Consider the following 229,731-nt stretch of genomic DNA (forward strand, 5'->3'; position numbering starts at 1 on the left):
CAAGGTCACAGTCGCCATGTCTGGCTCCCACTGGATGTGGCGCCCGCTTGGGGTGCCTTCTGTACCTCTGCTCCTCCCCAAATCCCGCCCGGGTTCACGTATGGTCTCTCTCTCAAAAAAAATTTTTTTTATATTGATTACATGTTAAGATAATATTTGGCATGTATTGAGTTAAATAAAACATTATGATCATTAATTTCACCTGTTTTCTTAGACTTACTTTTTAAAATGTGGCTATGAGAAAAAATACACATGCTAAAGTAAAAATTATTCATTGTTTCTCTTGGACGGCACTATTTTGGACCAACCCCTCGGCCTGGGGGAGTAAACAGAGGCTGGATGGACAGAGGGCGAGGCCCCTTAAGGCGAAGACACCGCCGGATTGCCTTTCTGGGCGGTGCCCAGAGGTAGGGGGAGGGGAGAGAGTACAGTGGCCTCAGGGGGCGGGACCAACAGTTGACTGAGTGGGTGAGCTTTAGGAGGAAAAGCCTCTCCAGGCCTGAAGGGCTTGGGTGGGGAGAAGATGGGGCAAGGGGTGGGGGGAGTGGATTATCTTCCAGCAGCCACTGGCTGGAATCCCCAGGCCGGTGGGAGAGTCAACCCTGTAGGATTCATTTTTGCCCACTCCTAATTCTTTGTTGTTGCTCCTATCAGGTGAGAATTAGGGAGGTGAATATCTCCTCTGCTAGCAGATTTCACCATCTGGAGGCTCTTTAGTCTGAGCTCATTGCCCCCTGGGGGGCTCGCTGGTAGGTCCCCAGGGCCACAGACATAGACACCTGGAGCCCAAGGAGCCTGGGGACCTGGCCTCACCCGGGGTTGGAGCCTCTGGGTCTGGCTCGGGGCTTAGAGTCAGATTTAAAATACTCCCCAGCTTTCCCCATATCTGCACCCCTCTTGTCGCTGCTTTCTACCTTGTTTGGAATCTGAATCCTAATAAGAATTATTAACTCTGGGCACCTGGGTGGCTCAGTGGGTTGAGCATCTGATTTTGGCTCAGGTCACGATCTCAGTTTGTGAGTTCAAGCCCCACATCAGGCTCTGTGCTGACAGCTCAGAGCCTGGAGCCTGCTTCGGATTCTATGTTTCCCTTTCTCTCTGCCCCTCCCCTGCTCATGCTCTGCCTCTCAAAAGTAAATTAATGTTGGAAAAAAATAAATTTAAGAATTATTAACCCCCAGAATAAAATAAAATAGAACAAACCAAAATAAAAATACTCCCAGCTTTTGCTCCCTGGTTCTCTGCCAGGAAGTTCTCCTGGCACTGTGCCAACAGGAGTCTTCTAGGGCCTGGCCAGGGGGTCCTGTGGAGGTAAGATGCATTTAGAGATTCTTTTATACTTGCTGGACGAAAGAGAAAGGTGAGAAACCCCAAGCAGGCAGTGCCTGTGGCTCCCCGCCCCCATCAGCCCTGGGGAGGTGGGGGGATGCAGCCAGCCTGGGGACAGGAGTCACTTTCAGGGTTTCCCAAACAAAAACAAAGACCTGAAACTCTCTCTCTGGAGGGGACATCCCTGGAGAAAAGGAAGAAGTCATTGAGAGTCCTAGGGAAGAGTTAGAGGAAAGTAGATGGATTCTGACATCAAGGGAGGAATCCTTCCAGCCTGAATTGTTCTCATTCTGAGTACTCAGCTCACTTTCTGCTGTCCGTTATTTAAGTGTCACCTCCTAGCGGTGACACTTTCTGCTGGCCATTTTGTAGCCCCGCGAAGGGGTACAAGAGCACCTGGCTCCGCGGGTCCCAAACAGACCAGGTTCTGCCACTTGCCGCTGACAAAATCCACAGGCAGAGGGAGGACGGTGGTGACGCAAGAGAGGAATTATTTCCATGAGGCCAACACCAGGAAGACAGCTGGCCACCTGCTCAAAGACTGCTTCCCAAGTGTCAGAAATACTTCCAGGTTTATAGAAGGAAAACGTGCAGGGTGCCTGGGCGGCTCAGTCGGTTGAGCGTCCGATTTCGGCTCAGGTCATGATCTCATGTCTTGCGGGGTTGAGCCCCGTGTCGGGCTCGGTGCTGACAGCTCAGAGCCTGGATCCTGCTTCGGATTCTGTGTCTCCCTCTCTGTCTGCCCCTTCCCTGCTCACTCTGTCTTTCTCTCTCTGAAAAATAAACATTGAAAAAAATTTTATAGAAGGAAAATGTGGGTATGTGCAGGTAGGCAGCGAAGATCAAATCCATCATTGTGTGGGGTCAGTCCCATGGTCTTCCTGGCTCTGCACAGTACTTATTGCCTGAGGGGTAGTTCAGGTTCCCATCTGGGGATGCTTTGCCTGCAGGGTGTTTTGCCTGAATTAAGAGAGAAGCTGGAAAGGAGAACTTATCAACGAGAAAGTTTGAGGTCAAAATGGAAGTACCTGAAATCCACCTTCAAGTTTACCTGAGGTTTCACCACGTCTCCCACCCACATCCTACACTCGGCTCTGCTTTTCGTCTTGGTCCTTATCATCATCTAACATATACCTCGTGTTTGCATTTATCTTGTTGACTGTTCCCCCAACCCCTTCCCCTTTCCCCCGCTAGAATGTAGACCATGAGGGCTGGGACCTTGTTACGTTTTGAGGAATAGCCGGAAACAACTACACAGGGACCTGGCCCTGAGTTCATGTTTGTTGAATGAATGAATGAATGAATGAGGTTTTACGATTTTTTTAAAAATTTTTTTAACGTTTTATTTATTTTTGAGACAGAGAGAGACAAAGCATGAACGGGGGAGGGGCAGAGAGAGAGGGAGACACAGAATCCGAAGCAGGCTCCAGGCTCTGAGCCATCAGCCCAGAGCCCAACGCGGGGCTCGAACTCACGGACCGTGAGATCGTGACCTGAGCTGAAGTCGGATGCTTAACCGACTGAGCCACCCAGGCACCCTGAGGTTTTACGATTTTTAACCTAACAGGCTCGGCTCACTCCGGTGCTGTGTGGACAGCAGAGGGCAGAATCAACTTGGACACCCATCAACAGGGCATGCTTTCTTCTACGCAGAGAGTAGATTACTTGGCTGCCATTAAAAGAAATAAGATAGATTAATGTTTCTGAAAATGTGGTCCACAGATCTCTGCGAACTATTCTGTGATACTAACACATGATTTGCTTTATGCATCTTCCAATAGGTTGACACTTGCACCAATGGTATTTTTTTTAGTGCTTTTTAATTTATTTTTTTTAATGTTTTTTATTTACTTTTGAGACAGAGACAGAGCATAAGCAGGAGAGGGGCAGGGAGAGGGAGACACAGAATCCGAAGCAGGCTCCAGGCTCCAAACTGTCAGCACAGAGCCCGGCGCGGGGCTTGAACCCACAGACTGTGAGATCATGACCTGAGCTGAAGTCGCCCGCTCAACCGACTGAGCCACCCAGGGACCCCTGAACCATGGTATTTTGGCCTAAATCAAGGCAGTGGCACCAAACCCTACTAGAGTCATTGTATTCTTCACCTTCAGGCACTCCTGGTTTTTGTTTTGTTTTGTTTTGTTTTGTTTTCCTTCCTTTTGTTTTGTTAATGCACTTTTGGAAGTGGATTCCAACTACCTCCATTTTGACTTCATACTTTTTTTTTTTAATTTTATTTTATGACTTCATACTTTTTAATTGATAAATTCTTCTTTCCAGCTTATCTCTTAAGTCAGGCAAAACACCCTGCAGACAAAGCATCCTCTAATGGGAGCCTAAACTACCCCCTCAAGCAATAAGTACTGTCCTGAGCCAGGAAGACCCCAGGGGACACACCCCACACAATGATGGATTTGACCTTCACTGATACCTGCACACACCCATGCATCTCTGTCCCACCTCTTCTTGATTTTTTAAGGAATGTTTGTGTGTGTGTGTGTGTGTGTGTGTGTGTGTGTGTGTCTTATTTATTTCTTTTGAGAGAGAGAGATTGAGAGAGAGACTGAGCATGTGAGCAGGGAGGGGCAGAGAGGGAATGAGAAAGAAAATCCCAAGCTGTCAGCGCAGAGCTGGGAGTGGGGCGCAAACTCCTGACCTCTAGATCATGACCCCAGCTGAAAACCAGTAGTAGGATGCACATAACCTACTGAGCCAGCCAGTCGCCCCCACATTCTTTATATAAACCCGGAAGTATTTTCGGCACTTGGGAGACAGTCTTTAATCGTCCTCTGTCTTCCTGGTGTCAGCCTCACGGAAATAATTCCTCCCTTGCTTCACCACTGTCCTCCCTCTGCCTTTGGAATTTGTCAGAGGCAAATGGCCGAACCTGGTCTGTTTGGCACCCCTACGGTGCCAGTTCACTTTCACATAAGAATGTTTTTGATGAAGGAGGGGCGCCTGGGTGGCTCAGTCGGTTAGGCTCGGGTCATAATCTCATGGTTTGTGGATTCGAGCCCCGCATCGGGCTCTGGGCTGACAGCTCAGAGCCTGGAACCTGCTTCGGATTCTGGGTCTCCCTCTCTCTCTGTCCCTCCCCCACTCTCTCGCGCTCTCTCTCTCTCTCAAAAAATAAAATAAAATAAAGATTTTAAAAGAATAAGAATGTTGTTGATGAAGGAGAACTTTTAAAAAATTTGGATCCTTCAGTACATGTCTTTTTTAACGGCAGTGTAATTAACATACAGTGTTACATTAGTTTCTGATATACAATATGATTCAACGGTTGTATACATTTCTCAGTGCTCATCAGGATAAATGGATTCTTGGGTGGGACACCTGGATGGCTACAGTCGGTGGAGCACAAGACTCTTGATCCGGGTCGTGAGTTCAAGCCCCATGTTGGGTGTAGAGATTACTAAAATTAATTAATGTTTTTAAATGGCTGTAAGATAAGCACACTCTTAATCTATTTCATCCATCCCACCACCCACCTCCTCTTTGGCAACCATCAGGTTGTTCTCGGTACTTAAGAGTCTGTTTTTTTCTTTTTTTAAATTAATTAATTAATTAATTAATTTAGAGAGAGAGCATAAGCTGGGGAGGAGCAGAAAGAGAAGGAGAGAGGAGAGAGAGAATCCCAAGCAGGCTCTGCACCATCCGCACAGAGCCCAGCAAGGGGCTTGAGCTCACAACCCTGAGATCAAGCCCTGAGTGGAAACCAAGAGTTGGCCACGTAACCACCTGAGCCATCCAGGTGCCCCAAGAGTCTGGTTTTTTTGTCTGTTTGTTTGTTTGTCCCTTTTTTCCCCCGTTTGCTCATTTGTTTCTTAAACTCTACATCTGAGTGAAATCACTTCCTTCCAGCTGACTTATTTCACTTAGCATCGTACCTTCTAGGTCTACCCATGTTGTTGCAAATAGCACGATTCACTCTTTTTTTATGGCTGAGTAATATTCCATTGTATGTATACACCACGTCTTCTTTATCCATCCACCTATTAGTGGACACTTGGGTTGCTTCCATATCTTGGCTATTGTAAATGCTGCTGCGATAAACCTACGAGTGCAGGGGTGCCTGACGGGCTCAGTTGGTGGAACATGCAACTCTTGATCTTGGGGTTGTGAGTTCACGCCCCATGTGGAGTGTAGAGATTTCTTAAAAATAAAATCTTAAAAACAAACAAACAAACAAACAGGGGCACCAGGGGGGCTCAGTTGGTTAAGCCTCTGACTCTTGCTTTTGGCTCAGGTCAGGATCTCACGTTTGTGAGATCGAGACCCCCCCCACCCCCCCATCGGATTCTGCACTGACAGCATGGAGCCTGGTTGGGATATTCTTTCTCTCACTCTCTGCCCCTCCCCTGCTCACACTCTGAAAATAAATAAACTTTAAACAAATAAACAAAACCCGTAGAGGTGCTTATATCTTTTTGAATTAATATTTTCATTTTCTTTGGGTATAAATACCCAGTAGTGAAATTACCAGATATATGATATTTCCATTTTTAATTTTTTTTTAAGATTTTATTTTTTAAGTAATCTCTACACCCAACATGGGGCTCGAACCTACAACCTTGAGATCAGGAGTCGCATGCTCCACCAACTCTGAGCCAGCTAGGCTCCCCCTATTTTTAATTTTTTGAGGAACCTCCACACTGTGTTCCACATTGTTTACACCAATTTACAATCCTACCAACCGCACACAAGGATTCCTTTTTCTCCACATCCTCATTAACACTTGTAATTTCTATGTTTTTTATTCCAGCCATTCTGACAGGTGTAAGGTGATATGTCTTTGTTTGCATTTCCCTGATGATGAGTGATGTGAAGCATCTTTTCATGTGGCCATTGGCCATCTGTATGTCTTCTTTGGAGAAATGTCTATTTGTGTCCTCTGCCCATTTTTAATAGGATTATTTGGTTTTTTAGTATGGAGTTGTATAAAATCTGTATATGTATTATTTTTTAATTTTGTAAGTTTATTTATTTATTTTGAAAGAGAGAGAGAGAGAGAGCATGAGCAGGGGAGGGGCAGAGAGAGAGGAAGAGACATAATCCCAAGCAGGCTCTGTGCCGTCAGCACAGAGCCTGATGCTGGGCTCGAACTCACAAACCATGAGACCATGACCTGAGCTGAGATCAAGAATGGGACGCTTAACGACTGAGCCACCCAGGCACCCCATACATTCTTTATATATTTTAAATACTAACCCCTTATCGGATGTATCATTTGCAAATATCTTCTGCCATTCAGTAGGTTGCCTTTTTGTTTTGTTGATGGCTTCCTTCACTGTGCAAAATCTTTTTATTTTGGTGTAGTCCCAATAGTTTAATTTTGCTTTTGTTTCCCTCGCCTGAGGAGACATATCTAGAAAAATGTTTCTATGGCTGATGTCAAAGAAAGTACTGCCTAAGTTTTCTTCTAGGGCTTTTATGGTTTCAGTCTCACATTTAGGTTCTCAATCCATTTTGAGTTTATGTTTGTATGTGGTGTAAGAAAGTGGTCCAGTTTCATTCTTTTGCATGTAGCTGTCCAGGTTTCTTAACACCATTTGTTAGAGACCGTCTTTTCCCCATTGTCAGTGAGCCCTCCTGCTCAACTCTAGACCCCAACAGTCCTTTCTTCCTTTCTTTCTTTCTTTCTTTCTTTCTTTCTTTCTTTCTTTCTTTCAAGTTTATTTATTTATTTTTTTTATTTTTTTTCAACGTTTTTATTTATTTATGGGACAGACAGAGACAGAGCATGAACGGGGGAGGGGCAGAGAGAGAGGGAGACACAGAATCGGAAACAGGCTCCAGGCTCTGAGCCATCAGCCCAGAGCCTGATGCGGGGCTCGAACTCACGGACCGTGAGATCGTGACCTGGCTGAAGTCGGACGCTTAACCGACTGCGCCACCCAGGCGCCCCAAAGTTTATTTATTTTGAGAGGCAGGGGAGGGGCAGAGAGAGGGAGAGAGAGAATCCCAAGTAGACTCTGCACTGTCAATGCAGAACCTGAGGTGGGGCTCAAAATCGCGAACAGGTGAGATCATGACCTGAGACGAAATCAAGAGTTGGGGAGGCTTAACTGGCTGAGCCACCCAGGCACCCCCCCCCCCCCATCAGTTACTTCTCATCACATTTTCTTGAGGCTTTGACAATGACTGGAGCATTCTTTTTTTTTTTTTTAATTAAAAAAAAATTTTTTAACGTTTATTTATTTTCGAGACAGAGAGAACCAGAGCATGAATGGGGCAGGGTCAGAGAGAGAGAGACACAGAATCCGGAACAGGCTCCAGGCTCTGGGCTCTGAGCTGTTAGCACAGAGCCCGACGCGGGGCTTGAACCCACAGACTGATCCGTGAGATCATGACCTGAGCCGAAGTCGGAAGCTCAACCGACTGAGCCACCCAGCCGCCCCGACAATGACTGGAACATTCTAACTGGCAGGCCAGAATAGCCCTGATAGCAATGGAATGCCTAGAAGACCACACCCCCACAGTCCCTTCCCGGCCGAGATCACAGGCCTAACCCATACCGACCTGCACCCAATACCATGCACTCTCTGGCAGGTCTCTTGTACCTCCCTGAACTGCTCCCATCAAACTTTTGGTGTCTATCCTGTTGGCAGAGAGGCCGGTTACGAAAGTTTTTGAGCTGACCATATAAGTGTGGGTTTACTTCTAGACTCTCTTTTCTGTTCCATTGATCTCAGTGTATGTCTTTTTAATATTTGGTGTGATGAAATGAAAGGCACTTCTGCTAAAGACCAAAGTGTGGAAGTCGTCCTGAGCATAGCATTTGTACGATTGACTGAGCCGCGAGCGGAACTAGCCCCCTTTCCCAGCGAGTACTCTTTCTTACTTGAACAACTGACCGACTATGGTTATCACAGTGGGGTATTTGGAGACACTTTTTTAAACAAGGAACAAAGTGAACCTGTCACTTCAGGATAAACAGTTGGTAGCATTTGCTATCAATATTTGAGCTTCAAGCAAAAATTAGAATTTTGGAAAACTTTAATACCACATAAGTGAAAAGTGTCAACATGACCAATACGTAATGCTACAAAATTGTGCACCAATCAAGGGTCCACTCGATGCTCAAGATAGATAATCCATTCGTTGTAACAGAGTGCGAAGAGTTTGGACTGCAGGTCTTGTTTCCATGTTGCAATTAGACTTCAAGAAACTATCACTTATCTGAGTCTTGGTGGAGTATCAAAGAAGACAATAACCAAATTATCTGAAAAGATTATTCAAATACTCTTTCCTTTTCTGGTTAAATATCCAGGTGTATTTCCAGCCACTTGTGGAAGCCTGGATTTTCTGCATGTACCTCAAACAAAGCAACAAATCAAATGCAGAGGTGGATGCTCTATTCAACTATTTTTTTTTTTTATTCAGGCAGACATTAAAGACATATACAAAGCTGAACACAATGTTCTCACATTATGTATGTTAATATGTAATGGGTTGTTCTTGTCATTTTTTTAAATACCAGATTTGTTGAGACGTGATTCACATACTACAAAATTCATCCTTTTGAAATGTACAATTCCGTGGTTTTTATATATTCATGTAGTTGTACAACCATCATCACTGTCTCATTTTAGAATACTTTGAATTCAATGAGGGATGGCATGAAGAAACTTGGAAAGAGCACACGGTAGCAACAATTAACTTTTTAAAAAATTTTTTGTTAATGTTTTTATTTATTTATTTGTTTATTTATTTATGTTTTTATTTATTTATTTTTAAAATTTTTTTAATGTTTATTTATTTTTGAGACAGAGAGAGACAGAGCATGAACAGGGGAGGGTGAGAGAGAGAGGGAGACACAGAATCTGAAACAGGATCCAGGCTCTCAGCTGTCAGCACAGAGCCCGACACGGGGCTTGAACTCACAAACCGTGAGATCATGACCTGAGCTGAAGTCGGCCACTTAACCGACTGAGCCACCCAGGCGCCCCTGTTTTTATTTATTTTTGAGAGAGAGAGACAGAGAGACAGAGAGTAAGCAGGAAAGGAGCAGAGAAGAGAGAGACACACAGAATCCAAAGCAGGCTCCAGGCTCTGAGCTGTCAGCATAGAGCCCAACGCGGGGCTTGAACTCTGGAAATGCGAGAACATGACCTGAGCTGAAGTCAGATGCTTAACTGACTGAGCCACCCAGGCGACCCTCCAACAATTAATTTTTAAAGGACAAACATGTTCCTCTAAAACAAAGCAGAGCCCTGAGGTTTTGACTTGTTAAAGAAGTTGGAAATGCAAACATAAGCAGGACAGAATGCCTCCAGGGATGGACGCTACCCCAGGTTTCTGCTCTTTTGGAAAGGTTTTTCCCTTTTTGGAATTTAGTTCATTCCATCTTCTTTGTGACTTGTGGATCAGCCCTTCCCAGAGGGCCCAGAGACCTGTGCCAACTATCCGAGCTGAAAGACGTTTCTGTTCTTGTCCAAATGTCACAGAACTGGAAGAGGACTCAGAGGGAGGACTGGCAAATTGTATTTTCCGAAGACGGCCTCAATAGTACATATCCCATCTCCCATGCTATCCCTAGATGTGATGCTGTCACTCCTTCACTGAGAGATGGAGGTTTATATTCTCTCCTTTGTGACTGACCGTCTTGACCAATGGAGTTCAGCTACGCTATTCCTGAGCCTACATCATAAAAGGTGACTCCTTCTTTGCAAGCCTGCCCTTGGAACCCAGCCTCCTTGTTATAAGGAGGCTCAGGCCACGTGAAGACGCCGGGTATAGGTGTTCCAGTCAACAGCCCTAAGGAAGAACCAAGCATTAGCCAGCATCAGTTCTGTACCTGGGAGGGATCAAGTCTTCAGATTCATTCCTGTCCCCTGTCTTGGAGCTGCTCCCACTTAACCCAAGTGGGTCAGGAAAGACATTTGTCCCATGAAGTCGTGCCCAAATTGCAGACATGTGAGCCAAGTAGATGTACTTTTTAAAATTTTTTTTTTCAATGTTTATTTATTTTTGGGACAGAGAGAGACAGAGCATGAACGGGGGAGGGGCAGAGAGAGAGAGGGAGACACAGAATCGGAAACAGGCTCCAGGCTCTGAGCCATCAGTCCAGAGCCCGACGCGGGGCTCGAACTCACGGACCGCGAGATCGTGACCTGGCTGAAGTCGGACGCTCAACCGACTGCGCCACCCAGGCGCCCCTAGATGTACTTTTTTAGAGCCACCAGGTTTGGGGATGGTTTGTTACACAGCAATCATTGAAAAACAAGTCTTAGAGTTAAAACACATTTGGTCTCCCTACGAAAAGCAGAACCTCCTTTAGCCACCCCAGGGGAAAGTTAGCGGCTCACCAGAGGACAGCAGGGTGAAGAAGCACTTTCAGCTGCTCTACAGTGAAAATATCCACCTGCCAATACTTGATTTTAAACATAACATTTGTTTTCTGGTGATAACAGTGTTTATACTCACTGTAGAAAATTCAGAAAAACGAGAATTAACAGAGAATGAAAACAATCTGACTTCTCACATTTACAGCGTTCCCTTTTCTCTTCTTTATATAGAAATTTCTTTTACAGGGGCACCTGGGTGGCTCAGTCGATGAAGCGTCCGACTTCGGCTCAGGTCATCATCTAATGGTTCCTGAGTTCAAGCCCTGCATCGGGCTCTCTGCTCGAGCCCACTTTGGATTGTCTGTCCCCCACCACCCCCCCCCCCCCCCAGCCTCTCTGTTCCTTACCCCCTGGTTCTCTCTATCTCAAGATAAATGAATAAACTTTAAAAACAAGAAATTTATTTTACAAAACGTGTATCATATTTGCACAGGACTAGTGATATTGACCCATCATTCAACAGTCATGTTTTGAGTTTGTCAGGCACCCAGCTGGACACTGCAGAAGGAGGGCTGGAGAGCAGGGCTTTTCCAGCAATGGCAGTGACTGTGATTCACCTGGGGTCACTAGTGAGATACCGAGACTTCTTTCTTGGGGGGGTGACTGGGAGTTGCCTGGTGAGTATCGTGGGTATCTGCGGCTTTGCTGCCAGGGGTGGGCATGGCTTCAGAGGAGTTCCATCCTCTGCCAGTACCTCAGTGGCAAGGAAGCTTGGGGGAGGCCTGGTGGGCACAGCCACCAAACTCTGTCCCTCGCAGGTGACATGCCTTTTGAGTTGCACCCAGGGGACAGCTCATATTTCACATGCACACTATGCAAAAGTACTTCCTTAGAGATCCACTGTGTAATATAGAGCATGTATTTTGGATTTTAAGGCTTAAGAGAATAAATCTCACGTTCAGTGTTGTTACCAAAAAACTGCCCAAAACAAAACCCAAGGGGACACAAGTAAATTTTTGGAGGTGATGGATATGTTTATTACCTTGATCATAACAATGGTATGACAAGTGTTTGCACATGTCCAAACTTTAAGTAAACCTGTAAAAAAGAGGGCTTCATCCTTTAGAAACATTTAAAGGACAAAGTTGAATTGCATTCAAAATCCACTCTCAGGAACATGAGAAGTTTCAGTGTTATGTTCTATTCATAAGTGATAGAAAAGGCAAAGCTATTAGTTTGGTTTTGAAGATCTTATTATAATTTATTTTTATTTTATTTTAATTTTTTTTTTAGTAATCTGTACACCAAACATGGGGCTCAAACTCATGACCCTGAGATCAGGAATTGAGCAGTCCACAGACTGAACCAGTCATGTACCCCAAAGCTATTAGATTCTTTAAATTTAATGTGAACTGTGGTAAATTTTAGCATGTGAAACAATTGTTTACATTTTGTATTACCATTTCATGCAGTTTCTTGTTGATGGAGAGTATTAATTTTAAATCCTTTTTTGGTGTGTGTATGAAATATGTCACATATAAAGTACTCAAAACAGAAGTGACAACAAAGCAAAGGTAGTCACCACCATCAGGTCAAGAAGGGTAGCATCCTGTGATGTATTTAAAAGGGTCCATCAGGGGCACCTGGGTGGCTCAGACGGTTAAGCGGCCGACTTGGGCTCAGGTCATGATCTCGTGGTCCGTGAGTTTGAGCCCCGCGTCGGGCTCTGTGCTGACAGCTCAGAGCCTGGAGCCTGTTTCAGATTCTGTGTCTCCCTCTCTCTGACCCTCCCCCGTTCATGCTCTGTCTCTCTCTGTCTCAAAAACAAATAAACGTTAAAAAAAAATTTTTTTTTTAAATAAAAGGGTCCATCAATCGTCATTTCAAGCATAAAATCTAATGTAAAAATGGCTGCTTTTGCAGAACCAGATACAATTGTTTAGTGGGAATGTTAAGAGATTTTATTTTATTTTTTTTAATGTTTATTTTTGAGAGAGAGAGAGAGAGAGAGACAGGGTGTGAGTCGGGGAGGGGCAGAGAGAGAGGGACACAGAATCTGAAGCAGTCTCCAGTCTTCGAGCTCTCAGCATAGAGCCTGATGCGGGGCTCAAACTCTCAAACGGTGAGATTATGACCTGAGCCGAAGTTGGCCACTTAACCGAGTGACTCAGGTGCCCCTAAAATATTTTATTTGAGGGCACCTATGTGGCTCAGTCGATTAAGCATCTGATTCTTGATTTTGGCTCAGGTCGTAGTCTCACAGTTGGCGGGTTTGAGCCCATCAGGTGCTCTGCTTTCAGCACAGAGCACGCTTCGGATCCTCTGTCTCCCTCTCTCCCTGCCCCTCCCTGGATGGTTCTCATTCTCTCTCTCTCTCTCTCCCTCCCTGTCTCAAAAATAAACATTTTTAAAAATTTTAAAAGATTTTATTTGATACCCTTATTTAAAAACTTAGTATTTCCTAATACCTTTTTGTTTTAAATAACTCTTTAATTTTTAAAATTTCAAAAATTTAATTTAAATCCAAGTTAGTTAACATATACTGTAATAAATGACTTCAGGAGTAGAATTTGGTGATTCATCATTTACATATAACACCCAGTGTCCATCCCAACAAGTGCCCTCAATTCCCATCACCCATTTAGCCCATCCCTCCACTTGACACCCCTCCAGCATCCCTGTTTTTTCTCTGTATTTATTTATTATTTTATTTTTAATTTTTAAAAAGTTTTTTATTTATTTATTTGAGCGACGGAGAGAGAAGGAGCAAGCAGGCTGTGAGATCATGATCTGAGCTGAAGTCGGATGCTTAACTGATTGAGCCACCCGGGTGTCCCTGTTCTCTGTATTTATAAATAACTTTTTAAAAAGATTTTATTTGTAGAGGTGCCTGGGTGGCTGAGTGGGTTGGACATCTGATTCTTGATTTCTGCACTGACGGCACTAGGCCTGCTTGGAATTTTCTCTCTGCCCCTCCCCTGCTTGCGTGCTCTCTCTCTCAAAATAAAATAAACTTAAACATATATATTTTATCTGTAAGTAATCGCTACACCCAACATGGGGCTCGAGCTCAACCCTCAGATCGAGTTGCATGCTCCACCAACTGGGCCAGCTAGGTGCCCCCAAATAACTCTTTTTCATTAGCCCTCTATAGATGCCCCCAATCCCTGGCAGGACCTCTGCTTGCCCAGTACACACACACACACACACACACACACACACACACACACACACACACACACACACACACACACACACACCAAAAGCTGGTGCTCCGTCTCAGGCCCCAGCGCTCAGCCGGGGTCACAGACACGCCCCGAGGTCAGCAGCCCACTAGGTGGTCAGAGCAGAGTGATCCAGGCAGCGGCGGACCAGTGTTTACAACGGTTGGCTGATGTAACAGCCATCTGCATCAGCCTTCCTTAGGGACAATGACGAGTTTACTTGTTTTGTCCCCTTGTTATTAAAAGTGCTGATTTATTTATTTATTCTTGAGCTTCTTTTTCTCTTCTTTCTTGCGTCACAGAAAAAGCCAGAGCCCCCGAAGCCACGCTGGGGTCTTACCTCCAGGGGAGCCACGAGTTTTGTCTCCTTTGCTTGCTCTCTTTTCTGTTTGCTTATTCGTGTTTAGTATTTTGAGTATGTTTTGGCAACATTTATTTTCAACGAATGTTAGAAACGCAGCCCTCCCCCCCCCCCCCCCCAGCGGGCGCCTCCCACTGCCAGACCTCGCGGCCACTGGGTGCCACTTCCAGCCATGGGGGCGCGTGGGTGTCACCTGAGGGAGCTCGATTTTTCCCACCCCCAGCCTGTCCTGGGCCGCGAGCACTTCCAGCCGGGGTATTTCTGTGGAACGAGAAAGGAACCGCCCGAGCGGTCGGGAAACTTTCCCGCTGCCGTTTCCCCGGGGACCGCAGGGTCCCCTGTCTCCCTCCGAGCGGGCTCGGGCGGCAAGGTCGGAGTTGATCGGAGGGTCCACTCCGTGTCCCGGGGGGCGGTCAGCCTCCCGTCCCGAGCCCCGGGGAGGGGGCGGCGGGTGGGGACCCCCGGAAGCCCAGACACCTGCGGCCCCCGGCCGGCCGGGCGGTCCCCGAGACCCGGCGCCTCCTTTAAAGCGGCGGCTCCGCCCCGCCCACCCCCGCCCCCCCGCCCGAGGTTCCACCCAACCGCCGGATTCCGGCCGCCCTGGCAGAGAGTCGCAGCGCCCGCGAGGAGCGCGCCGTCCGTCCAGTCCCCGCGTCGGGTTCCGCGCCCCCGGGTCCCCAGGCCCGCCGCCATGGCCAGCCAGGAGCTGGCGCTCAAGCTGCAGCGGCGGCTGCAGTGGGAGGAGGTGGAGGAGGGCGGCCTCCAGCCCGCGCCCGGCGCAGCCCTGGCGCCAGAGCACGAGTCCCCCGCGCGGGCGCCCACCGCCTGCGCCGACGCCGAGCTGAGCGCGCAGCTGAACCGACGGCTGGACATCAACGAGGGCACCGCGCGGCCCCGCCGCTGCAAGGTCTTCAACCCCTACACCGAGTTCCCGGAGTTCAGCCGCCGCCTCATCAGGGACCTGGAGAGCATGTTCAAAAAGTGAGCGTCCCGCGCCGCCCTGTGCCTTGCGCCCCCCCCCCCCCCCGCCCGAGCACCCTGCGCTGGGGACCCGGGAGGTGGGGGCGTGGTGTGTGTGGGGGGAGGTGGGGGTGGGCGGGTTTCCCGGCTCTGCTTTGTGGGACTGGGTGGGATAGTTTAGGAGTTCCGGGGTGCCCTTAGCATTTAACCCACGCCCCCGAGGCCCTGCGCGCCCCGAGTCCGTGCCGGCGCGTCTGGGGGCGGGGGGGGGGGGGGCGGTCCTGGCCCGGCCGTCGAGGGCAGTGGCCGCAGCTCTCCCGGACTGGGCTCAGAAGTTCCCCGGGGCAGCGGAGCCGGAGTCCCACGCTCCCGGGTCCCGACCACGGGTCCCGCCCCTGCGCCGCTGGTTGCGAGATTTGTCCGCAGCGCAACTTCTAGGAAACAGAATCGCGCAGCGGCTCACCTGCCAGCTGTATCTCCCAAGGGAGAAACTAGCCCCGTTGTCCTTTTATCTTTTAAAACAAAAGGGGATAGTTATCCTTGGCTGCCGCTCGGGGTCTGATGTACCCACAGAGGCTGAGAACTGGGAGTTTGTTAAACTCGTTGCAAAAGATCAGGACGTTCCTGGAGCGAGTGTGACTAGGGAGCCTCCTGGGGGCGTCGCCTTATCTGTTTTACCCTTTCTTGGCTTTGGGGCAGTAGGCGCCCGTCGGAACCGGACGTGGCAGCTGGCAGCGGGTCCTGCTGTGAAAGCCCCGCGGAGCCGGGGAGCTGCTGGCGCGCCCCAACACCGGGCGATGGAAGCAGCATAGAGAGCCCCCTCTAGTTGTCTTTGTATCCTGCGAGGTCCCTGGACCTCAGTTTTCTCATCTGTAGAGAGAGAGACAGCGATGGTCCCAGCCTTTTAAGGCCATAAAGTATTTTGCACACCGTAAGCTTCTAACCGAGCTATTAATATTATTTCCAGAATTGGGCCAAGACCGGAAAAATGCCTGGGGGAGCGAAGGCCTCCGGCCAGGTCATACTTAGGGCGTTTTTAAAAAGCGCTTGGAATGTGTTTGTGCTCCGCGTTGAGGTTCTATTTAAAGGCTCTGTGGCCGGCACTGGGTGGCCAGAGCCTTGGCCCCTTCCTGAGGCTGGGCTGCTGTCCAGCCTCGGCCTCTGTGTGGAGGTCAGTGGAGGCTGGCACCTGGAGCCTCCCTGCCTCCTCTGTTTCCGTGACACCCTGACTTCCCAGTCCCTGGCTTGCAAGCACTGTTCTCTGGTGTTCACACCTGGTGGGTCTAGTTTGGGCAATCAAGGAAAGCTGAGTTGGGGCAAAAACAAAAAAAAAAGCATTTGGAGTGGAGATGGAAACGCAATGGGTAGTTGGTTTGTCTGTGCCCCTTTGATTTATTTGGGAGTATGCTTTGGCTCCTTTGCTCCCATGTACCAGCAGTTCCCAACAGTCCAGCTGGACTGGGGGGTGCATCTTGGGGACCTCCTTCTTCAGTTTGCTTTGGGATGACTTGGGTTTCTTTTATTTATTCTATTTTTTTCTAGAACAATCTTTGAAAGGTTGAGTTTGTTTGTTGGCTACATAAGAGTCATAAAGGGAGTCCACATAGAGGTCTTAGGAGGACAAGCAAGGTGGCATCCATGAGGAAGCAGGCTCTGGAACAAGGTCAAGCTCAAGGGAAGGCACGTGTGGTCCAGGGTCCCAAGAGAGCTGGCCAGTCCAGCCTGTGTGTGGTGCCAGACGGTGGTTCTCCAGAGCTGCGGTGTCAGTCAGAATTCTAGGTTGGGTTTTCTGTCACTTTCAACCAAAAGTGGCATAAACAAAAAAGGAGATTAATGGGCTCATAATTGGTGTCAGGTATGGCTGGACCTAGGCGCTCAGATGATACTATCAGTGCTTAGTTTCTCTTTTTCTTAAGCCAGCTTCCTCTCTGTGTTGTCCCCATTCTCAGGTGGCTTGTCCCTGGTGGTGGCAGTCTGGCCACAGCAGCTCCAGTCCAGGGGGAAAGGGTAACCACAGCAAAGGCCTTATTGTCTCTCTCTCCCTTTAGCTTTGCTATTGTTTCTTACTGGCTCTCAACCAATTGCTGTGGCCAGGGGACTTGTTTGCTCTGATTGGCCAGGCCTGAGGCATGTGCTCCACCCCTGCAGGGAGAAGTACAGCCCTATCTCTAGCAGACTTGGCCTTGGGGAAGAATGGCTTTCACAGGCAAATCTGGAGGCTATTGCTGAGGAGGGAGGGTCAAATGCTGGTGGCTTTGAATGACCTTCCTGGGTCATCCTGGACCCAGATCACTGGCACTTTGTTTACCTTCAGCCACAAGTGTCATGGCTGCATTGCATGACTCCTGTCGGCAGGGAGTGGGATCCGAGGCCCAAGCTGCTGCGGAGACGCCTTCCTGGGAACCATCCCTGTGTCCCAGAAGAGGAGAGAGGCAGAGCTGCTCGAGTCAGCTGAGCAGTACCTGGAGACCCCAGCACGGCAGGGGGAGCAGTGTCACCTTTGGATTCGGACAAGCATAGGGCTGACAGGGCCTGGGATCTGTGACCCTGAACAAGTTACATGATCCCGCTAAGCCTTGGTTTTCTTGCTGGTAAGATGGGCACAGCGCTGCCTTCCCCTGAGGGCCAGGTAGCACTGTGGCTACCGGGGCTGGGGCCACTGGGGAATGCTGTCTTTGTTTCCCCACTGTGTTTGGAAAGGCCCCCCGGCACGTGATGTCAAGACTCAGTTATGCATCATGAGTGTGGGGAGGGTGGGGACACAGCCCACTTATTCCAGGGTCATTAGCTGTGACTGTGACCGTGGGCAAGTTGCTTAACCACTTCTGGCCTTTCATCGTAGAATGGAGGCAACTGTTCCTTTCAAGGGGTTTGGTGAGAACCCGGAGAGACCACTTTGGCTCCAGCCCTGTGTCACACCTTCAGGCTCCCCACCTCCTACAAAAACAGGGATTGCATGACCCCAAGGCTGGGCTTCCACAAACTCGGCATCCTCCCTCCTAGCTCATCGGTTTACCTTCAGGGTGCATCTGCCCAATTTCGCTTGTTGTCCCGACCCCACTAGGGTCAGCGGCCCCAGGTTGGGAGATTTGTTACCTAGACACTTCTGACTCGGCTCAGCAAGTGACTCTAGGTGATGGACAAACCCCTCCTCTTGTGAAGGGGCCCTGCTGTGCCTTCGGTCACTAGGCTAGACCAATCGCCCTGCCACGCCTTGGGGGGCTTCCTGCCCTCCTGCCACCTCAAGCTCCCTCCAGATGGCCAGCTGGCTCCAGGACCTGCCTGAGCCCATCCGCCCAAGGGGCCTCCTGTCCCTGCTGCCTTTGCCCAGGCTGGGGCAGGCCGCCTTCACCCGGAAGGCTGCTGTGGGGCTGGCCATTCGGGGATTTGCCACCTGCCCCAGCCTGGCAGTGCTGCTGACCCTCTGCAGCCTGCTAAGGAGCTCCTTGGTCCCAGCTTTGCCCACAGCCCAGCCCTGATTCTCTGCTGGCCCGCTTTCATATTTTCTTCTTCCTGTTGTCCTGCGTGACTTAAAAAAACAACAAATTTTAAACCATGCATAGTTAGGTCCTCTTGAATACCTGACGGCTCACTCCTGCATTGACCCCTATCCTCAGCTGCCTTGGCCCTCACTGAGGGCCGGGCGAGGAAACCTCTTACTGGGGCCTCCCGGGCTCCTATGCTGCCTGGAGGAGCCCTGCACCTGCCGACCCCTGCCTGACTCTCCTCCCTGCCCTGCGACAGTGTCACCTGCCACAGCAGCGGTCCAGCCAGCACTGATCAATACTGTGCTTCTGTCCCCAATTGAAGTGTGGCCTCTTCCAACCTTTTTCTTTTTCCTTTGCTTTTCTACACATAAACAAAAGCATAAGCATCTTATAAACCCCCAAGAACAGGTCACACACCAACTTATTTCCCGTTGTCTGGCTTTCCACACCTGATGCACTGCCGAAGCAGGGTTGAGGCTGTAAGAGCATGAGTGCGGAGCCAGGCTTCCTGGGTTCAGACCCAGACCCTACTTCTTGCTACCTGGAAGGCTACTTCGGGCAGGTTACTTAAAAGCGCCGTGCCTCAGTTTCCCTTTCTGTCAAGTGTGGATAGAACAGTACCTGCCTTGTGGGGTTATTGTGGGGATTAAATAAGCTAACGTATGTGACGCAGTTAGCTCAATGCAGGGCCCACGGTGAGGGCCCAGGAGATTTGCACCCCTCATTTTCAGATGATCAATCACATAGCTGTAGTTTTGGTGGATGTGCAGATTTTGGGTCCTCCTTTTTTTGCTCAGTAATTCAAAAGCAATGTCTGATCGATCCTTTGAAGTCGATTCCTCCCGCAGTTTGAGCTGCAGAGCGGCGACCTAGCTGCTTGGTGAGTAATTGGTCCCCCTGGGGCTCTGCCCTGACTTTCTGCCCTTCCAGGCTCTGTCGATGGGAGTCACTCGCTCCACTGCTGGAGGACGGGATTAGCGTCCTCCGGCTGCTGTAACAAAGTACCACGAAGCCGGTGGCTCAAAACAGCGTGAATGCATTCTCTTACCCTTCTGGAGGCTGGAACCGGAACTTAGGGTACCGGCAGGGCTGTGCGAGGCTACGGAAGCTTGAGGGAAGAAGAATGAATCCTTCCATGCCTCTTGTAGCTTCTGGTGGTCACCAGCAATCATTGGCATAACCTTGGCTTACAGACCTGTCACTCCGATCTCTGCCTTGTTCTATCACTGTCTGTGCAGAGCCCGATGTGGGGCTTGAACCCACGGACCATGAGTTCATTATCTGAGCAGAAGTTGGAGGCTTGATCAACTGAGCCACCCAAGTGCCTCAAGTGTTCTTTTTTTTTTTAATTTTTAAATGTTTGTTTATTACTTCTTGAATTAAAAAAAATTTTTTTTTACATTTCTTTATTTTTGAGAGACAGAGGCAAAGCGAGACAGAGCACAAGTTGGGGAGGAGCAGGGAGAGAGGGAGACACAGAATCTGAAGCAGGCTCCAGGCTCTGAGCTGTCAGCACGGAGCCCCACGTGGGGTTCGAACTCATGAACCGCGAGATCATGACCTGAGCCGAAGTCTTATGCTCCACCGACTGAGCCGCCCAGGTGTTCTTGATGGTGTTCTCCTTGTATGTGTGTCCTCACATGGCCCCCTTGTAAGGACACCAGTCATTGGATTTAGGGCCCACCCTAATCTAGTACGACTTCATCTTAGTTTAATTTATTACATATGCGATGATCCTATTTCCAAACAGGATCACATTCTGAGGTTCTGGGTGGCCGTGAATTTGGCAGGGGGCACCCTTTTCAACCCGTTACCGCAAGTGAGCAGGGCTTCCCAGTCCTTGAGGCACCATGACCACCTTCTCCTTGCCTCCTGAGGGATTGGGGAGCCGGAGTAGGCAGGCCTGCCCAAGGAGGCCCTCGGATTTGGGGACGTCAGAGCCTTAACCAAAGCCTCCATATTCCTACCCTCAGCAGGAGGATCGATCTTCCCAAAGCCCAGTCCTAATGGGAATGGAGCTGCTATCTAACTACAAAACACAGAACGGACAGCAGTACCCTCCACCCCTCCCTTCACCCCCACACCCCCAGTCGTCCCAGGAGTGCACTCACTTTCAGCAAAAATTTCAGTTTAATCAGAGTTGCCAGATCCAGATTCTGATGTCGCCTTAGTTCACTCAAAACCTGACTTGATGGGCATAAAGTACGCCTGTTCCTTTTGTTCTGAGCTAGAGAAATGCATGCAGGTACTGCCGAATGTGCTTTGATCTCTTAAGTTTGATTTTTCTATTTGGAAGTGTTGCTTAGGGATGTCTTGCATTGTCAAGGTTTGGCGAAAGAACTGGATCCCTCCCCCGACCCAGCTGTGAGGATGTTGGGTTCTTGGGCTGGGGGTCACTTGTCTTTGTACCCCTGGGGCCTACCACAAATGAGCCTGGCTGCTAAATGCTGTGTTGTAGGAGGAAGAGAATTTTCGAGTGAGTGTGGGAAGCCAGAGGCATCATCATCCTGGCCAGAGAAAGCTCCCTCTTCATTTCCAAGTGTGTTACTGGATAGCCTGAGCCAAGAGAACAGTGGCCTGATTTTAAACGAAGAGTGAGAAGGCCCAGAAGAAACTGACTCTGGGTTTGTGTCCAGGGCTGTAACAGAAGCTGGTGGAGGTCAAGGCTAGACGGGAAACTTTAATTACCCAGGGCTTATCCGGGGGCCTCTTTCAACAGGAGATACTGAGGGTGGCCACTTAAGGGTAGGACCCAAATGCAGCACCTCAGGGGCGCCTGGGTGGCTCAGTCGGTTAAGCGTCCGACTTCGGCTCAGGTTATGATCTCATGGTTCGTGGGTTCGAGCCCCACATCTGGGCTGACTGACAGCTCAGAGCCTGGAGCCTGCTTTAGATTCTGTGTCTCCTTCTTTCTCTGCCCCTCCTCTGCTCGCACTCTGTCTCTGTCTCTCTCAAAAATAAATAAACATTAACAAAAACAAAAACAAATGCAGCACCTCAAAATGTGGCTGCTGTGTTTTTGTAGCTATACTAAAAGTTTGTCTTTCATTCCCCCAAAGAAAGGGTGGAGAGAGGAGCATTTGGCTCTGGGAAAGTTGTCTTTTTATTGAGAATCCGAAATGGTGATGTTGTAGATGCCCCTCCAACGCCCACGTCACCACTAAGCCCAGAAAAGGCGAGGATGTTATGGGGACTGTTCATTTCTTATGTTGCCCATCCTTATCCCATTTATTTTTCTCCTCCTTAGTCTCCTCCTTGAGGGAGGGAGAAAGAAAGGGTGTAGACTTAGAGGGCAGGCATTTGCAGTAGAGGTGCAGAAGGGGGGAGGGTTGCTAGGGGGGAGGAGAGGCAGCGCACCCACTCTCAGGTGCATCTTCTGAGCAAATTGACTTTGAAGATGAGGAAGGTGCCTTAGAGAAAGGCGACGAGAGCTTCTGACTCCTGATTGGAGTTTCAGTCCACGGTCACCTGCCTTAGATTTGAAATTCCCACACCCGCACTGGATTTTGCACATTTGACCTTGCCGACCGTGGGTGGGGCAAGAGAACCCTGGGCTAGTCTGAATTCCTGGGGGGCGTTCAGCCAGAACTCAGGTTGGCTTCTGTTTCGGGGCCCTGGTCTCTGGCAGAAAGACACCTTGAGTTGGAACTATTTCTTAGACCTGTTCAAGCACTGGTTGTTTCCATTTGCCAAATGAGGTGTGCTGACCACCACGGAGGGGAACTGGGAGGGGGCTCCCAGCCCCTGGCGGTCAGATCTTTGCAGGGAGTTTCTTCCTCTTCCTTGCTCCCCACTCTCCCCACCTCACTCCCTCTGAGAAGTCTCCTCCACCCTCGTTACAGAGCCTTCACATTTCATGAGAATCACATTTCATGATTCATTTCATGAATCCCTTGCAAGGTTAGTTAATAAGTGCCTGGTTTCAAAGCCGTGAGGTCTCAGGGGCTCTATTTATACTCTAGCCGGATCGTACCCATGGTCCAACTAGTAAATAGAAATAGAAATACCTCCTTTCAGGGCCACCTGGGTGGCTCAGTCGGGTAAGCCTCCGACTCTTGATTTCAGCTCAGGTCATGATCTTGGGGTTCGTGGGATCGAGCCCTGCATCAGGCTCTGCGCTGAGATTCTCTTTCCCTCTCTCTCTCTCTCTCTGCCCCTCTTCCTTTCTCTCTCTCAAAATAAATAAATAAAAGGAAAGGAAAAAAAAAAAGCAATATCTCCTTCCTTTGAATTTGAGGAGGGTCCTCATGGTGTGGCTGAGCCAGTGGTCTCTAAAATGTGCTGATTCAGGGGCGCCTGGGTGGCTCAGTCGGTTAAGCATCCGACTTCAGCTCAGGTCACGATCTCACGGTCCATGAGTTCGAGCCCCGCGTCGGGCTCTGGGCTGATGGCTCAGAGCCTGGAGCCTGCTTCCGATTCTGTGTCTCCCTCTCTCTCTCTGCCCCTCCCCCGTTCATGCTCTGTCTCTCTCTGTCTCAAAAAAAAATAAATAAACATTAAAAAAAAAAATTAAAATAAAATGTGCTGATTCAGTCGGGCCTTGGGAGCCACAGCCACCAGACCCGGCGAAGAGACGCTCCTTGGAGGAGCCCAGCACACCCTCCAGGCTTTGCACACGTTTGCTTTCAGTTTCCTGCTTCGTGAATATCTGCATCGTGTGCACCCTCGTGTGTCCACACATGTGACATGTGTGCTCACACTCACTCCCACCCTCACGCATTCAGTGCCTGTCCTCCGCATCATATAGTCCTACCTCTACAAGCCTCTTTCAGCTCCTGTGTCCCTTGAGCGTTAGTGATCGAAGGGCACTACTGGTCCTAAATCCTAGATGATCCTTGGAAGGCCCAGGTACAGGGACACCTGAGTTTTTGGAGCAAGGACCACACTATCCTGCAGGATGAAACTTGATCATAGTCAGTGCTCTGCCAGGACATAGATTTGTTGGTTCCAAGACTGCGTGACCTTTTGTGACCCCTTCCCCAGTGTTCTTACCTCTGGGGTCCCACAGCCATCAATGTCTATACATTTGCTAACCATAATCTGCTGTGGTACCATAATGATGATGATGACGAGCCCTCTTATCTACTGTTTGTGAGCCATTCATTCATTCATTCATTCATTCATTCAGCTAAGCACCTGCTGGGTGCTGGGATAGCACAGATTGAACCAGAGGAGCCACTGCCCTTGAGAAACTCAAACTCTTAACAGTGAGCTGGATTTTTTTTTTTTAAGTTTGTTTATTTTGAGAGAGAGAGAAAGAACATGAGCAGGGGAGGGGCAGAGAGAGAGAGGGAGAGAGAGAATCCCAAGCAGGTTCCACACTGTCAGTGCAGAGCCCGACATGGAGCTCAAACTCACAAACGGTGAGGTGACATCACAATCTCAGCCGAAACCAAGAGTCAGATTCCCAACCGACTGAGCCACCCAGGCGCCCCAACAGTGAGCTGGATATAAATGATGCTGCTAGACAGGAAGATTGCAAGTCCTGGAAAGGCCAGCCACCACCCGTGTGCAAGACACTTCATGTGGCCTAGTGGCCCCCGTGAAGATGTGGGGAGCACTGTGACTTCAGGCTGCTGCATTCAGGGTAGGGGTCCTGGTCTTTTTTTAAATTTTTTTTTTTTTCAATGTTTATTTATTTTTGGGACAGGGAGAGACAGAGCATGAACGGGGGAGGGGCAGAGAGAGAGGGAGACACAGAATCGGAAACAGGCTCCAGGCTCTGAGCCATCAGCCCAGAGCCCGACGCGGGGCTCGAACTCACGGACCGCGAGATCGTGACCTGGCTGAAGTCGGACGCTTAACCGACTGCGCCACCCAGGCGCCCCTGGGGGTCCTGGTCTTTATGGATGTAGTCAGGGAAGAGCAGCCAGCCAGGACTGGGAGGGGATCCAGGTCCTTGAGCGAGGGAAGCCCTGGGACTGAGGGTCCTCAAGGTGGAGGATGACAGCTGACCGCTTGAAGTGTGATGGGGACCCACTTGACCATGGAGGCCACAAGGAAAAGAGTCTATAGCTTTGGTTCAGTATAAAGAAGAAAACTTTCTCATGGTTGGAGTAGTTGAGAAATGGAAAGAATTGTCTGGAAGGTGTTAAGCCTTTTCTCTGGGGTTTCACTGGAATGCGGGTTGCCCAATTCCTTGGGGTGAGAAGTTTGCGGCGGGGCTTAGGGAGGCTGGGGGATGGAGTATTGACCTTCAAGTTTCCTTTGAGCCCTATGGTGATAGCTGGAGCTTGTTTTAGCCTATCCTAACCTAGCCTAGCCTAGCTTAGCTTAGCTTAGCTTAGCTTAGCTTAGTTTAACTTAGCTTAGCTTAGCTTATCCAGAGAGCACAAGCTGGAGAGAGGGGCAGAGGGGGAGAGAGAGAATTTCAAGCAGGCTCCACACTCAGCCTAGCGCCCTATGCAGGGCTCTAGCCCACAACCTTGGCTGGGATCATGACCTGAGCCTAAATCAAGAGTCTGGGGCTCAACCGACTGAGCCCCTCACACGTCCCCGGAGCTCTTTGCCTCAGGTCTTCGGAACCTCTGAAATCACATATCGAGTTGTGGGCACCCATTTGCTAAGGGCATCCACCTTCTCGCGGGGTTTAAGGCCCATCTCTCCACAGCTGAGATCCCCTGGTTTGGAGGGAACAGATTAGAATCTCACAGCTAAAAGAAAACTTAATCATTTTTGTTGTAAAATTATGATGTCCCTGTTCAATACCTCTTGGAAAATAGTAGAGCTATTTACGACTTGTGGAGAGTGGAAGCCGCAGGATCTTCTCTTCCAAGGGATGGCTGCCATCAGATTAGGTACCAGTTGCTGAACGTGAGTGTTGAGACTGTATATACCGTTCTGCCTTGTATCAGTTGGGAGGCCCTTGGCTCAAGTCATGGAAAACCTTGCCCTGAACCCAACAGTGAAGAATCATCTTGTATAACAGGGTGTCCAGAGCATCCGGGTGGCCCTTGGGCACGGGACTGGCCAAAGGGCCAGTGACTGCCCTTTCCTGAGGGGCAGGAACCTGGCCAAATGGAGGTTTGTAAGGGAGAAAAGGAGGGGTGGAGCCCAACAGTGTTCCTTTTGGGTCTTTTCCTGACTAGTGGACCATGGCTCTCTTGTGTCCATCTCTGTTTTTGTATATATAGGAGGGGCTTGGATTCTGGAGACCAGGCAGGGAGCAGCCCTTGACTGGGAGCTCTTAGATGCCTGAATGTGGAAGTCTTTCCTCTGGGACACTCACTGCCACCATTTTAATCAAGAGTCCCTTTGATTTCTTTCCTTCTTTCCTTCTTTCTTTCTTTCTTTCTTTCTTTCTTTCTTTCTTTCTTTCTTTTTTTAATTTTTTAATGTTTATTTAAAAAAAATTTTTTTTTAACGTTTATTTATTTTTGAGACAGAGAGAGACAGAGCATGAACGGGGGAGGGGCAGAGAGAGAGGGAGACACAGAATCGGAAACAGGCTCCAGGCTCTGAGCCATCAGCCCAGAGCCCGACGCGGGACTCGAACTCACGGACCGCGAGATCGTGACCTGGCTGAAGTCGGACGCTTAACTGACTGCGCCACCCAGGCGCCCCATTAATGTTTATTTTTGACAGAGAGAGACAGAGACAGAACATGAGCAGAGGAGGGGCAGAGAGAGAGGGAGACACAGAATCCAAAGCAGGCTCCAGGCTCTTAGCTGTCAGCACAGAGCCCAACACGGGGCTTGACTCAAGAACTGTGAGATCATGACCTGAGCTGAAGTCGGACCCTTAACCGACTGAGCCATCCAGGCGCCCTGCACCCCCCCCCCCCTTTGATTTTCTCTTTGCCTGTGGCTGTAGATCCCTGGCAGCTAAGAGTGTTGTGTATTTGGGGGTGGGGATGTGTCTGTGTCAACTGCCCTCTCTAAGCCAACTTTCCGTAAAGCTCCTACTTTGCCTGAAGTAATCCTTCCATTTTAACAAAGAGTTTGGCCGAACACCATCCATCTCAACTCTGGGATGGGAGGGCCCAACTGGCTTCCTTGGGCAGATTTCACCAATTATACTCCTCCTCTGCTTTTTGTCTTTGACGATTGTTTGCTGATGCCTTCCTTTTCTCAAGCTCCCCCTCCTCAGACCTCCTTTGTCCTCTTTATCATCATGACTCTTGTATCTCTGATTTCCTCTCCTTTTAGAAGGGTCTACAGGTGGATACGCAGTGAATGCATGGGACCAGCTGCCATCTTGGCTGGCAGTCACATGCGTTGATGTCTCTCATTCCTTTTAGTGTCTTCTAGTACTGTGTTGAGAGGGGCCCCTCTCTTGTAGGAGGGGTGGGTGGAAGGGTATCCAGGCCTGGTTTTATTTTCTCTCAGTCTTAGCCTAACTGCCCCCCTGTGTTGTGGGATGAAAATAAAGTCTTTGGTTTTGGAGGTGAGCCAGTGCCAGCAGCAGCCTCCCTGTGCCGGTTCCTGGTTCCAGGCCAGGCGGAGCCTTAGTGTAGGGGGACGGGCGGGGAGCAGTGGACTGTTCCCAGCCACACCGGGGTCTGATTCTGAAGTGAATGGTGTGAATAGTGTGGCTGCCTCTGGGTGGACAAAGGCTTAACCTTCTGCAGGCTTGGATCAGATTGGAAGGAAGTAGGAGGACATTGTCTAAGACATTCAAACTGCGTCCCCAGGGCTGGCCCCTCTGCCCCTTCCTGGTGGGAACAGAGGACGGATTGAGGCTGCAGCTGACGCCAGCTCTGGGGTTAGACACCTCCGAGGGGGACCCCCAGGCCACCTGGCACTGCTCAGGAAACACTGATCATGCCTGGGACGGCAGTCCTGGCATCAACCCTCTACTGACAAGGTCTGGCTGCTGACCGTCCTAGCTCTATGTCCATGGGGACCTGGCGAGCTCTGTCTTGTGTCTTGGCTTTGGAGAAGTGCTGTCCCCAGATCCAGCGCTACCCTGCTTGGCCTCAGTGATAGGGTCTCTGTCCCCTCCCTAAATGCCTCCTCATGCTTTGCCCACCCCACCCTACAATGGTCAGCTTTACTGAGCCCTGGGTTCCCCCCCCTCCCCCAAAACACCTAGCAGTCACCACTTGTAGAGTACCTACTGCGTGCAGGCACTGCTGTTAGTATTTGTATCTCAAACACCATTAGGTGGGTTCTGTTGTCACCCCGTTTCACAGATGGGGACCCTGGGACAGAGAGAAGCTAGGTAGCTTGCCCAGGGTCACCCATCACGTAAGAGGTAGAACTGGAATTTGAACCCAGAAGGCCTGTACTCTTGTTCCTTGTGCCACTAGCCTCTCTCTTTTTTTTTTTTTATTAAAAAAATTTTTTTTAACATTTATTTATCTTTGAGAGACAGAGCACAAGTCGGGGAGGGGCAGAGAGAGACGGAGACACAGAATCCGAAGCAGGCTCCAGGCCCTGAGCTGTCAGCGTGGGGCCAGACATGGGGCTTGAACCCACGAACCGTGAAATCATGACCTGAGCCGAAGTCGGATGCCTAACCGACTGAGCCACCCAGGCACCCCTAGCCTCCCTCATTAATGTCATTATTTTCCCCATCTTCTCAGGCTCCAGATCTCAGCCATCCTTGGCATCACCCCTGCAGGTTGCCTGGGGCAGCTGGCCTCCCCTTATCCATCTTACATGTTGTGACCTCTTGCCAGAGCCCGGGTCTCATCACCTTGCATCCCTCTTCAGAATCCTCTGTGGGTTGGGGACAACATACAACATTCCATAGCTCCCCATTGCCCATGGGATAGGGTCCAGGCTCCTCATGATAACCTGTAAGGCCGGTCCCTGCCGGGTGTCTCATTCTGCTGTTACCAGTTGCACGGGCCTGGCCCTGCTCTTACTGGGCTGTTGCCCGTCCCCTCACCCCGACTCTCCATACTCTCCAGTTTCTAATGGATCACACTTAGTATTGTTGATCCTTGTGACGTTCCCCTCCCTCCATAGGGTTTGTCCTGGGAACGCAGGCACAGGTCTTTATGCTTGAGTGGGACTAACTTCTTCTCCAGTCCCCATGCCCACCCCAGGGCCAGGGTAGGGGTGACTTGACCCCTGTGGAGGGGCTGAGCTCTGCCTCTGGAGCTGCACTGTGGCCCCGGTGACTGCCTCTGGGGAGCTTCGCAGCTCACAGGCTGTCAGAGGAAAGGGGGGCCATCGTGCAGGCCATGCGGTTCCCTCTAGCGGTGCCACTGACCACACGCCATGCAGGCACAGGCCTGTAAGTGAGATGTGGACACAGGTAAATGTTCACCTTCTCAGGTTGTCCCCCCATATCGTGTGACCGCTCGGCATACAGTCAGAGCCTTAATTAGGTCCCTCTGGTTCCAGCCCCATATTTTTTCCACTACGGACCTGCAGGTCCCGTGGCCCCCAGCAGAACTGCTGGGTTTGAGGTGGTGCCGGCCCAGAGCGGGGGGATGCGGGAAAAGGACTGGCTGGCAGTGAAGTAGTGGGACGGAGATGGAGACCGAGGGCCCAGAGGCTGCGGCCCCGGGTGCTTTTCCTTCCTGTTTGGAGGGACGGCTGAGTCCCTCCCACAGGCCACTTGAGTTGGGCCTGGGGCCCCTGGCCTCCCCTTCTTCGGGGCCTTCCCCTGCTCTTTGTCTCTCTGACTCCTGGGTTTGAGGGCTGAGGAGCAGTGGGGGCACTGCTAGGGCTGCCGCAGTCCTGACTGAGTTGGTGTGGAACCTCGGGTTGTTTGGGGGAAGCCATCCCCTCAGATCCACAAGGCTCCTGGGAACCTCCTGGAGAGTTAGGTTTCCAGGGGGGGCACCTCTGGCCTTGTTTCCTGGACCCTCATGGCTTTTATAGGAAGTGTTGGGGAGGCACCCCATGCCGCACCTTCCCAGCAAAGGACTGACCTTGCTCAATTTGACATTCCTGGGGAGAAGAACCCAGGTAGCCTCCCCACCCCCATTGCCCTCGGGAGCACACAAATCTCCCAGAATGCCTTGTGGGAGCAGACTCCACTCCCTCCCTCTGGGACATCCCCGCACCTCTGGACTGGACTGGTGACAGTGGCTCCCTCCCTGGCCTCTGCACTTGTGCTCCCCTGTCGTTCCTGCTCCGCAGTCCCAGCCAGCCGCCTCCCTCCCCTCCAGCTCTGCCCAAGTTCCGGCCTTATCACCGCTCAACAGCCTCTTTGTACATCTGCCTGCCCGCCGGGACTGGTCTTTGTGCTTTGCTTCAGCTCTGGAGAGGCCCCAGGTAGACGGGAGCCAGGTGGTGAGTGAGCAGATGAATGGAATCAGGGCGAGCCAGGAACTGATTGGAAATCAAAGACTCTGGCTCGAGCTTTAACTTAACTCCTCAGTCCCTGTGTCACTGTTGTACATCCCCTCCCCCCCCCCCCCCCCCCCCCCCCTTCAGAGTCTGCTTCCTCTTACTTTGCACGCAGTTGTAACACATTTGGAGATCTGGTTTCCAGGCCTGCTCCCAGCCTGAGGCAAATTGGAGGGAAGGAAAGAGGGAGGGAAGAATGGAGGAAGGAAGTTTCTGTCCAGGGAGAGAGGGAGGAGCAGATGATTTGACAGCTAGGGAGGACCCTCTAAAGATAGGAAACCAGAAACTCAGAGACCTGGGCATCTGGACTATGGAGGAGAAACAACTGTCCTGTGACCTTGGGGTGTCCTGAGACTCATCTGGATAGGCACCGTTAGGGACATCCACAGAGAGCCAGGAGCATCCCTGGAAAGGCCATTGGCTTTGGGGACAGTCTGGCACAGTGCCCTTCTCACTTGGAAGTGCCTGGGCACCACAGGTGTTGTGAAAATGGAGGTTCTGATTCAGCAGGTCTGGGGCAGGGCCTGAGATTCTGCGTTTCTAACAATCCTGGGTGACCACGATGGCACTGATCTGGAGACCACACTCGGAGCAGCCGGTGCCTGCCTGTTTGAAAAGGCAGTGCCTGATTTCCATACAAGGCCTTTCGGTATAAAGAAAAGCAGGGGAGCCCCAGGGTGCTGGAGTGGATGCCACCCTCCCACACCAAGACATTTTCTGGGGCACTGCCATCCTCCCGAGAACCACCCCCTCCCCCGCCAGGGTCCCTGGGGAGTTTCTCATGGCTGAGCCTCAGACAGACAAAGGCTGCCTGGCTTCTTTCTTCCTAATGGCAGGGTTATTCTGGCGAGGTGAAAACCAAGAAAACCCAGGGGCTCTGCACGGTGGAAGCTGAGAGAGCAAGTGATTCACGGAACCAGGAGGGGCTGAGCACTGGATGGACACTGGACACCTAACCCTGCACCCTTGCCGCTGTCCCCTCGTCCCGTCCCTAGTGGACTTTGGTGGGGTTGAAGTTAGGGGTTACCGGGACCCTTTTGGCCAGGCCAGGGGCTTTCCCAGGTCACCGGCCCACGGCTGTGGGCATGCCGGTGAGGGATCCCAGCCTGCCACACCCCACCCCACCCCACCCCAGCATGTAGTGCCGGCCCCAGTCAGTAAAGAGCCTTTCTGAGTGACCCCTGGCAAGAGACCTGACCCTCTCACACAGGCTGGGCTGGGCTGCCACTGAGCACGGGCTTCACGGAGAGTCTGAATAAGGGACCTCGGCAGGCTGTGGATTCGGGTTTCCCCCAGAATGCTAAAGATGGCGACAGCTGTTCGAGGTCCGTTTGAGAGTGGGCAGCTCTTCAGAGCAGGCGCCCTGGAAGCTGTCTTCCTCTTCATGGCTGCAGACAGGTACTACTTTTAAAAATAGCTCCCTCTCCTTGGCTGCTTACTGGGTGCCAGGGGCTGAGTGCAGGCCTGTTATCTCCCTGGAGGGCACAAACAGCTCTTCTCCTTGTACTCAGTCTGCAGAGGGCTCACCAGCCTGAGTGTCTCCCAAGCCAGTGGCAGCACTGGGTGTCAAGGCCGGCCTGTGTCTCCAGGGCTGTCTCCAGTGCTGATGGGACCAGAGTCTCTCCCGGGCAGATCCCGGACAGTATAAAGATGACCGGGACTGAGGCCTTTTAAAGCAAAAACCATGGGAAAAGTTCAGCAACTCAGAGCGGGGGGGGGGGGGGGGGGGGGGCTAGAAGGAAATCCCAGGAAGCGAACAAGCATCAGGGTCTTGAGTCGATGGGTGGTTTTTCTTTGATATCCTGGGTTGCCTTCAATAAGAAAAATAGGGGTTAAAATTTAAATTCTTGAAAAGAAACTGGTACAAGGACCTAAGATGTTGGTAGGGGAGGAGCTGAGGGCTTCAGGGGACTCCCAACAAGCCTGCCAAGCATTTGAAAGACAGAAACTGTGGAGAGGAGAGGGAATATTTCCGTGGTTTGAAATAGGGGGAGGGGAATGCAGGTTTAGGCTGGGCTTGCAGGGAGAAAGAAAGCCCCCGATGGGCCTGGGGCTAGGGCTCCACGCTTTCCCCTGAAGCCTGGTCCCACACCCCCAGCCTGGGAAAGGCCTTCTGTCCCTGGTGGCAGGGGTTGGGGGCGTGGGGGTGTCTTAGTGGGTGGCCCTGCCAGCTGTTTTGTGCAGGTGGGCCTGACCTGGGTAGGTGCTGTTCCCTTTCCACGGGGCTGGATTCCAAATCAAAAAGAAGGTGATAGCATTTTCACGGGGGGGGGGGGGGGGGGGGAGGGGTGGGGGGGGTGGGGGGTGGAGGCAAAGGAGGTTTCCAGAACGCAGAAAACAAATCCAACTGCATGCACTTTCCCACAGGTCTGAACGTTGGTGTGAGATAGCCAGTTTGCAGAGGGCCTTGTCTAAAGGTGCTTCCACACTAGCTGCTTCCATACTGGCCCCTCCCCAGGGGCTCTGAGCAGAGTAGATGACGGTTTTGCCTCCTGGCCCAGCCTTCAACGTTTATTTATTTTTGGGACAGAGAGAGACAGAGCATGAACGGGGGAGGGGCAGAGAGAGAGGGAGACAGAATTGGAAACAGGCTCCAGGCTCTGAGCCATCAGCCCAGAGCCTGACGCGGGGCTCGAACTCATGGACCGCGAGATCGTGACCTGGCTGAAGTCGGACGCTTAACCGACTGCGCCACCCAGGCGCCCCTCTCCTGGCCCAGCCTTGAGGACCTCTGCTTCCTTGTCACCTCAGCTTCCTGCAGCCACCCCCACGTGGAGATGTGATAATGTAGTCCTAGAACCTTCTGAAGATAAAGGCCTTTTTTTTTTTTTTTAAATACCTTACTTCCCCAGGAATCTTCTCTCTACCTTAGCTTTGACTAGTCTCTGCCTTTGCTAACTGTCACTGGAGGGCAACCTTGGCATTCTGTTAGGACTGCCTGAATATCAAGTTTTATTTCCCCCCCAAATTAACCCCGGTGACTGGGTGGCCCTGCCCAGGGTTTGGGGTGAGAGCTTGGGCATCAGGCTAGGGGTCCACCGGCTTAACTTCAGCAGACCTAGTGACCTGGGGCTGGTTGACCTCCATGGGTCCCAGTTTCTTCATCAGTCCTACACCCCTCACAGAAGGGCGGGTCAAATCAGATGAAATTTATTCGAAGGGCTCGGCTGCCGATACTGTTTCTCCAGATGTTTGCAAGATGGCAACACTGAAATTCTCTTGGTCAAAAATTAATGACTTTGCCTATTCGGGACTCTGCACCATGGCTCTGATCATTTCTGCCAAAGCCTTCGGGCATCAATTGCAGACAGTATGCATCTTACAGTTACAACAGCAGTCTCTTTGTTGGGACATTGAGTGACCTCTCTGGCCCCTGAGCTCTCACGGGGTCGTGGGGCACATAGTATAAACTCAGTTAATGATCATCCCTGCCTTCTCTGCTCCATGTAAAGCCAAGGACCTGCTTGGAAGTCCCAGGTTAGTTCTCATCCCCAGGAAGTGGCTTCACTGCATACTTCTATCACCATCTATCCAGTGGGGTGACGAATTACCACTTCACAGCACTGTTGGATTAAATGAGGTGATTTTGCACAGTGCCCAGCACTTAGTAAGCTCTCAATAAACCATAAACACAGGCGGCTATTATTAATTCTTCACAGGGCTGTTGTAAAGATGAAAAGGATTAGTTTATGGGACAATGTGTGGTGAGCTGCAGAGCAGGCCAGGTTTAGTTATTGGGCGCTTTGCATCCCATGGTGTGCGCTGCTCATGTGGTCATGGGGTGCTTTGAGAGGAACATATAAAACAGAAAGATGACGAAGGGGCCCTGGGAGGTTTTTCCTGCCTGTCTCGCAAACCCAGGTCCTGAAGGAAGTGACCGTGGACAAGCCCTCGTGGAGGATCACTTTGAAGAGGGAAGGACGCACTTCCCAGCTACACGGGGAGGGGTGAGGACGCCACTAATGTGTCACTTTCTAATCCTGCCTGGACTTACATACATGGCCCCTGGCCAGTGCTTCAGGCAGGAACAAAGGCAAGCAAGCAGCCTTCCCTGAGTCCCGGGGAGTGAAAGTGGTAGCCGGCTCGTGACCCCACTCTTCCCTGACCTGCTCGGCTTCAGAGATGTCCCTTCCACATCTACACGCTGGCTTTGTTGCTGTGCCAGGCTGATGGCCCCCCGTGCAACATAGACAGGCCTGCCTAGATGCACCTTTGGCCCTTTGCTCCAGCTGGGGTTTGCCCACTGCAGTGCTGGGCGGGCTTCTTCCTGGCACTGACTCACCAAAGTGGTCACCTTTGCCTGCCTCTTTAAAGATTTCTTTAGGGGCGCCTGGGTAGCTCAGTCGGTTAAGGCTCTGACTTCAGCTCAGGTCATGATCTCACAGTTTGTGGGTTTGAGCCCCTCATTGGGCTCTGTACTGACAGCTTGGAGCCTGGAACCTGCTTCAGATTCTGTGTCTCCTTTTCTCTCTCTGCCTCTCCCCCCGACTTGCACTCTCCCTCTATCAAAAATAAACATTAAAAAAAAAAAAAAAAAAAAAGAAGAAGAAGATTTCTTTCAATTCCTTTAGCCTGTTTCCAGACTTTGCTGACGCCCTTTCTGACATGTTTGTCCCTTTTCTTAGGCCTGGAGAATGTTTCAGGCTTGAAACAGTTTTTCCAAACCCTCTCGACTCGTGTCGGTCAGAACCCCAGAAGAGAAACAGAAGGCTGACATCTCAGCCCCCTCCCTGTGCATGAGCCCATGGCACCAGCCCCACTGGGGTCCCCTGGGGGAGGTCGTGCTTGCTGTAGGTTATGTGAGCAGGGAACCCTGGTCGGTCCTTCACCCTGACCTGTTCTTCTCTCCTCCATCCTCCTTCCCAGCTTCTCTCCCATTCTGGGCCCTCCCCTCACTCACACCTAGGCTTTTGCTGCTCCCTTTAGAGACCCCAACCACCTTTGCCTTTGCCCTCAGTGATTCACATCCGAGATGCACCGGCCTTCAGAACTTCGGGGCTCCTGCTCTCTGCAGACTTTGTGTTGGAACATGCACCGTGTGCATTGCTTATTGACATATATTCAAAATCTCGGCGTGACAGGTACCATTGTGGTTGTTTAACCCAGTCCTTCTAACAGCAAAGTGTCGTGAGATGCGTTGTTGTGTGTTCTTTGGAGCGCCCGGCGACCAACAAGTGCCGCCTCCTAGTGGAAAGTCCCCGAAGGCAGAGGATTGTGTGATCAAATGAGCCCGTGTGCTCTGTTTCCCTCTGGTAGGTTTCAGATGACCATATGGAAGGCTCTGGAAAGTTCCACCCTAAAGAAGCCTGTTTATTTTGACTAGGACTCCCTGTAACACTGTCTCTCCAGCCTGTTTGTAAGAGCTCTTCTTACCCCAGGTCTTATTCTGGTTGGCTGTTTTTGTCAGGAAGTTCTTCCCTGTGTTGGCTAAAGGCCAGCTCTGTCATGTCCCCGCACAGACCTTGCTGCTCTTTGGGAATGCTCCTGGGAAGTTTAAATGCGTAATCTGAAGGCGGCGCTCTGCTCCCAGGGCCAGATGCTGCCAGTTCCTCCTTCCACGCCCATTCTGACATGGTCCATCGACCTTCCGTGGGGGCCCCCCACGGACCAGGCCCACATCCCCCAACGTGTGGGGTCGGCCTGGAGAGGAGAAGGGCGTCACAGGCTGGAGGGACTGTGGCTCCGCTCTTTCAGGATTTGGGGCTGTGGGAGCCCAGAGCTGCCGCCGTAGGAAATAACCTAGCAGTGGGAGGTGGTGACTGCTGAGGAGCAGAGGGCAGACGATGGGGCTGTTGGCCATCAGAGATGGAAGGGGGCAGCTCCCTGAGCTTGAGGGGACAGAAAGGCCACTGAGGACAGCGGGGTGGTGGCGGGGGTGTGTGTTCTGGGCGGGAGGAATGGCATGAGTCGGCTGCTGTGGCTGGAACAGATGCGTCCTGGGCCTCATCTCCAGCCTCACCACGTGGGCCTCAAAAATACCACCAGCCCTCAGGGCTAGATGTCTCGTTGCCCACAGGCTGCATTCCTTGGTGGGTGGTGGTGTGGGTGCCAACAATGGCGGGCTTTTGTTGTCCGGAGGGTGGGGAGGGGGACAGTGCAGAAGCCTGCTTTGTTTATCTTTTACTGTGGTAGGATGCATGTAAAATCTGCCCCCCTTAACCATGTGAGCGCACAGCTCAGTGCAAACACCCCCTTTGTGTTACCATCACTGCCACCATCTGTCTCCGCACCTTTTCCTCGTCCCAACTGAAACGCTAACCCACGAAACTCACTCCCCAGGCCCTGGCAACCACCGTTCTGCCTCCGTGACTTGACTGTTCTAGGTCCCTCATACAAGAGCAGCTGTATAGTGTTTGTCCTTTTGTGTCTGGCTTATTTCAGCCCTGCCGTAATGTTGTCAGGGTTGGTCCTGTGTTGTCGCACGTGTCAGAATTTCATTCCTTTTTGCTGTGAATCATAAACACACCGTATTCCGTCGTATGGGTCTACTTCATCTTGTTTATCCATTCATTGTCACTGGACACCTGGGTGGTTTCCACCTTTTGGCTGTCGTGAACGGATTTGCTTTTTATTTATTATCAATATTGTTTTTATTTTCGAGAGATGGTGCACGCGAGCGAGGGAGGGGAAGCAGAGGGAGAGAGAGACAGAATTTTTTTTAATTTTTAATTTCTTAAATTAAAAATAAAATTTAATGTTCATTTATTTTTGAGAGAGAGAGAGAGAGAGAGAGAGAGCGAGCAGGGGAGGGGCAGAGAGAGCCGGAGACACAGAATCCGAAGCAGGCTCCAGGCTCTGAGCTGTCAGCACAGAGCCCGACACAGGGCTCGAACTCATGAGCTGTGAGATCATGACCTGAGCCAAATCAAGAGTTGGACACTCAACCGAGTGAGCCGCTCAGGCGCCCCCAGATTTGTTTTTTAAAGCAAGATGTTCATTCGTACCTGAGCAACAAGGGACCTCTCAGGAGCAGAAAATGGGATGGACTTGAAGGGAGGAGAGCCAGGGGGGTCCGTGAGAAAACCCTGTCACAGCCCAGGTGTGTTAAGAAGTGGGGGGTAGAGCTGTTGGGAGAAAGCAGAGGACAGAAGGCTGAAGAAGGCTCCTGTGGGATACCCCGGCGCTGAGGAGTAGAGGGCGGGGCCGGCATGCCCCCACCTTGATGAGGCAGGGTTGGTTCCCAGCCAGGGGACCGGGGCGGGGGACAAAGGCGGCTGGAAGGACAGCCGGCAGAAATGCTGTCTCTGTGATAAAGCTCGGCCAACAGGTCAAAGCCAGGTCCCCTCTCGGCAGTCACTGGCATGGACGTGACCTTTCCGACCTGGACGCTAGATGAGCACGCCAGAGGGCAAAGCTTAAAACCAGAGAGCCGGGGCCAGCCTGCTACACAGGTGCGTGCAAGGGTGGGAACCAGCTCCCACAGGCAGGAGACCAGAAGGATGAGCGGAGGGGTTTGTGGAAGTGCGGGAGGCAGAGACCCAAGAGGAGGCTCCGGGAGAATGTAGGGGATGCTCACGGCTCGCTCCTGCACTCCTTCGTTGTCCGGCATTCGTAGACCAAAACTGGGGGAGGTGAAGGTAAACAGGCATGTTCTTCATCGTCAAGAAACTTAGGGCTTAGATAAGGAGATAAAAGACACGAAAACATCCATGAAGTTCAAGATCCCCTTTGAATCGTATTGTGCAGATCCAGAAGGTGTTTCTAGAAGGGGGTCCCCGCTGATACGGTGACCCAGGTGGGCACTGCAAAGCAGCAGGTAACTAACGGAATTGTTTTTCAGTAAATGAGACCAAAAGAATGAAGTGTTTGGGAGAGTGACAAGTGTCTTATTGTCCTGGCTGGCCATGGCGGTCCCTCGTCAGCATCCTTCCTTTGATCCCTGCAGGTATGACGCTGGACGGGACGGCTTCATTGACCTGATGGAGCTGAAGCTGATGATGGAGAAACTGGGGGCCCCCCAGACCCACCTGGGCCTGAAGAGTATGATCAAGGAGGTGGACGAGGACTTTGACGGCCAGCTCAGCTTCCGTGAGGTACCTGCTGATATGTGTCCTGCTGGCCCCGAGTCCCTGCGGGGAGTGGCCCCCTGAGAGGAGACTCACATTTACCGTCCCCTGGAGCACAAGTGGCTTCGGCCCCTGCAGAGTGCTGCTTGGATAGTTAACTTAGAGTTCTTTTACAAATATCTTTAAGAAGCTAATAACCCCAGTGCTGGCATGGGCAAATGCTCAGTAAGCACATTGAAAGTCACTGTGGGTGGGACAGCCTCATTTGGGTGAAATGGTAAGTGCTGAGAAATCGGGAGGGTTGTTTACCAAGATACTCATAGTGGATATTTGTGGGTGCAAAGTTCTGGTACTTTTATAAAAATTTTATACTTTTTTTATACATTAAAACTTAAAAATTGTTATACGAAGTATTTAAAAATAGTAAATCAAACAAACAAACAAACAAAAAAACAATGGGGGCACCTGGGTGGCTGGGTTGGTTAAACGTCTGACTCTGGATTTTGGCTCAGGTCATGATCTCACGGATCGTGAGTTTGAGGCCCACTTCGAGCTCTGTGCTGAGCACAGAGCCTGCTTGGGAGTTTCTCTCTCTCTCTGCCCCTTTCCTGCTTATGCATGTGCATTCTCTCTCTCTCTCTCTCTCTCTCTCTCTCTCTCTCTCTCTCTTTCTCCCTCCCTCCCTCTCTTTTCCTCTCTCCCTTTCTCTCTCAAAATAAATACAATAAACTTAAAAAAAATTAAAAATAGTAAAAAAACAATTAAAGGATTTTACTCTGGGGTCATGGATCTCCCCTCCTCCCCATAACAATCCAAGTATGGGCTTTTTTGGCCTTTGAATCCCTAAAATTGCCGGCAAAATTTTGTGTGTACAGATGTCGTTCTGGAAGACGCAAATAGATTCAAAGTCTGATCTCTAAACGTGTGAGAACTTTGGTGATTTAAGGCCATTTCTGTCTGGAGGGAAGTCTCAAGGCCAGTGTGTTTCTTACAAGGCAAGGATGTGGCCCCACAGAGAAGGGTTTCGTGTCTTACGTGCTTGAGTTTTATTGTAAGGGCTTTAGACGTGTCAGCGCGCCCTGGTGTTAGAACAGCTTTGGGAACAACATCCGGGCTAGAAGCTCAGCATTAGCCCAGCTGCTGCGGTCTTGTTCTCTGTCAGCTGGGCCCTCGGGGGCTGGCCAAGTACCTGTCTTCTCTCCAGACTAGATGGGGCCCTGGGACACTCTTCCTGAGGTCCCTGTGGCTGAACTGGCAGGAATGAGCTCCCTCCCCAGCCACGATGAAACTGGCCTTGCCTCTCTCACTGACCACACAGTCAACTCCAGATCCCCCCTTCTCTTCCTCTCCCGAGCTGGCAGATGCGGAGAGAGAAGATCACGGAAAACCTGTGTTGGGCATAACCCTCAGGACAATCTAGGCCAGGCTTCTCAGTTCGGAGCTGAGGAGCTAGAGGGTCAGAACAGCCAGCACTTGCCTGAACTCACGCTCCAGCTGAAGGCTGGACCTGGGTGGCAGCCTCTGTGCCCACAGCCTCCCACTGTCACCCGCCACGCTCACCTTCGCAGGTGTCCCTCTGGCTCCCTCGCCTCTCATTCGGTTCCTTGGTATCATTTGTGCTAAGCATTGGCTCTTTCAACCCGGGAGGCAACACTGGGGAAAGAGCTTCTGTGGCAAAGTTGTGACCTGTGGGGAACAGAAATCGAGAGTGTTGAGAGGTCTGTGCAGGTCACCAACCGGGCCAAGATGCGGTCCCTCTCCGCTGTCTCACCCAGGAGCCACTCCAGCATGCTCCTCCCGGAATCCAAGACCCCTGGTTAGCTTTTGGTTACCTACGGGTTTGGCTATTTCCTACAGATGGTAGACCTCAAAGGTTTGGAAATCTCCAAAGTGTTCCTTTGGTTTTCACCCCCCCCCACCTTACAAAGCTTCAGTGACATTCATGTCTGTCCTTTGTCGGTTCAGAGTCCCATTGTGGTCCCATCTCTCGCAGCTGTGCCCAGATGCACAGGATTTGGAAGCGGTTGCCATTAATGCCCCACGGCCCGACCTCCTGCTTTTGTTTTGTCATTCTGCTGGTTTCCTCTGGTGTTGGGAGCCACCGGGGTGTCGATGCTCTGCTTAGGTGACAAAAAGAGGCTGACAGACCTGGGTCTCCGCACAGAGCTGTGTAACTTGAGCAAGTTATTTGACTTCTGGGAGCCTCAGTTTTTCTGTCTTTCAATGGGGGTGTTAATAGCTTTCCCTCAGGACTGTTGTGAGAAGGAAGCTCTCTTCCCACACCCGTGTCAGTTAGAACTCTTGATCGCAGGCAACAGAGAACGCCAGCTAATTGAAACAAGAACAGGACAAACAACTGTTGGTTCACGTGCCTGGGAGAGGAAGTAGAAGCACCAGGCACAGTAACGCAGCATCTTTCTCTTGTCATAGCTTTTTTATTTTTGTTTTTTAAGATTTTATTTTTTTAATGCTGTTTTATTTATGTTTTAAAAACGTTTATGTATGTATGTTTGTTTGTTTGATTGTTTATGGGGAGGGGGGGGACAGAGGGAGAGGAAGTGAGAGAATCCTAAGCAGGCTCCGTGCTCAGTGCAGAGCCCGGTGTGGGGCTCAAACCCATGACCCCAGGATCATGACCTGAGCCAAAATCAGGAGTTGGCTGCTCAGCCAGCTGAGCCACCCAGGCACCCCTAAAGATTTTATTTTTAAGTAGTCTCTACGCCCAACGTGGGGCTCTCTTGTCATGTCTTGACCGGGGCTTTCTTCTATGTCCACTTCACCTTTTCCTCCCCCACTGCATGTGGTCCCTGCCACCTGCCAAGGTGGCCGCCAGCAGCTCAGGGGTGCATTGCTGCAGTCTAGCCGGGACTAAACGAGTCTCAGAAGGCCTCTGATGGGCCCCACGAGGGACACTTGCCCACCTCCCGGACCAGTCAGTGCATTCAAGGTCCTGTGATGGGCTCGGTCCAAGTCACGTGCCACAGGGCCCCCTAGTTAACACTCCCAACTTCATCGTCCCGTGGGGGCCAGGTTGCCAGGTGAACAACACTGCCGTCTTCTACATTCTTTCCTCGCACCCTGGCTTTTAGTAGGTGCTTCGCGTTGCCTTTCTTTCTCTTTGGATTAACCTAGCCAAAGCAAGTCACATCCCCATAAAAGCTCTTTGGTACAGAAGGCATGTCTCTGTTAAGCACAGTTTTGCTACTTTTACTTTTCCCCAGTGTACAAAGCAATTGATCTTTCTTTTAAACCATTTCTTTTCCAATCGTGAAAATAGTGCATGCACATTCAGGGCATTTTAGGAAATGGCTTACGTGGAGCTGTTCAAAATGATGATGCAGCAGTGTTTTCATGACCAGAGAGGAAATGTAGACAACGTAACGAGCAGGGCTAGCGGTTCGATCCCTGTAGCTGTAGCAATCTGGAATTAGATCCTAGGCACTCCCTACCTCTTTCTCCTTTGGAGGTGGGCAGAGAAGCCTTAATAGCCTCCTCTCTTTTTCCTGTACTCCTCTCTAGTTCCCCTTACATCTATCTCAAAGAAGAACTGCTCTAAGGCCACATGTGCGGTGGTTTTGTACAAAGGTCGGGTGATGGACTTACTGGATACCTGTCAGTACTGGGACCCGTGGGTCCCATTTTCTCCTCCTACTGTACCCCCTCCCTTGGGGGGGGGCCCTGGCACCCCTGGCTGTGCTGGGTTGCCCATCGGCCTCATCATTGTTGATTGGACCATGGATGGGCCGCTGGTCAGACTAGGTCCACTTGATTTCCTATCCTGAGAATTTTTTTTAAATGTTTATTTCTTTACTTATTTGTTTGAGAGAGAGAGAGAGAGGGAGCACATGCAGGGAAGGGAAGAGGGAGAGGAAGAGAGAGAATCTCAAGCAGGCTCCACGTTGTCAGCACTGAGCCTGATGCAGGGCTCGAACTCACGAGCTGTGAAATCATGACCTGAGCTGAAATCGAGAGTTGGACACTCAACCGACAGAGCCACCCAGATGCCCCCCATCCTGGGAATTTGAAAATGGGGTGAAGTACTACAAACTGGTTCTGCAGGTGGCTATTCCTGAAAGAATAAGTCTAGGTGGGGTAGCCATTCCCACCACGTGGACCAGACACGAAGCTAGAGGGGTTGCTGCTTCCAACCCTGAGGGTATTGTCTCTCCCAGTCCCAGGCCTCTTCTGGGCTAGTGCGTTTTGCCCTTGGGACATCTTTTTTTCTTTTATTTCCTTTCATTTTCTTTCCTTTTCTTTTCCTGTCTTTTCTTTTCAGATTTTATTTTTAAGTAATCTCTGCACCCAACATGAGGCTTGAACTCACAACCCTGAGGTCAAGAGTTGCACCCTCCACCGACTGGGACATCCTTTTTATATGGCAAATACCTCCTTTTTGCTTAAGCCAACATGTCTGTTTCTGTCACTTGTAATCTTAGAATGCTAACTAATACAGGGAGGTGTTTACATCCCAAGAGACATGGAATTAAAAATTTCTTTTTTTTTAATTTAAAACAAATTAAAAAAAAAAAAACTTTTATTTATTTTTGAGAGAGAGACAGAGTGTGAGCGGTGGGGGTGCAGAGAGAGAAGGAGACACACAATGCGAAGCAGGCTCCAGGCTCTGAGCTGTCAGCACAGAGCCTGATGTGGGGCTCTGAACCCATGAACTGCAAGATCATGACCCGAGCTGAAGTTGGATGCTTAGCCAATTGAGCTGCCCAGATGCCCCTAAAAATTTCTTTAAATTTAGGGGCGCCTGGCTGGCTCAGTTAGTAGGGCATGAGATTCTTGATCTCAGGGTCATGAGTTTAAGCCCCATGTTGGGGGTAGGATTTACTTAAAAAATTTTTTTTTCTTTTAAATTTCTTAAATTTGGGGTGCCTGGGTGGTTTAGTCAGTTAAGCATCCAACTCTTGGTTTCGGCTCAGGTCATGATCTCACGATTTGTGAGTTCGAGCCCCACGTCGGGCTCCGTGCTGACAGCTTAGAGCCTGGTACCTGCTTCGGGTTCTGTGTCTCCCTCTCTCTTTCTGTCCCTTCCCTGCTCGCACTCTGTGTCTCTCAAAAATAAATAAACACTTAAAAAATAAAAAAATATGTATTTATAAAAAGAATTCTTTACATTTACCAGAAGCATTTGATAGCTTGTGTCTGAAATTGCTTGTTTTCGGCTTTGTTAGTTCTCTCTCTGTTTCTTTGTTTTCTCCTTCTCCTCTCCCCCCTCCCCTCTTTGCTCATAGTCACAGCTAGGACACTTTCCAATTCTCCACAACATACCAGTCTTTGTGGACTATAAATAGGAAGACAAACAAGGCTGGGCAGTTGGAGAAATTGTCATTCAGGAGTTGGTGGTTATCATAAAATGGAAAGGGAATGCCTGGCATGCTTCACGGGAGGCTGAACATTTTCAGGTTGGGTCGGATTTTTTTTTTTTTTTTTTCTTTTTCCTTCAACTGGCTGGGGCAGAGACCCCTAAGTTTTGACAGGGCTGCTCTTGGTCATCTGGGAGCCGGCAGAGTGAGAGTGAGCAAAGATCCCTGAGGAATACTTTAAGCCCTTCTGTAAACACCAGTAGATATGGGAAAAATGACTCTCGGGGATGAGGAGACCCCCACCACGGTCACTGGCATGGCTGCGAGGCCGGGGGGTGAGGCTCATCTTTCTTGAGCTTCCCTCGCGGTGTGGAGGGCTACCTGTTTTGTATTTGCCTTAAGGGGCCAGGGGTGGGGGAGGCGGGAGTGTTCTGTAACCGCTGTCCATATTTTAAGGGTGGGCAGGGTGCTGAGGGACAGGTGTTTCACTTCTGCCCTCTGCACGTGGCTCACGTGTGCAAGTGCTGGTGTCTTTGCTGCCACCTTCTCTGCCGGGAGAGCCCGACCATGACCGTCCTCCTAACCCCCTTGCCCTCCATCCTACTCTTGGGAGCCTCACTTCCAATACGCTTGTTTTCCAAGACTTGGAGGCAGTATCCTGGCTCCCATAAGCCCGCAGGAAACTGAGTCTCTGCCGGCCTCTAGTGAGAGAGTTTGAAGCTGCAGGTGGATGAACGTGGCACTTCTGTGGAGCCAAGCTGACGGCAGGCAGCCTCCACAAAGCCACGGATCTTTGAGCTTCTTGCTTCCTCCCTTGCTTTGCGTTGGGCAAAGTCCACAGTGGAGTCAGGAGCCCTGAAACAGGAATCACAAAGGAAGGTTCATTAGCAAGGCATTTTGGGGCGGTGGCAACAGCCGAGACTCCCACTTAATGAAACACACTTTCCTCTAGGGATTAAGAGTCTTGGCAGGAAAAGATACCCTGGTTGGAATTTGGAAAGCCTGTTGATGTTGTTTGACCTCTCAGTCTACTTTAGGTAATGTTCTTTTCCCTTGGGGAAGCCATTCTTTAGAGGGGATGGTCATGAAAAATACCCTGAAAACTCAAAATTCCCTGTAGACAGATGTGTTTTACATAGCACCTAGAAACCTGGAGAAGCTCCTTTCTGTGCTGACTTGGAAAACTAAATTCTAGAAGTTTGGGCAGCGGTTGTTTGACGAACAAATTGGCCAGAATTCTTTAAAGAAGTAAAAGTCCTAAAATCGCTTTGGGGGAGAAAGTCTGGAAGAAGGGGGACCTGCCATTTCAGCTTGGCTTATTTATTCATTTAAAAATATATCCTGTGGAGGCCCTGGTACAAATTGGCTTTAAAGATTAATGCATTTAGGCCACATTTGGAACCTGCAGGAAAAGAATGGATTATTCAATAAATGACATGGAGATTCCTAACTAACCATTTGGAAGAAAATAGGGTTAATGATCAACCTCACAGGATAGATCAGAATAAATTTCAGAGATTAAATATTTACACGTTTAACAAAAAAGGAGTCATAAAAGCGATAGACGAAAATATAGGTGATTCTGTAACCTTGATGGCAAGAAAGGTTTCTCTACGCATAACACGGGTGCACTGGTGAGAGAGAAGAAAAAGACTGATAATGTATATACAATTTTTGAGGGGGCGCCTGGGTGGCTCAGTCGAGTAAGCGTCCGACTTCGGCTCAGGTCATGATCTCGCGGTTCATGAGTTCAAGCTCTGCGTTGGGCTCTGTGCTGACAGCTCAGAGCCTGGAACCTGCTTCAGAGTCTGTGTCTCCCTCTCTCTCTGCCCCTACCCCGCTCACACTCTGTCTCTCTGTGTCTTAAAAATAATATATACAAGTTTTGAAAGTCAAAAATGAGGGGCGCCTGGGTGGCGCAGTCGGTTAAGCGTCCGACTTCAGCCAGGTCACGATCTCACGGTCTGTGGGTTCGAGCCCCGCGTCGGGCTCTGGGCTGATGGCTCGGAGCCTGGAGCCTGTTTCCGATTCTGTGTCTCCCTTTCTCTCTGCCCCTCCCCCGTTCATGCTCTGTCTCTCTCTGTCCCAAAAATAAATAAACGTTGAAAAAAAAAATTAAAAAAAAAAAAAAAGTCAAAAATGATCATAAACACAATGAAAAGGTAAGTGACAGTGGAAGTATTTGAAATATACCAAGTTCTGTAAAGATCTTTTAGAAAACACTTGGGAGAGGTGCCTGGCTGGTTCAGGCAGTACAGCATGCAACTCGATCTCGGGGTCATGAGTTCAAGCCCCACACTGGGTGTAGAGATTACTTAAAAAATAAAATCTTTAGGGGCACCAGGGTGGCTCAGTCGGTGAAGACCTCAACTTCAGTTCAGGTCACGATCTCACTGTTCATGAGTTTGAGCCCTGCATCAGGCACTGTGCTGACGGCTCAGAGCCTGGAGCCTGCTTCAGATTCTGTGTCTCCCTCTCTGTCTGTCCCTCCCATGCTCGCGCTCCGTCTCTCTCTCTTTGGAAAATAAACATTAAAAAAAATAAGTTAAAAGAAATCTTTAAAAGGAAAAAAAAGCAAGAGTAAATAATCTAATGCAAAAAGGGGACACAAACAGAAAATATGGATGACTAAAAACATTGGCAATTATTTAGGTTTAAGAAATAGTGTATATAGGTCTATTGGACTTTTTTTTCTTTCGTGGCCACAAACTAGGACATTGCCAGTGATTTTTTGCTTTTATAGACAATGCTTCTTAAACTATTGTGCAAATGTTTCTGAGGGACAGATGCCCAGCAGTGGAATTAATGGTTGGAAGCATTTTATTTTTTGGTAAATATTTCCAAACTGGCCTCCAAAAAATTTGAATCGGTTTGCCTTCCCTTCCGCTGGATGTGAAGGTACCCATTTCCCTACATTCCTGCGGAAAATGAGCATGTGTTGATTTCAGACAGTGTGATAAGGGAAAAAATAATTGGTCACATGCACACGTTTGCACCCTTTTCGTAGGCTTGGCTTTCCCTTGGGCTGGAGGGGACCGCTGTAAGTCTCAGTGAGGCTGACCCGGACTCTACTCAACCCTTTCCTACAGTTCCTACTCATATTCCACAAGGCCGCAGCGGGAGAGCTACAGGAAGACAGCGGGCTGATGGCGCTGGCAAAGCTCTCTGAGATCGACGTGGCCCAGGAGGGCGTGAAAGGTGCCAAGGACTTCTTTGAAGCCAAGGTAGGTGACTCCTTCTTGTACAGGACCATCCTTTCTCCCTTCACGCTACCCGACATGGGCTTCCCCGCGGTGACTACCTCATCCACTCGCTCAGAACAATCAGAACAGCAATAGCTTAATAAGTCTGCCTGTCATGTGTGATTGAAGGGGAATGAACGTGTCTGCACACGATCTGAAAATTAAAAGCAAAATGGAAAAACAATCACATGGTAAACGCGTTCCATCCTGGGTTCTGATTCAAATGGCTTGCTGGCACGGCATTCCCAGATCAGTGCTTGGCCAGACCTTCCTAAAGAGCTCCTCTCTACCCCAAGCCCCAGTTGAATTACTTGAGCAGATGCCTCCACGTTTGCAACTTAAACACCTGTGTGTAAATGAACGCTGGGGTCAGAGGAGGAAGCCTCAGTGGCCCGTTCCGAAATGAACCGGTGTTTGCTCCGTTGACAGTGGTTGGGAGTTGGGAAGCAATCTCCAGTGCATGGCCCCAGAGCCTTTCCGGGTGCTTCCATTCATGCACACGTTCACAGAGTCATCAAACATGTATGGGGACCCTACCCCTGGCTGGGTGCTGTCGTTTTCATCTCCACAGAGCACACCTGCAGAAAGAGAAAGCAGAGAGCCCTTCACATCCCCTGTCAACCAGAGCAGGGGAGTGCAGCGGGTAGGGCTGCCTGGGTTCAGGTTCTGCCTCCTCCACTTACTTACCCTTGTGCCCCAGTTCTCTCATCTGTCCAATGGAGGCAATACTAGTTTGCCATGAGGCTACATGAATTCACGTATGTAAAGTGTTTAGCAAGTACCTGGCACTCGATACATGATAGGAGCTATTGGGACTCCCAGCCATTCCAGATAGAAGCCAGCCTTTTGGGGAGTGTTGGCTCATTCTAGGAGTTTGCCCAGAGACAACGTGTCCCCAGCAACACATCTGGCCCCTAAATAGGACTCTGTTCTTACTTCTCTGTGATGCTGCTTAGAGACAGGTTCGGTCATCTTTCTGTCAATATATAAACCGCGAATCACGATGGACTCCTAACACCTGCAGTCCTCCCGTCATCGTCTGATAACTTCCGGGACAGGCCAACCACTCCAGAATTGGATGTGGTTTGGCCCTTCCTTCATGACTTCACGTTGATTCAACCAGCTCTGGCAAGGCCCAGCACGTTAAGCTCTGAAAATACAGCTCCTTTACAAGGAGGTCGTAGACAAAGCTTGTGCCCTCCCCAGGACACACAGTCTAGTGAGGAAAACAAACTCTCAGCCTTGAGAGAGAGAGAATAGAGAAGAGGGATAGGTTACTTCTGGAGGGATGGGTCCTCTCCATTTCATCACCTGAGCCAATACTTGCTGATCTTTTGTGATACCTTGGGCAGGGCCTAAGATTGAGACCCACGTTTATTAGCACGATGCTCTTCAACCCACTCCTGTAGCACAGCATACCAAATGCTCTTATTAAAGTCTGCACAGGGAGCCTGGGTGACTCAGTTGGTTAAGTGTCCAACTTCGGCTCAGGTCATGATCTCTCGTGGTTCATGAGTTCGAGCCCTGCGTTGGGCTCTGTGCTGACAGCTCGGAGCCTGGAGCCTGCCTCGGATTCTGTGTCTCTCTTTCTCTCTACCCTGCCCCCCCCCTCAAAAAAAAATAAACATCAAAAAAAAAATCCAAAAAAATAATAATTTATCTGTTCAGGACATTCTCAGACACCTTTGGTAAGAGTACAGATCATCCCAGCTTATTGGAGAGCAGTTCGGGGCTAAGTTTTATTTTTGAGACAGAGAGAGACAGAGCACGAGAGGGAGAGGGGCAGAGAGAGAGGGAGACATGGAATCTGAAGCAGGTTCCAGGCTCCAAGGTGTTACCACAGAGACCCACGCGGGGCTGGAACTCATGAAACATGAGATCGTGATGTGAGGTGAAGTCAAGATCCAGAAACTTAACTGACTGAGCCATCCAGGTGCCCCAAAACATTATGTTTGAAACTCAGTTTTGATGGGAGCCTGGGGCCTGCTTCAGATTCTGTGTGTGTCTTTCTCTTTGCCCCTCCCCTGCCCGCTCTCGCTCTCTCGCTCTCTCTCGCTCTCTCTCTCTCAAAAAAAAAATAAACATTGGGGCACCTGGGTGGCTCAGTTGGTTAAGCGTTCAACTTCAGCTTAGGTCATGATCTCACAATTCGTGGGTTCGAGCCCCGCGTTGGGCTCTGTGCTGACAGCTCGGAGCCTAGAGCCTGCTTCGGATTCTGTGTCTCCCTCTCTCTCTGCCCCTCCCCTGCTCATGGTCTGTCTCTGTCTCTCTCTCAAAAATAAATAAACATTAAAATTAAAAAAAAAAAAACCAATAACATTAAAAAGTTTTTAAAATGAAACTCAATTTTATTAAATATTCAATACAACCTGGGTAATTACATACCAAAGTACTGGTAATAGTTATGTCTGAGGGACTTATTTTTTAGTTTGGGAATGTTTTATAATGCGTGTGCATTATTTTTATAAGTAGCAGAAAAGATTAGAAGCATAACAACATAAGTTTTTGAATTTGTTGTATGGCTGCCTCCTCAACCCAGACTCAAAGGTGGAGTAGGTGTGTTATCTTTGTAATTACAGAGCCTGGCACATAATCGCCTTCAATAAACGTTTGCATGAATGACGAATGTAGGGAATCATCACTCAGATCTCGCAGAGGGCCATAAAGGAGCTGACATTTGCGACAGATGTTCAGAGAAGAATGGGGATTCACCTTGTAATCAAGGAAGGGAGGGCGTTCCTGCCGTGGGAACAGCAAAAGCAAAGGCTCCGAGGCACGGAGGGTAAAGAGTACTTGGAGGCTGGCCCCCGTCCACACCGTCCACACCGGATGACGTTGCACAGGGAACTCTGGTCTCCCCTGAAGGTCAGGCCTTCCCAGCCTGCTAGCCACCGGAATTACCTGCACACCAGCTTCTCAGGCCCCACCCACACCTAGCTGAGATTTTCCAGGGCACAGCCCAGGAAGTGTGGAGCGGAAGAGCTCAGCAGGTGTTTGCAATCCACAGCCAGGCTTGGGAAGTGCGGCTGCAGGCGCTGGGGGCCCTCGGGGGGCCTGGACATGACCTGGCGCTGGGGATGGGCTTCTCTGAGGAGGAGCTGGAGTCAGGGAGGCTTCCACAGATGTCTGGAGAACTACTGTGGGCCCATCCCACAGGGTAGTGACAGTGGGGCTGGGCTGGAGGTGGTAATGAATCCCAAACTAAGTAGCATTCTCAGTGTTTATGACTGCTTGCTTGGAGGTGGATGGTAAAATGCCACAAGGTTTGTGGAGCTGTGTAGAGAGGGCTGGATGATGTTTAAAAAAATCAAGGCAGGGACACCATCCCCCCCCCCCCCAATGGGAATGGTTTGAGGAAGGGGATGGTGTGGCCTTTCATTTGAAGGGCACAATGCTAGTTGCAAATGGTTTCATTCATGTCATGCTGTATAGAACTTGGCCACTCCTGGCTGCATGGGAGAATACAAAATGCCTTTCTTCCTAGAGATCTGTGCCCAACTGTAATTCTGCTACTAGGGAGGATGGGGACACTCGATACTGAGGGTCGTGGAATAATCTCTTCCACACCTGTCCCTTGCTGAACCGAGCACAGGAAGGGCTGGAATAACATTACTCTGATTGGGCTCTGTCCTGGAGCCCGTGGGTAGGGTCGGCCTCCTCAGACCCTTGGGCCATGCGCCAGGGGAACGTCTCAGAGGAAGAAGGGAGGAAGTGAATGCTTCACGGACACCAGACTACAAAGACCACAGGAGCCACCTTCACAAGATTCGAGTAGCAACTCGAGAATTCGGGTTGAGTGACTAACGGTAGAACATAATGGTGACTGGGTTGTGGGGAAGCAAGGAATTGGAGATACAAGGAAACCATGGAGAAAATGCTATTGTGGAGGACGAGACGAGATGAAGTCAGATGAGGCCAGAGAGGGGGTCTTGGGTCTGGCAAGTGGGTCAGTGGAGATTTTTGAGAGACCAGCCTCCCTGTGGAGGGCATTTGGCACTAGGGTGAGAGGTGAGTGGGCACTGGGAAGAAAGAGCTGTGATGGTTTACTTTTCTGTCTAGATGGCTGGCCGAGGAGGCCTGGAAAAAATGGGGATAGTAGCTTGGGATCAGGAAAGGACTTTTGTTTGTTTGTTTTTAACCTAGAGAAGACAGATGCTGGTATTTTTAGGTCACAGGGAAGTGGTCCACAGAGAAGGAAACATGAAGACACAGAGTGGGGTGATAGGCAAGACAGGACTCCATGAAATCGAGGGAAAAGGTCGAATTTTATAGTGCAGAACAAGAATCCGGAGTGAGAGAATTGCCAGGGCCCCTCCCACTCTGGCCTGGCCAGCAGCGGTGAGCAGGCGGTCTCAGGTTCTTGTCTTCTCCACTGCCCCCACAGACACTCTGGAGGGAGGTGGTGGCATCCCACTCTGTGGAGCAGGACCTTGAGGCTTAGACAGTGGTTTTGTTGGTAAATGTTTAACAACTGGCTCTTTGAACAAAGTGTGCATATACATGTATGCATAAGTTTATTATAAATTTAAATGTTTTAAGGGATAGGTAGCACACAATTTATAAATAATAAAGTATGCATTTCTTCTGTTGCAAATTCCACACAGCCCATTGATTCTCTAAGAACGGCTCATGGATTTTTGCTGGGCTCTGTATCTGTCACTAGCCTATGGTTGCAACTGACAGCAGAATCTAGTTCCGATGTGAATGTTGGTTGATATTGTGTTTAAGTCGATCTAAAAGAAAAAGTAGGGGCGCCTGGGTGGCTCGGTCGGTTGAGCGTCCGACTTCGGCTCGGGTCATGATCTCACGGTCCGTGAGATCCCGCGTCGGGCTCTGTGCTGACGGCTCAGAGCCTGGAGCCTGCTTCGGATTCTGTGTCTCCCTCTCTCTCTGCCCCTCCCCCGTTCATGCTCTGTCTCTCTCTGTCCCAAAAATAAATAAACGTTAAAAGAAAAAAAGAAAAAGTAAGGGGGGGGGGCACCTGGGTGACTCGGTTAAGTGTCTGACTTCTCGAGGTTCATGAGTTTCAGGCCTATGCTGGGCTCCACATTGGCAGTGCAGAGCCTGCTTGGGATTCTCTGTGTGTCTCTCTCTGCCCCTCCCCCACTCACACTCTCACTCTCTCTCTCTCAAAAATAAACATTAAAAAAAGAAAAAAGGGTGCCTGGGTGGCTCATTGGGTCGTGATCTCATGGTTCGTGGGTTCAGGCCCCGCGTCAGGCTCTGTGTCAGATTCTGGTCTCCCTCTCTCTCTGCCCTTCCCCTGCTCACACGCGCGCTCTCTCTCTCTCTCTCTCTCTCTCTCTCTCTCTCTCTCTCAGAAATAAACATTAAAAAGATATATTAAAAAAAAAAGTAAAGGGACGTATGTCAGCACTTCATTCATTCTTCAGTGAGCAACTTCCCTTGCTGAATTCGATAATAGTTTTTCAAATATTGGAAGAATATTCCCTGAATTTCTTTGGAGCTATTCATAATGCAAAAGCTACAGACACTACACATTTTTCAGCTTAATCTGCATCTTTAACATCTCCCAACACTTTCTTAGGAAAAGGTAGTCAGTGAAACAATAAATCAAGACCTAGTTTGTAGCATTTGTTGGTTTCCAAGGTGTAAAACCCCCACCACTTGCTTTCAAGCTTCCAACAGGATGTTGCTAAGTGTGGATTTGGGAAGATTCACAGCAGATTATCATATAGGATTTCTGCCTTAGAGATATAACGGAAACAGATAATCTCCAAAGCACAGATAGAGTAAAATATATAACAAGATAAATCAGGAAGTGATGACTTTTTAGTACTTAATACTTTGCTTCTAATATAATTTAATTATAGATTTATATAATTTACCTTCTAATATTTAACAGCCAGCTCATAAAATTCCTGAATAAAATAAGACAACAAGGAAAAAAAGATAAAGGTGAGAAAGAGAGGGGTTCAGTCTAGACAAGGGGATCTGGGGTCCAAATTTGCAACCTGAGTCGGGGGGTAGAGGGTCATAGGAGTCAGCATGAGTGGGGCCCTGCTCCAGGCAATTGAATCTGTCTTCTGGTGATTCTGATGTAGGGAGCTGGAGGGGAGAACTCAGCAGGGCCTCACAGGCCTAAGAAATACCTGGGGGCGGTGGAGGGTGGGGGGGGGGGGGAGAAATACCTGTGAAATTTGGAAAACATAATTTCCTAGTCCCTACCCCTAGGGATTCTGATCCGGAAAGAGTAAAAAAGCATCATTTTTCAGAGGTGTCCTATGTTCAGACATGGACCCTGTGCAGTGCAGGAAGAATTTAGGAAAGGGACATTATAATTTTTTCATTGAGATGTGAGAACCTGCATTTTGCTACACAGGATGTAATGGATTAACAACCAGAATAGACTGAACAAAGAGCCTGGTAGGAGGTGGTAAATCTTAGCCTCAACACGGCAGAGAAGTGACTGAGTGAACCAGAGAGTAGACAAAGAGCCACCCAAATGTGGACGCTTGTGACGGGGAAAAGGAGAAATGGAGAAAAGATGATGGACCCAGGAACATGCTAGTTAAAAATTGTGAGAGGTTTGACACCTCAATTTAAAATCATTTAAACACTACAGGAAAGGTAATGCTTTTCTATAAATTCGACAGAAGAAGATTTGTGATGAATTGTAAAGACATTTAGATGGTTAACTCCAAACTCCCCACAAACAGTTAAGTGCTGGGGAATTTAGGGATTAATTCTTCAATGTTCTACTTTTTTTTTTGTTTTTCAATGTCACAAACTAGTTCAAACATATTGGAAAAGATTATATCACATTCGTTCTGTAAAGCTGGCATGATTCTGCTAACAATCGGATAAAAACACATCAAAAAAGTTGTATCAATCTAATGAATATAGCTGTAGGAATCTTAAAACATTTGAAATTTATGTTCAGACTGCAGGGATAATTTTAAAGGTCTCATGGGGCGCCTGGGTGGCCCCCTCGGTTAAGTGTCCAACTCTTGGTTTCAGCTCAGGTCGTGATCTCACGGTTCATGAGATCCAGCGCCGTGTCAGACTCCCTGCCGACAGCGAGGAGCCTGCTTGGGACTCTCTCTCTCTGTCTCTCTCTCTCTGCCCCTCCTGTGTGCACTCTCTCAAAATAAATGAACTTTAAATAAATAAATAAATAGATAGATAAATAATGTCTCATAGGTATCAAATATGAAAAATGTGATCCCTTCAGTGAGACATCTCAGAACATTTGGTGAAGTTTAATATTCATAATAAGACATTTAAAAATATGAAAGCAATGTGCTTAGTCAACATAATGAAGGAATACTTTCCTCATAAATATCAAGGTTTTCTAAAGCGGTAATATTAAATAATGTAGTGCGGGTGCAGGAATAAACAGGTCAGTGGAATGGGAGAGAAAATAGTAAAAACAGATCCCCTTCGTGTGGGAATTTAGTACATGAACAAGATAACTTTCCAGTCAGTGGAAAAATAATGGGCTATTCAATAAAAGGTGTTGAGACAATTGGCTCTCCACTTAGGAAAATGAAGTAAAGTCATTTAAATGATATATATTCCTTCACTAAAATACAGTGTAAGTGACTTTAAGAGCTGAATGGGAAAATAAAACCAGGAAAGTATGAGAGGAAAATGGTTTTAGAGCCCTGGGGTATAGGAGACCTTACACATGACATAATATGGGGTGGCTCAAAGGTCGAGCGTGCAACTCCAGCTCAGGTCACGATCTCACTGTGCATGGGTTCGAGTCCCACATCGGGCTCTGCACTGACAGCATGGATCCTGCTTTGGATTCTCTGTCTCTCTCCCTCTCTCTGTGTCTCTTCCTCGCTCGTGCCCTCTTTCTCTCTCAAAAATAAATAAACACCAAAAGAGAGAGAGAGAGACAAAAGCCAGAATGGAAGTGGTTGGAAATTCTGATGACATCCAAATTTAAAGATTCACCTGGCCCAAGATACCTTGAAGTTAACAGACAATCAAAAGACTAAGAGTAACCAAAAAAGATATAACAAGGGACTACGCCTAAATTATATAAAGAATGGCAAAGTGAAAAACCCCGGCGAAATGGGTAATTTACCAGAGAGGAAATAAAAGAAGGTGCCAGGGTGGTTTTTTTTGTTTTGTTTTGTTTTTTGTTTTTTTTTTTTTTGGTGTGTGTGTGTGTGTATGTGTGTATGTGTTTTGCCTATCAGATTGGCAAACAGGAAAAAGGTTACTGATAAACGTTGGGGACATGGTGGGGAAATGAGAACTCACATTCCATGACGGTGGGGGTGTAAATTAATTGGAGCAGCTACTTTGGAGAGCAATTTGGCAATCTTTATTAAAATAGCGTGCACACCCAGTGTGTTTGGGACTTCTACCAAACTGATGAGACACTGAGGGGGGTGAAAAAAGGAATCAGTTCTAGAAGAGATGATTTTACGATGGATTTATCTGATACGGTATTCTTAAAGATAAACTAGGCTTAAAAGAAATGGCACCAAATCCCATTCACAACATCAACAACACCGTGTAATATTTGGAAGTAAATTCAGAACGATTGATCTACTGTAAAGGTACTCCTTTGCCACAGGCAGACTGAAGCAATTGCAGTCAGCATCCCAGCAAGGAGTTCATTTTGGTTTTGTCTTTGTTTTCTCCCCGTCGAACAAAACAATATTATTGTGAAATTAAGGGTTGAAAGTGGAAGTGGGTAATAGGCTAGGCGGGGATGTTAGAGAGTATCCTGGAAAAGAAGTAGAAAGAGCAACCCTAGCGGCGTAGAACACAGCGGCAAATAAAGAGATCGTATCCTCGCTGTAGTTTAAACAGACTTGTGAAGAGGAGTGTTGGTTCTCAGGGGGCGAGGGGGTCCTGCCCTGCGGCAGGACCAGGTTCCCCTGTCACCTGGCTCCAGCCAACGGAGTTCTGTCGGATGGGTCGTTCCAAGTTTCTCCTCCCCTCCCTCAGTCTGTGGTTTGCTTTTGCTCTTTGTCCGCAGGTCCAAGCTTTGTCCTGTGCCAGTAAGTTTGAAGCCGAGCTAAAAGCCGAGCAAGACGAGCGGAAGCAGGAGGAGGAGAAGAGGAGACTCCGCCAGGCGGCCTTCCGGGAGCTCAAAGCCGCTTTCAGCACATAGTCAGGCAACCTTGACCTCCGTCCACACAGTGCCTCACAGAAGCCCCCAAGAGAGCTGGCTGGGCATCTTCCCCCCCCCCCCCCCCAACCGGCCTCCACACCCACCACTCGATGCAAACTCCTTAGCCTCATGGAGTGGCAGGGGGTGGCTCTCATCCCTGGGTGGGAGCCCCTCCCAAGTGTCCTGGGATGAGCCAACTGCTCCCCGGAGCTTCTCCTTCCTGCCCTCTTTCCTCTGTAGCCAGATCGTGCCTCTACTCAGCAACTTGCACTTTTTCCTTGTCCCTGCAGGGTTCTGATGGTAATGTTGCCCATTCTCCCAGGGAATTCACCTCTCCCCTTCTCCGCACCTCTCCCCTTGGGGGTCCCCCTCCTCTTGTTTTCCTGTTCAACTTCCCTGCTTTCATTCTGAGCCTGATTCTGCCCGTTGCTTTGGTGTCTTCTGTGCTTTGATGACAGCGAGGTTTAAGGCAAGCCAGGCTGGACCAGTGCCTGCCCCCTCTGCAGCGGGGGTGCGTGCTGCTGAGATGGCAAAATAGGGGACAGGTAGGAAGTCCCGTTCCTTCCTCTCACCTTTCTTCTGTCCACTTAGCATTCCCCCTCCCCCCCTTCACCCCTTCATTCTTGTCCTCTCATTTCCTCCTACTTACCTGCAAGAATGAGAGAATAATCAGAAGTGATATTAATGCATAGAAGAATCCCTGTTAATTCCTACTATGCAAATAAACTACTGTGGACCCCTACATTCCCGAGTGACAAATCCAGAGCCTTCCAAAATCCCAAAAGTCGTGACCGTCTTCATCTGGCCAGTTTCCAACTTTTGCCCCAAGATGTTGAGGTGAAGCTGTTCTTACCCCCCGCACAAATTTTTAGATGTTGGGCGTTCTTGGGATTGCTCACGAATACCAGGGGGTTGTTGTAATTTTTTTTTTTTTTTAAGAATTCCTAACATTGTATTTATTACTTCTCTTTTGTAACTGCTGTCTTTACAAGGGGAACATCTGCATTTCTACTTCACAGCTGCCTCTTTTTTCCAATAAACCGTGCAAGTGGACTTTGCCGTCACATCAATGTGCTTCTAGTCTTCTTTCAAATGGGGGAGAGAGGAGAGTGTTTTTTCAGGAGCCACATCCAGCCCAGGCTCCTGTCGGACATCCCCCCCACCCCCCAGAAGTAGAGTCAGAAGTGGTATCTAAGATTGTGGCCTTACTGGGGGGCATGCTGAACATTGGGGGTGTCAGTAGCTCTTCCCCTTCCCTTCCCTGAGGGTTCTCTCAGCTGCAGGTAAAATGTGTCCTTAATTTCTCTTGCTTCCTAGACCCCTTGAAACTCTGAGGAGAGCCAGTGACCCCTCCCTCCTTCTCATGTGGATTCTCGGGCATTTGGGGACCGGAGTAAGGACCTCAGTCCTAAGGGAACACCCACTGCTCCCCAGGGAGGATCATTTCCGTTTCGCACAAAGCTAAGACCTACAATTCTCGGGCATCGTTTTTCCAGGTAGGGTCACCCTCCAACTGCCCCGCCAGAGGAAGTGGACAAGAAAAAGGGGTGGAGACACTCTTACCATACAATCCAGGAAGCGTGCTTCTTGGCATTTTCTCATCCAAGCTGAGGACCCTCGTGTACACAAAAAACCTGCACGTGAATGTTTATAGCAGCTATTTGATAATTACCAAAACTTGGGAGCAACCGAGATATTTTTTTAAGATTTTATTTTGAAGTAATCTCTCTACCCAATGTAGGGCTCAAACCGACAAACCCGAGATCAAGAGTCGCATGCCTCACCGACTGAGCCAGCCAAGCGCCCCTCAAGATTTTTCAATAGGTGAATGAATAAAGAAACTGGTACATCTATACACTGGAATACTAATTCAGCAATGGAGAGAAGCATGAGTGATGAAAAATGAGCTGTCCGGGTGCCTGGGTGGCTCCGTCGGTTGAGCGTCCGACTTCGGCTCAGGTCCTGATCTCACGGTCCGTGAGTTTGAGCCCCACGTCCCGCTCTGTGCTGACAGCTCTGAGCCTGGAGCCTGCTTTGGATTGTGTCTCCCTCTCTCTCTGCCCCTACCGCCCACCCCCCAACTCAAATAAATAAACATTTAAAAAAATAAAAAAGAAATGAGCTGTCAAGTCATAAGAAGACACGGAGGAAACTTAAATACATATTGCTAAGGGAAAGAAGCCAATCTGGAAAGGTTTCACACCGTTTAATTCCAACTGTGACATCTGGAAAAGGCAAAACTCCGAGACTGTGAAGTAAAAAGTCAGGGGTTGAGAGGAGAGTGAAACTTACTCTGTGTGATTCTATAGTGGTCATTATACATTTGCCAAGACATACAGAATGTACAACACTAAGAGCATACCCTAATGTAAACCTGGACTTCAGTTAATAATAAGGTATTGATACGGGTACATAGGTTGTAATAAACGTAGCATGCTAATGCCAGATGTTAGAAACAGGGGGAAGGGGCAGGCGGCAGGGAGAGAGGTATACGGAGACTCTGTACTTTCTGCTAAGTTAGTCTGCAAATCTAAAACTACTAAGAAAAATAAAGTCCAGGGGTTCCTGATTGTCTCAGTCGGTTAAGCATCTGACTTCGGCTCAGGTCGTGATCTCACTATTGTGAGTTCGAGCCCTGTTTTGTGTGAGCCCTGTTTCTCTCTCCTCTCTCCCTCTCTCTGCCCCTTGTGGGATTCTCTTTCTTTCTCCCTCTCCCTCTCTCTGCCTCTTAGTTGTGCCCTCTCCCTCAAAAAAAAGAAAGTCTATGGGGGCACCTGGGTGGCTCAGTCGGTTGAGTGGCCGACTTCGGCTCAGGTCAGGATCTCACAGTCTGTGGGTTCGAGCCCCGTGTCGGGCTCTGTGCTGACAGGTCAGAACCTGGAGCCTGTTTCAGATCCTGTGTCTCCCTCTCTCTCTGCCCCTTCCACGCTCGTGCTTTGTCTCTCTCTGTCTCTCAAAAATGAATAAATGTTAAAAAAAAATTTTTTTTGAAAAGAAAGGCTATGAGCAAAAAGGAAAAAAAGAAGGAATGGAGACAACAGTGTAATTACTTCAAACATTCACTTGCCTCTGGACAACCAAGCCCATGCAAGAGCTAAACACTCATGATTACAAATGATAGGAATGTAACACAGAAGGGCTTAAGACAAAAAAGGACAAATATTGGGTCACGTAACTAGAGACCAGGGAAAGGACTTCTTTGCTTCTTTTTTTTTTCTTTTACTGTTTATTTTTGAGGGAGAGACACAGAGTGCAAATGGGGGAGGGGCAGAAAGAGAGGGAGACTCAGAATCTGAAGCAGGCTCCAGGCTCTGAGCTGTCAGCACGGAGCCCCACACGGGGCTAGAACCCACAAACTGGGAGATCAGGACCTGAGCCGAAGTTGGACGCTTAGCCGACTGAGCCACCCAGGAGCCCCTGCCTCTTGATCACAGAGTCCTATAGATGTTGTTCCCTTCATGCCTCTCACCCACAGCTCCCATCATCCCCCTCTGTGGCCGTGGACTTCATTGGTTCTTTCTGGCTCTCTACAGTGGCCTCCTGACTAGTTTCTCTGCCCTCACTTTGCCCTGATTGTCCACCTGCAGCTAGAGTAACATTTGTTCCTAACATCTCTTCAGCATTTCGGGATCTAGTCCCTGCTCACCTCTCCTGTCCCCTGCCTTGCTCGCCCCTCCTCCCTCCCCTCTCTTCCTTCCAAACTGTGCTCCAGGTATAGGTGATACCTGCCGGTTCCTAGAAAGCTCCTGAGGGCTTTGCACATGCGGTTTCCTCCACCTGGCACTCCCTCCCTCCCTTCCCTGCCGAAAAGACTTCTCATCGTTGATGACTCAGCTCAGAGATTATCTTCAGAAAGCTTTCTTGATGCCCCCAGGTGAGGTGAGGTGCTCCCTCTCAGGGTTTCACTGCATGATGCAGTGTCCTTCTCTTGTCTTTCTCCTCCTCTGGACAAGGCACGGTTTGAAGGGCAGGAACTCTGCCTTACCCACTGCTGTAGCCCTAGCATGCACCTCAGCCAGTGACAGGCTCCCCTGTGGATTTGTTTCACAAGAACAAGCCGGGTTTGTGGCACCAGAGATGGGTAAGGGAGGACCTCTGTCACCAACAGGTGACTTCTAGGCACCCTGACCTGGAAGCCTGGCCTGAGGGAACAGCTCTGAAAGTGAGGATAGCAGAGATTATAGGGACATTCTTCTCACTGGAAAAGTGATAAGTCAACTTGCCAAAGAACTTAGTTTGAGCAGCAGGGAAATAAACCAACAGCCGACCTTCTGGCTCTGCCCTGGAGGCTGTGTGATGAAATGGGATTTGGAGTCAGATAGAAGGTAGTAGCTGAGCCTCACTGATCCTGTTTCCTCACCTGTCAAGTAAAGATGATGATTGGGGCGCCTGGGTGGCTCAGTTGGTTGAGTGTCCCCCTTCGCCTAGGGTCACGATCTCTCCCGGTTTGTGGGTTCGAGCCCCATGTCGGGCTCTGTGCTGACAGCTCAGAGCCTGGAGCCTGCTTCCGATTCTGTGTCTCTCTCGCTCTCTGCCCCTCCCCCTCTCGCACTCTGCCTCTCTTTCTCTCAAAAATAAATAAACAGTAAAAACAAAAAAGATGATGATTGTCTACCTGGCTGACCCTGTGCTCAGCACTTATTAGTGCTCATGACATAATTGTTTCCCTCTCTATCTTCCACCTTGTGCGATGACCTCAATTCCATCTCCTCCTGAGCCCTGGGTCTCCAAAGTCACAGGCAAAGGATCCCAGGCCAGGGTGGCCCAGAAATGCTCAGTTCTGTCTTCTACCTTGACCCCAGGCACGGGTGCCTACTTTCTCACTTCTCTCTTCTTTTGAGGCTCCCAACCCAACCAGCCCAGGGGCATTCCTGCCAGTGTGCCTGCTCACCTGCCGCGCGCCCTGCAGCTGCCACTTGCTGAGCCCTTCCGGCTGGATCTCGTGACCCAACACCTGTGGCCTTGTCCCCACTCACATTTCTCCCTGCTGACCCTGCCTGTCCACCAGGCCAGATTCTGGCCACATCCCTGCCCACAGGGCTGACTTACAAGAACAGTGGTTCCATGGGGCGCCTGGGTGGCTCCGTCGGTTAAGCGTCCGACTTCAGTTCAGGTCATGATCTCGAAGTTTGTGGGTTCGAGCCCTGCGTTGGGCTCTGTGCTGACAGTTCCGAGCTCAGAGCCTGGAGCCTGCTTCGGATTCTCTCTCTCTCTCGAAAATGAAAAAAAAATTTTTTTAAAAATTAAAAAAAAGAAGAGGGGTTCCATAGCCACCCTCTGGGTCCTGTGCTGGTGGGAGCCCCTGTGGGGCAACTTGGGTTCCACAACTTAGGGAACTGCTCAGGATGGACCTTACCAGGGGTCAGTTTCTCCTCCCCTGCCTTCTTTCTGAAATGTTTGGCACTCTGCCATGTGGTATTGGTGGGAGTGAGCCTTGCTCTTGCCTTTTTGAAGGGCAATTTGGTAAACTGTTAAAATGTAAAATTGTACCTGTATTAGTTATTTTTGCTTTAACGAATCATCCCATCACTTAGCGGCTTAAAACAATAGTTAACATTTATTATCTCACATGGCTTCTGAGGCTCAGGAATTCAGAGGCAGTTTAGTTGGGTGGTTCTAGCCCAGGGTATCTCATGAGGCTGCAAAATGTCAATTGGGATTGCACTCAGATGCTCAACCAACTGAGCCACCCAGGTGCCCCCTTTTTTTTTATTCTTCGTTCTTCTTTCTGTTTATTTATTTACTTATTTAGAGAGAGAGGGAGAGGGAGCAGGGGAGGGGTAGAGAGAGAGAGGGAGACACACATTTGGAAGCAGGCTCCAGGCTCCGAGCTGTCAGTACAGAGCCTGACACGGGGCTCAAACTCACAAACCGTGAGATCGTGACCTGAGCTGTAGTCAGATACTTAGCCCACTGAGCCACCCAGGTGCCCCTAAGTGGGCCTGATTTTTTTTTTTTTAATTTTTTTTTCAACGTTTTTTATTTATTTTTGGGACAGAGAGAGACAGAGCATGAACGGGGAAGGGGCAGAGAGAGAGGGAGACACAGAATGGGAAGCAGGCTCCAGGCTCTGAGCCATCAGCCCAGAGCCCGACGCGGGGCTCGAACTCACGGACCGCGAGATCGTGACCTGGCTGAAGTCGGACGCTTAACCGACTGCGCCACCCAGGCGCCCCAAAGTGGGCCTGATTTAAGCAGAAGAGATGCTGATTGAAAGTCACTGAGATGCTCACATGATCACTAGCAGGGCTAGGGGATGAGGCTGAGAAAAGAAACCAGCTGGAGGCCAGGTGGCTGAGACTAGCGTCAAAAACACATCATGGGAACCAGGCAGGCATGTGCCTCTGCCCTGGCTGACCAGAACTTTGGGGTGTCCCGTTTTCTTCAGGTTCTTAATCCAAATCCAGAGTCTGAGGCCAAGCCCAGTCATATGCCCACATGTTGAGGGTAGGAAGGGTTAGTTTGTCTTCTGTAAAAGAGGCAGGCTCTGCCTCTCCCTAAGATTTTTGTTTCTCCCAAACATGGGAAAGTATTGCAGGTGCAGAATAGTTGTGAACGAGTGGAGGATGTCCGTTGCAGAGACCTCATGAATTTGATCCAGGGTTTTACTTCTGAGAATTTACCCTATAGGTAAACATAAGTGCGAACCAGGTTATATTTAGAGGGATACTCATTACGACATTGCTTGTTAATAGCAAAAATACTGGAAACAGTCAGGCTATCAGCAGGGAATCGATCAAGTATATTACGGTTCAAACACGTAAATGAAGGCTGCTAAGCAATCTCTTAAAGAATGCGGAGGACAGCAAGACATTGTTTCTTGGGAAAAGGTCAGGGGTAGAGCAGCATACATAGTAATTCTGAGGTGTTTTGTTTGTTTTACGTGAGAGATGCAAAATCATGGCTCTGCCCATGTAGACTGAGGTGCAAGAGGTCAGAGACCAAGCGGATTTGGGGGCAACCATTGTATCCCCAGCACTTCGTGGTGCTGAAGGTGAAGATGTGCATCATGCTTGTTTATGCGTATGGCATTTTGGGGAAAACCATACAAGAAACTGTCAACAGTGCGTTACCTGAGTGGGGGAGAACCCGAGCGTCCTGGGTAGGTCTTGGAGGGGGATTTAAATTTTTTCCTTTATATGTCTTTGCATTCTAAAAATTTAAACACCATAAACGTGTATTACTTTACTACTGTTTTTTAAAAGTGTTTATTTTTGAGGGAGAGAACGCAAGATGGGGAGGGGCAGAGAGGGAGGGAGAGGATCTGGAGTGGTCTCTGCACCAACAGCACAGAGCCCCAAGTGGGGCTCAAATTCACAAACTGTGAGACCATGACCTGAGCCAAAGTCAGACGCTTAACTGACTGAGCCGCCCAGGCATCCCGCTTTACTACTATTTTTAACAACAATTAATAAAAAAGAGAGGGGAGTGTCTGACCACCATGAAAATGAGAAGGGCAGTTGCACATACAACGTGGGAACCATTTGGGATAGCTGCAGTATAAAATCCTAAATGTGCAAAAGACTCAGGAGAGGGACCTGTGGCTGCCTCAGTCAGTAGAACATGTGACTCTTGATCTCAGGGTTGGAAGTTCGAGTCCCATGTTGGGTATAGAGATTACTTAAAAATAAAATCTTTGGGGTGCCTGTGTGGCTCAGTTGGTTGAGTGTCTGACTTTTGGTTTCCACTTAGATCATGATCTCGTCATGGTTTTGTGAGTTCAAGCCCTGCATTGGGTTCTGTGCTGACAGTTCAGAGCCTGCTTGGGAATCTCTCTCTTCCTCTCTCTCTGCCCCTCCCCCATTCACGCTGTCTCTGTCTCTCTCAAAATAAATAAATAAACTTAAAAGAAAAAAAGGAAAAAAAGAATAAAATCTTTAAGGGCGTCTGGGTGGCTCTCAGTCAGTTAAATGACCAATTCTTGATTTCAGCTCAGGTCATGATCTCAACGTTGTGAGATGGAGACCTGTATCGGGCCCCATGGTAAGTGTGGAGCCTGTTTGAGATTTTCTCTCTCCCCCTCTCTCTGCCCCTCCTCTGTGCTTCTCTCTCTCTCTCTCTCCCAAAATAAAGAGGGGTATCTGGGTGGCTCAGTTGGTTAAGCATCCCATCTGACTTTTGGTTTCAGCTCAGGTCATAATCTTACAGTTCATGAGTTTGAGCCCCTTGTCGGGTTTTATGCTGACAGTGGGAAGCCTGCTTGAGATTCTCTGTCTCTCTTTCTCTGTCCCTCTCCCGCTCACGCACTCTCTCCCAAAATAAATAAGTAAACATTAAAAAGAAAAAGAACAAAATAATTAAATAAACTTTAAAAAATTAAATCAAAAAAAAAAAAAAAAAAAAAGAACCCAGGAGAAAAATAAAAATTTGGGACCCATTGTGGGACATTTATGTACAAGAATACATTTGTTATATTCCAAGACAGTTTTTTATGATTTAATTTTCTTGGTATACATCTGAAGTTTAGAAATGAGAATAGAATTTAAAATATGCAAGTACTTTTATAATAAAAAATGTTTTCAAACATAAAAATGGATCTGTTTCCATAGTTATCATCTGAGCAGCCTTTCCTTGATGGCTTTGCTCAGCTCTCTGGCTCGGTATCTTCCCCCACTCTCTTACTTGTGTTTTCTCTTTGGTTTTCAGTTGTGTAGGCTACACTTTTAGTTAGGGTCCCATCTAACTAAGAGGGTCCCTCTTCACTAACAAATCCATGTGCCCTTTTCATCTGCTTTCAAGCTTCTACCTCCTTCCTTAAAAAAAAATTTTTTTTTAATGTTTATTTTTGACAGAGCATGAGTGGGGGAGGGGCAGAGGGAGAGGGAGACACAGAATCCGAAGCAGGCCCAATGCAGAGTTTGCAAATCACAGAGCCCAATGCAGGGTTTGAACCCATGAGCTCTGAGATCATAACCTCAGCCAAAGTCGGCCATTTAACCGCCTAAGCCACCCAGGCATCCCATGCCTCCTTCCTTCCTTGTCACCTACTCTTGCCTAACCCTCTGTTCTTCCTGCTCTGTACACAATTCCAGCCACCAATTCAACGGCAGGCTCCCCAGCCCCAGACTCCTTGGCAATTCTGTAGATTTGGAATTGCCAATCAATTTCTTCCTGCCTCCGTTCTGAGACTGGCTCCTGCTTCTAACCTGGTCCTATCTGTCGCTTGTTTCTGCCTGCCAACCATGCGTTTTCTTCCCAAGAGCCTACCTTCATACCCTCCCCTTCTGCAATTGCTGGGTGTGGGTGATTCTCCATGAGTTCAAAGATCTTCTTCGTATGGATGATTCTCAGATCTGTAGCTCAGACCCCCAAAATTTTAGCTGGGGCTCTTGCTGGAGGCAGCTACATGGGCCTCTCCCTGCAGTCTGGGTTTCCTCACAGAATGGCGGCCTCAGAGCCCTTGCATTTACGATCTGGCAGCTCTTGCTTCAAAAGAGGCTGTTTTAGCAAATAAGGTGGAAGCTCTATAACCCTTGCATTGGAAATCACTTCTTTCACTTCTGCCATGTTCTATCAGTTACAAGGGCCCCAGGGAGGGGAAATTAGTCTCTACCTCTTCAGAAAGGGTGGTGGCAAGATTTGTTTCTGGCTAAACTCCTTAATCCCTCCTCCCCCACTGTGATCTATTATTATCAACTTCTCTGTTTCTATCAATGATACAATAAAGGTGAAACTTTGTTATTATCCCTCCCTAGAGTAGGCATCAGTCTACTGTTGTAACTTTAAAACCACTATTTAATGAAACATTTGGAGACACTGAAGGCACCCCTCCTGAGAAGGAGATGATCAAGAATTGATTAGATATTTACTTAGTTTCTACCCTGTGACAGGACAATGCCAGCTGCTGAGGGTGCAAAGTCAAATACTTCTTTCTTCCTCCTTTTCCTCCTCCTTCTCTTCTCTTAGATTTGGTTCCTGCTCTCTGGAAGCCTACACTTTGGAGCTAAAAATGTGGCTAAGGCACTCTGAAAAACAGTTTCACAATTTCTGATAAAATGAAAAACACCACATAGCCACCAATCCCATTTTGAGGTATTTACCCAAGTGAAATTAAAACCTGTATTCACACAAATAACTGCTTGTGAAAATTCATAATAGCTTTATTAATAATATCCCCAAACTGGAAAGAATCCAAATGTCCCTCAGTTGGGGAATGGATAAGCAAATACATACAATTAAATACACTCATGAATGAGAGAAGAAGAAGGAGAAGAAGAGGAGGACGAGGAGGAGGAAGAAGGGGAAGGGAGGGGGAGGAGGAGAAGGAGGAGAAGGAGAAGGAAGTATTTAAACATGCAACGGTATATGGACAAATTTCAAGTACATTATACTGAGTGAAAGAAGCCAGCTGCAAAAGGTTCCATACTCTATGGTTTTATTTGTATGATGTTATAAGACAAAACTATAGGGGCCCCTGGGTGGCTCAGTCGGTTAAGCGTCCGACTTCAGCTCAGGTCACGATCTCATGGTCCATGAGTTCGAGCCCCGCGTCGGGCTCTGGGCTGGCTGATGGCTCAGAGCCTGGAGCCTGCTTCCAATTCTGTGTCTCCCTCTCTCTCTGACCCTCCCCCGTTCATGCTCTGTCTCTCTCTGTCTCAAAAATAAAATTAAAAAAAAAAAAAAAAAGACAAAACTATAAGGACAGAAAACATAACAGTTGCTTCAGGGGCCAAGAGTGGAGGTTAGTGCCAACTACAAAGGGTTGTTGAGAGAACTCTAGTGGATAATGGGACGATTCTGTACTTTAATTTTGGTGGTATTGAACACACCTGTGTATGCATTTGTCAAAAGTTGCAGAACGACCACTAAAAATGCTAAATTTTAATGTATATTAATTATACCTTAATTATACATATTTAAATTATATAGTCTCTAGATCAATTACATACATTATCTATATGATCTCTCTATGAAATTACAGGTACAGATGACACAGCATCAGAGAGGCAGTTAGGGACATGGGCTCAGCAGTCAGTCAGCCTGGGCTACAAAGTCCTGGCTGAGATTAGGAGAAAGTAAGCAGTTCTTTCAGGTGCCTGGTTGGTTTTCTTAGTGCTTCAAAGTGCTCTCACCAGGATTACAAGAGAGAATGAAAGTAAAGCACTTAATGAAGTGGTTAGCATATAACAAACATAGTATTACCTTTTTTCTTAAAAATAACAGTTCAAGGGATAAGATCTTTGGTCTAAGAGAGGAGATTAAAAAAAGCTTCACAGAGGCACTAACATATGATTAGGCTTTTAAAGATGAGCAGGAGTTACGCAGGTTGGCAGAAGTGGGGTAAGTGTTGGGAATGACATTGTAACAAGAGGGAACAGAATGGGCAAAGGCTAAAACAGAGTGGCATATTTGAGGACCCTCAAACATGGGCATATCCGGAACAATAAATTCAGGGAAAAGAGGAGGGGGAGGGGGACAATGAGGATTATAAAGGGTCTAGAGTTCAACAGCATGGAATTGTGAAGGGCCCATTTGAGGTTTTGCATGTTTGCTTTGTTTTGTTTTCAAGCCCAACAAGGGGCTTGAAATCACAACTCTGAGATCAAGACCTGAGCTGAAATCAAGAGTTGGGTGCTAAACCAACGGAGCCACCCACATGCCCCTGAGATTCTGCATTTCTCACAACCTTCCGAGTGATGCTGTTGTTGCTGGTTCATTGACCACACTTTGAGCAGCAAGGACATAAAGATCAAGGCAATAAAGTATTGCAGAAAATAGGGACTGGTCCATCGTATTGAAGATGGAAAAGCACTAAACCAAGATTGGGACTGAAAAACTCCACTTACCAACCTGTAGGTTGAGGTGTCTGAGGACAAGCATTAGGTGGATGAGTCAGAATAGAAGCCACATTGGAGTGGTTGACAATTGCTTGCTTGCCAGGTGTGGAAATTGGGAAAGTGAGTATAAACAACTCTTATGTGCAGTTTGGCTTGAAACCGAGACGTAGGGAGGTGGAATTGTAGTTTTTACCATCAACTTTTGAGATGGAAGACATTCAAGTATTTTATTTTTTACTTTTTATTTTATTATTTTTTTTTAAATTTTTTTTTCAACGTTTATTTATTTTTGGGACAGAGAGAGACAGAGCATGAACGGGGGAGGGGCAGAGAGAGAGGGAGACACAGAATCGGAAACAGGCTCCAGGCTCTGAGCCGTCAGCCCAGAGCCCGACGCGGCGCTCGAACTCACGGACCGCGAGATCGTGACCTGGCTGAAGTCGGACGCTTAACCGACTGCGCCACCCAGGCGCCCCTATTTTTTACTTTTTAAAAAAATACTTATTAATTTTTGAGAGAGAGCCAGCATGAGTGGGGGAGGGGCAGAGAGAGGGAGCTACAGAATCTAAAGCAGGCTCCAGGCTCTGAGCTGTCAGCACAGAGCTGGATGCTGGGCTGTTAACTCTTGGACCCCAAGATCAAGATCATGACGAGCCAAACTCGAACACTCAGACGCCCTTATTTTTTTACTTTTTAAAAGGCTAAATGCCCAACATGGAGCTTGAACTCACAACCCTGAGATCAAGAGTCACATACTCCACCATCCGAACCAGCAATGGGCTCCAACATTTGAGTATTTTCAAACACTGTTAAGGGTGGCTCAGTCAGCGAATTGCGGGACTTCCACTCAGGGCATGAGCTCGTGGTTCTTGAGTTCAAGCCCCACATCAGGTTCTCTGCTGTCAGTGCCGAGCCTACTTCGGATCCCCCGTTCCCCTCTCTCTCAAAAATAAACATTAAAAAAAATTAAAAAGCTGTTCAGAAGGACCCTGTAAAAAAAAAAAAAAAAAAAAAAAGCTTGGATGTACAAGAAAGAAGAGGATGACCTGAGAAGGGTTGAGTTAGAGCAATAAAAATACAGGGCACCCAGTTAAATCCGATCTTCTGAAAAACGAGTAACTCTTTAGTGTAAATATATTCCCAATATTTCTGGGCGTCCTGTATTTTATTTGGCAGCCCCCAGATGGTAGATTTTTTGGCAAACGGGTTATAGCCCTTGACGCACCAGAAGGGGGTCCAAGCTCTCTAGCCCTTCTGAGCTGTCGCGTTTCAACACTCTAGAATGAATCCCCAGTTCTACCAGAACCGTTAACAAGTAGAGAAACTGCTTTGAATTTCGGCTTTTGTCGTTTCCCTGTTTTCTACAGGATGGCAAACGGGCAGGAAAATGCTGGGTTAAAAGCTGTGGAAAAGTTCTAGTGTTGAAAATCGGCTCGTAAATGATGAAGAGCTTTTTGAACTGCGAACTGGCTCTGGATTGGGCGCATAGGACGGTGAGTCACACAGTGCCTGGCCGGGGTCCAACTCTGAACACCAACTCTACTCAACTCAAGGGCAGGCAGGGAGCCCCATCCCAGGACCCGCAGGCGCCTGCGCCTTGCCGCGGCCCCGCCCTCTTCCAGCCTGACATCCGGGGCTCGGGCAGGGGCGTGTTCGGGGAAGAGGGGCGGGAGGCAGCGGAAAAGAAGGACGTCGTGGGAGGCTGGATCAGCGGGTAAGGGAGGTGAGGCGGGGCGGGGGAGGAGCAAGGGGCGTGGCGGAAGGAGCGCGCTGTCACGTGACGTGCGTGGCGACGTGTCGGCCATCTTGTGTTGTTGAGGCTGAAGACTGACTTGGATTCTGAGAGACTCCCTGTCCCGGACCGCAGGTAACCAGCGACTCCGTCTCACTCCCCTGCCCGGCTCCGCGCCGCGCCCCGACTCCGCTGTCTCCCATCACCCCCACCCCCCCCCATGGAGCCGCCCGGGACTCCTGCCCGCGGTCGCGTCCCCGCCGCTCCGGTCCGACCCGGCCCAGCCGCATGGACAACCCACAGGCCGCCCCGGCAGCGGCCACGGCCGGCTAGGGCGTCAGGCGAGGGGACAGGTCAGGTGCTGGGCCGGAGGGAGCCTCCTACCCCGCGAGGCGGCACGCCGGGCCCGGGCGCGTCTCGACCGCCGAGCCGGGGAGCCCCCACCTCCGGGGCCCGGTGGCATCGCGGGGGGGAGCCGAGGAGGGGAAGAGGGTGGTGGGGTGGGCAGTGTCAGGCCGATTTGTTCAGGGCCAGAGGGTTCGCCTTCTGCTACCTGCTCCCCGGGCCAGCCACCCGCCCAGGCTGGGGTGCTCGGGGTAACAGCTGCCTCGGCCAGACAGCTGCTCCTGCCGGCCCTCCTCCCCACACCTGGCCTCCGGGAGGTGCGCCTTTGCCTTCCTCACCGAGCATCTGCACTGTGGAGACTCCTTCCGTGGCGAGAGGACGGGTCTGGACCAGGCCTGAGGCAAGGTGGAGCCATGATCTGAACCTGGGACGGAGGTTGGGAAAGTCGAGCCCGAGGCAGCTTTGGGACCTGAACATTCTTGTCAGATTGAGATGGGTATTAGTCTTTTCAGTGTCAGCAGTTTCCCACGAAGCACTTGGAATACTTGAGTTTTGTGGCTGAAGCCTAAATCAGATTGATACTTCCGGCCACAGAATGGTCTATGAAAGAAGCAGGTTGCATGACCCTGTTTGGGAAGCAACAACGTTGCTTCGCATTTATATGGCACTGTGTTTTGTTTTGTTTTGTTTTGTTTTGTTTTCCTTTCCCTGAAAGTCAAAGCACGTAAGCACACCTAGTTTTCTCTGTAAAGGAAGGTGAGTATTCCAATTACACTTAGAAGAAATTGAGGATGGGGCCGGAAGCTGTGAACAGCCTTTCATCCAGTGTTGTGCGTCTCGGATTATAGGCAGTTTTGATTCCCGGTGGGGTGTGCAGGGAAGATATTTTGTCCTTCCGTAGTATTTCTTTTTTAGAATCTAATCACTTCTTAGATTTAAAACAGTTTTTTTTTTTTCCCCCATACCAGCCCTTTCTGTACGTTAACTTTCATCCGTCTGATATTTGCATCTCTGACCTTACGGAGTTTGTCCATTTTGGTTAGATCACAAATGTGTTCTCTCACTCATTGATGATTTCCTGTGTCTTATTAATTAGTGTAGCAGGTTTTGGAGTGCTCAGACGAGATGGATGGAATATGTACTTTTCTGTTACATCACATGTTGACATCAGTAGAGGATGCTGGGAAAAAAACCTCAAAGTGGCATGTATCTGGAGAAATGACACACAGTTGTTCCTTTACATTTGACACCAAGGAATACACTGGTAATGGCACTGATTTATCGGCAAAGAAAGGGCTTTACACCTTTTGTGTACTTGACGAAGCATTTCAGAATTTTGAGACTGAGCAGGCGGAAGGGACTACGTGCTTCCCTTCCTTCATTCACGCATTCATTCATTTGACAAAGATTGGGACTTTACTACACTGTTTGGTGCTGGGGCCAAAACAGACCAAAAATCCTTTCTCTGGGGAGCTCATTTCTAGACACACAAATAAAAACTCGGGTAAAATACATAGTGTTGTGGTAAATGATGCGGGGAAAAGAAATGAGGCAGAAATCGGATGACCGAGATTTAGGGGTTAATTTTAAGTTGTGTGCCCTGAGAAGGCTGCACGGAGAAGCTCAGGTTTGAGGAAGGACCTGACATAGGTGGAGGGATTCCTGTAGCTGTATGGAGAAGGAATGCTCCAGGCTAGGCAAGCTAGGGCAGGGATACTGAGGCAGAAGCTGAAGTGGGTGCAGGTCAGGTGTTGGGAAAAGTATGGAGGCTAGTTTAGCCAGAGGGACCCAAGAAGACGGAGGCTAGTAGAAAATGTGTACCCTGCTCATTGGTGCTAAGAGGGGTTGTTCAGTGACTTAGAAATTTTTTCCACATCTCTTGTGACTATTGGAAGGGGAGACCAGATTCTGGAAATTTGGGCCAGTATGCCCAGACCCCCTTCCCTCTGTGTATGACACATGCCCCACCCGAGTTTGGAAAAATCCAGGATGCTCATATAACATATTTCAGGAAATTGTCTTGAAAAATCTTTCTTAAAAGTGTTTAAATGAGATGGATGATAGACTGCCTAAAAGATCTGGAATTGCTTTCGAGGGAGGGGATCTTTGGAACACTTACGAATATTTGAAAAGGTAGGGAAATTAATTTCCTGTGAGGTTTAGACACATCGTTAAGAAATACAACCTGGAAGAATGGTATAATCAGCATATTAATTTATGTTATTCTTAATCTGATTAGTAAGAATTAAGAATTCTTAATTATCTCTGTTCTGTCCATCCTAGTTTTAAATTCCTCAGGGTCTCTTCCGCTAGTTTGTTTGTATGTCTTTTATAGCATTTTACATGTGTAGAACTTTTTGTGCTGAGTGTCTTATTTTTCCCCTTTTGCCTTTCAGACTAGCTGACAAGTTCACCAATTAATTTGATACTTCATAGGCTTGTTTTGTTTGGAAAAAAAATTTTTTTCTGATTTCCTTCCAGCTTATCTCCATATGCGTATTACTGAGCTTTCATAAATGTCTTTTTGCATTTAATTCACCTGAGGAATTTAATATTTTGGTTTTGAAGTGCCTTTGCTGGTGAGTTGAGTTGCATATATGAAAAATAATTTGTCATAGCTTGCCTGAAGCTCATGAGAAGAGAGGAATTTACAACTTCAGGGTGTGAGTGGAGCTCCTTGGCTAAAAGGAGACATAGCAATGATAGTGATGAGGTGGTATTTTTTAATGAATTTTTCCCCTCTTGTTCTTTTGTTGAATTTTTGAAATGACATTTTTATATTATGTCTTTGATGTCATATCATCTCATTTGTTCTCATGACTCTGCATTTTAATACTCCGTGTGTCTATTCTCTTTTTGTTGACTTTCACACTGGGAGATGACACTACTGATAGAGATTGCTGTCTGGGAGAACCTTTTGGGTGAAAAGATTATTGCTGACCCTTTTACCCTTGCCATTCTAAAGGATCTTTGATTTGTGCCATTTTCAAAGACTGACTTCATTTGCAGTTCTCCATTATCCCCTGCTGATTCAATTTTCAGTACTTTCTGTTTTATTCTATTTCTTATAGATTGTAGTGGGACCAGTCTCATTAGGTTGAATCTACAAGCCTCTGTTGGTGTTAATCCGGGTATCTTAGAGGCAAGTTAAATGTCCATTTTCCTTCAGCAATTTGAATTGCCTTAACATCATTTGGTCATCATTGTAAAACTCTGAACCCAAGCCTTTTTTCCCTATTCACCCTCTGCTAGGATTTTTATGGTAATAAAGTTCTAGGATTTCCATTCATTTTTAATGCCCTGAAAAGTTACATATTTTTAAATATATAAGTAGATTTTTACTCCATAGGAAGGCTTGCTGATAGTTGGAATCCTAGTATTTCTCAACCCAATTGGCTTTTTTTTTTGTTTGTTTTTTATGCTCTCAGATGACTGAGAAATACAGTAGATTAATTATATGGGAATGCAAAATGATACTTTTGTTGAATTGTTGGTAATTTAAAAAAAAAAAATTTTTTTTTAAGTAAGCTCTACACCTAATGTGGGGCTTGAACTCACGACCCTGAGATCAAATTGTACTGACTGAGCCAGCCAGGTGCCCCGAATTGCCCATAATTTTGTGTGAAGTTGAGGGGGAGGAATAGGGGGAGGTTTGAAAAATGAAAGAATACTCCCTTAAGTGGTTACAATTAATTTTATAAAAATATTTTCAAAGTATTATGTACCTACCTACTTCAAGTAATTAAAGTATACGATTTTATATTTTCTTGTTAACTGCAGAGTTTCATTAACTACAGAGGACTTGAACTTAATTATACTTGCAATAAGAGATACTTTAGAGCTTGTTTTTTTGAGTTAGGCCCAGAGAAGACTTTATTACCTAGTTGTCCCCTCTTTTCCTTTTGCCTGCCCTTATAAAACTAAACTAGACTGCATTGCATAAAGTTGAATGACCTTTTGGGTATTAAAATAACACGGCTATGTTTTTGCAAAATTAAGGTCAAAAGGCAGAAGTCGCTTTCCCAAGTTACTTTCTTTAATTTGCAATTATTGTTTTTTTGACACATAACAGCATTCAAAGCATTATTTGATTTTAGCTAAGAAACCACTTGAAGCTGTTGTGTTTCATTCAGTCTCCTCCTAGTCAATTGAGATGTCACCATCCTGTGGATTTTTAAGATGCTGTCTCATTAGAGCATTAAATGAAGGTTGTGATTTTGCAACTGAAAGCACACCTGGAGTTTTGCTCCCTGGGCATTTTGGCAGTGGTTATATTTCTTGGGCTCACTGATTATTTGCATAGGATACATACTGTATTGCTGCGTTGGTGGCTGTCATTTTTCTATCAGATACGTTTAAAAATTGGTATCACATCCCTGCAATGTAGTTTGAATGAAAGCCCCAAGTAATCACTTTCCTAAACCCTGTATTGGTGCTCATTTGTCTTTATCAGAATCACTTAGAACTTCTGTTAAAAATATGTATTTTTTTAGTCCCCCTCCAGAGCTACTGAGAAACTCTTTAAATGTTAGGAAAATGGAAGTTAGTTTCTAAGCTAGTTTCTAAGAGACAGGGAGAGAATCCCAAGATGATTCTAATATTTTAACCAGGTTTGGAACCATTTCCTGTAAAACTATTCATTATAAGAGATTGTTTTTAAAAGTTTCCTAAGAGATTGATTGTTGGGTCAATTACTTTAATACTTTTGTTATTTACAGTGTTAAAAGGACCTGAACAAAGTCTGCTTGCACCTCCTGCTGTGAACCAGCAGAACTTTTGAACAGGTGAGTGTTGATGGGAAGCACAGAGCTGAGGACTTAGGCAAACAGATGATTTTTGCTTTTAAGGTTTCAGGGGTTTTTTGCCTTTTTTTTTTTCCCCTCCTGAAGTTATAGAGAGTGATAGAAACAACTTCTTAGCTACTGCTCAGATTCCTTATGAACCGCAAGAAGAATCATACCCTTTCTACACTGTTCCTATTGTGAATTTGTGTCTTAAACTGTTGTCATGATTTTCTGATGGTGTGAAATAGGAAGAGGAATTCTTTGGGAGCAGAAGTAAGGAGATACTTAAAGAACCTGGGGGCAGTTGGCTTTCATGAAGGACACGAACCAGAAACTGGGAAGCTTCTGGGAAGCGTTCGGGAGCTAAGGCAGTACAGATAGCACTTCCCTCCCTGCTGGCTGTCAGTGTCTTCTCTTGTCTCTTTTTATCCTGCTTTAGTTGTCTTTTCACAGTCTGGCCTTTCCTGCTTTAAAAACACATGGAAGAAAATCACCACTTTCATTCCTGGTGCCACATATGAACTTAAATTCTAGTGCCACTGCAACTGTTACTAGCTCATTGTCTACATTTTAAATTCCTGGGAGGGGAAATTTGATTGGTTGAGGTTTGTCCCGTTCTCCATTATTGGTCTAATTAGTAGGGCCATAGGACTGTAGTCTAGAAGTGCAAACATAATTGAAAGATTCCACTTTAAGAGTGGGGGCAGGTCTCAGAGAAGGTGTAGTGTTGGCTCTTCTAGGCAGAAACCTGCAGAAGCTTCTGAACATTTTCCTTTCATAGAAAAATTTCTTATAGGTAGCTTGGCAGTTTCAGTTTATATGTCCTGAAGAATTAAAATAGAGGTTTATCTACTGGTCAGTGAGGCCTGGTAGGTTTCACCAAGCATCCTTATTTGAACTTCATAGTGCAGTGTTTTTTGTTTTTGTTTGTTTGTTTATTTTGAGAGAGAGCATACGTGCATGTGCATGGGGGAGAGGCAGAGAGAAAATCCCAAGTAGATTCCTTGCTGACAGTGGAGCTTGTCATGACCTGAGCCAAAATCAAGAGTCAGACACATAACCGACTGAGCCACCAGGTCGGCCCCCCTCCGTGGCGTTTTAACAAAAGTTCTTGGTTTAGAAGGTTCAGAGGAGTGTCTGTGGTAAAGGTTAGCAAATGAGAGACTTGGTTTGTGGAAAAATCATTGGTTATTTTTCATTGATTACTTTTGTAAATTTTAATTTGGGTACTTTTTACAGTGTTAAGCAACACTTGAGTATTAGGAAGCCATGGAGAATATGAAGGGTGGAACTTCTACATGTGAACATATATTCACATTATTTGAGTGGTAGCAGGAATTTTCACTCTTGGGAAAGGATCAGTTAGACAGTATATATAAACTTTTGTATTAACATCTTGTATTCTAGAATTATTAGGTAATACTGAAGAAAAACATTTTTAATGGACCATTTTGAAGCCCTGTTTATTTTTGTTTATAGCTTGTATGTATTTGGTGATACCTGATTACTTAAGTAATTTTTATTGCTTAAATATTCTTAGTATATTGAGATTATTTTTTTAAAGATTTTATTTTTACGTAGTCTCTACATCCAACATGGGGCTTGAACTTAGAACCCCAAGATCAAGAGTCACATGCTCTACTGACTGAGCCAGCCTGGTGCCCCTTGTATACCAAGATTTTTAATGCAGAGCCTAGGGATTACTAATAAAAGTCATCTGTTGTAGAGTGATGTATTCAATGACAGGCCACAGATGTGACTTCCTCTGATGCTTTTTTGCAGACAAGGTTTACTTTAGCAGATTGCAGCTGAATTCTTTTTTTTTTCTTAGCTGAATTTATTAAAATTTTTTTTTAATGTTTATTCATTTTTGAGAGAGAGAAAGAGAGACAGAGACAGAGTGTGAGCAGGGAAGGGACAGAGAGAGAGGCAGACACAGAATCTGAAGCAGCTCCAGGGTCTGAACTGTCAGCATGGAGCCTGATGCGGGGCTCGAAGCCACAGACTGTGAGATCATGACCTGTTGCTGAAGTTGGCCACTTAATCAATTGAGCCACCCAGACACCCCTTAGCTGAATTCATTTTTAAGGTAGAATAGCCGTCTCTCATATTGTATGTTCTCTTTAATATGAATTTTGAGGTGAGGTATATTCAGGCTTACTGAGTTAAGGCTTTGTGAGGTTTTAAAAAGATTTCCACATAATCTGTGTAAAACTTCACAGGCTCTGGGGTTCCCTTTCTGGAAAACATTGGCTTGTGGTGAGATTATCAAATGACGTGGTAATGTTTACGGCCTTGTGATTTTTCCTAGAATAGTTCAGTGATTCCTAATTTTGTTCTTCTTTACCAAAAGGGAGGAAAATAGAAATGTTTACATATTGTTCAGAAACAGTGGGGAGAATGACAGTAATAGCATTTCTTCTTAGAGTGATATTGTGGCCAGTATGTTCTTGGGGAACAAAGCTCCTTTTATTCAAATTGTCCTGGGCCTGGAGGAAGTCTTGGGAACTCTGGTCTCCTCAGTATTGGTTCTTTGGTTGCAGATCCTGACAGGAATTGGCAGAGGTACTGGCTTGGTACTTTCTAATTGGTAAATCATGACTCAGGCCTTGAAGACATGGCCATATCGAGGGGCTCTCGTGGTTAGGTCCTTGAGAACTGAGGTGATAATGCTCAAGCCATGGCCAGTTGAAGGGCTGGATGTGAAGCCACCCTGCAAGATCAGTGTCAGAGAGCCTTAGTTTATGTTTTGGAGTCTGATACTCTTTGGCCTTTTATACTGCTTCCACCATTGTTAATGAAATTTCTTTGTAGTGTGTTAGGAGAAATTTCTTAGTGTGTTTGGATCGTGAGTCTATTCTCTTCCCTACCCTGAGGGCTTAGTATATTGCTTAACTGAGTGATGCAGAGGAGTAGAAGTTAAAGGATAGTGGAGCAGAGTGGAAGATTGGGAAAAGGAGAAAAAGTGACTTCCACAAAATGAATTCCTCTGAAAACTGCAAGGGAATGGAGAAGAAAGAAAAAGGTAACCAAGGAGTATCGAGCATTGTAGAGCATTGTATCATTATGTAGTGAAGAGTTTGTGGCCTTTTAAAGCAGAGAAATGTGGGTTTAATTTTCTGTTACTTAATTACATGTAACTTGAGATAAAAAGTTAACTGCTGGTAGCCTTATTTCCTTCACCTGTAAAGTATATCCCATAGTGGTTGTGGGAATTAAAAATCTAAAATGCCATGGGGTGCCTGGGTGGCTCAGTCGGTTAAGCGACCGACTTCGGCTCAGGTCATGATCTCACGGTCCGTGAGTTTGAGCCCCGCATCGGGCTCTGTGCTGACAGCTCAGAGCCTGGAGCCTGTTTCAGATTCTGTGTCTCCCTCTCTCTCTCTGACCCTCCCCTGTTCATGCTCTGTCTCTCTCTGTCTCAAAAATAAATAAAATTAAAAAAAAAATTAAATGCCAGTGTAATGCCTGGTGCACAGTAAATGGGATTTCAGTAAATGGTAGCTTTTATGATTGTTATTACAATGTAAATAGGTAAATTTTGATTGTAAAATTTCATCTTTATAATTTGAATAGAGACATCAGTGAGTTCTGTTAGTAAGTGTTGTTTTGTTCTCAGTCCAGCAATACTTGAATAGCTGCTTTGTGCCGAGTGCTGGGCTAGCCACAGTGGTGAGCAAAACACATAAGGAACTATCTTCATAGGGTTTATAGCCTGATGGCAGAGGCAACCAAAAAATCATATAAGTAGGGGTGCCTGGTTGGCTCAGTTGATTAAGCGTCTGACTTTGGCTCAGGTCTTGATCTCGCCTTTCCTGAGTTCAGGCCCTGCTTCGGGCTCTGTGCTGACAGCTTGGAGCCTGAGCCTGGTTTGGATTATGTGTCTCCCTCTCTCTTTGCCCCTCCCCCACTCACCTTTTCTCTCTCTCCTCTCTCTCTCTCTCTCTCTCTTTCTCTTTGAAAAATAAACATTAAAAATCATATAAGTAAATTTCAAAATGTGAGAAGTCTCTCTGTCCTTGGAAAAGATACATTTTTAAGACCTAGATACTTAAGTGTCACATTTTGGATCTTGGTGTTCTTGTTGTCAATGATGTTTTACGCCTTTTGATTAGCTTTCCAGGCTACGTATGTTTCTTGTAAGTTAATTTACGTATTCCTTTTGTTTGTCATTTTTCCCTTTTTCTCTGAGATAGACACATCTCAACTAAAAAAAAAAATTTTTTTTTTAAATGTTTGTTTATTTTGAGAGAGAGAGAGGGAGGGAGAGAGAGAATCCCAAGCAGGCCTTTTGCCGTCAGCACAGAGCCCTATGTGGAGCTCAATTCTATGACCTGTGGGATTATAACCTGAGCTGAAATTGAGAGTTGGATGCTCAACCAACTGAGCCATCCAGATGCCCCAACACTTCTCAACTTTTTGATCTTAGGACTCCTTTATCCTTTTTTTTTTTTTTTTAAGTTCATTTATTTATTTTTTTGTAATCTCTACACCCATCATGGGCCTTGAACTCACAGCCCTGAGATCAGGAGTCAGATGTGTTCTTCTGACTGAGTCAGCCAGGTGCCTCAGGACTCTTTTATTCTTTAAAAGTTAGAGGACCCCCAAAGAACTTTTAGGCCTCTTAGTTCTATGTGTCTATATTATATTGAGAAATTTAAAATGATTTATTAGTTTAAAAATAATAGTCTCATTATATATTAACATGAATATATATTTAATGAAGAATACCCATTTTCTAAAACATTTCAAAAAAATTTGGTGAGAAGAGTGACATTGTTTTATCTTTTTGCAAGTTGCTTTTTATGTCTTGCTTTGTGGAAGGCAGCTGGATTCACATATCTGCTGCTGTGTTCAGTCAGTTGCTCTTTATTACTTTGGTTGAAGTATATGAAGGAAATTAACCCTCACAAAGATATGTATGTAGTTGGAAAAGGGAGCAATGTTTTAAGACTTTTTTCAGATAATTGCAGATTATTCTTTGGTATAGTACACCAAAGTTCGACAAGTAGTAGCTTTTTAAATTTTTTAAAAATTTATTCATTTTTTGGGGAGAGACAGAGACATCGTGAGTGGGGGAGAGGCAGAGAGAGACAGAGAGAGGGAGAGAGAGAACAGGCTCTGCACTGTCAGCGCAGAGCTGATGTGGGATTTAAACCCATTAAACCATGAGATCATGACCTGAGCTGAAACTAAGAGTCGGACACTTAACTGACTGAGCCACCCAGGCACCCCTTTAATTTTTCTTTAATGTTTATCTTAGAGGAAGAGAGAGAGAGAGAGAGAGACAGCACGTGCTTGGGGGAGGGGCAGAGAAGAGAGGGAGACAGAATCTGAAGCAGGCTCCAGGCTGGCAGGGCACAGCCTGACGTGGGACTCGAACTCAAGAACCAGGAGCTGGTTCGACTTAATCGACTTAGCTTAATCGACTGAGCCACCCAGGTGCCCGACAAGTAGTAGTTTTTATTTTTTATTTTATCTTATTTTTAGTTTTTTTTTAATGTTTGTTTTTGAGAGAGAGAGTACGAGCATGAGTGAGGGAGGGGCAGAGAGAGAGGAAGACACAAAATCTGAAGCAGCCTCTAGACTCTGTCTGAGCTGTCAGCACAGAGCGCTACGTGGGGCTCCAACCCATGAACCGCGAGATCATGACCTGAGCCGGAGTCAGACGCTTAACGGACTGAGCCAACCAGGCGCCCCAAGTAGTAGCTTTGAAAGGTTAGTTGCAATATGAAATCTGAATTATATCAGTGCACTTTTTATATTCTGTAACATTAAAATCCATTGGTCTTTCTTGTACCTTAAATGACTACCTTAAATGACATAGTACCAAAAACTTGCATTCAGGGGTGCTTGTGTGGCTCTGTCGATTAAGCGTTTAACTCTAGATTTTGGCTCAGGTCATGATGGCATGGTTTGTGAGTTCTAGCTCTGCTGTAGCTCTGCGTTGCTCTCTGTGTTGACAGTGGGGGCCTGCTTAGTATTCTGTCCCTCTCTCTCTCTCTCCCCTTCCCTAGCTTGCTCTCGATCTCTCTCAAAATAAATAAAAATAAACTTAAAAAATTGCATTTATTAATGTTAGTACTCATCAGGAAAGCCTTGAAGAATTGGGAAAGTCTGAAGTACTGGAAAACCCAGCAAACTCATGGCAAATAGAAGTTTTCCAAAATTCGAATTTTGCTTGAAAGTTCAAATTTTATTATTGGCCACAAGTACTGCCAATTTTTTTGTTTTTGAAGTGATAGTGTCATTTTGTTCATTTTTTTGTTAGGATTATTTGTTCCAGTTCTGTGAAGAATGCTGGTGTTACTTTGATAGGGATTGCATTGAATATGTAGATTGCTTTGGGTAGTATTGACATTTTTAAAAAAAAATTTTTTTTTTTTAATTAAAAAAAATCTTTTTTTACTAACGTTTATTTTTGAGACAGAGAGAGACAGAGCATGAACGGGGGAGGGTCAGAGAGAGAGGGAGACACAGAATCCGAAACAAGCTCCAGGCTCTGAGCTGTCAGCACGGAGCCCGATGCGGGGCTCGAACTCACAGACTACGAGATCATGACCTGAGCCGAAGTCGGATGCTCAACCGACTGAGCCACCCAGGTGCCCCCCAAAATTTTTTTTTTAACGTTTATTTATTTTTGAGACAGAGAGAGACAGAGCATGAACGGGGAAGGGGCAGAGAGAGAGGGAGACACAGAATCGGAAGCAGGCTCTAGGCTCTGAGCCATCAGCCCAGAGCCCGACGCGGGGCTCGAACTCACGGACCGCGGGATTGTGACCCGAGCTGAAGTCGAGCTGAAGTCGGACGCTTAACCGACTGAGCCACCCAGCGCCCCGAGTATCGACATTTTAACAATATTTGTTCTTCCTATCCAGGAGCATGGAATTTTTTTCCATTTTTTTTGTGTCTTCAATTTCTTTCATAAGCTTTCTATAGTTTTCACTGTATGTATATACAGGTGTATAATTTCACCTCTTTGGTTAGATTTATTCCTAGGTATTTTATGGTTTTTTGTGCAACTGTAAATGGGATTCCTTGATTTCTCTTTCTGTTGCTTCATTGTTGGTGTATATGAATTCAACTGATTTCTGGGCATTGATTTTATATCCTGCAACTTGGCTGAATTCATGGAGCAGTTCTAGCAGTTTTTTGGTGGAATCTTTAAGGTTTTCCATATAGAGTATCATGTCATCTGCGAAGAGTGAAAGTTTGACCTCCTCCTGGTCGATTTGGATGCCTTTTATTTCTTTGTGTTGTCTGATTGCAGAGGCTAAGACTTCCAATACTGTGTTGATTAACAGTGGTGAGAGTGGACATCCCTGTCTTGTTCCTGACCTTAGGGGGAAAGCTCTCAGTTTTTCCCCATTGAGGATGATATTAGCGTTGGGTCGTTCATATGTGGCTTTTATGATCTCGAGGTATGCTCCTTCTATCCCTACTTTCTTGAGGGTTTTTATCAAGAAAGGATGCTGTATTTTGTCAAATGCTTTCTTTGCATCTTTTGAGAGGATCATATGGTTCTTGTCCTTTGTTCATTTTTTTTTTAAAGTTTATCAGCAGGAGCGGGGGAGGGGCAGACCGAAGGGGGAGGAGAGAGAGAGAGAAGGAAAGAATCTCAAGCAGGCTCCACACTATCAGCATGGAGCCTGATGTAGGGCTTGAACTCATGAACCGTGACACCATGACTCAAGCTGAAATCCAGAATCAGATGCTTAACTGAGCCCCCCAGACACCCCACACTTTGATCATTTTTGAAAAAAATGTCTGCTAAATACCCTGGTCTGTGTATCGGTTACTCTTTCACTGCATGATTAGTGCAGCGCCAATACTGAAAAGTGTAATATCTTAGTATTATTGTAATAATAGTTTTGACATCATGGCTACCTTGAAAGAATTTCAGATGTTACTTTGAGAATTGCTACTATGGGGAGTGGAACAGTTTTCAATGTTCTATTCACATATGATACGTAGTTTTTTTGTTGTTTTGTTTTTTAAAGCATTAAAAAATAAGTAATGGTTTGAAATAGAAATTGAAATAAACATTGAGGTCTTTTAGATTTCATTGAGGGTTTTTAGTGCTGGGTAGATAAAGATTTGTTCATACGTTATGGTTATAAAGTAGCCCTCTGTTTTTAAGACTTTTTTTTAAAAGTTTATTTTGAGGGAGAGAGAGCATTGGTTCTTAAGTTGTGATTAGTAATAAAATAGCCTTCTCTTTTTAAGACTTTTTTAAAGTTTATTTTGAAAGAGAGCACTCGAGTGCACTTGTAAGTTGGGGAGGGGCAGAGAGGGAGAGAGAATCCCAAGCAGTCTCCATGCTGTCAGCACAGAGCCTGACACAGGGCTCACTCCTGTGAACTGTGAGGTCATGACCTAAGCTGAAACCAAGAATCTGATGCTTAACCAACTGAGCCACCCAGGTGCCCTTCAGATTCCCTTGTTTGTTTGTTTGTTTACTTATTTATTTATTCATTCATTAAAAAAAAAGTTTATTTTTTTCTTGTTCATTTTTTGAGAGACAGAGACAGAGATGGAGACAGAGCACGAGCAGGGGAGGGGAAGAGAGAGAGGGAGACACAGAATCCGAAGCAGGTTTGAGGCTCTGAGCTGTCAGCACAGAGATCGATGTGGGGCTCCAGCTCACTAGCCGCAAGATCTTGACCTGAGCTGAAGTTGGATTCCCAACCGGCTGAGTCCCCCAGGTGCCCATATGGTAGTCTTCATTTTTAAGAACAGTTTTAGATTTACAGAGAAACAGAAGATGGTACAGAGATCTCCCATATATACCACACCCAGTTTCCCCTATTATTAATGTTTTATATTACTGTGGTATATATATTTAATGTTTATTTGTTTTTTGTGGCGGGGGGGGGGGTAGGGAGGCAGGGAGGGGCATAGAGAGAGGGAGACACAGAATCCGAAGCAGACTCTGGGCTCTGAGCTGTCAGCACAGAACCCGACTGGGGGCTTGAACTCACGAACTGTGGGATCATGACCTGAGCTGAAGGTGGACAGCCAACTGACTGAGCCACCCAGGCGCCCCTAATGTTTATTTTTGATAGAGCACAAGTGGGGGAGGGGCAGACAGGGGGGACAGAGGATCTGAAGCTGCTCTTGTGTTGACAGCAGCAAGCCTGTTGTGTGCGGCTTGAACTCATGAACCAAGAAATCATGACCTGAGCTGAAGTCTGATGCTCAACTGACTGGGCCACCCAGATGCCCCTTGCTGTGATATATTTGTTATAGTTAATAAACCAATCCTGATACATCATTATTAGCTGAAGTCCATAGTTTATTCAGATATCCTTAGTTTTTCTGTTCCAGGATCCATCTAGGATACCACATTTGGTCACATATCTATAGGGTCCTCTTGGCTGTGATAGTTTCTCAGACTTCCCTGTTTTTAACAGTCTTGGCGATTTTGAGGAGTTACTGGCTAAGTGTTTTTGTAGAATGCCTCTCTGTTGGGATTTATCAGATGTTTTTCTCACGATTAGAGTGGGGTTAAGGGTTTTGGGGAGGAAGACCTCAGAGGTAAATTGCCATTTTTATCAGATTATATTAAGAGCACGTATACTATCAGTGTGCTTTATCATTGTTAATGCTGACCTAGATATACTTGATAATATGGTTGACTTTGATTCCTTGTCAGGTTTGTCCACTGTAAAGTCACTCTTTCCCCGTTGAGGACCTAAATTAAATTTTAGTTGATTTTTACTTAACTTGATACAGCCACGTGTGGCTAATGGGTACTGTTACATAAGACAGAACAGTTTTAGACAGTGTTCCTTGGTTTTATCTAAAACTTTAACTTTTTTTTTTTTTTTAGATTTATTTTTAAGTAATCTCTACATGCAACATGGGGCTTGAACTCACAACCCTGAGATCAAAAGTTGCATGTTCTACTGACTGAAGCAGCCAGGCACCCCTAACATTTATTTTAATAGATTTAAAGAAAGATGACTTACGGGTGCCTGGCTGGCTCAGTTGGTGGAGCATGTAATTCTTAATCTCAGGGTTGTGAGTTCAAGCCCCATGTTAGGTGTAGAGATTACTTAAAAATAAAATGTTTTTTCTTTTTTTTTTTTTTTAACGTTTATTTATTTTTGAGACAGAGAGAGACAGAGCATAAGCAGGGGTGGGGTAGAGAGAGAGACACAGAATCTGAAACAGGCTTCAGGCTCCGAGCTGTCAGCACAGAGCCTGATGCGGGGCTCGAACTCATGAGCTGTAAGATCATGACCTGAGCTGAAGTTAGACACTCAACTGACAGAGCCACCCAGGCGCCCCTAAAAATAAAAACTTTAAAAAAATGTATAAAGAGAGATTATTTAATATAAAAGGAATATAAAATGTTTGTCTTGGAGTGCATTGCTCTTTGAGGGAGCCAGTCTATTTTTAGTAAGCTCAGTCTTTTTAAAATTCACCTTTTTTTGAAGTATAATTTACATAGAATAAAATGAAGATATTAAGTACACCCATATTAAATGTACATTTTGATGAGTTTTGACAAATGTATGTACTTGTATAACCATCACCACAATCAAAATGTGTAACATTTTCATCACCTGTAGAAGTTTCCTTCTACATTTTGCAGTCATTTTTCCTCCCCCACTGAATTAGTTTCTGTGACTGTAGATTAATTTTGCCTCTTCTAGGGTTTTGCATAAATGGAATTATTCAGTATATTTTCTTTTTTGGTCTGGCTTCTTTGGCTCAGTTCAGTGTCTGATTTCATTCATTCGTGTTGCTGCAGGTATCAGTCATTAGTTTTTTTAGTGCTGAGAATATTGGGTATGACTATTATAGTATTTGTTTATCCATTCAACTTTGAATGAACATTTGGGTTGTTTTTGCTTTGGGGCTGTTAGGAATAAAGCTGACCTTACTTTTATGGCTTGGGTAGTGATTCAGATTGTGCTGGATTACAGTGCTTATCACGACACTGTAAATTAGGGATTGAAATTTCTTTTAGGATGAGGAGAAAAGTCAGCAAAGCATCTATAATTTTTTTAAAGATATGCCACAAAAGGGTAATTAACATGGAAATAAATAGTATTTTGCAAGGTTTTATATATAATACGTGGTCCAGATAGATGTGCATAATTCTTTTGATCTTTGGTAATTTTCTGGGAAAAAAGTTCTTTGTTCCTTTTCCTAGGATTAACTGCTTAGTAATAAAGTAAATAATTGAAGCCTAATTTTGCTTTATGAAGTTTTGTCCTCAGTAAATGTGTTAATAGATCATGTTTTCAAAATTATTCAAAAACATTTGCTTGTTTAGGGGTGCTGGCTGGCTCAGTCAGTAGAGCATGGGACCCTTGATCTCAGGGTTGTAAGTTTGAGCCCCATGTTGGGTGTAGAGATTACTTAAAACCTTAAAAAAAAATGTTTGCCTGCTTAAAACTGAAGATCAGATGGGTGCAAAGGGAATAGTGTTTTCTGCTATAATAGTTGAGAGAAGAGTTTCCTTTTATTTTTTTTACCTTAAAATGTGTGTGTGTGTGTGTGTGTGTGTGTGTGTGTGTGTGTGTGTGTGTGTGTGTTTTAGTAATCTCTGTATCCAATGTAAGCCTTGAACTCACAATCCCAAGATCAAGAGTCACACTCTACTGACTGAGCCAGCCAGGCACCCTCTTAAAATTATTTAAAAAAAAATTTTTTTTTTCAACGTTTTTTATTTATTTTTGGGACAGAGAGAGACAGAGCATGAACGGGGGAGGGGCAGAGAGAGAGGGAGACACAGAATCGGAAACAGGCTCCAGGCTCCGAGCCATCAGCCCAGAGCCTGATGCGGGGCTCGAACTCACGGACCGTGAGATCGTGACCTGGCTGAAGTCGGACGCTTAACCGACTGCGCCACCCAGGCGCCCCTTAAAATTATTTTTTAAACTGAGTTAATGTTCAAGAGAATATTAACTTTCTATGACATTTATGTTGGGGTTGGGAAAATATTTCATAGAAACCAGGCAAACACTTCCTGTGAGAATTAAAATATATTTTATCATAAAAGTAATTGAAGATTATTGTAAATTAGGAAAATAGGGATAAAATCCTTAATCTCATCTCACTAACTTTTCTTCATTTCTGTGTTCTTTTTGTCTTTTAATGACATATGAGTAATTATACTCTTGTGTGCAAACCTCATTGTACCTATATTATGTTGTGTGAATGTGCCGCTTTCATAAGATTGCTTCCTGTCTTTTATGAAGATAAGTGATGTGGTGTATGTGGTTCTCTCCTCATGTTTCCTTTTCATTGTTTTACTTAGCTTTAGCTTTTTTCTGAAGTTTGGGAAAAATACGCATTCTGAGACTTACATATTTTAGCTTAGTGGTTGAGTCTTGCCTTATTTTATTTTATTTTTTAAACTTTTAAAATAATCTTTGCCCCCAACATGGGGCTCAAAGTGATGACCCTGAGATCAAGAGTTGCATGCTCTACTGACTGAGGCAGGTGCTCCTAGTCTTGCTTCATTTTAATGTAGACTTGTTTTTGGTCTTAAATAATAGATGTGTAGATTATTATATCAGTATAGCAGTATAAGTTTTTTTAATCAAAAGTTTAGGGAATAAATTTAGTATTTGTTATCCGAAGATTGGCCTTTATTTATTTTTTAAATGTTTAATTTATTTGAGAGAGAGAGTGAGCCCGGGGGTGGGGCAGAGAGAGAGAATCCCAAGTAGGCTCCACACTGTCTGTACAGAGCCCGACATGGGGCTCCATCTCACAATCGTGAGATCATGACCTGAGTCAAAATCAAGAGTTTTGAACACTTAACCGACTAAACCACCCAGGCGCCCCAGATGATTTGTATCTAAAATAGCTTTGCTTCGGGGTTCCTGGGTGGCTTAGTTGTTAGAGCATCCAACTCCTGATCTCTCAGGGTTGTTAAAGAGTCCCACGTTGGGTGTGGAAATTACTTAAAAAAAAAAAAAAGCCATCTTAAGGGTGCCTGGCTGGCTCAGTTGGTAGAGCACGGAACTCTTGATTATGGGGTTGTGAGTTCAAGCCCCATGTTGGGCATAGAGCTTATTTAAAAAAATAAAATAGCTGAGCTTCATGTCCACTAAAGAAAATATATTTTAAAGTTTATTTATTTTGAGAGAGAGAGCAAGCGTGGAAGGGGCAGACAGAGGGAGAGACAGAATCCCAAGCCGACTTCACGCTGTTAGTGCAGAGCCCAATGCTGAGCTCAAATATAAGGAACCATGAGATCATGACCTGAGCTAAGATCAAAATTTGGACGTTCAACCAACTGAGCCATCAGGTGCCCCTAAAATATTTTTTTTTTTTTTAATTTTTTTTTTCAACGTTTTTATTTATTTTTGGGACAGAGAGAGACAGAGCATGAACGGGGGAGGGGCAGAGAGAGAGGGAGACACAGAATCGGAAACAGGCTCCAGGCTCTGAGCCATCAGCCCAGAGCCCGACGCGGGGCTCGAACTCACGGACCGCGAGATCGTGACCTGGCTGAAGTCGGATGCTTAACCGACTGCGCCACCCAGGCGCCCCTCTAAAATATTTTTAATTGGACTTTTTTTTTAGTGAAACTATCTTACGGTTTATTTTAACCTTATTTATTTATTTACTTATTTATTTACCTTTTATTTTTAAGTAATGTCTACAGCCAACATGGGGCTCAAACTCACAACCCTGACATCAAGAGTTACGTGTTCCACTGACTGAGCCAGCCAGGTGCCCCCTATTTCAACGTTTTTTATATTGAGGTATAAAATATAGTAAATAGGTGCACAAATCTGAAGTGTATAGTTGGAAGAAGTTTTACATATTATATACTTACGTAATCACCAGTTAGATCACAATAGTGAACATTTCCAGCACCCCAGAAGGCTTCTTCTTCTCCTTCCTCCTCACGAGTTCTACTTTCCTGATGAGCACATTTCTGACATCTGTCCCCTTTTGATTACTTATTGAACTTCTTTTCAAAGGAATCACACAGTATATATTCTTTGGTAGCTGGGTTCTTTGGTAATGGGTTCTTTTCTTTATTGATGAATGTTTCATTGTAGGAATATACTACAATTTAACTTATTTTGAAATAATTTCAAACTTACAGAAAAGTTGCCAAAAATTACTAAGATTTTTTAGTATGCCCTTCGTGTAGTTTGTTGTCACTAGTTTTTAACATTTTCTGTATTTATTTTATTCATTTCTTTCTCTTTTTCTTTCTTGTATGTGCATGTATATATGTATATAATTCTTCACATAATTTGTACCATATAGCATTTTATATATGTTTTTTCCATTCCAGGGGCACCTGGGTGGCTCAGTCAGTTAAGCGTCTGACTCTTGATTTTGCCTCCAGTCATCATCTTAGGGCCATGATCTCATGGTTCATGAGTTTGAGCCTGGTGTCAGCTCTTTGCTGACAGCGCAGAGGCTGCTTGGGATTCTCTCTCCCTCTTTTTTTGCCCCTTTCCTGCTTGTATACTCTTTCAAAATAAATAAATAAACATTAAAAAAGTTTTCCATTCCATTTGAGAGTTTGATACAGACCTCATGCTCCTTTTCCCATAAGCATTCCAATATTTTTTTAAAAATAAACTTATTATTTTTAAAATGTTTAGGTTTTAGAGAGAGAGTGTGAGCGGGAGAGGGGCAGAGAGAGAGGGAGACATTGAATCTGAAGCAGGCTCAGTACTGACAGCAGAGAGCCCGATCTGGGGCTCCAGCTCACGAACTGTGAGATTGTGACCTGAGCTAAAGTCTGATGCTTAACAGACTGAGTCACTCAGGCGCGCCTAATTTATTATTATTATTGTTGTTGTTGTTGTTTTTTAAGTAAGCTCTGTATCCATCATAGGGTTTGAATTCATGACCCTGACATCAAGAGTCCCATGCTGCACTGCACCCCTTCAGTGTTAGTTTCTAAGAATAAGAGCATTCTCCTACATAATCACAGTAAAAATTTCAGTCATAATTAACATTGATATGGTGCTACTACCTAACTCATTAACTTCTATTCAGATTATTACAGTTGTCTCTTTAATGTCTCTCTTTTTTTTTAAAGTTCACTTGTTTTGGGAGAGAGCGAGCTTGTGTGCACTCACAAGTAGGGGAGGGACAGAGAAGGAGAGACAGAATCCCAAGCAGGCTTCATACCATCAGCACAGAGCCTGATGAGGGGCTCTAACTCACGAACTGTGAGATCATGACCTGAACTGGTATGAAGAGTCCATGCTTAACCAGCTGAGCCACCCAGGTGCTCCTCTTTAATATCTCTTATAGCTGGTTTAGGATGAAATTAAGAATCATACAGGCACCTGGTCTTTATATCTCTAAGTCTCCCTTAATCTGGGATGAATCTTCAGCTGGTTTTTTTTTTTTTTTTTTTTTGGTGTCTTACGACATTGGTATTTTTGGAGACTACATTGGTTTTATGTCTATCAGTTCGGGTAGATCTGATGTTTTTTCAAGATTAGTTTCAGTTTATGCATTATTGTTAGGAATGTAAACATAAATAATGCTGTGTTCTCAGTGCAACACATCAGGAGGCACATGGTGTCTGTTTGTTTGTCTCATTATTTTTTAGAGAGAGAGAGAGAGAGGGAGGCAGAGCACGTATGTGCCCCAGAGCAGGGGAGGGAGAGAGAGAGAGATAATCTTAAGCAGGTTCCATGCCCAGCCTGGAGCCTGATGCAGGGCTTGATCTCAGGACTGACTGTGAGATCTTGACCTGAGCTGGAATCAAGAGTTGGACGCTTAACTGACTGAGCCACCCAGGTGCCCCTGTTTGTCTCATTATTAATGATGTTACCTTTCTCAGTAACATAGCCAGAGGGAAGAGATGCATAGGGCAAGGGAGCTGTGAGGACGGGAAGAGCTTCAGTGCTCTGTCTGGCATACCACCCTCTCCTTGAAGCTCCACTGCAGTTTGTTTACCCATTCATCTGTTTGTGGTGATGAACACAGCAGCCAAATGTCAGTTTTTGGTAATTATGAATAAAGCTACTTTGAATATCTTGTCTTTGTCTTTTGGTAGAAATTTCCCTTGCATATATGTCTAGCAGTGGATTATGGGATCATGGGGTAGGCATATATTTAGATTTGATAGATATTGCCAAACTATTTTTGAAGTGGTTGAACTAATTTGCACTAATGGAGTTATTAATCTTGCGTTATCTTAATCCACATCTGGCTAAGGTAAAAATAGCTTGCTGTTGGAATGGGGACAGAACTATTCATTTATTTGGGACTGTGTACGTGAGGAGTGCTAGAAGAGTAGCTCTTTTTTCTACTCTTGGGAAAATGGAATTAAAGAAGTGTGGGGGCAGATTCAGTTCCTTGGTGTTCATTCTGTTAGTCTTTGTCAGACTATCTGTAGTACTGGCTGGAGTTCATTCCAGATTTGCCATAGTTTTTTCTGGGTAACTTTTACATATCCAGGAGATGGAGGTTTGCATCAGCAGATAATATTTGTAAGAAAAATTCAGGAGGTTTTAAAGGAGTATACGTTTTGAATTATTAGTAGCTGTAACTAATTGGTCTGTCAAGACTTCTGGAAGCAGGATCAGTTGAACTCTCTGCTGCTGTGCCGGATTCTGATTCTGCTTTTGCTTCTCCTTGCTGTGTTTCTCCAGTTAGAACTTCTTTACATAGATCTGCAGCTCCTTCATGTTGACAGTGACTATGCCCAGAAGTCGTCTGCCTTCTTGACATTGTGCCAGGTTGTGAGAAAATGGTAGACTTAGAGCTGAGGGACCAGGGTCTCCCTTTTCTTTGTTGCACATCCAATGGTAATATAGAGCTGGGTTGATTTCTTCTCTCTCCTCTCTTGAACATGCAGTCACATGCCCACAGAGTGATTGATGCGGTCCCAAAGAGGAGGTAAGGAACCCAGGAAAACAAAAAAATACATAGAGAAAATATTTATACTAGTAATCAGAGATAAGATAATTGCCAGTGGGGGCTAATTTAGCACAGAGTGCTTTTTGTTTTTTTGTTTTTTAATTTTCTTTTAGTGTTTATTTTTGAGAGAGAGAGAGAGAATGAGTGAGTGTGTGAGTGGAGGAGGGGCAGAGGGAGAGGGAGACACAAACTGAAGCAGGCTCCAGGTTCTGAGCTGTCAGTACGTACAGAGCTCCACACGGGGCTCAAACTCACAAACCACGAGATCATGACCTGAGCTGGAGTTGGATGTTTAACCTACTGAGCCACCCAAGTGACGCTAGCACAGAGTTCTTAGGATGTTGACAAAAAGGACAGATTATTTTGCATTCATTGTCAAATATAGATTGCAGTTTATCAAACAAGACCGATTTCCTAGTATTAGAAGGAATATATTACTTGAGTTCACTTGTAAGGAATTTTGATTAAAGGACAAGGTCTGAAATTTTGGTTATATAGGAGTGTTTTATCAGCTGTTTTTAAGTCAGCTCTGAAAATTTGAGGGTAGGCCGATGTCTGAGTTCCTTATCTCAGAATTGGAGTAGCCAAAGGAGAGAAACCGCTAGAGCCTTACCATCTATCTGTGCAGTCATAGTTGCTTTCGGCACGAGAAAGATAGGCTCATAGGGTGGTCTCTGAACTAACAGTATTTTGCACATATTCCATAAGAAGCACTTTATGCCATTATATCCATTTTATGTCCTTTTCTGAATCCTTCCTGCAAGATTTGGGTGCTTTTATATTTCAGAGATGCTAGGACCGGGACTCGGACCAGGACTCGTTCTCAGAATTCTCCACTGTGCTGTGTGTTACTGTCATCCTTGGTCATGAGATGAATGAGGATCCCTCTGTTTATTCATCCTTTTGTTGTATCATCTTCATAACCATGGAGTTTCTTTTACTGTTGACCCAGTCTCCTGGTTCTATTTCAAGAACTATTACTGGGGTCTCTGTAATTTTTGTGTGTTAAACCTTTTCATATGTTAAATTGTTCATAGGATGTTTTTCGGCATTATTAAGGTAACTGAAGTCTATTGTGCCCTGATAATTTTACCTTCTCTTTAGCCCTCTGAGGTTACCAGAACATTTCCCTGTATGGTTGTAGATATGTCGGTTGTTGGTAGGCAGAATCAGGAATTTTATCATTTTATCTTCTTCCATTTATGGCCTGTTCTGTTCCTTGACTAGGGTGACCATTCAACCTGGTTTGCTTCTGTTGTCTCTGTGCAATTATTTATACACCGCTTGCAGATACTATTTTCTGGTGTGTATGTATATAAACCCTACCCCCAGTGTGGGGCTCAAACTCATGACCTTGATATCAAGAGTCACATGCTCTACCAACTGAGCCAGTCAGGTATCCCCCTCACATTTCTATAACTGCTTTTCAGGTCACTAGTGACTTCATTGTGGAAGCCAGTGAAGACTTTTCAATCTTTACCTTTTTTGACTTCAGTGTTTGAAACTTTTGAGTTTTTCCATTAAAAAAAATTGTGCCTGTACTATCTTTGTTGTATACATAAGTTAGAAACTTAATAGGAAAAGGATTATCCATAATTCTACCATTCAGAAGTAAATATTAATAACGTGGGGCATATTTATGTATACTCACTAAGAATATATTTTAGAATGTGTTGAATGTAATGATTCTCTGTGCTCTGTAACCTGCCTTAAACATTTAATATGTTGGTGACCTCTTTTTATGTCTGTGAATGTAGTTATTATTTATTATCATCACCTTTTTCTCTATAGGTATATAGGTCTGGCTTCCACAATATCTGTTGAATTTCTAACACCTCTCCTTACCTTTTAGCTTTTTTTTTTTTTTTTTTTAAGAGAGGCCGGGGCGGGGGGTGGGGGGGGAGAATCCCAAGCAGACTCCATGCTGCCAGTGCAGAGCCCGGTGCAGGGCTTGATCTCGTGAGATAATGATCTGAGCCAAAACCAAGAGCCAGATGCCCAACCAACTGAGCCACCCAGGCATCCTTACGTTAGCTCTTGCTAATTCATTCTCCTCCTGACATCTTGAATGATCTTCCTGAAGTGCAGATTTCATTCTAGACATTTTCTTGCCCTGATCTTTTTATAGCCTTTCATTGCCCTTGGGATATAAAATACAAAGTCTTCTATGATATGGGCACTATTTTACCAATCTTCATTTTAGTTTTTAGCCTTATTGAACAAATGGATAATCTTCCCCAAAGATCCTGGCTCTTTCTCCATTCTGTTATAGATACAGTGAATGTGGAGAAAGTGAGGGTCCATGATAGGGTGAAAGGTTAGTGTTAGAGATTTTTAACTGCGCACTCTTTCTCTTCCTGCCAGTATCCTCCCGCATGGTGTTTGCTGGGCTTTGTTCTTGTCCCTTGAGCTTGTTCCTGTTTGATTTCTGCTTTGGGATAGTTTCATTCAATTTTGGTTGCAGTTGTGTAGATTTACTTCCAAATCTGTTTTCTCATCCCCATCTTGACTCTACACTAGAGTTCAAGGTCCATATTAATGGTCTTTTGGGGTGTTTCCTTAGGTGCATTCATTTTGATCAAAACTGTAAGTCTTTGCTCCTAAGTTATTTTTTCCATTTTCTTTTTGCTTTCAAGTTATATATACTGATTCAAAAAGCACTGCCATCTCAGTATTGAATCCTATAGGTTCCATTCTATTTCTGCATCTTTTTTTGTTTTTTTTGAGTTAATTTATTTTTGAGAGAGTGCGTGAGTGGCAGAGGGGCAGGGAGGGAGGGGGAGAATCCCAAGTAGGCTCCACGCGCAGTGCAGAGACTTGACACCAGGCGATCCTACGACTGTGAGATCATTATATGAGCTGGTACCAAGAGTCAGATGCTTAACCAACTGAGCCACCCAGGTGCCCCCATTTCTGCATCTTATGTTTACATTTTCCTTTCCAGAGAGAGCAGTGCTGCTTCTACTTAGGAAATGGAGTAGATACTTGAATGGATCCTTGGTTTTATGCAGGCCATTGTAAGGGAGGTAGAGCAAGGCAGTCCTTCTGGGGCAAAGGAATGGCATGAACAGAGAAGCACAGAAGGACAATGCAGTGGAGAATAGAAAGTTCTCATTTGGCCTTGAGTTTGGAGGTGAAACCATAGGAGGTTGAGTTGAGGAGAGGGGTATAGATTATCAGGTTGGTGGTGACCTGAAATACCAGTTTTGACCCTACATGGTAGGTTTAATTGACTGTTTTACAGAGGGGTAGGCATGACCAGAGTTGTGATTTAGGAAGATTGATGTTGTTAGATGTCAGTAGTTAGAGGGTGATTCAGGGAAGCAAGTTGGAAACTTTATTGTAATAATCCAAACATGAGTTAACAAAGGTTTAATTATAATGAGAGGAGAATGCAAGAAGAATCTTGAAGGAGGAACTGATTGAATTTGAGACAGGCAATGAGGAAGAAGGAGCTGCAGATGATTCTGGGTTTTTGAGTCTGGCTGACTATTGGACTGTGAAAAAAAATGGTATCTTGATCTGTTGTTGAGGTAGATATATTGGAGGAGCAGGCAGCTGGAAATGCCATATAGGTCATGGGTGAAAAAAAAATCTGTTATTCACAGCAGGGCTGGGACCCTTCCCAAGGGAAGCAGTTTGGAAATTTGTGGGAGAAGTTTTTATTGCTCTTTTTACAGTCACCACCCCCCCCCCCCCACCGTGTGTTCCTTGCTACCGCTGTGATTTAGTAGAGTTCTACCCTAAGTGCTAGTAGAGAACACCGCTGTAGACAACAGAAGGTTCAAGGCGATACCTATACAGTTTGTAGTTAAATAAACCATGGGTATGCTCAGGGAAGTTAGAAACTTTGGGGGAATGGCAGCTAAATAGGAAGGAAATGAAGATAGGAAAGCAGTACCAGTACAGCGCTGGTCATGGAGGAAAGAAGAGGGGATAGTTTCAAGAAAACGCAGTCTAGAGAGACAGAAGAACATGGTGGGAGCACAGCATCCAGAGTCTGGTCCAAATCTTGACTTGCTCTAAAAATTCAGAGCTGTTTTCTAAGGATCACAAGCCTGGAGCTTTGCATTGACAACATTTAGCTCACGGCGAAACCTGTGTCATTTCAGTACCTCACTGCATCTTAGAAAGGACAGTTGAGAAATAGGCTCAGTTTCCATTCTAATATATAATTCAGGGGCATTGGGTAAGAGAGTCTCTCTGTTAGATACATAAAAAATTAGGACTGAGCTCATTTAAATTGATTTTGGAAGGAGCAATTTGAGGTGGGGACTTGAGAATTAGAGATTACAGTACTGTAAGAATTTATTTTTTTTTATTAAAAAAAATTTTTTTTGTTTGTTTTTCAACGTTTATTTATTTTTGGGACAGAGAGAGACAGAGCATGAACGGGGGAGGGGCAGAGAGAGAGAGGGAGACACAGAATCGGAAACAGGCTCCAGGCTCTGAGCCATCAGCCCAGAGCCTGACGTGGGGCTCCAACTCCCGGACCGCGAGATCGTGACCTGGCTGAAGTCAGACGCTTAACCGACTGCGCCACCCAGGCGCCCCAGTACTGTAAGAATTTAAATGAGATTTCTTCAGCAGACATGGCTCTTAGATTTCCTGCTTCAATTCATAAAAGAGAGCCTGAGTACAGTATCATTCTGAGTAATGTAGATCTCTTTAGCTGATAATTAAATCACTTGGATGATTATTCTTAGGTTCTTAAGAATTCTTCAGAAATCTTTACATTGGGAAGTAATCTTTGTATGGAAACCATGTTATAAATTGGTAATTAGGTTTCCAGCTCAGGGCGTTAAAGAAACTAAGCTTTTAATGTTTGTGTAGTATGGTAGTTGGGCACTACCTGAAAGGTTTGTAGGTAGAATGATAAAGGGGACTGGAACAGGATTTCCTTGCCTGCTCCTGGGTTTTGTCTTGGAATTCAAGACTGCTCCCGGCAGTTATACAGGTTATGCGTTCAACTCCAGGGCCTCCATTTGCATCCTTTGCTGTGATGGTATCCTTGGAGTTTTGTGCTTCCAAGACCTGTGTGGCCTTAAGGTAGTAATTTAGGGGGGGGGGGGGGGATTTAAATCTCTAAATGATTTTAAAATTTGCATAGCTGTCAAATAATTCAGTTTTTAATTGAGAGTCATTTGCCTTATAAATTCAGCCTGGTTCAAATCTTTTTTTTTTATTCTTTAATTTTAATTTTTTTATTAAAAAAATTTTTTTTAATGTTTATTTATTTTTTAGAGAGAGAGAAAGAGAGAGACAGAGCACAAGCAGGGGAGGGCAGAGAGAGAGGGAGACACAGAAACCGAAGCAGGCTCCAGGCTCTGAGCTGTCAGCACAGAGCCCCATGTGGGGTCGAACTCATGAACCATGAGATCATGACCTGAGCCGAAGTCAGACGCCCAGCCGAGTGAGCCACCCAGACGCCCCTATTTGTTCTTTTTTTAAATTTAATTTATTTTTTAAATTTACATCCAAATTAGCATATTGTGTAACAATGACTTCCGGAGTAGATTCCTTAATGCCCCTTACCCATTTAGCCCATCCTTCCTCCCACACCCCCCCCCCCCCCCCCCGTAGCCCTCAGTTTGTTCTCCATATTTATGAGTCTCTTCTGTTTTGTCCCCCTCCCTGTTTTTATATTATTTTTGCTTCCCTTCCCTTATGTTCATCTGTTTTGTCTCTCTCTTTTTTTTTTTTTAAATTTTTTAACGTTTATTTATTTTTGAGACAGAGAGAGACAAAGCATGAACGGGGGAGGGTCAGAGAGAGGGAGACACAGAATCTGAAACAGGCTCCAGGCTCTGAGCTGTCAGCACAGAGCCCGACGCGGGGCTTGAACTCACGGACCGCGAGATCATGACCTGGGCCGAAGTCGGCTGCTTAACCGACTGAGCCACCCAGGTGCCCCTGTTTTGTCTCTTAAAGTCCTCATATGAATGAAGTCATATGATCTTTGTTTTTCTTTGACTGACTAATCTCACTTAGCATAATACCCTCCAGTTCCACCCATGTAGTTGCCAGTGGCAAGGTTTCATTCTTTTTGATTGCCGAGTTATACTCCACTGTGTATGTGTGTATATGTGTGTGTGTGTATATACATATATATATATACACACACACACATATATATATATACACACACATATATGTATACACACACACACACACACACATATATATATATATATGCATATATGTATATACACCACATCTTCTTTATCCATTCATCCATCGATGGACATTTGGGCTCTTTCCATACTTTGGCTATTGTTGATAGTGCTGCTATAAACATGGGGGTCCCTTCAAAACAGCACACCTGTATCCTGTGGATAAATGCAGTTGCTGGGTCGTAGGGTAGTTCTATTTTTGGTTTTTTGAGGAAGCTCCATCCTGTTTTCCAGAGTGGCTGCACCAGCTTGCATTCCCCCAGTCTGGTTCAAATCTTGACTTGCTTTATAAATTAAGAGCTGTTTTCTGATGGTCAAGGTGCCCCAGGGGTTTGAGTATAAAACAATTGGCTGGATGGGGTTTAAAATGGTAGTAAAAACACTCCTTCAAGATGTTTTTTATTACAGTAAAGTCTTATAGTTGATGTAGTCTCTGCTTATTAGTCAAATAGGTCCACATAGTTTTTAAAGGCACACTGATTGATTTATGCCAAGTATGGTCACAGGGATGATTTGTAAGCAGCATATCTGTATTAATTTATAGTGGGCACCTTACTTGGGGTCTGATCATCATAACCTTGACAAGTCATTTCAGTTGGAATGGAATCTAATGGAATCTAACATGTATCAGTTGGGAGATTCTTTATTTTATGTATTACTAAGGAAGAAATCATCCTGTGAAGTAAACTCTGCTAGAGTTTTTTAATTACTTAAAATTTGTATTTTACATTTTTTTCCCTTCAGTGGTCTGTGAGGGGCGCCTGGGTGGCTCAGTCGGTTAATGACCAGCTCTTGATTTTGGCTCAGATCATGAGCTCTCTTACATTAAAAAAAAAAAAAAAATTTTTTTTTTTTTAGTTTATTTATTTATTTACTTATTTAGAGAGAGTGCACAAGTGGGGAAGAGGCTGACAAGGAGAGACAGAATCCCACACAGGCTCTGTGCCATCAGCACATCAAGAATCAGGTGCTTGACTTACTGCATCACCCAGGCACCCCTTTTTATTTTACATTAAAAATAAATGTTTCTTTTAAGGGAGAGGGAAAGAAGGATGGTGGGAGAGGGGGAGAGGTAGAGAGAGAGAGAGGGAGAGAGTGTCAGCACGGAGCCCGATGTGGGTCTCTATCCCACAACCTCGGGATCATGACCTTAACTGAAATCAGGTGTTGGACGCCTAACTGAGCCACCGAGGAGCCCCATATTTTACATTAAAAAACAATTTTTTTTTAAAGTTTGTTTACTTTTTGAGAGAGAGAGTGCGAGGTGAGCGGGAGGGGGCAGAGAGAGAGAGAGAGAGAGAGAGAGAGAGAATCCCAAGAAGGCTCTGTGCTGTCAGTGTAGAGCTTGACTTGGGGCTCGATCTCAGGAACCTGTGAGATCATGGTCTGAGCCAAAATCAAGAGTTGGTCGCTTAACTGACTAAGCCACTCAGTTACCCCTTATGTATTGTATTCTTTTTTTTAAAAAAAAATTTTTTTTTCAACGTTTATTTATTTTTGGGACAGAGAGAGACAGAGCATGAACGGGGGAGGGGCAGAGAGAGGGAGACACAGAATCGGAAATAGGCTCCAGGCTCCGAGCCATCAGCCCAGAGCCCGACGCGGGGCTCGAACTCACGGACCGCGAGATCGTGACCTGGCTGAAGTTGGACACTCAACCGACTGTGCCACCCAGGCGCCCCAGTATTCTTGAATCACTAGTTGCTTAAGAGGTGGGGTGGGCTCTAAGTTGACCTCAGCTTAAGTCTGATGTATAAGCTTGCCTGGTCAGGTAGCAGGGAACAGGGTTAAATTAAGTTAGAATGTGGACATCTTGGAACCCTCAGGGTTGAAATCGGGCTGGAAATACCTTCCAGGAGGGGGGCAGATAAGTTATTATTTATTTATTATTTTTATTTTTTAAATGTTAATTTGAGAGTGCGCACAAGTAGGAGGAGGGACAGAGAGAGAGAATCTCAAGCAGGTTCTCATGAAGCGTGAGATCATGACCTGAGCCAAAATCAAGAGTCGGCTGCTCAGTTGACTGAGCCATCCAGATGCCCCTATTTTTTTTTTTTAATTTTATTCCCCCCCCCCCTCACTGAGCTTCTTCCCTTTTTTTCTTTCCTTTTATTTTTTTCCCCACAGGGCAGATAAATTAATAGCTGATTATAGACATTAACGTACTTTTACTTTGCCTTTTTTGCATTTTTGACCAATTTCTGGTTAATATTTTTAAGCCATCTTTCACTCAACATGGGACTTGAACCTATAACTCCAAGATCAAAGTTGAATGCTCTACCAACAGGTGTCCTGAGGCATATTTTTCCAGTTAACTTTTTTTTAGATCTTCTAAACATAAACAAAAGTCAGGGTGATGTGAATTTATCTTGGAGATATTTACAGTATATTTACAATGTTTACAGTATTTTCCATTTTTAAGCTCTGATATCCTCCATCCCCCGCCCCATATTTGAGATGTAGTTGACATATAGCATTGTGTAAGTTTAAAGTATATAGTGTGTTGATTTGATACATTTATATATTGCAAAATGATTACCACCATAGCATCAAGCTAACACCTCATTCCAGCACGTAATGGCTATTTCTTTTTTGTAGTGAGAAAATTTAAGGTCTAATCTGTTAGTAACTTTCAAGTATATAATATGGTATTATTAGCTATAGTCACCTTGCTGTGCATTAGGTCCCCAGAACTTGTTAATGTTGTAACTAGAACTTTGTACCCTTTGACCAGATATCTCCCTGTTTCCCCCACCGCCCAGCTCCTGGTGACCGCCACTCACTCTTGGTTTCTCTGAGTACTCATGGGCCCTTTTAGATTCCATACACAAGAAGTACCCTACAGCATTTGGCTTTCCCTGTTTGACTTCACTTTAAGCTCTGATATTTTAAAATGGCTTTTGAAAGGTCACTCATGAAATTGATGGTTCAAGACAGTGTTTTAAAATAATCACTGGCGTGTAAAGTGCTAAGCAGAAAGTGGGGGAGAGTTGTAGTGGAAGCTGTGAGATAGGAAAGGGGGGATGCTTATTTTAAGAATCTTGAATATAGCTCATGGTTGGTTATGGGAGAGTCATTGCAAGGGAGTAATATAAATTAAAATGTAAATCTGTTACCTTTCATTCACTCCCTATTGTTCAGTGGCTGAAGGAGAAAGTCCTTAATTTGGTCCCTGGTGCCCTGTGTGGTCTGCATCCACGCATCTCACGGGCTTCATCTTAATACCGCGTCTCCTTTTCCCACATAAGAAGATGTGAATTGAAATGTGAGGTAGATTTGTTAATTTCACATTGCCTGCTAGATTGTTGTAAACACGGATTAAAACCCATTCTGATAGCTGCCCGGGAATGAATAAAACACCCTAGCTAGACTTTCTGGGCTGGAATTCTGCATTTGCTCTTGACTAACTGTATGGAGATATTTTTCTCTTTAACAGGTTTCTCCACATATAAAAATCTATTGTAAAAATACGGAAAATAATGGCAGCGGAAACGCAGACACTGAACTTTGGGCCTGAATGGTGAGTTTTCAGAATCTCATCCTGCTTGATATTGGATGTACTTGTACTACTAGTACAGTAGTAAGGTATTTTTACAGATGTTGGGTGGTTTATAAATGTACATGTTTTTGAGATTTTGATTTATGTGCCTAGTTGAAAACAGTGTAGCTTGTCTAGGAATAAATTCTGTTTGGTCAATGACTGCATTCTATATTTAAAAAACTTTTCTTGGTCTGGTTAGGTAATAATGAAATTTTCTTGGTCTGGTTTTGTAATGATAATGGACTCCCTGCAGTCCCACCACCCTAGCAAATTACTTGCTTTTTGTTTCAGCCCTTGTCTAGGTACATATAAAATTTTACATATAATTGTAATCTTTTTATCTGTATGTTTTCTGTTACAATACTGTTTTGTAAGTGCTACTCCTAGACTTCTTTGAAAACATACTTTTATTGAATTACTGTTTGAATTTTTTTATTGATGGGCTAGGCAGGTGGTCCAGAATTATACTGGTTATTAACTGTAGCCCATCTAAGATTGGGATAGCATTTGCCATAATAACAATTAATTGACCTTTGAGTCTCTTACAGATGTGTTTGGACCCTGAATATGGAATTCTTATGGAATTTTGAGATCCATCACATTGTAGTGTGACTTTTTCCCCCTCTTCTTCCTTTCCCCCCAGTGTTGGTGATTGAAGATCCTCTCGTCAGTGGCATGAATAGTTGCTTTTTCTTTTCAAACCTTGAACCAGAGGCAGTATATAGTAGATAAATTGGAATAGTGTTTTAAATATTCTTGATTGTTTAGGTGGTGGTGGTTTGAAAAGTGATGCAGACTTCTGTAGTAACTCCCTATTTGAGGACACATATTAACTTATTTTATGCATTTCTTTTTATATGTAATTCCTAAATTTTCTCGGCCCTTTTAGTTAGCATTTGGAGACTGAGGAGAAATCTCTACTTGAAATTCTAAGAACTGATGCAAGTTGTATACTTTGATAATTTATTTTGGAAATGTTGACCTAAGTAATGCTGTACCTGTTTTAGTTTTTAGTTTATATTTAAAAAATAAGTTTTTTATTATTGAATCAATATGTTTCTAAAGAAATTAGAAATTACAAGTAAGCCAGAGGAAGATACAATTTTACCATCCATGATAACCACTGTAAATAGATTTATCTCTCCAGGTGGTTCTGTGTATGCTTATTTGTGTGTGTGTACATTTATTTTCACGAAAATGGGATCATACTGTACATTCAACTTTGTAACCTGCTTTTAAAAAATAACCACATCAAAAGTATCTTTTTTTTCAATAAATGTTTTCTATCATCTTAAATGGTTGCATTGTATGATGTACCATCGTTTATTTAACTAGACTTGTAGATGTAGCATACATAGGCCGTTCTCAGTTTTCCATTATTACAAAATATTTTTGATGAACATTCTCATAGTTACATCTTTATTCACATTTTATTAACTTCCTTTATATGGTGGATTTAAATCCATATAGCTCATTTTGTAAACCATTTTGTGTGTGACTCTTCTGCTTTTATCTAGAATTTGTAACTGCTTCTCTTTTGTATTTACACGTGTTTCTTTCATTGTAAAAACATGATTAAAATTGTCAGCTAATTTAAGGAAGTTGTCCCCTACCCCCTCTGTCCCATCATCTATTAAGAAAAAGAGACAACACCAGGAATTTAGCCTAAACAAAAGAAAAAAACTACTGGAGATGTTCTAGAGTCAGTACACATTTAGCTGGATGCTGTATACCATGGGTTGACAAACTATGGCCCGTGGAAGTATAAATAAAGTTTTTTTGAATAAAATTTTATTGGAACACAGATACACCTGTTTGTTTCCATATTATCAGGCTGTTTTCATACTACAGTGGCAAGGTTGAGTGGTTACAAGAGGGGCCATCTGACTCAAAAAGTTTATTTACTCTCTGGCCTTCTACAGAGAAAAGTTTTCTGGCCCCTGCCCTAAATCATGGGTTCCCAAAGTCATTTCAGTGTGTCAGTCCATCAGTCAGTGACCCAGTCCATCAACAGCATGGTACACATTTTTTCAGTGATGCTCAGAAGTCATGTTTGATGGTGTTTTGTTTGATCAGCCCAGTGCTTTATACCAAATTTGAATTGAAGTAACTTTAGTAGAAGACAGTTACCAGTCTCCTGCTTAAACAGTAGCTTTACCTAATTGTCACCCTTCAGGCATCATTATTAGAGCCTAGGAGCCTTCCCTTAGTCATATGAAATGCATATAAACTGAGGAGTGGGGGTCTAAGTAGGCACACTGCCTTTTTTTTGTTTTACCAGCTATGAAAATTCCTTTTGGCTGGGGTGCCTGGGTGGCTCAGTCGGTTGAGTGTCTGACTTCGGCTCAGGTCATGATCTCACGGTCTGTGAGTTTGAGCCCCGCGTCAGGCTCTGTGCTGACAGCTCAGAGCCTGGAGCTGCTTTGGATTCTGTGTCTCCCTCTCTCTCTGCCCCTCCCCCGCTCATGCTCTGTCTCAAAAATAAATAAACATTAAAAAAAAAAAAAAAGAAAATTCCTTTTGGCAAAGGGACTATATGAGAACCTTAAGGAACTCTGGTAACTCTGAACTAGAAAGCTGTAGTATAAATAGAAGCTGCTACTGTGCTTTTCTGCATGTAACATTACATTTGTTGTGAAACTTGAGGCAAGGAGCTGGGTCCAGAATACTTTAGAATCAAAGTTTAGAGTGATTGCATTCAGTCAGTGTGTAACTCTGAACCATACAGAAACATTTAGTTATACTTTATTTCCCAAGATCATAATTTTTATTACGATGTAAAATATAAATATTCAATGAAAGACGGAGAAAATGAAGAGATGTACTTGGGATAGTAGTGACGATGGGAGAGTGTTGACAGTTGTGGTGGAGACAGACTACGGGTGACTGTATACATGGACTTGTTAAGGTAGGTCTGTGGAGTCATTAGGTCTTAGCTTACCCCTGTATTTGGGATAAAGGTATGTATTATATAATCACCAAAGCAATTCAAAAGGGTGTGATAGATTTAATGGAGGAGCACATTGTTTTTAAGAATAAAACCATTGTTTTTACTCAGATGTTGCCACCTTAGACCTCTCCTGACTATCTATATATAATGTCTTCCTCTTATTCCCTATCTTCTCTGCTTATTTTTTTCTTCATGACCTATATCCAAATAGAACATGGTAAACATTTTATTCACTTATTCTCTTTATTATTTATATTCCATTCTCCAGTTCCCACTAGACTGTGAGCTCCACTGAGGGCAAGTACTTTGGTCTCAATTTTTGTATACTTTGTTCACTGCTGTATCTCCAGTGCCTGCAAGTAATAGGTATACAATAAATATTTGTTAAATGAGTGAATGAATTGTTGGAAAGTAAAGTTGTTTTTAATGTTTTTCTATTATAAATATGCGTATACAGCCTTCAACAGTTTTGTTTGTGTTGCTGCTTATTTATTTTGGAATAATTCCCTGGAAGTATTCCCTGGAATAATTCCCTGATGTACGGACAGATTGACCACCAGAAAGGTTGTGTTAGTTTAGTTCCCATCCCCTGCCTGTTTGCTTTACCCTTGACCAAACACTAAGTACTACCTTAAGAAAAACAATTTTTTTTGGTTTTAAATCTGGTAGGTTTAGGTTTTTTGAAATTTTTTGTTAGTTTCAGTAACAAGGTAATTCACGCTTGTTCCAGAAAACCTTGGAGGAAACAGTAGTACAAAAAGAAAAAGAAAAGATCCAAGTTATCCTTAATCCTGCCATCCAAAGAACCATCGCTAACATTTGGTTTGCTTCCTCCCATTTTTCTTCTTCTTCTTCTTCTTTTTTTTTTTTTTGCAAAATTTTGTTATGTATATTTAAAGACATTTTTAAAAAAACGCAAATTCATTATACTTGTTTTATATATATATAAATATATATTTATATATATATACATGTTTATATATATATAAATACATATATTGGATTGAAAATAGATAAATGTAGATGATTAAGGAATTTATCATAGGGGGAATGATTGCAGATAGTTAGTCGTCTTTATGGGGAAGGAGCCAAGGAATTGCCTTTAGGTTTTCTTGTATCTCATTACATGGTCTTAAGGAAGTTCTCCCAAGTGTTTCCTTGCAAGAAAGTGAGGTATTTGTTTCCCCTAAAGCACTTTGTTTATAACTGTGTTGAAATAGTTACGACTTTGTGTTGTGTTTCTATGTGTTTTCCTTACTCAGAAGAGAACAGAAGAACGGCACTGTATTTCTCAGTTTTGGTAAGCACATGTTTAGCCTAGCTTACTGGACATAGGCACTTAGTAAATGTTGGATGAAGGCATTCAAGTCTCAAGGGGGTGGGGAGAAATGGAGGCAAAGAAGGGAAACCTGAGGTTGCTGGGTTATTAGCCATCATCTTTGTGTGGGATGAGCGAAATTCTGGAGGATGGGATGCATTAATCATCCCAGTTTTCCAAAAGAGTAAAAGACATCTATGCAGTCTGAAGGGATAGTAATTCGATGTTATCCAGGGGTGTATTTTAGAAGAGAATGTTAAGATTTGTTTAGAAAACATTTCTCACCTGCCTCCTATATTCTGTGCCTTGGATTAGGTGCTGACGCAACAAACATGAAAGGACATGGTACCTACTTTTGGATTACTTATTTCTTTTAATCTTAAATACTACTGTGTGCCCATTTGCTCAAGCCGGAAGTCTTGGAGTTTTCTGGATATTCGGTTTCTTTTACTTCTGTATCTCTACATCTAGTTCATCACAGTGTTGTGTCAATTTCGTCTCCAACATATCTCTTGAAATCTGTTCATTTCTGTTTATTGCCATCACCCCAGTATAAGCCACCACCATCTCTGACATAAACCATTGCAGCAGTGGCCTGATGTTGTCGGGCTTTCATTCTTCTTACGGTTCTCCCTACAGCATCCAGAATAATCTTAAGATATAACTTGGGTCAAGTTTTTCTCCAGAATCCTTCGATAGCTGTATGTGTATTTGTATGACCATTTGTTAGTTTTTTTCTTCCAGTAGCCAGTTAGATCCTTGAAGGTTGAGCAGGTACTTTTGTCTAGCCAAGGTCTTAAGGATTTCGACCTCTCTTCCTTTCCCTCTACAATTCTCTTTCCAACCCCTCATCCTCCTCATTCTGACTCGACTCTTTTTTCCCTTCCTTCCACTTAACCCCTCCTCCTAGGAGCCCAAGTGAAAATGGTTTGGAAATATATTCCTGATAGCAGAAAAGGCATGTGTAAAGACAAGGGGGCAAGAAACAGCAAGTTTGAGAGAGGAACTCTGAGACATTGTGTTTATTATAGTGTGAAGTGTGGGAGAGATGAGTTTGGAGGCAGCCCTTCTGTGTTCAGAAGCTCTGGGGTTTATTTGATCATCGTGTGTCAGTCAACAGTTGTTAATCGGGACATTTTATTCAGGTTTGCATTGGGAATATACGTATAGTTCTGTGGGAGATGGAAGATGACTGGGTACATCAGTTAGGATGCTGTTGCAGCAGTCCAGGTAAGAAATGAAAGTGTGGACAATAATGGGTTAGTTGATCCATGGGATGGCTTGAGAGATTTAGGATTTAATGTTTATTTAGTTTTGAGAGACAGAGAGGGAGACAGAATCCAAAGCAGGCTCCAGGCTCTGAGCTGTCAGCACAGAGCTTGACGCAGGGCTCGAACTTGTGGACTGTGGGATCATGACCTGAGCTGAAGTTGGATGCTTAACCAACTGAGCCACCCAGGCACCCCAAGATGTAGGATTTAAAACTGGTAGGATCTGGTAATTAGGTATGGGCAGTGGTAGAATGAGTAAAGCGTGATTCCCTGACTGGTAATCCAGTGGTTTAGATGGTGGTGTCCTTATCTGCCTTTGGGAATACAGTGATGAAGGGGGTTGGAATGAATAAACTGATGAGTAGGGTTTGGGGCTAAAGTGGAGAGGCTGTAAGTGATTGTATATGAAAGCCTTGTTCTCTAGGGGAGAGGTCAGGGCCAGAGTTGAGAATCAGGAGCTTACCCAGAAATGTTTTTTGACTTCACACATCTATATTGACACTTCACATTGCTTTCATAAGCTGACATTAGGGTTTGGGACAATAATAAGTGAAGATTTTGGGGGTATCATGGGTTTTAGGAGGCCCTGCTACTGCTACCTGTTAGTTACTACTACTTACAATAGAAGTGGGCCTCTTGTGTTAAACAGATCTCAGTGTGGCCAGGAAGATGATGTCAAAGATAGGAAATTGTCCCTTGGATTTGGTGATGTTATTTGTGAACTCTACTGGAGTAGTGGAATTGAAGGGGAGAATCCAGATTGCTCTGGGTTTTGAAGTGACCCGTAATTGGGGTTGTTGGGGATATTTCTGAATGGAAGAGGTGCATAACTGGGGGAATGTGGTGCATAGTTTGGGGGTGCATGCAGTGGTGCATAGCTAGGGGGGATGCTGCATTAAAGGGGTTTTAAACAAATCACTGTTACTTATTTTTTATTTTTAAAAATTATTTCCAGCTTTAAATTTTAAAAAATTTTACTAAAAAATTTTTTTTAATGTTTTTATTTATTTTTGAGACAGAGACAGAGCATGAGCAGGGGAGGGGCAGAGAGAGAGGGAGACACAATCTGAAGCAGGCTCCAGGCTCTGAGCTGTCAGCACAGAGCCTGACGCAGGGCTCGAACTCATGGACTATGAGATCATGACCTGAGCTGAAGTTGGATGCTTAGCCGACTGAGCCACCCAGGCACCCCTAACAATTGTATTTTATAGAAAATTTTTTTAAAATTTATTTTTGAGAGAGAGAGTGCAAGCAAGGGAAGGCAGAGAGCGAGGGGACTTTTTTTTTTTAATTTTTATTTTTGAGAGAGAGAGTGCAAGTGGGAGATGGGTAGAGAGAGAGGGGGACACAGAATCTGAAGGAGGCTCCAGGCTCTGACTGTCAGCACAGAGCCTGACACAGGACTTGAACTCGTGAACTGCAAGATCATCACCTGAGCTGAAGTTGGACACTTAAGTGACTGAGGCACTCAGGAGCCCCAACTTTTTTTTTAATGTTTATTTTTGAGACCGCGTGAGTGGGGGAGGGACACAGAGAGGGGGACGGCGGATCTGAAGCAGACTCTACACTGACTGCAGTGAGCCTGACTTGGGGCTCGAACTCATGAACCATGAGATCATGACCTGAGCTGAAGTCGGACACTCAACTGACTGAGCCACCCAGGGGCCCCTAAACACATCACTTTTAGGTATACTTAGAGACTAAGGGGAAAGCAAATAGGGATTAAATTTCTAGAAGAGAGGCTTGTATGGAGCAAGATCCAAGAGAGGTTAAAGATCACTGGTGGGGTTTTAGGGATATTTATTACCCAGGTATGAGTTAGCTTTTCCAAATATCTGTAGGTGAAGAGGGACTTGGAATAGGATTTGTCGATTATTAAGTAGAGCACAATTATCCTTATTCAGGCCACCATCTTTGTTTGAATTACTCTCCATTTGTTTGACTGTTCTCTTCACAGTAGCTGGAGGAATCTCTTGAGAATGCGCTCTGGTTACGTTACTCTTAATAAATGTGGTGCCTATAAGAAGTATTCAGTCCTGGACACTGGAGGAGCTCTTGGGCATGGGTGATGGGGATCCACTGGAAGGGAACCGGGGTGGTGAGTGGATTTGAAGCCACTTGTCAGGAGCTGATGAACAAATTAGGGATGTTGGGCCATGAGAAGGAAAGTCTCTTGAGGCATTGTGACTATTTGCCACTTTGGGAATGATTTTCACTTGAAAGAGCACCTAGATATGCCCTCTAGTGGTAGAAACTATTGGCGAGCACATCGGCTCAGTATAAGAAAGATACGTTAAAATAATTTCTAATAAAATACATATACTTTAAAATTAACGTGTGGCAGAATAAACCCTGGCTATTTTAAATAAAATTTTGAGATGTATTGCTGGAAGGATTTTGATCTTTTTAGTCATGAAAACCTAAGTTTGCATCTTTGCTCTGTCTGTGTGGGCAAGTTGTGTAACCCTTGTTTGTTACTGGGGTTGTTGCAGAGCTGAAATGAAATGAAATGAGGTAGTGCGTATGTAAAATTCCCAGCCTCAGCTCTGAGTGGGTATTAATTCCACTTCGTCAGGAAAGAATCCAGCTTTACATGAATTTGATGGAAAGCAGTTTCCTGGAAGGTCCTTCAACAGAGGTTGGATCACTTCTTTGTGGGCATGTTGTCTTTCCTGGTTGTTCCAACCTGTCTTACAGGAGTTGGACTAAATGACCTCAAAGTCCAAGAATAATCGGAAAGAAAACAAAAGACCAACCTAGTAGCAGTGAGTACTCTTGGCCCCTAAATTGTGCTCTTAATATGTACCAAAGAGAATCAGGCTCCGTGGAGAAGTGGTTGATTCTAGGGCTGAGGCAAGAAATAATAAGCTGTGCCGGTAACATTTTGACATAGCAGATAGAAAAGAAGCTGTTAAAGACTGCTAGGGTTGTGTCAGAATTAGGAGCCAACCTGAAGAATCTCCCACGGTCAAAGAGGAGACAATTTGAGGGGCGCCTGACTGGCTCAGTTGGTGGAGCATACGACTCTTGATCTCGGGGTTGGGAGTTCAAGCCCCACCTTGGGTGGGGAACCTACTTAAAAAGCAAAAAAGGATAAGACAATTTGGACATTGTGAACTGCATTGAATTGAAATACTTTAATAAAAAATAATTTGTTACCATTGGAGAATGCTAGTGAACTAAGTCCTTATTTTGAAAACTAAGAAGGCTTTTTTTCTAACTTTCCTATAAGAACAACATGAGTTCTTATAGGAACAACCTATTTCCTACTGAGTAACAACACCAAATAGTGTTAAGAGAGAAGTTTCTCCTTGTAGAAATACTCCCGCTAATAAAGAATGATAAAATAAAATCACTTTGTAACCTTAGTGAATTTAGGGACCTATGCAGGCATTGGTTCAGGGATTGCTAGACCCATAAAACCAGGGACTGCCTCCTGATGGCATTACACACCGCCACATCGAAGTACTGTTCACTTGCAGTCACCAGTGTACAGGAAATGCAGAGAACAGTGAAACATGGTAAACCTATATCACCGGAATAAGATCAGCAAAATCCAGACTAGAAAAAAATCCTTATCTTTTATAACATTCTGAAGTATTTACAAATGAAATAACTTCCCTTCAAAAATTTCCTCAAAAAATGTTGAAAATAATTCCCTTCAAAAAATCTTTGAAAGTGTATCATTTCCTTCAAAACGGTATTAAAGAAGGGTTAGATGGGGGTGGTGGAGGGAGCAGGGTTGGCCATGGGTTATTGAGCTGAGGGCTGGGTGAGTGGTACATGAGAGTTTGTGCTGTAATTCTTGGCTTTTATAGATGTTCAAAATCGCCCATGAATGTTAAAAAAAAGTAAGTGCAAAAGAGAAGATAGAAACACTGAGAAAAGACTACCATTGAATTTACTAATACATTCCTCCCCCCCCACCCTTTTTTGGTATTACAATGCTCTGATTTCTTTTTTTTTTTTTTTACTGTGTAGATTATTCTCTTCTTTTTTGCTAATGTGAATGAAGTTAGCAATTTGGGGATGTATTTTAATGCTTCTGTTGAATTTTCATTTAGGCTAAAGTACACTGGCCCCTTTTACCCTTGGTACTTACTACTTTATAGAACTTCAGGCGGCCCCCAGACAATGAGTTGCTGCTGATAGTTTTGCCACTTGCTCTTTGACACAGTGCTGCAGTGGGATCTTACTCTTGCCATTTTTTGCTGAGGTTCCCCCACCTTTTTAAAATAAAAGCATCTTATAAAATTAAAAAAATGTTCCTTTTTCCCCAGTTCCATTCCTTTTAGGGTTATATATTTTTTCTGCCTAACAGTAAATATGGGTTAAATTTTTCTTTTTTTTGTATTTTCATTCTTCACTGCATTTTGAATTTCTCTACATTGATCATTGATTGCTTTTATTAAAAATGAATCATGAAATATTACAGGCATATAAAGTATAAATTGTAGCAAATATCCATGTACCCAGTGCCAAGCTAAGAAAATAAAACATTGCAGGTATAATTAAAACTCCCTTGATGCTGTCTTTTTCTTTGCACATAGAATCTTATGTTGAGTTTTATATTTGTCAGTTCATGTTTGTGTCTATACTTTTGCTACATTTTGTATGGTTCTTAAAGAGTATAAACTTATTTACAGGTTTACGTGTATCTCTTTTTTGTAAGCTGTGTTTTTTTTTTTTTTTTTAAGTTTATTTATTTATTTTGAGAGAGAGCAAGAATCTCAATCAGGGTCACACTTCCAGTGCGGAGCCCAGTGTGAGGCTCAGTCCCACATACCGTGAGATCATGACCTGAGCCGAGATCAGCAGTTGGATGCTCAACTGACTAAGCCACCCAGGCGCTCCTAACCTTCTGTGTTTTGCTTTTTCTTTCGTGTAGTATACTTTGCTAAATATTTTATTAAACACTAGCAGATTATTCTTTGAAGTGGTTGTTCCATTACAATCCCACAGTTACTACTTGAGAATTTCCATTGGTTTTCACACTTACTAGCAACTGATACTCCAGATTTATTAATTGGTATTGTCAGATTTATTAATTCTTATTAATCTAACAGGTAGAAGGTGATATTTCACTTCTTTTTTAAAAAGATTTTATTTTTAGGTAACGTCCATACCCAACGTAGGGGTCGAGTTCACAGCTCCAAGATCAAGAGTCGCATGTTCCTCTGACTGAGCCAGCCAGGTGCCCCTTACTTTAATCAGGTTACCTTTATAATTTCAAGGGGTACCTGCCTGGCTCAGTTGGTTGAGTGTCCAACTCTTGATCTCAGCTCAGGTCTTGATCTCAGGGTGGTGAGTTTAAGCTCCACATTGGGGGGCGCCTGGATGGCTCAGTTGGATGAGCATCTGACTTCGGCTCAGGTCATGATCTCGTGGTTGAGAGTTCGAGCCCCGCGTAGGACTGTGTACTGACAGCTCGGAGCCTGGAGCCTGTTTCAGATTCTGTCTCCCTCTGTCTCCCTCTCTCTGCCCCCCCCCCCCCCCCCCCCCTGCTCAATGCTCTGTCTCCCTCTGTCTCAAAAATAAATACAGACACTAAAAAAAAAAGAATGTAAGCTCCACATTGGGCTCTGTGCTGGGTGTGAAGCCTGCTTAAGATATTACAAGTTTGAAACAGTGTCACCTTTTCACTCCAGATTTCTCAGGGATATATCATGATACCTCTTTAAGTTAGGGAATTACCACATGGTTGTCTGTTTCTCAGTGAACTGCTCTCAACGTGTTGTGACAATGGTTATATGAAAGCTAAAATCTTGAGATAATGGGATTTCGTTCTGTTCTTTTAAAGACCTAAAGTGAACCTTTTTATAGCACATAAAAACAAAAGTCCTTGGTGCCAGAATATTTGACCCTTCATTTTTGTATTTTATGTCTCTCCTAGGCTCCGAGCTCTGTCCAGTGGTGGGAGTATCACGTCCCCTCCTCTTTCTCCAGCTTTGCCGAAGTATAAGTTAGCAGACTATCGTTATGGTAGAGAAGAAATGTTAGCACTTTTCCTTAAAGATAACAAGGTAAGGAGAAAGGAAAGACTTCAGAATTAGGAATGAGATTTCAGGGTATGTACAGTGATACATTGATAGATGATGGACTCATGGTTTTTCTCTTTTTTCCTGCTTTGAAACCTGTAGTAATTGACAGAGAATCTTCTAAGTGTAAGGAGCCCGTGTTTTTTACTGAGGACCTAAGATTTCACTATAGGAATAGAAAACTTCATGGAAACAGAATATTCAGCACTTAATACTTTGTCTGATTTCCTCTCAATGTCTCATTCATGTCCATTTCTATCCCAGTTTGATGTCTGAGAAAGGAGGAATTTCTTGTCTTTATTGTACCTCTTTTCAGTTAGAAGTTACGAGTGAGAAGAGGAGTTGCTGCTTTTTTTCCCTTCTTGTGTTAAATGTACGATTTTTAGCAGAGAGAACATCTTAAAATATGTTACCACATTTGTGTTTCCTATAAATGGTCAAAACCCAAACAGTGTAAAGTACACTTAACTATCTGACTAGTGAGAGATAATATTTTCTGTTTTAACAATATACTTTGTTTTTGCTTTTATTAATGGGTTGGGGATGTCACATTTTAATGATGGCTGCTGAGGACAGATAAAATTGCTTATGAAACTCTTTACTGCCTTGTGCCTTGAGTTAAATGTGAGGATATTTACCCTTCCACTGTGCACTCTGGAATGCCAGAGTTAATGCTGTATATCAAATCTAAAGTGGTGGTCTGATGGGAGGAAGAGGAAAGGGACTGGGGTTATTAATATTTAACCTTCTCAGAATATGTAAGTACTACTGGAGGTAATTGTGGTTGAATAAGCTTTATTCCATATTTGTAACAATCACCAAGAGATAAACAGAAGAGTATTTTTTTCTTTTTTTATAATTTTTGTTAATTGGAGGGATAGCATTAATTTCATGGTCATGTGTTTGGTCATACAGATACCTTCAGACCTTCTGGATAAAGAATTTCTGCCTATCCTACAGGAGGAGCCCCTGCCTCCGTTGGCTCTTGTACCCTTTACAGAAGAAGAACAGGTTTGTGTCTAACTTTGAGCCTTAGGTCAAACCCTTGTTCCTTTCCACTGAGTTATGAAAACAGGAAGTTACCACTTAGGCTCTAAGGCCCCAACATCCCCACAGGTCTGCCACCTGCTTTCTGTTTTCTTGATATGTGAATGCCTATCTTGGTAGATGAGATTCTGCTTTAGTTCTGAAGCTTTGAGTATTCTGTAGAGGTAAGGAAATGTTTCTATTTCCTTATGGATGATAGGAGCCATCCCTTATAATTTACTTGAGTAGAGGTAATTTTGGGGGGAGGTAGGGCCTTCTTTTCAGAAAAATGTAGTTGTCAGAAGTAATTGGCAACCTGATTTCTCACCAGAGCATTCTGCCACTAAAGGAAAATGTAGATTTTCAGCTCAAAATATGCTTAAAAATGTGTAGTTCTATCACAGATTTTGTTTATGACATTGTGAGAAAGTTAGATTTTTAGGCTGGAAAGTAGATTTTGTGTTGCTTTATTTATAGTGTGCTCTTTCCAAAGATAAATAAGAGTTTTTGGTTTTATGGAACTTATGGTAATTGCAGTAAATGGAAAAAAAGGAGCTTTGTTGGAATGTTGGAATGCCACTGTAAATGAATCATCACTTTTTTTGCTTTTTTAATTTTAAAAACAGCTTTCTTGAGACATAGTTCATATGTCATAATAGTCACTCTTTTCTTTACGTTTATTTATTTTGAGAGTGAGAGAGAGAGTGAGAAGGAGGGAGAGAGATAGTGGGGGAGGGACAGAGAGAGAAGGAGAGAGAATCCCAAGCAGGCTTTGTACTGTCAGCACAGAGACTGTTGTGGGATTTGAACTCCTGAATCGTGTGATTATGACCGAGCCAAAATCAAGAGTCGGACGCTTAACTGACTGAGCCACCCAGCTGTGCCTATGTTCACTCTTTTAAAGTATACAATTCGGTGGGTTTTAATATATTCACAGAGTTGTATAACCGTCACCACTGTTTAATTCCAGAACCTTTCATCATTATTTTTTGTGATAACTCTGGGTATTTCGTTTACACTCTGGCCATATTTTCTATGAAGATATCACTATTAAGAAAGAGAGGCTGCGGCGCCTGGGTGGCTCAGTCGGTTGAGTGTCTGACTGGCTCAGGTCATGATCTCATGATTCGTGAGTTCAAGCCCCTCATCAGCTCCCTGCTGTCAGTGCAGAGGCCACTTTGGGTCCTCTGTCCCCCTTCACCTCTCTGCCCCTTCCCTGTTTGTGCTCTCTCTCTCAAAAATAAACAAACATTAAAAAAAAAAAAAAAAAAAAAGGCTTGTTAGAAGACCTCTGTCACAACCGTGTTAAGTTCTAAAACAGGTGTGATATTATTAATCTTTGGTGATTTTCATCACCATAGTGTCATAAGCAGTTTTTGTTTTATGATTTCTTCTGAATTAGGCTAGTTCTGTCTTTATTCCTGAAATGTAATTTCATCTAGAATCATCAGATATTTTCATTGACCAAAAGGTGTTTATTGCTATAAGGAGTACACAAGAAAGGGTTCTGTCTCCAGTGATGGCTGGGAATTTCCTTTTCAAAACTGGCCAATTTCCTTTTCAAATAGATTTGACATTTGGCTGTATTTTGGTTTAGTTTTTCTTAAAAATACTCCTATTATAAAGTATTTGAAACAGACAAATTTGAAAGTATTACTACAAATAACGATACATTTACAATTCAGATATATAAATCTTAAAATCATTACATATTTGTGTGTGTTTTTGTTTTAAAAAATAAGATTTCTCATTTGAGACTGCCTGGGGTATACTATACCCCTTCTTTCCCAGGGGTTACTTTGAATTGGATTATTTTTCTCATTCATGTTTTATTATTTTTATTACATGCTTGTGTATTCTCTTGCCATAAAAGTTTCATTTTATAGGGCTATAAAATTAAAAAAAATTTTTTATTATTATTTTAAAAATATCTTTGAAAGTAATGTCTGCACTTATTGTGGGGCCACTGCCCTGAGATTGAGAGTCACACGCTGTATGTACTGAGCCAGCCAGGTGCCCGTAGAGTTTGTTTTTAAGTAATCTCTGCATTCAACATGGGACTTGAACTCACAACCCTGAGATCAAGACTTGTGTGCTCTACTGACTGAGCCAGCTGGGTGCCCCTATAGGGTTATGAATTTTGTATTGAAGGTAGCATACTGTAGTTTTTATTCTGCAGCTTGCTTTTTTTTTCAGTAATGATTTTAGATTTATCTATGTTGATACACATAGCTTTAGTTTGTTCATCTCTCTTGCCTAGTATTTCTTAAGTGAGAAAATCCAGAGTTTTTCCAGTCTCTTTTGGTTAGATACGTAGGTTGTTTTCAAACTTTGCTGTTGCAAATTATGCTAAAGTAATCATTCTTAGAACATGTGTTGTAAAATTGGAATTGCTGGATTTGGTTCTGTATTTTTTAAAATTATTTTTTGTTTTTTTTTTTTTTTGTTTCTTTGTGTTTTTTTAAATATTTAAATATTTCTTTTTAAAAATTTATATCCAGGTTAGTTAGCATTTAGTGCAACAATGATTTCAGGAGTAGATTCTTTAATGCCCCTTACCCATTTAGCCCATCTCCCCTCCCACAATCCCTCCAGTATCCCTCTGTTTGTTCTCTATATTTAAGAGTCTCTTATGTTTTGTCCCCCTCCCTGTTTTTATATTAGTTTTGCTTCCCTTCCCTTATGTTATCTGTTCTGTGTCTTAAATTCCTTATAGGAGTGAAGTCATATGATATTTATCTTTCTCTGGCTGACTAATTTCACTTAGCATAATACCCTCCAGTTCCATCCATGTAGTTGCCAGTGGCAAGATTTCGTTCTTTTTGATTGCCGAATAATACTCCTTTGTGTGTGTGTATATATATATATATATATATATATATATATACACACACCACATCTTCTTTATCCATTCATCCATCAATGGACATTTGGGCTCTTTCCTTACTTTGGCTATTGTCGATAGTGCTGCTATAAACATTAGGGTGCATGTGCCCCTTCAAAACAGCACAGCTGTATCCCGTGGATAAATGCCTAGGTCGTAGGGTAGTTCTATTTTTAATTTTTTGAGGAAGCTCCATCCTGTTTTCCAGAGTGGCTGCAACAATTTGCATTCCCCCCAGCAGTGCAAAAGAGATCCTCTTTCCCCACATCCTCTCCAACATCTGTTGTTGCCTGAGTTGTTAATGTTAGCCATCCTGACAGGTGTGAGGTGGTATCTCATTGTGGTTTTAATTTGTATTTCCCTGATGATGAGTGATGTTGAGCATCTTTTCATGTGTTGGTTGGCCATCTGGATGTCTTCTTTGGAGAAGTGTCTATTCATGTCTTTTGCCCCTTTCTTCACTGGATTATTTGTTTTTTGGGTGTTGAGTTTGATAAGTTCTTTATAGATTTTGGATACTAACCCTTTATCTGTTAGGTCGCTTGCAAAATCTTCTCCCATTCTATTGGTTGCCCTTTAGTTTTGCCGATTGTTTCCTTTGCTGTGCAGAAGCTTTTTATTTTGACGTGGTCCCAATAGTTCATTTTTGCTTTTGTTTTCCTTGCTTCCAGAGACATGTTGAGTGAGAAGTTGATGCAGCCGAGGTCAAAGAGTTTTTTGCCTGCCTTCTTTAGGATTTTGATGGCTTCCTGTCTTAATGTTTAGGTCTTTCATCCATTTTGAGTTCATTTTTGTGTATGGTGTAGGAAAGTGGTCCAGGTTCATTCTTCTGCATGTCGCTGTCCAGTTTCCCCAGCACCACTTGCTGAAGAGACTGTCTTTATTCCATTGGATATTCTTTCCTGCTTTGTCAAAGATTAGTCGGCCGTATGTTTGTGGGTCCATTTGTGGGTTCTCTGTTCTGTTCCATTGATCTGAGTGTCTGTTTTTGTGCCAGTACCATATTGTCTTGATGAGTTCAGTTTTGTAATACAGCTTGAAGTCTAGGATTGTGATGCCTTCAGCTTTGGTTTTCTTTTTCAAGATTGCTTTGGCTATTCGGGACCTTTTCTGGTTCTGTACAAATTTTAGGATTGTTTGTTCTAGCTCTGTGAAGAATGTTGGTGTTATTTTGATAGGTATTGCATTGACTATGTAGAATGCTTTGGGTAGTATTGACATTTTAACAATATTTGTTCTCCCTATCCAAGAACGTGGAATATTTTTCCATTTTTTTGTGTCTTCTTCAGTTTCTTTCATAAGCTTTCTGTAGTTTTCAGTGTACAGATTTTTCACCTCTTTGGTTTTTGGTGCATGGTTCTTTACATTTTTTTAAATGCACAGATGTGTATAATGTAATGTAGGTGTTGCTACATTTGTTTCTGTAGTGTTTTAAGCCCTTTTGCACTCTTACCTGCAGCAAATGAGAGGACTCATTTTTATGCAAACCCCCAGCTTTTGTTTTTTACATTTTGGCCAAAACATTGGCTGTGATAGTTGTTTTTAATTTGTATCTCACTAGTAACTAGTAGCTGGATCATCTTTTCATATGCTCATGGTCATTATGGTTTTTGATTTGCCTGTGTTTTGTCCATTGTTTTACTCGGTTTGTCTTTCGTGGTGATTTTACAATTTCTTTATATACTCTGTATCAATAAAATCTTACGTGTTTTAAAATAAAAGGTACTCCTATTCATTGTAGAAAATACAGAAAAGTATAAAGGAGAGAATCTCCCCCATAAACTCATCATGTAGAGATAATTACATGATAATTACTGTTAACATTTAGTATGTTTTATTGCAGTTTGTTTTCTTTGTATATCTTTAGTTGTCAAAATATACCAATACAGACTGAATCCAACAGCATATTAAAAGGATTATACACCATGACTGAGTGGAATTTATACTCAGAATGCAAACGTGGTGCAACATAAGGAAAATCAATGTAATATACCACATTAATCGAACCAAGGAAAAACCACTTGATCATCTCAGTTGGCACAGAAAAAGTATTTGACAAAATTAATCACTTTTCTTGATAAAACTGTCAGCGACGGTAATAGAAGGGACCTTCAACATGATTAAAGGCATTTATGAAAAACCCACAGCTAACCTCATTCCCAGCTGTGGAAGACTGAAAGCTTTTCCCCTAAAATTGGGAACAAGACAAGGTTACCTGCTTTTACTACTGATATCCAACATTGTGCCAGAGCATTTAGGCTAGAAAAAGACATAAGAGACCTGTAAAAAGGAAGAGTAAAGGGGCACCTGGGTGGCTCAGTCAGTTGAACATCCAACTCCAGCTCAGATCATGATCTCGCAGTTTGCGATTTCGAGCCCCACATCAGGCTCACTGTTATTAGTGCACAGCCTGCTTTAGATCCTGTCTCCCTCTCTCTGTCCCTGCCCTGCTTGTGCTCTCTCTCAAAAATAAAGAAACATTAAAAAAATAAGAAGGAAGAGAAGAAGTAAAACTATGTCTATTTTCAGGTGACATGATCCTACATGTAGAATATCTTAAAGAATCCACATACAAAAAACTATTAGCACTAATAAATGAATTCAGCACAGTTGTAGGGGTCAGGATTGACATAATCTGCAAAGGGAATTATGAAAACAGTTTCATTTACAATAGCATCAAAAACAATAAAGTACATAGTTACAGATTTAACCAAGGGGATGTAAGACTTTTACATAAAACTACAAAATACTGTTGAAAGAAATTAAAAAAGATCTAAATAAGTGGGAAGCCATCAGTGTTCATTCATCCTTGGAAGACTTAATATTGCCAGTCAATCTACTCTCGGTGCAGTCTCCATCAAAATCACAGGGGTTTTGGGGTAGAAATTGATAGGCTGGTCCTACAATTCATACAGAATTGCAAGGGACCCTAAATAGTCAAAATAGTTTTGAGAAAGATCAAAGTTGGAAGATTCATACTCCCCGATTTCAGAACTTTACTACAAAACTACAGGGATCACAACTGTGGTATAAGGATAGACCTACAGGTCAGTGGAATAGAAGTCCAGAAATAACACCAAATTGTTCCATATGCTGAGTTGCTTTTAAGAAGCTTTGTACGAGGATCTTTCTTGTTTCGCTGATGCCATAGCTATAGCATTTTTCTAGTACTTTTGCCATGTTCAGTATTTTTATTTTTTCAGATTTATTTACTTATTTATTGTTTGAATAAAGAATAAGTCATAAGTCACATGGTTTCAAAATAAAAATCTACTGAATAGCATGTAATAGGAAATCGCTTTCCCATCACTTCCCTCAGCCACCAGCATCTCTTTCCCAAAAGCAGCAAATGTTAGCAGTTTGTTTTATATTTTTCCAAGTAAATATTAAATATGTCTTCCCCCTGGGCACGTGGATGGCTCTGTCTGTTAAATGTCCGACTTTGGCTCACGTTATGATGTCACAGCTCATGGGTTTGAGCCCCACGTTGGACTCTGTGCTGACATCTTGGAGCCTGCTTCAGATTCTGTGTCTCCCTGTCTCTCTGTCCCTCCTCTGCTCATACTTTGTCTTTCTCTGTTTCAAAAATAAACAGTCATTAAAAAAATTTTTTTTAAATGTCTTCCCCCTTTTATACACGTAATGGTATACACTGTGCATTGTTCTGCACTTCAAACATTGAGTATTTTTACTGAAAAATTCACTGCACAATCGGCAAAAATGTTCTTCCATTGTTTTAGTTTGTGTATCTTTACCCAGTATAGTGAAGAGTTTTTTGAATGTTCGTGTTCATATATAATGTTTTGTTCTTGTCTTTGCCAATTTTTCTATGGATAGTAGTCTTTTTCTAGTAACTGCTTATGTGAGCTCACCCTGATCCTGCCTGTTAAATTTTGTAAATTTTAATTTTTTTAATTTTAATTTTTAATTTTTCAATTTTTAAAATTTTAAAAGTGCACTTAATGCCTTAGTATACCAGTTTTAATCTTCTGTGATTATCTTCCAATTTTTAAATGTATTTATACATACTTTTAATATTTTCTTTTTATTTTTCTTATAATAATTTCCTAGATTTCTTACAGGCTAAATGTAAATGGGCCAGAAAAGCTTTTTAAGAAGTAGGGAGGAGGACTTGTTTCTGTTTACCAAAACATGATAGACTTTTAATCAGTAGAATAAGTAATTGAATCATCTAGAAACACCCTGTAACACTTCTAAGAAATCAGTATTTAGTAAGTGCCAAATAAATCATTTGAAAAATCAAAGATTATTCAACAAAATGCTATTGGGAACTGTTGGTTAACAATTTGAAAAAGAGTAAAGTAAGGTTTGCACTACACCTACACAACAAAAGTATGTCTGGAATGACTAATGGAGTAAATCTTCTTTTGCTTTTATGATGGAAAAGTTTATCTTAAGGTGCTGTGGTCTGGGTATTATGATTACGATAACCACAGAAGATCATCAGGGTCCATTTCTGGACTCAGTTAAAACACATCATTTTGGATTCCTGACACTTAACTTATTTGAATCCTTTGTCTATAAAGTATGCTGGAGTAGGACAGTGCTTAAAGCAGGCAAAAGATTCACTAGCATTTTGATGTTGTCCTTTTGATGGTTAGGCACTCCCTTCAGGGATTGTTTAGATCTTTGAAGACTAGAATTTTGCATATTGTTTTCTCACCCATACCCTCATAGGGGAGGTGATTAGTTCTAATAACCTACAATAGCTTTTTGTTGCATATGTTAAATTTCTTGAAGTTACCTGAAATAGGTATGTCTTTAAAATGCAAGTTAGTTTTGTGCATTCTCTTTTTGTATTAATGAATGGATGCGTGTATGTCTAAAACACAACTTGGAAAAAAATTTTTTAAGTTTACTTATGTATTTTGAGAGAGAACGAGTGAGAAAGGACAGAGAGAAGAGAGAGAGAGAGAGAGAGAGAGAGAGAGAGAGAGAGAGAGAATCCCAAGCAGGCCCCATGCTGTCAGTGCAGAGCCTCATGTAGGGCTCGAACTCACGAACCATGAGATCATGAACTGAGCCAAAATCAAGAGTTGGACACTTGACTGACTGGGCCACCCAGGTGCCCTGGAATGACATTTTCTTAAAACAAAATTGAGGGGCACCTGGGTGGCTCAGTTGTTTAAGCGTCTGACTTGGGCTCGGGTCATGACACTGTGTCATGATGTCTCCCTGTCTCCCTGCCCCTCCCCTGCTTGCTGTTTCCCTCTCTCTCTCTCTCTCTCTTTCTTTCTCTCTTTCTCTCTCTCTCTCTCTCTCTCAAAAATCAACATTAAAAAAATTTATTAAGAAAAACACAAAAAAACAAAATTGATGCTCAGAAATCTGGTCACTATTTTGGTTTGGCATTTCCCTTGAATACATTTATCAGTTTGAGAAGCGGGACTTTTTACATAGCTGCTACCTAATTTACATTGTTGTATTTTATTTGTTTATTTTTGGGAGTGGGCGAGTGGGGGAGGGTCAGAGAGAGAGAGAGGGAGACACAGAATCTGAAGCAGGCTCCAGGCTCTGAGCTGTCAGCACAGAGCCCAGCCTGGGACTCAAACACACAAACTGCGAGATTATGACCTGAGAAGTCAGATGCTTAACCATCTGAGCCACCCAGGCGCCCCATACATTGTTGTATTTTATTTATATGATGTCAAAGGAAATTATGTATGCATTTTTGAATAGATAATAACATGTATTTATGTAAAAAATTCAAAAAGCACATATAGTGGGAAGCAGTTATTCTATGAGTCACCCTAATTCTGTCTACTTATATTGTTCCTCAGAAGTAGCCACTGTTTCCATTTTGTGTTTCCTCTCAGTGGTGGTGAATATATCTGCACCTACTTAAATATCTGTTCCTGTAAAAAAACACATAAGCCTAAATGCAGCATGCTATGCACATAGTTCTGTACTTCATTATTTTCACCTTTGGGTCTGTTGAGATGAGAGCAAATACTTCTTTAGCTTTTAATGTGTCAGACACTGTTTTAAGCACTTGTCATGTAATGGGTTAACTGCTGGCAGCGGCCCAGGAGGTAGATGTAAATGTGGTTCCTATCTGCTTTATCTAGATGAGGAAAAGGAGGTTCTGAGAAGTGGGTTAAAGGAATAAAAGTCAGTCTCAGGCAGTCTGGCCTTTCCATGCTCTTTACTACAGCTGCGCTTTTATCTTTATACATTCAGTTGATCATATGAAATTGCAGTTTTTGTGGGTCAGAAGTGGTTGAGTATTAGCAATTTCATATGGATCAACCTAATAGAGTTGCCTCAGTTTTTAAAACAACTGCATAGAATTTCACATGAAGATGGCCTTGATTTTTTTTAATTCTTTTTAAAAGCTCTGTGCTTAACGTGGGGCTTGAACACATGATCCCAAGATCAGGAGCCTCATGCTCTTACTGACTGAGCCAGCCAGGCACCCCTCATGCTTTTTAAATTGCTCCCATCGGTTGATACTTAGGAGGTCCCCAATTCAATTTTACAACAGTACTGCAGTTAAAGATCTTTTTGCTTATGGGAGTTTTCACATGTGTTACAAGAGGAATTCTGTCAGAGGGTATAGACATCAAAAAAAAAATTTTTTTTTAATGTTTATTTATTTGAGAGGGAGAGAGAGAGAGAGCCATAGAGTGTGAGCAGGGAGGGGCAGAGACAGAGAGGGAGACACAGAATCCATAGCAGGATCCAGGCTCTGAGCTGTCAGCACAGAGCCTGAAACAGGGCTCGAACCCACAAACTGAAATCATGAAGTCGGATGCTTAACTGACTGAGCCACGCAGGCACCCCAAAGGGTATAGACATTTAAATATAGAACTTCCAGAAATTGCTTTCCAGAGAGGATAGAAGTTTGCATTTTCAGCTGCAGTGTGTGAGGGTGTAGGAAAGTATATGCAAGTTTCTCTGCACTCTATTGATGGGTACATTTGAGTTGTATACATGTTTGGTAATGTGTTCACCTGCATGGGATCCTGGCATTAATTAGTGAAGTTAGCTCTGAGCTCTGTTTTTAAAAAAAAAAAAAGAAAAAAATTTTAATGTTTATTTTTGAGAGAGACAGAGACAGAGCATGAGCATGGGACAGGCAGAGAGAGAGAGAGGGAGACAGAATCTGAAGCAGGCTCCAGCTCTGAGCTGTCAGCACAGAGCCCAACATGGCGCTTGAACTCATGAACTGTGAGATCATGACCTTAGCCGAAGTTAGAGGCTTAACTGACTGAGCCCACCCAGGTGCCCCAGAGCTCTGTTATTCCAGTATTAGATTATATTAATCTAGATTTTGGGATGTCATAGCCCAAACACATAGCTTAATTGTGTTCCCAGAGGCACTTCTTCCCCCGGTTGCTCTGTGCTATAAGGTAAGTTGACACATTTGTTTCAGCCAGTTTTTTAAAAATTATTATTAGGTATGTTTTTTAACATACAGCTTGAAACAAGTGTTGGGCATCATCCTGTAAATTTTAGTTACTGATTAGACCTTAAATCTTGAGTTTTGAAGTTACTTGATTATACGCTTATATACCTATGAAACTCAAAGGAAAAAAACTTACTTACATTATAAATTTCTAAAATTTATCAGAACAAATTGTAATAAATAAAATTCTGAGAAAGATAACTAATGAAGAAGGTAATGAGAAAATGACCCATAAATTAAAAAACAAAAAAATTCAGTAATGGGGGCGCCTGGATGGTTCAGTCGGTTAAGCGTCTGACTTCGGCTCAGGTCATGATCTCAACAGTTTGTGAGTTCAAGCCCTGCGTTGGGCTCTGTGCTGACAGCTCAGGGCCTGGAGCCTGCTTTGGCTTCTGTGTCTCCCCCCTGTCTGCCCCTGCCTGCTCACGTTCTGTCTCTCTCAAAAATAAATTAAAGAATTAAAAAATTCAGTAATGAAAGAAGTTTTTTAACCAGTTGCATGTTGATTTCCTTAGAAGAGGTATAGAATCACATTTCAGTTGATTTTGAATTGAAACTGCAGATGGGGACTTCACAGTGGAAACACAATTTGGATTTTAATTATTAGTTGAATCACAAGGTTCTCTTCAACCAAACTCTTAAGCCTTGTTCCTTGTCCTTCCACTAGCAGGGTCCTTAGCTGCAGCCATGCACAAGTTACATTTTCTTCATTGTGCCATACCTCTGCGTGTTTGCATAAATGTCTGTTAGGTTCTGAGTATACAGAAAGTATTCCTGTAAGGATATATTCCAACATTTTCTGAGTTTAAAACTCCCTTGCAAAATTCTCCTTCAAATGCCCAGGATTTTTATATTTTATAGATCATTTTCAAGATTTTAAAAATTGCTTCTTGTTTTACTGTTTCCTAAGGCCTACGTATTGCATTTATCCAGAAGTGTCAACTAAACATATATTTTGGCTCCTAGGCTTCCAGTGTTCCTTTATCTTCCCCTTTCCTGTTTGAAGGATTCCCACTCACTACTATCCCATTGTTTTTGACCCTATCCAAATTGGCTGTGGTTGCAAATGCAGGCTAATGACTAATTGGGATTTTGGTTTTTTCAAGCATGCTCTTCCCCTCCCCATTAAGATGGTTGATCTTGTTTATGTAGATTCTTATTTGGCCCTTCCCTTTTATTTATGATTCTTGTCATTCTATTAAATAATACTTGGTGCTACTAATTCACATTGGTGAGCAGAATGAGGCAAAAATGATCATTTTTCTCTTTATCTTGCTACTCTTGATTCAGACTTTTTGGTGACCATCTCTTGTTTCTACCTTTCACTAGTTAAAGAATCCTTTCAGGGGCATCTGGGTGGTTCAGTTGGTTAAGAATCCATTTCTTGATTTTGGCTCAGGTTGTGATCTCGTGGTTCATGAGATTGAGCCCCGAGCCGGGCTCTGTGCTGATAGTGGGGAGCCTTCTTGGTATTTTCTCTCTCCTTCTCTCTGCCTCTTCCCTGCTTGTGCTCCGTCTCTCTCTCTCTCAAAATAAATAAATAAACATTTTCCATTTTTTTGTGTGTCTTCTTCCATTTCTTTTATAAACTTTCTATAGTTTTCAGCGTACAGATCTTTTACCTCCTTGGTTAGGTTTATTCCTATATTTTATGGTTTTTGGTGCTATTGTAAATGGGGTTGATTTCCTTGATTTCTCTTTCTGCTGCTTCATTATTAGTGTATAGATATGCAACCGATTTCTGTACGTTGATTTTATATCCTTTGACTTTACTGAATTCACATATTAGCTCTAGCAGCTTTCTGGTGGAGTCTTTCGGGTTTTCTTTTTTTTTAAATTTTTTTTTTTTTTCAACGTTTATTTATTTTTGGGACAGAGAGAGACAGAGCATGAACGGAGGAGGGGCAGAGAGAGAGGGAGACACAGAATCGGAAACAGGCTCCAGGCTCCGAGCCATCAGCCCAGAGCCCGACGCGGGGCTCGAACTCACGGGCCGCGAGATCGTGACCTGGCTGAAGTCGGACGCTTAACCGACTGCGCCACCCAGGCGCCCCTCTTTCGGGTTTTCTATGTAGAGTATAATCCAGTGAAGAAATGGGCGGGAGACATGAATAGACACTTTTCCAAGGAAGACATCCAGATGACTAACAGACACATGAAAAGATGCTCAGCATCACTCAGCATCAGAGAAATACAAATCAAAAGCACAATGAGATGCCATGTCACACTGGTGAGAATGCCTAAAATTAACAAGTCGGGTAACAATAGATGTTGGTGAGGATGTGGAGAAAGGGGAACCCTTTTGCATTGTTAGTGGGAATGCAAACTGGTGCAGTCACTCTGGAAAACAGTATGGAGGTTCCTCAAAAAATTAAAAATAGAACTACCCTACGACCCAGCAGTTGCAACACTAGGTATTAAGTCAGAGGATACAGGAAGTGCTTTGAAGGGGCACATGCCCCCCAATGTTTATAGCAGTGTTGTCAACAATAGCCAAAGTATGGAAAGGGCCCAAATGTCCATCGATGGATGAATGGATAAAGAAGATGTGGTACACACACACACACACACACACACACACACACACACACACACACACTATGCAGTATTACTCAGCAACAAAAAAAGAATGAAATCTTGCCATTTGCAACAGTGTGGATGGAACTGGAGGGTATTATGCCATGTGAAATAAGTCAGAGAACGATAAATACCGTATAATTTCACTCGTGGAATTTAAGAAACAACAGATGAACATAGGGAAAGGGAAGGAAAAATAAGATAAAAACAGGGAGGCAAACCATAAGAGACTCTTAAAATACAGAGAATAAACTGAGGGTTGCTGGAGGGGAGGTGGATGGGGAAGGGATGTGCTAGATGGGTGATGGGCATTAAGGAGGGCGCTTGTTGGGATGAACACTGGGTGTCATATGTAGGTGCCTAATCAGTGGGTTCTGCTCCTGAAATCAATACTACATTGTATGTTAACTAAGTTAAATTTAAATAAATAAAAAAAAAACCATGAAAAAAATTTTTAATAAAATAATAAAGTATCTTTTCAAACAGAATTTCTTCTACCAAGTTCATTATGGTGCATATTTATTCTGTCTGCTTCTGGATACATAACAGTGATTAGAGTTTATTTAATATTTCCTCACAAAACCTAATAAGATATAAGGCATTGGTTGTCAGTGTTTGTTGATCTGAAATGTTAATTTGAGATTTTCAGGTAAAATTAGGTTTTGGATCATCTTAGCATGCGGTGTAGTTATGGTTTCCCATTGTTTGTAGTAATTAGATGCCATTTTAGAGTTGGAACGGGAGATGGGGGGAAGCAACATGCAGTTTTATCTGTTTTATCCTTTTTTTCTTTCTTTTTTTTTCGTTTTTGTTTTTGTTTTCGACAGAGAAACTTTTCCATGTCTGTTAATAGTGCTGCTGTCCTGCGATTGACAGGACGAGGAGGAGGAGGAACAGTGGTGGGGGCTCCTAGAGGTCGAAGTTCTTCAAGAGGGCGAGGTGAGCTTCCATGTGGCAAATGTAATAATGGAGGGAGAGGAGAGAGAAGTCACTTTAAACATACAATACTTGATTTAAAAAAAACTGCTTTTGACATTCACTCTGTGTTAAGTGTCTGAATATTTGTTTCCTGAATCATTTCTCGGCGTATCAGCTCCACACCTCCTGATTTGGAGCAGAAGAGGCTAATTCTTGAGCGTGAGGGTTCCTCGTTAACTTTGGCAAATCCCCATCCATATTCCTCATCCCCAGGGAGCCTTGCCCTTTGCCATAGCTCTGGGAAGTGCCTTGGCTGCTGAGGCAGCAGCTAAGTCCCCGCAGGCCTTAGTGACACACCCTTTCTATATAAGGCCGTGTGTGCGAGGAGTGTCCCCAGCCAGAGAGAGGCGTTAGTAAAAGCCTTCTGTCTCATCAGCGCCAGGGCTCTTTTAGAGGGTAGAGCAAAAAATAATTATGTATCAGTCAACTTACTTAACCTATGGTTTTATAGGTTTGTGTCTCCGAAGAATTATTTTGTTGATATTACTTGTTTTTTCGCTGTCTGTTCCTTGTTTTTTATTCATTGATTTTCTGCAACATGAGGCCATTCTGGATGTTTTCAATATAAATATTCAGCATTTACCTCTTGAGTTGGTTAACTCATCGCAGTAGTCTAGACATCTCTTGTAATTTTTGAAGAAGTGCTTCAGAAGTGGAAGAGTTGGGTATCTGCAGAGCCAGAGGCCACGGTCTCCACATACCACACCACCCAGGTTGGTGTGATTAAGGGTGTGGAATATCTGGATTCTCTTTTTCTTAAAGTTGTGCCTTATGAATAGAATAATTTATACTCAGCCTTTATAGAGGCCATATTAAGTTCTGCACTCCTGTGAAGAGGACACTTTCGGTAGTCCATTCCGAATGTGGGAATGCAGGGCGCCTGGGTGGCACAGTTGGTTAAGTGTCTGGCTTTTGATTTCCGCTCAGGTCATGATCTCACGGTTCGTGAGTTTGAGCCCCACGTCAGGCTCTGCGTAGAGCCTGCTTGGGATTCTGTCTCTCCTTCTTTCTGCCCTTTCCTTGCTTGTGCACTCTCTCTGTCTTTCTCTCTCAAAATAAATAAGTAAACTTAAAAAAAAAGTGTAGCATGTGGGAGCGCAGGGGTGGCGAATAATAATGGGGCAGCTAAAGCTCTCTGCTTGTAGGCCACGTACTGTTAGCAAGGTATACGTGGTTTTTCCTTCTGAATTTGTCAGTTTCCAGAACGGTAGTTTTTAACCTGGGGGTTTGTTAGAAGTACTTCTGCAGTCAGATCCTGGGTGGTGAGATTTAGGCATGTGTGTGCTTCAAAAGCTCCCCATGCCATTCAGCTTCTCACGTGCAGTGAGGTTCCATTGGTCCAGAATTCACCTGAGGTCTTTGTGTCTTGGTGGTGTGGTGCAGTGGTGATGTGGAGATGGCTCTGGGCTACTGCTTGGGTGTTGCCTATGATTTTCTTTGGTAGGCTGGCAACAGGGGGAGGTTGCACTCAGGTGGCTTTGCCTCCAGTGCTTTTTAGGGTAAGTTGTACAGAGATGATTATTCAAGAAGGGTGGTCCACAAGCCAGCACTTCTGTGAACCTCAAGTGATCACCAACTTTGTGTGCTGTAAATACACACCAGTCTCTCTAAACAGTCTTTAAAAAACTCCATATTGAGAAACAAACTGAAGGATTGGGAAATTTCTCCCTGCTTTCTGATTCTTTCAAGTGGGGGGTTATTGCATAGTGTCCTACATTCAGAACTTAAACTGGGCATGTGCAAAAAGATAGATACTGTGAGAAAAGCAGTGACTTAATTAACATTGATGTGAACAAATGGTATGAAACTGGTCAAATGAATGAATTCACTTTGTAAAAAACATTTTTAGCATCATTGTCCAAAATGTGATTTCTTTTCCGATGATTTCATGAGATCATTAATCTGGTTTTGTTTTCTTTAGTTAGTACTTAATTTTAACTTGTTGGTTAAGTGATGATTATTATGGCTCCCCCCCATGGGCAAAGCTAACGTTAGATGGTTATTTTGGCTCTTTTTAACTTGAGATTTTTTTTTATTAAAATATTTTATTTATTTTTGAGAGAGAGAGACACACACACACTCACACACACACACATACACACACAGAGTGTGAGCAGGAGAGGGGCAGTGAGAGAGGGAGACACAGAATCCAATGGAGGCTCCAGGCTCTGAGCTGTCAGCACGGAGCCCGATGCGGGGCTTGAACTCATGAATCACGAGATCATGACCTTAGCCTAAGTTGGATGTTTAACCGACTGAGCCACCCAGGTGCCCCAAACTTGAGGAGATTTTGATGTGAAAACCGACTGACGTCTAGACTTCTAAATATCGGGAACTAGTAAAATTTAAACAAACAAATGGGTGGGGAAACAGTGTAAAATGTCATCTTTCTATTTTACCTGGTTAAGGTGTTTAAGAGTACAGCAGATCCACACAGCTGTCAGCCACTTGTCTTTATCATCGTTTAAAGGAAGTATATTTTAATCCCCCAAAAGAATCGGGTGAAATCTCAGACAATAGGACAGTCCTTTGAATATTTAGCTGTGTGAGAGATTCATCATGTTATGTGTACTTGCTGCTGCTTATATGAGAACTGTATTTAGAGATGATTATGGTCCTTACAACTGGAAAGCTCTAGAATCTGATTCTTTTTATGTGTCTCCTTATAATAAGCTTTAGTCTAATAAGGAGGACCAGTACCAGTGCTAGTTAACTTGGCAGAAAATATTTTTGTCTGTGGTTTGCTTGTTTTTCTGGCAACCTGAAGGCTTTTTTCATATTCAGGTTTCTAAAATAAAATACTTTTTCAAGGTGCTTGGTACTTATTGGTTTACTGAGAAAATTGTCCTCTTCAGAAGAGGGGACTTTCTTACACCCCAGGAATCATCATTGCAGGAGATCCACCCCAGTGTTACATAACACTTGGCATTATACTGTTTTAGGATTTTACATAAAATGTATACATTTGCAGTATCTTATCAAAAGCAGGGATTCCTAGCCTGTGGGTTGATATTCACTGGTAGCCGTGTTATTATAAGGATATTATCGAATGAGTAATTATGTTATTATAAACTACTGGGAATCTGTATGTGCATCAGGCATTGTCTAAACACTAAATTATATTATTATACACATTTGATACTGTATTTCAAATAACATGCACCTTTTTGATTAATAGAATGCAGATACTATTTTTAAAAAAATGTATACATTTCCTAAGGAGAGAGGTACTGAAATGGGAAACTGGGGCGTCAACTTTATGTTGATATAAAGTTAGATTGACTGGAAAGTAACTTTTAGATTATTACATTTTAAGCCTAGTCTCATTTCCATTTTACAGATGAAGAAATGTGGGTTACCTGGACTAGTTATGAGGGGTACCTTTCTGTGCATTTCATAGTAAGGTTACATAAAAGTACAAGTATATTCTGAGTCAGGTTTTCATACATTATAAGCAGAAGGTAGAAATCCTATGTGGATATTTGAAATAATTATTTAACTCACTTGTATTTAGCTTTGGAATGCATTCTTTCGTTCGTAATTCATCATCATTTTGTTTTGGGTGTTTTTACACTGTTAAAAATGGTGAGCTACGGATGATGGGTAATATTTTATCTAAGTACAGCTCTAAACTCCCCACCCTTTTCCAGTTTTCTCATCTGTGTGTTGGATACAAATGGTGCGCATTAGTTGAGAAAACCTCACATTGTGCAGAAAGTATAAAGCTAAAACGTTCATATTGCTTTCTGCCCCCAGAGCACCAGTTGGATGGATGTTCCTCCTGATCCCAACAGCCATATAATTTATATAAGCGCAGTTATTTTAAGTATTATTCTGTTATTCAACAGAATAATGTAGATTTCTTTTAATGTCAGCGTTTTATCTTCTGTGGCTTCATAATGTTCTACTAAAATTTAATATTATCAAAATTTATTTAGGTTATTTCTGGTGTTACACATTGCAGTGAACATCTGCATATATATGTATTTGCATGTTTGTGTATTTCTGTTAGGATAAATTGTGGTTAGAATCGTTGAGTCAGATTTTGATAGATCTGACCAAATTGACTTCAGTAAAGACCAGTTTACATCTGAACATTTAGAACCTCTCAGTCTCTGCATACAGCACATTCTCACTAGCTCGGGTTCAAATTTAGTCCTGATGTTTTTCTTCCTTGAAGACTTGAGCAAAGGGGAAAGAGTGCTTTTGTTGGTGTAGAACATCCTTTACGGAGTTAGTTCCCAAAATTGATAGAGTTGGCCATATTAAATTATCCTTTCTTTTTTTTTTTTTTTTTTTAAGTTTTTTTTAATGTTGATTTGTTTTTGAGAGACAGAGACAGAGCATGAGTGAAGGAGGGGGAGAGAGAGAGAGAGAGAGAGAGAGAGACAGAATCCAAAGCAGGCTCCCAGGCTTTGAGCTGTCAGCACAGAGGCCGAAGTGGGGCTCCAACTCATGAACTGTGAGATCATGACCTGAGTTGAAGTTGGACGCCCAACCAAGTGAGCCACCCAGGCGCCCCTTAAATATCCTTTCTGTGGAGTTAGATAAATTATATTAACGTTTGTGCTTCACTTTTGTATATTTTATCTGCTCTCTTCTGAAGCTCTCTAAATCTTTCATTTTTGTTGAAAATAATCCAATAAAAGGTCCAATTTGTAGTAATAGTTTACCGATCTTCTTAGAATTTTACTGTTAAACTTTTTATTAACTTAACGTTGACACTGTTTCTTATTCAGGACTGGGACTCTTAACACCTGTTTTCTAACTTGTTTCTTTCAACCTCCTGTGGTCTAGCCTCTTCAGTGCCATTATTGGTCTCTCAGGTAAAGATCCGTCAGGCCTTGCTAAATGTTTAAACATAGACATCCTCTTTGTGTGGAGACAGAACTTCAAAGATTAATCGTTGGTGTTGAATATGTGTCAAATATTGACATCTGAGTATCATTTTTTCTGTTTTCTTATTTTCAGGCAGAGGCAGAGGTGAATGTGGTTTCTACCAAAGAAGCTTTGATGAAGTAGAGGGTGTCTTTGGTCGAGGAGGTGGCAGGGAAATGCATAGGTCACAGAGCTGGGAGGAAAGGTAACTAAAAGATCCAGATCTTGGCATAAAGACTTCTTGGTGTAAAAAAAATTTTTTTCTGCTTTCTCCAGAGGAGACGTTTCTTTGTATAGTTATAAGATTTCACTTAAAAAATGCTATTAATTATTGAGTATCAAGATGTATGTTAGAAAGTTTTAAATGATCCTTATTTAATGAAAGAAGCATTGGAGATAAATAGGTTAATATGTTAGTGCCAGCATGGATATTTCATAGTTAGTCGGATTTGTTATTTTATTAGTGTTCAGTGGGAGGCATTGACAATTGACATTTTATTTTTTGTTGCTATCAGTCAAAGCATCTTCTCTGTTCTTTGTGACTCTGTGAAGTCTGTTGATGAATGAGGGCAGTTCCACAAAGTTGTATGTACAAAGATGTTCACTGTGATGATATTTATAATATAATTAGAAACAAGCCAAATAGCTTAATATCAGCATGGCTTCTTATGTAATGGTATATCCACACAATAGAATATTCTATAACCATTAAAAGTTAGGATGATTTTGAAAATATCTAATGATGTGGGAAAACACGTGCCAAAAATAGTATATAAAACTATATATAGTGTGTATCTAAAGTAAAGCATCTATCTAATTAAAATTTATCTAATTTTAAAAAACATTTCTGGGTCAATAGAAGCTGGCTTTTGGTAAGTGAGATAGTGGATATTTTTGTTTTCATCTTTGTGTTTTCTTATATTTTCCAAATGTTGGGCGCTGTTTGTTTTTACAATTTGAAAAGGAAAGCAATGCTATTAAGGACAGATACAGCAGTGGTTGTCATGTATAGGAAATCTATATATTACTCCTAAGTCCTGTTTGAAACTTCTTTTATCTTTTCTAGAGGTGACAGACGTTTTGAAAAACCAGGACGAAAAGATGTAGGTAAGGCTTTCTTACTGTTTTGAAGTATTTTTATCTGAACTTCCATGATATTAGTTCCTAAAAGCCTCACATGTAAGGATCCATTTATTTAAAATTGACTCAGTTACCTGTGCCTCTCCAGTAGATGGAGTTGTAGCATTGCTTGGATTTATAATTCCGTGGTTATTTGATGGCTCTGTTGCACAAAACCAGGGGTGATGAACACAACCATTAGGATTTACTTGATTTAACTTTTTAGGTCTATGTATTCTTTGCAAGGCATATATTCTTTTTTTTTTTTTTTAATTTTTTTTTTTTCAACGTTTTTTTTTTATTTATTTTTGGGACAGAGAGAGACAGAGCATGAACAGGGGAGGGGAAGAGAGAGAGGGAGACACAGAATCGGAAACAGGCTCCAGGCTCTGAGCCATCAGCCCAGAGCCCGACGCGGGGCTCGAACTCACGGACCGCGAGATCGTGACCTGGCTGAAGTCAGACGCTTAACCGACTGCGCCACCCAGGCGCCCCCATATATTCTTTATTAAGGCTCTCTTGTGAAGTGAAATTTTAAGTTAGGAACCAGTCTGTTAACTCCTTTTCCAATGTAGATATTTCTCACAGGATGAAAAGAAACAGGGAAAAAGCTAGAATGCTTGTTTTTGTGTCAGAGAGCAAATTTTACAACTATGAATGTTCTTTCTTTAGCCTTTTATTATTGATCTGGTCTTTTTGATACCTAATCTTTGTTTTTTTTTTCTTGTTTTGAGATGAGAGGAGTCAAAATAAATTATAGTTAAGGTAGCTACTGAATTAAAAGGAACATAGTAAGAGAACAAGGTTTCAGTGTTTGTGATGAATTAATTATAGTTTATATTAAAGAACCTATAATGTTAAGATGGGCTTTTCTGACTGATTAAAGGTACTGCCTTCTAAAGTGCCAGTAGGTATTAAGGTCTGAGAGAAAAAAAGGAATGCCAATTCATAGTAACATTGGATTCATTTATTTATGTATTTATGTATTTATTTAGAGAGAATGCGCACATAAGCATGTGTGAGTGGGGAACTTACAGGGGGCAGAGAGAGGGAGAAAGAGAATCCCAAGCAGGCTCTGCTCTGTCAGCATGGAGCCTGATGTGGGCTCAAACCTTTAAACTGTGAGATCGTGACCTGAGCTGAAGTCGGACGCTTAACCGACTGAGCCACCAGGCACCCCCCCAGCATTGGAGTTATGAAAATTACCTTGTGATTTCCCAATTCCTGGAAGTACCAGAAAAGTTCTCCAGGGCATGATTGTATCTGACAATAGTAAGCATTTGTCAAAAATATATGTTAAACATGCAAATATCATTCACAGACGGATTTGCAGATTAAAAAAAAATTTTTTTTTTAACATTTATTCATTTTTGAGAGACAGAGAGAGACAGAGCATAAGCAGGGGAAGGGCAGAGAGAGAGGGAGACACAGAATCCAAAGCAGGCTCCAGGCTCTGAGCTGTCAGCACAGAGCCCGATGCAGGGCTCGAACCCACAAACCGCAAGATCATGACCTGAGCCGACGTTGGACGCTTAACCGACTGAGCCACCCAGCGGCCCCAAGATTTGCAGATTTTTTAAAACACCAAATAGTCAACTTGGCATCATTGTTTTCACACCAGTTCATTTTAACATATCAGTTATTTAAATTTCTCATTTATTAATATGGCATTGGAAATAATCAATTATATTTATATTAATGAAAAGCCATTAAATGAGTGTAGCACCAAGAAATCTGGAACAGACTGGGTAGATAACTTACTGCTAGATGAATGGCTTTACTTGTATTGTAGACTGTTGGATAAATATAATTTGGAGGATGTTTTGGGACCTCTGCTCTCATCCTTGTCTGACTTAATACTTTTGCCAGTGACTAGAGACAGATAATGAGGGGTAGTTTAAAGAGTACACGGTTTTGAATCAGAAGATCACTGGTAATCTAAGCTCTCATATTCAGTAGTCTCATAATAAATACAGGTGAGAATGCCTTACAGAATTTTTAGGATTAAATAAGAGTATATGGACTCCTTTATTTGTTCAACAGTTACTGAATTCTGACTTGTATGATAGGTCTTGTGCTATATGCTGTATAAACATTCCTTTTCTTTGGATGACAGTGTTGACGTGTGATCAGATTTTCAGATTACTCAGTAGTTAGAGGGGTAGCTATAGAGTGGAACACCTGGGACTTAAGATCAGAATTAAGATGGAACAAGAGACAAGATCTAATCAGATGGAAGTTTAACAGCAGAAAATGTTAACTCTCACGTAAACTCTAGAATTTAAGATATGGAATAATGGTGTAATAGCAACTTGCTGGGGAAAAGCACAGCTTTCTTAGCTGACTGTGGCCTCCGTGTTAACCAGCATAACATTTACTAGAACTGTAGGATCCTCATGAGGCGGGCAATAGGGACGCCCGCTGTCTTATGTTGACACAGGACAGCTTAAATATTGTGTGCAGGACTGGCCACACCTGGAAGGGATCCATATATTGGAGTAGAATGGGGCATTTGCAGCCCTGTGATGGTGAATGCCTGACGGAAATGGGGCTGTTTACACAGCAGACAAAACTGTGGACAGGACAGAGTGGGGAGGAGTGTTTTTAGGGTTACTGTCTGCAAATATTTGCTCAACAATTGAGAAAGAGGAATTAAGTTTGATCTGTGTTAGTCTAAAGGGTAGGTTTAAGGTGGTAGGTACTCAACATAGTCTCAGTTAAAAAGATCTAATAGAGGTGTCTGAAAATGACTTGGGTTGCTTTGGAAAAGCCCTGTGTTCTCTGTTATGACAGTAGCTCGATTTTAACTATTCACCACAGTCATACTTTCGTGGTTTGGTTAGAGTGTAAAGTTCCTTTTCATCATTATTTGCCCGACTTGTATTTTAAGTAGTATATTAATTCAACCTGAGAAATCTCTCCGACCACTCTCTTTAAAAATACAGGTTTTGGGGCATCTGGGTGGCTCTGTCAGTTAGCGACTGACTCTTGATTTCAGCTCAGGTTATCATGTCACAGTTTTGTGAGTTTGAGTCCTGTGTCAGGCTCTGGGCTCACAGCGTGGAGCCCACTTGGGATTCTCTGTCTCCCTCTTTCTCTGTCCCCTCCTTCACTTGTGCTCTCTCAAAAAAAACTTAAAAAAAAAAAAACTTAAAAAAATACAGGTTTTTTCCTTTGTATACGTGTATACGAAGGTATATATTTGAAAAGATGAGTTCTGTAAAACTAAATTGATGTGAAGTGATTAAGAGTATAAAGAAAGTTTTCCCTACTAAAATATCAGGGCATGTTCCATATATATGTTCAAATAAATCATAGTGGCTTTTATTGAATGTTTTTTGATAAGATGCTCACTTAGGTATATTAACTGTGCTAATAATTTTGAGCCTTTCTTTTTATAAGTAATCCGCTTTTGTTGTAAATATTGTAGATTAAAAAGTTTTTTTCTTGGAGGTGCCTGGGTTGCTCAGTTGGTTGAGTGTCTATCTGACTCTTGATTTCAGCTCAGGTAATGATCTCACGGTTTGTGGGATCAAGCTCGGTGTTGGGCTCTGTGCTGACAGCACAGAGCCTGCTTGGGATTCTCTCTTTCCTTTCTCTCTGCCCTGCTCCCTGCTCGTGCTGTGCACTTGTTCTCTCTCTCTCAAAAAAATTTGCTTTTGTATCTTCCACTCTTCAAGAATGGCAGTACTAAACTAGTTTGTTGGGGCAGAGTGATATATTGGTCACTTGTGAGATGTTCTCTGACATCAAATTAAGATAATTTGAGTACTAAAGGTTTCAGAATGACTTGTTTTTAAAATTAAAGATGGTTTATATCCTGTATTTGCTTCTTCTATTGGAGAGAAATGGGTATATTTATAGACATTGGGACAAGAATTGTACATAACGACTATGAACACATCTATGGGGCAATGTGGAGGTAGAAAAAGGCCTGTGATACTGGAATTATAATTTCTATTCAGTAGGAATTATTGTTGCAGAGGGGGAGATCAGTTCTGGTGATGATCTTGTAGTATGATTCTCTGAGGATGCAATTGAAAGTTCATTAAATAAAAAATGATCCATTTGATACTAATAGGTTCAGCCTAATGTAATACTAGTTAGTGCATTTTGGTGTAAAATACTTTGAAGTAGACATAGCAGCTTTTGGTTATTAGGTGCTGCCTGCAGTAGGTATTATGGGCTTGTACATATATCAAAACTAGATGTTATGTTTTTAGTAACTGCTTGTGTAGTTTGTTGGGATTGTCATGCTTATCTGTATCAGTTTCCTAAATCATTTTTAAAGTTAATTCCAACGTGGTCTTCTTAGTCATGAATCTAAGGTATCATCCTTGGGCTCCCAGGTGCCCCAGATTAGTGAGCTGTGTAGCCAGGAATTAGAGATGCTGTTCCCATCTCCCAGTAATCACCCCCTCTTTCCATTTGTACTCCCTTCTCCTGCCAAGGAGAATGGTATCTTGGCGGAAAACTTAATCTTTAATGTAGAAGCTGTGATTCACTGAAAGTAAGTGAAAGAATCATGAACAGTGCTTTCAGAAGCTTTAAGCCACCTAGACAGAAGTTTCTGATTTTCTGATTGCATTTCTTAGTTGTCTACTTGTGAAACATTTATCAAATAGCATTAGTATACCAGCAGTTATTTTGGGGTGTGTGTAGGGGAAGTCACATCTAGTTTTCAGAGGCAGAGCTTATATGTACATTGTGTACTTTGAGAGTGCTCTGACTGGAATGGAGAACATGCTGTGTCTGCAGGGAGACTCATCCCAGATCTTTGGGCAGCTTCTCCTAACTGTTGGGAGTTGTAATCTGTGTAAGTGATATAGAGCTCTTAGGAAAAAACATACCATGTAAATCTTTAATACTACTTTATTTTCACAGGTTAGGTGAATCTTGTTACTTTATTATAGAAATAAGAATTCCTGTTGTCTATATGGGTTATGACAGTCCTGGGTTGGAAAAAAAAGTCTGTTGGTCTGGTTAGCATTTAAGGATGCCTAAAAGTTTCAAACAGCAAAAGTTTACAATAATTAAGTTTCTGTGTCCTTGACTTTTTTTTTTTTTTTTTTTTTTTTTGCTGTTATCACGGTTTGACTACTCCAGAGCTCTTCTTTATTTGCTTTTCCTTTTGGTCAAAGAGTAGAAAAATGTGACTGCTGCTCTGCCCTGCTTGTCACACCAGATTGCCTTTACTAGGCTAGTATTTATTCATGGGCTGATTCCTGGCTAGGTCATCACCAGTGGGGAGGGTTAATCTTTTACTTTTCCTACTAAACTTGAAGAAGGAGAATTACAGAAAAGAAGAGCAGCCACAAATCTACTTGAAATCTGATAGGGCAACTTTTTTGGTTCTTGTTTGCTTTGAAGACAGTTTTTTCTTTTTTTAAATCAAAATGAAGGCTATGCAGAGGGAATGGTTTTAAATTAAACTGGAGGTAAGGGAAAGCGTTCATCTAAGTATATATTAAATAAAAATTGAAGCAGAGAGAGAGTATAATTTTCATGGAGTATTAGATTTGGTAAGAAATAATAGAGTTTATCTAGTTCAACCTCCTACTGATGAATAAACACTCATTTTGTGTTTATAGAAAAAACTATTTGAAGTTGGAAACAGGAATTTGGGTTTGAAAATACTTTGTTGCCTAATTATTTTTTGCTTTATCTACTGGAGATTTTTTTCCTATTTGAATTACGTATAAGTAAACCTTTGTATCTACAAAAACTTAAATAGCTTTGCATTTATGAGTTATTTAGAGTTGTTGCACTGTTTTATACCATTGAATAGGTCATAGGTAAGAAGGGACTGTTTTTACTTAGAAGCCATTCAGATGAATAGTTGATTATGATTTTTAAATCACTGTTTGATAGTAGATATAATTTTGCATCTCCTTACAAAAATACCACCTTACAGGTTCCATTCAGGCTGGAGCTCTCACTTGATCTCATCACTTCTGCCACAAATATGTGAACATGTGCATGTGTTTGGGTATAATGCCTTTAGAGCTACATATAAATCTCTCCATTGTTTTTCTTGTGAATTTTTTTGTTCCTAGATGTTAAAAATTAAGGGGGGGGGGGTAATACTTACTCCAGCTTTGTAGTATGAAGAACCAGAGGAATGATCTTTGTTGTCTTGAAAAAATAACACTTTTAAAAGGATGTTCGCTAAATGTTGTGAAATCATCATTCTACCCAGGGGGCTAGGTTTCAAACTAGACTGTTGCTTCAACTTGCAGATGAAAATGAGAGATTTGTGGTTGATCTTAGAGTTCGGCTGAGTTAAACTTTACTGTCCTGTTTTCCCTTCATTAGTGGTATCATCCATGTTATGATAAATTCACCAACTTGCTGTTATATAAATATCTGTCATGTTGAGATGCATTGATTTCAGCAGATAACCACAGATACAAACTTATAAGGTAGAATGTTAAATTTCCAGAATGTGTATTATTAGCTCAGCCATTTTTATGGGCATAGGCTTGTTACCATGATATCATCAGAGAGATGTAATCAGCATTGAAAAAAAAGTTATAACGAAGGAGAAGTAGCTGCATAATACATTAAAAAATAGGGTGCCGTGGATACATCTTATTCTGTCAGTCCTGTTTCAGAGATCTGAAAATTGTCCATGCTTTGTCCATTGATACGGATGTCCAGGTCAGTCCTGTTTGGGCTCTTGGAGACCACAGGAGTGGGAAGTTCAGGAACAGTCTTGTCAAAATTCTCCATCTTGATTTGGTATTCACCTTTGGAACCCCGGGTCAACAGAGATGCAAAACAGTGATGTAACATGATTTCGGAGGGTAGGTAGGATGTCCTCCTTTGGCATATTTCTCCAGTCCCTTCCTGCATTGCTGAGAGGAATACAACTAATTCAAAGTGCGGAGGATTTTCATGCTGGAGCAGAGTAGCCAGAGGACTTGATGGTATAATGGAGTGATAGTAGGTTAGTGGAAAGATAAAGAATGGACATTCCTCAGAATTGATGCCATCAAGGTGGAAGTCCACACTGGTCTGGTAGAGTTCACCGTTTTCTCTTTCCTGATAGAGTACAGCGGAGACCCGGACACTGGTTAGAGGGCTAGGTCGAGTGTTGGCCACTTGGAAAATTAGATTAGGTTTGCCATCTATGTGAGCTACTACCGCTAAGTCTGTAAAGCGAATTGAGAAAGCTCGATTTTTCGGCCGGGCAATCTTCGCCACAAAGGCACCTAAATTAGAAACCGTTGAATTTTTTTTAGAATGAACACTTGAAATATCAATACCTTTTCTGAATGAGAAGGGTGTATCAAATAGTTACACATTCCTTGATGCGATGCCTTCTAAGTGAGTCAAGAATTGAACACATTGTTAATTTGGGTAGTCTTACTTGCCTGAAGCATTTTTCAAAAGGTACATACATCCTTATTTAAAAACTGTGATTTCAGAATGTTTAAGCAAAATTCACTTTGTTACAAAGAAATGTAACTGCGTCTTCTCATGTCTTATAAAATCAAATGGTCATTTCCTACATTTCTGTCCCCACTTTAAAAAAAAGTAACAAGATTCACTTGTTACTAGAATTGATTTGTGGTTTCGAGTTGAAGTAGATTAGATTTAGAGTAGAATGATTTGGGGTGGGGAATGGGACCAGTAGGATGAGGGATACACTGAGGAATTATTTAACGTGGAAACTTCTATAACTACCCCCCCCCACCCCCTTTATTAGAAGGTCTGCCCCTAAGGTGATTTCAGTGCACCTTTCAGAGTGCATCTTCTTTGTGCCCCCAACCTATAGATTAGGGTTTCTTAACCACTTTTGTAACACAGATCTTGTTGGCAGGCTGGTGAGGTCTATGGTCTATGGACCTCCTATCAGATTATGCTTTAAATGCATAAAAATAAAATGCATATACAGGAAACCAAATGTACTGAAATCCAGTTGAACATTTAAGAAAATTATAGTACTATATGTGCTTTAATAAAGCATTCAACAACAAGAAAAAATGCATTCAACAATGAAATTTAGTTGTGGGTTTAATAGTGTACTTTTGAAGTATCGGAGTGTGATACGAAAATGCTGATACTATTTTTTTGTTGTTATTGCCTACATTTATAATGGAAGAAATGGCAAATTTCAGTTAGGGGTGAGTGAACAAAAAAATGCAAGTTTTTTCTAAGTTCTTGGATCCTCTAAATTTTATCTAATGACTGACCCAGTTAAAAAACCCTTGTAGAGCAGTTAAGTGATTTGTTACAGGTTATAAAGTTGGTTGGCAGCACAATGGACTTGACTCCAGATCACCCTTCATATGGCCCATTACTTACCTTTTCAGATTATCATTGGGTAGTGTGTTAAAGCCAGGTTTTCTTTTTGGGTTTTTTTTTTTAAATTTTTAAACTGTATGTATCACTTATAAAAATGACACTAACCCTACTTTATTAGAAGAAAGTCTTATGTGTTAATCAGGTTTATATGTAAAATTTCATAATCTTTGTGGCCATATTTCAAGTTAAGTATGTGTATACTTGATCTCTAAATATGCTGACAATGGTGCTCTGGGCTCACTGGTGAATGTTGAGTAAATGTTGAACAGATGAACTCAGAGGAGGAAATTCTAACCCAGTAAAGGGGAAAAAAAAATCAAACTCCTTTGTTAGATAAAATGATTGTCAAAATATGCATTGAACATATTTATTCACCTATTTAACAAAGCATTTAGCTTCTCTGAAGAATACCCTTTACATCTTCTGTTAATATATTTTTTTGGTATATGATGTTGCTTGCAAGTTAGTGTCAGAATGATCCTTTCTTTTTTCCTATAGAGTTCTAATAGGTAAAATTTAAGAGTCAGGTTTCTTATAATTTCACCTATCACTTGGCCCCAGACTTTCTTTTCAATCATAGAAATTACCTGCTAATAACGCAAGTAAATGATTCTACAACACAGTTGTTTATAACTGACTATCGCCTCTCCAAAACACTTGTAATTTTTTTTTTTAAAAACAAAAACAATTACCTGTGATAAAAGCCTCTAGCATGAGGCCTAGTAGCATTTGTATGGCAAGTAAGGCGATTGCACTTGGACAGTCACCACTGGGGAACATGGTACCATAGCCAATTGTGAGTTGTGTCTCCAGGGAGAAGGAGAATGCAGCTGTGAAACTGGTGATGTACTTCACACAGATAGTGTGGTTTTCAGGTGGGGCATCATGATCTAGTTCCAGATCACCATTCATCTCCGCTAGAACATACCAGAGCACTGCAAAGACAAGCCAGTGGACAACAAAAGAAGCAGAAAAGACCAACATCATCCAGCGCCAGCGCATGTCCATTAGGATTCCCCAAGCATCTCGAAGATATACAAGACCTCTTTGGGCACCATCCATTTGCAGTGTGCTGTGGCCGTCCTTGGTGACCATCCTCCGGTACCTCTGAGTTAGGAGAGGAGCAGTAGCTTTGCAATTACTGCCATCCATCTTGGTCTGTAATTTTTTGAAACCAAGAATAAGTTAGTAAGCTCTTAACTGTTCTATAGCTAATATTAATAAATTTTGAGACTTCATTCACTTTGTCCTGTTTTTGGAATGCTTCCCTAGCTACTGGGCCAGCTTTTCCAGTCTGACAGCTCTCTCTCCCCTCTTCTTGAACGGGGCATTTACTGACTAAGCCATTTGTATGCTGCCTGATCAGGGGCTGCCTTAGGATCTTATTGTTTCTTTTGAATGGCTGTTAAACTATTGGCATTTTAATATTTTTGAGTATATTTTAAGATCCCTGAAAGTTGGGGATATGGTTTGTGGCTTCTCAGTGCCCCCTCTCTTGCAAGAGTCCAGGCAAAAGTAGCTGTTGATTTGACTAAACGTTATGTGTTTATCTACTTTTCATAATTAATAATTTAAAATTACGAGTAATTCATAATTAAGAGGAATAAGTTAAATATGTGTTCCTCTGTGTAAATAACTAGAAAGCATTTGGAAATGTAGTGTTAAGCTGTCTGCAAATATTTGGAAACCGAACTTCGTGCTAGGACAGGTCTAAGCATTTAGAGACCTATGGTTGTAATGTATACTTTTTCTAAATTGGCCTGTTGAAAGTTTTATGAATAGGCTTTATTTGTTTTTGTCACTTTGTGACCATTTTCATGGATTCTTTCCTTCTTGCTGCCCTCTGAATATTCTAGATTCTGATTTGATTGTTGGGTGGGGAGAGAATTACTTTCTTAAAACAAATTTTTTTTTTTTTTTAATTTATTTTTGAGACAGAGACAGAGCATGAGTAGGGGAGGGGCAGCGAGAGAGGGAGACACAGAATCCGAAGCAGGCTCCAGGCTCTGAGCTGTCAGCACAGAGCCCAACGTGGGGCTCGAACTCACGGACTGTGAGATCGTGACCTGAGCCGAAGTTGGATGCTTAACTGACTGAGCTACCCAGGCGCCCTGAGAGAATTATTTTCTTGGTAAATAAGAAATTCCAGGTAGAGATCGCTAGATAATGTTAGTTTTGAAAGTAGGTAGACCAGAAGAAAAAGCTTCAAGTGTAATGAACTAAGATAACCATTAAGGTACCAAATGGCAATTTTTAAAAGTTAATTAATTTAATTAGTTTTTAGCTATAAACAGTTAAATTGTAAATCAGTGGGTATGCTTTTCTCTGTGTGGTGAAAAGAAAACTAAGGTATGCTTTCTATGTGACTGTTCTTGCATGTGTCAAAAGCATCTTAAGACTTTTATGTAGAGCCTACCAGGAACAGAATGGGAATTGAAGCTTTGCATTTGACTCTGCCTAGCTGCTTCCTTCAGAAGTAGGTGTCCTTGAGAGTACTGCATTTCCCCTTCCTACCTTTTGAATGGCAGTGACGCTTAAGAAGAAGGGGACCAGAGGCATTGTTGCTTGGGTTTGCTGGATCCTTCTTGTATCTAGGGACTTGGGGGTCTGTGGAGACTCCCTTCCTGTGTTATGGGAATTGGACATTGGCCAGCTGGATATATACTTTCCCTCCCTCTCCGCCCCCCCTTCCCGAGGCTAATATAACATTTATTGGTGATAGTAGAGACATTCTCTTGTATTTTCTTCGGATCTGAATTACTGTCGGAACACGGAGATAATTGTTAAAATTTATTTAGAGTGGATAGCCATTTTAGTTTCATATTGTAAACTTTAAAAAACTCTTAGGTCATTAGTGCTTTATAATTCATTATTCTAACAAGTGGTCATTATCATTTAATGTATTTTTTTCCCTCAGCATGGCTATTTAATGACTCATTTTGCTACATTCTTTAAATGTTTTAGGAGACCTTATCTCTGCCCTTTTGAAAGTAACAACAGAAATAAAATTTTCGTAGGCACTTTGCTAGATGTTTTCATATTGCATTATCTTTAATTCTTTGGTATCTCAGCAAGGTAGACATTATTACCCCATTTTTCAGATGAGGTCATCAAGGATCAGACTAGGCAGGTGGGAGCCTTAGACTATTTATGTTATTATCCATGTCTGACTAACTTTACAAGTTAATTTTCTTACTACAAGAAGCTGTTTTGAAAGTTTGGTGAAATAAAAACCTTTCCCAAGGTGATTGGCATTGTATTCACAAGGCAGTCTTTGACAACCAGATTTTTAGCACTTCTAGTAGATGTTCTTCCTGTCCCTACAACTATCTCAAGTATCTATCATAAACTATTGTTAACTTCATACATGATTCTTAGGACAGTAACGATTAATAATATTAGTAAGGATATATTGTTTATTATGTGGCAGGAATCATACCAAACACTTTCATGTGTGTTAAGTCATGTGAAGCCAGCAGGCAATGCCTGGCACAGAGTAACCTTTCAGTGTTAGTTGCTTTATTATTATTACTAATGCTTCTTAACTTTCACAGTAGTGCCATTATAATTCCCATTTTACAGATAGAGAAACTGAGGCGTAATGAATTTCCTAGGATCACAAAAGTAGTAAGTGTTGGTGAATCCCACACCAAATCCAGAGTCAGCACTATATTGCTTAAAAAATAGACATTTTAATCCTGGTTAGCCTTTGTGAATAATACTATGTTCCATTTGACTAGTTTTGTTTGAGTCATTACAGAATATTTGGTCTTCAGGAATGCTTAGGTTCAACCCTGTGACTTTTAGGCAAGAAATTTATTTTCAGTTAAGGAAGACATTTGTAAAATTTGAGGATTTGCACAGCTACAATTATCACATAGTTACATACAATTATTACATCTTTTGGATGTTACTAGATCAGTACAAATTAAAACAAAGTGTGGAGAGGAGAGTTCTTAGTAGCATTGCCTACTTTGTATTTTTCCAGGGAGAAAATAATTGTTAGGATATATCATCATAATTTTATAAAAGAAAGGCATTTTGACACTCGAAGAGGAAGAAGGAGGATATAAGAAAGGATAGTTGTTGGCTGCCTTCAGAAAGGTTGTGAACCACTGCAGTGTCCTATGTGGTTTCTTTTATTTTTTTTTCTGATTTTCAGGTAAAAGTGGTATGTAACATTATATTAATTTCATCTTTAATATTCCTTCCTGCTTTGTGTATAAAGGTCTATCATGGGCCTTGTACCCCTGGTGCTTATTCCACCTAGGGAACTGCTGTCCTGGTGAATGCGACTAATTGTTTACTGTTTCACAGTAGTTTTTTTGGGGGGGGGGGGTGGGGGAGGGGAGGAGCTGCATGATTCTTAATTTTCAACCTACTTTATTAAATTCTAAAACTCATCTAGGGAGATAGCCTTTCTATATTTATATATATATATATATATATATATATATATATATATATATATACTGTATATACCGTTGCTAACAAAATTATTATTATTTGGGCTTTTTTGGGGTTGTTACTTGTTACAGCTTTATAACAGTTAACTCTAGACTTCTACAATTTCATTTTTTCTCTTGCAATTAATCAATACACGAAAAACCCTGTGAACAAGGATGTCAAAAGGCTAATATCAAAACCATGAAGTTTTCTGGTTTTTATATATAAATCCTTGCTTGAACTTGTTTAGATTGTGTTGAAAAGTGGAGTAGTTGAGAGAAGTAAGATTTTGATCCCCACTTAACAGATTACCCTGAATACGTCCATCTTTGGATTCATGTAAACAGTATGGCTTAGCATAATGAAGACAAGGTGGGGAATCTAGCCTACCATGCTCTGGCTCTGTTGGTTACATAGCTGTGTCAGTTGGGCAAGCTACCCAATCCCCTTGGCCAGGCTTCCTTCTATTTAAAAACAGAAAAAGACAGGGAATTAAATAACACGGTCTCTTAAAACTCTGTGAATTTCTAAACTTACTTCTGCTTCTTTCAACTGACGGAGGTTTCTTAGATGATTTTTTTTTTCTTTTCTCTCATGGTTTTACATTTGCTTATATGGTGCTTAAAAATTATATAATTGTTGCCTGATGTATATAGATTTTCTCTCCATCAGATTTAAAAAAGTGACTGATGGGCAGACATTATGTTTATACTATTACATTTCCAAGTAATTTTCATATCCCTACAGGTGTACAAATACTCTTTGAATATATTTGTCTTGGTTTGTATTTATATGATTCTCACTAACTGATCCCAATAGACAATAGAATTGAAGCTTGGGAAGGTTTGTTTGTATCTCCATGTGTGGGCTGGTAAAATATTTGTCCATTTATAAACTTTGGTGGAAAATACTACTTTATAAAAATGATAGTTTGGATGCTTCATTCTGGCTGTCAGGATTATTGATTCATTTTACTTTGTTGTAACATTCAAAATGATGTCTTTTGCCATATTGTAAGGTAGTAGTATCCTTCATGTTAAACAGTTGAGATAATAGGCTGTAACTACAAATGTTAAATGATCACAGTATTGCTCTGTATTTTTTTTATGTCTGGTGTGAAAACTGATTGTACAGAGTCTTTTCTCTTCTACCCTCTATAATCAGGGCAGTGTGCTAACTCTTATATAAGCTCAGAGAGTCTTGTATATTTTAATTTCTTACTTGTAGAAGAATCTACTAATTTCAGTACTAATTTAAAAAGACATTGAAAATTAGATATTCATCATTTTTTTCATGGATTAAAAAAAATTTTTTTTTGGTCATTTGTTTCTGTAGGCTTATTTTGGATTTTTAAAATCGCTTCCAAAAGAAATATAACTATATATATTTTTAAAAGCCACTGAATTTTTTCTAGGGTCTTTCCTTTCTACTCATTTTTATATTATAATGGAGAGTTAGTATACACTGAATAAAACAAGAAAATTTCCAGTAATGCTTTCAGTAGGGCTATTATCCATTTCTAAAATTTAAGGAAAAAGAATAAAGAACCTTAATATATGACCCTGTAGGTAATATCTTTGTTTAAAGAGTAAAGATACTCAGTTTCTTTCTCTGTTCCTCTTAAGGAAAGAAATAATATTATTTCATGTACTCACCAGTTCTTTTGCTGGGTCAGCCTGTGTGCACAGGTAGGTAGGTCTTGAGAAAACCAGACTTGTGGAGTCTGTCTTTTTGGTAAGGTAATTTTAATCTACAAGCCTAGCTTTTAGGTTCTCTTCTTGGACTGGGTTTACAGTTCACATTCCTCTGTTTATAATGTCGTGGGGGCTAGTTTCAGCTGAAGCTGATGTGATTGGTCACTTAGTCTGCAGGGGGGCCAATTAGCTCTGATCATGTGGAAAAGAATGCTGGTTTGTTAGGAGGTCTTTCTTTACCCAACACAAACCTTAACAATTCTGGAGAAAGCCTCCAGAACTGACTTGGAGAAGGGGTGCATTTTTTCCCTCTAATCAGGACCGGTCTTTAGTAAGTTTGCATAATCTTACTTAAGAGTTTATTTGAAAGTTCAAAGGGATAAAATTCCCTGCAAGGTTTCCTTTCAGCCGTCTTTCCTTATATAGCATGTTGAAGTGTGAGATACTTCCTTTACTATTCTTTTTTTTTCCCTCCATTTCTTTGGGGAAGATTTCCTTGGATAAGGGATTTTAGGCATGAATTAGTGGATTGATCTTATTAGTTTTCTTTGCATATTCCATCTCACTAGAATGGCTACCACTAATTCTAGAACTGGGTAATATAGGTAATTTAGTTACCTGAATTTGGGGTGGGGGGTGGAGGGGCAAGGAGGCAGGCCTTCCCCTCCCCCCTCATTTTTTTAAGGCTGTGTGTAGAGATCTTGAATAAGAATAAACTTAATTGTTTGGTACCTGGCACTTATCTTTAAAAAACACACCTATGAGAAGGAGCTGAAGAATTTTCTTAAGGCATGTTTTAGTAATGTTTAGGGGATGATTTCCTGAGAAGCATATAGTAATGTTCGGTAAAATGTAGCATTCAGGGTACAGAAAATTTAACTTAATTGTCTAAATAGTGTTTAGGTAGAAAATGTCTGTGATCTAATTTGTAGCAACCTTGAAAGAGCTGTAGGGTGGCTTTGTGTAATGCCTTTACTGAGCAGTACTTTTCTCCACCTCTGTTAGCTGCTGATTTGAAAACTTTGATCAAATGTCACATGTAAGAGGATCTGAGAAACAAAGGCTGTGATTGTTCAAAGTAAAATCATGGAAGGCCTGCTGGGAAAATTATTAATGTAGACCAATATAATGCTACTTAGAAGGTGAAATCCGCCTTTGTAGATTCCTTCCCCTCCCCCCACAATTAAAAAAAAGTATTAATTCCTTCTTTGTTTTAGTAATGCCAAACATCTCAATACAAGTTCAGACACAGCATTGGAAACTTTGACCTTTAGAACTAGAGAAGGTAAAAACATAAAGTAGGGGCTTGTGATGTGATGCTTGCTCCCTGCACACACTGGTAGGAATTATTTTTTATATCTATTGACAGTTGACTGATTGGGGGAGAAAAAGCCAGAGCAAATATAATGTAACAATGCCTTTCAGAAAGTACTGGAGTGTATCTGCCATATGTCTTGCCTCCACATTATAGTAAACATTATGGTGAAGGATTTTAACCAAACTTAGAAGCCTCTTTCCATAATATACTGTTTCAGAATCTATTAAGGCAAAAATGATTTGGCAAAGTACCTCAAGTGAAAAAGTATTCTGCTTTCTGAATTTCTACAATTTGAAAGTCTTGCTGTGGTCTATAGACCATGATTGCTAATTGTATGGATATTGTAGACCAGCTTTGGAGTGTCCACTCAGAAGCACAGTACTCCCATTAGAATGTCCTGAGCAGTTCAATGTCCTGTGGCTGAGGTTGCCAGGTCAACTGAGATGAAACTGATACTGCATAGATGGTATGTCAACTTTACCCCAAAATACACAGGCCTTCCATCTAAACAGAATTACTGATTTCAGTTGAGATGGCTCTGAAACATCTCTTCTATGAATAAACGTAAATGCTAGACATCTATTCATTGATTTATTTTTTAATGAAAAATTATAATGATTAAGCAAGGTGCCAAGAACAGATACATTATTCTTTTTTTTTTTTTTTTTTTTTAATGTTTATTTTTGAGACACAGAGCACAAGCAGGGAGGGGCAGAGAGAGAGGGAGACAGACACACAGAATCTGATGCAGGCTCCAGGGTCTCAGCTGTCAGCACAGAGCCCGATGTGGGGCTTGAAACCGTGAGCCATAAGATCATGACCCGAGCTGAAGTTGGATGCTTACCCGACTGAGCCATCTGAACGCCCCTGTTATTCTTTATTAAATTCAGTTCTCTGTCCCTAAAGGTGTTTGATTTTCTTTCTGACTAAAGTAATCCAGTATGCAGTCCATAATTGTACCAACTTGTACTTGGGAATAACAAAAGCTTTAGTCGAAATGTAGTGTCCTGCCTATGTGTGTACATGGATAATCTCTGAACTTTAAAATGTTAGCCCTAGTCTCTTAGGTTCTTTCGTACATAGTATACTTTCTTCAGAAGGTGCCTCATCCCTTTCCAGTTGTACATTCAAGCCCATCTACTGATCGTCGTCTTCCCCAGAGATTTGAGGCAGTGTCTGGGTGTATACCAGCAGACAACTGAGCATGAAGGATGTAGGGACATGGGGCATATTCAAATCACAAGAGGTACTTTTTCAAAGAGATTTTGATATGCTCCAGCCCCTCTAGTCTCTCTTCTAGCCAGGCACTGCTGTGTTTTAAGGACCAGTGTTAATGAGTGGAGCAGATTGTTATCCCTTAGGGGTTAGGATGGGAGAAAGTTAGAAATCTCTGGATAGGAGATTTAAACTTCTCCATCCAGCCATCTTGAGTTTGTTTACAATTAATTGTGGGGGGAAAAAGTAAATATCAACACTTGGATGGAATTTCCTTTCACTATTTTCTCTGGTATCAGAAAATATTTTTAGTGTTGATCAGAGAATATATATCTGAATAGAGGAATACAAAGTTTCTTACTAGAAAAATTTGCACATAAACAAGCTTCAAAGTCTGTCCCATAATTCCATTTTTGCTTTTGGAGTTTGGGCACTTGTAAGTTCCAAGTCTCACAGCTGTAGATTTTATTGGCCGAGTGCCTCTTTGCTCCATCTGAAGTTTTCCATAAACACCATTTTTGGCTGTGAGTCAAACATGCACACAGGTGCCCTTTTACTGCTCCTTCTCCTTAGGAAGTCTACTCAATTAGACCAGACTAAAACCAATATTACATTTTAATTTAATTTTATTCTTAGAAGAGTCCTATCTAGACTTAATACATTAAGTCAGAAACAACCAAGTATTAACTGCCATTGAGAAAATGTTTATATATGTCGTACATTTGCATTTTAGCACCTTTTATACGTCTCCAGTTACTGTTGATATAAGAACATAACAACATAACATGTATTACAAAGGTAGTATAGTTTGGTCATGAAATATTATAAAGGTAGTATAGCTTGGTCGTGAAACAGTCATGTTTGCTACATTGACTAGAAGAAAATACATTTTAAATTTGTGTTTCTTTATCTTTTGGAGGTCATAGATACCTTTAAGACTCTTACAAAAACCTAGACCCTGGGGCGCCTGGGTGGCTCAGTCGGTTAAGCGTCCGACTTCGGCTCAAGTCATGATCTCACGGTTTGTGAGTTCGAGCCCCGCGTCGGGCTCTGTGCTGACAGCTCAGAGCCTGGAGCCTGTTTCAGATTCTGTGTCTCCCTCTCTCTCTCTCTGACCCTCCCCCATTCATGCTCTCTCTCTGTCTCAAAAGTAAATAAACGTTTAAAAAAAAAAAAAAAAAACCTAGACCCTTTTCCTTCTAATTCAGGGATTCATAGCTGCCACGTTCATGTATTAACTATAGGTTAGGAATATTTGAGTCAGGCATTAAATTTATAAATTATTCAATTACATTTACTTCTAAGTCTTGTTTATAAGTTAATCTGTTAAGATTTTAAGATGAAGTCAAAATATGTGGTTACTCAGCTTTATTGTGATGCTGATGTTAATGGAAAGAGGAAGTCTTTGGTTTGAAATGCTAGGGAGGGTCTTGTGGGTGTCCTCACTGGCCACTGTGGGATTCTGGAATTTGTGGACACGGAAAGAACTTTAGATATCATCCTTTAAATTGCCCAGGGATGACTTTTAATATTTAGCTTTTATTTTAAATTATATCAGTAATATACAAATGTATGTGTTTTTTATTTTTATTTAAAAAAAAATTTTTTTTTTTCAACGTTTATTTATTTTTGGGACAGAGAGAGACAGAGCATGAACGGGGGAGGGGCAGAGAGAGAGGGAGACACAGAATCGGAAACAGGCTCCAGGCTCCAAGCCATCAGCCCAGAGCCCGACGTGGGGCTCGAACTCACAGACCGCGAGATCGTGACCTGGCTGAAGTCGGACGCTTAACCGACTGCGCCACCCAGGCGCCCCTGTATGTGTTTTTTAAAACAAACTATAGAGATGACATTCCCTTTAATACTTTCACTCCCCACCCAAATCTACACAGGTACAAATCTGTAATCATTTAGGTTGTAAAGGATTAATTATTTTAATGTTTTAGAGCAGTTCTTGCATGCAGTGTAATTATTAGTTGTATTAGTAGTAATTGGAATAGTGTGTGCATTATATATACAATTTATTTTTAGATTTTATTTTATTTTTCTTTAAATTTTTTTCTTTAACATTTATTTATTATTGAGGGACAGAGAGACATAGAGCATGAGCAGGGGAGGGAGGGGCAAGAGAGAGGGAGACACAGAATCTGAAGTAGGCTCCAGGCTCTGAGATGTCAGCACAGAGCCCGATGCGGGGCTTGAACTCACAAACTGGGAGATCATGACCTGAGCTGAAGTCTGTCGTTTAACCAACTGAGCCACCCAGGCGCCCCTAGATTTTAAGTAAACTCCATACCCAACATTGGGGTTGAGCTCACAACCTCCTCCATCAAGGGGGCCAGCCAGGTGCTCTGGAAATGTGTGTTTATTGGATGGTGCTTGAAGTCATTTTTTTTTTCTCTTCAAAATAATTTTTAGAGTAAAATATTTATATTGAAGAAACTGGTCGTAACATTTTTTCAAGGGTATACATTTTGACATCATTTCTGCTAGAAGATTAACACATTTAGTTCCATCTTCCCTTTTTAGAGATGTTGGTAGTCTTTGTCTCCAAGCTGTACCATGCATGGTATGTCTGTTGCCCTTTTAGAGTTTGTTAGACTTTGATCCCAGAGCTTCCACTTTCTGTGTTAGTTTTTCTGGAATTTTTTGCTCCTTCCAATGGGTTAAGTTTGTGAGTAAACCCAGGATTAAACCTATGACTTACTCACATAAGTGAGTAAACCTATGTTTTCTTTCTTTTCTTTTCTTTTCTTTTTTTTAATTTTATTTTTTAAAACTTACATCCAAATTAGTTAGCATATAGTGCAACGATGATTTCCGGAGTAGATTCCTTAGTGCCCCTGACCCATTTAGCCCATCCCCCCTCCCACAATCCCTCCAGTAACCCTCAGTTTGTTCTCCATATTTATGAGTCTCTTCTGTTTTGTCCCCCTTCCAATTTTTATATTATTTTTGCTTCCCTTCCCTCATGTTCATCTGTTTTGTCTCTTAAAGTCCTCAGATGAGTGAAGTCATATGATTTTTGTCTTTCTCTGACTGACTTATTTCACTTAGCATAATACTCTCCAGTTCCGTCCACATAGTTGCAAATGGCAAGATTTCATTCTTTTTGATTGCCGAGTAATACTCCATCGTTTATTTATACCACACCTTCTTTATCCATTCATCCATCGATGGACATTTGGGCTCTTTCCATACTTTGGCTATTGTTGATCGTGCTGCTATAAACATTGGGGTGCATGTGTCCCTTTGAAACAGCACACCTGTATCCCTTGGATAAATGCCTAGTAGTGCAATTGCTGGGTCGTAGGGTAGTTCTATTTTTAGTTTTTTGAGGAAGCTCCATCCTGTTTTCCAGAGTGGCTGCACCAGCTTGCATTCCCAACCTATGTTTTATTTCTAATTTGGGCACCACTCAGCTATGTGACCTTGGGAAACCCCCTACAGGTATCTCGTTCCACATAAGAACAATAGAGATGATGATGTTTAACTTAACTCTTGTTATTACAAGGACTAGATGCAGTTTTTCAACTATAATAATCAGGACATGTGTGTCCCTGGGCTGTGGACCTGGCGAGTAGGTGCTGTGTCTAAGTCTCTTCTTTATTTTTGATACTACATCTTTAATTGTATTTGTCCATACAGGAGGCAGTCACGTTAATGTTTGCTAGAGGTTTGAGTAAGACAAACAGGTAAAAAATGGTAAAGTAGTGCTATTTCCCTGGAAAAATATTTGGTACTACTAAAGTTGAATATACCTTATTTCACTAATTGGTATATACCAACAGAAATGCAAACATATGTTCCCCAAACTTCATATTCAAGAATGTTCATAGCAGCACAGTTCATAATAGCAAAAAACTAGAAACAACCTAAATCAGCAGCAGAATAATATATATTGCGGTCTGTCCTTACAGTGAGATCATATGCAGCAGTGCAAAAGAACAAGCAACTGTTCTTTGTATTAATGTGGATGAATCTTCCATGTGTAGCCATTTGTATGAAAAAGTTGAAAATCGGCAAAACTAGCCTTTAGAGAGAAGAATCGGAAATAGTGCTTACCTTGGGAAGGGTTGACTGGTGGGACATAAAGACTTTTGAGAGCTCCTGATATTTTCTTTTTTTAAACCTTAGTTATGTGGGGTGTCTGGGTGGCTCAGTTGGTTAAGGATGTGACTTCGGCTCAGGCCGTGATCTCGCGGTTGCTGAGTTTGAGCCCCGCATTGGGCTGAGTGACTACTGTCAGCACAGGGCCAGCTTCAGATTCTCTGTCTCCCTCCCTCTCTGCCCCTCCTGCACACTTGCGTGCACACTCTCTCTCTTTCTCAAAAATAAAAAAATAAAATCTTTTATGTGGATATATTTGCTTTATGGAAACTCTTGAATTGTACATTGGTGATTTATGGACTTTTTGGCAAGAATGTTATATACTTCAGTAATAAGTTTTCACAAAGGGATGGGGAGGGGAGGAGTGAAGTCCACTTAAAAGTTCTTGAATTTGTTTCACCCTTCTCTTGTGAAGATGACAACTCCCGAAGGCAGAGCTCCACCTACCTTGCACTTGCATGTGGGGTATGTGACATGTCAAAATTACATTATTCTGGCTTTCCTTGGTTCACTGCCGTTACTAATTATGTAGTATTTGACGTCAAAAAGCATATTGCAGTTTTTAGGAATTGTTTTCTGGAAACAAACACCCAGTAACAAAATTTGAACCCCATTGTTACAGAATTTTTAACCTAGAATGGGCCAGTGTGGCTGTAAATTCAGGCAGCTTTACATAACACACACACACACACACACACACACACACACACACACACACACACCCCTCCCTCTATCAAATTGGGAATGGTCTTCCCTCCCCTCCCCTCCCCTCCCCTCCCCTCCCCTCCCCTCCCCTGTCCCCCGTCCCCCTCCCCCTCCCTCTCCCTCTCCCTCTCCCTCTCCCTCTCCCTCTCCCTCTCCCTCTCCCTCTCCCTCTCCCTCTCCCTCTCCCTCTCCTTTCCCTCTCCTTTCCCTCTCCTTCTCCCTCTCCTTTCCCTTCCCTTCCCTTCCCTTCCCTTCCCTTCCCTTCCCTTCCCTTCCCTTCCCTTCCTTCCCTTCCCTCTTCCTTCCCTTCCCTCTTCCTTCCCTCTTCCTTCCCTCTTCCTTCCCTCTTCCTTCCCTCTTCCTTCCCTCTTCCTTCTCTCTTCCTTCCCTTCCCTTGCTTCCTGTCTGTATATAGATCAGAATTGGGGCCAAAATGTAAAATCAAGTGTAGGGACTACAAGATCTGTATTCTTTCTTCAGGACTGTGCTTTTCTGTATCTTCAGAATATCTCTCTCAAATCCTCTTTTGGAACAAGGAGTAACATAGTTATTCAAACTTTATGAGGTTGAAAATTATGACATAATTTTCAGTAAGTAGAAAAGCCAGATTTTTTTTCTTCCTGTATTTTCCCTATTTTTACCCTGTCCATTTTTTAAAAGATTATATTTTACTTAAAAATTTTTATAATTATTATTTCTTTTACTTGAGAGAGAGAGAGAGAGAGAGAGAGAGAGAGAGAGAGAGAGAGAAGAGGAGAGGGGCAGAGGGAGAGAGAGAAACCCAAGCAGGCTTCAGGCTCAGTGAGGAGGCTTTTGTGGGGCTGATTCCCATGACCCTGGGATCATGACAAGCCAAAATCTGGAGTTGGATGCTCAACTGACTGAGCCACCCAGGCACCTCTTAAGATTTTATTTTTGAGTAATCCCTGCATCCAACGTGGGGCTCAAACTTAGAACCCCGAGATCAAGAGTCACACACTCTACCAACTGAGCCAGAAAGGTGCCCTGTCCTGTCCTGTTTTTTATATTTTTCTTATTCCTAGGTACTAATATGAAAAATATATATAGGACTTCACAGTTACAAAGGTGAAGAAGCTGTTAATTTAGAATAAAAATGCAAATAATTAACATTAAGGGACGTAAGATTAGTAAACAATATGAAAAATGATATGAAAAATTCATCTTTGAGCCACATTAGTATACCATTTTTTATAACTGTTAAAGTAGTAAAGGTTTTAAAAGGATAGCTGCACTTAGTGTCCATAATGTAAAATGGTGTGGTGATTTGACCCTTTTTTTTGAGGGGGATAAAGTCGTGTCAGTGGATGAAGTCTGTCATTTCACTAGTAATTTCACTCTTTTGAGGGTTTTTTTCAGAAGACCTAGTTCAGAAAAGCAGATATTTCTTACTTTATCTATAGTTCACAAAAAATTGATGATAAAGTAAATGTCAAGTGTAGTAGATTATGCAGTAGCAGCAAGGTATACCTAGTGTATATATATACCCACTTGTATTGTTAGGACAATGTAGAATCACAGAGAAATATTTGCTATACATTAAGAGTAGATTATAAAATAGTGGGTGTACTGATTACAGCTATATAAAAATACAAAGTTATGTAAAAGCTAACTATGGATAGAGTTCTGTTTCTCAGATTGAGGGATTACTAGTATTTTTATTTTTAATTTTCTTTTTTTGCAGTGTATCCTCTGTTAGAAAGAATTAGTGACCAGTTTTTGATGAGTTAAACATTTTACTATTCATGCTCTTTGCTTACTTTGGTACATTCATTACTTTTTCAAAGGCTTAGTGTAAAAGTAGGTGAAACATAGTGTTTGTGTGGCTCATCCATCATGTGATTACTGCTGTATTCCCAAATTATTGCATGGTACCTGGCACATATTGCTTGTGACTGACTGTTTACGTGGGTTGAAGGCCATTTCCCATCATGTATCTATATGTGTCTCTTATCTATCTCTTTTTATGTGTTAGGGATTTCTTTAGGTTTCTTTTTTTGAGTGTAGCTACATTTTTCATCAAGTTATGTCAGCAGATGTGGTACTCTGTAAAATGGGTTGCCCCTCTTCTGAGCAAGAGAACCTGGAAGGCCTTCTAACCCAAGGGCAGACATGGGATATCTGTACATGAATTCATAAAACTTGGCACTTAATGTGTAAGAAATATTTGTTGAATGTGTCAGAAGATCAATATTTGAATCCTGTCCATGCTGTTCAAATAGTGGCGTGTAAAAACACTTAGAAATGAGTGTTTTTATTATCTGTGGCTGTGTAACAAAATTACCTCAAGACTTAGTGGCGGCAAACATTTATTATCTTAGTTTCTGTGGTTCAGGAAGGAGCAGCATAGCTGGATGGCTTTGACCGGAGTCTTTCATGAGGCTGTAAGGCTGCTATCAAGGTGTTAGCTGGGGCTGCAGTCATCTGAAGGCTTGACTGGGGTTGGATCCATTTTCGAGCGCACTCATGTGGCTGTTGGCAAGCCTCAGTTCTTTGCCGTGTGAGCATGGCAGCTGGATTGCCTCAGAGAGAGCATCCCAGGGGGAATTCACAGTTGCTTGTGACTTAATATTTGTTGGCAATGACATCTTATCACTTTGTGCTGTATTCTCTTTGTTGGGAGCAAGTCAGTAAGTGAAGCCCACGCTTCGGGTGAGGGGATTACACAAAAGCCAGAAGGCAGGGCTTGTTGGGGGCTGTCTTAGAGGCTGCCTGCATAAGAAAGCAGATAGTATTCTGCCCAGCAAATTCTTGCACCCCCCCTTCCCCCCGTTTCCAGGTATTTTATCCTTCAAGAGAATAATAAGCTAGTAACAACCTAATAGCTGTTTGGGCAGACAGGATATTGAATCTCACTACATATGAAATGGCATATAAGAGAATGACAAAACATTAGAGTTCCCTCATTTTCAGATGGAACTGTACAACATTCTTTCACTTTCACTGTGGTTTAGTGAAAAGAATTGAGGCTGTCACTGAAGTATATGGAACTTTAATTGTTACAAATGGAAGATATCAGTGTATGTTCTGGATTTTCAACTAATGTAATGTAAGATTTTATATCATCTGTTACGAATTGTGTTAGAACATGTAGGGTGGTGACTAAAGAATTTGCACAGTTTGGATTTGTCTTGTCCTTTGAAAATACCAGTTTTGTTTGCTTGGTGTATACCAGTCTCTCTTTCATCATTAATAGACTCTTAATTTGCATTAGGTTACACATAGCTTAGCTTTGAATTCTTTTCAAAAGCAATTTGTCTGTCTATAATGTAATAGGTGTTAGAGTGAATGAAAAATTTTAGTTCACACTCTCTACCTTTGAGTTTACAGTGTGTTTTAGGATAAAAGACCAGTTGAATTTCACAGATACCCTATTTAGGCAGAATCGCCAGTAGAAGTTAAATTAAATTAGATATGTCACATAATTGAAAATCTTATATGACTTAAAAAAAAGTAGTACGTGCTGGGTGAGGTAGGTTGATTCACTTTTCATTGCATACCCTTTTTTTTTTTAATGCATGTATTATCTGAAAAATAATTGCCCAGTCTGTGAACATTAAACTTTAAGAAATGTATCTAGTAATCTATGCATATACCTGCAGTTATTTCATTTACACTGCCTGAATGTTGAAATTGACACATTCGCACAAAAGCTTGATTTGGGCAGTCCAGTCTCTTTTCAGAATCCTCAGTGGCCAAGGCACATGGTTACTTATTTTCATTACAGGGAGACCAAATTTTGAGGAAGGTGGACCAACATCAGTGGGAAGAAAGCATGAATTCATACGATCAGAAAGTGAAAATTGGCGCATTTTTAGAGAGGAACAAAATGGAGAAGATGAAGATGGAGGTTGGCGACTAGCTGGATCAAGAAGGGATGGAGAGAGGTGGCGGCCGCACAGTCCTGGTAAGAGATCTGAGTGAGGGCACAGGGACCAAAATAAGTGAGTATTTAATAAGGAAATTTTTACAGATTAAGCAGGAAAGGTAAGCTGGTAAAGAGGCGCCAATTACTTTATGTCATTGTACTCAGGCTTATTACTACAAAACATTTTCTTTCTTTCTTTTCTTTAATTTTTTTAAGTTTATTTATTTTTAAGAGTGAGAGAGAGAGCGGGAGCAGGGGAGGGTCAGAGAGAGAGGGAGACACAGAATCGGAAGCAGGCTCCAATCTCTGAGCTGTCAGCACAGAGCCCAACATGGGGCTCGAACTCATGAACATGAGATCATGACCTGAGCTGGAGTCGGACGCTTAACTGACTGGGCCACCCAGGTGCCCCGACAAAACATTTTCAACATGAAAGTTCCCCACATCTATTCATTCGATGAAAATCATCTTTATTTTTCTGGAGCAAATAGTGTTAATGGGAAGCACCTACCCTTAACTGCAAAAATGTAAGAGGGTTTCATTTGGTTTTGTCTAATGCTAAATCTATCTTTTTCAGCATTGCTTTAAAACTTACAAATGTATAATTATATGCTCACTAAGGAATATGTGCTCCTACTCAAATGGGTATTTTTCCTGCGTAATAAAGGATTTATTCTTTCAAATTGTTTTTTGTCCTGAAAATGTGATTTAAGCTTATTTGAAGAATAAACTTTAAACCCAGGTCAAAAACGTAATCACAAGTTCATTCTTTTGTCCTTCTAACTTTAGAAAAAGGAGAGAGAAGAGTAGTGATTAGTGGTTTTGTAAGTTCTTCTGTTTGACTCTTAAGAATGCTTCAAACTGTTCTTCCCTGACATTAGATATGCTGGTAATTGAAGACACTGGTGCTTTGTGTCAAAGTTCATCCCCTACCAAAGTGCTGATTCCATGCCTCATGATAATCAGATGCCACTGTAGTTTGAATCGTGGGGTCATGCAGAACTGAAGCTTACAGAGTGTATATTTGCCTTCTGAATTTCATGTGCGTAACATTATTTTAGCTGTCAACCATATGCCAAAGAAGCTTACTTTTCATAGAAGAAATCATAAGCAAACTGGTTGCATTTACATTTTAAAATCAAATTATTAGCAAAGTCACTAGTCTCGGTCTGAGTAAACATTATAACAAACATTCAGAGTGCTTTATGTACTTGTAGATAGGTAGAAACAGAATGAAGTTGATCTTTGGATAGAGTTTTGATGCTTTCATCACAACTCCTCGTGGCTGCCTCATGGGTGAGTTTTCTGTCATTAGTAGGCATTGTTTACATCACAGTTAACTAGGCAGTTCTCACCAGTCTGTGTGCTGGGCAACCAAATGTCGTAGTTCTCTTCAAGGCATCGCAGCATTTTGTGCTGAGCTTGCCTGTAAGCAAAAGGATTTGTAGACTGTGTTCCCAACAAGCATTCAGTGAAAGAATGGACAGGATCTGGACTGAGCGAGAAGAAAAATTCCAGCTGATCAAAAACAAACAAGGTGAATGTTTTGGAAGATCAACAATGTTTGTGAGCCCAAACATCTGATGTTGATTCTTAACAGAATCCCTTTAATAAAGGAGATGAAGTAAAATTTTAGTGTATATTCTACCACTGACCCTTTTCACCCCACACCCCAGCAACTTCGATTTTGGCTATATGTTGTCTTTTTCTTAAGCCTTTCTCCCTGGTACGTGATTTTCATGTCCAATTTATTTGTCATTAAGTTAACAATTTCCCCAAATTTTATATTGGTATATTTTCGAAAGACAGTTTGGGGTATATAACGATACATGGGGCTGAAAAATCAGTGGAAATAGCATTTTTTAAAAAGGACACTATCTGCTGTTTCAACCAAGCATATTAAAAGCTAAGTCTGATTATATCAGTTGTATAAATTACTGTTAACATTTCTTAGATTATACTTTATTCTTTTATGATTTGATTCAAAGTTTAAATATAATGGTTTTGACTGATTTTTTATATTATAAAAATTGTAGCAGACGTATATGTTGGAAAGCCTTAAAAAGCAGTGATCAGTCTTAATAAGCTGTAGATGTGCCTTATCTGCGATGTTTGGTTTAAGTAGGGCTCAAAAGTGGATACGTATGGAGATGCAACTATTAAGGTAGGGACAGCTAAGCATCCACTCTGGGAAGTGAACTTAAGAAACTCAGTAAGAGGAAAACATGAGCCAGATGCCTAGAAGGATAGATTCCTATCATGGTGCATACTTAACAGACGGTTTAGAAATGATAGTAGTAGAGAGAGTTCTCAGGAATTCAGCACTGGGTCATGAATACTTCTTTTGAGTAATGATTCTAGGTTTGCATATAAGCAAACTGGATATAAAGCTCCTTAGTTTTCATAGAAGGCAATAGTTGTTGTAAGTAAAGGAGTGTGGGAATAATGTTTCTTATCTTTTTTGTGAGTGACTTACAAGTAGCTACATCTATTGGGCTGATGTTTGCCTTCTTATTTTCAGTTTGAATTTTAGACTGCTAGTTTTAGCAAATTGAGCCTCAGTAGTAAGAACATTTGACTTTGGCTCCTTTCTTTTCTGTATCTCCCACAGAGAAAGCATTCAAAAAGATAGAAAATTTTAATAGGTTAAACCTTGTCTCTCTTTTGAAGGCTTTCTTAGACTCAGGTTTGTCAGATATTAACAAGATTTCCCGTGTGTGTGTGTGTGTGTGTGTGTGTGTGTGTGTGTGTGTGTGTGTGTGTTTAATACGTTAACTGACATCTTTTATTCTTAGGAAGTCTTTTTCTGTTGGAAAGTAGATGTAATAAACAGTATGCTAGGGTGGATTTAGGAATGTCCCTGGGGGTATTATACAGAAATAAAAACTCCCTGGGGAGAGTTAAGAGTTGAGAATAAAGGAAAAGGAAAGTAAGCATGCTGTTGTGGAAAAAGCAGCATTGGATGCAGAATTCGATTCTAGTTCTGCTTTGCCGTTATGCAAGTTACTTCTGTCAGAATTTTTGTTTCTTAAACTATAAAATTAGGATAGTGGCCTATATAAAATCTTTGACATCTGTCAATGCTGTAATTCCATGACTTTTTCTTGGGAATCAGAATTCCAACTGGAATCTTGTCACTAGCAAGTTGGCATGATGAGTTTGATATTAGGAATTGACACAGGGGGGTGGTCGTATCCATAATAAAGAATGGTATTTTTATGAGAAGAAGGAAAAGGTGTAAGACCTGCCAAAGGGAAGGCAGGAACTTCAGGTATGGTCACATGGTGAGTGTAACAGATCTGGGCTAGGAGTGTGCCCTGTGAATGGCTAACTGAAGTTTCGGTCACATAGCCAAAGCTTATCCAAAATGTATACTTTGAGTAGAGTGTCCTTTAAAAGTAATTTGTTTCAAATTTATCTTTCAAAACTGTAGAGTATGTTGTGTGGCTCAGTACTTATTGAAGATAACCACTATTGTCACTTAGTGGTATCATTTGTATGCTAAGCTCTTAACTTGATTTAATTTGCCTAATTTTCTCTTTAGTTGATTGATCCATTTGATTTCACAGTTAATCATAGTTTTCTCCTTTATTTCCTATTCATGATTTTCTTTTTCAAATACTGTCATGAAAGTTTTCTAAGGTCTGTATCCTCCTCATCCCAGATGGCCCTCGTTCTGCAGGCTGGCGTGAACACATGGAACGACGGCGAAGGTTTGAGTTTGATTTTCGAGATCGGGATGATGAACGGGGTTACCGAAGGGTGCGCTCTGGCAGTGGAAGCATGGACGATGACCGGGACAGCTTGCCCGAATGGTGCCTAGAGGATGCTGAAGAAGAGATGGGCACATTTGACTCCTCCGGAGCGTTCCTCTCTCTGAAGGTAGGAAATCTGTTTTAAATGTCATGACACACACCGACCTTCCACCAAAGCCAAATGTACTGTTGACCTTCGGCTTTATTTTCTTGACACAGAAAGTCCAGAAAGAGCCGATCCCAGAAGAGCAGGAGATGGACTTCCGGCCTGTAGAGGAAGGGGGGGAGTGCTCCGATTCTGAGAGCAGCCATAACGAAGAAGCCAAAGAACCTGATAAGACAAATAGGAAAGAGGGAGAGAAGACAGATAGAGTAGGAGTTGGTAAGGCTCATTTTTGTCTTGTACCTTCTTTTCATCAGATCAAAAGCTTCCTAAGGTGCTAATTTAAGATTACTTTATGTTACAGAAGCTAGTGAGGAAACATCTCAGACCTCATCATCATCTGCTAGACCAGGTACTCCTTCAGACCATCAGCCTCAGGAAGCACCACAGTTTGAGAGGAAGGAGGAACCCCAAACTGAGCAAACAGAAAAAGCTGAGGAGGAGAGTCAGACGGAAAATAGCCTGCCAACCAAAGTGCCCAGCAGAGGGGATGGTATGTATTTCTGAGAGTAGATAAGCTAAAACAGGATTCTGCCCAGGCCAGTGATCATTGATAAGATGGGTTTCCGTTTATGCCTCCTGGAGCTGCTTCTAGTGGTGAATTACTGAAACAGATTATTTCACTAGTAAACTTAGTCAAACTCTGCTTCCCATGTATGTGTCCTTCCCAGAATTCACCGAAACAGAGAGGAAACGAAGGTGGAGCTCGGGAATCTCGCTTTCTACAAGGTTATGACATGGTCACCTTGGTTATCAGCGGAGCAGACAGGGTTTCAGATCCTCCACAGTAATTTGATTCTCACATCAGACAGCTACCTTCCCAGTGGCTGCAGGATGTATGTCCAGAAGGCACACTAAAATGCTGTTGCTTCAAAAGAGGCCAAAAAGAATATGGATGAAGCTGTGGAGGTCCTACCACCTTTGCTAGTGAATAAGCTTAAAACATATCTCCTTCTCCAGTATTACTGTTTTGATTTTACTTCGCCTCATATGCCTTAGTGGGTAGTATTAATGTTTACTTCCATGTTTCTTCTGGTACATACATAAAATTGACATTGTAATTCCTGATGTTGAAGGGTTAATGGATTGAGTCTCCATAAAAAGTCACAACTTTAACGTGGCCTGTGAGACCTTGCATAACCTGGCATCTGCCTGCCTCTGTACAGTTTGAGCGCCACTTCTGTCTCCTTCCTCTGTTCCCCAGCCTCATAGCCTGTTAGGTCCTCAAGTGTGCCCTAGCACGTGCTGTTCTCTGTGCCTGAAACTCTCTCCCGTCCGAAGTTCCCAAGCCACATTAGGTATCTTCTCTAGTTTCTTAAACAATTGACACTATTCCTCACATAGCAATACAGTATTAGAAAGATCTGTTTATTATTTTTTTTACTCAGTAGACTGATATTTTGAGGGCTTAAGCCAAAGATTTCTCTTCAGAGTTAAATGTCCAGGACAAAGCTTAGTGAGTGAATTCAGCGAGTATTTGAATCTCTATTAGGCACTGGGCGACTTGTCCATTTTGAGACCTGTTTGATACGTAGTAGTCATTTTTCAGTTACGATGTGCCCCCAAATTACTTGTGGTTCTTTCTGTTGAATGTACATTCCTGGGACCTTACTCTAGGAGATCCTAGGATGGAGTCCGGATGTGTGTATTTTGAGAAAGCTTCATAGATGTGCATTAAAGATGAAAACTCTAGATTGATAATCTGCGAGGGAGATAAAGGATATGTGTATCAGGCATCTAGGGCTAAATTCCCATTTTTAGAGGGTAGGTAAAGAGTAGCCAGAGAAAAATCTTCAGAGACAAGAGTGGACTAGAGTGAAGAGAAAGGAAGGAATGGAGAAGGTTTTAGTTTAGGCTTGGGTAGATAATGTCAGAGGCTACTGAGGTCGGAAGATGAGGACTAGGTAAAGCCATTGGATTTGGGGACTTTGAGTCACTGCTTCTCTTTGGGAGAGAAGCTGTGTTGGAGGGGTGGAAGTGGAAGTCACAGTGTATGTAGCAGGTGTGGGTGGCAGTGCATAGACTGTTCTTTTAAGGAGTTTGGCAAAGAAAGGAAAGACTGAGAGGAATGGGAATGTGGAGAAGCTGTCTGTAATTGAACCAATAAGGTTCCAAAGGGGAAGCTGCAATTGTATCTAATTACTTTCATCCCCCTTTTTATTTTAAGAGCCTGCATCCTGAGAGGTTAGAAACAGGACCCAAAACAGAACCTCTTTTGTGGTCTCTTTTCTTATTGAGAAGACCGTCTGCACTGTACATGTAGACTCCCAGGAGCTCTTTGTTATCCTAAAAACTAATGTATTGCATTACATTTATTATCACCTGAAATAGGTTCTTATTTAAGAGACATGCAGATACGTTTAATCAAAGTTTTGATGGTGAGATACAACATTTTTTGAGGAGATTTGCAGTGCTTTGTTAACAGTCTGCTATTTGGAGACACGTTATAAAGATAACATTGGTCTGATTCTGTTTGTTTTCAAGAGGTAGATGTGTCACTGTTGGGCAGATGCTGTAGTGACACAGGCAGGCACTGTAGGAGGACCTTTTAATCCTTATATTTTGTCATTCTGTAGAGTTAACTGCTGTCATCGTAGGGAGAAATACTACACTTCTCCGTAAGAAGTTGCTGCAGTGAGGGGTGCCTGGTTGGCTCAGTCGGTTAAGCATCCAACTCTTGATTCTGGCTCAGGTCATGATCTCAGGGCTCCTGACCTGCGTTGGGCTCTGTGAGGACAGTGCGGAGCCTGCTTGGGATTCTCATTTTCTCTCTCTGCCCCTACTTAGCTCATACCTGCACGCATGCGCACACACCCACACTCACACCCCCCCCCCCCACACCCTCTCGCTCTCAAAAAAAAAAAAAAAAAAAAAAAAAACTGCAGTGTTTGATACATTCACCTTTCTCTTGAGCCCATTTAGTGAGTGGCCCAACTTGATGGAGAGCTAGTTATTCTTCATGAGAACCTCCGTAGTTTAAAGGTTTTTCATGTTTCTGTGTTTTTTTCCCCTCTAGAAACGGTTTCTGATGTCCAGCAGTCCCTGTCCCAGATTCCTTCAGATGCAGCCTCTCCCCTTCTCATACTTCCACCTCCTGTTCCCAGTCCTCGTCCTGCCCTGCGGCCAGTTGAAACGCCGGTCGTAGGTGCTCCTGGTATGGGCAGTGTGTCCACAGAACCAGATGATGAAGAGGGCCTCAAACATTTGGAGCAGGTAAAAATCATGCAATTCTTTTTTTCTCCTCTCAAAGCACCATAAAAATTGAAAAGCATTGAACAGATATTCAGAAATGGAACTTTTGTGCATTAGATTTTATGTACTGGAAAAGTTGTTTTAAATCTAGTATTTATTTGTATGAGTAATTGTCTTTCAAATCATTTCATGCTTTTAAGTTTCTGCTATGTAGTAGTCATTATGTCAGGTTATTTTTTCTCTTCTGAGGTTGCCCTTGGCTGTTTGCTTTTCTTTTTTCTTTTTGGAAATTAATGGAATGCCAAAAATGGCAAATACAAGCAGCTGTGGATGGGCACAGCGTCTTCTGTATTTTTTACCTAAAGTGTAACTGGGAATAGTTAAACTCTCAGGATATTAACATCGTATTCTCATCTCTAGATTTCCCTGAGATTAAGTATACCTTTGTTGGATGTAAATGGTGACCTGCTTTCCTTTGCTCTGGGGTGGTGGTTGGTGGCAGGAAATGCTTGATGAAAGAAAGAAAGTGGGCAGTGTGTTAGTAAAACTTGTAAAACTTTTGTAATTTTATTCATTGAGCCTTTGTTGTATTAACACCCATGTTTTTACAGGTTTAGATTATACGTTTCAGAATTGACCAATGGCTTACTGGTTTTAAAAGTAATCTTCTTAATGTGTTGATTAGAAGAAGCCTGGGCTTTGATCCTTACCAGTTTGTGTTTTAATTTCAGTTTGCTTTGCTTAATAATTTTGAGAGTGAGCAAGATTTGACCTCTCTGAGCCTTAGTTTCCCCCTCTATAAAGTGGGGATAGTACATATTTTCATGATATTGATGGAAGAATTAAATGGTTGCCTGCTGTGTTTCTTGCACAGTACTACCTTTTACAGATCAAGTCGTTCAAAAAAGGTAGGCATTTTTATTAAGTGTACTAGTATTAATTTGGGGTCATTTGTTTCCTCAATCCATTTTTTTTGTTTTTCTATTAGCAAGCTGAGAAGATGGTGGCTTATCTCCAAGATAGCGCACTAGATGATGAGAGATTGGCATCAAAACTGCAAGAGCACAGAGCTAAGGGAGTCTCAATTCCATTGATGCACGAAGCAATGCAGAAGTGGTATTACAAAGATCCTCAGGGAGAAATTCAAGGTAGCTCGTTCCATTCTACTTGAAGCCATTATCTCCTGTAAGATCGTCATTATTTAATGTTAATTTGCGTAATAGTGGAAAAAGTCAATTTTTACAGTTTTTCTTTGTGTGTGTGTGTGTGTGTGTGTACGTGTACACACACACACACACACACACACACACACTTACTTACTTATTTAAAGGTTCCTTCCATAATACTTTGCAATTTCAGTGGTGGGGGGGAGGGAGGTCCAGTGAAAATCATTTGAATACAAGGCGGAATGTGATAGTAAATATAATAGGGATGCAGACAAAATGCTTAGGACGCCCTTAGTTCTGGCTTCCCAGCAGGTTAATTGGGCAGGTAAGAGTTACCTTCTCTGCACTTCAGTTTACCTCCCATTAAAGGTGATGGCAATCATAGAAGACCTTACCTGAATGTTTTGCTCAAGTGGAATTGACATCATAAATGGTAAAGAACTATCTGAGAAAGGATAGTACCATATTATAAGCTAATCCCTTAAAAAAGATTTGTATGGTGCATAAGTTAGAATGGGTAGAGAATGTTGTAAAATAAATTTGTTGATTCATTTCCGCTTTTGAATTCTTTGTTTATAACCTGAAATTGATTGACTAATATTAGTGTCAGTTTCATGATACTCTTTACCAAGTATACCCTGTGATCTCTTTGTGACATACTAACTCCCTTTCCACTCTAAGTCCCCTTACCCTCTATTGTCCTGCATAACATCTATTACTGCCTGGTTCTGATTTGTTCATGACCTGTTCACACCCCCATAGAATGGAAGGTGCTTGGGAGCAGGACAAGTGTGTGTATGTTTTGTTTTGTTTTGTTTGTAAAGCAATCAAAAGTGTTTATCTGATATTTTAAGGCTTACAAATGGAGAGACAAAATGTGCTTCCAAATTCAGGGCTGTGTGTTTTAATTAAAGCATATATGGAACGGTGCCTCGGTGGCTCAGTCAGTGGAGCATCCGACTCTTGATTTTGGCTCAAGTCATGATCCCACGGTTGTGTGATTGAACCCCACATCAGGCTTTGCACTGAGCATGGAGTCTGCTTAAGAGTCTCTCTTCCTCTCTCTTTCCCCGTCTCTCTCAAATAAAATTAAAAAATAAAATATAGATGTGTGCCCTAATTAAATATACTTGAGATAATTGCAACTTTACATGCAGTTGTAACAAATACTACAGAGATTTTATGTACTCTTTACCCAATTGCCGTGAGTGGTAATCTCATGCAAAACTGTAGTACCATATCCAGCCAATGTATTGACTTTGATACAGTTAAGATTTAGAACATTTTCTTTTTTCTTTTTTTTAAATGTTTATTTTTCAGAGAGTGAGAGAGAGAGAGCATGCACACGTGCAAGCAGGAGAGAGGCAGGGAGGGGAGGGGGCGGGCAGAGGATTCGAAGCGGGCTCTGTGCTGACAGCAGACAGCCCAATCTGGGGCCTGAACCCATGAACCTCTAGATCATGACCCTGAGCCAGAGTCGGACGCCTAAATGACTGAGCCACCCAGGTGCCCCAAGATTCAGAGCATTTTCGTTTCCTATTGCCCTTGGATGCCCACATGCATTTCCTTTCCACCTGTTCCTGCTCCTTAACGCTTGGCAGCCCCTAATCTTTTCCCGATTTCTATATTTTGTCATTTCAAGAATTTTGCAGAAATGGAATCCATTTGCATCAAATGGAAAAAAAATTGTTTTCACTCAGCACAATTCTCTGGAGATTCATACAGGTTGTTGCATGTATCAGTAGATATCTTCTTTTTATTTACTGAGTAGTACATCCATGATATAGATGTATCATTGTTTAACCGTTTATCCATGAAGGGCGTCTGGGTTGTTGCAGTTTCTGGCTATTATAATAAAGCTGTTAAACATTTATGGATAGGCTTTTGTGTTAATACAACTCTTCATTCCTCTGAGACATAAATGTCCAGGAGTGCAATTGCTAGATTGTATGGTGATGACATGTTTAGTTTTTTTAAGCAACTGCCAGGTTGTTTTGTGGAGGAGCTGTACTATTTTTGTATTTCTGCCAGCAATCTGTGAGTGATTCATTTTCTCCACATCCTTGACAGTATTTGATGTTGCTATTTTTTACCTTAACCATTTGGGCTTGTTATAGTGGTATCTCATTCTAGTTTTTGGCTTGCATTTCCTTAACAGCTAAAGACGTTGGACATCTTTTAATGTGTTTATTGGTGTTTATCCTCTTCAGTAAACGATCTCTTCATGTTTTTTACTTGTGTTCTCATTATTTGCTTTTTTTAACCTTTGAATTTTGAGACTTCCTTATATATTCTAGATAATAGCCCTTTGTTAGGTATGTGGTTTGCAGATATTTTCTCCCAGTCTGAATCTTTTTATCCTCTTAACAGAGTCTTTCACAGATCAAAAGTTTTAGATTTTGATGAAGTCCAGTTGATTAGTTTTTTCCTTTAATGGATTGTGTTTTTGGTATTAAGTCAGAGATAGAAGAACTCTTTGCCTAGCTTCAGATCCCAAAATTTCCTTTCCAGAATAATTTAGGTTTTTTTTCATTTAAGTCTGTGGTCTATTTTGAGTTAATTTTTGTATAACGTATGGGAATTAGGTCAAAGTTTATTTTTTTGCTGATGGATGTCCAGTTGCTCTGGAACCTTTTGTTGAAAAGCCATCTTTCCTCTTTTGAATTGTTTTTGTACCTTTCTCAAAATTCAGTTGGGCATATTTATGTTGGTCTGTTTCTGTGTTCTTCTATTCCACGGATCCATGTGTCTGTGTTGCCGCTAATATCACAGTCTTGATTACTGTAGCTATATAACATGTTTTGAAATTGAGTAGATGGATTTCTTCCAGTTGTTTTTTTCTCCTGGTTTATTTTTAGCAAAGTAGTTTTTAGTTTTTCTAGTTCCCTTTGCCTTTGCATATAAATTTCAGAATAGTCTTGTCTATATTTACCATATAAATGTGTTCAGAAATCTATGTTTATATATCTTGCTGAGATTTTAATAGGAACAGTGTTAAACCTTTGTATCGTTTTGAAGACTTGACATCTTTTTCATGTTGACTCTTCCAGTCTATGAACTTGTGTCATTTTCAGCATAGATTCTGTACATGTTCTATTAGATTTGTACCTACTTGATTTTTTTTTTGAGTGATTGTAAGTTTTATTATATTTCAGTGTCTTTGTGTTCATTCCTACTATATAGAATTGGATTTTGGATTTTTGTCATTAGTCTGTGACCTGCTGAGCTCATTTATTAGTTTTAGGAGTTTTTGTTGTTGTTGTTTGGGTAGGTTCCATAGGATTTTCTTTGTAGACATTGTTATCTGCAAACAGGGATCGTTTTAATTTTTCATTTCCAATCTATGCCTTTTATTTCCTTTTGTTGCCTTATTGTATTTTCCAACACTGTGTTGAATATGATGGTGAGAGCAGACATATTTGCCTTGTTTTCCCTATGTTCCTATCTTAGGGGGAACACTTAGTCTTTAATAATTAAGTATGATGTTAGCTGCTTGGTTTTCTTTTTTTTTTTTTTTTTTAATTTTTTTAACATTTATTATTATTGAAAGACAGAGAGACACAGAGCATGAGCAGGGGAGGGGTAGAGAGAAGGGGAGAACAGAATCTGAAGTAGGCTCTAGGTTTGAGCTGTCAGCACAGAGCCCGATGCGGGGCTCGAACTCACAAACTGCGAGATCATGACCTGAGCCGAAGTCGGTCGCCTAACTGAGCCACCCAGGTGCCCCAGCTGCTTGGTTTTTATAGATGTTTTTTATTTATTTATTTTTAAGTAATTTCTACACCACCATGGGGCTCAAATGCATGACCCTGAGATCAAGAGCAGCAGGCTCCTCTCACTGACTCAGTACCCTTATCGATGCTCTTTATGAAGTTGAGGAAGTACCTCATTGTTTGAGAGTTTTTATCATGATTGGGTATTGGATTTTGTCAAATGCTTTTTGTGCATTTGTTTCTATGGTCCCGTGATTTTCCTTCTTTAGTAAGTTTAAGATGGTGGATTAAATTGAGTGCATTTTGAATATTGAACCAGCTTTGCATCCTTGGAGTAAACCCCATTTGGTCATGGTGTGTAATTCTTTTTATATATTGCTGCATCCTATTTGGTAATGTTTAGTTAAGTATTTTTGTGTCTCTGTTCATGAGACATGTTGTTCTGTAGTTTTGTTTTTTTTTTTTTTTTTTTTTTTTGGTGTTCTCATCGTCTGCTTTTAGTATCAGGGTAATAATAATATCAGCTTCATAAAATGAGCTGGGAGGTACTCCCTTTTCTATTTTCTGGAAGATTGTTTAGAATTGGTGTTAATTCATCTTTAAATGTTTTGGAGAATTCTCCAGTGAAACCACCTGGGTACCTGTTTTTAGGGAATTTTATTTATTTTTTTTCTAAAATAGGCTCCATGCCCAACATATGGTGCTTGAACTCAGGACATCGAGATTGAGAGTCGCTTGCTCTACCGACTGAGCCAGCCAGATGCCCTATTTTTGGGAATTTTAAAATTACAAATTCAGTATCCCGAATAGTTACAGAGCTGTTTAAATTACTGATTTAGTAAGGGTTGATTTTTGGTGGTTTGTGTTTTTTGACGAATTGGTCCATTTCATCTAAGATGTCAAATCTGTGTGTGTAGAATTGTTTAGAATATTCTCTTACTATCTTTTTGATGTTTGCAGGTACTGTAGTGATAGGCCGTGATTTATTCCTGATGTTCGTAATTTGTTCATTTCTCTTTTTCTCATTGTCAGTCTTGCTAGAGATTTAATTTTACCGATCTTTTCAAAGAATTAACTTTGTTTCATTGATTTTTTCCCCCCACTTTTTTGTTTTCAATTGCATTGAGTTCTACTCTTTACTATTTCCTTCCTTTTTCTTAGGGTTTATTTTGCTTTTCTTTTTCTAGGTTCTTGAGGTGGATGCTTATATTATTGATTTGAGACTTTCTTTTCCAATGTAAGCTATAATAAAAACTGTAAATTTCTCTTTCAGCCCTTCTTTAACTGGGTACCACAAATTTTGATACAAGTATTTTTATTTCTGTTCAGTTCAGTGTATTTTTTTTTTGTGATTCCTCTTGAGACCTCCACTTTAAATATATATATATATATATTTTTAATTTTTTTAACGTTTATTTATTTTTGAGACAGAGAGAGACAGAGCATGAACGGGGGAGGGTCAGAGAGAGAGGGAGACACAGAATCTGAAGCAGGCTCCAGGCTCTGAGCTGTCAGCACAGGGCCCGATGCGGGGCTCGAACTCACAGACCGCGAGATTGTGACCTGAGTTGAAGTTGGACGCTTAACCGACTGAGCCACCCAGGCGCCCCTATATTTATTTTTAAGTAATCTCTACAACCCCGAGATCAGGAGTTGTATGCTCCTCCGACTGAGCCAACCAGCTGCCCTAAGAGACCTCCACTTTTACTCATGGATTATTTGGAAGTGTGTTATGTGGTTTCCAAGGGTTTGGAGATTTCCCTGTTACCTGTCTGTTAATGATTTCTAGCTTTATTTTATTGTGGTTGAAACACATCATATTTAATTTCAGCTTTTAAAATGTTATTGAGATTTATTTATGGCTCGGAATATAGTTCGTTTTGCTGTATGTTCTGTGGGTTCTTGAAAGAATGTACACTTTGTTGTTTTGGAGTGTTCTGTAAATATCAGTTGGACCTTATTGATGGTGTTGTTGAGTTCTATAATCTTGTTGGTTTTCTGTTTAGTTCTGTCAGTTGTTGAGAGAGTGGTGTTGAAGCCTTCAGCTGTTACTGGAGATTTCTCTGTCTTTTCAGTTTTATTAGATTTTGCTTCACATATTTTGCAGGTTTGTTCAGTGCGTACGCTTTTGCCGTTGCTGTGTCTTCCTGGTGGATTGACCCTTTATTAATATATAATATCCTTCTCTGTCTCTGGTAATTTTCTTTGTTCTGAAGTCTACATTATCAAATACTAATATAGCCACTCTAGCTTTTTAAAAATTTGATTAATGCTTGCATGATATACCTTTTCCTATCCTTTTATTTTCGACCTGCCTATATTGTTATATTTGAAATGACTTTCTTGTAGATAGCATATACTTGGGTCATGTTTTCAGATGTATATATTGGGTCATGTTTTTTGTTGTTTCTTAGTTCTGGAATATATGAAGTAAAATGAAAGGTCAGGGAATTCACCTCCATGTGGTTCCTCAGGCACCAAGGCCAGTCTGCCTTCTCTCTACTGTTCATAGTGTTCTTTTGTTTCCTTTGTATATATAATGTTAGGGTTTTTAGTTGTATTTAGCAGGAAGAACAGGGAAAAGTAGATCTACTCCATCTTCCCGGAAGTGGACATTATAGGCTTTTGTTTTATTTAACTGTTGTATTCTCATTACCTAGACTCATGTAATTGGTATTTAGTAAATATTTGCTGAATGAATTAATTAATTGTTATTGATCAGCGTGAATCTGTTAATTTTATGTATAAAATATTTGATTTTTAATTGTAAAACATGTAGAGAATGTTACTCTCCCTCCACCGTAAGCCAGATTTAGTCATACCTACGTAAATAATTTATCTTAATTTTTTTTTTTAAATTATTTTTAACGTTTATTTATTTTTGAGACAGAGAGAGACAGTGCATGAACGGGGGAGGGTCAGAGAGAGGGAGACACAGAATCTGAAACAGGCTCCAGGCTCTGAGCTGTCAGCACAGAGCCCGACACGGGGCTCGAACTCACGGACCGCGAGATCATGACCTGAGCCGAAGTCGGCCGCTCAACCGACTGAGCCACCCAGGCGCCCCTATCTTAATGTTTTTTAATGCTCGGTTATTTTTGAGTGGCAGGGAGGGGCAGAGAGACAGACAGAGATTGAGACACAGAATCCAAAGTAGTCTCCAAGCTCTGAGCTGTCAGCACAGAGCCTGATGCAGGGCTTGAACTCAGAAACTGCAAGATCATGACCTGAGCCAAAGTCAGACACTTAACAGACCTAGCCACCAGTCCGCCTCATAATTTGATTTAATTTGATTATTTATACTTTGCCTAACCTTTAATAATCTGGCAGAAAGTGAAATTTAGAAAAAAGCATATTTAGCCCTACGTGTTTATATTCTTTATACATAAGTGATACAAAGTCTAGCCAACACATTTTTTAGTTTTATTATACTTTTCTGACAAATGAATTTGTAGAGATTGAGTGAGATGGAGACAGTTATGCTCCTTAAAGTAATTAAAACCCCACATACAATTTGGGATATATAGACATAAGTTTTATTTCAAAATCATTTCTGTTGTATTTTATTAGTTAGAAGCCTGTTTACCACTTTTGGAGATAAATTGAATTAAAATATTGTATCACGTATTTGACAGGTGTTACCTGAAACAAGTTGTACCTCTGGATGAGGATCAGACTTAGGAAATATTTTTTTCCTCTTCAGTCTTAAAGGATTTTTATTGCCCTTCTGTTTAAATGGTGCTATTCTAGGTCCCTTCAATAATCAGGAGATGGCGGAATGGTTTCAGGCGGGCTATTTTACCATGTCTTTATTGGTGAAGAGAGCGTGTGATGAAAGCTTCCAACCTCTTGGTGATATCATGAAAATGTGGGGAAGGGTTCCCTTCTCTCCCGGTCCAGCTCCCCCGCCTCATATGGTAAGTACCGTATAGGTCACTCAGAACACATGCTAGATGCAGAAACACTTGCTTCTCTTTGTAAGCACAACCTAGATACTGTGTCTAATGAGGAAGAAACTGTAGTTCTTTGAAAGTAATTGAAATGGCAGTGGGCAGTCTGATTGGAGACTGCATACCTATCCATAATGATCTTTTCAAAACTCAAATACCTGTGTCCTCCTCCCTCCCCCCGCCCCCGGTCTCCAAATTCTTTTTTTTTTTATTTTATTTTTTATTTTTTTTTTTTTTTAAATTTTTTTTTTCAACATTTATTTATTTTTGGGACAGAGAGAGACAGAGCATGAACGGGGGAGGGGCAGAGAGAGAGGGAGACACAGAATCGGAAACAGGCTCCAGGCTCTGAGCCATCAGCCCAGAGCCTGACGCGGGGCTCGAACTCACGGACCGCGAGATCGTGACCTGGCTGAAGTCGGACGCTTAACCGACTGCGCCACCCAGGCGCCCCTCCGGTCTCCAAATTCTAAAGAAACAAAATCCTTCAGTAGCTTTCCAGCAGGTGTAGAATAAAAAACATCTTATCCTGACTTGCCTACCAGCTACTACATGTTCTGGCTCCTTACTTTTCTAAGCTCACTTCAGAGCTTTTACCTTTTTTTTTTTTTTTTTAAGTTTATTTATTTTGAGAGAGAAATACTGAGTTCACATGTGCGTGTGTGCGTGCGTGCGCAAGTTGGGGAGGGGCAGAGAGGGGGGGAGAGAGAATCCCAAGCAGGCTCTGTGCTGGCAGTGTAGAGATCATGACCTGAGCTGACACCCAGAGTCGGACCCTTAACCAACTGATCCCTCTAGGCGCCCCCCCCCCCCCCCCCCCCCGAGCTTTTACTTTTATCCAAGATGCTTCAGTTAGGTGACTTCTTTGGAGTTTCTTTTTGCCTCTAGTTAGAATGCACATTCTCCTCTCCTCCCCTTTCCTTCCCGCCTGTTTGCCTCTTGCTTTCAGAATCATACATTTTCTGTCTTAGGTTTATCTTAAAGCAAATAAATGTTGCTAATAGACAATTCCAGTGCTTTGAGTATTTTGAAGACTTTTTCTTTTTTTAATGTTAGTTATTGGTATGTTAACTAAAAACTGGATCATAATGTAACCTTCCTTGTGTACTGGCACTGGAAGGCCTTTGAAGGGCAGATCTTCTTACTCCTCTGTAGCTGCGTCTGGGCCTCTCCCTATAGAGTTCGTTTGGGAGGGCTGTGGATCTGCCTTACTTTTCCTTCTCCAGGTTGGGATGTCAGGGGGCTGCCATAGTCAGAAGTGGCCACAGTTAAAAGCGTTTAGTGAACATTGGATTTCTGCAGTAACATTCACCATTGATTTATTCATCAACTGCATATTGAGGGCCTGTGCTAGGCCTTGTGGTAGGTTCTTATGAAATGAAGGTAAATAGGGCACAACTTCTATGGTCAGAGAAGTTCATAGGTGAGAATAGCAGCTGTCAAACTTATTTGGCCATAGCCCACAGTAAAAAAAAAAAAAGTTTTACACCACTTCTCTGTACATTCATATATATTGTATGTATATTCATAACTGTACACACATACACATATTTGTGCAATAAGCTTCACAAAATATTTAAAATTTCTTTTTTAATGTTTATTTTGAGAGAGAGAGAGACAGAGAGAAACAGTGCATATGGGGGAGGGGCAGAGAGAGAGGAGAGAGAGAATCCCAAGCAGGCTCTGCACTGTTACCACAGAGCCCGATGTGGAGCTCGAACTCATGAAACCGTGAGATCACGTCCTGAGCCGAGATCAAGAGTTGGACCCTTAACTGACTGAGCCATCCAGGCACCCATTATAATATTTTATGCCATGCACTTTTTTCTTTCTTTCTTGCTTTCTTGCTTTCTTTCTCCTTCTCTCCCTCTCTATTCCCTTTCCTTTCTCTTCTTTCCTTTCCCTCCCTCCTTTTCCTTTTCCTTTTCCTTTTCCTTTTCCTTTTCTTTTTCCTTTTCCTTTTCCTTTTCTGGTTCCTCCCCTCCCCTCCCCGCCCTTCTCTCCCCTCCTCCCCCCTCCTCCCCTTCCCTCCCCTCCCCTCCCCTCCTCTTCTTTCACATGTAAATGTTGATCTTGACCCAGTAATTGATGTCAGTCCATGATGGGTTGAGACCTCCTGTAATTTGGAGAACAGTGAAGATTCCTAGATGAGGGGAATTATTTCTGACATTTCTGTTGTAAATACAAGGGAAAATTGTATTATGTATTATTGTATAAACATTTAATTTATATACCAAGTTGGAACTTTATTTCCATTCTCTGAAATTGGGATGAGTTATCGTGCATGTCTCAGAACTTTTGAAAGTTCATCCCTTGCCCATTGCCTGACTTCCAGTTACAGGGGCTGAGCCTCCATTAGACTGCTTAACAGGAAGAACCATGGCAAGCTGTGTCTCTGTCAGCTATCATTGCTAATCCCTGAATAGCCCTGATAACAGTTCACCTGGATGATGAATATACCTTGAAGTGTAGGTTTTTATGTAGACATTTTATTTTTATTTTTTAAAAGATTTTATTTTTAGGTAATCTCTACACTCAACATGGGGCTCAAACGTACAACCCCAAGAGTCGCATGCTCTACCAACTGAGCCAGCCAGGCACCCCTTAATAAAAGTAAGCTCTACACCCAGTGTGGGGCTTGAACTCTTGACCCCAAGATCAAGAGTTAACATGCTGTACTGACTGAGCCAGCCAGATGCCCCCTTATGTAGAAATTTGACATTAACCTAGTGTAGCTTCCAATCTTCAGTGTATAGTGGAAAAGAAAAATGTCCCTGAATTTCAGATGATCTCTACCCCCAAGAAACTGTGTATCAAATGTTTCATTCCAAACCATGATCTGTGCACAATAAAGATGTAAACTGTTCACTAATGATTTACCGTAGTCTGTGTTACCCTTATGCTTTTATTATTTCTTTTATTTTACATAACATTTTACATAACATTTTATTTTTCCGAGTTTTAACTTTGCAAAATTTAAATTCCAGCCATGTTATTTGAAATATAAACTAAACAACAGCTTATTTTTTCTAACTCATGATGTATTAATAGCAATAGAAACACCTAATTTTGGGGTGGAGAATTAGTTTTCAAAGATTTTTCGTATTTTGTTTAAATTAAAAATTTCTCCGCGTCTTTAAGAAGACCTACTTCTATATTGCTTTTTCTGTTCATTATGAGCCATTATAAAATTCTACTGTAACCTTTCCTTTTAACTTTTTTTTCCCTTTTAGCTTTAGATAATTTTACTCCTTTCTGTTTTGTTCCATTTCTCTAATTTCTACAGGATTCCCAAATTTAAGAATCACTTTTAACATTGGGAAATTATACATTTTTTAGTTACAGTAATGACTGTGGGGTACGTACAGTACAACATTTAGGTTCAAAAGTAGGAGGGGAGGACAGCTTCTGACGTAAGGACCCTTGCCTTATGGGAAATTCCTTGCAGGGAATCTCTTAAAATGCAGATACCACCTTCTTCTGCTAGGTGGCACTGTTCAGCTTTTAAAGAGGCTGAGTTTTTGCAATAGTTAAGCGTTTTGGGCAGAAAGGTGGAGTGTAATGTGAAGATCTCAGATTCAGTTTGCTCTCAGATATATGTAGTAAATGGCTTTTAGACTCTTTGCAGTTTATTCAGTGGTATTTCTTCTCCCACCCCTTTGCTCCCAGGGAGAGTTGGACCAGGAACGACTGACCAGGCAGCAGGAGCTCACGGCCTTGTACCAGATGCAGCACCTTCAGTACCAGCAGTTCTTGATACAGTAAGAGCAGTAATGCTGTAGGTGGCAGTGCAGAATTCAGAGTGCCGTTAGGTAGAACTTCCTAAGTTTCACCTTCTACAGCAGAGAACTAAGAGTTGATAGGATACTTCAGTTACCCATCTAGTGACATGTTACCACTATGTATTTGGAGTTTGGTCTTATCTTCTTATTACCTACCATAAATTTGCAGAAAATGACATATAACTATAATCTTGCAAGCTCTTTGCCTTCTAAAGCAAGAAACAACAAGCATTTTAAGACTCAAACGCCTCCTAAATGGCTGGCTCAACTGTGAATGTCACAGAGAAAAAACATAGATGAGAGGGCAGGAAGAAGTAAAGATTTCTACTGTTAGTAGTGGTGTGGAATGATAGCAGAATCACTTAGATTGTGTGTCCCTTTGGTAGAGGAAGTAAGATTTGCTGTCATCTAGTGCAAAGATTGGCAAACCAGCTTGGTACCTGTTTTTATGAGCAGAGTTTTAATGGAACATAGCCACACCCATTTGTATATTGTCTGTGGCTGCTTTTGCACTACAGCAGAAGAGTTGAGTAGTTGCATATGGCCTACAAACTTAAAATATTTACCGTCTGGCTCTTTACAGATAAAAATTGTCTACCTCTGATCTAGTGGGGAGGGGGAAAAAACCCCAGATTTTCCAAGCTGAAACATAAATTTGAGAATTTTTATACAAGTGATTTTAGTTTTGGAAAGGGTGCTTCATTTGGAAATAGCTATTAGTTTGACTCTGTTTTATTAAAAAAGTTTTTTTTAACGTTTAATCAGTTTTGAGAGAATGAGAGACAGAGCATGAGCTGGGGAGGGGCAGAGAGAGAGAGGCACAGAATCCGAAGCAGGCTCCAGGCCTTGAGCTGTCAGCACAGAGCCCAACATGGGGCTCAAACCCAGAAACCACAAGATTATGACCTGAGCTGAAGTCAGATGCTTAACCAACTAAGCCACCTGGTTTCCCTGAATCTGTTTATTTTTCACTTGGTTTCTGATGAAAGGCTATTATTTTCAGAGAGTTTGCCAGTTTTTGATATTTTGTGATTTTTTTTTTCTATCCTCTTATAGACATCCTGAGGATATATATGTTGTCTATAAGTTCAGTTCTTTCTAGGATGAAGTAGACAATTTTCTGTGTAACTGTCGTTATCATGAAGCGTTGTTAAAATATATTTGATAGCTCTTTCTCATGGTATTTTTGGGGGGTGGTGGACTGGCCTTTTAACGTCTTTAGTGTCTTTTAGTCTTTTAGTGTCTCAGTAAAGTGCACTAAATGTGGATAGACAGGTTATGCTTTATTTTACTTTTTGAAGACAACAATATGCGCAGGTTTTGGCTCAGCAACAGAAAGCAGCCCTGTCTTCGCAGCAGCAGCAACAGTTGGCACTTCTTCTCCAACAGTTCCAGGCTCTGAAGATGAGGTTGGTGGTCACCCCATGATGGGTCATGTACGTGTGTGTGTGAGAGAAAGAGAAGAAAGGAAATTTTGGTATCGTGTGAACTCTGATATCAAAATACCCACACACGACACATTTTTGTGTATTGTGTATAAAAACAGGATATAGTTTTTAAAAATAATAATCTGTCAATGAAGCATTTTTAGTCTCTTTACTCATAGAGGATAAATTTGGAATAGTAACCAAGGAATAAAGAAAACATTTGCGAAGTAGTGTATTCTTATAGAACAAGCAATAAAAAAATTATAGTCTAGAAGTTTAATCTCATTTCACCCATGGTATGTCGAAAGAGATATGAACATTGCCACACAGAATTAAAATTTTCCAGAACCCAAAAGCCTCTAAGATAAGTCTGAGGAAAAGGAAATTATGCTTGAAGCCTTAAATTTCTATTATACATTTCAGATTATCATTCAGTGTAGTACTTGCATTTCCTTCAAGTGTATCGCTGACTGTCCTAAAAACCTTACTGTCCAATTCAACCACAGCCTTTCACATTTCTCTTTTGAGTCATAATCCATCTTGTGGGGAAAGCAGGTTAGGTAGGTGGTAAGGTACCAGTTTAGACCCTGGGAGGCTGAAGGACTTGGTTGACATAATACACAGAAAACTTCAGAGATAGAAAAAAATGAAGCCTTTTGACTTAAGGTCTGTGGGTTTTTCATTACAACATGCTGTCTCTATGACTTCTACTGGCTTTTTATTCTGGGGTGGTTTTTTTTTTTTTTTTTTTCCTTCCTCAAGACAGTTGGTATATTCATTATTTAGAAATCAACATTTGTTAACACCTTGACTCCAGAAGTGGGATGAATGTGCCTCTATCTTTGTTCCTCTCCTAAATGCTTTTTTGGTAGTGTTGTATTTTAGTTAAAACAGTGAAGGAGTTTTCTGGCCATATTGCCTGGAAAACCTACAAATCATGTAGAAATTTCTCTTTATTTTTTTTTTTTTGCAAATGACAAGAACACGTGAATTTTTTTATTTCCTTTTTGCAGAATATCTGATCAGAACATCATTCCTTCAGTAACTAGGTCTGTGTCAGTGCCAGATACTGGTTCTATCTGGGAGCTTCAGCCAACAACCTCACAGCCTACAGGTAAAAATTTAGATTTGCCTTTAGTATAGCTCCAAGGATTTAGACTCTTACTTTGTAATTCAATTTTTAAAAAATGTGTCCATTTTTGAACCATTTTATTTATTTTTGAACCATTTTATATTGAATATTAACAAAGAGTCTCATTAGACCCCAGAAAAGGACTGAAAATACTGTTGAAACTATACTGTTAAAGATTTGCTAAAAGTCTTTAGTAGATAAATTTCATGAATTTGAGCTAGCCTCTCTTTTTTTTGTTGCTCTAATTGGTGTGGGAAAGTGTTTTAAATTTTGATTGATTTATTCTGCCAGAGTGAAAAAAAAAAGCTTTAGTAAAAACGTCTCTTCTTTTGAGTGAAGGGTTAATACATAGCTTAACACTCCAGGTACCCAGAAGTTTTGGGATGAGAAAAGCCTGCTTTATTTTATTGAAAAAATTTTTGATGTTTGTTTAATTTTGAGAGAGAGTGCGCACGCGAGCAGGGGAGGGACAGAGAGAGGGAGACACAATATGAAGCAGGCTTCAGGCTCTGAGCTGTTAGCACAGAGCCCAATGCAGGGCTCAAAATCACGAACCATTAGATCATGATCTGAGCCTAAGTCAGACGCTTAACCGACTAAGCCACCCAGGCACCCCGAGGAAAGCTTGCTTTAAAGTGAACACCCTATTTTATTCTCTGATCTTTTTACATCAAATTAGGAAATTTGGGGCTGAGATTTTTTTTTTTGTTGTTTAAAGCCTTGATATTGCTGGAACACTTTTGGTTTTTAATGTCTGATACCTGCAGAAGTAGGTAGTTTGAGTGAACCGTAGACAAATCCTTAGAAGAGGTTATAGTTAATGTTGACAATTCTCAGGAACCATGGGCATTGGTAGATTTTTCTTTTCTTTCTTTCTTTTTTTAATGTTTATTTTTTAGAGAAAGAGAGCACAAGTGGGGAAGGGCAGAGAGAGACACACACACATATAGAATCTGAAGCAGGCTCTAGGCTCTGAGCTGTCAGCACAGAGCCTGATGCAGGGCTCAAACTCACAAGATTGGCGGATTTTTCTTAGAGCCATTGAGCTATTCAGGCTATAGTTCTTTTACTAACATTGATCTTGGGGATTATAGCAGGAGAAGGACTGATTATCATCAACTTTTCCTGCTCTGTGTACTTGATTTTTTTTTGGTAGTCATTTATAGTTGTGATGTTAAAATATTCTCCAATTGGGGCGCCTGGGTGGCGCAGTCGGTTAAGCGTCCCGACTTCAACCAGGTCACGATCTCACGGTCCGTGAGTTCGAGCCCCGCGTCGGGCTCTGGGCTGATGGCTCAGAGCCTGGAGCCTGTTTCCGATTCTGTGTCTCCCTCTCTCTCTGCCCCTTGCCTGTTCATGCTCTGTCTCTCTCTGTCCCAAAAATAAATAAACGTTGAAAAAAAAAAATTAAAAAAAAAAAAAATTCTCCAATGTTGGGAGAAGTATTTTTAAGTACCTTATTGAACAGTTTCTTTTTGGGTATGATACAGTCAAGGCCCTTTAAAATTGTCCATTGGTTTTATACAAACAATAATTTATAGTATAGAAATAGGAGTGTAGGGAATAGAGAATGCTGAAAAGTGGTGTCCATGGACCTTTTGCTGGCAGTAGGAAAGCAGACTCAGAAGACTTTATTTGTTTACTTCTGCATTTGACCCTGTGCTGCCTTTCAGGTCAGCAGGACCCATTGTGATTTGTGAGACTTGCCCAGCTTTTCCAGAGGCCTCCCTTCGTCCAGCTGTACCTCTTTCTCTTTGGCATGAAATTCATATAACATAAAATTAACGATTTAAGAAAATTAAAAAAATTTTTTGATGTTTATTTTTGAGAGAGAGACAGACAGACAGACAGATAAGCAGACAGCATGAGCTGGGGAGGGGCAGAGAGAGAGGGGGAGACACAGAATCCGAAGCAGGCTCCAGGCTCTAAGCTGTCAGTACAGAGCACGACACAGGGCTTGAAGCCACAAACTGAGTGATCATGACCTGAGCCAAAGTCGGATGCTCAACTGACTGAGCCACCTTGGTGCCCCAAGAAGAATTTTTTAATGCTTATTTATTTTTGAAAGACAGAGAGAACGAGCAGGAGAGGGGCAGAGAGAAAGGGAGACACAGAATTTGAAGCAGGTTCCAGGCTTTGAGCTATCAGACAGAGCCTGATGTGGGGCTGAAACTCATGAGCCGCGAGATCATGACCTGAGCCCACATTGGACGCCTAACAGACTGAGCCACCCAGGCGCCCCCAAATTAATCATTTTTAGATGAACAATTCAGTGGCATAGAACACATTCACAGTATCATGCAACTACTCAGTTCTCTCCAGTTTCACAGTTACATACCTCTCTTGACCCCACTCCTCTTGGTTTGCGATAAGAGGTTGTATGGCTACTGGAAATACTGTGGGCTTTAGGGTCTAATGCACTGGGATTTAAATCCTGGCAGGGCCATGTGCATGGTATGTGTCCTTGGGAATGTTACAGAACTACCCCCAACCCTTAGCATGTTCATCAGTAAAAATGGGGTGTGTGAACAGAAGTAGGGTTTTTGAGGATGAAATTAGTTTCCCAGTACATGCCTGGTAATTTCTTTTCTTCCAGATGTGTTGAAGGATACTGATTTAAACCAGAGCCCATATGCAGTTCAGTCTACCTAAAAGCAGCCCAGATTTGTATGATGGAGCTTATTCAGGGACAGGGAAATAGCTTTTTTCGTTATGCTTGTGGAGATGTGACCATGTACATAAGCTCTGATATTCCTCATTTTAACCCTTGTTGTCTTACAGTTTGGGAAGGTGGTAGTGTATGGGATCTTCCCCTTGACACCACGACTCCAGGACCTGCCCTTGAACAGCTTCAGCAGATGGAGAAGGCCAAAGCTGCAAAGGTCTGAACCTTATTCTTCTGTAATAAAGCATGCTTTCCAGCTGTCAGACACAGGGATTTGTTTACTGACATCTCTGTCTCTCTGGCCACTTAGGCTTTGCCCTGTTAGTTTACTGTACTTACCTGTTATAAGCACGTTCGTATTCTAACCTTATTATTCCCTTTTCTCCCAGAAAAGACCTCAAACAATTAAAATTAGCAAGTTTAAATTAAATCAATTAAAATTGGTTGGTTAACACATTTATGATTATGATTATATGGATACTTTAATTACATTATTCATGGTGTAAACACCTGTTACAAATACTAAAACCTAAGAAAATATACACTACATTCTTATTAGACCCTTGATTTATGGCTTGAATTCCCACACCGAATCTTTATAGTGATGTTAGTTTATATTTCTTAGTGTCTCCAGACATGTGGCTGAAAAGTTCCAACATTAACATTAGATTCTATGTTCCATTCACATTTTCTGGAGGAGCAAGGAATCTTGCCAGCTGAGGATGTCTTATCAACACTTAGGTCATTGTAATGACTTTTGGGTTCTCATTCCTCAGGGAAAATCTCGTTCCTATTTTATACTTAATGTGTTCTTATCCTCTGCAGTAGTGATAGTCTCCTTAGAGTGCCCAGAATGTAGAAAGGGTTCATGGTCAGAGTCTGTCTCCATAAACAAGTGAGAGACCATAATTCAAATAATTCTTGAGAGTTTTCTAGTACTGTAGTGCTTTGTGGTGGGAACACATGGGATAAAGGATAGGAATTTGCAGTCTTTTGTGTCTGGGGTATGTGTGTTGAAGGAGCGAGGGCAATGACAATCAGGCAAGTAACACAGTTACAAAATACTACCTACTCTCACCCACTTAGGTGGGCATCATGAATTGGGTGACACTGCTGATGGACAGAAATACATACACTAATTTTCAGTTGAAGAATAGTAGAATTTAACCCACTTGAAAGAAATAATTCCTGTAATGGTTCAGAAATGCCTGAGAACATACTGGTTCAGGAAGCAGCTAAATAATTTGGTCTGGCTTGGAGCCATGGTATGTCTGAGGGATACATGATGAGAAGGCTAAGATGAGGCAGGCCAGTCATGAGTGCCCTTACACATGTCATGTTAGAGAGTAAGGATTTATTTTCAGGGTGAAGGATGATGTTAAATGTAAGCCCGGGAGTGATTTTTTTTTTTTTTTTTTTTGGTGGAGCTTAAGATGTTGTGCTGGGGAATATGGGCAAAACTGTATGCTGAGAAGACAAGTAAGGGACTCTTAGAAATGTGGTTGAGAGAGTGAAGGCTCAGGGGCGCCTGAGTGGCTCAGTCAGTTGAGCATCTGACTCTTGGTTTTGGGTCAGGTCATGAGATCAAGCCCTGCATTGGGCTGTGTGCTGACAGTGAGGCTCCTGCTTGAAATAGATTCATTCATTCATTCATTCATTCATTCATTCATTCATTTTCTCTTTCCCTCCCTTCCTCCCTCTGTCCCTGTCCCCTGCTCATGCATGTGCTTGCCTGCTGCCTCTTCAAAAAAAAAAAAAAAAAAAAAAAAAAAGTGAAGGCCTGAAATGTACGTGTGGCCGTGGGCTGGGCTTGGAGACTAGGGTCTGGGTTGAGCTGGTATCTCAGAACCGTAAATGATAGAATTTGTTAAGTGGTAGTTCTTCAAATTTTAAAGAACTCTATGATTCATGCTACCAGCGTTATAACATTGCTGTTGAAGCCTAACAGTGTAGACACTTCAGTCAGAAAATCTTCAGTAGATGTGAAGAAAATCAGTAGATCTTCAGTCAGAAAATCCTTTGTTAGAGATGAGCAAAGAGGTGCTGCCCCAAAAGAATTCTGACGTGACTCTTGTATTGGCCACTTTCACCCATCCCTAGAAGATCAGGTATGGTAGTGTGGAGCGAGGAGGCAGGTAAATGTCAGGGAGAGTGCATTCAATTTAGAAGAGCAGAACACTGTTCTGCTTATTGGGACATATCAGAGCTTAGTTCTCGTTTTTCTTTTTTGAAGTTTATTTTTTCAGAGAGAGAGAGAGAGAGCACGAGTGGGAGAGGGGGAGGAGAGAGAGAGAGAATATGAGAATGAGAATATCCTAAGCAGTCAGCACAGAGCCCGCTGTGGGGCTCAAACTCATGAAGCCATGAGATCATGACCTTAGCCAAGATCAAGAGTCAGACGCTTAATCAACTGGGCCACCCAGGTGCCCCCAGAGCTTAGTTCTTACAGAGCTGGTTTCATCACTCAGCTGCAGTACAGGTACCTGTGAGTGGTGTAGTGTCTGCACCTTCCAGTTTCTCTCTTAATGGCAGTGGTCAGTCATGTTGGAGTGTTTCTGTACTTGGCTTTAAGTTTCTAAGAGTATTTTCATGTCATCACAGCTAGAACAGGAGAGAAGAGAGGCAGAAATGAGGGCAAAACGGGAAGAGGAGGAGCGAAAGAGGCAAGAAGAACTCCGGAGACAACAGGAGGAAATCCTTCGGAGGCAGCAGGAGGAAGAAAGGAAGAGGCGGGAAGAGGAAGAGCTCGCCCGAAGGAAACAGGTATACCTTGGAGAGCGCTGACCCCAGCATTAGCCCTAAACCAGGTTCATGGTTCTCGGAGACGGTCTCTTGAAGTTGGGAAGGAGTTAACAGCAGGATCGAGATTAGAAATTTAGGAGAGTCACTTCCTTTAGAATAAATGTCTGTTACCCACTAGCAGCTCCTGCTGCTAGTTTCAGTCCGGGTAGATCTGGAGGTGCTTTTTTTTTTTAATATTTTCAGTTAGATTTTAGAAGTAACTAAGTCTTTGCTTACTTATTTATTTGTTTCTTTTTATTTACTTATTAGAGAGAGAGAGCGAGCAGGGGAGAGGGGCAGAGAGAGGGAGAGTGAGAAAATCTTAAGCAGGCTCCACACTCAATGGGAAGCTCGACTTAAGTATTTATGACCAGTGTCGAATGGCTTTCATGTATTTTAACCACTTATGTATCTTTTTTTGCGAATTCTCTTTTCATTTGCTTGACCTGTTTCTCTGTTGGGATTTTTTACTTATCCCAGTTGAAAGAATCCACTCTGAAATAGCTCCTAAGTGCAGTGTTATCTCACATTTCATCCCATTGTTGGCCCCAAGAAGTACTCTGTGAAAAACAAAAAGGTCCATGCTGAAATTAGATTTGAACTACTAATACTTCTTAGAGTCACATTCTACACTAGCTTGTAAGGGCTCTAAGAAGTATTGCAGTAAAGAAATCAGTTGAATCCTGTGTTGCTCAGTATTTCCTAAATTATTTTGACGATGAGACCCTTTTCTGTGTACTTGCGACTTTGTTCTTCAGAATACGTTCTAGAATACATGGCTTTACTCAGTACTTCTGACTAGAGAGCTTATTCCTACGACACCAGGCATTTTGGATTGCTATGGTGATTTGATCTGTGTTCTAGGTTCCCGGTTGATTGATTGATTGATAGATAAAGGAGGACTAATGGTACCAGCAGAGAAACCAAAGTGTGAGGCCTCATGTGGCCCTTTCTGGGGTTAATCAGTAAATGATGTAGCTCATGTAGAATCCAGGGTAGACTCTCATTATAGTGCTGTGTAACTACTAATACTTCAAATACAAATTATTTTAATGGTTGATATGTCTGTCTCCTAACTCACATACTTACTTTTTACTCTAGATCCTGATTATATCCTTTTTATATTTACTGTTAAAGAACCTTAGCACATAGTCTATTTCTTTTCAAATTATAATGGGATATATTGAGATCCAGAGTTTTTCTCTCTCTTCCTCTCCCTTCCTCCCTCCCTTGTCCTCCCTCCCCCCACACACCTTTTTTTTTTTTTTTTTTTAATTTAGGAAGAAGCTCTGCGACGTCAAAGGGAGCAAGAAATTGCATTAAGGCGACAGCGAGAAGAGGAAGAAAGACAACAGCAAGAAGAAGCTCTTAGGAGACTGGAAGAGAGGAGGAGAGAAGAGGAGGAAAGGCGGAAGCAGGAGGAGTTGTTACGCAAGCAGGTGACACCTGGCTTGCTCTTCTCATTGCTTCTTTGAAGCTAGGGGTTTGTGATTAGAAAGTGTTTGGATGCGAGGATGGCCTGTTGACTTAAAATTACCGTGAGACCTAACTCTTACTACTTTTATAATGACTGTTCCACGTGTAATTATAAAAGCTGAATGAAATATCAAAGAACCAAGAAACCCTCAGAATACTGGACAGAAATCTAAAGGCCTTTAAAATACCAGCTGTGAGATCTGCAAGTTCACTGCTTCTGCTTGAGGGTGCTCTGCAGTTTTTTAAAGTGCACTGTTCAGTGCTACGTGGTATTTTCACAGGCTATGAGCAGTCACCACTATCCAGTCCCAGGCCAGCCAGGCCATTCTGCCTCTGCAGCCAGCCAGAACCCCTAAAGCATTTCCTTTTAATGTTTAAGAACTTTTATTTATTTATTTATTTATTTTAATTTAGGAGACTTTATTTTTAGAACAGTATTAATTAGATTTTCAAAAACGTTCGGTTGATAATATGGTTTCTTCTAGTATTATCTTATGTTAGTACAGTACATTTGTCAACAGTAAACCAATGTTGATCCATTATTTTATTTTTTATTTATTTATTTATTTTTTTCAACGTTTATTTATTTATTTTTGGGACAGAGAGAGACAGAGCATGAACGGGGGAGGGGCAGAGAGAGAGGGAGACACAGAATCGGAAACAGGCTCCAGGTTCTAAGCCATCAGCCCAGAGCCTGACGCGGGGCTCGAACTCACAGACCGCGAGATCGTGACCTGGCTGAAGTCGGACGCTTAACCGACTGCGCCACCCAGGCGCCCCCCAGATCCATTATTTTATTTTTTTCAACGTTTTTTATTTATTTTTGGGACAGAGAGAGACAGAGCATGAACAGGGGAGGGGCAGAGAGAGAGGGAGACACAGAATCGGAAACAGGCTCCAGGCTCCGAGCCATCAGCCCAGAGCCTGACGCGGGGCTCGAACTCACGGACTGCGAGATCATGACCTGGCTGAAGTCGGACGCTTAACCGACTGCGCCACCCAGGCGCCCCCCAGATCCATTATTTTAAAACTAAAGTCTATGGTTTTTTCACATTTCCTCAGTTTCCCCCCAATGTTCTTTTTCTGTTCCCAGATCCCAAATCCAAAATAGTACATTTAGTTGTCTCCTTAGCTGCTTCTTCACTGTGACAGTTTTTCAGGCTTTCCTTGTTTTTGATGACTTTGACAGTTTTAAGGAATAATTAATGGTCAGTATTAGGTTAACCCTCTATTGGAATTTATCTGACGTTTTTCTCACAATTAAACTGAGGTTATGGGTATTTGTAAAGTAGATCACACAAAGGCAAAGTGCCATTTTCATCATCCTCTATCAAGGGTGTATATTATCAACATGACTAATGACCACTGGTGTAGACCTTGGTCACCTGGCTGCAGCCATGCTTGTTTGTTTTCTCTGCTGTAAAGTTACTCTTGTCCCCACGTACTGTACTCTCTGGAAGGAAATTACTATGGGCAATCCACACTTCTAGGTGTAGATTGACGCAAGCTGGAGATAACCTGCTTTTGGCTAAATTCTGGATTGAAACTCTTTGAACAACCTACATACAATTAGAGGTAGAGAGCCTCAAGGGTAGATTGTGTATTGATTTGTCATTTGGTTTATTCATTTAACAGTTAACATGTTTGGTTGAGGTACTATATGCCGCTTACTGGGCATGTTTCTCTGGTAGAATGTGAAACTTTTAAAGAAATTGTTTCTGTCCTCAGAAGTTCACAGGCTATGTTGGTGATCATTGTACAAGAAATAAATGCCACAGTTAGGATACATCAGCTGCAACACCAAAGTATTCACCTAAAAATAGTTGTTGTTTTTTTTTTTATTATTAAATATAATGTGTTGTCAAATTGGTTTCCATACGACACCCAGTGCTCATCCCAACAGGTGCCCTCCTCAATGCCTATCACCCATTAAAATAGTTTAAACAACAGATCACATGTCAAGTAAGGCAGTTACGACTTGAGTAACTCAGAGGTGTCATTAAGGATCCGTGTCCTTTGCAGACTTCTGCTCTGTTTTTTAGGTGGGTTGACTTTTAACTTTAGATTTTTCATGTCCTGATTAGGCGTTTTGTATACCATATCCTTGGAAAGCCTGTAAGGGAATGGCCCTTCTCTTGTGCTTCTTTTGTTTCAGAAGAATATCTTCTCTAGAAGCCTTCCAGCAGGCATCCCTTTGGCCTAAATCATATCACATGATTCTAGTTACATTGGAAGCAAAATCTGGCATTTTGGACCTCTGAGGTGACATAGAGGCTCTGTCTATAAGGAAGACGCCTAAAAGGAATGGTTGTTGGATAGGTAGAAATAATTGTTGACACAGGTGGTATAGGAGCATACAGGAGGACAGGGTATAATTGGAGATCATGAAAAGGTGGGGGAGCAGGGAGGTGTCTGGGTGGTTCAGTTGGTTAAGTGTCTAAGTCTTGATGTCAGCTCAGGTCTTGATCTCAGAGTCGTGAGTTCAAGTCTTGCCTTGGGCTCCACGCTGGATGTGAAGGCTATTTTTTTTAAAAAAAAAAAAAAGGAAAGAAAAAAGGCAGAGGGGAAGTCTGCCTCCTAAAGACTAGGGAAGTCATTCATAGAGTAGTTGACATCTGCCTTCAGTTTTGGAAAATGAAGGGGAATGTGCTATCAGGAAAAACACAGCATTGTAGGCACAGTAAGCAGACTCTGTGGAGGAAGGTGAGGAGCGTTCCAGAGGGCATAGTGGAATGGCTTTGAAGAAGGGAAGCAGAAGGAAAATGAGCCAAGGTACAGGACAGAGTAGTAGAGGGAGGGACAGTAGGTCAAGGAGAGATGTTCCAAAGGACCTGTGGGACCTCCAGAGGTGTGAATCAGGGATGGAATTTAAATGATCTTGTAAGGTTGCTCTGGTTCCACAACTGGGTGAGGCTTTCCTGGTAATCTGTCCTTGCGAGGTCCTGGTAGGTTTTCAAACGCAGCTTCCTGAAAAGCTAACTCTGCCTTAACGGAGGAACAGTTGCCAGAAGCCTTGCTACAGTTGGCGGGTGATCTCTTAGATCAGTACTTACTACAAATGGTCAAAGTGACATTTCTTCTATGACGAAATTAGCAAATAAATTATAATTTTTAAAAAAAATTTTTTTAATGTTTATTTTTGAGACAGAGAGAGACAGAGCATGAACAGGGGAGGGGCAGAGAGAGAGGGAGACACAATCTGAAACGGGCTCCAGGCTCTGAGCTGTCAGCACAGAGCCTGACGCGGGGCTCGAACTCACAGACCGTGAGATCATGACCTGAGCTGAAGTCGGACGCTTAACTGACTGAGCCACCCAGGCACCCCAAATAAATTATAATTTTATCCTATGAGCATTCTAGGCTTTTGTGGCTATTGTAAATAGATTTTAAAAGAAATCTTCTGTCTTACATCATCATAAACAAAGTTCCTGATTTTTCTGGTGTATCTATAGCTTTTTGACAAAAGCCTTCAAAAGTGATTCAGACTTTTTTTTTTTTTTTTTTTAAACAAATTTTATTCTCTTTTATTTTTCTTTCTGGGAAGGAGGAGGAGGCTGCAAAATGGGCCCGGGAAGAAGAAGAAGCCCAGCGTCGATTAGAGGAGAACCGGCTGAGAATGGAAGAGGAGGCGGCCCGACTCCGGCATGAAGAGGAGGAGCGGAAGAGGAAGGAGCTGGAGCTGCAGCGGCAGAAGGAGTTAATGCGCCAGAGGCAGCAGCAGCAAGAGGCCCTCCGGAGGCTGCAGCAGCAACAGCAGCAGCAGCAGCTGGCGCAAATGAAGGTGAAGCCCAGACGCCCACCACACACGCTGCTCGCCGGTGTTCGGAGGTGGATGCCAGCAGCGGCAGGAGCAGTGGCGCAGTGTGCTTTCTTTACTCTGAATATTACCACTGTGGCTTCCTTTGTTTTTCCCCTAAGTAAGCTTCATGCCCAGTGTGGGGCCCGAACTCGCCACCCCAAGGTCAAAAGTCACAGGCTCTAGGGGCGCCTTGGTGGCTCAGTTGGTTGAGCGTCTAACTCTTGATTTTGGCTCAGGTCCTGATTTCAGGGCCGTAGGATCAAGCCCTATGTCAGGCTCTGTGCTGAGTATGGATACTGCTTAGGAGGATTCTCTTCCCATCTCCTCTCCCCCCACCCCCCAATAGCAGCCAGTAAGACTTGGTGACCTTCTGGAAATGAGGCACAAAGGGAGATCTGGGGAGGCTCCTAGAGAGGAAGCCTTTGGTGACCATAAAGTTGTGGCACGAGTGATGGAGTGAGAGTAATTGGGAGAGAGGGACAGCTTTGTGGCAGGGCCCACATAACGTTACACGGGGTCTGTGGTTAGCAGTGTGGTTTAGTGTGTCCTGTCTTCAGGGGTTCACAGGAGAAAGACATAGGAATGGGACACTCGAATACAGAGTGGTGAGTGTAATGAGAGAGATGGCATCAGGCAGCGGTTCTCAGAGTATGAGCCCCTGGGAATTTGTTAGGAATGCAGATACTCAGGAGACTCACTCCAGAACCTCTTGGGGTGGGATGCAGCAATCTATGTTCAAACAAAGCCTCCAGGAGTTCTGATGCTTACTAAAATGTGAGAGCCCCTGTCCACGTGGGAAGTTGGGAAAGACTTGCTAGAAAATGATAACTTTTAAACTGAGGTATTAGTGAGGGAAAATTAAAAAAAAAAGCCCAACAGGCAGTTTGGAGAATGGAGGGGATTTTTGAGAGAGAAGACCTGGGGTGAGCAGAGGAATGAAGTTCAGAAACACTGTGGTACTTCGGGGGGAATTTAGAAAGTGGTTACTGTTGTTGGAGAGTGAGGTATGAGAGAAGCATGGGCAGGGTCTGGGTCACTGTGGCTTGTATATACTCTATTAGAGAACCAGGACTTAAAGGTGTGTAAAACAGAGTGGGCCACTCGAGTGTTTTCAGCTAGGAAATAGCACTGTCAGATGTGCAGGAACAAATCTAAATGGAAGATGAATTTGGAAGGAGCAAAACGAGGTCAGCAGAGTGATTGCAAGGGGCTGATGGAGCAGTCCAGAAGGAGAAGGCGGCGATAATGGGATTGGAAAGGAGGAATTGAAGATAGCACTGATTATTGAGTGCTTGCTTTGTGTCAAGCACTGGACGACAGCTCTCCATATGTTACATCATTTCATCTTTACAGCCACACTTAAAAGCTTAGGTGTGGATACCTGTGTTTTACCAAAGAGTAAAAATGTTCAGGAGCGAGAGCAGAGCCCTGTATTAGAACCCATATGTCTGTGTCTTCAGGGCCTGGAGGCCACATCATAGAATATGGTGACTGATAAGAAGGTGGGGCTGAGGGGGAAGAAAAGTCATGCGTAACCTCCAGATCTCTAACTTCTCTGACTGTATCTGTTGTGTGTCTGGCTTTGGCTTGTTATCTTCCAATATTTTATAGATCAACATTCTGCACGAAGATAAAGAATTTGAGATTCAGATATGAGGAATGGCTAAAGGCTCTCCTGAAAAAAGTTTTTTAAAGATGGTTTTATTGAGATACAGCTCACATACCATATAATTAAACCAAAGTATACAATTCAGTAGTTTCAGTATATTCACAGATAAGTGCGACCATTACCACAGTGGACTTTAACATTTTCAATACCCCCCTAGGCCCCTCCTCCAAAAATCCTTTGGCGGTCACACCCTACTCCCTATTCTCCCAGCCCAAAGTTACCCCTAACTTACTTTCTCTCTTTATAGGTTTGCCTGTTCTAGACATTTGAAATGAATCATATAATCTACGTTCTTTTGTGACTGACTTCATTCAATTAGCGTAATGGTTTCAAGGTTCACTTACACTGTAGTACGGCTCAGTACTTCATTCCTTTTTATGGTTGAATAATATTCCATGGTATGGACATCCTACATTTGTATTCATCAGTTGGTGGACATTTGAGAGGTTTCTATCTTTTGGCTGTTGTGAGTATTGCTGCTATAAATCAATATTCACGGACGAGCTTTTATGTAGTTGTGTATACCTAGGAGTGGAATTGCTGGGTCATAAGAGAACTAAATTTGATGGTTTGTGGAACTACCAGACTATTTTCCAAAGTGGCTGCACCATTTTCCATTACCACCAGCAGTATATGGGGATTCACATATCTCCACATCCTCGTTAATCCTTATTATCTGACTTTTTGATTATAGCCATTCTTGTAGGTGTGACATGATATCTCATTGTGGTTTTGGTTTGCATTTCTCTGATGACTAATGATGTTGAGCCAATACTGGCCCTGAAAAATGAGTTGAGAAATGTTTCCTCTTCTGTACTCTGGGAGAGTTTGTGAAGAAGTGGTATTACTTCTTTAAATGTTCTGTAGAATTCGGCAGTTAAACCATTTGGCATAGGGTTTTTTTTTTGTGGATAGTTGTTTGATTACTAATTCTATATATTTGCTTCTTAACAGGTCTGTTTAGCTTGTCTGTTTCTTCTTGAGTAAGTTTTTGGTAGTTTGCATCTTTACAATCTTTTTTTTTTTTTTTTTTTTTAAATTTTTTTTTTTCAACGTTTATTTATTTTTGGGATAGAGAGAGACAGAGCATGAACGGGGGAGGGGCAGAGAGAGAGGGAGACACAGAATCAGAAACAGGCTCCAGGCTCTGAGCCATCAGCCCAGAGCCTGACGCGGGGCTCGAACTCACGGACCGCAAGATCGTGACCTGGCTGAAGTCGGATGCTTAACCGACTGCGCCACCCAGGCGCCCCTACAATCTTTTTATTTAAGTTTATTCTGAGAAAGAGAGAAAGACAGTGCAAGTGGGGTGGGGGGTAGGGGTGGGCAGAGAGAGAGAGAGAGGGAAAGAGAGAGAATCCCCAGCAGGCTCTGTGCTGTCAGTGCAGAGCTGGACGTGGGGCTTGAACTCACAAACTGTAAGATCACAACCTGAGCCGAAATCGAGTTGACACTTAATTGACTGAGCCACCTGGGCAGCCCCATAGTTTATAGTTTTATAGGAATCTGTCATCTTCATGTGGGTTATCTGAGTGGCAGACAGCTGGTGTTGGTATTCCTTTATATCCCTTTTTGTTTCTTTAAGATCAGCAGTGAGGTCCTTCTTTCTTTCCTGATTGTAATAATTTGAGTCTTCTCTTTTCTTGGACAGTCAAGCTAAGTTAACTTTGTTGATCTTTTTAAAGCACCAGCCTTTGAGTCTACTGACCTGTTCCTATTATATCTGTTTAACTTCTCTAATTTTATTATTTTTTTCTGCTTGCTTTAAGTTTAATTTCCTCTCTTTTTCTAGTATTTTAAGGTGTAGCAGGTTAGTTTATTGATTTGACATCTTGTTCGGATGGTCATTTGCAGTTAGAAGCTTCCCTCTAAGTATGGTTTAGGTGCTACCCATAAGTTTTGATTTGTTCTGGGACTCATTGGTTATGTAGAAGTGTTTTGTTTAATTTCTACTGATTTGTGAGTTTCCAGAATTTCTTTTTTGTTACTTATTTCTCATTCATTGTGATCAGAGAACATACTTTATATTATTTTTATTTTATTTTACTTTATGTTTGTATTTTAAGTAAGCTCCATACCCAATGTGGGGCTTGAACTCATGACCCTGAGATCAAGAGTCACTCTACTGACTGAGCCAGCCAGGCACTGCTGTTTTTCCCTTTAAATGAATTATTGAAGTTGATATTATGTCTTAGGTTTTACCTTCATTAGATGTATCCTGGAGATCTTTCTTTGAGAAGAATGTATATTCTACTGTTGCTGGCTCGGGTGTTATATATAGATGTCTTTCAGGTCCAATTGGTTATCATAGTGTCACCTAGTTGCTTGTTGATCTCCACCTAATTGGTCTGTTTTTGAGAGTGGAATATTGAAGTAATGATGTCTTTATTTTTTAAAGGCAGAGGCATCCCTATTCTATTCTATTCTATTCTATTCTATTCTATTCTATTCTATTCTATTATGTTTTTAAATAACTCACATGTGCGAGTGAGCAGGGGAGGGCCAGACAGAGAGAGGGAGAGAGAGAATTCCAAGCAATCTCCACACACAGCTTGGGGGCGGGACGGGGGGGGGGGGGGAGGGGGAGCAGTGCAAGGCTCGATCCCACGACTGAACCGAAATCTAGAGTCGATGCTCAACTGACTGAGCCACCCAGACCCCCTAAGATTTTCTCCTTTTTGGCTTTCAGCATTTTTACCATAGTAATGTCTAATTATGGATCTCTGTGTTTATTTTGTTATAGTTAAGCTTCCTGGATGTATAAATTAATGTTTTTAAATAAATTTCAGCCATGGTTTCTTCAGGTATTTTTTCTGCTCCTTTCTCTCCTCTCCTGCTACTTGTATTGTGCTCATGTTGGTGTGCTCAGTGATATTTCCCATTTCTCTAAGGCTGTCTTCGTTTCTCTCCATTCTTTCTTTCAGTCGGTTTTTTGGATGGTGTAATCTCTGTTGATCTGCAAGTTTCATTAATTTCTTTGACCAGTTCAGATATACTTTTAGTTCCTCTAGTGATTTCTCATTTTAGTTACCCGGCTTTCAAACTCCAGGATTTCCTTCTGGTCTAGAAATAATCTTTATCACTTTATTGATATTCTTTGTTTTGACATTGTCATCATGCCTTCCTTTACCACTTCAATCAAGGTTTTATTTAGTTCTCTGAACGTATTTATAAAACTTGGATGTTTTTGTTAAATCTGACATCTGGTCACTTGTGTAGGTGGTTGCCAGCTTCTTTCCTGGCGTATAGGCCATTCTTTCTTGTCGCTTTACAGTTCTCATATTATTTTGTTGGAAACTGGACTTGTTTTTGATAATATGTTGTAGGAACTCTGGTTACTGGTCCTGCAAGCCCCATCATTGTTTTGTGCCTGACTGAATTAATTTAGTGACCTCCCAGTCTCTCACTGCCTCCCCAACAGGGTGGATGGAAATCTGCTGCTGCTCCTCAGGCATGCCCATGGTCACTCTGGGATCCCTGGTTTTGGCAGGACTCTTTGATTATCTTTTTCTAGCTTTGTCTATAGCTTTGTCTAACTGTTAACCTCCACTGATTGCTACCTGCATTGCTTTTCTGTTCTCAGAAGTGCCCTGGGGCGTAGATTGCTTCACCAACTGATCCAGTGAAATTTAGGCTTCTTTGAAGAGACACTTCCTGAGGTCTATTTTTGAGATTGTTTCTGACCCCAGGAGAACCTCTTTCACCAATTTCCTTGGTTCTCTGAGACAGAGTAGGGGCCCGCAGTTTAACCTGTGTATCTCCAGTAAATCTACTGATCTCCTCCTGGTTGCCTTTCACCTAGCCTCCACTGTTTTTAAAAGCGCCCTTTGGCTTGGACTTCTCATTCTCCGCAGTCTGTTACAAATAAAGTCAGTTCCTTTAGGAAGAGGTCCGGAACTCTGCATATTCCCATCTGTTCCTCTCACCTCCACCCCAAGGCAAAAGTATGAGTCACAGCTCTGGCGCTGGTGACAGTGGTGTGCTTTTCTAAGTGGTACTCTGCTTAGGAATTGAGCCCTTGGGGGAGGGACAGCGGCCTCGATTTTTCTTGGCTTGGCTCTGCCGGTGGCATGGTAGCCTTTTGAGTCAGGGCAGTGGCACTCAGGACCCTAGTAGCCCTGGTGGCACTGTACTCAAGGGAGTTTCCATTCCACAAGTTGGGGGCTGGGCATAAGGGCGCCCCCCCCCCTCCCCCGCCCCCAGCTGTCCTTGCCGGTGCCTTCACCTTTGCAGCAGGTAGCTGTAGCCAGGAGGGGACATGCTGGTGTTGTGCTCTTTGTAAGAAGCTAGCCCACTGACTGGCGGTTGACAGGGACAGGGGGCCTGTGTTCTGAGCTGTGCTCATCTGGAGTGGCGCTTCTGTCTGGCTGAGCTGGGAGTCAGGAGAGAGTGGATGGATCTTGGTGCAAGTACCGCAGACTCTCAGTTCTTACCGAGTTTTACCAGGTTTTCTTGAAGGCCTCTTTCTTCATATTCCTGTATGTTCACTTCCAGAGGCTTTAAGTAATTTTTTGAAAAGCAATTTTCACCCATTTTGCTGGGGAGAAGGTCTGCAGAGCACTTTGTACTACCCTAGCAGAGGTGTAATGGTTATTTTTCAAAATAAAGTACAGTGCTGGAAAGTAAGGTAGCAATATCATGGCAGAAAAAAATAGTAAATTTTCTTACCTCATTGAAAGATACGAGGCATTCAGGTGATAAAGAATGTGCTGAACTCCCTATTAGTTTCTGATTTGGGAGTGAGTTGTTCTGAAAAGTATGATTGATAAACTGTAGTTCTCTGAGTGGGCAGTACAGGACATTGGTTGAATTGGAAAATGTCCTGAGGCAGTGTTGATGGAGCGATGGGATATCATTTTCTATGCGCAAATAAGACTTAAAGAAAATGATAGGTATCTGCAGACATTTGTCTGTCATGTGAAGAAGACGGCTTTGTTGTCCATTATTCCACAGAGCAGACCTGTGAGTCAGGAGCATAGAGTACAGTGAAGCGTATTTTGGCACAGTGGTGGGAAGGAACTCAGAGGTGCCAGAAGGGGGAACAGGCCATCTTGTGGAGGGAGAGTGCATCTCTTCCTGTGCTGACTGAGGCTCTGAAGAGGGCTGGGGATGGGTTCCTAGGGTACGCTGGGGTGACACATCTGGGATTTGAGATAGCTTTGGGGGTTACTGGCTGAATGCATCAGAATTAAAAACATATAAATTCTCTGGCCTCACCTTTGGATCTTCTGATTCATCGAATATGGGACCAGGGCATCTGCATTTTTACAGGCCTTCCCAAATGCTGCTGTTGTGTTTGAGATCTACTGCCTTATTTGATCTTGATAGTGCCTTCCAGTATGTCATTTCCTGTGGATAATACGAGTTCGTTTGTGCTTAATGTTGCCCACCTAGTCCCCAGTCTTTCTCTCTTAGCTTCCCTCCTCACTTCTCCCCCGTTGCAGCAGGGGTGTATTTTGAGATAAATGCCCCTGCTACCTCCTCTGTCAGCCCCAGACGTAAACGTTCAGGACCGATGGTATTCTGTAGTGCTGAAGGTACTCCTTCCAAGAGCTGTTTGGTAATATCGGTGACAGCTTAAACTGTGTCCTTATTCCACCAGCTCCACGTTACCGAGATTTCTGCTACAGAGCCATTCTTCTTTGGGCTTTTCGGGCATTTTGTTTGTATGATTTTTATTAAACATATTTCAAGTCTAGTTAGATTTGGTTTTTGTTATTTTTGTTTGTTTGTTAAGAGCCACAAGATGTCTCAAAATTAAAGTGTGTGTTTTTTTGGCCCAGACAACCAAGAGATTCTCTTAAAATAATCAAGCATTTGAGAACATTAAAGTCTTCTGGACCCAAAAAATATTTACACTCTATTTTAGTCAGTGATTTTAAAGGATAGGAAAAATAGAATTATTTATTAAAAACAGCCTAGTGCTCATGACTAGAAGCTACAGCCTGGTTAACAGTGATTCACTTTTATAAAATACTGATTAAGAACTATGCCTGGCATCTTCTGTGAGCTCCCCACCTCAGCTTTTTCTTCAGAAATCTTGTCTTTCAGCTTTTCACTAAAAGTAGCATATCATGTCCTTCATTGCCCCCTTGGATTAAAAATGTAGTGATTGTTTTGTTTTACTCCTTACTCGTTGTATCTGTATATTGTTGTGTATATATATCAGTGCCAGCTGTAACAAATTTGCAGTCCGAAATGGTAGATAAAAGTGTACCATGTATATTTTAAGTTCTAAAATAATCTGAGGTTTAGAGTAGTGACAAAAGTTTCAAAAGCAAACTGGGAGAACTCTAATATGCACAAGGATTGCAGGATGGAATCTTGAGTTAAATGTTTAAGTGGAGTTGAAGGAAACATGAATTCCCTGCCTATATATAATGCAGTATTGCCTCTTTGTTTCCTGTCCACATTTCCTCATGAACTCTTCTGCCTTCCTTTTTGTTAGCTTCCCTCTTCTTCCACGTGGGGCCAGCAGTCCAATACAACAGCATGTCAGTCCCAGGCAACGCTGTCATTGGCTGAAATCCAAAAACTAGAAGAGGAACGAGAACGGCAGCTTCGAGAAGAGGTACGTTTTAAAAGTAAAAGTGCTCTAGTCAGTGTTCCAGAATAGCTGGGGTGCATTATGGGTGGGTGGTTAGTAAAGATCATGATTATTGTCATAGTTGCTGTGTGTCTGAATTGGATGTTCATCATTAAGCTCTTTAGTCTAGAATTTGGTGACTCCAGCAACTGTGAAGTTGCTGATAGGAATAACATTAAGATTAGGTAACATGAGGGGCACCTGGGTGGCTCAGTTGGTTAAGCGTCCAACTCTTGATTTTGGCTCAGATCGTGATCTCACAGTTCATGGTATCGAGCTCTGCGTCGGGCTCTGCTCTGACAGTGCGGAGCCTGCTTGGGATTCTCTCTCTACACCCCTCCCCTGCTCATGCTCACTTGCTCTCTTAAAATAAATAAGCATTTAAAAAAGATTAGATAATGTGAATGTTCTTGAGGAAGTAGCTCATAAATAAAAGTACATGGAGTTTTCATAATTATGGGTGAGTTTTATATAGATATGTTTCTTACAAATTAGATTTTTAGAATGCAGAATACATCTCTTTAAGGATACTGGGTTTTCTGACTAGCCTAGAAAAATTTAAATATGACAGAAATAAAGTCTCTACTTGTGAGTCTATATCCTATAGTTCATCATTAGGATAAGACGGATACAAAAGAGTGAAGTAAAGGGAGGAAAGGGAAGAATACAGTTCTTGACAGAGGAGAAAATGAATAAGAAAATGGTTTGGTTCAGCATGCTGTTAGGTACCGTATTAATTCATCCGTTCACCCATCCATTCGTCTGTTTATCCATCACATATTTGCTGACACCTACTCAGTTGTAGGTGAGTTTATCTGATTCTAAAACAGACAAAATTCTCTGCTTTTATAAAGCTTGCCTTCGGGTTGAAGGGAGATGGAGAAAAATTGGTGGTGGTAGCAATTGAGTGCCTCGTTTTAGGTCATGTGATCTAGGGAGGCCTCTGAAAAGATGGCAGGAATAGCAGAGTCTTGAAGAAAGTGCTTTTCGTGGATATGACTTGAGGCAGCGCAGTCGTCAGTTTTGGATCTGGGGGGTGTGGTTCACTGAAGGCCGTGGGACACAGAGAAGGGGGAGTTGTCTGTACATACTCACCATGTAGAGTGCTTGACCTTATCCAGTAGGTGAAACTTTCTTCATCTTAAAAATTACCTTCTTTCCCACCCTCTAAAAAAAGAAGGACCACTTCCTGTAAAATAATTTATTTTCTAAAAAGTTACCAACAAGTAGATGCAGAGCAGAATATATCTACTCTCTTTAAGACTAGGAACTGTTCCAGTATCTTTGGTCTCTGCTGAATGAAAAAATAATAGTGGTCATCAGAGTTGGAATCCTGGGACTTGTTCATCATTCAGTCAGTCAGAAGTTAATGGTTGCCTTGTGTTTTCATTTGATTAATTCTCTTTGAACTGTTACTTTTTCACACTCTTCAACAGGTATAAAATGCTACTCAGTAGATATTTCTCATGTAGGTAAACCTAGGATAATTGTATTTCATTCTTTCCTGGAGGTACCCTTTGCATGCCTCCCCCCCCCCCCCATCCTGTTCAAATCTGGGTGCTCTTGGTTTGCGGCACAGCTTGTTCTATTTTCTTTCTCAAATTCTTACCATTTGTATGTTGTCCTCCTGGACTGTTTTTTTTTTTCTCATAATTTCTCTCTTATTTTTAACCTTTTTATCTTTTTTGATGGGAGCATTTCCTTTATCTTCCGTTTCAGTCCTTCTGTTGAGCTGTAATGTATGTGATCTTATTTCAAATTTCCCTGAGTATTTTGTTCTCGAAGTGTTTCTTCTTATAGCCTCTTTTTTTTCATTGAATTCCCTTCTTACCTTTCTAAAATTACTTACTGATACCTTTTAAAAAAGCTAGCTTGTTCCCATTTTCCCTTGTTTGTGTTTCCACTGAATTTCTTTTTTTTTTTTTTTTAAATTTGATCTTTGGCTTTCATTTTAGAAGCTTCTGTCAAATCGGTCCTGAGCTGTTTATTTATATTTAGGATTAGAGATTCTGGCATACACAAGACTTTGGTGGGCTTTGCTGCAGTGATCTCTCGCAGGGCTGTTCTGTTGGGGGAGTCCTCCCATCTATTTGTATTTTATAGGTGTATCCTTTTGTGCTAGGTCAGCTTCCCCACAGAATAACCTACCAATCTGGCTCAGCCTCTCTAAAGAGGAACTTTTCTGTTTTCTGAGAGCTGCCCACTTACATCGCATTGCAGAGGCAGCTGGGATCTTAACTGCTACTTTTTACAGATTTTCAGGCAGGTTTTCCTCTGTTACCCACACTTTTAATTCCTGAGCTTTCTAGATGAATTAGCCTGTTTCTGAGCTTCATTTACTTAGGTTTCAGTTTACTGGGTCTGTTACATTGGGTGTCATTATTTGCTTTTCTTTTTTCTTTCTTTCTTTTTTTAAAGACCTGCGAGTTTTTTTTCTTTCCTTTCTTTCTTTTTTTTTTTAAAGTTTATTTATTTATTTTGAGAGAGAGGGTGCATGCGCACTCATGTCGGGGGGTGGGGAGCAGAGAGAGGGATGGGCACCCCTGCTTTTCAGCTTGTAAAATCTGTTTTGTTGTTTTTGTCCTTATGGGTTTATGCTTTTTAAAAGCATATGTATACATATATGTATATGTGCGTACATACATACATATATATACACACACTTATACGTATGTATGTGTATGTATCTGTGTATTTTATTATTTTTTTCCTGTCATTTTGGTAGGGCTTTAGGAAGTTCATATGATTTTCATTTCTATACTTAACCAAAAGTCCTACTTAATTTTTAAGAAGGAATTCTGCATTTGATCTTTTTATTCTCCTTTCAGTACCTCTGGTAGTTTACATCTTTATTTGAAGCAAAGTAGTTAACCCTGTCAGGCGCTTAATTTTGTACAGCGATTATGTATTTGCATTCCATTTACCACACTGGATATTTGTAACTAGTATTTTAAGATCCAGAATATTAAGCTAGCTCCTATTTTTGTGCAACAGCAAAGGCGGCAGCAGAGGGAATTGATGAAAGCTCTCCAGCAGCAGCAGCAGCAGCAGCAGCAAAAACTCTCAGGTTGGGGGAATGTCAGCAAACCTGCAGGTACTGCGAAGTCTCTTCTAGAGATACAGCAGGAAGAAGCCAGGCAGATGCAGAAGCAACAGCAGCAGCAGCAGCACCAGCAACCAAACAGAGCCCGGAACAATACGGTGGGTTCGGCTTCCTAAGCACGCATGGTGTGGATTGGTGTTAGAAGTGACCTTTTCGAACTTTTGTGGACTCTCTTTTTATATTTTTGGTATTGTTAACCACATCATTTGTCTCTTCTTCCTTAACAGCATTCCAACTTGCACACCAGCATTGGGAATTCTGTTTGGGGCTCTATAAATACTGGTCCCCCTAATCAGTGGGCGTCTGACCTAGTCAGTAGTATCTGGAGTAATGCAGACACTAAAAACTCCAACATGGGATTCTGGGATGATGCAGTGAAAGAGGTGGGACCTAGGAATTCTACAAATAAAAATAAAAACAACGCCAGTCTCAGGTAGGGCTCAAAATGATCACACCTATGCTCCTCGGAGGGTTGGGGGATGGGGAGGGGCGTGTGTGGAGTGGGGATATTGGGTGGGCGTGAAAAGGTAGCTCTTCAGTTTTTGCTGGTTTTCATCCATGTCCAAGCATGGAAGGCTGTAGTTTGGTGACTGCTTTCTTCCCCATGGAAACATATCTGTATTATGTCTAGGGGCTCTTTGTATTGCTGGGCACTTAGTCCATTGCCTGTCACTTGGTAACCACTTAATAAATATTAGGAGTAGTGTATATATATGTATGTGTGTATATATATATATATATATATATATATATATATATATATATATATATATATAAAGTTTATTTGTTTTGAGAGAGAAAGTATTAGTCAGTGAGGGGCAAAGAGAGAGAGAAAGAATCCCAAGCAGGCTCCACACTGTCAGTCAAGAGCCCGATATGGGACTTGATCTCACAAACCGTGAGATCATGAGCTGAGCCAAAGTCAGACACTCAACTGACTGAGCCACCCAGACATCCCGAGGAATAGAGTATTTTTTGTTGTCGTTGAACATTTCTCCAAGGTATTCTCTAGATCTTAGCATTTTTTTCCTAAATATATATTTTTAAGTTAGTTAGACTGTAGGGAGTATTATAAACACCTCTCTAATGACCTTAAACCTATTTATTTTTATGGTAAATTAATTACATTTCACCTTTGTCTTTCTTTCCTCAGTATACGGTGTTCTTGGATGAGCATGGGTTTTAATGATAAATACATGAATCAAATCCCAGCACTACCACTTATTAGCTGTGTGACCTTGGGCAAGAGGGAACCTCTTTGAGCCTCAGTTCCCTCATCTGTAAAATGAAGATGATAATAACGATTTCATGGGCGTGGTTGTACAGATTAAATGAATGCACACGAAGTAGTTAGTGAAGTGCCTGGCACATAGTGACTACTTAATAAATGGTAGTGTTGTCAGATTGTCTCTTCTCGTTTGAGGGTCTCACATATTAAGAATAGGACTCTAAACAACTGTCAGTTTATTGAGCATCTTTGCCAGGCACTGTGCTCTAGGCCTTGACATACAATATCTTTTTTCCTTATAATCCAAAGAAGTATTAGTACCATTTTACAGATGAGTAAACTGAGGCTTAGCAAAATTTAAAAACTTACCAAAAGACACATAGGAATAATTTAACCATTTTTGTGGCAAGGCGCCCTATATTCACAAATCAGAATGTATTAGCTGAGGCTAGGTTGTAAGCAGGTATTGAGTTCCCCTGGCCCCCAATCCATTTGAAGTATGGGGTTTTTTTGTTTTATGTTTTTCTTCATTTTTGGAGCCAAGCATTGGATTACTGGACAGCCATCCAGTGTTGCCAAGACATTATTTATGGTGTTGTAGTATAATCATATAGTAACAGTTTCTGGGAATATAATATCGCCCTATTGTTTTGCTTTAGTAAATCTGTAGGTGTGTCTAACCGGCAGAATAAGAAAGTAGAAGAAGAAGAAAAGTTGCTGAAGCTCTTTCAGGGAGTAAATAAAGCCCAAGATGGATTTACCCAGTGGTGTGAACAGATGCTTCATGCCCTTAATACGGCAAATAACTTGGATGGTAAGAATTGGGGAGGGAAACCCAGCATGTGGAATGGCAGAGTAGGAGCCCCAAAAAGGTTTGCAAATTGGAATAATGGGCCAAAACTCAGGAGGTGAAAGGTAATGGAGGTCAGATCCTGTACCTACCGTAAGAACTTGACTCTTTCATAGTATTGTAAATACTGCTTGTGAGAAAAGTCCTGTAATACTGTGCTCAAATAGGTTATCAGTGGTTGCCAAAAAATAAGTACTATTGTCAGGCTGTCTTATGATGTACAGGACAGAGAAGGTCACGGTTCCATATGGGTCATTTTGTGGGGGACATGCCAGCCAGTCCACGTCCATAGGAAGGTAACTCATGGTGGAGACAAAGGTTATCCTGGGCGAGAAAAGCCTGAAGTGATGTGAGAACTTTCCCTTCCTGCCTTCGGCGGCAGGGGTGGGAATTGTGTGACAGAGCGAGTAGACTCATTTTGTGCTGGATGAAACTAGGACCAGTGAGTGGAAGTGAAAAGGTTTGAGGGCAATTTGAAGAAAACTTCCTAAGTGTTAGTTGATCACAGAAGAGAATCATCTGCCTTAGATGGAAATGAGTCCTTGCCCCTACCCTCAAATGTTTGAACCAGAGACCAGCTTGGTGTGGAAGGGATTCCTGTAACTGATAGGCTACGTTGAACTAGTCTATCTCCAGTATCTTAACTACTAAAACCAAGGATGTTTTAAAAACAGAACAGTAAAGGAACGGAAGCGTTCCTTTGCATCATCGTTAACAATATCTAATGGTCTGAAAGAACCAGGGAAAACAATAGTAAATAATAGTAATGGCTACCATTCATTAAGCACCTGTCATGTGCTAGGCACTTTCTAGCAGTTAACATATGTTATTCCAGTTATTTAATTTTTGCAATAATTTCATAAGGTACCTTTACAATGTAGGTGATATTATCCCCATTTTATAAATTAGGAAACAGAGGCTCAGAATGGTTAAGTAATTCATCAAGGTCACACAGCGAGCAAATTTCAGAGTCAGGTTTTCAACCCATGTCTGTCTAATTCTGATACTTGTGCTTTTTCTCCTGCACCACACTGCTTGCAATGCTCCATTTGATTCCTTTCTAAACAAACGATATCTCCATGAAGTGAAAGTTCCCGGGGCGTGTGGTTGTATTTTTAGTTATCTGTCACGGTGCCCGACACACATCATAGCACTTAATAAATAATTGATTGAATTTAAGGAAAGAAAAAAATGAATTTCCGGGTGACTTCTTAGGCAAGCAGTTTTTTCAATCAATATAACATTTAGTTTTTACTAAAGTAACATTTAGTGAAACTAAGCATGCATGATGTGTCTTTGTTGGACTTGATGCTATATTTGATAATTTTGGTCATTGCAATGACAGTGGGCTTTTTTTTTTTCCCTCAGTAGATTAAAGAATATTTAACACAGTAGCTGCTTACCTTTCAAGTTTACATGATTGAGTTGGTCGTAGGTGTGACAGTATATTAAGAACTGAAACTGATTTCTTGCATGTGATATTTCATTGTTACTTTTTATGTCTTCTCCCCTCTCATGTTGCAGTTCCCACATTTGTTTCTTTCCTGAAAGAAGTAGAATCTCCTTATGAGGTCCATGATTATATTAGGGCCTATCTAGGAGATACATCTGAGGCCAAGGAGTTTGCCAAGCAGTTCCTCGAGCGCCGTGCCAAACAGAAAGCCAACCAACGGCAGCAGCAGCAGCAGCAGCAGCAGCAGCAGCAGCAGCAGCAGCAACAGCAGCAGCAGCAGCAGCAGCAGCAGCAGGTATGAATGAGGCAGTAGTTTGTATGGTGCTCCTGAGAGTGAGTTAAAAAATTTTTGTTTTAATGTTTGTTTATTTTTGAGAGAGACAGAGGCAGAATGCGAGTGGGTGAGGGGCAGAGAGAGAGGGAGACACAGAATCCGAAACAGGCTCCAGGCTCTGAGCTGTCAGCCCAGAGCCTGACGCGGGGCTTGAACTCACGAGTTATGAGATCATGAGCTGAGCTGAAGTTGGACGCTTGACTGACTAAGCCACCCAGGTGCCCCAAAGATACCATTTTTTAAAAATGTTTATTTTGAGAGAGAGAGCGAGCATGCATGCAAGCAGAGGAGGGGCAGAGAGAGAGGGGAGACAGAGGATCCAAAGTGGGCTCTGCACTGATAGCAGAGAGTCCGGTGTGGGCTCGAACTCACGAACTGTGACACCGTGACCTGAGCCGAAGTCAAACACTTAACTGGCTGAGCTACCTAGGTGCCCCAGAAGATACCATTTTTATACCGTAGCTTTTTAAAATGTGGTAGATTTGGGGCACCTGGGTCCATCGTCCGACTCTGGATTTCGGCTCAGGTCATGATCTTGTGCTTCATGGGATCGAGCCCCACATTGGGCTCCTCCCTGGCAGCACAGAGCCTACTTGGGATTCTTTCTCTCTCTGCCCCACCCCTGCTCATTCCCTTTCTCTCTCTTTCTCTCTCTCTCTCTCTCTGTCTCTCTCTGTCTCTGTCTCTGTCTCTGTGTCTGTCTCTCGATTAAATAAATACACTTAAGAAGAAATGTGGTAGACTTGATAATTTCAAATTACATATCCAGAGACTTTTTGCAAATTTCCCAAATAGCACATATAATCGTTCTCTATTCCATTTTCCGTGGTGCGTACATCTTCCTCAAATTGCAAATTCCAATTTGTCATAGACCCATAAATTTTTTGAATAGTTAACACCTACAAATGTTAAATCTCCAGTGCACAGGATCCACTGTACCCAATATTGACACTACTGTAGCATGTCAGACATTCGTGTGTTGTTGACGGGGATGTAAAAGTACAATCAGTTCTCATTATTCGTGGTAGTTCTGTTTTGTAGATCACCACTCACACTGAATTAGCGGAGAGTGAACCTGTTGCTCCAGGGGAAACACCCAGTTAGGTTTCTGTGAACCTCTGGTCACAACATTTTTGTCAGCCGATCGATATATAACCTTGTTTTATGCGTGTTTCTGTTTAAAGATGCCTTATTTAATATATTGTTAATTCCTTAACATTGCACTCATGGCCAGCAGCCTAAGAGCTCATGCCTGAATAACGCTTATCTAACAAGTGTATTTTCTCCATAAGGTGTGGCACAGCCTTCTTGCACTGAGGAACACCAGACGGCACTTTAAATGTGGGGTCATTGCAAACAGTGACAGCACCAACAAGCATAAAAATGTGAAAATCATGACACTAAATAGGCTGAAAAAGATACTTGTTCACAGTATGGGAGCTAAGACAAGAAGGCAGCTTACTGCCCTGTTCCACTGCAGCTGGAAATGTGTTCCTCAGGCAAGGCAGAGTTTTCACTGCTCTGTACATTTGCATATTCAGAATAACCATAAAAGCATTGCAAGTTTTGATTTTGGGGTTACAAATAAACTATAGCCAGTGAGTGAATTTGCAAATCTGGAATCTGTGAATAATGAGGATCAGTTATACAAGTTTTTTGAAAGATGAGCTGGCAAGGTTCGTGGAGAGCTTAAGAATATTCGTGTTCTTTAGTCCTGTAATTGTGTTAGAGATCATGTTTGTTATCGGTTATTTCATACCAGTCATTACATACACTCACTGTATAAAAGATACAGTGAAGTACAAGGCGTTTAAAATCCATTTGGGTAGATGGGCTAACGGGGATCAAGTGAAGGAAAGTGAGAGGTATAAACATGAACAGCACAAGGAGAAATGAGGGATCAGAAGGGAAGATGTTGTGTAGCAATACAGACCGCTCTTTGCATTTGTGAGATGGCGTCGCCGTGTGCCTAAATTGGAAGGTGGAGGCCCCTTGTGCGTGCACTCCACTCTTCCCCTGCCACTGCCACCACCTGTGCCTTCCACTAGCTCTTTGAATCAGATCCCAGTTTAAAATGGAGTTGCTTTAGTAAGAGCAACAGGCAAGTGTGAATGGCTTATAGACTGTTTCATAGTACAACTAGTTGGTAGAAAGTGTATGGATAACATTTGGGGACCAGATCTCTTCTAGGATTGCCAATGGGAATAAAATACATGATACTAATTTTGTTTGGTAACATGCTGCCAGCCAGCCTGCAGCCTGTCCTCGCTGTCCTGGGGCTCAGAGACAAAGGGACCTTATACTCTGCTGTAAATTGCTGGAGTACAGAAGTCTGTTTGATTATTTGCTGTGTATTTGGTTTCCTGGTGGATGGTACAGACTCCTTGTATACCAGAGACGTTTTGACGGATGTGTTGTCACGGTGGGGTGGATACCTGGAGTTACCAGGATAGGCCTTTTGGAGGCACAGAACTTGAATGGGATGTCTGAATCTAAGTGAAGGGAAAGAGTGGCCCAGTGAATTCCTCTTAGTTTCCCTATTACCAGAATCCATGATAGGCTTTCTGTTTTTAGTCTCGTACCTGATAAGGTAAGGGCAAATCAACCATTTTCTTAGAGGGGACCACACTTGTGTCCACTGTGTAACCTCAGTTGTGACATCTTGTTTCACAGGACTCTGTGTGGGGAATGAATCACAGTGCACTCCATTCAGTATTTCAGACCAATCAAAGCAACAACCAACAATCCAATTTTGAGGCCGTACAAAGTGGCAAGAAGAAGAAAAAGCAGAAGATGGTCCGAGCAGATCCCAGTTTATTAGGTGAGCAAAGGCCTACAGTCTCAGCTGGGTGTTGGGGTGTGCAGGTTATAGCAGTATCATTGAGTCCCATGATGGAATGTTTTTCATAAAGGGAAATATTTCTTATATAAAATTAATTTTTTAAACCAGCTTAAATTAAGTAGTATTTACTCGGCACATCAGTGTAAGAGCTATGCCTTGTGTGCTCTAGGGAATACGAAAAGTATTTACTTACATTGTCTGGTGCTGTAAACTTTGAAGCCTTAAATTTCATATTTAATATGAATTTTCCTGAAAGACCTTTTAATTTAGTTGGAAGATAATGCTAATGGAGAAAAGTAAAAGTTGTAAAAATTTAAATGCTGATTTGTAAGAAGCTGACCATAAATCCAATCAGGTATTCAAACAACTAGTATTTGTCGATATCCATTATGTATGTATGTATATCCAATTTTCAGAGTCATTCCGCCTTCCCAGGTCATGTTTCCAGTTTACCAGTGAGTAAATCAAGGCCCAGAGGATTTAGAACATTTTCTAAAGTCACATAGCTGTTCAGCAGTAGGGCTGGGATTTCACAGGAGGCCTGTTTCCTTCCCACTCTTCCGTTGGCCACAACTATTCTTGTCTAGCATTGAGAACCAGAATCTTCTTGCTAGGACAGCTTCATGGGAATGGTGACACCAGAACTGGGGCTTTGAAAGACTGGCAGGAAGGACAGGCATTAGTGTTTCTGGAATAATAAACCATCTAGACAAAGTTGATGCAGGCCACTTGTGTTTCTTAAATAGGCCTCACACCCTCACAGGCTATGATGCAATTAAGATGGTTCTCTCTCTCTCTTTTTTTAATGAATGTAAAATAGGCTATTAAAAACCATGCTTTCTGGAATAGAATGATTATATTGGCAAAGATAGCAGGTTGGGATGTTGGCCCAGGCAGGAGACAGACTAATTAGGCTGCACTATAGACCAGGTGAAAGGTCCTGGTGGCCTGGAATAGGGTTTTGGCAGTAGATGGAGAGGAGTTAGATGGATTTCAGAAACTTAGGGGACAGAATTGGCTGGACAAGGGGAATGGAAGGGTTTGGGCAGCAGGATGGGTAGTGTTGCCATTCGCTGAAAGGATGAGCCCTGGAAAATGGAGCAGGCCGGTGGAGTAAGGATGTGGTTGTTGAAGTGTGTTGGGCGGGTCCAGGGTGACATCAGGTGGTGATGCCCCTGTGAGCCGCAAACACAGTGAGAGGTGAATTGCCATCCTCCTCTGCCCTCAGGGTCCCTGCCTTCCCTGCGCAGTCTCCTGCCCTGGAGAAAAACAAAATGTCAGTAATAAAAACCTACCTTTGTGGATTGTCCTTCGGAACTGAGGCCTGAAAGCTGGCTTGGAACCAGAGAGGTCTGGTGAAATGCTGTTTTCTTCTGCCTGTCTCAGAAATTTATGTTAAGAATGGATTGAACAGTCTCACGTCTCATCCAGTTTTGACAGAAGTGGGTGAATATAGATTTAAAAGTGTTCCTGAAATTCTGGATGTGGGCTCTACGTAAGGAGACCTTATTTATTGCTCTTTAGCTGTGGCTCTCGAAGGGTAGGCTGTCAGAGAAAAGGTTCTTCTGAAAAGGAGGTAAAGCTCTTTGAATTAAATATTCAGTCTGACCCCATCCCTCTTACAGACCCCAGAAAGAAAGGGACTTAAAACTCCCTTCAGGAGAATGAGAGATTATTTTAGGAATAGAGTTTAAGGAATCGATTTATCTTGAAGGGGAAGAAAAAAAATATATAAGGGAAATAAAACGTTCAACAGAGTATTGAGAAGACTCATTTGTGTGGGCTTGTACCTTTTAATGAAAATTTCTGCTCATTTAAATTTCTCTCTGAAAATGCTTCTGATAATTACTAATTTCTGTCCCTTACCTTCTCATTTCTATTTATTACTATTTTAATTGATACATGTCTTAATTGGTTTACAGATTGAGAAAGATTAATAAATGTCCATCAGTCACAGTAACCCATGCACAGAATAGACAGGTTCTAATTTGGTCCAGAATTATCCATTGAGAAAGTAGTCACTGATCAAAAGAGAACTTTGCTTCTAAAATAGAAGGGTGCCCTTGTGAACCAGTATCCATTATTTGGATATGATAAGTTTCACACACAACGGCATTTCCCCCCAGTCATACTTCCCTTATAAGAACAGTCACTCAGGGGTGCCTGGGTGGCTCAGTAGGTTATGCATCCGACTTCTGCTCAGGTCATGATTTCAGCATTTGTGAGTTTGAGCCCCACATCGGGCTCTCTGCTGTCAGTATAGAGCCTGCTTCGGATCCTCTGTCTCCCTCCCTCTCTGTCCCTTTCCTGCTCTCACACACTCTCTCTCTCTCTCTCAAAAATAAACATTAAAAAAAAAAAAAAAAAAAGAAAAAGATCTCTCAGACCTTAAAGAAGTCATGTGAGTGAGAGGTAGTCATTTGTTCTGATCCTAACAGAGTGTAGTCTTTAGAACCAGGCACAGTGGGCTTACATCCTCCTTTGTATTGCCCATCGTGCTGGGTTTTGTGACCAGTAAATGAAACCATGTCTGCTAAAAGCTTAGCCCAGTAATTGACATATTGTCGATTAATAAGTACTGACATGGGTAAGGAACTTTTTTTTGGCCCACTTTTTTTCTGTCTTCACATGATTAAAATTAATTTAGTTTGTGTTTTTATTACGTTTCCACTTTTATCGCATGTAGCTCATTGTTTTTATCACGGTTCATCTGTTCTTGAGATACATGTGAAGTCAAAAACCTGCTTCTGAATAGAGTCATAGCTCATTTCATAAGCTGTTTGGTCTTTAAGTTTTTATAGTTACCTAATTAAACTGTTACTTTCAAATAGGGACACTAAGCCTTTTGTTATTTTCAAGACAAAAGTCTCGTGGGCTGTGGGAACACAGTTGATGGGTAGAACTACGGTTGGGGTTTGGAGCCCTAACCCCTTGTAGTCTTAGGCCTTGTAAGCAGCTTGTACCACAGCTTCCTCGCTCACTCTCCCTCTTGCTCTCCCTCTCTGTCTCTTCCTCTTGAGGAATATCAAATCTTGATATTTTGAGTCAAGAATATAGTGTAATTAAGCTATTTTTATTATGTGAGCCTTTTTTATTATTTTTTTTAAAAGTTAATTTATTTTGAGAGAGAGAAAGTGTGAGTGGGGGAAGGGCAGAGAGAGATAGAGAATATCCCAAGCAGGCTCTACACTGTCAGCACAGAGCCTGATGTGGGGCTCAGACCTATGAACCGTGAGATCATGACCTGATCCAAAGTCGGACGCTTACGTGACAGTGCTACCCTGGTGCCCCTATTATCCATACATTTAAAATGTGTCTTTGTTTGGGGCACTGTTATGGTGCAGTTGGTTAAGCGTCGGACTTCAGCTCAGGTCGTGATCTTGCGGTTCGTGGGTCTGAGCCCCGCATCAGGCTCTGTGCTGACAGCTCAGAGGCTGGAGCCTGCTTCGGATCCTGTGTCTCCCGCTCTCTGTCTCCCGCTCCTTCCCCCACTCGGGTTCTGTCTCTCTCTGTCATAAACAAACAAACATTAAAAAAATAAATAAAATGTGTCTTTGTTTGAAAACTTGAACATTAAAGAAAAAAGGGGGCAGAACACTCAAGTAATGTTAACAACTAACTGCTTTTACATAGGAGAGTTTACTTTTTGATACTCAAATAAGAGCTGAAACAGATTGAACAGATTTCATTTAGGGTAGATGAACTGAAAGCTTTTGGGGAGTCCCTTGTTCCAAAGAAGCCCTGTTAATAATACTTTATCTATCTCTGGTTATGAAGTTTATCAAAAAATTACATATGTGTGGCTGAAGGGATTAGGCTTTCAAACGTCGGTAGTGTTTGTGAGTACTGATCGTTGCCTTCGATGGTGGTACTAATATTACTTTCTCTAAACCAGATTCCATTTTGGTTAATCCATATGGCTAACTGAAATCCCTTCCTTTGCAAGCACTGTAATCTTTTTGTGCTCTCTACTCTCAGGGCTCACAGGATCATGTAGTGGATCTTGCCTGAAGCCTCCTATCCTCGAATGGCAAAAGCTCTTGGCCGAAACTTTGAAAAAGTTTTTGACCTATTGAGGGGGGAAAAAGTATTCCCAATAGCCAGTGGGACTGAAGTAATATCTATCCCACTTAGAATTCACAGTCTTCTGGTCAGGTAGTTACAAAGTATTTGGCATATGTTATTCTCTCTCTCCCCTCTGCCCACATCTCTATTAAAGTGCCCATCCTGAATGAACTTTCCCCGCCAGCCCCCCTGACTTGGCCTTAACACATGCTTACAGCCAGATTGTTCTCAGGAATCGCTAAGGCGCTAGTTCGTAATTCATTTTTTCCCTCCCTAATTAAATTATACCAGAACCCTGAGGAGTAAATAAAAATAAAGAATCTCTCACTGCAAGGGCAGCATACCACTCTCCGACCTTCATTCTTCTTTCTTCTTCCTTTCTTTAGTATCCCTATGGCAAGCTAAAACACGAGAGACTTCTCTTCCAGCCCACTGATGGGAATTCAAGCCCCATGGTTGTTCGGGTGTGATCACTCATTGCCAATTTTTTCCGGCAGGGTTTTCAGTCAATGCTTCATCAGAGCGACTCAATATGGGTGAAATCGAGACTTTGGATGACTACTGAGCACCTGCCAGTGGACTGGCCTTCCTTCTCCTCTCTGCTGACCATGGATTCTCCACCTTTGGACACAACACTTACTCACCATTTACTCTTTATCACTCTGCAACAAATCACAGAACCGATCATCTCAGGCTTTTTCTTCTAGCCCTTTGTGTCCAAGACTCTTTAAATTGTTTTTGTTGGTGAGCATCTCAGACTAGATAAGTGGACTGGACCCTGTGTCTTGGGGGTGGCAGTGGGGATTCCTCCCCAACAAGGCTGATTTTGGGCAGCACCTGTTTACTGTGCCGTGATTTCATCTACTGTGTCCCCGAAAGTGTGTTGGGATCTGCCAATAGCTATTTACTTTCTTATGTCACTTTTTTCCCTCCTGTTTTCTTTTTCTTCTTTTTAACTCCCCGTAAGAGCAAGGGGTCTAACTGGTGCAATCGTGAAGAGAGTTAATGGTAACAGACATTGGCCAGCCACACAATGCCATGAACTGTGACTTGAGTGTCCAAAAAGACAGAGCACCCCCAGTCTGAAGGTTGCATTGCCACTGTTAACTCTGGGATTGCATCAAAGAGGCCCTGAGTGGGGTGGAGTTTAGATTGGATTGGTTTGATGTTGCACACCCCTCGCCTGTTCTTTCTGAGCATCCTTTCGGAGAAAGGATTCATGTTTTTCTTCATTAGGTAGTGACTTCCAAGCAAGCTGACTTCTCCCTTGGCATACTCCAACCTGATTGGACAAAGGAAACTCTATGGCCTGGGAGAAGAACTTATTCTTAATTTTTCCTTTCTTACAAAAACTGATTTTTTCCCATAAATATTTTTACTTCAGAGGACTAGGACCAGTTTGTTTTGGGCCTTTCTGCTGAAAATTTGTCTCGTTTAAGAGGCAGCTAGGATCTTTACCATATGTATGAATTTGTATAATTTCATTTTGGATAGGGATAAACTTTTGCTTCTGATAAAAGCCCGGAATTTCATCTGGTTCCTCAGAGCATTGTGTGTGTGTCTTGCTGTGGCCCCAAAAGGTTCTGTTGAAAGATTCTGGAATGGCAAGTTGCTTGCCTTTTCCGAAAAGAAAACATACAAAACCTGACCATCTTTAAGACCTTCATCCATGGAAACCACTACACAGGAGAATGCAGTGGGGTGGAGGGGATGGGAGAGAATGCGGCAGAGAAGCCTGGCTTTGGCTTCTGATCATGGCCCCCTAATACCCCTTCACTTCAGTTACAGACGTATTCAAGCCCTATTTATAAACAAGTACTCCTCCTGCCTCCCTCAGCCCCCCACAGAACATCTCCTGGAATTGCCAGTCACACTTTGGTCTGGAGCCACTGGACCGTCCGTCCCTGTGTGAGAAGTGCTGTGGTTCGGTGGCTCCTAGTCGAGCACCTTTTCTTTCTGTCGTCATTGCCTGAAGAAGGCTGGAGTTGCTCTGAGAGCAGTTTGGTTTTGGCTGATTATATTTGGTTTCTATTTTTATTCTTTTGGGTCACCATTCTCCCTATCCCTTCTTGCCTTCCTCCCTCCCTCCCAAACATGTACAATAACTATACAGAGACTGCTACAAACTTGTATATAGTTTTTGGATCAAATAGCATGAGGAGATGGGGAACCATTCAAACTTGGGACTCCTGCTCTCCTTTGCTTTGTAAATTCAAAAGTGGGGGGTGGGGAAGAGGGATAGTTAAAATGTTTACAAAACTTTAAGCTCCCTCGGAACTTTTGCCAGTGTGGAGGAAAATAAAAAAGAACTTAAATAAAACATGGTGGTATTCTGTCTGAGCGCACCTCGTGTACTCACCTTTGTCAAGGCTAAGTTTTGCGCTAAACCGTTTTCTTGGCACCGTGGAGAAGCTCCAGGCACATGAGCACCCGAGACATCGAAGCAGCCGTGACTTTTCCTGCCAGGTTATGGAACACTGGCTGGTTCTGTATTTGCGAACGTAGAGGGCACGATAAACACAGGTAAGTTTGACCAAATGTCTTTACTCCCTTTCACTGTCCCTTTCTGCTGACTTGTGGGTCGTCTCCTGCCCTCACACCACAGACACACACGCCTGAATGTGCCTTCCAGAGCCTGCCCACACCTTCCAAACTGGACTCCACCGTGTGCTTGTTCAGAGAAAATAAAAATAAATAGAACACAAACATTTGGGGTGGGGTAGGTACATTTGGGGGAGCAAAGTCATTTTTATCATGGAACATTCCATTTAACCAAGAACCTTGCTTCTACTTGAGGAATTTCCCACTTAGTGGAAACAAGCCACTCTTCCCCAGAAATGTTCTTCTGTTTCAGTCCTGCTCCTTTTCACATCCTCATCTGTTCACTCCCTTCCAACCACCACATTATATCCCTTCCTGTAAACTTATTTGCAAATTAACGTAACTCTTTCTGAGTTTTAAAGTATTTGTTTTGTACGTGGTTTGCTTTTACTTATTTTAATTTGGATGTTTAAAAAACATACCCAGACAAGACAGTTTTATTATGGAGACTTTCCCCCCCAGGTAGTTGGTGTTCTCGTTACTGTTGCTGCATAACAACTTACCTCAAACTTATTTACAACAACCCCCTCATTTTGTTGGCAATTTTAAGAGTCACAGTTTGGGGGAAGGGCTTAGCTGGGCAGTTCTCGCATGGGGTCGCCTCTGATCGCGGTTAAGATGTCAGCTGGGACAATCTTAGGGAGCTTCGATTAGGTTGGCAGGCCAAGACGGATCACTCAGTGTGGCTGGCAGTTGATTCTGGTTGTTGGCTGGGAGCTCAGCTGGGTTCACGGCTGGAGGAACCATATATTCCTTTTCACGGTATCCTCAGGGTGGGTGGGCTGAGGTGGCACCTGGCTCCCACCCACCCCGAGGAGAACCAAGCAGAGGCTGCATCACCTTTTCTGACCTAAACTCAGAAGTTCCGTAAAGTCACTTCTGTGGTACTTTTATTCTGGCAAAGCCCGTGCACACCCATCCAGATTCAGCGGGCTGGGAACATGGGACTGTCCCCATCCTTGTTGAGCGATGTGGTAAGGTCACATCGTAGGAGAGCATGTGGGGTGGGCGATGTTGCCATTTGGGAGAGTTTTCTGCATAAGATGAGCTATGCATCTACATCAAGGAATTTTAACTCTTCATTAGCTCTAAGTTGGGGGATTACTTTTTAGTTTTAGGATAGGCAATAGCACTCCTGGCTTTATCTCAGTTACCTTTCTTTTAGGCAACCATTGTATAAATATGTAACATAGTGGTGTGTGTGTGTCCTTTTATACACTTTCTTTAAACCGATCAGACTAAGAAATTGAAATTTATACAAAATGCCCTCTCTGTGTTACTAATAAAAATAAAAAATCTGTATGACAGAAATGCTTCTGTGAAATGAACCCGTCTCTCTCTTGTGCTTCCAGTGTGGGAAGTAGAATTCCCTCACAAGAGCCTCAGACGTGCACATTCCAAATAGGTGGTAACTTACAACCAAGAGCACATTCCAGATGGAAGTTGGCCTCCCAGTTGATGGGTTTCTTGGAGCGAAAAGAAATAGCCCAGCTCTGGAGACGGATTTGGCCCTGCTTGAGTGCAGGCAGTTCCTGGTGAGGAAACTGCAGTGCTCGCTGAGGTCGTGGGGAGCCTGGGACCTTGAAGCAGCCAGATGTGTGGGGTTTATTTGAAGGGTGTCACCGGATGTCCTGGGAATGATGAACCCGTACAGCTTGTGGTAGTTCTAGTAGTTCCCAGTTCTAGGCCGGGAACCTTTGAGAGGAGAGTTTCCCTCCAGGGATCCGTCAGTGGGAATGTTTTGCAACTAAAACAGCATAGCTATGGTTCACTGTATGGGAGGAACAGCACATAGCTGCTGGAAGCAAGGGAAGAGAAGTGGGCTCTTTCCTTCATTACTCCTCTGCGGCCTAAAATCTATCACTGCCCCCCTGTCATTGCTGGCAAAGTGATGACCTCGTGAGGACAAGACTCAAAATAGCACCGACACTGAGTTCAGTTCAGGGGGTATTAAGCAGAGCCATCATCTCTCAAAGATTGTTCACTTGAGTACGGTGGTAGAATAGCATTCCTTGACCGAAAAGTACTTTTTCTTTTGAGTTTCTCGGAGAAGCAGTCCTGAAAATTGTCAGTGGGTCAGTATGAAGTTCGGTTGCATATAAGAGGAGACAAAAAGCAAAGTGAAACAAGATGGTTTCTCAAGTGAAATCTGGAGGTCATCAATCCAAGGCTGACATGTTGCTCAGGGACCTGGGTTCTTTTGTGTCACCATCCTGATTGTGGCTTACATACTCACAGTCACTCGTGGTCCAAGGTGACTGCTAGAGCACCAGTCATCAAGCCTATATTCCAGGCAGGAGGAAAGGAGTGAGTGGAAGCAAAAGAAGCACACCTCCCTGCTTCTAGCCCCCAATAAGGAGCTTTTTTAAAATCTTAACCTGTCAGGAATGTAAACACATGACTAAAGTTAGTTGCAAGAAAGGCTGGAAATTTGGGGCTTTTAGTTGAGTGTGCTGCCACTCGAAGTGCCACTGGAGTTCTGTTTCTAAGCCCTGGGGAGAATGGATATTGCATTGGCGGTTAGCAGTCTCTGACAGTAATATTCTCTAGTGTTCTCTTTTGAAGTTGCACAAGTTTGGGGTAGTTGGTGCACATAGACCATGGGAAAGGAATCTTAGCAACTACCCCAGGTTGGCCTCTGGACTGAGGACCTCCATCTTTTCTAATGAGCGGGCTCAGAACAGGCTCTGGTTTCCATTCTTGTGCAGAGCTGGGAACCCAGAGCAGTTTCCAAAGGCCCAGCCTTGTTGTGTCCAGAATCTCCCAGTTCTACCCAGAGTCTGCGTTTGGGGTGGGTTTTTTTAAAGGTACTCGGTGGAATGAACCTGCAAATAGTTTCGGGAATGGAGGTCCTAGAGTCGAGCTGTCAGATTTGAATGTTGGTCCTACCACCACCTCCTTTGGGCAAGGTTTTTTTCCCCCCCCCATCCGTGAAATGGGAACTATCAAGTAGTTGGGACTAATAAGTTACAATACAAGAGCGTATTACGGTGCTCAGTGCATAAATGCTGGATGACTACCATTTGTGGGCCATTTTGCAAGGGAGAAGGGAGTTTGTGGGCTCATGTAGGTTCAGTAAAGCATATCAAGTAGGGGGCATGGGATATCCACTTTTTTTGGATATCGTAAAATTAGTGCAAAGAAGCCTTCAAGGAGGCAATGTGTCATGGGTTCTAGGGGGCTGTATATTAGCTGGCACCAGGTTATCTGTGGAACTTGGAAGCAAAAATCGGTCCTTGAGTTCCATGAACCCAGAGTTTCTAGTTTGGAGTGGGACCCAGCATTGGAAATTATTTTTTTTTTTTTAATTTTTTTTTTTTCAACGTTTATTTATTTTTGGGACAGAGAGAGACAGAGCATGAACGGGGGAGGGGCAGAGAGAGAGGGAGACACAGAATCGGAAACAGGCTCCAGGCTCTGAGCCATCAGCCCAGAGCCTGACGCGGGGCTCAAACTCACGGACCGCGAGATCGTGACCTGGCTGAGGTCGGACGCTTAACCGACTGCGCCACCCAGGCGCCCCAGGAAATTATTTTTTTAAGTTCTTCTTCCTTTCTTTCTTTTTGTTTTTTTTTTTTTTTTAAGTATTTTTAAGAGAGAGACAGTGTGAGCAGAGGAGGGGAAGAGAGAGAGGGAGACACAGAACCTGAAGCAGGATCCATGCTCTGGGCTGTCAACACAGAGCCCGACGCGGGGCTCGAAATCATGAACTGCGAGATTATGACCTGAGCCGAATTGGATGCTTAACTGACTGAGCCACACAGTCACCCCTGTTTTTAAGTTCTGAATAGGAAGTTTGGAGACCATTGCTTAGCTGAGGTTTCACTCCTCTCCAATCTCTGGAGTATGTATGATCTGTGTGTACATCTGTACATGCTTGCCTTGCAGCATACTGCTGACCCAGGGTATTTTCTGATTTAGCACTTGTGTTTCAGTGTGGGTCCTGGATGATGCATGATAAGCACCCTTTACAGTTTTCCTGAAGCAGACCCAAGTTGAAATGCAAGTGTGGTAAGCCTCATATAGGGCACACTTAACTGATTTTCTGTCTTTAGTAATATGAAATTAAGCCTTAAGCAGGTTAGGGTCCCATTATGGAATAGAAACCACCTTAACTATTCAATCAAAAAAAATGAGGGGAAAAAAAACACAACAACCTGGAGTTGAAAAGGTTGGTAGCAAAAATGGGAAAAGGTAAGGTTACTGAAAAACCGGTAATTTGTAGGGAAACCCATAACACCGTATCCAGTGATCCCATCAGTCATTCTGTCCATTTGTAGGTGATACCAATGCCTCTCCACTCACGATCTCACCTGGATCGTGTGTGCGTGCGTGCGTGTGAGAGAGAATATGGAAAAATAGAAAAATTGGCTTATATCTACAAACATATATGTAAAAGAATAGGTGCTAGGAGGGGGCACCTAATTGGCTCAGTTGGTGGAGCACATGACTCTTGGTCTTGGGGTTGTGAGTTCAAGCCCCACATTAGGTGTAGAGGTTACTTAAAAATAAGATCTTTTAAAAAAAAGTAAACCATCTTGAGAAGAGGGTAATCCCACCTACAAAAAGTAAGGAATAAAATATACATAGCTGCTACAGTTGTTTCCGTACCAGCTCATGAGACGGTGGCTGATATTCATACAACTTCTTTCCTTCCTACCGGTTCTATGTTCCTTTTGCCCTCCACCAGCCCCTCAGCTGCTGGGGTGACCTGCACCTCCGTTCCTGAGGGGTTTGAGTCCTTAATAGTCCAGAGGTCATTGCAACTTTTGTCTTTGATTAGCTTTTCCCCCCAAGTTCAGGTCTTCTTTTTAATGAAATTTCAAACATACATAGGAGTAGACTCGTGTCTTAGAAGTGTCTGGGGAGGCCCACGATCTGAGTGCCAGCAGAGTCTGTGTCTGGTGAGGGCTCTTTTCCTGGTTTGCAGACAGGCATCTTCTTGCTGTGTCCTTGGGTGGCAGAGACATTTCCTGTCTCTTTTTTTTCTTATATCCATCTTTAGATGTTTTATGTATATAAAGAAGAATTTTTTAAGGTTTTTACTCTAGGGGCGCCTGGGTGGCGCAGTCGGTTGAGCGTCCGACTTCAGCCAGGTCACGATCTTGCGGTCCGTGAGTTCGAGCCCCGCGTCAGGCTCTGGGCTGATGGCTCGGAGCCTGGAGCCTGTTTCTGATTCTGTGTCTCCCTCTCTCTCTGCCCCTCCCCCGTTCATGCTCTCTCTCTGTCCCAAAAATAAATAAAAACGTTGAAAAAAAAATTAAAAAAAAAAAAAAAAGATTTTCACTCTAATTCCAGTATAGCTAACATGCAGTGTTGTATTAATTTCAGGTGGACAGTATAGTGATTTAACAATTCCATACATTACTCAGTGCTCATCCTGGTAAGCGTACTCTTAATTCCCTTCACCTACTTCACTCATCCCCCCCCCATCCATCTCCCTTCTGGTGACCATCAGTTCTCTGGTTAAGAGTCTGTTTCTTGGTTTGTGTCTCTCTTTTTTTCTTGGCTCATTTGTTCTGTTTCTTTTTTGTTTTGTTTCTTAAATTCTACATGTAAGTGAAATCATATGGTGTTTGTCTTTCTCTGACTTACTTCCCTTAGCGTTATGCTCTCTAGCTCCATCCATGTCATTGCAGATGGCAAGATTTCATTCTTTTGCATAAAGAAGGTTGTGTGCATGTGTGTATCTCCTTTATCCATCCATTTGTTGATGGACACTTGGGATACTTTTATAGTTTGGCTAGATAATGCTGCTGTAAATATAGCGGTTCATGTATACCTTTGAATTAGTTCTTTTGTGTTCTTTGGCTAAATACCCAGTACTGCAATTCCTGGATCATAGGATAGCTCTATTTTTAACTTTTTGAGGAAACTCCATACCGTTTGCCATAGTGGCTGCACCAGTGTGCAATCCCACCAACCGTGCATGAGTGTTTCCTCCACATCCTCACCAACACCTGCTGTTTCTTGTGTTGTTGATTTTAGCCATTCTGATAGGTGTGAGGTGATTCTCATTTCCCTAATGCTGAGTGATGTTGAGCATCGTTTCATGTGTCTGTTGGCCATCTGGGTGTCATCATTAGAGAAATGTCTGTTCGTGTCTTCTGCATATCAGTTCTTTATGCATTTTGGATACTAACCCTTTATCATCTTTTGATCTTTTAAAAATCATCTTTCTTTTCCATTATCAGGGCCCCACCCTCATGACCTACTCTAACCCGAATCACTCCCCAAAAGCCCCATTTCCAAGCACCATCACTAGAGGGTTAGGGCTTCAACATGTGAATCTTGGGGGACACGGTTATAGCAACTAGTGTAACCAACTCCTACCTAACATAACCCAGCTTCAACAATTGGTATTTTGCCAATTTTGTTTTAATTATTTCACCTGTTTTTTTCCTTAGACTATTTTAAGACAAATTCTAGATATGTCACTCAAACATTTTAGTGTGCACGGTAACAGATAAGGATGCCTTAAAAAAAAAAAAAAACAGGCTACATGCAATTATCATGTTAGCAATGTTGATAAAATATCCAAACCCAGTCCATATGTGATTTTCTCAGATTGTCTTAAAGGTGTGTTTTAACAAAAGTTTGAATCAAAATCAAAATGAAGTCCAAGGATTTGCATTTGGTTGCAATCCGGTTCCTCCTCAAAATAAGAAGTTGGTGGGAATGCATGCTGGTGCAGCCACTGTGGAAAAAAGTATGGAGGTTCCTCAGAAAACTAAAAATAGAATTACCCTACGACCCAGCAATTGCACTACTAGGCATTTATCCAAGGGATAGAGTTGTGCTGTTTCAAAGGGACACATGCACCCCCGTGTTTATAGCAGCACTATCAACAATAGCCAAAGTATGGAAAGAGCCCAAATGTCCATCGATGGATGAATGGATAAAGAAGATGTGGTGTATATATATACAATGGAGTATTACTCGGCAATCAAAAAGAATGAAATCTTGCCATTTGCAACTATGTGGATGGAACCAGAGGGTATTATGCTAAGCAAAGTTAGAGAAAGACAAGTATCATATGATTTCACTCATATAAGGACTTTAAGAGACAAAACAGATAAACATAAGGGAAACAAAAATATAAAAACAGGGAGGGGACAAAACAAGAGACTCATAAATATGGAAAACACAGAGGGTTACAGGAGGAGGGGGTACATGAGGGGGGATGGGCTAAGTGGGTAAGGGGCACTAAGGAATCTACTCCCGAAGTCATTGATGTACTATATACTAACTAATTTGGATGTAAACTAAATAAATAAAATTTAAAAAAATTAAAATATTTTAATATTTGCCTAAATGATGACAATATAATATTAAATGAGAAAGCAGGAAAAGATACTATGTATTCAATATAATACACATTTTAACTCCTTGAATTATTTTTTTCAGTAGAATAGTCATTGGCAATTTTAAGTTAAAATAGATATATAAGCAATTTTAAATATACACATTATATAATTACAGAAGTTAAAAGGAATTGTATAAAATAAAAAACAGGAAAGGAATACCAATAAAGGTTATCTTGAGATGATAGGATTTCAGTTGATTTTTATTTTTCAAATTATCTATAGAGAATGTTGTACTTGTAATCAGAATAAAAACTGCTGTTTTTATCTATGTTTTGGGGTTTGCACTGTGAACTAATCTTAAACTTAAGAATGTCTTGATTACTGGGGCGCCTGGGTGGCTCAGTTGGTCAAGCGTCCGACTTCGGCTCAGGTCATGATCTTGCGGTCCGTGAGTTCAAGCCCCACGTTGGGCTCTGTGCCGACAGCTCAGAGCCTGGAGCCTGTTTCAGATTCTGTGTCTCCCTCTCTCTCTGACCCTCCCCCATTCATGCTCTGTCTCTCTGTCTCAAAAATAAATAAACGTTAAAAAAATTAAAAAAAAAAAGAACATCTTGATTACTGACTACTTACTGGAATAAATGAAATGAAAAAAGTGAAACGAAAAAAATATCCTATATCTATTCATTAAAAAAAAAAGTTAAAGAAACTGGATCATTTATCCATAGAACATCTCATATTTTGGATTCAGTAAGGAACCTCTTTATAGTGTCAGTCTGTTCATCTGTCATATTTTCTGTAAATTAGGAGTCCAATCGAGAGGCTTGACTACATTCAGATCCCCCCCCCTCTGCCAAGAATACTGAGTTGTTGACAGGATGTACATTGGTGGCATCTTATCAGTCACATAGGCTGGTAGCAGTGTCTGGTTTTCCATTTCTCTCATGTTGAAATTCAGTTGGTTCCACTGCTGCCAAGTTGACCCATTATATCGACCATTCACGTAGCAGTTTTAACATTCCTCAGTGGTCATTGTCTAGGTCCTATTATTGCATTTGTCATTGATAAATAGTGACTTTGGGGGGGAAGGGGGACTTTATTTTGAATAATTTCAGATTTATAAACTTGCAAGACCAGTAGAAAGAACTCCAGCATGACTTTCAGTCTCAACTGTTAACATCACATCTCCTTTACCAGTTTTTCTTGATAACTATAGTCAATAATGACTGTCAGTAACTATTATTTTACGAACCATTTGGAAGTAAACTGCAGGCGTTATATCCCTTTACCTCTTACCCGTTTCAGGGCATGCTTCCTTGAAACAAGGACATTTTTTTTTCTTTTTAAATAATTTTTTTTAAAGTTTACTTATTTAGTTTTAGAGCATGTACATGAGCAGAGGGGCAGAGACAGAGGGAGAGAAAGAATCCTAAGCAGGCCCTGCACGGTCAGTGCAGAGCCTGATGCGGGGCTTGATCTCATGAACCCATGAGATTATGACCTGAGCCTAAATCAAGAGTCAAGTGCTTAACCAACTGAGCCACCCAGGCACCTCAGGACATTTTCTTTTGTAACCACAGTCTAATTAAAATTAGGAGATAATGATATTAATATCCAGATCATATTTTCCAATTGTTCTGCTAATATCTTTTATAAAGAAAAAATAAAAAGGTACAGGATGCCATCCATGATCACTTTTGTGTTTAGTGGTCATGTTCTTGAGTGACGGTTCCTCTGTCTGTCTTTGTCTTTCATATCTTGACACATCTTAAAGGTGCAGTACAATTATTTTGTAGAATGTCCTCAATTTGGGTTTGTCTGGTGTTTTCTCAGGATTTGATTGAGATTGTGCAATTAGGGATAATACGGAAGTTGATGTTATGTCCTCGATGTATCCTATCATGAGTACCATGATGTTGGTTTCAGCCATTACTGGTGATTTAATTTTAATCACTTGATTAAGGTGGTGTCTGCGAGGTTTCTCCACCATAGGATTTTTTTTAATGTTTGTTTATTTTTGAGGGGTGGGGGAGGAGCAGAGAGAGAGGGAGACACAGAATCTGAAGCAGGCTCCAGCCTCTGACCTGTCAGTGAAGAGCCCAACGTGGGGCCTGAACTCACAAACCATGAGACCGTGACCTGAGCTGAAGTCGGATGCCCAACCAACTGTGCCACCCAGGCATCCTGGACTTTTTTTTTTTTTTTTTTTTTTAAATGGGAGATACTTTGAGACTTTGTAAATACCCATTTCCTCTCAAACTTTTATCCACTAGTTTTAGCAGCCATTGATTCTTACTTGAACAATTAATACTTCCCAAGGTTTACTTTTATATTTATTAGCACTCTGCCAAAAGGAAGAGTTTTGCGTGCACACACACACACACACACACACACACACACACGGCATGTGCACACACTATACATTATAATCTGATACTATTTTTTCATGCAGATTGTCCATTTGGTGCCCTTCCAAGTTGGCTTTTGGGTCCCTTTGCTGTATCCCCATCATTTTTTGAGTACTTTCTTTGGCATGAGATGTTTTAGGCTCATCACCTACATTTCCTTTCCCAGATTTGGAATTAGCCATTTTCTCTAAGGAGTCTGCTGTTGCTGCAAGGGAGGCCTGAGGGTTTGTGAGTGGAAGAGACTCAGATTTGTTTGAGTCTACCCAAATATCCCCATTTCAAATCTCCAGGTCTCACTCCTTTTCAATCAGTGCATAGGTTTCACCTAAGAGAACTGGCATGGCTGTGAATTCTAGATTGTAATTCTACAACTCATGAAATTTGGGGCCTGATTTGTAGCCAGTTATGCCCTGTATCTCCACGAATTGAGATATTTTTTTAAGACTGCCATAGAAGTGCTCTAGTTCTCTGATCATGACTTGGCTTTCAAAGTTAAGGCCTGAACTTGTTGTTTTCTGTGAGTACACAATACAATAAAAAGTAGCCAATTCATTTCACTCTCCTGTTGATCATCATCACCATTATAAACATCAAGTGTAGCATCTAAACTTGGTCTTTTGAGCCTTGTCTTCAATAGGCACTTCATGCAAAACAACTGTAAGTCTTTTTTGTTTTGTTTTGTTAGTGTTTGAGAGAGAGAGCTTGCACGGGGAAGGGGCAGAGAGAGGTGGGCAGAAGATCCCAAGCGGGCTCCACGCTGACAGCAGCGAGCCCTGTGTGGGGCTCTAACTCAGGAACTGTGAGATCATGACCTGAGCCGAAGCCAGACGTTCAACTGGCTAAGCCACCCAGGTGCCCCAAAACAACTACAAATCTTAACATACGGCATGACATATGTTACCAGATCTAATTTTCTACTGGCAGTGAGGTCTTCCCTGAATTCAAGCTCAAACATGGTGGTGAACTAAATGCAGAAACACATCTTTGAGGGCCTGTTTCTCAGGACCACTCCAGGTGCAAAGCTTTGTACTGGTCAGTGTCTGACTTGGAAACAGAGTTCACTCTAGGTATTTCAAACTGAAGAGATTTAATGCAGGGATATGTTATAAGGATGTCTAAAGGACTGAAGGAGCAAAAGAGAGAAGGGAAGGTTACTTATAAACAGACAACTGCAGCTAGGCAACTGACATCAGCCAGGGCTGGAGAGAGATTACTCAGAGGCCACAGCACATTGCTGGGACTGGATTTCAGCTACCTGGCAAGGACCCAGAGCCTGTACGTCCAACTTCATGTGGCTGCCCCTGAAGCCCCCACCACCTGACCCTTAGTCCCTGATGTTCTTACAGCCAATGCTGCTATAGCCAGGGTCGCTGTCAGAAATCTGGACAGGGGTGCCTGGGTGGCTGTCAGTTGAGTGTCTGATTCCTGATTTTGGCTCAGGTCATGATCCTGGGGTGGTGGGATCAAACTCTGTGCTGTCAGCACAGAGCCTGCTTGGGATTCTCTCTCTCCCTCTCTGCCCCCCTACCCCAAATAATAAACATTTTTAAAAAACCTGAACAGAAAGAATCATTTTTCCTCACCCAGCTTGCATCTCATAGCAGTGCCTCCCATTGGTAGATGCTAAATGGAAGTCCGCTTAGTAAGGAAGTCTCAGACTGTAATTTGGGGATCTGACTACATTATGTTGTTACGTTACATTTCAGGGCACAGAAAATTGAAGATAGGAGACTGGGAGCAAAACAGCAACACAAACAAATGAATAAACAAATGAGAAGATGCTCAAAGTTAACTCTATCCCAGAAATCCCAACCGGTTGAATCCAAATACTGAGCTCCTGTTGCATGCTGGGCATGGTGGCGCTAGGCTTTGGAAATGCATTGGGGAACAAAACACAGTCCCTGCTGTCCTGGGATTTGCAGTCACAGGGTAGGGATAGACAGCCAATAAGCACTTCATCTAAAGGCACCATTACCTATATCTGACAAAGAATTTTTATCTTGATACACAACACACAAAACAAAAATAAATGTAGAAAGATAGACCACCCTAATAAATGGTCAAAGAAAATTGAGCAGACCATTCACAAAAGAGGATATTCCTTTGGTCCATAAATATGAAAGGGTGCTCAACTGTGTCAGTCATGGAAATGCAATCACAATGAGACACCACTACATACCTACAGCTTGGCTAGAAATTAAAAAAAAAAAAAAAAAAAAAAAAAAAAGGCTGGCAACGCCACCAGGTGTGGCAAAGTGTGGAACAAGGATATGGTCCATTGGAATGAACACTTTGGAATCCTGGTCAGAAACATCTACAGAAGCTAAACATCATACCTACCCTCTGACCTGGCAATTCTATCGTTAGATTTACAACCAAGAGAAGTTCAAGTATATGTTCATGAAAAGACATGTGTAAGACTATCCATAGGAGCTGTATTCATGAAAGTTCATACCTGGAAATCACCTAAATGGCCACATGGATAAAAGAAAGGTTAAAAGTTGTGACATATTGGGACACCTGGGTGGCTTAGTCAGTTTGGTGTCCGACTTCAGCTCGAGTCATGATCTGGCAGTTTGGAGTTCGAGCCCCACGTCAGGCTCTGTGCTGACGGCTCGGAGCCTGGAGCCTGTTTCGGATTCTGTGTCTCCCTCTCTCTCTGCCCCTCCCCTGCTCGTGCTCTGTCTCTCTCTCAAATATAAACATTTAAAATGAAAAAGTTGTGTGGGGCTCCTGGGTGGCGCAGTCGGTTGGGCGTCCGACTTCAGCCGGGTCACGATCTCGCGGTCCGTGAGTTCGAGCCGTGGTCCATGAGTTCGAGCCCCGCGTCGGGCTCTGGGCTGATGGCTCGGAGCCTGGAGCCTGTTTCCGATTCTGTGTCTCCCTCTCTCTCTGCCCCTCCCCCGTTCATGCTCTGTCTCTCTCTGTCCCAAAAATAAATAAACGTTGAAAAAAAAAATTAAAAAAAAAAAATGAAAAAGTTGTGACATATTTAGATAATTGAACACTATTCAATAAAAGCGAGTGAGCTGCTGCTACATGCAGCAACGTATGGATGAAACTCACCGAATGTTCAACAAAAAAAGCCAGATATAAGAGTTTATATCCCATTTATTTGAAGTTCGAGAGTAGACAAAACTCATCTTTGGTGATAGAAGACAGAATCGTGCTTTGGTGGTATTGATGGGGTAGAGGCAGGAAGGATCCTGTTGGTGTGCTCGAAATGTTCTGTATTGATTTGGATGGTGTTTCCACTGGTGTATATATGAATAAAAGCTCCACAAGCTGTAAACCTAAGATTTGTGCATTTCACAGTATGTATGTTATTCCTTAAAAAATTACCAACA

The 229,731-nt window shown here is 42.6% G+C and overlaps 3 protein-coding genes and 2 long non-coding RNA genes across 17 annotated transcripts; 4 read left to right on the forward strand and 1 right to left on the reverse strand.

Moving 5' to 3' along the window:
• The first annotated feature begins 14,865 nt into the window (after window positions 1–14,865).
• On the forward strand, window positions 14,866–56,625 carry EFHD1 (EF-hand domain family member D1). The gene is made up of 4 exons (XM_086719960.1): window positions 14,866–15,185; window positions 37,787–37,934; window positions 46,309–46,443; window positions 55,427–56,625. Exons 1-4 carry the CDS (start codon window positions 14,896–14,898, stop codon window positions 55,559–55,561), a joined length of 708 nt encoding a protein of 235 aa, XP_086576086.1. The 5' UTR covers window positions 14,866–14,895; the 3' UTR covers window positions 55,562–56,625.
• Window positions 56,626–69,096: 12,471 nt separating this feature from the next.
• GIGYF2 (GRB10 interacting GYF protein 2) lies at window positions 69,097–216,411 on the forward strand. Of its 12 annotated transcripts, XM_086719948.1 has the most exons (30): window positions 69,097–69,205; window positions 72,487–72,557; window positions 74,134–74,199; window positions 100,684–100,767; window positions 112,221–112,350; window positions 113,281–113,376; window positions 127,109–127,220; window positions 132,231–132,342; window positions 133,204–133,244; window positions 158,800–158,979; window positions 162,605–162,822; window positions 162,915–163,077; window positions 163,163–163,351; window positions 165,875–166,071; window positions 167,039–167,198; window positions 174,680–174,846; window positions 178,549–178,640; window positions 179,963–180,070; window positions 181,102–181,202; window positions 184,002–184,102; window positions 186,487–186,648; window positions 187,947–188,105; window positions 191,687–191,923; window positions 200,059–200,181; window positions 203,191–203,397; window positions 203,527–203,732; window positions 205,187–205,341; window positions 206,902–207,125; window positions 209,838–209,985; window positions 214,569–216,411. In XM_086719948.1, exons 4-30 carry the CDS (start codon window positions 100,727–100,729, stop codon window positions 214,634–214,636), a joined length of 3,897 nt encoding a protein of 1,298 aa, XP_086576074.1. In that variant the 5' UTR covers window positions 69,097–69,205; window positions 72,487–72,557; window positions 74,134–74,199; window positions 100,684–100,726; the 3' UTR covers window positions 214,637–216,411. The 12 variants fall into 12 exon arrangements, with proteins under 12 accessions (XP_086576074.1, XP_086576073.1, XP_086576077.1 ...); XM_086719947.1 differs by lacking the exon at window positions 72,487–72,557 and having other exon boundaries at window positions 69,116–69,205; XM_086719951.1 differs by lacking the exon at window positions 72,487–72,557 and having other exon boundaries at window positions 69,116–69,205; window positions 206,902–207,110; window positions 209,835–209,985.
• On the forward strand, window positions 116,273–117,996 carry LOC147578747 (uncharacterized). Its single transcript, XR_015255637.1, has 2 exons — window positions 116,273–116,618; window positions 117,132–117,996. It is a non-coding gene; the product is annotated as an uncharacterized LOC147578747 (long non-coding RNA).
• Window positions 138,111–147,813, reverse strand: KCNJ13 (potassium inwardly rectifying channel subfamily J member 13). Of its 2 annotated transcripts, none has more exons than XM_025934085.2 (3): window positions 147,668–147,813; window positions 142,259–142,724; window positions 138,111–140,470 (listed from the first exon to the last, which is right to left on the reverse strand). In XM_025934085.2, the coding sequence occupies exons 2-3, from the start codon at window positions 142,716–142,718 to the stop codon at window positions 139,848–139,850; spliced, it is 1,083 nt and encodes a 360-aa protein (XP_025789870.1). In that variant the 5' UTR covers window positions 142,719–142,724; window positions 147,668–147,813; the 3' UTR covers window positions 138,111–139,847. The 2 variants fall into 2 exon arrangements, with proteins under 2 accessions (XP_025789870.1, XP_086576085.1); XM_086719959.1 differs by lacking the exon at window positions 147,668–147,813 and having other exon boundaries at window positions 142,259–142,501; window positions 142,610–142,755.
• A 3,557-nt stretch (window positions 216,412–219,968) lies between the features above and the next one.
• On the forward strand, window positions 219,969–224,309 carry LOC147578748 (uncharacterized). Its single transcript, XR_015255638.1, has 2 exons — window positions 219,969–221,710; window positions 221,952–224,309. It is a non-coding gene; the product is annotated as an uncharacterized LOC147578748 (long non-coding RNA).
• The last annotated feature ends 5,422 nt before the right edge of the window (window positions 224,310–229,731 follow it).

The sequence above is a fragment of the Puma concolor genome, chromosome C1 (assembly GCF_028749965.1).
Source record: "Puma concolor isolate L17-30 chromosome C1, mPumCon1.1.hap2, whole genome shotgun sequence".
Classification (NCBI taxonomy): Eukaryota; Metazoa; Chordata; class Mammalia; order Carnivora; family Felidae; genus Puma; species Puma concolor.

What these genes read in the sequence shown, in the direction of transcription:
- EFHD1 (XM_086719960.1), top strand. Translation starts at nt 14,896, where the DNA reads ATGGCCAGCCAGGAGCTGGCGCTCAAGCTGCAGCGGCGGCTGCAGTGG. An exon ending in CTGGAGAGCATGTTCAAAAA is followed by an intron (nt 15,186 to 37,786) that starts GTGAGCGTCCCG and finishes TGATCCCTGCAG; the next exon opens with GTATGACGCTGGACGGGACG. An exon ending in GCCAGCTCAGCTTCCGTGAG is followed by an intron (nt 37,935 to 46,308) that starts GTACCTGCTGAT and finishes CCTTTCCTACAG; the next exon opens with TTCCTACTCATATTCCACAA.
- KCNJ13 (XM_025934085.2), bottom strand. Translation starts at nt 142,718, where the DNA reads ATGGATGGCAGTAATTGCAAAGCTACTGCTCCTCTCCTAACTCAGAGG. An exon ending in GCTAGAGGCTTTTATCACAG is followed by an intron (nt 140,471 to 142,258) that starts GTAATTGTTTTT and finishes TTTCTAATTTAG; the next exon opens with GTGCCTTTGTGGCGAAGATT.
- GIGYF2 (XM_086719948.1), top strand. Translation starts at nt 100,727, where the DNA reads ATGGCAGCGGAAACGCAGACACTGAACTTTGGGCCTGAATG. An exon ending in GTGGCGGCCGCACAGTCCTG is followed by an intron (nt 158,980 to 162,604) that starts GTAAGAGATCTG and finishes TCCTCATCCCAG; the next exon opens with ATGGCCCTCGTTCTGCAGGC. An exon ending in CAGCTCCCCCGCCTCATATG is followed by an intron (nt 174,847 to 178,548) that starts GTAAGTACCGTA and finishes CTTTGCTCCCAG; the next exon opens with GGAGAGTTGGACCAGGAACG.